This window comes from Acomys russatus, chromosome 7, assembly GCF_903995435.1.
Source record: "Acomys russatus chromosome 7, mAcoRus1.1, whole genome shotgun sequence".
Classification (NCBI taxonomy): Eukaryota; Metazoa; Chordata; class Mammalia; order Rodentia; family Muridae; genus Acomys; species Acomys russatus.
In genome coordinates this window covers 65,530,561-65,796,861 of record NC_067143.1, presented here as the reverse complement: position 1 = coordinate 65,796,861, position 266,301 = coordinate 65,530,561, and the positions used below count along the sequence as shown (strand labels likewise).

General features: G+C 49.3%; 4 protein-coding genes and 3 pseudogenes across 12 annotated transcripts; 5 read left to right on the top strand and 2 right to left on the bottom strand.

Annotated features, from left to right (window-relative positions):
* The first annotated feature begins 5,111 nt into the window (after positions 1–5,111).
* Rps13 (ribosomal protein S13) lies at positions 5,112–7,712 on the top strand. Its single transcript, XM_051149637.1, has 6 exons — positions 5,112–5,226; positions 5,362–5,410; positions 5,534–5,612; positions 6,258–6,427; positions 6,854–6,954; positions 7,614–7,712. Exons 1-6 carry the CDS (start codon positions 5,204–5,206, stop codon positions 7,645–7,647), a joined length of 456 nt encoding a protein of 151 aa, XP_051005594.1. The 5' UTR covers positions 5,112–5,203; the 3' UTR covers positions 7,648–7,712.
* A 21,153-nt stretch (positions 7,713–28,865) lies between these two features.
* Positions 28,866–220,016, top strand: Plekha7 (pleckstrin homology domain containing A7). 9 transcript variants are annotated; one of them, XM_051149262.1, is made up of 29 exons: positions 28,866–28,978; positions 29,091–29,167; positions 29,266–29,323; positions 152,200–152,283; positions 160,238–160,349; positions 161,413–161,517; positions 164,976–165,048; positions 166,192–166,292; positions 170,187–170,362; positions 178,071–178,535; positions 186,307–186,829; positions 187,391–187,477; positions 188,018–188,137; positions 190,308–190,361; positions 200,500–200,568; positions 200,736–200,816; positions 201,570–201,719; positions 202,121–202,222; positions 203,996–204,104; positions 204,257–204,483; positions 207,351–207,539; positions 207,618–207,735; positions 208,735–208,838; positions 209,411–209,611; positions 211,941–212,096; positions 214,981–215,114; positions 215,754–215,893; positions 217,360–217,470; positions 219,378–220,016. In XM_051149262.1, exons 1-28 carry the CDS (start codon positions 28,896–28,898, stop codon positions 217,458–217,460), a joined length of 3,999 nt encoding a protein of 1,332 aa, XP_051005219.1. In that variant the 5' UTR covers positions 28,866–28,895; the 3' UTR covers positions 217,461–217,470; positions 219,378–220,016. The 9 variants fall into 9 exon arrangements, with proteins under 9 accessions (XP_051005219.1, XP_051005222.1, XP_051005225.1 ...); XM_051149265.1 differs by lacking the exon at positions 188,018–188,137; XM_051149268.1 differs by lacking the exon at positions 209,411–209,611.
* LOC127192577 (uncharacterized) lies at positions 37,001–37,096 on the top strand (annotated as a pseudogene).
* A 9,139-nt stretch (positions 220,017–229,155) lies between the features above and the next one.
* Positions 229,156–229,545, bottom strand: LOC127192315 (60S ribosomal protein L36a-like; annotated as a pseudogene).
* Positions 229,546–230,814: 1,269 nt separating this feature from the next.
* On the top strand, positions 230,815–232,348 carry LOC127192314 (isocitrate dehydrogenase [NADP] cytoplasmic-like; annotated as a pseudogene).
* A 4,502-nt stretch (positions 232,349–236,850) lies between these two features.
* On the top strand, positions 236,851–237,216 carry LOC127192313 (cytochrome c, somatic-like). The gene has a single exon (XM_051149636.1). The coding sequence runs from the start codon at positions 236,855–236,857 to the stop codon at positions 237,170–237,172; it is 318 nt and encodes a 105-aa protein (XP_051005593.1). The 5' UTR covers positions 236,851–236,854; the 3' UTR covers positions 237,173–237,216.
* A 10,907-nt stretch (positions 237,217–248,123) lies between these two features.
* On the bottom strand, positions 248,124–261,168 carry C7H11orf58 (chromosome 7 C11orf58 homolog). Its single transcript, XM_051149260.1, has 5 exons — positions 260,952–261,168; positions 254,417–254,500; positions 251,157–251,217; positions 249,427–249,536; positions 248,124–248,647 (listed from the first exon to the last, which is right to left on the bottom strand). The coding sequence occupies exons 1-5, from the start codon at positions 261,012–261,014 to the stop codon at positions 248,420–248,422; spliced, it is 546 nt and encodes a 181-aa protein (XP_051005217.1). The 5' UTR covers positions 261,015–261,168; the 3' UTR covers positions 248,124–248,419.
* Positions 261,169–266,301: the final 5,133 nt, after the last annotated feature.

Below are 266,301 nucleotides of genomic sequence, written 5' to 3'. Positions count from 1 at the left end.
TCAGAACGCTAAGAACTACTAAGTAGTTTATAGACGTAGAGAAAAAAATACTATTTTTATCCATTGTTAAAGCTTTTTCAGAGTAAGTGCCAATCACTGAAGTTGTAAATAACTGTGCCTTACTTAACTATATGCTTTATTGGCACTTCATTTCTGATTAAAGAGTAAGTAGTTTTCATTCATTTTCACCTGAGGACAAAATACTATGTACATTTACTAATGGTTTTCCCACAAAAATACTATTTTCTCTTTCTGATTGTGACTTAGTTATTTTAACTATTAAGCTATTTGATTTAATGTTTGTTGCCCAGTAATTGAATGAGACTCATTGGTAATAGTTATATTCTAAATTCTATCATTCCATTATAATTCAACATTTATATGCAGGGGTGTGAACTGAAATTGTAGTTTCACTTCCATGTATTTATACTTTACTTCCTCATTATACAAACAAATTGTTTGGCCTGGTGCCCATTTTTGTTTTGTAAGAGGCCCAGTATAAGGACTGTTAGGGTCCAGACTGAATTTTAATATAGACATTTTTGGAAGATGTTTCCTTTATTTGTAAACACTGTACATTCACATTAAAGAATTATTTTCTGTAATACAGTGAAATTCAGAATTACAAGAGAGAAGTTGAAGTAGTTACAGAGTAACCATTAAGAATAAGATTCATTTGTATTAGTTTCTCATTTCAGACATAACTGTTTATTTTTGTAAACATGTATATATAATAAAGTTCATGGTTAGAGATTCAAATATTTTTAGAATGGTAATAGAAATGTAGCACATTTGGTAGTCAAGAGAAAGCTGACAGCTACGTAATGAAGGATACCAAGAAAAGACAATCTGATCAGTTTGCCAGAATAAAAAAAAAATTTTTTTAGAATAAAATTTTTATGTAGTGTACAAAGTGATTAACAGAAATGATGATGCTTCCAGCAGTAAATTAAAAGTTAAGGGTGTTAGACCACACATGATGGTGCACGCCTTTAATCCCAGCCCTTGGGAAGCAGAGGCAGGCCGATCTCTGAGTTCAAGGCCAGCCTGGTCTACAAAAGTGAGTCCAGGATATCCAGGACTGCACACAGAAACACTGTATCGAAAAACCAAAAAAAAAAAAGAGAGAGAGAGAGAGAGTTATGGGTGGTTTTATTGGAATAGTTTTTGTTTTGTTTTTTGGTTTTTTTAATCAAAACTTGAAACTTTTGGTGCCTAACACTATGGTCCATTTGTAGGGAAATGTATGAGGAATGGTATTTGAAAATTTTTTATATTAAAGTGTGTTGTCTACTTGATAAATTAATTAAAATGAAGATCAAAGCACCATTGTTTGCTTTTTCCACAATTAACATTTCCTTAAATTGTTTTACAGATGTAAGTAGCACTAGATTTTTTTTCTTTTGAGAGAGACCTTTAAATCCATTCCATGAATCACCTAGCTACTTTAAAATATAAATGCTGTTTGTAAAAGTTTCACCTTGATTAGACTCACCATGGACTTTTTTGTGTGATCTGTTACAGTGTATCTTAGCACAGAAACAGAAACAGAAAATGTAATGTCACTTTTCAGTGACAAGAAATCTGATTCATATCTAAAAGTATATATGGTGTGATTAATACTGTATAGTTAACAAGAGTTCACAACAAAAGATAATATCTTCTCTTAATCTAACTCAATTTGTGCCTTCTCTGGTCATTAGAGCACATATATTTTAATATAAGTTATTTCTTTGTAAAATGCTAATCTTCAGCCCATACCAAAAAAAAAAAAAAGACAAAACATTGGTAGGGAGGGGAGAGCAGCCTTTCTGCACTGCAGTCAGTCATCAATCCGCTGGCTCTCGGCAAACCCTTTAACACGTACCTTAAAATAAATCTGAAAAACAAAACTCTAAACTGGCCAAGACACTAATGTTTATGTATGTCACATTTATAACTACCTTCATCAAGTAAGAATAATTCTGCTGCCCTCGGGTCCTGGGCCAGGATCCTTTGTTCTTAGCAGTGCTCTAGGGTCTGAAGATGGCGGCTCATACCGACAGCCTGTCCCCTGAGGAACCCAATGAAAATTGCCACCGATGCTTCTTATGACTGTATTTATGTGAAGTGAGCATGGATATCTTTTTTAAGTTTTTCTTTTTCAAATTAAAGTTGTATAAGAAGTTCAAACTCCTGCCTTAAATTGTTTAATTCTTTCTAGGACTCATGAATTGTGGCATTTTTTAAAACATTCACTTTTAATAACTCAGATTTAAAAAAAACACTGAAGCCCTGCTACTATAATACACATTTCCTTACACGCTATTCACTAGCAGTGCAGATGTGGATGTGATTACTAGTGTCACCTGTAAGAACCAAATGCTTTAATTATAGCAGCTTAGTGAGTGAGGATGTATAATATTTTTATTAATACTTGGAATATATTCAGTGTATTGAATGTGACTTCATAATTATACTACAATTATATTAAAATATTTCTGAAATAAAGGAATTCAGCTGTCATTTCTTTTTTTATTCAATACTTTGGTTTCAAACTTTATTAACATAGTGTTCTTTGCATCTCACCAAGGACTTTCCAAAAGTTTAGAAATCCAGACTTTCAAAGAATCACACTCAAATTCAGGATTACTAGCCACATTCTAGGCATAGCTCACAGAGCGGAGACGTGCAAACTCTACCACCATAAGACTTGTTCTCCAACTTAATAATGTGTAAAACCAGTATAAAGACCCTGAAAGGACAGTTAAACCCAAAACTTAGTGCTGCCCACTATCCTCTGGCTCCTAGTCATCTTCAAGCGGGAGAAAAATGGCTTATTTAAGCTTATCCTTTGAAATAACCGTGTGCCTGCCTGAGCGCCAGGCTGTCTGAGGGTGCTAAAGTACTGCAGGTAGGGGGCTGGAGACAGCTCCGTGATTAGGATGGCCTTCTGCTGTAGTAGAGGACTAGAGTTTGATTCCCAGTACAAAGACACAAGTCCTTAGTACTCTAGCTCCTGGGGACCCAGTGTCCTCTTCTGGCCTCCGTGGGCACTGCACTCAACATGCGCCGCATGTAATAATAAAAACTGTTGGGGGCTGGAGAGATGGCTGAGGGGTTAATAGCACTTATCTTGCAGGGGACTTGAGTTCAGTTTCAAGAACACATGTAGCAACTAAGAATCTTCTGTAACCCCAGTTCCAAAGTACCTGGTATCTCCATGATCACTGCAGTTAATGTGGTGCAAATACATATACAAATATTAAAAAATATTTTTTCGGGTTGGAGAAATGGCTCAGAGGTTAAGACTGCTCTTCCAGAGGTCCTGAGTTCAATTCTCAGCAGCCATATGGTGGCTCACAACCATCTATAATGTCATCTGATGCCCTGTTCTGGCCTGGCATAGCACTGTATACATAATAAATCTGTTTAAAAAAAACTTTTTTCAGATAGAAACATGTTGCTATGCACAGGATCAGAAATGTCCCTGGAATGTATAGAAATAAGGGCAGAGTGGTAGAATATGAGGCCAAGGGCACAGGTTTTATTTTAAATGCATTGAGAAAGTATAGAAAAGGCTCCTAGATGGCTCAGTAAGCAAAAGTGCTTGCTGTCCACTGACTACCTTAGCTTGATATCCAAAGTCAGGTGAAGGTGAAAAGATTGAACAGATTCCGTCCTCTTATATACTAACACATTCAAATGGTTTTTTGGTTTGGTTTGGGTTTTGTTTAATTTAGAGGAGATATTTACAAAGGAGCAACACGTTTATCTGACCACTGACCTACCTCTAGGTAGACAGTGGGTTGCCCACAGTCGGGTACCACTAAAGCTGCTTGAGAAACAAGCTAATGTGTGATATAGAGGGCTTGGGGTGGCGATTGCAGGCAAGTTTGATGAATGGATCACATTATCTACACTAAAAGTATGAAACTGGTTACTCAAATATATATATTTTAAATTTAATCTTAATTTATGTGCATTGAGACGGCCGTGATGGCGCACGCCTTTAATCCCAGCACTCGGGAGGCAGAGGCAGGCGGATGGCTGTGAGTTCGAGGCCAGCCTGTTCTACCAAGTGAGTCCAGGATGGCCAAGGCTACACACAGAAACCCTGTCTCGAAAAACCAAAAAAAAAAAAAAAAAAAAATTTATGTGCATTGGTGTGACGGTGTCAGATCTTGGAGTTACAGACAATTGTGAGTTGCCATGTGGATCCTGGGAATTGAACTCGGGTCCTTTGGAAGAGCAGGCAGTGCTCTTAACCACTGAGCCATTTCTCCAGCTCAAATATATTTTTGTTAGGAAAAGAATTACAAACTTGGTTCAAGTTCCCAATGGTTTGGAAAATGTTATTCAACACCTTTAATCCCAGCACTTGGGAGGCAGACATGCGGATCTGAGTTCAAGGACAGCCTGGTCTACAAAAGGAGCTCAGCTAGCGGGGCAGTGCACTGTGGCTCAAGCCTTTCATCCGCGGCAGAGACAGGAAGACTGCGTGCTAGAGGCCAGCCTTGGCTACAAAGCGAGTTACTGGACAACCAGAGCTACATAGAGAAACCGTCTCAAAACACATCAAAATTCCCAGTACTGCGTTGTTTTAAACCTTCCCGGGTCCGTGTTTCTTTCTTTCTTTTTTTTTTTTTAAGCAAATTGTTCTATTCACCCCATTCTTGGACGCACTGCGGAGGACCCGCAGTGCGTCATCCTTCAAGTTCAACTCGGCGCTTCTCCGCACTGTGTAGACAGAAAAGGCGCGCAGGCAGCAAAGGGCAGGCCGGGCCGGCTCGAAAGCCTAGGGTTTGCGATCTGGGGAGAAGGGGAGGCGCCGGCTGTGCCGAGGCTCTGCGGTCTCATCCACGCCGCGCCCATAGCGCACCGCACGAGCTCGGGGTGGAGACGGGCCAGGCGGACACCTCAGCTCACCCAAGTCCTTTAGCCCCGCGCTCCCTCAGGCGCCGCCTCCAAGTGGGAGCTAAGACCGACTTCCGGCTCTAAGAGCCAGGCCAGAGCCTGGAACAGCGGAAACGGACCCAATCGATGAAGTGTGACGTCTCGTCGCAATGCCTTCTGGGACGCGTAGTCACGCGGCCACGCCCATACAGCCCCCGCCTCTACGCGAGAGGGAAGCGTGTGCGCGTGACGTCACTTCCTGCGCGTGCCTCGGCTTCCTGCGCCGTTTCCCCCCTCGTTCTCTCTTTGCTGCCAGACCTCCGCCATCATGGGTCGCATGCACGCTCCTGGGTGAGCCCGTGGCGGGCGCCAGGCTGGGTTACGGGGCTGGGGCGCGGGGCCGGGGGAGGAGGCTACGGGCTGTCGGTGGGGAGGACGTCGGGCCTGCCTGGGCCGCCGCTTTACCACCTGTGCTTCCGTTCTCAGGAAGGGCCTGTCCCAGTCGGCGCTGCCCTACCGCCGTAGCGTCCCCACGGTGAGCAGAAGCAGAGGGTCGGAGGGCGGCGTGGGGCGGGGAAGCGATCTGTGTGCGTGGGGTTGCGGCCCGGGGAGTGGGAGGTTGTTGCCCATCCTAAGGCCGATTTTTGTGCGTCTCCAGTGGCTGAAGTTGACGTCTGACGACGTGAAGGAACAGATTTACAAACTAGCCAAGAAAGGGCTGACCCCCTCTCAGATAGGTAAGTGGTGGCGTAAGCTCTTTCCTGCTGCTCTCGAGTCTTCTGGAAAAACATGTGTGTAGTCCGTGTGTTGAAAAGTTTTCCCCCAGCTTCCACAGCTAAGCGAGGAGCATCGGGGATCCTGTCACGTTGAGCTGTGAACTGATTCTAAGCCGCTGTGGGTTTGCACCAATGGCAGATAGTTTGCTATTATCTGCTAATGGTTACGGGACGTAGGGTTACTGGTCACAGGATAAAGGCGTTCTCACTCGGTGTACTAGGCATGTGGAGACAAAAAGTTTGAGATGGATTCAACTAGTAAGTAATTTGAGGTTTAAAAAGAATAACGTAAGGCGGTTTGAAAGATCGGTGCAGATCCATGATAAGTTCAGTCAGGACTAACTATGAAGGTACACATCTTACTGGTTCCTTTAGTCAGCTGTGTTGTAGCTGTGATGGTGGTGTTCGAACATTCGCGGTTTCCACCAGAGGGACTTCCTCCATGTTGGGGAGACCTTCCTTGGGTGGCTGAGTGAGCTTTGCGTGCACTCTCACATTGGCTATTTGCAAGTGTTTGGAGAGTCTTGCCATCAGGGCTTTATTGTGTGTGTGACATGTATGTACATGCGTGTATGTTTGTTGAAAGCTACATGCTTCTCTCTTCAGGTGTGATCCTGAGGGACTCACATGGTGTGGCACAGGTCCGTTTTGTGACTGGTAATAAAATCCTGAGAATCCTGAAGTCCAAAGGCCTTGCCCCTGATCTCCCAGAGGACCTCTACCACTTGATTAAGAAAGCCGTTGCTGTCCGCAAGCACCTTGAGAGGAACAGAAAGGTAAGCAAGGAGACACGCCTGGGGGTGTGCGGGGATGCTCGCACTGGCCCACCTCGGCGTAGGGAGCGTGTCAGTTGCCTTGTCTCGGGTAGGTCTAGGTGCTCTCCAGTCCTCATGGTAGTTTCCTTGAAATACGTAGTTTGATCTTTTTTAGCTCCCCGAAACATACCCAGTTGGTCCCAAATGTGGGAGGGGTCCTTTGTAGTTTTGTGGCTGGTCCTATAGGCCTTACTCTGGAAGCGTAACTTGGCCCTTGTGGGTTTGGTGGTGCCTGCCCTTGGTTTCTGAGTTTGAGGCCAGCCTCGCCTAGTGAGTTGCAAGACAGACCAGGGAGGTAGGATAGTAAAGAGACCCTGCCTGGGGGGACCATAGAAGGTGCTGAGGTGCTTTACTTGGTGGTTTTTCTTGGATCTCTTTTGTTTTTAGGATAAGGATGCGAAATTCCGCCTGATTCTGATAGAGAGCAGAATTCATCGGTTGGCTCGTTACTATAAGACTAAGCGGGTGCTCCCGCCCAATTGGAAATAGTAAGTATATACATCTTTGCTGGCAACAGTTGACCACATAGTAACTATTTTGCCTTTCTGGTCCTGTGGTTGAGTGCCATTTCAGTTCCTCTGATAGTGCCAATGGGTGCATGGGTATCACATAGTCATAAGACGGTGTTCGATCAAAGTGTCACCTGGGGCTCTTGAATTTGACACCAGCTTGGTCTACATGAGTTCCAGGACAGCCAGGGCTAGTGATGAGATCCTGGGTTGTTTGTTTGTTTGAGAGTGGAAGGTTTGGCTATCCTAGACCTTGCTCTATAGATTAGGCTGGCCTTGAACTCACAGAGATCTGCCTGCCTCTGCCTCCCCAAATGCTGGGATTAAAGCCCTGCTCCACTGTGGTCCTGTGGCAGACAGACTCTGGTTTCAACCATGAAGGGGGTGGGGGTCAATGAATTGTTCGCTCTGATCATCCCAACACTGACAGTTTCCACCAGATAGGTGTTTGTGATGTTGGCCGGCTTTTCCATAGCTGTCTGGCTGGGTGTTGCCGTCCATCCTCATGTGTAAACCATGAACTCTGGCGCTCATTGGGCTTGGAGCTTGTGTGCTGTGGGTGTTTAGCTCCGGTGGCAGAGTAATGACCCTGAAGACCAGTATTAACCCGGTTTCTCTTCCTGTTTTCTTTCTTCCAGCGAGTCGTCCACAGCATCTGCTCTAGTGGCATAAATTCTCTTGTGTGCACAGCAATAAAATCACTTTGAATAAATCATGCCTTGTGTTTGTTTCTCTGTCAGTGTTTATTTATTTATTTGATGGGGAAATGTTTTGGCAAAGTGACTGGCTACTGGGGAGCAGAGGGCTAGCGTCTGTTCAGTTGCTTTCCCTGGCTGCTCCTACCTGTAGAACTGAAAGACTAGGAAGTGCGGTGTCTTCTATTGTGGGATTTTGTGCTATTTGATGATTAGCAGGTGTCCAGTGTTAATCACAGCATCAGAACCAGCATTGTGCACACTGCAGTTTTCCTTAAGGAAAATTGATGTCTGTATTCCAAATTTGGGAGTGGTTTCTTGTTTGGTTTTGTTTTTTGTTTTGGGAGTGATTTCTTACTAACTTTTGTGTGCACATTTTGCTTCCTTGTATGGTTGTATCACAACCATCCAGTACTTTGAAAGACTAGAAGAGGGCGTTGCGAGTCCTGGGGCTGGAGAGAAAGTTAAGTTGGTGCTGGGTACTGAACCCATGTCCTGGTCATCTCTCCTGCAGTGCTCTAAGGCCAGAAGAGGAAACCAGATCACAGTATAGATGGTTACTGGGAATTGAACTCAGGACCTCTGGAAGAGCAGGCAGTGCTCTTAAGCTCTGAGCCATCTCTCCAGCCCCTAAAGTTCACCTTGTCATGCAGTTCTTTAAGTGTAGAGAACAGGGTGGAGTCAAAATTCACTTTCAAAAATAGTCAAGCCTTTGAGATTGTAGGAGGTGAGATCTCAGATGTCATGTTGCCAGTTCAATAACCATGGTAGAGGGAATAGCCTTAGGGTGCAGGGCGGCAAGTCTGACAGCCTTGAGATCAATCCTTGAGAACCATTTGGTGGAAGGAAAAAACTTCATAAGTTGCTCTTTGAATTTAAAATATGGCAAGTACACAAATGTTTTAAAACCTGTATCAAGCATTCAGGAGGCAGAGACAAACAGATCACTTTGAGTTTGAGGCCAGCCTGGTCTACAAAGTGAGTCCAGGACAGCCAAGGCTACACAGAGAAACCCTGTCACGGTGCCTTTAATCCCCAGAGATCACTGTGATGCTCAGAACAAATGGATGTTTTTACTTCCTGAACAGGACTGTGAGATGATTATACAGTGCTCTGCATGTGTGCCTGCTCGCTAGAAGAGGGCACCAGATCTAGATGGTTGTGAGCCACCATGTAGTTGCTGGGAATTAAACTCAGGACCTCTCAGTTCTCTTAACCACTTTTTTTTTTTTTTTTTTTTTTTTTTTTGAGTCAGGGTTTCTCTGTCAACCTTGGCTGTCCCAGACTTGCTTTGTAGACCAAGCTGGCCTTGAACTCACAGCAATCTGCCTGCTTCTGATTCCGGAGTGCTGGGATTAAAGGCGTGCACCACCATGGCCAGCTCCCATATTCTTGAAAAAGCACATACTATTATCTTTTTTTCCAAGGATACAAAGAAAAACCCTGTCTCAAACCAATCAATTTGCCAGGTGGTGGTGCACGCACTTAATCCCAACACTTGGGAGGCAGAGGCAAGCAGATCTTTGAGTTTGAGGTCAGCCTGGTCCACAGAGTGAATCCAGGACAGCCAGGGTTCTGTTAAACAGAGAAACCCTGTATCAAGAAAACAAAAGATACCCAGTTAATCTCAGGATTCCGGAAGCATGCTAACCTTTTAAATTCAAGGACAGTCAGCTACAGGATGTGACCCTCTCTCAGAAAAGTTTTTTTTCTGCATCTGTAAGTATTTTGTCTGCTTTACTTACACACTGACTGTTTTGTTTGAGACAGGGTCTCAACTGTACCATTAGCTAGCCTGGAACTCTATGTAGCAGGCTAGCTTTAAATTTAAGAAATGTAATTGTCTGCTTTGTGAGTGCTAGGATTGAAAGTATGTGCCTCTCCCAATTACATATTTATTCCTATTAAGAGCATGTCATGGTTGGAACCTCTCCTTTGACATTTGAAAACAACATGTACAGTTATTTATCCAACTCTTTTGTTTTTGGTTTTTTGTTTTTGTTTTTTTTGCGGGGGTGGGGCAGGGTTCAAGACAGGGTCTCTTTGTGTAGCCTTGGCTGTCCTAGACTCACTCTGTAGACCAGAATGGCCTCTGCCTCCCAAGTGCTGGGGTTAAAGGCCTGCGCCACTGCACCCTGCTCCATGTTTTCTTTAAAAAGTTGTCTTTGAACTATTTAAAGTGAATGGTTCCCTGGCATTTTAGTAAGTTCGTAAGCTTATGTTTTTCCCACAAATACACATGCTCTGTGAGTGCAGGCATATGCACACCAGTGTGTTTATGATGAGGAAGCAGCTTTAGGGGTTCCTTGCCTTCTACCTTAGCTTTGAGTCAGAATCTGTTTTACTTCCTGCCTGAGTAGTGAGTACCAGTGCTAGCTGGTGAGCCTCCTTGCTCTGCTTTCCATCCCAACACAGCATTGCTGGTCTAGAGTGATAAACCAGGAGGCAGCAGCAGGCAGATGTAGCAGTTTGCAACACAGCTTGATCTATATAGTGAGTTCTTGGCCAGCCAAAGCTACAGAATAAGACCCTTTCTCAAGAAAGTAAATAAGGGCTGGTGAGATGGCTCACAGGTTTATAGCACTGTCTCTTCTTCCAGAGGTCCTGAGTTCAATTCCCAGCAACCACATGGTGGGTCACAACCATCTACAATGAGATCTGGTGGGCAGGTACACATGCAGGTAGAATATGTATAAACAATAAATAAACCTTTTTTTCTTTTTAAAGTAAATAGCAAGCCATGAACAGGGGACTGGATGGTGCACAGCAGTTGCTCACTTGCAGGAGTGTGGTTGCCAGCAATCCTGTCAGGCCTCTCACAAGCACCTACCTGCACTTGCAGAGGACTTGATGACATTCTGCTGGCCTCTTGGCACTTGTGTGCACACAAACACACAAGCTTAAATCCTTTTAAAAAAAAAAATACTGTCCTTGATTTTTCAGGATGGGGATAATGAGATTGCTTGATGGGTAAAGGCACTTGCCATCAAATCTGGGTACTATGTAATAGAAGGTTAGAACAGACTCTCTGAGTTGTCTGATGATCCTCCCCTAAAACATGTCAAAAAAAAAAAAAGAAAGAAAGCCGGGTGTGGTGGCGCACGCCTTTAATCCCAGCACTTGGGAGGCTGAGGCAGGCAGGTCACTGTGAGTTGGAGGCCAGCCTGGTTTACAACACTGAGTTCAGGACAGCCAGGCCTAACAGAGAAACCCTGACTTAGAAAAAAATGAAAAATTTTGTACCCATTTAAAATTTTATATGTATAGCTTTGTTGTTGTTGTTGTTTGCCTGCATATACACCTGCAGGCCAGAAGAGGGCACCAGATCTCAGTATAGATGGCTGTGAGCCACCATGTGGTTGCTGGGAACTGAACTCAGGACCTTTGGAAGGGCAGCCAGTGCTCTTAACCTCTGAGCCATCTCTCCAGACTCCCATTTTAAATTTTAATTTATACTTATGCATTTAGCAACATATGTGAAGGAGATATAAACATGTTTTTTGTTTAGATCACAAGTAGGGGATGAAAAAAACACTTGTGGGGCTGGAGAGATGGCTCAGCGATTAAGAGCACTGACTGCTCTTCCAAAGGTCATGAGTTCAATTCCCAGCAACCACATGGTGGCTCACAACCATCTATAATGTGATCTGATGCCCTCCTCTGGCCTGCAGGGGTACATGCAGGTAGAGCTCTGTATACATAATAATAAATAAATAAAATCTTTAAAAAAAAAAAAAAAAAAAAGAAAAAGAAAAAAACACTTGTGAGAGAGCAGGTGATATTTATCCCCTTAGAAGTTGAACCATCATGTGGGGGAGATTGGTTATTAACCAGCTGAAAAACATCCTTGAACAAATGCTGAGAGGAGGTATGCAAATGAGCCAAAAACAAGAGGCGGGGCCTTCGGAGACGGGATAGTTTTTGGAATACAACAAAACAACAAACAAGCCAAAATAAAAAAAATAATGAGGGTGAAAAAACTGGGGTTCAAGAAAGTAATTAACAGCCGGGCATGGTGGTGCACGCCTTTAATCCCAGCACTCAGGAGGCAGAGGCAGGCGGATCGCTGTGAGTTCGAGGCCAGCCTGAGTCCAGGATGGCCAAGGCTACACAGAGAAACACTGTCTCAAAAAACCAAAAAAAAGAAAAAAGAAAAAAAAAGAAAAACCAAAAAGAAAAAAAGAAAAAAATTAACTTTGAGACTCAAACTCAAGTCACTGAGCTATCTAGAGTTCTTATCAGTACAGCTTTATTATGATTCTTTTTGATTTTATAAAGAAATGTCTCTGGTAGATAGCTTTATCTCAGCGCTTACAAGGCAGAGTGTGGTGGATCTCTGAGTTGGATGGAGCCCAGTCTGCTCTGTGTAGTTCCAGACAGTGAAAGCCTATCTTAAACAAAACAAAAATTATAATTATAATAAATCAACATAAAGATTAACTTTAGTGAAGTCCTAATGTATGAGGAATTGTATAAAATGTACCCATTTCATTCGAAAAAGCAAAATTTAAAATTCCTCTAAATCAGCCCAGCACATGGGAAGCAGGAGGATGAGAAGCTCCAAGCCAGCTGGGCTCAGCTGCACACGCCTGTCATCCTAGGACTCGGGTCTACAGAGTGAGTCTAGGAGAGCCATGGCTGTAAAACAGAGAAACCGTGTGTTAGGAAAGAAAACAAAAACACCAACGCTCCAAGCCAGTGTCTTCTGAGCGCTGGGAATGCAGCCGGGTGCCACTACTGCGGGTGGGCTCCAGGGCCTTCACATAGTGCACCCATGCTCAACTGCAGAGCACCTCTGCCCCCACTGTTCTCTCATGCTGTCGGGCTGTCTGATGAGTGGTGTTACTAAGTACAAATTAGAACTTTGTTTAGTTAGAGATGGGGTTGGCTTGTCAGCTCCATGCCAGTGCTGTTCTGGCAGTGCAACCTTACCTTGGTCACACTGCTTCTTGCACCATTATGTGTTGCTGTGGCTACAAACCAAATTAAATATTTAGCCGAACTCCCAAGTCACGATAATGGTCTCTCCTGAGGCAGAGCATCTGGGGAGTGTGAGCTGTGGCTAATATTAAGTTATAAGTAAGGTGGCAGGCACAGGAGCTTTGTTACAGCTGACTCCACAGGGGTTTGTTGTTTTATTTTGTTTGTTTTATTTTGTTTTGACTTTTTGGTTTTTTGAGACAGGGGTTTTCTGTTTAGCCTGGGCTGTCCTGTACTCACTTTGTAGACCAGGCTGGCCTGAACTCCCAGTGATCCACCTGCCTCTGCTTCCCAAGTGCTGGGATTAAAGGTGTGTGCTACCACGCCCGGCTCCTTCCTTTTCTTTCAAGTCAGGGTCCTAGGCTGGGCAGTGGTGGCGCACGCCTTTAATCCCAGCACTTGGGAGGCAGAGGCAGGTGGATCGCTGTGAGTTTGAGGCCAGCTTGCTCTACAAAGCAAGTTCAGGACAACCAAGGCTACACAGAGAAACCCTGTCTTGAAAAAACAAAACAAAACAAAACAAAAAGTTAATCTGCAGGCATCAGGCTTTGAACTACCTGGGAGCCCAGCAGAGGGCAGCAGGGTCCTGGCCCAAGCCTTTCACTCTCTCCAGTGACTGACTCTGCACCTGCCCCTGGAGGAGAAATTAGATTCAGCACTTGAAAGGGGAGTAGACTGGGCCTTGTGGCCTTGGGAGAAGTGGCCTGGTAAAGCTAGAGAAACAGGAAGCGTGGAAATGTGTGGGGCTGGAGGCAGAGCACCAGCCAGTGCAGGCTGGGACCGACTGTTTGGTGTATGCAGCTAACTGAGTAGTGCTTGAAGAAGCAATACTTAGTGAGGATCAGGGCCTGTGCTGCGGCTGGGGGAAGGGAGCGAGGACTGCGGACGGATGGAGGTGCATAAGCAGAGGACAGAGGAGAAAGAAGACAGTTTTGGGTTTGGGTTTTGAGGGTTTTGTTTTGTTTTGGTTGGTTGGTTTGGTTTGGTTTTTTGAGACATAGTTTCTCTGTGTAGCCTTGGCTGTCCTGGGTTCACTTTGTAGACCAGGCTGGCCTTGAACTCATAACCATCCGCCTGCCTCTGCCTCCCAAGTGCTGGGATTAAAGGCGTGCGCCACGCCCGACCTATGCCCAGTCTTAAAAATATTTATTATTCCTGTATGTATATGAGCGTTTGCTTGCATATGAGTGCCATGTGCATGCCTGGTGCCCGTGGAGGCCAAGAGAGGATGTTAGATCTTCTAGAACCGGAGTTATAGACAGTTGTGAGCTGCCACGTGTGTGCAGAAACTGAACCCAGGCAACAGGCAAGTGCGAAGCCATCCTTCCTTAGTAAAGTGTGTTAGCTCCAGGGAGCTCGCAGGCGCATTATTTACCCCTCTAACTTCTTTCTTAATACTAGGGATTGAACTGAGAACATCAAGCAGCCCTGGCAAGGGCTCTGCCGTTGAGCCTTAAGCGCGTTTTTGTGAAACATTGTTAACTCCTGTTTTAAATGTAGGTACATGTCTAATAGTTCATGGGATAAAGACTGAGATTCCGTGCCTGTGGTGGTTTGCATGAGATGCCCCCTGTAGCCGAGGGCATGTGACTGCTGAGTCCCCAGGTGGTGGTCAGTTTGGGCTGGAGGAAGTATGTGCCCGGGTTTCTGCTTCCTGCTGGAGGTTTTAATGTGAGCTCTCCAGCTGCCATGCTGCCGGCTGTGATGGTAGTGGAGTCACAGCTGAAACAAAGCCTTCCTTTGTTAAGATGCTCCGGGTGCTACATCACAGCAGTGGCAAAGTAACAGTGTCCACATGACTTGTTAGAGCTGGGTGTGGTGGGAGGCAGAGGCAGGCAGAGCTCTGTAAGTTCGAGGCCAGCCTGGTCTACAGAGCGAGTTGAAGGACAGCCAAGGTTACACAGAGAGACCCTGTCTCAAAAAACCAAAATAAATAAATAGAAAAAGAAAAGATTTATTTTTATTTCATGTGCATGAATGTTTTGCCTACATATTTGTGGGTGTTTTGGTTTTGTTTTGTTTTGGTTTGGTTAGTTGGTTGGTTGGTTGGTTTTTCTAGACAGGGTTTCTCTGTGTAGCCTTGGCTGGCCTGGACTCACTTTGTAGACCAGGCTGGCCTCGAACTCATTGTGATCCACCTGCCTCTGCCTCCTGAGTGCTGGGATTAAAGGTGTGTGCCACCACGCCCGGTTTGCTTGTATATTTGTATGTGTACCATGTATGTACCTGGTGTCTGCAGAGGTGAAAAGGGGGTGTCAGATCTCCTGAAACTAGATTCACTGACAGTTGTGACCTACCATGTGCATCCTGGAATGTGAACCTAAGTTGTCTATAAAAGCAGCCAGCACTTCTCACCATGGAGCTACTTCTCCATCCTACCACGTGATTCTTTGTACTCGATGCTTGTGCCCATGCTAGACTGTAAACAGACAGAAAATGTCCAACAAAATACCACAGCAGGATTTGCTTTAAGAACAGTCATGGGGGATTGAAGGGGGTTAAAGAGATTGCTCAGCAATCACACAGTTGGGAGATATGTACTGCTCTTGCAGAAGACTTGAGTTTGGTTCCCAGCACCCATATTAGGTGACTTAAAACTTCACCTCTGGGGGCTGGAGAGAGGCTCAGTGGTTAAGAGCACCGCCTGCTCTTCCAAAGGTCCTGAGTTCAATTCCCAGCAACCACATTGTGGCTCACGACCATCTACAATGTAACCTGGTGCCCTCTTCTAGCCTGCAGGTAAACAAGCAGACAACACTGTATACATAACAAGCCTGGTCTACGAAGAGAGTTCCAGGACAGTCAAGGCTACAACAGAGAGACCCTGTCTTGAAAAACAAAACAACAACAACAAAACCCTTCATCTCCAGAGGATCCAGCGGTGTCCAAGAGGAAACCAGGAGAGCCGGGCGTGGTGGCACATGCCTTTAGTCCCAGCACTCAGGAGGCAGAGGCAGGCAGATTGCTGTGAGTTCGAGGCCAGCCTGATCTACAAAGTGACTCCAGGACAGCCAAGGCTAACACAGAGAGACCCTGTCTCGGGGGGTGGGGGGTGGGGGGGGAGAACAAGAGGAAACCAGCACTTATATTCACTTAATTAAAAATAAAAAGACTCAATTTTAGCTGGGCATGGTGGCGCACACTTTTAATTGCAGCACTTGGGAGGCAGAGGCAGGCAGATCACTGTGAGTTCGAGGCCAGCCTGGTCACAAAAGCAAGTTCAGGACAGCCAAGGCTAACAGAGAAACCCTGCCTTGAAAAACAAAACAAAACAAATATATATATAATAACAATAATAATAAAAATAAAAACAGAGTTGGGTGGTGGTGGCCTGTGCCTTTAATCCCAGCACTTGGGAGGCAGAGGCAGACAGATCTCTGTGAGTCCAAATCTAGCTTGGTCTACAGAGAGCATTCCAGGACAGCCAGGGACGTTAACACAGAGAAACCCTGTCTTGCAAAACCAAACCAACCAACCAACCAGACAAATGAATAAACAAACAGTTGAGTGATTACTCGACCCCCAGGAAGTGCCAGATTAGGCTTTCATCACCGCATTAGGCGGGATAAGGCCAGCTCCATGGAATCTGACACCCCTTTTTCGGCCTCCACAGGGATGCGCACACACCCACACCCACACCCCACTTCCACATAAATCTTAAAAATCTAAAACGGACATCCACACATTCCCTGTTGATTTCCATTCTGTGACAGACTGCAGACACAGTGATGGCGCCATAAAATACCAGCTAGTTACACTGCACATCTCACTTGGGAGAAGTCATCTAGGGTGTTTGTACAGAATGAAATGAAATCACCCAGAGCTGTCTGTACACAGGCTGCCTTAAACTTGTGATCCTCCCACCCGAGTCTCCATAGTGCTAGGGAGAGAGACGCCACCTCCAAACCTGGCTAAGGCACCTGTCTTAGACTTCCCAGCCTAACAAGGCGTGGCTGTGAGTTTCTCAGGTGCTCCATTGCTTCTCACGGGAGACCAGTTGCAAAGCAGGAGCCTGTTTACATGGAAAGGCATTGGGGACTTTTGTTTTGTCTAATGAAAAGTGTTTCCAAAACAGCAACTGGACTTGTAGGCTGGGCCTTGCAGATGGTTCCAGAGTCACTGCAGCAGCGTGAGACAGACAGCAGCTGCTGCACCCGATCCCGACTCCTCTGTCTTATACAACGTGTCCCACTTGTTGTATAGTTCCCTGTGCATCTGGAAAGATGACTGACAGAAGAGCAGAGATGTGGCCACAGAGTTCCAGCCTGCCAAGAGTGTTCAATGCTCTGAGCTTTTCTCTTTCCTCTTGACTAAAAAAATAAAAAATAAGGGGGCTGGAGAGATGGCTCAGAGGTTAAGAGCACTGGCTGCTCTTCCAGAGGTCCTGAGTTCAATTCCCAGCAACCACATGGTGGCTCACAACCATCTATAATGTGATCTGATGCCCTCTTCTGGCCTGCAGGTGTATATGCAGATAGAGTACTCATTACATTAAATAAATAAATCTTTAAAAAAATAATAAATAAATAAAATAAATAAAAAATAAATAAATCTAGAAGGGGCTACAGAGCTAAGAGCACTGGCTGCTCTTCCATAGGTCTTAAATTCAATTCCCAGCAACCACATGGTGGCTCACAACCATCTATAATGCCATCTGATGATCTATTTTCTCTGATGCTCTCTTCTTCTGTCATGCAAACATATATGCAAATAGAGTACACACACACACACACACACACACACACACATATATAATCTTTTTTTTTTTTTTAAGCCTAGAAGATGGAAGGCTCTGGAAAGGCAGTGTGCTGAATGTGTGTATGCTGAGGAGTAGGGGGAAGGGAGGGGAACATCTTTGGTCAAGAATAGGACACTAGAGGCAGGGAGTGGGTGGCACACACCAGCACTTGGAAGGCAGAGGCAGTCAGATCTCTGTGAGTTCGAGACCAGCCCAGTCTACAAAGTGAGTCCAGGAAAGCCAGTACTACACAGAGAAACTCTGTTTCGAAAAACCAAAAAGAAAAAAGAAAAAGAAAAAGAAAATACAGCACTACAGAAGCAAAGCAGGGTCAGGAGATGTCTGAGACAATGCTCCCAAGAGGTGGAGCACAAGTGGGAAGAGTCGGTCTGGTGGGAGGGATGCCTTCAGATGGCTTTTGCTGACAGCATTGGAAATGCGAGAAAACTTTATTTTCAAGATTAGAGGGAACTGGTCTGGTCCAGGACATGTTTAATCCCAACACTTGGAAGGCAGAGGACCCTGTGTCAGTCACACAGATTAGAGGGTAGTACTCAGTTAAAGTTTGTGGTTGTTTTCAAGGTGACTTTTTGTAGAAATTAAGAGGTTTATGCTCACTGTCTGCCTCAGTGAGGCTTCTGGCTGCTTTGGCTAGAAGAATGCAGCTGCAGAGGAACAATGGAAAAGCAAGGTGTTGCAGGATAGTTTATGCTTGATGCCATTGTGAACCCAAGATGGTGAACCATAAAAACCTGTTTATTGTTTTGTGTGGCTCAGCCCTAACACACACCTTTAACCCAAGAGCTTTCTGTACACAGGATTTAATAAAGTTAACCCTAGGTCAAGCGGCAGAGCAAGAAAACAGCAGACAGGGATTAAGTAGCTAGAAGGGACTTTGAAAAAAGGGAATTTAAGACAGTGTGGAAAAATAAGAAGGTGCTCTTTAGTTCATTGGCTTTTTCCTCCTGGGCTGTCTGGTGAGCTAGTGAGCTTTGAGCATTTGGCTTTTTCCTCTGGACAGTGAGCTGAATAGGAAGGTCAGCTGGGTGCTGTCTCTGCCTCCCTGAGCTAGTAGGTTTTTACCCCAGCATCTGGCTCCTGAGTCTTCATTGGTAAAATCAGACCCTTGAGATTTTCTTTCTTTGTAACAATAGCATGGTTTTAATCTTTGAGGCTTATACTATGGAAAGATACCCTTGCTCATAGGAAATGTATCTCTTCGTTTTGTTTTGTGGTGCTTGGAATTGAACCCAGGTCCTAACATATGGTACTCAAGCATCCTGCCTGAACTCACCCCCTGTCATGGACATCCCTTAAAGTGTTGGGGGTGGGGTTCGTCCCAGGGCATCATGTGGGCAACATGTATCTAAAGATTTGAGAAAAAAATGATATTTTCTTTATACTTATTATATACGTGTGTGTGTGTGTGTGTGTGTATATATGGAGACTGTGTGTGTGTGTGTGTGTTTGTGTGTGTGTGTGTGTGTATATGGAGACTGTGTGTGTGTGTGTGTGTGTGTGTGTGTGTGTGTGTGTATATGGAGACTGTGTGTGTATGTGTGTGTATGTGTGTGTGTATATGGAGACTGTGTGTGTGTGTGTATGTGTGTGTGTGTGTGTGTGTATATGGAGACTGTGTGTGTGTGTGTATGTGTGTGTGTGTGTGTGTGTATATGGAGACTGTGTGTGTATGTGTGTGTATGTGTGTGTGTATATGGAGACTGTGTGTGTGTGTGTATGTGTGTGTGTGTGTGTGTGTATGGAGACTGTGTGTGTGTGTGTGTGTGTATGTGTGTGTGTGTTGGGGACACAGAGTCAGAGACAGATTTTAGTTTTTGGCTGACCCTAAGAGGAGAACGAGTGCAGAGAGGGCGGGAGGGCTGAGAATGGGGCACCTGCAGAAAGACATGAGGACGTATAATCTTTACTTTAGCTAATTAATATTTTTGTGGTAGGGATCACTATGTAATTCTGCCAGGCCTCAAACTCCTTGGCTTAAGCAATCTTTCTGCCCTGTCCTCCCAGATAGCTGGGATCAGTACAAATCGTCCCTGCACACCTCCCTCTCCCTCCTGGGCCCCTTTTCTCGTCCCAGTTCCTGGAGAGCCCTAAGATGCTCATGTTTGTGCTTTTTCCTCCCTTATGCGCGTCTGACTATTGGACTAACACAACATTGTTCTTAGGAAAGGGTAGGGCTTTGGTTTGGTTTGAGACAGGGTTTCTCTGTGTAGCCCTGGCTGTCCTGGAACTTGCTTTATAGACCAAGCTGCCTTCAAACTCAGAGATCTGCCTGCCTCTGCCTCTGCCTCTGAGTGATGGGATCAAAGGTGTGCATCACCACTGTCTAGCTAGGAAAGGATAGCTTTCTGTTTGTTTTTAATTTATTATAATTTATTCATCTTATACCCCAATTGTTATCCCTGTGCTTGTATCTTCCTGTTCCCACCCTCTGTCCCTTTTTTTGTTTTTTGTTTTTTTGTTTTTGCTTTTCTAGATAGTCTCTCATGTATCTCCACCTGGCATTGAACTCCTGAGTAGCCAAGAAAGGCTGTGAACTTTGACCCTTCTTCCTCCACCTCCAGAGTCCTAGGATTACAGGTGCCATGCCTAGTTTTATGTGGTGCTGGGGATAAAAACCAAAGCTTCATGCAAACTACGCAAGCCCTCTTGTAGGCTTAGATTTTACAAAACCTTCTTTATTTAGGGTTCTTAAATTCTTCTACCTCCCTTCTAACCCACCAACCAGAGGGGAGAAAGAAGGTTAATAGGAAAAGGGGGTTGTGTACCTGTTTAGAAGTAGTTCTTGGGGGCAACTTCACTCTTCATTGTCAGGAGTCCAGTCCAATAGCAAGCACCAAACAGCAACAGGAATCAGAGTGGCAGCACGATCCAGCAGACACAGCAGTGCTCTGCCGAGTCAGCACCAGTCAGCGGAAGCAGCCAGAAGCAGCCAGAGCACACGAGAAGATCTCTGGCCCATTTCTCTCTTCAAAGTGAAGACCAGCAAAGATCAGCGAACCACTGCACGGTGTAGCAACGCAAAAGTGTTGTCTCACTGTCTGGGGGCTTCTGTTTATATTCTTTGTAAACATTGCTTACCCTCTCACATGTCTGTTTTTATTTTTATTTTATAATTTTAAGAAAAGATTTGTTTATTTATTTATTATGTATACAATGTTCTGCCTGCTAGAAAAAGACACCAGATCTCATTACAGATGGTTATGAGCCATGATGTGGCTGCTGGGAATTGAACTCAGGACCTTTGGAAGAGCAGCCAGTACTCTTAACCTCTGAGCCATCTGTCCAGCTCACATGTCTGTTTTTAGCAAAGCATCACTTGTCGGCTCATAAGACAGCTTCCAGAAAAACATCACAGGACACAACACAATTGAGTTTTTTGTTTGTTTTTTAAACTGAGTTTTTAAAGAAACCAAAACTTCCACTTCACCCTCTCCCTATTGAATCACGGAAAAGGTTTTGAAATGAAAAACAGCAACAGAAATGTAGATGATCACATCGGAGGAGTGAAGACTAGCACAGTCGCTGTGTGAGGGCGGGGTAGCCCTTTACTAACCTGCTGGGGGTGATTCACTACAGTGGGGGCCCTGAAGTCTTCTAGGGGCCTTTGCAGTATGTGAGGAAGGTGAAAGACTTACAGAGTACCAGGCCAGGAGCAGCCGCGTTTGGTGTTCTGTCTTCAGGCTTCTGCAATGGTGTTATCCTCCCACCTGGACATCCCCACTCCCCCCACCCCCACCCCTGCACTGAAAAGGCTGAGTCCTTAATCCAGTAGTGAGAGCTTCTGATGTGGGAACCAGCACATGCGGTACAACAGAGCTCAAGATGCAAGTACCAAATTAGTTTATCTTTGGGTGTTGCAGAATATTTGATCCCAATGTGATCCCTGAGATTGTGAACAGTAAAAACCTGTCTTTTGTTTGGCAGGTTGAACCCTAACACACATCTTTAATCCAAGAGCTAGCTGTACACAGGATTTAATAAAGTTAACCCTAGGCCAAGAGGCAGAGCAAGAAACCAGCTGGCAGGGATTAAAGAGTTGGAGGGACTTTGAGTTGAGAGGGATTTAAGTCAGTGTGGAGAAGTGGAAGGAATCTTTTAGCTTTTTGGCTGTTAGCGCTCCAGCTCTGGAGCTTCTCAGCTCCTTGGCTTTTGAGTTTTTGGGCTTTGAGCTAGCAAGCCTTTGACCTTGGGTTTTCTGTCCCTTTCTTCCTAAATAGTAAGCTGAGCTAGTGAGCCTTTCAGGCATTTTCCACTGGGACGTGAGCTGAGTAGGAAGGTCAGCTGGGTGCTTTCTGTGCCTCTCTGAACTAGCAAGTTTTTCACCCCAGCATCTGGCTCCTGAGTCTTTATTGGTAAAATAGAACAATCTCAGATTTTCATTTAAAACAATATTTGGGTTGTATTGTGCTAGAATGTTTGATTTTTAGGAAATGTATAGAAATTTTATTTTAGGGGCTAGAGAAATGGGTCAGCGATTAACAGAACTTGCTGTTCTTACAGAGAACTACAGTTAAAATCTCAGAACCCACGTGGCGGCTCACAACCACCCATAGCTCCAATTCTCAGAGCTCTGATACCCTGTTCTGATTCCAATGGGACCAGGCATACATGTGGTGCATACAGATGCAGGCAAGACATTCATACACATAAAATAAACTACATTCTTTTTTTTAATATTTTATTTAATTTTAATCTATGTGCATTAGTGTGAAAGTGTCAGATCTTGGAGTTACAGACAGTTGTGAGCTGCCATGTGGGTGCTGGGAATTGAACCCGGGTCCTTTGGAAGAGCAGGCAGTGCTCTTAACCACTGAGCCATCTCTCCAGCCCCTATAAATTACATTCTGTTTACACGTATGGGTATGGCCTGCATGTATATCACATCATGTGTCTGCAGTGCTCATAAAGGCCAGAAAAAAGTTACAGATGGTTGTGAACTGCATGTAGTTGCTGGGAACTGAATCTGTGTCCCCTAGACGTGCAACCAGCAACTTTAACCACTGAGCCGTTTCTCTGGTCATGGAATTTCTGATTTTTACAATTGTTGTTTGAGCAAGGTGGTTGTGCCACATGCTCTTAATCTCAGCATTTGGGAGGCAGAGGCAGGCAATCTCTGCAAGTTTGAGGCCAGACTGGTCTACAGAGTGGGTTCCAGGACAGCCAGGGCTACACAGAGAAACCCTGCCTTGAAAATCCAAAAACAAACAAAACAAAACTGCTGTTTGAGTACTGACTTGAGTTTCATAACAAAATCATTAAATGGATTTTGGCTTGGGATTGGGACAAAATTTACACCTTCTGAAAAGGCCTTAAACACCCACTTCCTAGTTTGCATTATGAACTCATGCAAAGAGCATTCTCAGCGTCAATAATTGTAAATTCAAGATATCCTCAAAACCCCAGGTTCCAGCCAGGGCTGAATTTTTTATGTAAAAATAAACAAGCACATCCATCTCACTAGTGTGCAAATTCACCTTTGTCTTTAATAAATGGTAAAATTATTATAAGTGTACCAAATAATCACTTTAAAATATTTTAAAATATATTTATTTATTTTTGTTTTTCGAGACATGATTTCTCTGTGTAACCTTGACTGTCCTAGACTTGCTTTGTAGACCAGGCTGGCCTTGAACTCACAGCAATCCATCTGCCTCTGCCTCCTGAGTGCTGAGATTAAAGGTGTGTGCCACCACCGCCCGGCTTATAATTTACTATTAGTAATTTTTTATTGTATATCTATGTATTTGGTATTGCATAAAATATTTCTCAGGCAGCCAGGTGTGGCAGTGCATGCCTTTAATCCCAACACAGGGTGGATTCTGTGAGTTCTGAGGCCAGCCTGGTCCACAAAGTGAGTCCAGGACAGCCAAGGCTACACAGAGAAACCTTGTCTCAGAAAGAAACAATTTTTTTTTTTTTTTTTTTTTTTTTAGGCAAAGGAGTTGCAAGTATAAAAGTTTAAGAAGCCCTGCTCCGGACATCCTTACAAAGTGATCCATGTGGCTTTGGCATCCCTGTGGCCTCTCTGGGTGGCTCAGTATCCTTCTCCAAAAACAGACAAAAGCTCTTATCTTGCCCACCTCAAAAAAAGCACTCTGCCTTTTATATGTGTGCGCTCTCTTAGCCCCAACCCTACAGTCCAGCTCTTGAGTTCACTGTTAAGTAAACTCAGCGGAAGAACATCTAAAATGTTAAACCATTGTTTTCATTACTCAGAAAGGTTTCCATGACCAGACAATGGACTAGGAAAACATCAGTTGTTGGGTTTTTTTTTTTCCTTTTTTAAAAAGGATTTATTTATGTATGTATATAAACACTCTATCTGTACGTGTGCTTACATGCCAGCAGAGGACACCAGATCTCACTGTACATGGTTGTGAGCCACCATGTGGTTGCTGGGAATTGAACTCAGGACCATTTGGAGAGCAGCCAGTGCTCTTAACTGCTGAGCCATCTCTCCAGCCCCCGTTTTGTTTTTTTCAAGACAGGGTTCTCTGTGTAGCCCTGACCATCCTGGACTCACTTTGTAGACTGGGCTGGCCTTGAACTCACAGCGATCCACCTGCCTCTGCCTCCCCAGTGCTGGGATTAAAGGCGTGTGCAACCACACCAGGCTCCTAATGAATTAAAAAAAATTTTTATTTAATGTTTATGAGTGCTCTATTTGCATGTATACCCACAGTCCAGATGAGGGCCTCAGATCCCTATACAGGTGTTTGTGAGCCATTATGTGGTTGCTGGGAATTGAACTCAGGACCTTTGGAAGAGCAGCCAGTACTCTTAACCTCTGAGCCATCTCTCTAGCCCTCCTAATGAATTTTTAAAATTCCTTTGGAAGAAGAGTGTTCTTAACCTCTGAGCCATCTCTCCAGCCCCCCTCCTAATGAATTTTTAATACCAATACTAGCTATTGTACTTTGAAAATGCTGAGTCAAATGTGATTTTTTTTTTTTTTTTTTTTTAGATTTACTGCTCTTTCAAAAGTTGGTTTAAGCCAGGTGGTGGTGGCACACGCCTGTAATTCCAGCACTCGAAAGGCAGAAGCAGACAGATCACTGTGAGTTTGAGGCCAGCCTATTCTACAAAGCGAGTCCAGGACAGTCAAGGCTACACAGAGAAACCCTGTCTTGAAAAAACAAAATAAAAAGGGGGGGGGGCAGCTAGAGAGATGGCTTAGAGGTTAAGAGCACTGCTTGCTCTTCCAAAGGTATTGAGTTCAATTCCCAGCAACCACATGGTGGCTCATAACCATCTATAATGTGCCCTGATGCCCTCTTCTGGTGTGCAGTTGTACATGCAGACAAAACATTGTATACAGAAATAAATAAGTCTTTGGGTTGAAGAGATGGCTCAGAGGTTAAGAGCACTGACTGCTCTTCCAGAGGTCCTGAGTTCAATTCCCAGCAACCACATGGTGGCTCACAACCATCTACAGTGTGCTCTGATGCTCTTTTCTGGTGGGCAGCTGTACCTACAGGCAAAGCACTGTATAGATAATAAATAAATAAAATGTTTAAAAAAATTTTAGGTCCACCCATATGTTTGTGTTTTTGCTGGGAAGCCAAATTCTGTGGTGTAAGAGATGGGCTGACTATTCAGCCGCTCACTGTAGGAGGCCATTTCTAGTGTTTGTCCTTACAGATGAAGCTGCTATAAATGATCAGATACATGTTTATGAGAAAAACACACCGTTTTCTGGAATAACTCAAGAGCACATGTGATTAAAATATTTTTAATTTTTTATTTTATGTATATACATTTTGCCTGCATGCATGGAAGTGTGCTTAAAGTTCAGAAGAGGGTGCAAAATGTCCTTAGAACTGGAGCGCTAGTTGTGACCCGCCACGTGGGTGCTGGGACCAGTTGTGACCCGCCATGTGGGTGCTGGGACCAGTTGTGACCTGCCACGTGGGTGCTGGGACCAGTTGTGACCCGCCATATGGGTGCTGGGACCAGTTGTGACCCGCCACGTGGGTGCTGGGACCAGTTGTGACCCGCCATATGGGTGCTGGGACCAGTTGTGACCCGCCACGTGGGTGCTGGGACCAGTTGTGACCCGCCACGTGGGTGCTGGGACCAGTTGTGACCCGCCACGTGGGTGCTGGGACCAGTTGTGACCCGCCACGTGGGTGCTGGGACCAGTTGTGACCCGCCACATGGGTGCTGGGACCAGTTGTGACCCGCCACGTGGGTGCTGGGACCAGTTGTGACCCGCCATATGGGTGCTGGGACCAGTTGTGACCTGCCACGTGGGTGCTGGGACCAGTTGTGACCCGCCACGTGGGTGCTGGGACCAGTTGTGACCCGCCACGTGGGTGCTGGGACCAGTTGTGACCCGCCATATGGGTGCTGGGACCAGTTGTGACCTGCCACGTGGGTGCTGGGACCAGTTGTGACCCGCCATATGGGTGCTGGGACCAGTTGTGACCCGCCATGTGGGTGCTGGGACCAGTTGTGACCTGCCACGTGGGTGCTGGGACCAGTTGTGACCTGCCACGTGGGTGCTGGGACCAGTTGTGACCCGCCATATGGGTGCTGGGACCAGTTGTGACCCGCCATATGGGTGCTGGGACCAGTTGTGACCAGCCACGTGGGTGCTGGGACCAGTTGTGACCCGCCACGTGGGTGCTGGGACCAGTTGTGACCCGCCACGTGGGTGCTGGGACCAGTTGTGACCCGCCACGTGGGTGCTGGGACCAGTTGTGACCCGCCATGTGGGTGCTGGGACCAGTTGTGACCCGCCACGTGGGTGCTGGGACCAGTTGTGACCCGCCATATGGGTGCTGGGACCAGTTGTGACCTGCCACGTGGGTGCTGGGACCACAGCCCAGGTCCTCTGCAATAGCAGTATGTACTCTTTTTGGGTTTTTGTTTATCTTGTTTTTTTTTGGACAGGTTTTCTCTGTGTAGCCCTGGCTGTCCTGGACTCGCTTTGTAGACCAGGATGGCCTTGAACTCACAATGATCTGCCTGCCTCTGCTTCCCGAGTGCTGGGGTTACAGGCGTGCACCACCACACCCAGTAGTGTGCAGTCTTAACTGCTGAGCCAAACTGAAGAGATGTAACATTTCCCGTAGGATAAACTCCTGCTGGTAGAGTTGCCTGGTCAAAGCAATTTGTATTTACTTATAACAGCTGCTGCCAAATTGCCCTCAAGGAGGCAGAATCATTTTATAGTCCCAGCAACAACGAACAGGAAGGGTTTTCTTTTCCAATCTGACATCTGAAAAATAGAATTGCACCACGATTTTCCCTTGTACACTTGATATTATGCAATGGTCAGTTATCTTCCCATTTACTTGAAGGCCACTTGTGGTTCATTTCTGCTTTGTGTTCATATCCTTGCCAATTCCATGTATTGTTTCTAAATGAGCGTTTAATAACAGCGATGCTGTTTTCCTATGTTCATTTGGTAAAGAACCAGGTCAGAGGCCAAAGGCTCTGCACCCTGATCACAGCGCCTCTCTCCTTGACTGCTTCCGAAGAAGGACCCCTTCATGGCCGCTCTGGCACTCCACAGCCCCCACACAGGTCCACCTGCACCCCTTCCCCTTAGATTCCTCTGGAGCAGTGGTTCAACCTTCTTAACACTGCGACAATGCTTTAATACAGTTCTTCATGTCCTGGTGACCCCAACCATAACATTATTTTATTGTTGCTTCATAATTGTAATTTTCTTTTCTAAAAGTAATTTTTTATTTTAGTGCATTGGTGTTTTGCCTGCATATATGTCTGTGTAAGGGTGTCATATCTTGGAGTTACTGACAGTTGTGAGCTGCCATGTGGGTGCTGGGAATTGAACCCCCGTCCTCTGGAAGAGCAGTCAGTGCTCTTAACCGCGGAGCCATCTCGCCAGCCCCATAATTGTAATCAACCGTTATGAATGGTAATATAAATATCTGATATGTGAACTCAGGGGTTGCTGCCCATAGGTTGAGAATCACACGGGGAGAGCTCCAGCTGTGCCTACTTCAGGGTCCAGCTAATTCTGGGCTCCCATTCTGTCCTTCCCGTGTCCTCTGCGGTCAGACAGTCACACCGTCACGTGAGCCTCCTCAGACCTGCAGCCTGTGTCTCTGAAAGGCTGGCCTGACCCTTGCCCATCACCTAGCTTCCTGCTCCACCTATCTGCAGTGTGACAGGGTGTCTACGTTCCCGTTCTTCCACGGAGGGGTTGACGGAAGCATGAAGCAGAACTGTTCAGGCTCCGACACCCTGGTAGTCTGGACCAAGGCCCCTTGTCGTGTCCAGCTGACACTTTTGGTTTTTGGGAGAACAAGAGAGAGTAAACACACAGATGCCAGTTAGGTGCAAACAAGTGAGTTAAAGGAACAGAAGTGTGCTCTGGGGTTCAGGAGAGCTCCCCAAGACCTGAAAACGGAAAGAGGCAAGGGTCATAGAGTGCGGGCTGACAGCTCTTCCAAAGTGAGAGACAGGGAAATCCAGACCTACTGTCTCTCTGTAGCTTCAGGTGTGTGGTGGCACGGACTGTGGTCCCGGCCCAGCCTGTGTCCCTGCTATGAGCTGGAGAAGATGGATGCATGCTTGCTGTGGCAGTTACTAAAGCATCCACCGTGTGCCGGGCTCCAGGGAAGCTCGCCCACCCACTCTGCACACAGCCCTCCGAGACCTCATTCTTCATCTTATTTTTACTTTGTTTTTTTTCTTTTTGTTTTTTATTTTTTTTATTTTTTTTTGAGACCGGGTCTCAAAGTAGCCCTGAAACTTTCTTAAGCAGCTCTGTCGGGTCTTCCGGCTCACAGCAATCCTCCTGTGTCAGTCACCCCAGCGCTGGAATCACAGGCAAGCTTTTTCACTTATTTTACAGAAGCCTTAGAGGCTGCTCCGGAATCCAGCCAAAACCTGTTCGGTGTTCCTAGGCTAAGAAAGAAGCACACTTCCGGTGTGTGTGTGTGTGTGTGTGTGTGTGTGTGTGTGTGTGTGTGTGTGTAAAAGAAGCTGTGGCGTGCAGGTCGGCTGGCTTTCCTGGAGCAAGTTGGGGGTGGAGGTGGCGGACAGACCACGACAGTCTGTTCCAGCGCCCGCAGGTCTCGGGCACAAGGGCTGCGGGGTGCTACTCCTTGGCCGGCCCCTGCACCAGTGAACTTTGGAGGCACCAGCCGCGACCTCGGACAGCAAGTCCCCAAGGCTGAGGGCCCGCGCTGCGCCCAGCACAGGAGAACACCGTGGGGTCGGCCCAAGTCCCTCCAGTCCCAGTCCTTCCCCACACCCTGCCTCTCCCCTCACTCTGTCCAACTTCTTGCACCCTTCTCTCTAGCCCTCCCCACGTCTTGTCCTCCTCTCCCTATCCCCATGCAACTCCTTGCCCCCACTTCTTGCCACTGCAGCCCCCAGTTTCTAGTCCCTCCCACTCCCTGGGTCCAACTTCTCTCACCCTTAGCTGCCCTCTCGCCCCGCCTCCTGCCCCGCCCCTCACCCACTCCCCACCCCCCTCCTCGGCCCGGGGCTCGGGAGCTGGGGCGAACATGGCGGCGGCGGTCGGGCGGGACACCCTACCTGAGCACTGGTCGTACGGCGTGTGTCGGGACGGCCGCGTCTTCTTTATCAAGTGCGCGAGGGGCGGCGGCGGCGGCACTCGGGCGGGGTCGGGGGCTGGGGCTGGGGCCGCGGGCGGGCGGGCGGGCGGGGCGGTGGAGCTAACAGGTGCACCTCTCCCGCAGTGACCAGCTCCGCTGCACAACCTGGCTGCACCCGCGTACCGGCGAGCCGGTCAACTCGGGTCACATGATCCGCTCAGGTGGGCGCCCGGGGCCGGCCGGGGATGGGGGCGCGCGGGGAGGGGGCCGGTTCCCACGGCCGCGCGAGTTTGACCGACTTTCCTCGCCTTTCACGCAGACTTGCCGCGCGGCTGGGAGGAGGGCTTCACGGAGGAGGGCGCCAGCTTCTTCATCAAGTGAGTGAGCCCGCGCGGCGGCCGCACCTGACTTGTCCCCCCGCAGCCTGGGCCGGCTCGGCGCCCGTGGGCCCGAAGGTGGCGGGCTCCGCAGCGCCGCAGGGGGCCTGCCTGGTCCCTCCCGCCAAGTAGCCCGGCCAGCGAACTCCACGGCTCCCGGGACACGCCTACTCCGGGGGCATGCGCTAGGCACAGCGGCGGGTGTCAGGGAGTTGGGCACGCGTGGGTCCCGGAGTGTGGCCCGAGGGCTTGGGCGTGGGGGAGGGGGAGAGGGGCCGCCGTTGCTGGTGGCGGGTGGTGTCTAGCCGCACTAGCTGGGCTCGCCCGGGAGAGTCGGAGCGCGACCCGGGCCGCCGCATCCCGGCTCCGCGGCGGAGGGAGGGGGGTGGGGCTCCCGGTCAGCCAATGGTGTTCCTGGAACTCGACCCGCGAGTCTTCGGCGGGCGCCGAACGCCGAGGAACGCGGACGGTCGGCTGTGTCTGGGCTAGCAGAGCGGGAGCTTTGCCGCCTGAGCCCCGGGGCGCGGCCCCACCAGTTAGTTGACTCTGGTTTTGTAGGGCCGCGTGGGTCTCATCTCGAAGCCGTAAGGGGACACGCGCGTGCCGTCGGCTTTCCCACTCTGGGAAGGTGCCTGCGTTGCAGCGTTCCTCGCAGTGTTTTCTGTAGCTCCTGGGAGGCAGAACTTGCCTTTGATCCTTTGCCCTAGAGCCTGGCGTAGAGTGGGAGGTCGGTAAATGTTTACGGAATGAATGAACCAGCCAAAGGTCTGTAGGCCGTTGGTGTGACTGGCGCTAGTTGTACTGTGGGGGACCGTGATTCAGAATTCATTTCTTAACTAACTTGGATACACTGTTTAGCCCTGTGTCAGAACATGGAGGGAAAGTCCCTGCCTCCTTCATAGAGACCGAGACTAATGGCTAAGATGTGTGGAAGCGAGGGGCTCACTGTTCCTCTTGGCCGATTTGTAATCCACTGGAGGAAAGGAAACAGCAAATAATAGTAGCAGGTGGTGGTTGTACTGCCGTGCAGAAAATTAACACAAGGGGACGTGAGTCCGAGTGATTGGATGACTGGTTGGATTGGAAAGTTCTGATGACTTTTTATGAGCAGGTGACATTTGGAGTTTGAATGACAAGAAGGACCCCTGCTGTGGTGACCAATAGGGACAAATCATTTCAGAAACATGTTTAAAGTACAAAAGCCTTTACGTTCAATGAGCAAAAAAGGCTTGCGTGGCTTGAAGGTGGTGACCAAGGGAGAGAGTGGCACTAAAGGTCAGAGGAAGGGAGGCAAAGGCTGAAACTGGGCTAGGGTAAAGAGATGCTAAGCATTATTCTGAGCCCAGGGAGAACTCAGGTTTTTAAGCAGGGAACTGGCACACTATGCTTTGCAGTTTTAGGGAGAGTGGGGTGTGGGTAGACAGCTGTGCCAGGGAGGCAGGGGAGCAAGAGGAGGTGGCTGTGGTCCAGAGAAGACCGTAGTGGAGGGTGGAGCACAGAGACGGAGAACAGTAGGCAGATTCAGGCTATGCTTCGAACGTAGTGTTTACAGACTTTTCCAACAGATTGGATACTGAGAGAAAGAACGGTCAGAAGTGACCCCGAGGGGACTGGGGAGATCGTTCATAAAGTTCTTGTCATGCAAGCGTGAGGACACATGTTAAATTCCGTAAAAAATCCAGGTGTAGTAACGTGCACTTGTAATCCTAGCAGTGGGGAGGCAGAGACAGGAAAGTCTGGGGCTTGCTGCCAAGTCATCCTATGGTAATCTGCAAGCCCCAGGTCCCAGTGAGAGACTTTGTCTCAAAAAAGAAGGTAGACATCTGAGAAACAACATGTGAGGTTGGCTTGGCTTCAGGCTTTCATGCACCTGTGCACCTGTGCACACACACACACACACACACACACCCCTCTTAAAGTACTTGAGTGGCTGGTACCCATATCTTTGAGATGAGAAGACTGGGGAGAAACAGGGTTGCATAGATGATAAAAAAGGTCTTATTTTAGCCGGGCGTGGTGGCGCACGCCTTTAATCCCAGCACTCGGGAGGCAGAGGCAGGCCTCTGTGGGTTCGAGGCCAGCCTGGTCTATAAAGCAAGTCCAGGACAGCCAGGGCTACACAGAGAAACCCTGACGCAACAAAACAAAACACCACCAAAAACCTACCATGATCAAAAGCATAGTGAAGGAAATCAGGGAAGAAAAGAGTTTATTGCAGCTTTTCCTTCCTGTTCCAGTCCATCCCGGAAGTAAGCCAGACAGAGTAGGGGCTAAAGCAGAAACCTGGAGGAAGGCCACTTACTAGCTCACTCTGGCTCGCCGATCCACTTTTCTTTTTCTTCCTTACTTCCTTCCTTTTATCTTTTTTTCTCTTTCTTTCTTTCTTTCTTTCTTTTTTTTTTTCCCTCGGAGACAGGGATTCTCTGTGTAGCTGTGCTGGACTAGCTTTGTAGACCAGGCTGGTCTCAAACTCACAGAGATCCACCTGCCTCTGCCTCCCTGAGTGCTGGGATTAAAGGCACGTACCACCACACTCGGTTTCGTTCACTTTTCTTAAGCTCGTGTGTCTAGGATAATGTGGTCCACAGTAGGCTGGGCCTTCAGTTAATCATCAATCAAGACAGCTTCTCACAGACGTGCCCACGGGAGGTAATCCTTCCAGCCAAGGCCCGCAGACGTGCCCACGGGAGGTAATCCTTCCAGCCGAGGGAGGGTCCGTCTTCCCAGGCGACTTGACAGCACAGTGCTCTGAGCCTGGAGGTGTGCAGCGTTTGAGCTGGGGAAAGGCAAACCTTAAGAAGAGATTCTGGGCGGGAAGAAGATGTGTAGCCACAGGGGCCTCAGGACAGGTGACTGGAGCCCATGGCAGAGGAAGTAGATAGGACACCTGTCCAGGAAGGGCAGACATTGGCCAGCAGTTGGAGAGGTGTGGATTGAGGAGGGGTTTGCTCTTTTGGGGGAAATACTGTGTAACACCTTTTGTCCTGATGGGAGAGGGAAAAAGCAACGGTTTAGGAAAAAAGACTGGGCAGTTACTGGAGCAGAGTTTCTGTGGAGGTGAGAGGGACCAGTCTAGGCATGCATCTCAAGGGCGCCCCTGGGGGCAGTTTGCAGTAGCGGTACAGCCATGAGCTGGCATTTGTGCCCTCAGTAAGACTGTAGGCTGCTGTCTCAGCATCTGGTTTTCATCCGTGCTGCCGTTCTTTGGTAATTCTGTCCCCTTCTTACAACACCCTCCATCCCACACCTTCTGGAAATGCCTACCCACAGCAGCACAGACCCTGCTCTCAAAGGCTGCTGGGGCTAATAGGCTGGGATCCTATGGTAGCTGTTATGTTTTCCATATGATGATTTCCCTGAAGAGGCCTCCAGATTTGGGACTAATTATCTTCTTCCTTGTCCCCACACCCAAAGTTTTGCATCTATCTGCTTTCTAAAGAGTTCATAGATTATTTAACTATTTATTTTATGTATATGAGGGCCCTGTCTTCATGCACACAAGAAGAGGGAATCAGATCTCATTTTATTTATTTTATTTTATTTTAATTTTGGTTTTTCAAGACAGGGTTTCTGTGTGGCCTTGGCTGACCTGGACTCACATTGTAGACCAGGCTGGCCTCGAACTCACAGGGATCCACCGGCCTCTGCCGCCCGAGTGCTGGGATTAAAGGCGTGCGCCACCACTCCCGGCCAGATCTCATTTTAGATGGTTGTGAGCCACCATGTGGTTGTCAGGGCTGGTGGTGAGCACCTTTGCTTACTGAGCCGACTGCTCAGCTCTGCCTGCTTTCTCAGAGTGGCCATGAGCATTTCTGAATGTGTCATTTTTTGGAGGTGGGGAAGATCCTCTAGTAAGAGTCAGAAACAGAACAGCGGCAGGGCTGGCTTTGTTTCCTTAACAGGCAGGAGAGTGGCGTGGAGTTTTCAGGATGATGCACCCGTTGTTCCTGATAGTTAACAGTGGTGGCATTTGTTTTTCTTTCAACTCTTTGGCAGTGTCATACATGCGTGCCTTAGTTTCTTTCCTGTTGCTGTGGTGAAATGTCTGGACAGAAACGACTCGCAGGATGAAGGTGTCTTAGTCACTGTTCTGTTGCTGTGAAGAGACACCATGATCAAGGCAACCTTAAAAAAGGAAAACATTGGGGACTTGCTTATCATCATGGCAGGGAGTGGGACAGCGAGCATGGTGCTGGACCAATAGCTGCATGCTGATTCACAGGGAGGGAGGGAGGGAGGAGGTGGTGGGGGGTGAGAGACAGAGAGAGAGAGAGACACACACACAGACACGGACTGGACCTGTTACTGGCTTTTGAAACCTCAAAGCCCACCCCCAATGACACAGTTCTTCCAACAAGGCCACACCCACTTCAGCAGGGACACGCCTCCTAATGCTCCAGTCCTTTCAAACTGCTCTATTCCCTGGCGACTCAGAAATGTGAGCCAGTAGAGGCCATTCTGTTTTTTGTTTTTATTTTTTGTGTTTTTGTTTTTTTAAGAGTTATTTATTTTATTTATTGCATATGAGTACTTTATCTGCAGAAGAGGGCATCAGATCTCATTACACATGAGCCACCATGTGGGAGTTGAACTCAGTGCCTCTGGAAGAGCAGGCGGCTCTTTCTCTCTCTCTCTTTTTTAAATTTATTTTTATTTTTATTTTAGCTGGAGTTACAGATAGTTGTGAGCTGCCATGTGGGTGCTGGGAGTTGAACTCACGACCTCTGGAAGAGCAGGCATCACTCTTAACCACTGAGCCATCTCTGTAGCCCTTTTTTGTTGTTGTTTTGTTTGTTTGAGACAGGGTTTTTATGTGTGTAGCCTTGGCTGTAGGCCAGGCTGACCTTGAACTCTCAGAGATCCACCTGCCTCCCGAGTGCTGGTATCAAAGGCGTGCGCCACCACTGCCTGGCTAAGCCATTCTTACTCATACCTCCACAGAAGGCCTTATTCTGGCTCACAATTGGAGGTTATAGTCTGTCAGGGCAGGGGAGTCAAGGTGGCAGGAACTTGAAGCAGCTGGTCACCTGGCTCTGACAGGCAAGGGAACAATGAAAGTGCTGACTCAGCTGTCTCCTTTTTCAGCCCAGGAGTGGTGGGTGCCTCCTACTTTCTGGGTGAGTCTTTCTCTTTCAGTGTAAGGAAGCCCAGTAATCTCTCACAGGCATGGTCAGAAGCGTGTCTCCCAGGGGATTCCAGGCCCTGACAGTTGTGTACTGTGTTCTGATCTCAGTTATCCTCAGTCATTTTCCCACCCACCCCCACTCCCTCTGCCTCATAAGTCCCCTCCCCCCAAGTGCTGGGCCGTAACCCCAGGAGATGACACATTAGACAAGCGTGTCACCTCCAAGCCTTGTTGTCCCTCGCCTTCAGTCAAGAGTGTCACCTCCAAGCTTTGTCCCCAGCTTTTGGTTTTCTAAGACAAGACCTTGCTGTGGTCCTTGGGCTGCACAAGACGCCTGCTCTTGTCATCTTGTCTCCATCTGTTCAGATTTGGGGTCACAGGTATGTGCCACTGCGTCCTGTTCAGTGGACATTTTGACTTAGAGTCTGTTTCTTGAAACAGAAAACCCTGACCTGTGAAATAAGAGTTTTAGTTTATTTCTGCACTTTTGGCTACATTTTTGCATTAATGCTTCTCTCAACTGGTGTGGACATGCACTTTACGAAGAGATTTTGTGCTTTGAGATGTTTCCCGTTTTGCCATGAGTCTCCTGGCTGGATAGCAAATGTAATAGTAGTTATGATAGTGTTATCTACACCAATCATTATAATAATGATACAAGGATCTTATCTTGCTGCATATCAAGGATGGCCTTGAACTCCGAGAGCTGTCCTGCCTTTTGTCTCCTGAGTGCTAGGAAGCCTCTTTTGTTTTTGTTTTGTTTTTTCTGTGTGCATGTCTGTGTGAGGGAGCTGGAGTTACAGTTGTGAGCGGCCATGTGGGTGCTGGGAACTGAGCCTGGGTCCTCTGGAAGAACAGCCAGTGAGCCGTCATCTCTCTAGCCCCTTGTTACTGTTTTTGATACAGGGTCTCACTTTGTAGCTCTGCCTTTCCTGGAACTCGCTCTGTAGACCAGGGTGACCCAGAACTCAGTATATCCACCTTCCTTTGCCTCCCAAGTGCAGGCATCAGAAGTGTGTGCCACCATGCCTAGCCTTAATCTTTTTTTTTTTTTTTTTTTTTAAAGGACAGGGTCTTGCAATATCCCAGGCTTGCATTGAACTTTCTAACTTAATCTTTTTGAGTTCTTGGAGCAAAATACTAGGAACTTCTATTGCTATTCATGGGTGTCGTTAGATTTATTTACTTAGAGACAAGGCCTCACTCCCAGCTGGTGTGGAGCATGTAGCATTCCTCCTGCCTCAGCTCTCCTGGTGCTAGGTTATAGGCGTGTGTCATTGTACCTAGCTGTTTGCTTTGTTTTGAGACAGAGCCTCATGTACTGAACCCTAGTCCTCAAGCGTGCTAGGCAAACGCTCTGTCAGGAAGCTATGCCCCCCTGCCCCCACCACCAAGTATTTGTTTAGTTTTCATTTTGAGACAGACTCTCGCTGAGTTGCCTAGGCCAGCCTTGAACTTACAATCTTCCTGCCTGAGTTCCCAAGTAGTTGGAATTTTACAGGTCTGAGGTGTAGGCGCAGCTGTAAGGCTGCTCTGGGAATGGTCCTCTTATCTTAGTCACTTGTGTGCTTGGGGGTGGGGTAGGGCACACCACACCCTGCTCAAAGGCTGCTTCTTAAGGGCAGACATGTTCAATGTTTCTGGGGCTTTGGCACCCAGCCTAGACCTGGACCTACACCCACCCCCTGCATTTATGTTAAAGGCTGTGTCCCCAAGAAACCTTGGGCGATCATTAAGTGGTCCAGTCTTTCTAAATTTCTGGCTGAAAAGGAGTCTTGTGTGTGGAAGAGATGCAGGGAAGCCAGGAGTGGGCCTGTTGGGGCTGGTGTTTGGACCCAGGCATCTTGGATGTAGTCACTCACTGTCAACAGCAAGGCTCAAAGCACAAACCTGGCCAGTAGAGGCCTTGGCAGCCCTTTCTGGTTCCTTGGTCTCATGAGCTCAGTGCTTTGCATCTGGGGATTTCCTCATCTATTGGCTGTTGTACTAGACCACGTCTTTCCCTGGCTTCAAGGCGTTGGCATCTTCTGACTTTGCTCCAAGTCAAACTGACGGGGGCCAACTGATCATACAAAGGGCCACTTAGCTTCTGGTCTTCCGGCCTTATCTTTGGGTGCTTGTGGGGTCATCCTGTGCAGGTGCCATTTCTGAGGCAATAGGACTTAGGAATGGTACACTGAAGGCTGGCCGGAGGTGGTGGGCAGATCTCTATCAATTTGAGGCTAGCCTGGTCTACAGAGCGAGTCCAGGACAGTCACAGTTACACAGAGAAACCCTGTCTTCAAAACCAAACCAACCAACCAACCAAGCACACAGAAAAGTACACTGAACGCTTGGAGTGACGCTTTGTTGTTGTTTCCCCTGCAACTGTGACAGGGAAACTTCCTAGGGGCAGAGCCAGAAATGTTAACTTTCAGGTCCCAAGTACAAAGTGAAAAATGGAAGGCCCTTTATTGAAAGGGGAGGGAGCCATTGTAAGGACTGTAGTAAAGTGGGCGCGGCAGCACACTGAGCTTAGCACTTGGGAGTAGGAAGGAGGAGTTGAAGGTCGTGCGCTCTTCCGGTAGCACATAAACTAAAACAGGAACAATACAGAGAAGATTAGCATGGTCCCTGCGCAAGAAGTTTGTGAAGCGTTCCATTCAGAATTCTGCCTAAAAATGGTCAAGCTTGCAGGGTACCCAAGGCCTCAATAGTTCCTGCCTCACAATGTGTCTGTCAGATATATTGGGCTGGAGGACTGAAGATGATGCTCCAACGTTATAGAGAATTTTGGGTGCCTGTTCAGGCAGCAAACTGTCTCTGTCATCTTCTCATTTGGGAAGCTGCTAACCTGCACTCCCTGTCTACTCAGGTAATTAATTTTATTCCTTCTCAAGTCTCTGAGTTTGATAGTTTAGTTTTACGATTAAGCTTAGTTGTTGAGGGGTTAAAGTGTTTTTAGGTCCAGATAGATGTTTTACGTGGATAATGATGAGATATGATAGATATTGATTTACATTCAGAATTTTAGACTCACCAAGATAGGAAAGATACTTTCTTCAAGACTGCCAAATACAATTAGCCAAAACACTGTGAATGTAACATTTATATAATTCCTGATTGTTTTGTGGTTCTTCTTGCTCTAGGTAGTTTATTGTATATATGTGTAATGGGCTATTGGAGTCTCTGTCTCCAAAACACAACCACAAAGCAAAACTACAGTAGAAGCAAGAGTGGTGAGCCAGCAACGCCAGCATTCAGGAAGCAGGAGGGTCTAAGAGTTCAAGGCCGTCTTCAGAAATACACTGAGGTGTGAGAAGCCAGCCTCGGTCACACGAACCCCTCTATCAAACAGAAGGAGGCAAACCAACAAACCCACAACGTAAACCTTGATCCTTCTGCACTTGTTTTCCCCTAGACTTGTCATCGGTTTTTTTTTTAAAATTGTTATTTTGCCAGTCGGTGATGGCTCATACTTTTGATCAAAGCTAGCACTTGGGAGGCAGAGGCAGAGGCAGGTGGATCTTTGAGTTTGAGGCCAGCCTGGTCTATAGAGCTAGTCCCAGGACAGCCAAGGCTATGCAGAGAGCTAGTCCCAGGACAGCCAAGGCTATGCAGAGAAACCATGACTCAAAAAAGGAAAAAAAAAATTGCTATTTCACCAGGTAGTGGTGGCGCACGCCTTTAATCCCAGCACTTGGGAGGCAGAGGCAGGTGGATCTCTGTGAATTCGAGGCCAGCCTGGTCTACAAAACAAGTCCAGGACAGCCAAGGCTACACAGAGAAGGCTACACAAAAACCCTGTCTCAACCCCACCCCACCCCCCCAAATTGCTATTTCATGTTTTTGGTGGTGGTTTTTTTTTTTTTTTTTGACACAATCTCTGTGTAGCCCTGGCTGGCCTGGAATTTGCTGTGTAGACCAGGTTGGCCTCAAATAAGTCATCAGCACCATACCCTACTGTAAAGTACAGTATAGAGGTTTGCGGGCTCCGGGCCCTCGGCGGGCTGGGAGAAGCAGGGAGCGCTGGGCTAGGTGACAGCCTTGGTTTGTAGCCTGCTTCAACAACACCCTGCGGTAGACCATACCCAGCTTTCAGGACGCCACCTTTGCATGCACCGACCTCATGTTTCAGTCAGTCTAAAGAGGCGCTGAGGAGTGAACCAGACGGGAATGTCAAGGGAAAGTCCCTATTAGCTGTTGGAATTTGGTCGCCGCATTTGCAGAAGTTTATTTCAAACCAGAAATTGACAGTCACACAATGGATTTTGGGTGCTGATGGCTTACATTTAAAATGGAAATCCTGAAGCCTCATCGTTGAAGGGCAAAGCGGGTTCTCCGGCTTGGCTGGTTTGGGTATAATCCCACACTTTACCCTGTACTTCCTGGTGGCTTTATCACGGGGAAAGCCGGATCACGGATTTAGCACTGGGTCTGTGGGAAAAGCTCTGCAGTGAGTGTTCTGTAGAGAGTGGAGGGAGGGTTTAGAGCTGTATCACACTCTCAAAACAGGCCCTTGAAAGATCTGGAAACACCCCTAAGAAAAAACGATTGAAGCTGCTAAGTCCCTTGACTCTTGCAGGGGGAGCCAGTTGCTCCTGCAGCAGGTAGTCTGTGTGCAAGGAGGGTAGGTGTGAGTCTCTTCTGCACTGGTAAGTGCTGGAGGACAGGCACCCCAGAGGAAGGGTGCTTGCATGGCATGCTGGGGAGGCCTGGGCTCCATCCCCAACACTACAGAAGAGAAAATGTAAGAACCACCTGCTTGGGCCTGGTATTGGGGGGATGCATTTGGCACTTCCTAGGGCTTTGGAAAGAAAATTAGGAGCAGGGAGCAGGAGGACAGTAAATCCCAGGCCTTTCTGGGCTACAGAGGGAGTGACTTCAAAGCCAGTTTGTGCAATTTAGTGAGCCTGTGATTCAAATGTACAAATAAGAAGGAGGGGATTGGGAGTTCCAGCCCAGGGCAGGCGCATTGAGTCACATGTGCAAGCCTCCAGCTAGGTTCAAGTCACAGTTTCGGAGGTGGGCAGGACAGGCTAGGATGTGGACTGATGGGTAGCTTACTGTGGTGCCCACGCCAGCGCGGCGTAAGGAGCCAGCATCTCCGACTGGCACGGCGCTGTGAGTAAATATTGGCAGAGAGAAGAGCCTGGAGGAATATGGCAGTGTTTGCCTCTTGTCACATGGCTGTCAAAACATTGGCTTTTTGACTTCTGGGAAGGGAAAGCATTTTGAGTGAATGTTTTGTTGTCTGCAGAGTGTTTCATGAACATTATCTGGTTCAAGTCTTAACATTATTTTAGTTTTTGGCTGTAGAGATTTGGCTCACAGGATAAAGTGGTTTTCCTACACTCACCTTTTCAGGGCTCAGGGGAGAGGCCTGGAGGTGTTTCTACCCTTGATTGGGCTCCTCAGACACAGGGACCACAGATTTAATGACAGAAAGGGACATGGGGTCTGCTTTCCTAGGAGCTGGGTGCAGAGAATGTCATGCGTGCAGACTCCACTTTTTGCTGTGCTGGGGTGGCTCTTTCTCACCGCTGAGTGACATCCCAGCCCTTGGTTGTAGAAACAGGGTCTTACTGTGAGGCCCAAGCTGGCTCCGGGCTTCATCTGCCTGCTCAGCACACCTGACTCTGGTAGGCTTTGCAGCTGGTCCATCCTCTGCCTTACCTACCTTGGGGTCATGGCTGTGGGAAGCTGTATCATCAGGTTTATTGTGTGGCTTTGCGTTTTCCCAACAGAAGCATCTGCCCCAGGAGATGCCAGCTTCTCTGTGAAGTGTGGGGAGACTAGACATTGGTTCTCTGTCTCTCTGGGTCTTAGTCTCCCAAACACTGCTGGTACCCAGAGGAAAGCCACACCAGCATCAACTGTGGCCTCAGGATACCTTCCTTCCTTCCCTGTCTTCCTGACCCCTTTCTCCAGGGTCTTCTTATGCAGCTATGATAGGTTTGAAACTCTCTATATAGACCAGGCTGATCTTGAACTCACAGAGTTCCCTGCCTCTGCCTCTTGACTGCTGGGATTAAAAGCATGTACCACTTGGCCAGGCTTAGGTTGTCATCTTTTTGTCCTGAGTTGTACTAGACTTCCTCTCTCATCCAGTTTCCTCACAACCACATGCTACCTGGGGTGTAGGGCTGGTTTTCCCGGAAGCCCAGAGCACTGCCGCCCTGCATCCTATAGGCAGTGTATAGGTGTGTGGATATGGGGAGAGGCAGCCTAACCACCTGAACACTGATCCCAGCTGGGCACCTGTTGCTCTCTGACCTTGGCCAGTTGCGGACTATGTTTAAGCTTATGTCCCCTAAGGTCTAGTGTTGTTAGTATGAGGAGTACTGAGTGACTCATGGAAAAGGCCCAGGACATGTCTGGTGCAGAGTCAATGCCGATCAACACAACATGAGCTGCTATGCATCCATTTACACAACTCAGGGCTGGGGTGAGAACGTGAGTGCTGAGGGCGAGCTGGGGTGAGAACGTGAGTGCTGAGGGGGAGCTGGGGTGAGAACGTGAGTGCTGAGGGGGAGCTGGGGTGAGAACGTGAGTGCTGAGGGGGACCTGTTTGCATTCGGCTGCTCCAGGGGAAGTGGGTAGCATGTCAACTGTAGGACTCAGAAATTAATTTGAACCAATACAGATGGAAAGCCGTTTAGGACTACCAAGATGTCCTTAGTTCTGACAAATGTATGCTGAAATGTTTGCTCTTAAGTGGTTATGTGGGGAGTGTGTGTTTGTGTGGGAGATAGGGGAGGAGACGATGGCAGTATGGGACACGGTGTTAACTGTGAGTCTGGTTGAGGGCTACTTGGGGACACTTTTTACTGTTCTTACTCTTGCAACTTAAAAATAACTTTTTTAGCTGGACATGGTGGCACATACCTTTACTTCCATCACTCAGGAGATAGAGGCAGGCAGATCTTCCATTGAGTTCAATGCCAGCTTGGTCTGTAAAGTGAGTTCCAGGACAGCCAGGGCTACACAAAGAAACTCTCTTTAGAAAAACCAAAAACAGGGTTGGAGAGATGGTCCCATGGTAGTTAAGAGCACTGACCACTCTCCCGGATGGACCTGAGTTCAGTTTCCAGCACGCACATGACAGCTCACAGCTGTCTGTTAACTCCAGTCCTAGAGGATCAGGCACCCTTGCCACAGACATACATGCAGACAAAACACCAGTGCACAATAAAAAAAATAAATAAACCTTAAAAAAAGAAAAATAAAAAAACCTTTCAATAGATTTGTTTATTTTATGTGTGTGAGTATTTTCCCCGTGTATATATGAGTACTGTGTATATGCCTGGTCTCTGCAGAGGTCAGAAGAGGGAGTTGGATCCCTTGGAACTGGAGTTGCAGGTGGTTGTGGGTGCTGGGAACTGAACCTACGTCCTCTGGAAGAACAGTGCTCTTAAAGTGCTCTTAACTCCTGAGCCATCTTTCTAGCCCTTTTACTCTTACATTTACAATGACTTCAAGTAAAGAGTTCATTAAGGCAGGCATGCCTGGACTTCTAGCACCCAGGAGGCTAAGGCGGGAACATCAGTGCTGTGAGTTTGAGCTCAGCGTAGCCTACATAATGAGTTCAAGGCCAGCCTGGGCTGTATAGCAAAACCCTCTCTCAAAACACAAGCTAATAAGTAGGCAAAGAACTCAGAAGCAGAAACCCTCAACAGTTTGTCTTTGTCCATCAAAGGCCAGGTTGCTGTAAGAGCCCAGGGCGGTGTGGAAACGGCTGGGGTCTGTCTCTTTCCTGGAATCTTGGAGGGTTTATGAATGCTGCTCCTTAACCTGGCATCAGCTGTGAACACTGGAGAACGGACCAGTTGTCTGGTGTTTTTCAGATCACAGGTGTCAACACCTGGCGCTTTGTAGTTAAACACACATTCCCCAGGGCAGTCATTTTGATCGACATTTGTACAAATTGGGCATTTGAGGGCAGAGATGGGAAGCGGAAGAGCTTCCTGAAACCAGAGCATCAGTTGGGATCTGAACCTGAGTCATCCTGGCTCCAGTCACTACTCACACCCCAGAGCACCCAGAGCAGAGGCACCTTGGCCTCTCTCAGAACGACCCCACTGAGGAGGAAGTGTGTGGAGCTCTGGTCCTCAGGCAGGTGAGGGTGGTGAGGAGGCCCTGGCGTGCTGAAGGCGTGGCTCTTCTCATTTGGAGGATCACCCCCTCTTTAATCCTTCCTACCTCTCCTTTTCCCTCCTCCCCAGATGTCAACTGACCCAGCTTAGGGACTGATGAGCCTCTTAAGCCTGCTTAAAGATCCAGCCTGTGTTCAGAGCCTGCCAGGGAGCGTGTCCACATCCCAGCCAGTCCCAGCGGTGTTCTCGGGGGCTCTCCTGCATTTCCTGTCTATGCCTGACAGTGTGGAGTTAGCATGCACTCTCATGCCTCCCTAGAAACCATGCCCCCATGTGGGAAAATAGTGAGGGTGGGCGGAGGTCCGTTCATTCCATCCTGTGCTCAGGGCATTGCTGCCCGGCTTTCGATATGCCAGGACCAGACAAGGGCTCAATAACTCAAAAATATTTGCACTGTCTCCATTTGTAAACCGAATTGGCCATAATTATTCATAGACCCAGTGGGGCTGTGTAAGGGTAAGCATCTTATTTGAGAACTGAACCAGAGTCTGAGTGGTTTAGTCACCAGGTGTGAAGCTCAAGGGTCTTCACACTGGGCCCTGTCCAGAGACAGAAGTCACTGTCCCTGTTTCCAGCAGTGCCCAGTGCAAAAACAAGAGGATCCCGACCAGTGTCAGTCTGGGTGTTGGAGACAGGGTTCCCAGAGTCGGGGATGGGGGTGGGGGGCTGGGGAGCCTCAGGGGAAGATTGAGGAAGGCAGGCAGCTGCCGAGAAGGCAGTGCTGACATGTGCTGGGGGGCAGGTGGTGGGGGTCGTAGCATCTGTGTGAGGAGTGGAGGTGCTGCGTGGGGCTCTGGATCAAACAAAGCTGGCCCTGGCAACTGGCTTCAGGAAAGAGGGCTGCTGGGGCAAGGGCGTGGTGCCGCACATCTTTAATCCCAGTACTCGGGAGGCAGAGGCAGGGGGATCTCTGTGAGTTCGAGGCCAGCCTGGTCTACAAAGTGAGTCTAGGACAGCTAAGGCTACACAGAGAAACCCTGTTTTTTTTTTTTTTTTTTTTTTTTTTTTAATAAAATAAAATAATAAATAAATAAATAAATAGGGGGCTGCTGGGGGACATCGCCCAGGGGTTCCGACTGCTGAGCCTGAGCCTCGCAGTGCTTGTTAAACAGGGATGCTACTGGAGGTGGAGCTTGCTTGGTAGAGTACTTGCCCAGTTTGCATGAAGCCTTGGGTTTGATCCCAGTGGCACACATCTGTAATCCTAGCACTGCAGAGGTGAAGGCAGGAGGATCAGAGTCTCAAGGTTGTCCTTAGCTACACAGTAAGTTCAAGGCCACCCTGGGCTATGTGAAACCCTGATTCTGCCTCTGGCTAGGGCAGGCCACGGCAATCTCTATCTCCGAGTGTTTTCTTTCTTTCTTTTTTTTTCACCTAGAAAGTGCAAGTAGTGACCACAGTGGCTGCGTCAACCAGCTAGAGTGCACGTGCTGAGAATGACCCTTATCTTTGTTACTCTGCTCAGTGAAGGAGGTGCCTTCCTAGGAGAGGTGCCCTGCTGCCGAGGGGCATCTCCTCAGGCTAGAAAGGGAGATTTGTGCTTGCTTGCCTTTTCTCTTCATTCTTTGTTGTTGTTTACACAGAATTGTAGGCGTACTTTTTATTTTATTTTATTTTTTTGCTACTTTATTGGGTTCTTTATCTACCTCCCTTCTCCACCTCAGTCTCTTCCAATCCCCAACACTAGGCAGGTGAGAAAGAAGGTTGGTTAGAGGGGAGAGGGTACATAGACCTCTTTAAACTACGTCCTGCTGACCAGGGCCATTGGGCTCTTTGGGGCAGGTCCAGTCTTTGTTGTCAGGACAGCTCCAGCTTCTTGTCAAAGCCCAGGGGCTGCAGCAGCCTCCCTTTGGAGCACCCTTGGGCCCTCTCAGGGCATTGGCATTTATGTACCCTCTGAAAAGTTCCCACAATTCCAAACGTCACATACTCGCAGAAATTATCTGCAGTTGGCAAAGTTGTGCCCACCTAGATACAAATCATAATTAGCAGTTGTGGACAATCTGAAGCAACCCATACCCCACATGTGGAATTAAAACAAAAACCTATCACATAACATAACTGGGTTTGAGGGTTTTGTTTTGTTTTGTCTTTTTTTTTTTTTTTTTTTTCCTCCAAGACAGGGTTTCTCTGTGCAGCCTTGGCTGTCCTGGACTCACTTTGTAGACCAGGCTGACCTTGAACTCACAGAGATCTGCCTGCCTCTGCCTCCTGAGTGCTGGGATTAAAGGCGTGCGCCACCACCGCCCAGCTACATAACTGGGTTTTAAAAGAAGCCAAAATTCTCACTATACAGGATCTCATTTCGTAGTCCAGGCTGGCCTTGAACTCCTAGCAGTCTTCCTTATCTCAGTCTCCCAAATACCGGGACTCTGAGAACTGTGCGATTGTATTTATACATGTCTGTAATTGGAAGCTTGGCACTGGTTGGTGCTAATTACCAAGGAGCAGTTACTGATCTCCAAGCTGGGTGTGGCGCTGTGCCCATCCAGAGACAGCATGGACAGCTTTCCTGGGCTCGGGACTGGTACGTGCTTCCCACCCCTGCCTGCTGCACTACCGTGGTGGAAGGACTTCCTGCGTGGGCTATCTGACCAAGCGCCTTGCTTATTTGGTGGCAGGCAGTAACCTTGGTGTCTGTATTAGACACACTTAATGAGGTACATGAGCTAGAGCCTCAGCCTAGAATGTGGACGTGGGCCTTGGGGGCCTCGGGGGTGGTGGGGTGGGGTGGAGGGTGAGGGGGGTGGGTGGTGGTGGGTAGAGAGGGTGGGGTGGGGGTGGAGGGGGTGAGAGTGGAAGGGGTGGGGGTCAGGGGGTGAGGGGGGCGGGTGGAGAGGGTGGGGTGGGGGGGTTGGGAGGTGGTGGGTGGAGAGGGTGGGGTGGAGGGGGGAGGGGGTGGAGGAGGTGGTGGCTAGACAAGGTGGGGGAGGGTGGGGGACCTACACAGGTGGCACAGGTGATTCTCAGGCTGCTGAGAGGGAAACCGTGTCTACCTTCAGCTTCTGTGTCTGCACAGTAGTGCTGCTCCTTTCTCCCCACTGTCACTGGAGAAGGAAAAGTGATAGCCTGGCTGCAGGTCCGCGCCTGCACAGTGCAGCCCTGTGGGCATTGTGTCTTCATGACAGAAGCTCATCTGTCCAAATCCGTCAGCCAGACAGAGCTGGGTAAAAGGTCTAAGAGGGCAGCAGGGGGTACAGCTGTCTGTCAGTGCCCACAGGGGGTACACCTGTCTGTCAGTGTCCACACTTTTGCTCATCCTGGGAGCAGGAGTCTGGTCTTGTTCCCTCCAGGTGGAACTGGGCCCCTCACACCTATGCCCAGACTGCTGCCAGTGTCACAGGGAGGTGATCTGGTTGACCTTACAGTGACCATATTGTGGGGCCTTCCTAAAGGTGATGATCCCACACCTCAGAAGCCACACTACTTAGAGAGTCTCTGAGGGCAGAGGAGGCCTGGCTGGGGCCACTGTCTTGCGTGGGAGACAGAGTGTGATGGTGGTAAGTGATGGCGATACCAAACCGCTCCCATCATCTCTGAGCTGGCCCTGGGGGATTCTGGCAGAACTAGGGTTGTAACTCTGTGCCCCCAAACAACTGACCAGCTCCGTGAGGACATTGTCAGGTACAGGATCAATGCTCAGCCAAATAGATATGTAGGTTTGCTGGTTTAACCTTTGACCTGTCTCTCCAGAAATGGGCTGATTTACAAGGAGGAGAGTGGGTTTAGAGTTGGGAGGAAGTAAGACTTTGTGAGCTGAGCTGGAAGGAGGACCAGAGCCTGTTGTCGGGGTTCAGGGAGGAGAGCCAGAGCCTGTTGTTGGGGTTCAGGGAGGAGAGTGCTTTCCTAACCTGCCAGGGGGGCTTGGAAAAAGTATTTTTCTTAGCACATTTTGAGCTGGGGATTTAGAAAATAATAGACAGACAGCTGCTATGGCGCTAAATATCTATAATTAGTGTACCCGTGGATACGTTTTAAAATGGGGCTGGTGGTACCTAGAATTACATCCATTTATGTAGGCTTTGAATAATTCTTTTTCTGTCTTTGAGGTGTGAGCGGGCGCTGGAGAGCTCAGCTGGCCTCTGCCTTTGGTTTTTCCAGCCCTCTTCACCTGAGACTGTGTAGATGTGTTTCTGAGTTTGGCACCAGATGGGTTCTGAAACTCAGAGGATATTAATTCTTTAGGGGATAGGAAAGTAATTAGCTTTATGTTCTTGGAATAGATAGATATTTAAATTAGAACTCATAATGTACCCCTTCATTCTGAAAGCAGCGTGCGTGGTTGGCACCGACTTCCTCCTAGAACAAGCAGGAAGGCTCCAGAGGTCTTAGAAGTGGGCTGTAGGATGGGTAGGAAGGCTGGTACCCTGGGAAGCCAACTGGTTTTCTTAAATACTTATTTATTTTGTGTGTGTGGGGGGGTTGTTGTTGTTGTTTTTATTTGTTTTGAAGCAAAGTCTTACTGTGTAGCCTGGGCTGGCTTAGACCTGGTTATATAGCTCAGTAGATGGGTCTGCCTTGTGGGTGATCCTCCTGCCTCTGCCTTCTGGGTGTTGGGATTGCAGGCGTTGCAATACCACATCTACCTATTTATTTATTTCTACTTATGTGCCCCCCCCCCCCCCGGGTGCTGACAGGTGCACCAAACTTAACAGAAATGGCTCCTTTAGTTATCATTTGACTGGCTGCTCTTTGTTGACGAGGCCATGGGGTCACAAGGAGCTAAGGAGTTGATGTGCGTGTGGCAGGGAGCAGAACGAGGGCTCTGGCAGTTGTGTATCTGTCTCATCACATTTCCCTTCCCTGGCTTGGCTTCCACTAAGATCCCTGGACGACCCTGTACTGCACAGGCTGGCGTGATTTGTTTCAGGGAAACACTCAAACTGTACAGGTTCAGTTGAAAGGGTGAAAGAGGGGTGTGGCCTGGCCTTTTGTAATGCTAAGGGAAGCAAACTTTGGGGGCCTTCTGTTGAGTAAGCTTCTGGGCAGAGCCCCACTGGCAGCAGGCACCTCTCTTTGTAACAGGCAAGTGGACAGTAGATGAGTTCCTAGGCTTTGTGGGAGGGTGGGGCGGCAGCTGGCTTTGTAGAGGGCATGGACTTGGCCATGCTGCCCTCTGCCTGTCACATACCAAGGGACAGGTGCTAAGGGCACAGGAAAGCTGACAGCCATTTAGGTCACCTCTCCCCAAGTTGTTCTCTTTCCTATATCTGGCAAGTAGAAGGTTCCTGCGAGGAGAGCGGGGTCTGGGAGAGGAGGCAGCCTTCCTAGGCCATGCTTTGCTTTGGTTGCTTTACAGATGGAGTCTCCTTCCCAACCACCTGAAGTGGAGGTGGGATTTTGAAAATAACAGACAGGCCAGTGAGATGCCTCGGCGGGTAAAGATGCTTGCCGTGCAAGCACGATGACTGGGTTTGATCTCTGGAACCCACGTAAAGGTGGAAGGAGAGAGCTTACTCTACAGAGTTGTCCTCTGACCTCTCCGTGCGCGCGTGTGTGTGTGTGTGTAGGTGAGATTATACATGCTTATGTGTGCACTTGTCAGAGATCCACTTCAAGTGTTTTTTCTCAGGAGCCATCCATTGTTTGGGACAGGATCTCACTGGACTTAACCTGCTGCTCAAGGATAGAATCGATCTCCTGGGATCTATTTATTTCTGCTTCCCCAGTGCTGAGTTTACAGGTCTGTTCAGCATGCTCAACCTGTGGGTGCTGGGTATGGAAATCAGCTCTAAATGTCTGCATAGCACACACTTACTGATTTAGCTGCCTCCACAGCACATCTTGTTTGTTTGTTTGATTTACGACAGTCTCTCTGTGTATCCCTGTCTGTCCTGGAATTCACTATGTAGGCAGGCTGGCCTCTCAAAGATCTGCCTCTGCTGGGATTAAAGGTGTGTACGACCACGCTGGCCTTTTTGCTTGTTTTATTTTGTTTTTTGTTTTTCTTGTTTTTTTGAGATAGAGTTTCTCTGTGTAACCTTGGCTGTCCTAGCACTAACTCACTCTGTAGACCAGGCTGGCCTTGAACTCACAGAAAATCTGCCTGCGTCAGCCTTCTGAGATCAAAGGTATGTACCACCACCACCTGGCTCTGCTGGCCTTTAAAAAAAATTTTTTTTTTAATGTATATAAATGCTCTGTCTTTATACACACCAGAAGAGAGAACCGGATTCCATTACAGATGGTTCTGAGCCACCATGTGGTTGTTGGGAATTGAACTCAGGATGTCTGGACGAGCAGCAGCCAGTGCTCTTAACCCCTGAGCCATCTCTCCAGCCCTGCTGGCCTTTTTAAAAAAAAGACAGGATTCATTCTGTAGTCCAGGAGCTGTAGTCTGGCTGTCTTGGAACTCATGGCTGTCCACCTGCCTCAGCCTAGTGAGTGCTGGGATTCTGCCTGCCACTCTCCTGTCTTAGCATTTCTACTGCTGCAGTGAAACACCATGACAAAAGTAGGGAGGAAAGGGTTTATTCAGCTTACACTTGCACCGCTCTGTTCACCACGGAAGGACGTCAGGGCAGGAACCTGGAGGCAGGAGCTGATGCAGAGGCCATGGAGGGTGCTGCTTACTGGCTTGCTTCCCCTGGCTTGCTCAGCTTGCTGTCTTATAGAACCCAGGACCACTAGCCCAGAGGTGGCACCAGCCACAGTGGCCTGGGCCCTCCATGATCAGTCACTAACTAAGAAAGTGCCTTACAGCTGGATCTTATGGAAGCATTTTCTCAGTTTGAAATCTCAGATGGCTCTAGCTTGTGTCAAGTTGACATGCGTCTAGCCAGCATGCTTCTTTTCTCTCTTTCTCTCATATGTAGCCCTGGCTGGCCTGGAACTGTCCATGGGGACCAGACTGCCTTTGAACTCATAAAGATTTGCCAGCCTCTGTCTCTGAACTTAAAGGCCTACTATCATGGCAGGTCTGGCTCAAGTTCTTGACTTTCTTCTTAGTGGTGTGTCCCTCAGTGTCCCTTCTTGACTGACTGTCTGAGCTGGTGTGGTTCTGGGGACCTGTGCTCTGTGTTTCACTATGGCAGTCCTTCCCAGTCAGCTGGGCCTGCTGTGTGCTCCAACCGGAGATGGTGGGCCACCACTCAGAGTGCCTGCTCTCCCCACACTGAGGGCCTCAGCCTGACTGGGCCTTACACCCAGCCTCAGCTGGCTCACTCTAGACTTCTGGTAGTGTGGCTGTGGGTCATGAGAGAGCATATGGCCTGTGGAGCTTGGGTGAGTTATTAAGCGTCTGTAAAATGGGATGAATGTTGATTCTGTCTCTGCCTCTGTCTCTCTTTTTGGGTTTTTTGAGATAGGGTTTCTCTGTGTAGCCCTGGCTGTCCTGGACTCATTTTGTAGACAAGGCTGACCTCAAACTCACAGTGATCTGCCTGCCTCTGCCTCCTGAGTGCTGGGATTAAAGGCAAGTGCTACCACGCCCAGCCCAAATGTTGATATCTTTCCCAAGAAATTTTTTTTTTCTTAAGTTTTTCAAGACAGGGTTTCTCTGTGTAGCCCTGGCTGTCCTGGACTCACTTTGTAGATCAGGCTGACCTCGAACTCACAGTGATCCGCCTGCTTCTGCCTCCTGAGTACAGGGATTACAGGAGTGTGTCACCACGCCCGGCTTTCCCAAGAATCTTTTGCCTTGGTTAAACAAGAATAACATGGCTGTGCCGGGCGTGGTGGCGCACGCCTTTAATCCCAGCACTCGAGAGGCAGAGGCAGGCGGATCGCTGTGAATTCAAGGCCAGCCTTGTCTACAAAGTGAGTCCAGGATGGCCAAGGCTACACAGAGAAACCCTGTCTCGAAAAACCAAAAAAAAAAAAAAAAAAAAAAGAATAACATGGCTGAGGGTGCTAGTGTTCACCTGTAATCTCACACTTGGAAGGCTGAAGAGGGCTGTGAGTTTAAGACCACCCTGGTCAACATAGTAAGATCTTGTCTCAGGGAAATTAAACAAAACGAAAACCTTAAATAAGAAAAGCAACAGCAAAGGAGTGTGGAGTGTTAAATTTTCAGAATGCATCAGTATTGCTTAATACGTTTGGCACTTGTCATACGCAGGCGGCTTATCCTCTGTAGTGGTTGTGCTGTCCCAGGTGTGCGTGGGAGATTCCTCAGCTGCTTGGCTTCAATCCCACAGGCCTCCTGTACTGTGACAGAGCACATGAGCGTCTTGTCCAGCCTGCTCAGCATCTCAGTGATGGGCATTTTCTAGCCAACAGCATCAGTTGTCCTGTCAGGGTTAGCCAAGCGGCTAAAGATGCCCAGTGTCCATCCTAATTGTGACCTTGGCTGGTACCACTTGTGGAGGAAGTTTGAATATAATTTGTAGTGCAAGTCATGTCTCACTTGAGCCCTGCCGTCCTTCCTGTGGCAGCGAAGAAAAGGCTCCGCTGGTAACGGGGAGGCTAGAGGGAGGGTTGAGCTCAGTGTGTCATTTCTTTATCCAGCTTTGATGTGCCCCTGGGGAGCATTAAGTGTCCAGGTAGAGGACAAGTCAAAGTATTTGTTTAATTTCAGGTGAGGGTGTGGTCAGGAAGTGTATGGTGAGGCCCCAGGGTAAGAAGTGTGGGTGCTAGTGGAGAAAGTGCCCAGGAGGGAACAATGTGGAGGCAGGCCGAGTTGGGGAGGCTGGGGTGGTGGGAGGGGTGATCCAGCCTTTGTCATTGAGGTGGACTTTCCTTGCCCTGTGTTGGGCTCAGGCCCCAGCACTGTGAGTGTCAGGATGAGAAGGGCTAAGCAGCTTCGGACAGAGGTTAGGAACTGTACAGGTTCTGACCCGTGGCTGCCTGGGTTTAAGGCCCAGCCCTGCCGCGTCCGGCCTGTGGTGGGATCCTGAACAATCTGTAACCTGGAGCCTCAGCCACCTGGTGTGTAAAATAGGAATAGTGACGATTGCCGCAGGGTTTAAATGCGCTGGTGTGTGACGTTCAGAAAGGTCGGGAGTATAGAAACTATCCCTGTTATGCTAGCTTCTTATCAGCGCTAGAATGTCAGTTCAAGCTGTGTGTCCTGTCTGGGTTGTTCGTTGCTGCGTGTGCTTCCAGAAAGTTAATGATTCCCAGCACCACTGGTGTGCCCAAGGAGCCCTGAGCCTGGGCTAGAAGGGACACTGCTGTCACAAGCTAGAGCACACCTGGAAAGCTTGGGATGCTGGGCACACCACCCCCCCCCCCCCATCTTGAAACAACACGCCCGCCGGGGCCTTATTGGAATCCTGAGTGTTGGAGGAAGAGGATGAAACTTGGGCAGAGCCATGTGCAGGGTGTCACACTGGTGACACTGGGACGGTGGAGGCTGCAGAGTGGGTCACTTAGAGCAGCTGTAGCTGAGCCCTGTGGGTCGTGGGGCTCCCTGGAAGGGCTCTGTCAGGGAGAACGTGGACTATGGGGATGTAGGGCGTGGGAGGGTGGCTGTCATTCTGAGACAGCTCACGCTGACAGCCATGGGTGGGGCTGGAGGAAGCAGGTGGTTCACGTGAGCCTCCACCTGGCAGGTGAGGGCTGGCCTCTGAAGCAGAAAGCTGGTAACACATACCTTGCTTGGCAGCACCTCTGTCTTAAAAATAGAAAGGACAGAGATAGAGAAGGGTGGTGAGCTTGTCCTAGGTGTGGCCTGGTTAAAACCTGACCCCTGGTAGCACCAGCTGTCCTCACCTTCACTTGCAGGCCAGCACCTCCCTCTGTACCACTGAGGGCCACCTCCTGCCCTTCCCTCCTCCCAGGACTCAGCATGGGGGTAGTGGGGTGGGGTGGGGTGGGGGTGGCGCAAACAGACACTGCTATATTGCTTCTGTACCAATGACCAACCACAGGGAATTAAGGCCCGTTGGCCTGCCAGCCAGTTGGGAGCACTCTGCACCCAATGAGTTCTAGGGCCTTGTACATTCTTGTGGGGGTTACAGACTGTCCTGCCTGTGCTCCTGTGTGTCCCTGTAAGTGGCTGTGCTGTGTCTGGCATCTTGGTGGTTTGGTCAAGCGTCTAGGGTGTAGAGACAGAGGGTGCCCACACAGACTTCATATGTAAGAAGAATATTTGGTGAATTATACTGGTCAGGAAGGAATTTGCCATCACAGAGACATCTGGCCTCTTTTATGGCATCTTTCCCTCTCCCTCTTGCTCTCTCTAAAGATTCTGAGTCCTAGGCCTGCCAGGGCCATGTATTAATTTGCTATCAGCAGAGCTTATCAAGCATGGGGTGGAGGCTGCTGATTATAAACGCTCTCTAATGTTCAGAGTCCCTTGGTGTCACTGTCCATCTCCTGCTTGGGGTGTGGCTTCTGGAGGGCCCTTAGGAGAGGATTTAGATCATCTCTTCAAGCCTGGATCTGTAACGGGTTCCTAGAGTAGCCAGACTCTGTGTGCAGGGGAGCACATCGGGCTAGAGCCAGAATCAGAAGTCTTGGCTTAGCTGGGCATGGTGGCGCACGCCTTTAATAAACCAGCACTTGGGAGGCAGAGACAGGTGGATTTTTATGAGTTCGAGGCCAGCCTGGTCTACAAAGTGAGTCCAGTACAGGCAAGGCTATTATACAGAGCAGCCCTGTCTTGAAAAACCAAAGAGAAGGGGTTGGAGACATGACTCGGTGGTTAAGAGCACTGGCCACTCTTCAGAGGTCCTGAGTTCAATTCCCAGCACCCACATGGCAGCTCACAACTGTGTATAACTCCAGTTCCAGAGGATCCGACACTCTCTCACAAACATACATGCAGGCAAAATAAATACATTGTAAGGAGGAGGAGGAGAAGTATTCGTCGTCGTCGTCGTCGTCGTCGTCATCTTGGCTTTGAGCTTCACCATTGCATCCTGTAGTTGTGTGGCCTCTTAGAAAAGTGACCAGGAAAGGCTTTACCAAGGTGAGGAGCCGCAGGCAGACCCAGGCCCACAGCCTCTGCCCACTACCTCAGGGCTTGGCTGGAAGTGTGTTGTTTTGTTTTGTGTTTTTGTGGACTTGATCACATACAGCTCAGGCTGGCCTCACACTCACTAGCCGACTTTGGTTTGCACTCTTGAGCCTTCTTCCTCCTCAATGGTCCTGCTGTGTTTACTTGCTTGTGACTTTGCTGTGGGTAAAGGGAGTCCACTCCCAAGGCCGGTTGCAGGAAGAAGGCGTGAGAGACAGCTGGAGGTGAGGAGGGAAGTGCCAGACAGCCTTTACCAAGGAAATTACCTGTGAATTGTGTCTCAAAACCCGGTCAGGCAGGGAAGGGGACAAAGGCTATCGCAGAAGCAAAGGTCTGGGAAGTGGAGGGGCCACAGGGTAAAATAATCTGGGGGAGAGAAAACACTGGAACTGGGCGTGGAGCAGGGGCAGGGGAGGCCTGCTGCTTCCTGCCTGCTTGCGTCTGTCTTTGGCATAGAGGTCAGGTTTACTAGAGTGTTTTGGCCAGACTTGGGTCGTAAGCATGCAGAGAGGCTCCTGGAGGCTGTTTTGCATTTTCTTCGTTCTTCAGAGGGATCTGAAAGCCAGAAAGTGACAGGTGGCTTTCCAGCAGGGCTGGATCCAACGCAGTTAGAACCCAGCCACTGTCTCCGACTAGTCGGTTTGCATCACACCGGATCCATGAGGAAGCCCCTGGCCTGGCCTGGCCTGGCCTGCTCTGCTTTCCTGGCCCACTCAGTCTTAGGCAGAAAAGGTGGAGGAAGTAACAGTCTTGTTTACCAAAGGGGCTGGTTGGGCAGGTCTACTTTGCTAGGTTAAAGGCCAGAGGGGAGACCAAGGTTTCTCTGCTGGCTCCTGCTGGTGGGTTGATGGAGGTGGGTGGAGGCAGGCCTTTTGCCTGAGGTGACAGCAAGGCCTGAGATTTTTCCAAGGCATTCCCCTCCTCTGCCCTCCCCGCCTCCCAACTCAGAGGGCTGAACAGTTTCCAGCTCTCACATTCTTTTTCTGGAGAGTAGGGCCAGGAGGGATTAGGGCACTCAGAGGAGGCTGGAGGAGTCTTGCAAGTTTCTCGTTTGGGGCAATTAATTTGATGGATTGCAAACCTGCTCCCTACTTTCTCACACTCCTCCCTGGGCCGAGCAGTAGGACTGGCCGATAGCACACCCTGAGAATGCCCTCTCCTCCCTGTCTTCCATGTTACCTACTGGTGGGGTCAGCTTTGAGCACACAGTAGGCGCTTTCTGAAAGCCATGAGCTCATCTGCCCAAGGTAACCATGTGGCAGGTGACCGCTGGGACTCTAGCCAGGTTCCTCCACTGCACCTGCCTAGTGTGCTCCAAGAGAAAGCAACACACAGTGAAGGACTCCCGTGGGTTTCCTGACTTCCCCCTCTTGCCTTACAGGGAGGGTCCCTGTCAGCATCTCCCCCTGGTGGTGCTAAGGGCTACACTTCATTGTGTGTCGTCGTCACCACCCCCTTCTCCAATCCTCCTGAGCACCACAGAGGTGCGCTGAGGACGGAGCTGCTTTGTAGGACACCTTTGTAGCTGCATTGCTCCTTCTTTTGTTGGTTTCTTCCATTTCTGGTTCAATTTTGTATGTTACTGTTTCTGACCTTCCACAGGTCAGTAAACATGAGCAAAGCAGTGTTTAAAGAAATCACAGTGTACGGTGCCTAGGGATCGCTTCCGCTGTGCGACAGCTTTGGGCAGGTGCTAGGCCTCAAACCCAGGTAGGCTTTCTCGCATACTAGGCAAGCCGCCTTGACGGTTTCATACAAGTAGGTCCTCATACTTTGTGTCTCCGTACTTTCTGGGTTTCAGTTTCCATTTGGAACCAGCTGACTGAACGTTATGGACTCCGTGTGGCTTCCTGGCATTGCTACAGAGGCCGGGCTGCGAGAGTGCGCCCAATCCACAGACTCTGTGCTCCTGAGCTTCCGTTGTAGTGCAGAGGAAGGTGATAAGTCAAATAAACGGTTACAATGCACTGTTGGAGGGTTGCAGGTGTGTAGGGTGGGGAGGCAGGAGGGTGGGGCATGGGAGGGTCTGAGAGAGGCCTCTGAGGAGGATGCATCTGAGTTGAGATCCTGTCAAGGTGTGTGACATCCAGGCAGACCGTTCTAGGATGAGAGAACAGCAAGTGAGGAAGCCAGGGCACTGGAGGGGGCTAGGCTTGTTTGGAGGAGCAGGAGGAGACAGGGAGCTGGGCTGCCGAGTGCTGTGAGAAGTGCGCACGGGCGCGGCATACAGTCTTTGGATTTGGCCTTCACCCAGAGGTGGGTGTTGGGGAACTATTGTAGGCTTTTGGACAGGGTAATGCCATTTCATTTAGAAGGCTGCTGGATGACTGTGTATTTTAATACAGTACCTGGCTTGGAATAACCCTTCATTCCTGAAGTCTTGTTCTTCAGAGAGACTATCATCAAAATTTGGTCTAGGTGTCTGCTGTCCTCAGCCCATTGTCTTCTACCTTCTGAGTCAGAGCATTGGCATGTCTCTGCACTGAGGAGAAGCCAGTGGGACCCAGGCTTGGGAGTGAGAAGAGAGCAGACAACTGATTCTTTGCCTATTCCTTGCCCAGTTGGCCTGTAGGTATGGTGCTGGTGTTCCAATGGAGTCATGAGTAGGGTGTTTGCTTCTACGAACCTGGCAGATCACACTGACCGTGTGGTGCAGAGCACTCCAGTAATGCCAACTTGGCTGCCTGTGGAGTTTCTGGACCTCCCCTTTCTGCTTGCTCATGATTTGGGGAGAGGCTGGAGCTGGGACCCCATAGCTTCTCACCCCCTCTTTGCCTCTCTCTCTCCAACCATAGGCCTTTATGGAAAGATCTCAGGGGCCCTTTGGCCCTGGTTGCCACTTACCAGGTGCAGACACCTTTGGCTGGACTGCTTTGGGTAACAGAAAGCCAGAGTCACTGGCAGGAAATTCCACTTTGGCTCTGAGATCCTCATGCTTTTATTCATTCATTTGTTCGTTCATTCATTTCCGAGACAGGGTTTTTCTTGTAGTCCCGGCTGTCCTGGATGTTTTGTAGACCAGGCTGGCTTCAACCAGGCACAGGGATCCGCCTGCCTCTGCCTCCCAAGTGCTGGGATTAAAGGTGTGCGCCACCATTGCCCGGCTCTTTTAGTTATTTTTAAAGGTGCTCTTCACCACATCCGGGCACTTTTAGTTTTTAATTTTTATTATTTATTTATTTATTTAGTTTTTTTGAGACAGGGTTTCTCTGTGTTAGCCTTGGGTGTCCTGGACTTGCTTTGTAGACCGGGCTGGCCTTGAACTCAGTGATCCGCCTGCCTCTGCCTCCCTTGTGCTGGGATTAAAGGCGTGTGCCACCACGCCCGGCTCATTTTTATTTTTAGATTAATGTTATGCTTATGGATATTTTGTCTGCATTATGTCTGTACACCATGTGCGTACAGTACCCGCAGAGGCCAGAAGAGGGCGTGGACTGGGATAGGTGTAAGTAGCCTTATGGGTGTGAGGAATAAAACCAGGTTTTTTGCAACAACAGCCAGTGCTCTTTAACCACGAGCAATCTCACCAGCATCCCTTGTTTTTAGTTTTTTTTTCTTTGTTTTTTGTTTTTGGGTTTTGTTGTTGTTGTTGTTTTTCTGAGACAGGGTTTCTCTGTGTAGCCTTGGCTGTCCTGGACTTGCTTTGTAGACCAGGCTGGCCTCGAACTCACAGAGATCCACCTGCCTCTGCCTCCCAAAGTGCTGGGATTAAAGGCGTGCACCACTGCCCGGCTTTGCTTTTAGTTCTTAAACAGCCCCTCTTCGTTGTCTCTTATCCATGTATTCAACCCCACCTCCTAAAGGGAAGAGTTTCCCAAGAAACTTTGCTTTTGCCACGGTCCTTGGGGCGGTCTCCTGGGTGAGAGGCGAGGGAATCCTCTCAGGGCGCAGGAGGCTCCAGTGAGGTCTTTGGGCCAGGAGGCAATACCACACCTTGATGTAGAATCCTGCAGTTCAAGGTGGTAGAGCATCACTGGGGCAGTTGAGCTTGTACTTGTGCCTGTGTGTTAGTGGGGGTGGGGGGTAGGGGGTGGGGGAGGTGGGGGGGTGAGGCTGAGAGGTAACAGGTAGCCCAGAGCACTTAGGCTCCCTCTTCCACCCAGTGTGCCTGAGGTCAGCAGATGCCTGGGAGAGCAGGTTTTAGAGTCCGTTTGTTGGGGCCTGGCTACCATGGGTTTTATCCATAAAGAGCTCATTGGGGTTTGCAGCCCCCCAAAACTGTTCTTCTTACTCTGGATGGGGCTACTGATTAAACCTGTACACACAGAGCCAGGCCAGGCCAGTGTGTTGACTGTGGACACTCTATTCCTGGGCTCCGTGTAGGGGAGCAGGCTCTAGGCCCTGACTCCGGAGCACCCGTTCCCTGGGTTCTGTGGCCCTGGCTGCCTTCGCCCGTGCTGTCTCTGCCCTGCAGGTTGTTTGATCTGGGCAGAGAGGCTGCATTAATAGGAACCTGGACCTGAGCCCTTAGCCAAACATTCCAAATTCTTGGGACATAAGATTTTCTAAAGGGACTTGGGACCTTCCCAAGGCTTCAGAGTTTCTCTTTATTACCCCATGCAGATTTCTGTTTGGAACTGTTTTTTTTTTTTTTTTTTCCTGTATTCCCCAGAGCCCTTTCCCAGTATCTTGAGGGAGGCCTGGGTGGGTCACTGGGACCCTTCTCTCAGCCTGGCCTCACCTCTACTGGCATGCAGAGCGTCCTCCCAGCAGCCCCTGCTCTTTCTTCCCTAGAACCATGACGCTGAGGGGCTGAGGGTGGAGTGGGGCCTTTTGTTTTGTTTTTAAATAAGGGCAACGTGGGTAAACAGAGCAGCGTCTCTGGTGCCGTCAGAGAGGGCCAGGACCCCACATTCTGGCTCCATGACGACCGGCCGAGGGCAGCGGCGGTTGAGATGGACAATGGTGGCTCTGTTGAAAGGCCGCGGTCTCTGAACAAGCGCATTTTAGTTGAGCACTTTCCGCCCTGAGATCTGTGGGATCTGGTAGCCCACTCCTCGCCCCATTCACTTTTGTTTTTGCAGCTTCAGAGCCAAGTTATTGCAGCCCCCTTGTTCCCTCCCCAGCCAGGCCTGGGCTGTTTCACAGCGGTGAGAGGACGGCTGGGGTAAGGGCCGCAGGGGTCTGCTGACATCCCTGTGACTTGGCTGGCCTGAGACTTAAATGGCCTAGGTTGGAGTCCTGCTGGCAGCGTTTCTCAGATAAACTCTGCCTCAGTTTCCTCATTTGGGAATTATGTGGAATGATGTGCGACGCTTGGGCTGGGGAGATGGCTCAGTTGTTAAAGTGCATGCCATGCGAGCCCAAGTTTGACTCCCTAGAGCGTATATGGAAAAGCAGGGTGCAGTAGGGTGTATAGCCCCAACACTGAGCAGGCAGAGGGAGGTAAATCTCTGGGGCTTGCTTTTCAATCGAGCAGAAACGATGAATCTTAGCCTCAGTGACAGACATTGTATCAAAAAATAAAATGGAGACCGAGGAAGATACCAGACACCCACTCCTAATCTTTACACACATGTGCCCACACATAGAGGTCATCATTCCCCCCTCAGGCTTATTATGGGTTGTAAAGAAGTTTACCGGAAGCCCCAAGGACAATTCCCTTTTTGCCTTAGGGCATTTTAGTGTTGTGTCACAATCACCATCAACATTCCATTTACCTCGAGCTCAGGCCCAGCACCACATTCCTACCAGAACGCAAATATAATTTAGATGTTTCCTTGGCTCAGACAGTTTCAGCGTGCTTCACTGACCTCGCTGCAGAGAACGCCTTTCTGTTAAAGGCCTACTGCATGAACTGTACAGTGGTTGAAGCCCTGCTACATGCTCAGGTCTCTCTTCTGAGGGAGACCCTCCATTGGGTTCCATTTTGCTGACTTTTCTCCCTCATCATCCCAAGCCCAAACCAAATAAGAATACATACATCTTTTTTTAAAAAAGATTTATTTATTTATTATTATATATACAGTGCATGTACACCTGCAGGCCAGAAGAGGGCATTAGATCACATTATAGATGGTCATGAGCCACCATGAGGTTGCTGGGAATTGAACTCAGGACCTCTGGAAGAGCAGGCGGTGCTCTTACGCTCTGAGCCATCTCTCCAGCCCAAGAGCATATATGTCGTAAAGCACAGCTTTTCCTATGTTCGTGCTCAGCCTGCCTTCTGCTGGGCCTGTCCCCTTGCCACCATCCCCACGGGACTCATCTGTGCAAAAGCCCACTTGCCAGGCTCTGCTTGTGGAATTAACCCTTTGCATCCCATCTCTGCTGTGGCGTGTGGCCCCTAGACATGCTTAAGAGTGGTGGGGGGCCCTGGAGAAGCTAAGCTCCTGTGTGTGGAGCATGGTGACCTGAGTCTGGCTGCCGGTAGCCACCAGAGGCGCAAGTGTCTTGCCACCTGCTTCTTCCTAAAGACCAATGAAGCATCTGTTTGGATTCTCTCTTCAGGCTTCACTGGACCGAGTCTCTCTAGGGGAGCCAGTGGTTGAGGACGCTCCAGGTGTGAGGGCTCTCACACAGGCCCTGGGTGTGAGGGCTCTCACACAGGCCCTGGGTCCTGAGGATGCTCTGGGTGTGAGGGCTCTCACACAGGCCCTGGGTCCTGAGGACGCTCCAGGTGTGAGGGCTCTCACACAGGCCCTGGGTCCTGAGGACGCTCCAGGTGTGAGGGCCCTCACACAGGCCCTGGGTCCTGAGGACGCTCCGGGTGTGAGGGCTCTCACACAGGCCCTGGGTCCTGAGGATGCTCTGGGTGTGAGGGCTCTCACACAGGCCCTGGGTCCTGAGGACGCTCCAGGTGTGAGGGCCCTCACACAGGCCCTGGGTCCTGAGGATGCTCTGGGTGTGAGGGCTCTCACACAGGCCCTGGGTCCTGAGGATGCTCTGGGTGTGAGGGCTCTCACACAGGCCCTGGGTCCTGAGGATGCTCTGGGTGTGAGGGCTCTCACACAGGCCCTGGGTCCTGAGGATGCTCCGGGTGTGAGGGCTCTCACACAGGCCCTGGGTCCTGAGGATGCTCTGGGTGTGAGGGCCCTCACACAGGCCCTGGGTCCTGAGGATGCTCCGGGTGTGAGGGCTCTCACACAGGCCCTGGATCCTGAGGACGCTCCAGGTGTGAGGGCTCTCACACAGGCCCTGGGTCCTGCCCCTCCTGTGGTGGTTGCTGTTGCTACAGCTCATAGCCACTTTGGCCTATGTTGTACTGTGTAAGGCAGGACCTTTTGTTTCCCAGCTGTCGAGTGCACTGTTCGTAGTGACAGGCACAGGGCAGCCTGAAAGGATGTGGAGATTTGGCCTGTGTGCACATACCTGCTTACTGCTGAAGGGCTGCCCCACCAAACAGAGCCACGAAAACCAGTCTCTCTGCTCAGGGCCAGGAAATAGCTCCTCTCTGTTGATGGCTTTGTGGGGCCAAATTCTCAAGGATTATCTTGAAAGTAGCTCTAATCGGAAACTATGACCATGGGGAAGGGATGGGCCTTAGAAAGGTAAAAGGAGAATAGGAGAGTGGCCGGGGTCCTGTGGCCAGGGGTTCTGATTACACATGAGCCAGCAATCACCTGCTAGCAGCTAACTCACTGCCCTCAAGCAATTGGGCCTCCTCTTCTGCACCTGGGACAGGGAGGGCTGGTCTAGCTGTACCCGCCTCTCGCAGGTGCTAAGGATCATGCGTTATGGAAGATGTGCCATGCACAGTGGAGTCCACAGCTGTGTACCTACGGATGACTGTAGAGTGTGGTCTCTCCTGTCCTGGAGGCCAGAGATGGCACTGAGAGAAAGGGTAGTGTGAGTGGACAGAAACATGTACTGCACTTCGCTGAGTGTTTTGATAGAGGCATGGAGAGGGGGCTTTGGAGCTCAGCTCTGAGAGGTCACGGCAGCATCCCAGAGGCGGTGGGTGGCTCTCAAGTAAACAATGAACAGAGTGGGGCTGGGGACGCCTGGCAAACAGTCTCAGCACTGTGGAAATCTAACAAGGGGGCACGTTGTGGGGCATGTGGGAAAGAGGCTGCCCTGGGGCCATGCTGTGGGACGTCGTAAGTGAGGTCCTGAAGCATGTGGTGGTGGACTGAAGATCTCACTCTGCTGGCTACAAGGAGGGAGAACCAGCCGATGGCAGGAGTCCTGCTAAACAGCTGTTAACTAGGCCGATCTTGTGTGTGTGTGTGTCTGTGTGTTTTAAAGATTTAAAAAAATTTTTAAGTGTATGAGTGTTTTACTTTATGCATATCTATGTGGTACCCACAGAGGTCGGAAGAGGTCTCAGTTATAGACACTACGCTGGCACTATAGTTACAGGCAATTGTGAGCCAATATGTGTGTGATCAGAACTGAACCAAGGTAGCCTGTGCTTTTTACCACCAACACATCTTTCTTTCTTTTTTTTTTCTTTTTGGTTTTTCTAGACAGACTTTCTCCGTGTAGCAGCCCTGGCTGTCATGGAAGTGACTTTGTAGACCAGGCTGGCCTTGAATTCATAGAGATCAGTCTGCCTCTGCCTCCTGAGTGCTGAGATTAAAGGTGTGCGTCATCACGCCTGGCTCTAATCCATCTTTCTAAACCCATGGGTTTTGGTTTTGTTTTGAGATGGGATTTTGCTAACCAAGGTTAGCCCAGAATTTGAAATGCTTTTACCTTAGTCTCCCAAATGCTGGGATTACAGGTATTTACCACCACACATGAGTAGCTAAATGAAATTCCATACTGGCTTGACATGAGTCCAGGACATATGTTGAAGAGAGGGTGGGCATGGGTCTACATGTGTGTGAGTATGCACGTGTGTGTGTGTGTGTGTGTGTGTGTGTGTGTGTGTGTGTGTGTGTAGGCCCAAGAACAATCTTAGGTGTTATTCCTCTTTGGGTGTAGTTCACCTTACTTTTTAATTTGTATTATTTATTTGAGATAAGGGTCCCTTACTGCCTTGGAACTTGCAAAATAGGCTAGACTGCTTGGCCAGTGAACTCCTGCGATCTGCTTCTCTCTACCTCTTTAATGCTGGGTACATGCCACCTACCTGTCTATTTTAATGTATTTATTTTTATTTAATGTGCGTTGGTGTTTGTCCTGCATGTATGTCTGTGTGAGGGAGTCTGGTCCACCGGAACTGGAGTCACAGGCAGTTGTGAGCTGCCATGTTGGTGCTGGGACTTGAACCCAGGTCCTTTGGAAGAGCAGCCGGTGTTCTTAACCACTGAGCCATCTCTCCAGCCCGCCTGTTTTGTTTTTAATGTGAATTTTGTGGATCAAATTTTGGTCCTCATGCTTTCAAGACAAGTGTTTTAATGAGTGAGCATTTCCCCAGCCCGGTATGATTCCGGTAGTAACCATGTTTTTTTGCTTTTTTGAGACAGGGTTTCCTTGGCTGTCCTACACTCTCTGTAGACCAGGCTGGCCTCGAACTCAGAGTGATGCACCTGCCTCTTCCTCCTAAATGCTGGGATTAAAGATGTGCGCCACCACTCCTGGCTCTGGTAGTAACTGTTTCATGTCTGAGCTCTGTGAATAGTGTCAGGGCCTCCTTCATGCTGCCTTCCCTAGTTTTCTTTAAGCAACAGAGGTAGATAGCTGCTAATTAATGCCAAATTTAATTGGGAGCTCTGAGGGGACGGCCTGTCTCAGCATTAGATGAGGCTGACTTCGCCTTCCCGCTTGCAAACACAGTCAGTGTGTCTGGCCCATAAAGAGGCCTTTAAGCGGCAGCAGCATTAACAAAGACTTCTTCTAAAGACCTGCTCTAGTGGGGTAGGAGTAAAGTCAGGCTTTGTTTTCTTCTGCTTTAGAGAGCCAACTGGCAGCCAGGGGATGAGGTGTGCCTCCTGTCCAACCGGTTTTCCTTTTTTTTTTTTTTGGTGTGCAACACTCAAGCCTGGGGGCTCTGGTGGGTGGCAGGGGGGAGAGGAAGGCTTCCCTTCGTGTGTGCTGCGAGCTGGCCACCTTGCCTTTTCTCCCTTCATCTCTGGGAGATGAAGAAATATGTTGCTCTAAGTGGCGGAGCCAAGATCTGCCCTCAGATCCTCGTGCTTTACTCTGGCTGCCAGTCATCCTAGGGCAGGGGCCGGGCCACGCCCAGGGAGGTGGGCACAACGCACAGCCAGGGTTTCCCACATATCTGCTGCGTTTACTGTATGGTGGCAGGTCCCGAGGGGGTACAGACAAGAGGCCAAGGTGGCACCATGTTTGTGTGCTCAGCCATCTTGTTGAAATCATTTGTTTTATCTGGAGAGAGACGGCATGGGGTGGGATGGTACAAATAGAGATACAGGAAATAGGAGGTGGAGCAGCTGCGGGGAGCAAATGTGCAGGGAAGGCTTCGTCAAAGTGAGGGCAAGTGTGCAGGGAAGGCTTCGTCAAGGTGAGGGCAAGTGTGCAGGGAAGGCTTCGTCAAGGTGAGGGCAAGTGTGCAGGGAAGGCTTCGTCAAGGTGAGGGCAACTGTGCAGGGAAGGCTTCGTCGAGGTGAGGGCAAGTGTGCAGGGAAGGCTTCATCAAGGTGAGGGGTGAGCCGCGGTGCCGAGATGCGGAGCTGAACCCGGGCCTCTTGGAGGTAAAGCTTGGACACTGGAGAGGAAGAGTTAGTTGTACTGAGTCTCCAGGAGACGGGAAGCGTCCGGTGCTCTTAAAGACACAGTAGCAGACAGTCTCCACATGATGTGTCTGGAAGCTGAGGGAGGAGGTGGGCTATGGTGTCTACTCAGGTGCAGTCTTAAGTCTCGCCTTGTGTAAGCAATGGTCCTGACAGTAGAAAGGAACAAATAGCCCTGTGAGTGTTTTGTCACAGGTGTAACGACACACTGCTGTGTCCAGTGCTGGTGGATGAGTGTATATGCTTTGGTGAACCTGTCCACTCACACCCGGACAGTCACTATCCACCATGACACTGGAGCTGGTGCATGGCAGACACAAAGCAGTTTGTTCTTTCCAAGTGGGGTGGAAGCTTTGCTCCCCCTGCAAAGATGGGATCTCAGAGGATGCTCTGGGCTCATGAGCTGGCCAGACACACGGAGTTCAGACATCTACTTCAACCCACTGAACACAGCCAAGGAAATGGGTCTTAGACAAGTTGGAGTATTCCTCCCCGCTGCACGTCATGTCCTCTGAGGTCTCCATGTTTTCAGCACTCCTGCTGTCCCATGTCATTGCTGGTCTTTGCTGTGTGGCTGACCCAGCCTTTTCAGACCGCTTGCTCTCCAGAGTAGGAGAAAGGTGGGAGAGAAAAGGCTCAACAGGCAGGGGTGGAGCTGGGCTGGTCTTGCCCAGCATACACAGAGCCCCGGGGGATCCATCCTAGCACTAAGATGGAGGCAGGGCCATTCATGGCTACAGAATGACTTTGAGGTCAGTCTGGGTTACATAAGACCTTGTCTCAAAGTGGAAATGGGCTGGAGTTGGGGTGGGAGAAGAGGTCAGATGGATGAGTTACCAAGCCACATGGAGGCACCTCTCAGGACCCTACATTATAGGGGTTCAAGACAACTTTGACTGGCCTCAGGTGTTGTCACTCTCAGTGGTGGTAGCTTTCTCATAGGGCTATTTCTGAAGGCCCCGGTTATGAGGACCAAGGTGTTGCTACTTTAGAAGGCTTTCCTTTGGGTCCCTGGACCCTGGCTAAGCAGCCCATAGTGTGGCTGCAGGTTCAGGTCCATGGTGAGAGCCTCGGTTTTCAAGAGTGGCAGCGAGGCAGGCAGTGGCCACAGCCCATCTCTAGGAGGTGTCTGCCAGGCTGAGGCTTCAGTGAAATGGGTCCCTGAGTGGAGACCCACGTGTGCTTGCCAGCTGGAGGAAGGCCATGGCTCTGGCTGGAAGCTGGGAAGGTGGAGAAATCAGATCACTACTCAGAAAGACTTTTAAAAGACTGTTTGTACTATAAGGTTATTCATGTTTCTTGTAAATGTAGGCGATGTAGATAAGGAATGAGGAGAGAAAAATGCCTTGTAACCCTCTTCACTGGAGCTGGGTGCGGGGGCACGCGCCTGTAATCCCAGCACTTGGGAGGCAGTGGCAGGCAGATCTCTGAGTTTGAGGCCAGCTGGTCTACAAAGTGAGTCCAGGACAACCAGGGCTACACAGAGACACCCTGTCTACAAACAAACAAACAAACACCTGTTAACTCAGAGATAATCACCATAGATTTTTTTTTTTCTTTTGAGGCAGCCTCAAACTTGTGATATTTCTACCTTAGACTACCAAGTGCCATCATTAGAGATGTCAGCCACCAGGTCTGGTCTACTTTGACATTTTGTTGGGTCTTGATCAGTATATTAGTGGACATGTATCAACAAAAATGGGCTAACATGGTATATTACGTATTTTTCATTTAAGCATAAAAGTTTTGTCATGAATTAATACTGCGTTGTTTGTTTTAACAGCAGCACACCAACTCTTCTGCAGTTGTGTCATGGTTTACCTGGCTGTAATGGGTGAGATTTGGGGGAGGGAGTTTGGAAGGAACATTTTAGTTCAACGACAACCGTGATGCTACTTATGCTGAGTAAAACTCCAACCTCTAGGCTTGCATATTGTATGACATCACTTACATAATTTAACTCTGAGACAGAGTCTCACTATGTAGCCCTGGTTGGTCTTGGACTCACTGTGTAGATCAGGCTGGCCTTGAACTTGAGGCCTCCTGCCTGTTTCCCACTGCTGTGACTACAGATGTGCATGAGCTGTCACACCCAGCCACTAGTTCAGCATGAGTCCAAAATTTCACCTACAAATAGGTTTAAATAAATGCTCACTTAAGTCAGGTGTGCGATGCCTCATGCCTGATTCCAACACTTGGGAGACTGAGTGAGTGACTAGGCTTTAAGGAGAGGGGAGAGGTGAAGGAAAAGCTGGCGAGGGGACTTTACTCAGGCTGAGCAGGGCCTTGCCTTTGCATCCAGTGCACGGGAGGGGGAGACAGGGTGGGAGGGGGAGACAGGGCGGCTCCAGCCCAAAGCTCCTGCTCCAGGAGGGAAGCAGCTGCCAGTCTTAGTTTCTGGCGCTCACCCTGTATCTACATAGGATGAATGCTACCCTGGCCCGACACCCCGAAGAAAATCCCAACCGTTGATTTTACCAATGAAGACGCAGGAGCAGAGAAAGCACCCTCCTGACCTTCCTACTCAGCCCACAAGTCAAAAAGCTTGCTAGCTCACCCGACAGTCCAGGAGGGAAAAGCCAAAAACTCCTTCTCCACACTGTCTTAAGAAGTTCCTCCTTCCTACTTAATCCCAATCAGCTGGTTTCTTGTTTCACCTTTTTTTGTTTTGTTTGTTTTTGTTTTGTTTTGAGACAGGGTTTCTCTGTGTAGCCCTGGCTGTCTGGACTCTTTGTAGACCAGGCTGGCCTCAAACTCAACAGCCATCTGCCTGCCTCTGCCTCCCAAGTGCTGGGATTCAAGACGTGCGCCACCACTGCCCTTGCTCCGCCTTTTGACCTGGGGTTAACTTTATTAAATCCTATGTACAGAAAGCTCTTCGATTAAAGGTGTGTGTTAGGGCTGAACCACTAAACAAAAAACAGGCTTTTACAGTTCACAGTCTCTGGGTTCGCAGTGGGATCAAGTATGCTGCGACAGTCTGGTGTTTCTGATGCGTGCAATGCCTAGGCTTCCTTCTGTGCCTGAATGGGGCTTCTTATGTTGGGCCCTTGATACGGTTTCTGCTGATTTTAATGTCCAGCCAGAGTTGAGAGCTCTGTGCCCTAAACATATCAGGGTTCCCTATATTTTGGGACGTGGTATAGCTATTCCTTCAAAGGGACACCAAGGGAAACTGCTGTCTTTGCTATGTTTCCTGCCACCAGGGGAGTGTGAGACAGCTATTGGGCCGGGCAGGAGGATGACCTGGTGGTTCCTTTTGTGGATCCCTGGTGGGAGCCTGGTGCCCTGTGTCGTGTCACCTAAAACACTTCAGTCAGTGGCTTTCCTAGTTGCTTGGTGCAGCCCCACTTAGGAGGAGCAAGGGCTTTCAGGCACCTCTGAGAGAGACCATGACATTCCCTAAGTCTCTGTGGTACTGTAGACCAAAGGCTGCTTTCAGACATGAGTGCCCCCCACCTCCAATAGTGAGCCTATAAGGAAGGTAGGCCAGAGTAGAGAAGAAACCCGGGTTCGCTGGAGCCCTCAGGGTTTACCTCCTTGTAGGAAACCCTTTTGTTGTGGCAAGATGTATGTCACTGGGCAAAGGTTTCTCATTTTGAGGCCTTTCTGAAGAGCCAGTTGTGAGCTTCAGCACCTTGGTGGGCTACTCCGCAGAGTGCTTAGAAACCAAGGCGGAGGCGAAGTTCATAAATACACATTTGTTTTTTAAGAGATTGTACTTACTTATTGTATATGAGGCTCTACTTGCACCTGCAGGCCAGAAGAGGGCACCAGGTCACATTACAGATGGTCGTGAGCCACCATGTGGTTACCAGGAATTGAACTCAGGACCTCTGGAAGAGCAGGCAGAGCTCTTAACCTCTGAGCATCTCTCCAGCCCGAAGTACCCATTAAAGGGAAAAAAAAAAAAAAAAAATCTCTGCTTTGAGACAAAGTCTCACAATGTAGCCTTTGCTGGCCTGGAACTCACTATGTAGACCAGGCTGGCCTGGAACTCAGAAATTTATCTGCCTCTGCCTCCTAAGTGCTAAAATTAAAGGCATGTGCCACCACACCTGGCTCTGTGTGTTTGGTTTTGGTTTTGGTTTGTTTGGTTTTGTTTTTTCAAGGCAGGGTTTCTCTGTGTAGCCTTCACTGTCCTTTGTAGACCAGGCTGGCCTTGAACTCACAGAGATCCGCCTGCCTGTGCCTCCTGAGGGCTGGGATTAAAGGCGTGGGCCACCACACCCAACTTCTAGCTCTGTGTTTTTATCTTGATGCTTCAGATACTTACCTCAGTCCCCATCTCTTTGCTAGGTTCTAGGAGCACATCTCCAAAAGCCTAAACTATTCAGCTGAACTCAGTCCCACTGTGACTGGTTGTCAATAGCAGCTATGGTTATGGCAGCACAATTGGTTTATATTTACCGAGCCCATACCATAAGTAACACCTGGAACTCCCCTACACTCAGCTTGCCAACTGTGGCTTGTTTCCCTTCAGAAATAGAGGGGGGGGGGAATGGAACAAACAGCAACAATAAATAAAAACAACAACAAGCCCCCCACAAGCCCTCCCCACCCATTGCTTAACTCCATCCTGGTATCTATGCCCAGTAGACTCCTGTGTATCTGTTACACTGGCTCAGGACATGGGCGATGTCCCCTGTATGTTGGGGGACAAGAGGCCAACACAGGGTGGGCTGCTTAACTCTTAACAGGGTGATGTGCCCAGCCTCCTGCTTTGCTGGAGGAAATGCACATGGGCTGAGGAGCACATAGCCTGTGGATCTTGACCTCATATTCAGACTCATTTGTCATTGTTTACTAAGAATGAACAATTCTGAGGAGCTGGTAAGAGCTTGTCTTGCGTGCGCAAGCCCTGAGCTCCACCCTCTGGGCTGCATGGCGGTGCAGCCTGTGATCCCAGAATTTGGGAGGTGGAGGCAGGATGACTAAAACTTTGAGGTAGTTCTCAGCTGTGCAGTGAGCCTGAGGCTCTCTGTTTGGATCAGAAAAGTCTGTGGGTCAGGGAGGCCATTTGACACCACACCAGTGTGATTACATTCTGCTTTACAATTGCCAAAGAGTAAATCCTTAAATACTTAAGCCCAAGGAGGAACACATATTTCTAGTTCTGCAGAAGTGATCGCTGCTGTGTTCATTCTTTCTGTCTTTTTCTCAGGGCAAATGTAAATTTCATAAACTTGGGTCATGTCACACAGGGGCTTTACTTGCTTACCCACTCACCTTTTTATTTTTGAGAGACACTTTCACGTTGTAGCCCAGGCTGAGGCTAACCTTGAACTCACGGCAGTCCTGCCTCAGTCTCCCAAGTGCTGGGGTTATAGTGTCTGCCACCATGCCAAGTTGTACATATAGTTTTGTTTTATGTTTTCTTGTAAGGATTTACTTATTTTTATGTGCCGAGTGTGTGTTAGCGCACTGCGTGCAGTACCTGGTGGCCACAGAGGCCACGCCCCCTGGACTGATGCTGTAGAGGGTTGTGAGCTGTCATACGGTGCTGGGAACTGAACCTGGCTCCTCTGCAAGAGCAGTGAGTGCTCCTAGTCAGTTGTGGACTTTCCCTGTATCCTTAATCTCTCTTCTGTAATGTGACTTCCTGTGCTGCGGAGTGGGGCACTTTTCTAGTTGATCCTAAGTCCTTGGGCGTGAGACTTATTTCTTTTTCTCAGTTTTATGAGTGACAATGTTATTGGCATGTTGTGAGTATCTTAGATTGGATAGCTTAGGAGTTGCTTTCTCAGGACCGGGATGTCAGCACCCAATAAAGTCTTCTCTACTAAATTTTTGATCCGGAATGTGATGGAGCTGGGAGGGGGCTTATTATCCTCAAGGCATGGACTTGGAAGCTAAAGTTTACAGAAATGCCCTTTGTATAAGACAGGGCAGGAGAACTGCTTTAATCCCAAAGAGCGGGGGTGGTGGGGTGGTGAGGGGGAGCATCAGGGCATTTAGATTCATGTTTTGTGGTGTCATTCAGAGTTGCTTGGGAATTCTCCTTGTAGCCCCAGAAGATGTCTGTGTGGCCTCTGCCGCACCATCCTATACCTGCAGAGGCTCAGGGGTCAGGTAGTCAGTGCTCCCTGCTCAGGCATAGCTTCCTCTCCCTCTGAAAGGTGGTTTCTAGTCTTCTCACTGTCTCTGACACCACTCTGGGTGCGGTCCACTTCATCTGAAAAATCCTCTTAAAGTATGTGTCAGTCAACTCTTCAGGACAGAAGTGAGAAATGAGCCAACTGGCTTTGTTTGTTTTTCGGTTTCTTGAGACAGGGTCTCTCTTTAGCCTTGCCTGTCCTGGACTCACTTTGTAGACTAGGCTGGTCTCGAACTCACAGTGATCCACCTGCCCCTGCCTCCTGAGTGCTGGTATTAAAGGCATGTGCCACCACACCCAGGTTTGTTTGTTTGTTTGAGGCAGTCTTTCCATGAAGTTCTGGCTGTCCTTGAACTCACTATGTAGACCATGTTGACCAGGGTCTGTGTCCTCCAACTCACAGAGATCCTCCTGCTTCTGACTTCTGAGTGCTGGGATTAAAAGTTTGTTCCACCAGACCTGACTGTATATCACAGCTTTTATTTTTAATGATTTATTTATTTTTATTTTATGTATAGTGGTGTTTTTCCTGTATGTATGTCTGTGTGAGGGTGTTGGATCCCAGGGAACTGGAGCTACAGTTTTCAGCTGCTATGTGTGTGCTGGGAATTGAACTTGAGTCCTCTGGGAGATCAGCTTAACCCCTGAGCCATCCGTTTAGTCCCTTTCTGTCACTTCTTAAAGAGAAGTTGGTTGGCTCAGATTGGTTCTTGAGTCCACCCTGGGCGTGGGGCACGGTGGCTGATTGGCAGTGTGATGATTGGAGAGATGCAGGTCAGCAGTGTGTTCCATATGTGGTGATAAAGTATGTGTTCATTTGTTCTTGTGTTGTGATATGCAGAGGTGAACAGCGTGCCTCCCCTTCTCACTGCCACTGCCAGCACCGTGAGATCAGGTCTGATTTTGTTACCTAGGGTGGCTTTTAATGCCTGTGTTTAAGTGATACTTTCTGAGCTCCTACAGCACTGCAGATACACGCACTGCGCCTGGCAGTGTTGTAACTTTATTATTGCAACTTAAAATCAGTCCAGGCCCCCATTACTATCTGACCATAACAACACTTTGCTCACGTGCCACTCTCTACCTGCTGCACGTGCTGGGAGTCCACTGGCTTGAACTTGGACTTCATGTGGCTGTTTAAGTCGAGAGAACCAGCCTGTTGAGATCCTTCCCTTCTTATTTTATTCAGTCTGCTCTCATTGTGTAGCCCAGGCTGGCCTCCAGCTATAGTTGAGTATGACTACACACTCCTGATTCTCTGGCCTGCAGCTGCCAAGTGCTGAGGTACGAGCAAGTGGCCACGCCGCGCCTTGATGTCTTTAGCCCAGTCTGTAATTTGCTTCCTACTAACCCTACTGAGTTCTGTGCTTCTGCCAGTGACCTCAAGGAGATGGGGATGGGAGACTTGACAGAGAGACTGCCCCAGGTGGTCAGCTTCACCCAAAGAGCCAGGATCCCTTGCCATGACCACCGCATTCCCACCCCCACCCCCAAACCCTACAGGGTTCTTCCTTGGCCCATGAGCTGGGGTTTCTGATATATCAGAGGTCACGAAGAAGGACATCTCTTCTTAAGTTCCTTCCTGTCTCTCTCTCCCTCTGTCCCTCTACCTGTCTCTCCTCCTCCTCTTCCTCAGGCTCTGGTGCACATTCATCTGAGACCCAGCATGAGTTATGTGTGGGGAGGGGGGTGTGGAAGTCCCTGAGCCCTGCTGCCTGTGCACACAGGCCCTCTGACAGAGGGGTGGAGGGTGCGGGCGTGCCTGGTGGCTTTGGGCTTTGTGGCTCTTCTAAAGGCTGGGAACAGTGTCATTCAGCTGCTAAAACAGTTTTCTTTTTTGGTAAGCAAGAAACACAAAGCAGCCCTTCAGAGAGGGTGGGCAGGAACTCCTGGCCCTGTGTCGAATTAATCCGATGCAGCCCTGGGGCAGCTGCCCAGATGCCTGGCAGAAGCAGAGTTGGACAGCGGTACCCAGAGGTCTCCTGGGGGACAGAGAGCAGTGGTAGGAGCCCTTGCCTGGAGGCTGGGAGTCCTTACATGGCCAGGACGAGGGAGGGCTGGCCTGGAGCAGCCCGTCACCTACAGCCCTGGGTCTGCGGGTGCACCTCGAGTGCTGTGGGGCCAGCCACATCTTGGCTTCGAGCAGTTGTGTCTGGGAGGAAGGGGAGGCAAATCTCTGTCCTGAGTGTTGTGGGAATGAGGTTCCTCGCCCCAAGGCGAGCTTGCAAAATGCTTTGGTACTCCAACCCCCCATCCCTCTAGCACCCAGATGATGTCTTTTGAGTAGAGCCTCATAGCTCTTTTGCCCTCTGCCTACACCAGCTCCTGGTTGGGGTTTTGAGTTTGGCTTGGACTAAATAGCATTCTGTCTGCTCACTTCTCCACCATCTCTTCCTCTCCTTTTTGCGTCTTTTCCTGTAGGGCCCCAAGGCTCTTAGGGGAGGCGGGATGTTGGTTAGACAGGCACTGGCTCCTCATCTTTGGATGCCACCTTTCCTGAGCAACAGGCCCAATGATGTAGAGTTTGACACTAAGGTTGGTTGTGTGTGGAGGGTGAGGCAGGAAGTGGCGCGTCTGAGCATCAGGTGGCAGTGTCCAAACCGTCCTGATACAAGTGTGTGTCTGTCTGGGGATAAGCTGAGCTGTGGGCTTGTCCCTTTAGGGACCTGGCTAGTGCCCATGTGTTGGGGAACAGGTGTGAGTGGGTTAGGATTTGGGTTCTTTCTCTGGGACTCAGGGTGCTGTGGGGTCAGTACTTCCTGAGACATGGGGTGCAGTACTCCCTGATTCTTGGGATTCTGTGGGGGCGGTACTCCCTGGCTAGACTGATGCATTGCGTGCCATGCCGCAGCTTTGAGGGCTGCAGGGCCTGTGACTGCATTGTCCCCTTCCTTCCCACCTGGCCAAGGTTCAGGATGACCAGCTCCTGCCAGACCTGAGCCACCAGCGTAGGGTCCTGGAATCACTAACCCTAACCCTTGATGTTGTTTGTTGTCTTTGCTATGAGAAAACCAGAAATGTGCCTGGGGAAGCATGAGGGCCTGGGGTGGGCTGGGGGCTGGCCGGGGCTTGCCCTGATAGATTGCTGGTCAGAGGCTGGAGAAAGCGTGCTTTTAAGAGAATGCTCTCTCCTAAACGTTAACTGGGAAAGCCACTGAAGCGTTTGCTGTTAATAATGTACTCGGCCAGTTGCTGAGCTGAAATTTAACAGCCGGTTTAAAAACACAAGGTCAGGAATTTAAAAAATAGGGCATGGAGAGAGCGTGTGTGTCCTGGAGTGATTTCCACCTCTGTGACTTTGTGCTGACTGGGGGGTATTGCTGCCTCCTCCCTGGGACGTGGTTATTCTGTCTCCTTGTCTCTGAAAGGCAACAGTGTACAGCCCAAGTGCAGATAAACCGGGGAGCTGCTTCACAAATAGGTGAAGCCACAGATTGAGGCAGCTCTTTCCAGAGCAGGACAGTCCAGGGGGGCTTGGGTGGAGACGGGAGTCAGGATTCATGGTGCCCCTGCCGTGGCAGGCATGGGCGGCAGGACAGTCCTGGGCCCTAAGCAGGGTGTGGTTGGCCCATGAATAAAGCAGGGAATGGAGTTACTGCTCAGATATCCAAGCTGACAAAGTCCTTCTGAGGAGCTTGCTTTAGAAAAGAGAAAGATTAAAAAAAAAAAGAAAAACAAAAACTGAATGGAAAATTTAAGGGAACTGAAACAAAGGCTTCCCTTGGATCCTGAGCCCCGTGTGTTACCGCAGGAGGTGCACAGTGGGAGAGTCTCAGGGTTCACGATCCTGAGCCCCGTGTGTTACCGCAGGAGGTGCACCCTGGGAGAGACTCGGGGTTCACGATCCTGAGCCCCGTGTGTTACTGCAGGAGGTGCACAGTGGGAGAGTCTCGGGGTTCACGATCCTGAGCCCCGTGTGTTACTGCAGGAGGTGCACAGTGGGAGAGTCTCGGGGTTCACGATCCTGAGCCTCGTGTGTTACTGCAGGAGGTGCACAGTGGGAGAGTCTCGGGTTCACGATCTTGAGCTCCGTGTGTTACCGCAGGAGGTGCACAGTGGGAGAGACTCGGGGTTCACGATCCTGAGCCCCGTGTGTTACCGCAGGAGGTGCACAGTGGGAGAGACTCGGGGTTCACGATCCTGAGCCCCGTGTGTTACTGCAGGAGGTGCACAGTGAGAGAGTCTCGGGGTTCACGATCCTGAGCCCCGTGTGTTACTGCAGGAGGTGCACAGTGGGAGAGACTCGGGGTTCACGATCCTGAGCCCCGTGTGTTACCGCAGGAGGTGCACAGTGGGAGAGACTCGGGGTTCACGATCCTGAGCCCCGTGTGTTACTGCAGGAGGTGCACAGTGAGAGAGTCTCGGGGTTCACGATCCTGAGCCCCGTGTGTTACTGCAGGAGGTGCACAGTGGGAGAGTCTCGGGGTTCACGATCCTGAGCCTCGTGTGTTACTGCAGGAGGTGCACAGTGGGAGAGAGTTGGGGTTTGCTCAGGTCTGCTTCAGCTTATACTGCGGGTTGCATCCTACACTCTGGGTACTGGCTCCCAGGGATCGTTTAGCCTTGCACAAGCTTCCTGGGTCCGTGGTGGCCTTGTGGTTTGTAGTGTGAGGTCTCTGTCTCGCTCATGTCTATAACCCTTAAAATACCTGACATTAATAGTAACTTAGTGGTGACTTAGAGCTGTGCAGTATGAGTGCACACACATGCACACACACTTATGCATCTATACACACACATATGCACACGTACACACTCATACACACACATATGCACACACACACTCATACACACACATATGCACACGTACACACTCATACACACATATATGCACACACACTCATACACACATATATGCACATGTACACACTCACACACACATATGCACACGTACACACTCATACACCCATGCATACACTCTCATGCATCTACACATATACATAGCCATACACACATGCACACACTTACCCACCTGCTTCTGATCCTTCCCTGGCATGTTCTTTGCTATCTTTAGACACTTGCAGAGCTTTTCTTCCCCCACTTTGGTACACATTCTTACATGTTTATTGAAGGAAGCAGCATGTGACAGGCAGGCAGCGCACCCACTGCCTTTGTGTGGATTTCTCACAAGTGCTCTGTGAAGTAAATGCTGCTATCACAACGTCATTGTTGTTCAGGTGAAAAGAAAAAGGTCGTAGAAGAAGAACTAAAGGTGCTTGTGTTTGCAGTCCCAGCACTCTGGAGTCAGGCAGGAGGATTGCTGTAAGTTTGAGGCCAGCCTAGGCTCTGTAGTGGAGTTCGAGGCCACAGTAGTTTGTAGGTTTCCTGGGGTGGAAGAGAAAGGCTGTCTCCTGGGACTTGGGTACGGTCAGGGATTGTCAAAGTGTGGAGCGGTTCTCACGTATTGCTGTAGGGGTGTAAAGTAGGGCAGCTGCAACAGAAAACAGTTTGGGGGCTCCTCAGACATCGAAATTGAGTCATCATGTGACCTAGCAATTCTACCTCTAGGTCTAGACTCAGAGGAATTGAGAGCAGGGCTCCGATCGGCGGCGTACTCTGCTATTCTGGGAGCACTCGCAGTAGCCAAGACATGAAAGGGATCCCAGTGCACATCAGTGGTGAATGGATAAACAAAACGTGACAGCTTCGTACGATTGAATATTATCTGCCACTCCAGAGAAGGAACTATTTCACACATGCCACAGCATGGATGAACTTCAGAGACATTATGCTGAGTGGAATAAGCCAGTTACAAAACCCAACACCAGTCACCTACAACAGTAAAATATGGAGACAGCAAGTAGATTAGAGGTCCCCAGGCCCGTGGGAGGCAGGAAGGGAGAGTGGATGGTGACGGATGGTAGCCGAGTCTGTCATGACTAATGGAAACTTTTAGAATAGTTCTGGGCTGGGGCTGGAGGGAGCTCTGTGGTTAAGAGCATTTGCTACTCTCCAACAGGGCTCATGTTCACTTCGCCGCGCACGCACGCACGCGCGCGCGCGCACACACACACACACAGTGCACCTAAATTCACACAGACACACATGCGTAGATATGAATAAATATTTTTTTTAAAAAGAGGAAGTGTGCTGGGCTGGGGAGGCGGCTCAGTGCGTCCAGTGCCTGCTTGTATTTACAATGCCTTGGGGTCAGTGCCGGACTTCATCAACTGGGTATGGTGTTGCAAGCCTGCACTTGGGAAGCAGGAGGATCAGAAGTTCAAGGTCACCCTTAGCTGCTTACCAAGTTCAGGGGCGGTATAGCCCACATAAGAGCCTGTCTAAAACAAAACAAAACAAAACACCAAACCCACAAACAAACACTACCAACAAAACACCCATGGCAGGGCTGTTTGCAGAGCCTGGTGACAGATAAAGCAGAGCAGTGAGGGTCTGGGCTGTACCGGAAGGCCATGTCTTTAATTCTTTTGTTGCAATGTGGCACAGCTGCCAATCAGATGTCACAATGTCCCTATCCCTGTAGACACTTTCTTCCAGACACTGGGGCTACTAGAATCAGACACCTGTGGCCACACCCTAGACATTCTGGTTGGTCCTACCAGCAGCTCTCCTGACTCCCCAGAGGGAAATGGTGAAGATTTAGGCCACTAAGTGCAACCATTTGTGCCCCTTCTTGTCCCCGTTCCCGTCAGCTGATGGCAGTGTCAGTGCTGTGACTCAGTGCCCACAGTAAGGTACATTTCCCCGGTGCTCCAGTGTCTGAGGTTCAGAGGCAGGAGCTGCGGTCTCTGCAGTCCTGAAGTAGGCCAGATGGGTGACTTGGGAATTAAAGTTACTACTTAGCATACATGGTGGGTTAGAAAATCTCTAACTTCTGCCTCCACCATCAAAAATGAACGAAAAAGTATCTAAAAGTACCTTACCAAACTGGAACACATTCCTCTGAAAATAGAAGGTGCTGAACTCTGGGAAATACAAAATATGGCTGCTTGGTCAGGGGGTTGATTCTTGATTTTCTGTGTCAGCCCCCCCCATACCCCCTGCGTGCACATACATGTACACACACACACACACACGCACGCACGCACGCACGCACGCACGCACGCACGCACAAACACCCTGCAGTGCCTGAGCTCTCTCTCTCTCTCTCTCTCTCTCTCTCTCTCTCTCTCTCTCTCTCTCTCTCTCTCTCTCTCGCTCTCTCACACACACACACACACACACACACACACACACTCTCTGTGTGGGGCCTGCACTCACTAGCAGATGTGGCGTCTGCAAGGCTTGGTGGTTATTTTGGGAGATGGATGCTATGTGAAGGTGGTAACCACAGTTGAAGGGCACTTCCCGCTCTCCATCTCCAAGGGTGGTCTTTTAGCAAACAGCCTCACTACAGCTCCTTAGCTGGGCCCTGTGGCAGCATCCACTTAAAAGTAAAAAAAAAAAAAAAAAAAAAAAATGGAGGCTCCCTCCTGCAGTAGGGACTAGGCTGGGATGCAGGCTCAGCATGGTTTCCAGGCCTGTGCAGCTTTGGTGGGGGAGCAGAGTTGGGGCTCAGCTCCCCTGCTTGTTTGGGGAAGAGGACAAGGTAGAGGTTGACTTCCTTGCCCCCTTTACTCCCTGTGTGGTGGGGTGGTGTCAGCCAGGCTCTGTGTGGTGCACGCTTTCTGGTGCCTTTGGCCAACAGGTCACTCTCAGGAGCACCTGCCCTACAGCAGGCCCTTCTGGCAGTAAGGTGGGCGTTATTGTCCCCAACACGCAGTGGGGATCTGAGACTGAGAGGTGACTGTAAATAGCTGATTAATGGCAGAGTCTTAGGTGGATGTCAGGGCTGACTGAGGAACCTGTGGTCTCACCACCCTGGCCTAGGAGGGTGCAACAGGCATCATGGCCCTTTTACTCCTTGGCTGCACTAGAAGCTGGTCTCCTTCTGTGTGGGTGGGTCTGAGGACCGAGGCTGAAACAGCACCTGACCTCTTCCAGGGAAGATGCTGTGCTTGGGAGAATAACAGCTGCAGATGTCCCCTTCGGGTGTGCCGGAGGTGGGTGCGGGGCCTCTTTTCTGGGCCACTTCTCCTGTTCTCCGGTTGCTCACAGGCGTAACCGTAAACTCTCTGTAGCTCTGGCTGCCGGGTGGCAAGCCAAGGCTCACCGCCTTTGCCGGCCCAGGGCAGGTGTGAGGCGCAGTTGTGCTCCTTTTTGGAGACTGCCTCTGAGGAGCCCCTTGCAGCACCGCCCGGACCTGCCTGAGAAGCTGGGGTGCCTTCTATAGCCTTCCAGCCACGCTGCGGGGATTCTGTCCTTTTATCTGGAGCCTCGGTAGTCCTAGTGAGTGGTGTCTTGGGAATTGGGGTGATTTGGGGACCTCAATGAGGAAGGTTTTTCTGAATGACGCTATTTTCCTAATCTTGAGGGCTTTGTGTTTGGGGAAGGGGAAAGCTGTACCTAGAAAACAAGATGAGGCAGTTCAGGGAATGAAGTTCTTCAGCCCAAGACTCTGAGGGCACGGGACAGTGACCTTCCTGGAGGGCTGGAGGGGCAGCTAGTGGCTGGGCCTGTCCTCTGGAGGTCAGTCCAGGGCCGCCGGGGCTGGAGTGGTGAAGGGAAGCCAGAAGTTTGAGAACAAGTTAGGCTTAGGGAACTGGAGTAAGAGCTGCTTCTTGGCCAGCCCTGGTGCCTCAGTGTCCCCATCTGGTTGTTGGGGATTAAGTTGCCCCCAGGCTTTGGGAGGCCCCAGCCCTCGGTGTAGCTGTTACACAGCAGTTGTTGTGGGTATTTATTATTTAAGTGACTCTCCTGTGGCTGAGCAGCGTCCTGCGAGTAGAGCGTCCCCTTGTGCTGTGGGCTTACTTCACCCTGCTCTCACCTCTGCTGGTGACGCTGGGCTCCACTCCTCACATGAGTTAGCATCATGTGACTGAAGAGCTTTCCCAGAACCCCACTGGAAACTCTTCCCCTGTCTTCTGACTGCTTGTAGCACTCGTTTCTTTCCCTTTCCCACTCCAGCTCCTCACTCACCTGGAGGGCCTGGCTAGTCCTTCACGCCCACTGTGGGTCTCCTCACTCACCTGGAGGGCCTGGCTAGTCCTTCACGCCCACTGTGGGTCTCCTCACTCACCTGGAGGGCCTGGCCAGTCCTTCATGCCCACTGTGGGTCTCCTCACTCACCTGGAGGGCCTGGCTAGTCCTTCACGCCCACTGTGGGTCTCCTCACTCACCTGGAGGGCCTGGCTAGTCCTTCACGCCCACTGTGGGTCTCCTCACTCACCTGGAGGGCCTGGCCAGTCCTTCACGCCCACTGTGGGTCTCCTCACTCACCTGGAGGGCCTGGCTAGTCCTTCACGCCCACTGTGGGTCTCCTCACTCACCTGGAGGGCCTGGCCAGTCCTTCACGCCCACTGTGGGTCTCAGGAAGTATGGGCTACAGCATTTGCGAGCTGGTGCCTTGGTGACTTGGTGCCTTCCTGTTTCCTGGGTGCCTGAGCTTCTTGGATTGGCGCCTGATGCTTGGAGGCAGCAGTGGGCTTCCTTCCTCAGGGTTGCTGGGACTTGAGGCTGTGTGGGAGCTGGCTACAGGAGCAAGGGCTGGGTCTGGTTAGAAGAGAGTAAGTTAGCCAGAGGGATGTGGTCGCGCACGCCTTTAATCCCAGCACTCAGGAGGCAGAGGCAGGCGGATCACTGAGTTCAGGGCCAGCCTGGTCTACAAAGCAAGTCCAGGACAGCCAAGGCTACACAGAGATACCCTGTCTCAAAAAACAAAAAACAACAAAAAGAGGAGGGAGTAGGTTTCAGACTGAGTGAGGGAACTGGAAGGAGGTGGCTCAAGGTGGCGGGGAGCGAGGAGAGCGGGCGGAGGGCGAGGGGCTGATGTGGTTTCTGCCTTTGGGGGACAGTGGTGGGGCCTGGTCTCAGAGGGTCTTGGAGAGAGCAGATGGAGCTCCTAGACCCCACCTACAGCAGCCGGCCAGAGTGTCAGCTCCACCCCATAGCACCTGGGCATCCCCACCTCCCACCGCAGCCCCCTCCATGCAGGGGCCAGGTTTGTGGGAGAGCTTGAGCCGGGAACCACAGGCTGATAAAGAAGTTTTTCATTCTGGGGGTGTTAATTAACACAGATTAGATTTCAGTTGAGTGGGCCTTTTGTTCCAGGAGCCCTTCTAATCAAGATGGTCTCAGTACTTCTGCGGTTTCTCAGAGTCAGTTCAGGTTCCTTACCTTGGTCTGTTACTGCCCTGGGCGTTCAGAGCTGATATTACTAATTATGGCCTTCCTAGGCCCAGGCTTTCAAACTTGGTTACTCCTGGGCCGGTGTCTCCGTCAGATATCACCCAGGGACGATGCGGGCCCAGAATAAGGCAAACGTGGGCATGTAGGCACATTGCTTGGCCGTGGGATCTCATTAAACATTTACAAACATGTTTTCTGCAAATTCCTGAGATGATCTGGCACAAACACGATGGGATTTGGATTCTTTTCCTCTAGTCATGTTTATTAATAATTTCATCAGCTCCCACTGTGTGGAGAGAGAGTGGAAAGTAATCAGAAGTGGTGTTGAGGAAGTTAGACTGCCAGTATGAAAGGGGGCGTGGCCCAGGGCTGGGGGGCAGGGCATATGGCCTGTCATTAACAGTAAACTGGAGAGCTTGCTGCCTGGGCAGACCTGGGACCCTTTCACCCAGCTGTGCAACCACACTGTTTTCTTTTCAAGGTTATACCTGCAGAGGTCTAGCAAGTTCAGCGAAGGCAGCAAGCTATCCGCCATCCAGCCGCCCCAGACAACGAGAACGAATATTTTGATCATTTCCTTCTGATTTTTTCTAGGCATTTAAAGTAGGATTAAGGTCTTTATATTTTCCATATAAAATCTTATACTTATGAAGAGTTCTTATTATAGAAACAATGCACATTCGGATAAGGCATGTTGGTGTACATTTATAATTTTAGTACCTAGGAGCCTGAGGCTGGAGGATAGAACGTTTGAGGCTAGCCTGGGCTACACAGCCAAACCCTATGTTGGCAAAGCCAACAGAAGAGAAATAACATATACGTGGGTGTTGAAAGCAGGGAGGGGGAGCACAGACATGAGCAGTCACGTTGCGATGGCCCCTGGGACGGACCCTCTGCCTTGTGCACACACACTCGGATGAGCTCAGTTGCTCTCCTTCCTACCAGGGTGCCGCCTGTGCAGACACCCTTCCCCTCCTTTTATTACAAAATGTCTGATAAATGTGTCAAGACATGAAGTTTTCTTCTGAGACATGAACTTTAAACATAATTTATTGAGGCTAGAGAGATGGATGGCTCAGCAGTTAAGAGCACTGGCTGCTCTTCCAAAGGATCATGTTCAATTCCGAACATGTCTATGGCAGATCACAGTGGTCTGTAACTCCAATTCTAGGAGATTCTGTACCATCTTCTGGCCTGCATATGCTGCACAGACATACATGCAGGCAGAACACCTAGATGGTGGTGATGATGGTGGTGGTGGTGGTGATGATGATGGTGGTGGTGGTGATGATGATGATGATGGTGTTGGTGGTGGTGATGGTGTTGGTGGTGATGATGATGATGGTCATGGTGGTGGTGATAATGATGATCATGGTGGTGATGATGATGGTGGTGGTGATGATGATGATCATGGTCATGGTGGTGGTGATGATGATCATGGTGATGGTGATGATGGTCATGGTGATGGTGATGATGATGATCATGGTGATGATGATGGTGGTGGTGGTGATGATGGTCATGGTGGTGGTGATGATGATCATGGTGATGGTGATGGTGGTCATGGTGATGGTGATGATGATGATCATGGTGATGATGATGGTGGTGGTGGTGATGATGATGGTCATGGTGGTGATGATGATGGTCATGGTGATGGTGATGATGATGATCATGGTGATGATGATGGTGGTGGTGGTGATGATGATGATGATGGTCATGGTGGTGGTGATGATGATGATCATGGTGATGGTGATGATGATCATGGTGATGATGATGATGGTGGTGGTGATGATGATGATCATGGTCATGGTGATGATAAACTGAGGGCCTGTGAGATGTCTCATCAGGTAAATGTGCTTGCCACCAAGCCTGACCTGAGTTCAGTCTTTGGGACCCACATGATGTAAGGAGAAAACAAATGTCTATAAGTTGTCCTCTGGCCTTGTGCACTGTAGCATGCACACACATGTACACACATACATACAAAATAAATAACCAGAATAGTGCACATCTTTAATCCAGCACTCAGGAGGCAGAGGCAGATGGATCTCTGTAAACTTAAGGCCAGCTTGGTCTCCATAGGAATTTCCAGGGCATTTGGGGCTACATGCATAGCAAGACGTCTCCAAAACAAAGCACTCAAATAAACGAATAAGTGTATTGAGGTGCTGGAGAGATGACTTATTGATTAAGAGTGCATACTGCAAGCCTGGCATAGTGGCACACGCCTGTGATCCTAGCACTCGGGAGGCAGAGGCAGGCAGATCTCTGTTAGTTCAATACTAATTTTGTCTACAAAGCAAGAACAGGACAGCCAAGGCTACACAGAGAAACCCTGTCTCAAAAAACCAAAAAATGAAAACAAAAAAAGGGTGCATAGTGCTCTTGCAGAGGACCTGAGTTTAGTTCCCTGCACCTCCATGGGACGGCGCACTACTGCCTGTAATTCAAGCGTTAGGTGACCTGATACCTTCTTCTGGCCTTTGTGTGACCCACACTGAGCATTGACTCCTCCCCAGCATCCACATAATAAAAATATTTTGGAAGTCATCAGGCATGATGGTGGCATGCACCATTAATCCCAGTAGAGCAGGTTGATCTTTGTAAGTTCAAGGCCTGCCTAGTCTACCTATTGAGTCCCAGGACACGGGGAGACCCTGTGGTTCTCTGCTTCCCCCCACCACAATTTAAAAAAATTTTTATTGAGACGAAATTCATGTAATATAATAGTCTCCCATTTTATTTTCATTTATTTGTGTGTGTTTTGCCTGAATGTATGTCTTTTTACCACTTAAACGCCTGGTGCTCTTGAAGGCCAGAAGGGGGCATTGGAATCCCTGTAACTGGAGATACAAACGGTTGTGAACCACCATGTGGGTGCTGGGAATAGAAGCTGGGTCCTTTTAAAAGAGTAACCAGTGCTTTTAGTTGCTGAGCCATTTCTCCAGCCCCCATTTTTAGAGAGAGAGCGAGCGAGAGAGAGAGAGAGAGTGTGTGTGTGTGTGTGTGTGTGTGTGCGTGTGCGTGTGCGTGTGTAAGTTAATACATTTGTGCTGAAATACATTCTTGTATCTCAGCTTATGTATCTCCTATGCAGTTAGTTTGAAAATGATGGTCACAGGCTCTTCTTGCACACTTGTGTGCGTGCTCACTCTCTCCCCTTCTCCCTCTCTCTCTCTGTCGTTATTAGTGGGTGCCCCCTCACCCCTCCCTTGTTCTACTGCCCTCCTCCCCCCAATCTTTAACCTTTGGCACCTTACTGCAGTGTGGAAAGTCTTATCTCCTTTGTCAAAGCACTTCCTTAGCAAGGATGACTAACACTGCCTGGAACCAGGAAGATGATAATGCCCACTTGACACAAAGGTGGCGCTTACACCTCACTTCCGGCCTTTGGGAGTGCCTGGACGGCCTGTTGGCTCTGTGCTCTTTAAGTCAGCATAGCTTTTGCCTGGGCAGGTGTCACTCTCTGTATATTGCAGAGACTGGGTGGTGTGCTGCTACCTGGCTCTGCATAAGGTCAAAGCTAGCGTCCGGCTGTCTGTGATGTCCTGCTCAGACAGATGGGGGTTAGGACCACAGCCAGGAGAAGGCTATAGGTCTCCCACAAAAGGCAAGAGTGGCAGTCTTTCTCTTTCCTGTGCCACAGACCTAGCTTGTGTGTAATTAAAACAGAGCTCTCTCGCCGGGCGTGGTGGCGCATGCCTTTAATCCTAGCAGAGGCAGGCGGATCGCTGGGAGTTCGAGGCCAGCCTGGTCTACAAAGTGAGTCCAGGATGGTCAAGGCTACACAGAGAAACCCTGTCTCGAAAAACCAAAACAAACAAACAAACAAACAAAAAAACCACAGAGCTCTCTCTCAACCTCACTGTAGCATTGTCCTGTGTGTCAGCAGAGGGCGCCACTGAGGTGGCTGGTGGGAGAATGGTGAGTCCTGGGGCTGATGTTGTGTAACTTGACCATTCATTCATTTCCTCTAGAGTCCACACTGTCAGTGGGTGCCAGCTTGCTGGGGGTGGGGGTGGCGCAAATATAGCCCTCCACAGAACTGCGTGTTGGTTGTCACTGATACCTCTTCCCTCCAAGCCCAGCATGGTGCCTGTTGCAGGGTAAGCATTCAGGGTGTGTGTGTGTGTGTGTGTATGTGTGTGTGTGTGAGAGAGAGAGAGACAGAGACAGACAGACAGACAGAGAGATGGGAAGGAGGGAGGGAGGGATAAACAGCAACCATATTTCTTCAAGTGAAACCTTTTCCTAAAGACCCCATGTTGGGGGTTAGTGCTGTGTATTCTAATGGTAATTACTGGCCCCCAAGATCTGGTTGCTTCCAAGACAGGCACACTCTCATGTAACCTGTCCCTGTGTAAACCTTGCTTCACCTAATTTAAAGTGACTGAATAACAAAAAATGTTGAAGCTTGGGATTTGGCAGAGGAAAGGAAAGTAGAATTTGGGGTTTGCAGGCTGAAGCCGAGGGACCGTGAGGTGAGTGGGCTGGCGTGGGAAAGGAGCACATTGCCACATCAGCATCGATGGAGGAGGTGGAGAACACCAGCGAGTATTTACGGACCTGTGGAAGGGAGGTAGCCCATATAGAACTTAGAACTGATGCCATGGTACTGAGGCTTAGGAGATAATGTCTGCCCTGCCCCAGGTGACGGCTAGGCTAAAAAAAATACAACAGGTGTCTCTGTCTTTATTGATTAACAGCGGGTTAGATAGTACCCCTGTAATAATTATAGCCCAATAATAAACATTTATTAGGCCTTCCTTCTAACTAACAGCAACAATCCCACTGCACTCTTTGAGTGGCTGTGCAATTCTCAGGACGCCATATATCTGGGTGCTGGCATCTGGGTCAGTTCTGTCTCTGTTGCTGTAGTAAAGGACCGTAACCTTATATGGACTTAACGGTGTCCCATGGCTAAGAGTGCATCATGGCTGGAAACCATGGCAGCGACAGGCATGGCCACAGGAGCAGGAAGCCGAGAGCTCACAGCGTGAACCGCGAGTAGAAAACAGAGCAAGCTGGAAGTAGGTGAGGCTTCTAACCCTCAAAACCTGTCCCCAGTGACATCCCAGACAGCAGCACCACCTAAGACGACGGGGAGTTTCAGTCAAACCCCCACAGTGCCAGCCATCTCTCTGTGAACTCACTGAGGCGACCTTCATTTTACATAGCCAGGAACATTCATTAACCCTTTCCCCTTTACCCCATTCTAGAACTTTCTGAAGTTCTCTTTACTGTCATCTCATTACCCTGGCTCATGTTGGACATGATCTGGAGCTTAAAACACCAAACCCCTAACTCTTATCAGGCTAAGGAATTTCTTTAAGCTTCATTGATTCTGAGCTCAAGTGAACTGTTGTTTCTTCTGATATGCTGGGGGGGAAAAAAACAGGCTTATTCAGTTCTAACTCCAGCCAAACTATGGCAGGCCCTGTGGTATATGCTGAGGAATAGCAAGAAATAAGTAAAGTCATGGTTCCTCAAGATGCCCCTAAGTGACGAAACTGTAAACAGCCATAAAGCAGCAGGTGTCCCAGTGAAGGGGAAAGGGTGTCCCATGGCAACAGGAGGCCGCCAGCAATTGAGTGGGCCCCACAGAAGCATGGGAAGCTGCCACAGGAGGAGAGACAGAAGCGTGTTCCTCCCTTCCTCCCTCTTTCCATACCCTCTCTCCTTTAAAAGCCTACACCTCATGGGGCCCTGTGAGCTCAGATTTTCCTTTTTGTAGGGGGCCTAGCATAGTGTCTTTTGTGTATGTAACAGTTGTGAAAAATACTTGAGTAAATTTTTTAAAATCTAGTCATGAAGTCAGGGAGGTAGACATGTAGAAATTGTTTCTATAGAAGCAAAGCAGGGGCCAGTGGTAGGTGAATATATTGGGTTGTTTGTTTTGTTTGTTTTATTCCTTTCCAAATAGTATTTGGTCTATATCTTTTCAAATAATCTCTTTTTAAAAAAATATTTATTTATTTATTTATTATGCAATGTTCTGCCTGCATGTTCGCCTGCACACCAGAAGAGGGCACCAGATCTCATTATAGATGGTTGTGAGCCACCATGTGGTTGCTGGAAATTGAACTCAGGACCTCTGGAAGAGCAGACGGTGTTCTTAACTACTGAGCCGACTTTCCAGCCCTCAAATAATCTTAGAATTTCATTCGTTCTTTCTGTTTTGTTTTCTTTCCAGACAGGGCTGTTATAGCCCAGGCTAGCCTCAAACCCTCACAGTAGCCAGAGATGACCGTGAACTGCTCCCCCTGCTCCTGTCTCCTCAGAGCTGGGCTGACAGGGCTAGATAAGGGCCTCCTGCTGGGCCAGCGCTAGGTTGCTAACTCTTTATTCTTCTCATAGTGTCAGGTAAGAAGACGGCTTTGGTTGTGTTTTTATTTAATAACTTCTTGTTGTTTAATAAACTATGTAGGACCAGGTGTTCTCCAAGCCCCTCTTAGCCTGTAGTGTTCTCTCTGTGTTGTGTGCTGATTTTCAGCTGGCCCAGCCCAGCTAACTTGATGCTTGACTCCCGGATGCTTCTGTGTCTAAGGGATCAGTTTCTAAACCTTGTCCAAGATTCTTTCATTGAGTCAGTTTTGTAATCAGGGGCATCTTCCTGTTTTATAGACTTGCTACCGTCCTTAGCTTCGCCTCCTGGAGCTGGAAAGGGAAGGGCACAGACTCTGGTTTGCTTTGTGTTTTTCTACAGAGTGATCAGGACTTTTGTATCCTGGAACAGGAAAATAGAAACACAACATGTTCCTTTATAGACAACCAGGCAAGTTTAATCCCGTTAGTAAAGAGTTGTGTGAGCCCTAAGTGCAGTACTGGTTACCCACACATAATAACATTTAATCAGCCCAAGGCACTTGGTGTAAGCTTTGTCGGTGTGAGTTCTAATAAAGCAAAAATACACGGAACATAAGATGACAGCATCATATCAGGTGTGTGTGTGTGATCCCAGCGCTAAGTTTTATTGCTTTCAGTTTTAAAAATTGTATTAGTGTGTGTGTGTGTGTGTGTGTGTGTGTGTGTGCATAATCTGTATATGCAAGCATGGTGTCATAAAGGTCAGAAGACAGCTTTGTCGAGTTGCTTCTCTCATTCCGCTTTCCCCACACACAAGGCAGGATCTCTCTGTGCAGCCCTGGCTGTCCTGGAACTTGCTCTGTAGACCAGGCTGGCCTTAAACTCAGAGATGCACCTACCTCTGCCTCCCGAGTGCCGGGATCAAAGGCGTGCGCCACCACTGCTGGCTTCTGGGAATCAAACTCAGATTGAAGAGACTGGTGGAGGCTGTCCCTGTTCACTCAGAGGTTGCCTGGACAGCCACCTCCCCCATGCTGGTGGGGAGGCTGACCTGACCACCGAGGCTGCCTGGGTTGCTGTCCTCAGGCCCTACTCTAACTGAGCTGACATGCTGCTTCTAGTCTTTGCTTGTGAAAACCATCATAACCCCTGTGAGACGGGAGAGTTAGACAGTGGCACAGAATTCCCAGCGCTGCACCTGGCAAATAGCAAGCACTCGGGGGATGTTATTTAAAATAGTGAGGGGATACTGCAGTAGAAACAGAATGTTTTCCAGCTCTCCGGGAGCTGACAGTTGTGTGTGGGAGGCAGGCTATTTCTCAGTGTGTGCCGAGTGCCAAGAAGGGTTCCCCAAGTGTTGTGAGAACGGAGAGGCAGCGGGTAAGGAACTGGGAAGAAGTGAACATGGGGATATGGCAGGGAAGAGAGTTTTTTTTAGGTTTGTTTATGTGTGTGAGTGTTTTTGCCTGCGTGTATGTATGTATGTCGCTGCCTGCACGCCCAGTGCCCATGGAGATTAGAAGAGACGTTGGATCCCCTGGAATCGGAACTATGGATAGTTGTGAGCTGTGGGTGCTGGGAACCAAACATGTGGAAGAACAGAACACGTTCTTAATCCCGGTGACATCACTTTATCCCCAGGGAAGAGGGGTTTGACCTGTGGCCTAAGGACAAGGGAGTTGAGCAAGGGTGCTGGAGTAGAGGGGACGAGGCTTAGAGAAGGACATTGTCAGCGGCGCAGTGGCCTGGAGGTGGCAGTCCAGGGTGAGGGTGGGCATGTGGGTCTAAGGGCAGGCGTGTGAGGTGAGGGTGGGCAGGTGGGTCTAAGGACGAGCATGTGAGGTGAGGGTGGCCATGTGGGTCTAAGGGCGAGCGTGTGAGGTGAGGGTGGCCATGTGGGTCTAAGGGCAGGCGTGTGAGGTGAGGGTGGGCATGTGGGTCTAAGGGCGGGCGTGTGAGGTGAGGGTGGGCATGTGGGTCTAAGGGCAGGCGTGTGAGGTGAGGGTGGGCATGTGGGTCTAAGGGCGGGCGTGTGAGGTGAGGGTGGGCATGTGGGTCTAAGGGCAGGTGTGCGAGGTGAGGGTGGGCATGTGGGTCTAAGGGCGGGCGTGTGAGGTGAGGGTGGGCATGTGGGTCTAAGGACGAGCATGTGAGGTGAGGGTGGCCATGTGGGTCTAAGGGCAGGCGTGTGAGGTGAGGGTGGGCATGTGGGTCTAAGGGCAGGCGTGTGAGGTGAGGGTGGGCATGTGGGTCTAAGGACGAGCATGTGAGGTGAGGGTGGCCATGTGGGTCTAAGGACGAGCGTGTGAGGTGAGGGTGGCCATGTGGGTCTAAGGGCGGGCGTGTGAGGTGAGGGTGGGCATGTGGGTCTAAGGGCGGGCGTGTGAGGTGAGGGTGGACATGTGGGTCTAAGGACGAGCATGTGAGGTGAGGGTGGCCATGTGGGTCTAAGGGCAGGCGTGTGAGGTGAGGGTGGGCATGTGGGTCTAAGGACGAGCATGTGAGGTGAGGGTGGCCATGTGGGTCTAAGGGCGAGCATGTGAGGTGAGGATAGGCTTGCACAAAGGTGCCCGAGAGACTGATGGCAAGTCCAGTGGCACTTGGGCACCGATTGTGAGGGGCGCTGTGGCCATGTTCGGAGACTGGGACTATTCTACACCAGCAAATATTTCCCTTCTTTCCCACCCCCACCCCTGCTTTCTCTCTTTGTATATGTGTTTGTGGGTGTGTGCATGCAGGTGCACGTGTACACAGAGAGCCAGAAGTTGACACTGGGTGTCCTCTTCTCTACTTTGCACTCAATCCTGTTCTTTTTTTTAAATTTTGTGTTCATTGGTGTTTTACCTGCATGTATGTTTGTGTGAGAGTATCAGAAGCTCTGGAACTGGAGTAACATGAGCTGCTGTGTGGTTGCTGGGATTTGAACCTTGGACCTCTGGAAGAGCAGCCAGTGCTCTTAACTACTGAGCCATCTCCCCAGCCCCTTCCCTGTTTAAAGAGATATTTACTTTGTTATATTATGTGTAAGGGTGGTTTGCCTGCATGTGGGTCTGTGCAGCACACAGGAACCTAGCGCCTTCAGAGGACAGCAGAGGGTGCTCTCTATGTCCTCTGCATCTGGAGTTCCAGGTGCTTGCTAGCCTCCATGTAGATGCTGGGAGTTGAACCTGGATCCGCTACTAGAGCAACAAATGCTCTCAACTATGAGCAGCTCTCAGCCCCTCCATCTTGTCTTTTTGAAACAGTCTCTTATTGAATGTGGAGCTCACCAGTTCATCTGGGCTGGCATGCCGGCAAGCTCCGGGGTCCTGTCTCCACCTGCACAGCGCTGGGTTATAGATGCAGGTGCCCCGCTTTCTACATGAGTGCCAGGGTCACAAGTCCTCCTTTTTGCAAGGCAACTATTTTTATTAACTGAGCTATCTTCTCAGCTCCCAAAGTGCCATGGTCAGATGTCTGTCTGTCTATCGTCTATCTATCTATCTGCCTGTTTATCTATCTTCTACCTATCATGTGTGTTATGTGGAGGGATACACATGTACCCTAGTTTCTGTGTAGAGGTCAGAGGACAGCTTTCAGGAGTCAGTCCTCTCCTCCCACTGTGTAGGTCCTGAGGCTCCACTCCCCAAGCCCTGACACTGTTTCTCCGGCTCCCAGGGATAGGGCGTACTTACTGGTTCTCTTACTTTTCACACAGAGTTGATGCATGCAGTCCCCTCAGTTGGGGTGGGGCTTTCATCCTTAGGAAGCAGAGCGGCAGCTGAGGAAGTGCACCTGAGCCTGTGTCCTCTGTGGCTGTGGATACCGCAGCCCATGGCTAACAGCGGGTGCACTCAGACCATGAGAACTTGAGAGTGTCAGGGGTGAGCGCCCTAACGCTGTTTTCTGCAGAAACCTGGATCCTTCACATTCTCACTTAGCTATTCCAAGTAGCGGCAAGGGAGGCTTTGTGGGCAGATTCCAGTAGCCTCTGCAGAGTGTAAGTCCTTCAACAAGTCAGAACAGGCAACACAAGCAATTCACACCTTGCGCGTCCCAGACTGCAAGTGTAGCCCAAGTCCAGGGGACTTTCTTTCACCCTTCGCTTTAAGACCTGAATTGGCAGGTAAGGAAAGGGAGGGACTCAGCATGGGGCCTTTGGGACTGGACTGTCTGGAAGAAGGCAGTGGAAGGCATCCCAGAAGGCTTGCACTGGCACCACATGCGTGGCTGCTGTCAGCACAGCTCCCCAGGTTGCTGTGGTCTATCCAGGCCTCAGAAAGCTGCCTGACCTCTCTGTAAGAGCCATGGCTACCACAGTAGGACACTGCTGCCCTCCTGAGGACATGTTGAGAAGGGAGGGACTTCCGCACTAAGAGGGAGGAAGGTTGGTATCAGGGCTCTTGCTTGTCTCTGCTGTGATGGAGCAGGAGTCCCAAGAGGCAAGTTGTTTCCACCCAAAACAAAGCCAGCATCACAAGGAGCTTGGACACGTGGGCAAAGCAGTAGCATCCCCCAGGCCAGATTGACAAGGAACCAGGATTTGCAGGACTCCTGATCCTGCTCAGCTGGTGCGGCATGTGAAGGCAAGTCTCTTCCACCCAAATGTGTGTTTCAGCTGCCCCCTTTAACCCCCAACACCCCGTCCCTTGTCCTCTTGCAGTCCTTCATGTCCAGAAAGTTCTAGACACCACAGTGAACGTTTTTAACCTGCACTCCGCTTGGAAATGTGCTGGAGCTTCCATTGCAAAGCTGAAAATGTCCAACTGCCTGCCTAGCCTCCTCCTCCCAGCAGGCATCCCTGGTTTAGTGCCTTGGTTACTGAGGCAATGTCAGAGTCACCTGACAAAGTCCTGCAAAGGCCACGCACCTGCCACGCACCTGTCTCTTCCTTCTTCCCAAGTTCTCAGGGGTGGGGGGCATGTGATAGGGAGAGCGGCCATTCTTTTTCCTTTGGTTTTATTTATTTATTTACTTGAGACAGGGTTTCTTTGTATACCCCTGGCTGTCCTGGACTCCCTTTGTAGACCAGGCTGGCCTCGAACTCACAGAGATCCGCTGCCTCTGCCTCCTGAGTGCTGGGATTACAGGTGTGCGCCACCACATCCAGCTGAGTTGAGGAAAGTGGACAATAGTCAGTTATGTGTGCTGATACCAGAGACGGGTATAGAGGCAGGAGGATCAGCTGTGGGTGCCAGAAAGAAACCTGGTGATTCTCAGGATTAGGGGAGTGATGGTGGTTTTGTATTATAGAGACTTATTTCGTGTTAAGCTTGATGGATCAATCAAAGGCATTAACTGTTTTGAGCCCCATAGTCCTTGTTTTGGGAATTTGGAGCCAGAGTCCCACTGTGTAGTCCAGGCTGGCCAGACACTCATATGTAGCCCAGGCTGGCCTGGAACTCACAGATTTGTCTGCCTCTGCCTCCTCAGCGCTGGGATTAAAGTCATTCACTACAACACCCAGCTAGGGTGCTTTGCAAACAGCTGCCTTAATGGGTGACAGCTGAAATGCCGTGTCTAAGAATATTTGTGCAATAGTCAGTGCTGCTGACACTGGCTCCTGACGGCGGCAGTTATTATCAAAGAAGGGGATATTTCCCCAGAATCCTTGGAGGAGATTTTACTTCTGTGCAGTAAAATGTCTCTAGCTGTTGGCTCAGCATGCATTCAGAGTTTTACCTTCCTGTCTGTTGTATCATGCCTGAGCATGAGCAGAGGGTTATTTCAGTTTAGTCTTGGGTGTGAGGACTTCTGGGAGATAAGACACACTGCATCTTAAGTGGCATTTCTTTTTTTATGATCTTTCATTGGCACATATCCATTGTATGTAGTGATGGGTTTCATAAAGGCGTTTTCATACAAATTCATCGAGTCCTAGGCTTCTTCTAGATCAGTGGTGGTCTGCCTTCCTAATGCTGCAGTCCTTTAGTGTAATCCCTCATTTTGTGGTGATCCCCCCAACCATAAAATTATTTTTATTGTTACTTCATAACTGCAGTTTGCTACTATTATGAATTGTAATGTAAATATTCTTGGAGATAGAAGTTTGCCAAAGATGTGGAACCCACAGGTTACAAACAGTTTTGCTTTTATTTATGTCACATATATAAAGGATTTTTTGTTTATATAAAATCTAGAGTCCACAAATTAGAGAAAACATCTGTCTTTTTTTTTGAGACAGGGTTTCTCTGTGTAGCCTTGGCTGTTCTGGACTTGCTTTGTAGACCAGGCTGGCCTTGAACTCACAGCGATCCACCTGCCTCTGCCTCCTGGGTGCTGGGATTAAAGACGTGCGCCACCATGCCTGGCACATCTGTCTTTCTAAATCTAACTTATTTCATCTTTTTTGTTGTTAGCCTTTGAAACAATGTGTGTGTGTGTGTGTGTGTGTGTGTACACATATATATGTATATATACACATACATATCTATACATATGCATATACATATATACAGACACTATACACACACACACACACACACACACACACACACATCTCCCAGCTGTTCCAGAACTCATCATTTTCCTACCAGGTGCTGGGAATTGGGCAAAGGCCTTTAATTCCAGCACTCAGAAGCCAGAGTCACATGGATCTGTGTGAGTTTGAGGCCAGCCTAGTCTATAGAGTGAGTTCCAGGACAGCTAGAAACCCTATCTCAAACAAAAACAAAAGGGGGGAGGGGCCTGGAGAAATTAAGAACTTATTGCTCTTGAAAAGGACAAGGGAGCTGGAGAGATGGCTCAGAGGTTAAGGGCATGGGCTGCTCTTTCCGAGGTCCTGAGTTTAATTCTCAGCAGCCACATGGTGGCTCACAGCCATTTATAATGAGATCTGGTGCCCTCTTGTGGTGTGCAAGTGTACATGCAGGCCGAGCACTGTATACATAGATAATAAGTAAGTAAATAAATAAATAAAATCTTTAAAAAGAAAAAAAGGACAGGGGGTTTGGTTCCCAGCACCCTCATTGGGTCACAACTGCCTGTAACCCCAGATTTAAGGGGTTTCATGCCCATTTCTGGCCTCTGGGTACCTCTGCACTTGTGCACACACACATGGAATCACCTCTGCACATGTGTACACACACATGGAATCACACACACATTAATAAATAATAAAATAAATCTTTAAAAAAAATGGCAGCCTATTACTGTGAAGTACATTTTCCATGTCCAGTGGAGGGAGGAGCTATATGCATCAAACACTCAGACTTGAAAGCTTCAGATCTGTGCGTCCTGAGTCACCATAGCCTCAGAGTGGCTGTGACACTAGAGTGCAGCTGGTCTGGTGTGCGATGAATGTGAACTAGCATCCTAGACTCCAGAGACTCAATACTATAACAGACAAATCAATCAGCTATCAAAGCTGCGTGCTCATCATGTGTTGAAAATTATAAATTTTTACTATGTTGGATCAAGTAAAATACATTAAAATTGATTTTATGTTGAAAATGTGGCTCCTATTTGACCACTTCCCCTAGGTGGGGAGGCCTGGTGGCACTCAGAGAAAGCATAAGCAGGCTGCCAGGATGAGCCTTGATAGCCTATGACCATATAGTGGGGGAGGAGGTCCCCTCTGTCACAGGCCTAGGGGAGGGGAATAAGGTGAAAGTGGAAGGGAGGGAGGGAGGGAGGAACAGGAGGATACAAGTAAGGGGATAACAATTGAGATGTAACCTGAATAAATTAAATTAGAAAAAATAAAGAAAATGTGGCTCCTTACAGATTTGTGACATTCTGTTTTCTCACACTCCCACGTTGGTTTCTTAAGTCAGTTTGGAGAGCCATATTAAAAGGTCAGCAGTAGGGCTGGAGAGACGGCTCAGCTGTTAGGAGCACTTATCACTCTTGCAGAGGATCCAAGGTGGGTTCCCAGCACCCAGAATGGGTGTCAGCTGTCTATAATTCCAGTTCCAGGGGATCCCACATCTCCTGGCGTCTGTGGGTAACTGCCCTCACATGCCCATCCATATTCAGGCATACACATACACTAATAAAACTAAAAAGCAAATCTTTTTTGTTTAGAGACAGTCTCTCTGTGTAGCCCTGTTTGTCCTGGAACTCACTATGTAGACCAGACAAACCTTGAACTCACAGAAATCCTCCTGCCTCTGCCTCCTGAGTGCTGGGATTAAAGGTGCTCACCACAACTGACAACTGTTGTTTGTGTTCCCCTGGTGCTGCGGAGTGATGTTTTTGTCCCGGGCTCGTGGCCTCTAGGGCTGCTTTGGAAGGGCAGGCTTTGGATTTGAGGCTGTGTCAGAGCATCAGAGCAGCGCTCCTGAGCTGTTCAACTGACCTTGAACATCGGCAGTGCTTATTATCACTGGCACTTTCTTTGAGGTCGGAATTTTATGAAGTCCGCTTTAAGGGTATTTAGTAGTTTCTCTTATTTTATAGGACTTTAAGAGTCTTCAATGTCTCTGGGAGGGATGGGAAGAAAATTGCCTGAGTGGAGAAATTGCCTTGCTTAAGTGGAAGCTTTATTGTGGTGCGGTAGAGCCTTTTAGAGTTCATTTTTATTTTACATACGACCAGGCTGGCCCCGAACTCACAGCAATCCACCTGCCTCTGCCTCCCGAGTGCTGGGATTAAAGGCATGCGTCACCACGCCTGGCTCTTCCTTGGTATCTTTAGCTGTCTCTCTGGCATTCGGTTGCCCTCTCTCTCCCTGTTTGCAGATTACAGCGGGAGTGCCTTCTGAAAGCGCCCCCAGCAGGATGAGAAGAGCCCAGTCAGTGCTTAGATGCCAGCTGTGCGGTGCGTGCCACCATCCTGTCTTCTTGTCAGGTGCCCAGCACTCTGGGCTTTCTCCTCCAAGGTGGTCACCTTTTGTGTGCTCGAGGCAGGTTGGGACAGTAGGAGAAATAAAAGAGATCCAGGGCTGCAGAAGTTGTTGGCAGTGGAAGCTAGGAAATCAGGGCTGCCTCAGCCGCCCCTCTGTCCTCACAACTGCAGCCTCCACGCTCTCCTGAGATCAGTTCTCTGTGCAGTGAGGTAGAGTCTCAACCCTGGACTTTGAATCTGGATTATTCAGCTATGTGACTTCAGGAAAGCCACTTAAAGCTCTGGGCCACAATTTTCTTTTCTTTTCTTTTTTTTTTTTTTTTTTTTTTTGGATTAAGGGAAGGTTAATGGAGTGCACACGTGATTTGTTGTTCTTTGGTTTTGTTTTGTGTTGTTTGAGACAGGGTCTCTACATAGCTCTCCTGGAACTCACGACATAGACCAGGCTGGCCTTGAACTCACAGAGCTCCCTGCCTGCCAGGTTCAAATGCTGGGACTAAAGGCTTGTTTTTGTTTTTGAGACCGGATCTCATGTAGCCCAGACTGTCCTCTACCTCTCTCTATAGCCAAGGATGACCTTGAACTCCATCTGCCTGAACCTCCTAGATGCAGAGATTAGAGGCCTGGGCCACCAAGTCTGCTTTGTGTGGTGTTAGATCTTGAACGTAGGGTCTCAAGCAGGCAGCTTAGCCACACCCCTAGCACCCCTCCCTCAGCAGATACCTGTGAGAGTGCAGAGAGCCTCTGTGAACACAGGGTTCATTAGGTGAGTGTCCTCTGTGCAAGCTGCCCTCAGCACAGCAGTGAGCAAAGCTGCAGAGGCCCCTTAGCAATGGTTCCCAGCCTTTGGCCCGAGACCCCTTCCCAGCGACCCTTTCTCAGGGTTACATTCACATACCCTCTATATCACACGTTTACATATCACGATTCATAACCCAGGGAACTACTGAAATAATTTTGTGGATGAGGGTCCCCCACAACACGAGGAACTGTGTCTAGAGCTCTGAGAAGCCACAGAGGGCTTTTAATTCTGCCTCAGTCAAGTGGACTGCCTTGGATTTGCCTATAGGAAGCGAAGAGTACTGGATTCCTTTGCTCTTTTTTTTCCTCCCCTCCCCACCTCCTTCCCTTTGGTGCTAGGTATCAAACCTAGGGCCTGTGTACCCTGGATAAGCACTCTGCCGTTGAGCTCTATCCCTGGCCCAAGCTATCTTAAAGATGGCAGTGATCTTAATTTTAAACACTGATTATGTCAGGCTGTTTATTTACTTTTGAAAGAGCGCCAACAGACACAAAGATCCGGACAGCCAGCAGGGGGCAGGAGAGAGGAGATTCTTCTGTCCAAAGCCCCTTACCCCATCCCCACACTTCTGAATGCCAGGCATTCTACTGGAGCCAAAGACACAGGGTGGTGAGTCTCACCATGAACATAGGCCAGCAGGGTGGCTGCTCCCGCAAGAGGCAAGCTCCAAGCTCTGGGGAGTTATGAAAGAGGCAGTCTGACACGGGCGTTTTCCTGGTGGCCCTGCCCTCGGTTCTTCGTGCCCAGCCCCTGTTTGGCTTGGCACACTGGTGCCTGTCTGTGTTCTCTCCCCCAGTTTCCAATCCACTTCTCCCGCCTTATCTGGGTCACAGCAGATCTGATGCCAGTGTAGTGCAGCCGGCCTTTGGTGCTCACCACAGTGAGTTACCCCTGCAGGGCAGTTCCTTCATCCCTGGGCCCTCCTAGGGCAGAGCCTGCCCTTTGTCGTCTTTGCTTTATGTGTCCTGACCCCATGTGACTGTAAACCTTTGGTGACTGACTCTTGTCCTACTTGCCCAGCTCGTTTTACCCCAGGGCCCTTCATGGAGTGTTAATAGCAATGATTGCTTCAAGGAGAGGCGGTATGCCTGCATGTGGCCCCGGTCCTGGGATGGGCATGCTGTTCACATTGTCCCTAGTTGCCACAGGTAGGGAGACTGAGGCAGAGGAGGGAACCAGCTTGCTGAAGGTCACATCACTGATTGGAGTTGCTCTGAAGTTTGTCCGAACATAGCCGGATTCTCTCTGCCTGTTCCTGAGCCCGAGCCTGGGTCACTGCTTATCCCTTGGCGGTCACAGCAGTGCAGCGTGTGTGTGTGTGTGTGTGTGTGTGTGTGTGTGTGTGTGTGTGTGTGTGTGTGTATTGTCTGGCAAATTCACGGCTGCTTCTGACAGCTGCTGACTTCCAGCCCCTCTAGTCTGGGGAGAAGAAAGCCCCAACCTGGGCTGGCAGAGTCCTCAGGATGCGTTCTCCCTGGACTCTGCACAGGGTGAATGTGTTTGTTGAGCTTGTCACACCGTCTCCTGAAGTGCGGGCACATTGAAGATGGATATTATTTTCATAAAAGCCACTGGGGAGAAAGGGGAAGGAGAGACAGTTTGGGCATCTGAAGGAATAATTGGATTTATGCAGTAATTGTGGGAAGTGACAACATGCCAGGATCTGCACTGGATGGTGCTTGCGGGTTGGATTGGTCAGGCATGTGTTTTTAATTACTTTGTCTCTGTTGTCATTATTTTAATAGAGACCTAATTTTGAGAATGAGGTTCATTATTTAATTAAGCTTTATTCAACAAGGTTGGCAAATGAGCGCGTCTTGTGGCTCAGTGCTGCCCCCTAGTGTGTAGTGTGTTGATTGTCAGTCTTCAAAAATTCTAGGCAATAAAATATATTTCAGATTGCATCAAGCATAAGTTGATGCTGCTACAAGGTTGCCAGTACTCAGGCATCAGTTGTCACTGTGTGCTCAAGGCGTGCCAAGACACCAGTTCCAGCAACTTACGGAGATTCACAAATGCTAGGCAAAAGCGTCCTTTTCCTTTGCTCCCTGGAGAAGGAGCCTCGTCACAAACACATGGGGCCTGCACATGGGATTTGGAATAATTGCTGCCTTCAGGTTTGTTAGAGAAGACAGGTCTCCGAGGACGGGCCCTGGTGGTGTTTGTACACAGGAGGAGGCGTTTGGTTCTTAGGCCTGCTAGGCTCAGGAAGGGTTTTGGCTCGAGACAGTATTGAGAAAATGTCATAATTTTAATGTCTGCAAAGTTGTGCTGCCAGGCTGCTGTTGGCTTCACATTCGCCACGCGTGTCTGTGCTCTGAAAGACTCTTGGGAAGGGCGGCAGGCTCAGGAAGAGGATGGGCAGGGCCCAGATTCATCCACGAGAGATTCAGGTCCAGTCTGTGCTTGCTCCTCTGCATGGCCTTGGCGGTTCTCACTGGAGGATGAAGCAGCTGGTGTGGGATTGGTGGTGATCTTGTCTGAGTGCTGGCGACCACAGAGTCACCATGCGCATGTGGGATACAGGCGTTTACTCTCTTCCTCCAGATTACTGCGGAGGTAATTAGGAAAGAGAAGAAACAGAAACAGTATGCTCAATAGAAACTGGATTTGTTTGTTTGTTTGAGATCCTTTCTCACTGTGTAGATCAGGCTGGCCTCCAGCTCACACCTGTGTAGACCAGGCTGGCCACCAGCTCACACAGATCTGACTGCCTCTGTCTCCCAAGTGCTGGGATTAAAGATGCCTGCCTTCACACTCTGTCCAGACCTGTGTTTTCTTTTTAAACATAAAGAGATCAAACTATAAATATGTTTTATGTCCTAATTAGGATATTTCCTCCTCCTAATCTTTAATTACTCTCTGCACGAACAACCTTTGTTGACGAGATGGCTCTGAAAGCCTGACATCCAGGACTGTGGTAGCTGAGCTCTCTCTTCAGAAATTTATTTCTTCATCCTGGTCCGCAGTGGATTCTAAGCAGCCTGTGGGAACGGACAAGATGACTTAAAAAAAAAAAAAAATTAACATGAGACTGTACATCCAGTTAGGAGCTAAAGCCCCGGGGGCCTGCGGGGGGAGCAGTGCCTCTGGCTGAAGCACACACGGTTCTAGGGGCTGTGGACACATGGCCGCCTGATTACCAACAATCCAGCTCTTCTCAGAATATGCGCTCCCCAGAATCCCTTCCCAACTTCTAGCACACTCTCTGTTCCTGAGAGCCCAGGAGGTGTCAAGAGGAAATTGTTTTATCAGGCCACATGCTGTGACCTGGTGACAGCAGGGGCATTTGGAAGATGCCATCGTGGGGAGCTTATTTTAGGACATTTTTTATAGTCACAACACGTAGACCTTGCAAGTGGCTCCGGGGCCTCATTGTTGTGGGCTGCAGCGATAAGGGACCAAAACCAGAAGTGTGGAAGGGAAGGGATGCTGGGTGATAACCTTGTGCCCCGGGGCCAGAGTGGACTAGGTTGCCTTCTGGGGGTCATCAGGAAGCAAGCGTGCTGCTGCCCAGAATGTGGAGCCAGCTAAGATGTATGTAGACCCTGCTGGCTCACAAAGGGTGGGCCGGGCTGTGCTGCTGTGAGCCTCAGAGACAGTCCTTGCTCGTCACAGTCAACCAGAGGTCTGTAGCTAGAGAGCCCCTCTCTGTATCTTCCCACTGACTCGGTGGCTCCTGCTAGACACATCCAGTGCACATGGATTTGGACTCCCCTTTGCCCCATGCCCCTGTTTCTTGGCCAGGAACCTGGAAGTAGTCTGGGGTTTTTTGGTTTTGTTTTTTGCTTTGTCCCTGTAAATCCCATCCACAAGCATCGTTTTTAGCTTCAGGCTGTTGGGCCAGCTCCCACCCTGTCTCCCCACCTGCCCCCACCCCCACCCCATGCAGGGGCCTCTTCTCCTTTTCCCCATTTGTGTGTTGTCACTGGCGCTGCACTCAGGCTGTCCGCACAGAGCAGCAGTCATGGGTTACTTACCTTATTTCATTATGCCTTGGTTTCGCTGTCTGTGAAATCAGGGCAGCAATAGGGCTCATACCAAAAAGCTTTCAGGAGGATTAGTCTTTCACACGGACGGAGTTCTTAGCACAGCCCAGAGCACACAGCCAAGCAATGACTGAACAGTCGGGTTTTACTTGTTGCCACTGATTTCCGGGCCATTCTCTGAGCAGAAGCTACAGAAACCTTTGTAAGAAACGAGTTTGATCTTGTCTCTTCCAGCACATTCCCACAAGGAACTACACGGCCATAGGCACCTCCACTTGTGCCTTCCTGCCTTTCCCCTGGCTACCAGGTGCCCTCACACATGGTATTTCCATGCCAGCGATGCCCTCCGCTTAGGCCTTTGCTGACGCCCTCCTGGCCTTCCGTGGCCAGCTCCAGCCTGGACCCCTCTGCTCTGTCATTACGTGTCGCCTTCCGTGGAGAAGCCTTAGTCAGCACTTGCTGCTTCTTTTCTCATCTAGATTTTATTTTATTATTTTATGTGTATGAGTGTTTTGCCTGTGCGTATGTCTGTGTGCCACATGCAAGCCTGGCGCCTGAGGAAGTGGTGAGCTTCTATGTGGGTACTGGGAATTGAACTCAGGTCTCTTGCAGAAACAAGTGCTCTTAACTGAGCCAACTGTCCAGCCCCAGTGACACCGTCACTTCTTGTTTCCCATGTCCTCCACATAGACCTCAGATCTGTTATCCAATCCTTATAACCCCACAGTGGGGACGTGTGTTTAAATCCTGTTTTAGATACGAAGAAATGAGGCCCTGAGAAGGAAAAACATCTCATTCCAGGTCACGCAGCCATGAAGACAAAGAGCCTAGACTTTACTCAGGTCCAAGTCCGTGGACGTTCTAGATGCTCAGTATGGTGAGATGGGAGAGTTCCTTCCTGGCTCAGACTCTGCTGGTGTCAGGAACACACCATCCCTATCTGAAAGTGAACAGTCTTCCATTCCTGTGGGTTTTCATCCATCATGCTGTAGTCTTGTGTGGGGGGAGAGCTCATGAGAGGTACCCGTTAGATTCTGTTTAGCTTTGATTATGAACTGGTCCGAGACTACCTGTATGATCACTGCTCCGGTGGTCCGTGCTTTTTAAAGCTTCAACAGTCTCATAGCTGGGCTCCAAACTGCAAGTAGCCAAATCTCCAGAGAGCTAGCTTACTCAGACTTCAGCTGGGAACAGCATTGAATGGTCCTGGATCTGAGCCTCACACCACCACATAAATAAACAAACAAGCAACTAAACGTCACAGAACAAGCGCTGGCTTCTGCACTCGCTGTAGACTTTTTCTTTTAGATGATCTGGGGTAAGTCCCTGGACATAACACTTGGAACCCAAAGTTATTCCAGTCAAAGTGGAAGGTGATAACGCTGTGGCAGCGTGTGTGCTGTAGCTAACTAGATGTTTTATGTCTTTTTTTCTTCAGTTTACAGTGTTTATGTATATGCTTGTCTGCAGTGTGAGTATGCCATGTGAGTGCAGGTACCTGTGGAGTCCAGAAGAGGGAGCCAGATCCCCTGGAGCTGGAGTTACAGGCGGTTTTGAGCCGCCTAGTGTGGGTACTGGGAGCCAAACTTGAGTCTCCTACAAAAGAGCAGTAAGTGCTCTTAAGCACTGAAACATCTCTCCAGCCCCCTTGATTATTATTTTTTGATCAGAGCTCTTTATTTGGATGGCTTTGGTCTCTGACCAGTGAGCAGGGAGCTGAATCACCCCAGGCCCCACATCTCATGCACCTTGGCTTCTTTGGCCACTGTGTTCAGTGTCTGTCCTGGACTCAGCTTTCTGGTCCAATGGAAGCTACTTTCAAAATTTGGGGTTGGCTTGTGTTTTGATACAGGGTCTCTCTGTACTGCAGCCCAGGCTGGCCTGGGGCAGCTCCTAATCGTCCTGCCTCTCTTCTCAGAGTGCCCGGATCTCTGGCTTTGGCCCACCCGGCCTGATGTTGAGGTTTGTTTTTGTTAACTTCCTTCCCAGAAGCAGCTCTGGAGTAATCAGAGTTCCCGGCCTTAATGGCTTTCCTCCCCTCTGTTCTCCCTCTAAATAAAGGCTTCGTGTTTTAATAGGCACAATAACAGTAAAATTAGCTTGATTAGGCTCCAGGTGGATTTAAAACTTAAAGTAATGGCATCTCCGCCTGACTCTGCCATGTGTTTTATTTTGTGCACAGGATGTGAGTGTCATGGTGACTGGGGGTTTGAAAGGATGATTGAATTAAAGTGGCCGTCTTCAGATCCTACCTTGTGGTTTTTAACCTATTGTAATCTGAGGAGCCCGGACCAGCAGCTTGGAGCCCACCTGCCTTCTGTCCTTGATTCATGCCATACCTCAGGTGTTAGCACAGCACCTCCCACCTCTGCTTACCCCTCTCTGAGCGCTCACAGTGGGAGGCAGGGCCTGTGAGAGGGCTTAGCCTGCAAAGATACCTGCTGCCAGCTCTGAGAACTGCTGGTTCGAATCCCAAGCCCTACATGGCGGCAGGAGAGGACCCATTCCTGCAGGCCAAGCCCCACATGGTGGCAGGAGAGGACCCATTCCTGCAGGGTGCCATCTAGCTTCTTCGTGCCCGTCAGGGCACGTGCCCGTCCCTCCCTTCCCCCTTTCTGAAGAATAATACTTATCATTGGACACCTTTTGCTGAAAACCCACAGCTAGCAGCTTCCTTCTTCACCTGAAAGTCCCTTGTACACGTCCATTAACTAGCAAAGCCTCATGCTGGGGTGCTAGCTACTCTGCCCAGGCGCTTTTTCATCTCCCACTAAAAGGGAACCCTAATTGCCAGCAGGCTCTCTAGTAAGAGGAAGCAGAGGCCCAGAGCACCCACCCACTTGCCAGCTGCACCTAGTTTAATGTGTGACTTACTAACTAGTGTTTATCTGTGTGCTTGGTGGCCCCCTAAGGCCTTAGAAAAGTAGATTTTTGTTCTTCTCCTTTGGATCAAGGGTGTTGGCTTTATGTTCTCAGAGCTCACTAAGAACCCAGAATATCTAACCTAGCACTTGAACAATATAATGATAACGTTTTGGAGCAGGGGACAGAGCCCTTAGCCCCTGGTCATGGCTGTTTCATTTTGGAACCTTTGCTAGGTTTCTGAGCATTGTCAGATTAGAAGCACAGCCCAGGAGGTAAATGTAAAAATAATTTTCCTGTCAGTTTTTTTCTGCGTGGTATCCTAGCGACGGTGGAGTGGCTGTCCTTGTGGCTGTCCTTGTGGCTGTCCTTGGGTGTAGGGGCACCAGCTGGCACAGTGTCCATGCTCACCCAAAGGAGGGCTGTGAAGGGCACAGTCAGAGTGGGCCTCTTAGAACTCAGTGCAGGGGCTGGAGAGATCACTCAGTGGCTAGCCACACATATTGGGTCTCACTCTGTAGCCCAGGCTGATCTAGAGTTCATAGCAATCCTCCTGCCTCAGCCTCTCAAGCATTGTGATTATGGGCATGTACCACCCTCACCTGGATTTTAAAAGGTTTCCTAAATTACTTTTAGCAGCATTCTATGATCTGATCATCAAAATGATATATATTTATTGTCCGACAGGTTAGCCAAACCAGAAATCTCAAGGGAAGAGCTAAAACCCCGTCCCTGTTCTGACGTTGTCCCACACTGGCAGATAACGCGCCGTGTCTGCTTTACTGAACTGCACACTGATAGGGTTCTAGAGTTAGGGTGCAAGGTTTAAAAAAAAAATCATGAACTTAGACATACCCAACACACTGTGGACAGTGATGTGTGTGTGCTGAAGTTTGGAGACTTGTGAACTAGAAGAGTAATGGGCACATCTCTACCAGAAGGCCAGGCAGGACGATTCCCCTTTAAGACAAGGTCCAATCCCCAGTGGTGAGTGTGTGCGGGGAAGAATTGAGCTGTATCCTGTTTGCCTGGAAGGTTTGCTCCATTCTGTTTTAATATTAGGGTTTTATAGCTCTAATATGGGCTAATAGATTTACTCGTGAGACTCTTGTGCTATTTCAGAACATGTTTGCTGCAGGGCATGGGTCAAGTCAGCTATTGAGGAAAAAAAAAAAAACCCAAAAGGAACACCAGGCAGCTCATGGAAAGTGCTTTCCACTCGCCCAGTCCACGCATGCACACAGAGTCAGGATCATTTGACTTAGAGTCTTTTGTTTATTCTACAGTAGGAATTACAGGCACATCTTTTATTTTTTGAAGACAAGGTCTCACTCCACAGAACAGGTTGGCCTGGGATTCACAGAGCTCTGCTGGCCTCTGCCTCCCGAGTGCTGGGATCAGTGTGTCATTTGTAAACTTGGACGCATTTTACTCTAAGGCTGCACCATAGTGTATTAGCCAGGCTCTTACGTGTGTAAGTCATTGCAGTTGTGTGCTTGTGTGCAAATGATGACACCAGTGAGCCCTGGGTGAATCTTTGTGTCCACCGGTATGTGCATTTTGTACATAAAGACTGTGGGACTAATGGATCACGGGAATGGAGTGCTTTCAAGTCTTTTATTTCATATTGCCAAATTATCCACAGGAACGTTGCACGCTTCCTACAATGGGTCTGTTTCCGCGCACTCACCTGGAGACTATTCAAGAGACTCTTCCCCAGCATCCCTGTTCTTTGTTGCCTGGCTCGTTTGTCTGGGTGATGTTTTTGTTTTTTGTTTTTTTTTAATAGTGAGGCCAGAAATGAGTGAACGCTGGTGGCTGGCTTCTTGTGGAAGGGCGGGGCAGCTAACAGAAGGGGAGCTTGCTATCTGTTTATTTCAAACTATTCTTGATAGACCTCTGATGATACTGTAGCAATACTTAAAGGGCACATGCAGTTCTAACAAGTGTATTTGGTATGATCTTTTAGGTTTCTTTATTTTCCTTTTTAAATTTTTGTGCGTATAGGTATTTTGCCCACATGTATGTGCACTGCACGTGTTCCTGTGCCTGAGAAGGCTGGAGCTGGAGCTGCAGGCAGGTGTAGGATGTAAACCCAGGTCCTTTGGGAAGCAGTTGGTGCTATTAACCATCTTTCCAGGCCCTGGTTTCTTTTCATTTTTGTATGATTGTGTGCACGTGTGTTTGTATGTGTGTATTCATGTTTGCAATTGTGCACATAGAGGCCAGAGGCTGATTGCTTCCCACCTTCTGTATTGAGTTTGGGGTCCCCTGCATCGCTCCCTCCGGGCCTCCGTACTTCTGTGACCACTGTGAGGAGTTCGTTCAGCGTTTAAGCTCCCGTCTTGACTAGACTATCCAGACTGTGAGTTCAGGAGCCTTCCTTAGTGTGTAGCTGCTGGCACACCCTGAGCCTTATTTTTATTTGAATATTCAGATGCTACTGAATGACTTAGGTGTGTGTGTGGGTTGCTGGGTGCTCCTGTTTCTGACTGCCTGCAGGAACAGAATTCAAGTCCCCTATTACCAAGGACACAGCTGGAGCTGCCAAAGCCAGGGGGTATGGTCTGCTTGCTAGAGCCTATCAGTGGACCCCCAGGGTTTGGGGGTCAGCAGCCACATCTAACCAAAATTCTTTCCTGGCTTACCAGAATCAACAGAGCAATTCCTTAGGTGTTATTAAAACGGAGGTTCCAGAAACGTTGTGTGGAAGAGAATTCAAGGTCAGGGCTCTCAGAAGGTTTTTGGCGGTGCGTGGACATCACACCCTGTCACCTACAGCCCGGCCCTTACAGTTGATGGGTGCTTGCTGCAAGGGCTTGGCAGAGCTATTGGTGGCTGGCTGGGCGCCAGAGCGCCGCAGTGCTGAGGCCGCAGGTCCTGCCCTCCCCGCGCGCTTGCCTCCCTCCCCTCCTCCATCTCAGCCTCCTCCAGCTTGCAGCATCCTCTGTGAGGAAAGGAATGTGCCAGTCTGGGACGCTCCGTCCTGGCCGCCCGGCAGCACCTAGGGCGCCCTCTGGACTGCCAGGGGCTGGCGTCTGGCGCTGCGCGGCGCACTTGGCTCGGCGCTGATGTCAAGTGGGTGTGGGCTCTTCGGAAAGGCCCTGGAGAGGACGAGAAGGGCGCAGGATGCGCCGCGGGCGCGTGGAGGCCGGGGCACGTTCATTGGCTCAAAGCTGTTGACCGGTGGTCCACTGGGGCCGGAGCGGGCGCATGGAGCCTTGGCGCTGTCCTCCCCGGGATGTGCACCCCGCCGCCCTGGGGTGCTGGGGAGAGCCGCGGGCAGCCTGCAGGTGTGTGCACGCACGAACTTTCTCGGGCAGGACGCTGGGATCGTGGGCTGCGTGGGCTGCGGTCTGGTGCTTTGTGTCTGGGTGCGGCGGGTTGGGGGAGAATTCCGCTGGCCCCTGGCTAATCTCCCCTTGGGAAGGGCGCGCTGGTAGCTGCCCAGCCCGGTTAAGAATCGCGTCTCCAAGTCCTGGCTGTGTTCATGGTAACAGGATTCTCTCTCTGCAGACAGCAGGGCTTTCCAATATCGCCCGTGGTTCTTGGGAACTGAGAGGCCCCAGAGGCGTGGGAGCTGCGGGTCAGAGACTGGTTCCGGAGGAGGCGGGAGGTAGCCAGTGGTTCTGTATCAGGTCGCTGATCCCACCTCCCTGCTCTCTTGGAGTCTTTTCTTGTACACTTGCGAAAGCCAGAAGCTGGCTGTGGAAAGGTCAGGGGTCAACCCCTCGTGAGTGACATCTCAGGTGTCACACACTCCTTCCTAGAGGAAGGCAGGGGGCTTTGTTCCAGGCTCTGTGTGCACTTGGGGGGTCTAGGGCTGAGGCTCCGATCTGTCACTCATCTTTCTTGGCAACATCAGCTCCTGGTAGGCAGGTTAATTATTAATATGTATCGGCTGGTGACAGAGACTCGGAATGAGATTGGTGGGACTCAGGTCCTCTCTGATCTCTCTCTCTCTCTCTCCCTCCCCCTGCCCCCCCCCATCCCCTCTGGCCTTTTCAGTCCATGATACTGCAGTGTGTATTCCCCAAGGAGAGCGTGGGCATTCTCCTAGGAACCCCGGTACTCGGGAGGGAACCCCTTTTGTTGTCCGGGACAGGCAGACTCCCTAGGGAGGACAAGCAAGACAATATCCCTTGATTTTTAAAAATCTTTTTTAACAGTTTGTTGTACCTTTCTCTTTGCCTTTGAACCAACTGCACTCTAACAGGGGACTGAGTTTTTTCAGTGTGCACCTAGAATTTGAACTGCAAACGCTATCTGCAATGCCCCTCATTCTACAAGTGCCTCTGGTGTTGCTTTGAGAACCTTGGTCTATCGAACCTCTGGCAGGAGGACCTGATAGGTGGTACCCAACCTGCGCCTCCAAGCAGAGTGGAAGACAAGCCTAGGTCTGTAACTTTGGGGGCAGGTTGGAGTGAAAACGCTCCCTTGGGCAGTTTCAGTTTCCTTTCTTGTCTTGGCAGGAGAGCATGGGGTCCATCACTGTATAGACACTAGGTGTGCTGTACAGCTGTGGTATTTATACCCTGGCTGCAAGGAACGGGAACGGAAGGGGAAGAGCCCAGCCTGCCGAGGGCCTGGATGAAAACAGGCTCTGGGGACAAAGGCAAGCGAGCTTGAGAGCTGACACCTTCGGCCTTCTCACAGTGTTGAGTCTTGAGACCTGGCAAGCTGTGATGGACTGCTTTCCCAGCCTAGGACAGAGTGCCGGGCCTGGTAAACGGAGGGCTGGAGGGTTTGTACAGAGAGTGTGGTGGACTGCTGGAAGTGGCCAGAGGCGGTCTTACAGAGGAGGGAGGGGTGGGAGTGGAGGGCAAGGAGGCCGCTGTTGGCTCTGCCTGTGGCTGTCTGCTGGCTGACAGAGGCTCTGAAACTGGCCTGGTGCACTCTGCATTCCAGCTTTCTGGAAACTTCCTCAGCAACTTGGCTCATCAGGTTCCTCCTCCTCCCCCCATCTCCAGCTCTGTGGGCTGGCCACTCCAATGGCTGCTTAGGCGGTGCCACCTCACCTAGTCTTCCAGGTCTTGTCTATCAGGAAATGGCTTTTCCCTGGTATCCTGGATAACTGGGTTTCTTCAGCTGGTCCTGCTGGTCTGTCACTCCCAGCACTCAGCAATGCTGTCTTCTCCAGTCGTGACCCAAGCTATTGGTGCTGTGTGGAGGGCTTGGAGGCAGCTCCGACTGTGAGGCAGTTGTCCTCTGTTGTGGAAAGTTGGCCCAAACCCGACGTCTAATAGCGTTTGCCATTCACGTCAAAGCATTCTCTGATAATGGTCCCCATCTCCACCTGGCGACGCTATCTAAGGGGATTCTGTCAAGAACAGTGGGTAATAGCTAGGCACTGCGAGCTGGGTAGGAAGGGAGCAGTGGTTGGAGCACTTGGAGGGAAGGCCAGGCAGCTTCCAGGAAGGCTTTGGAGTTACAGGGTGAGATGTGGGGTCAGAGGATGGGGCGTGACTGTTTGGGACTGCTCCCCTCACCTCTTGGTCTCTCTTGCTCCTTCTTTCTGCTCTGAGTGAAACAGGCAGACCTGAGTCCAGCAGCAGCCGAGGCCTCAGCTGGACACTGACTCCAGGGAGCTGCTTCTTAGGGCGAGAGAGGAGTACTCTGAAGGCTTGTTCTGATCAGGGATAGGGAGGAGATAGAGAAAAAGACCTGGCAACTTTGGTTTTGCAAACAAAGATCCATCTCCTGGGGGTTGTACTGTCTCTTGTGAGGGAAAAGCAGGAGTGTCAATATTCTAGGCACCTGTGCTGTGGGCTACAGGAACAGAAGGAGAGAGGATGAAGGGTTGACTGAGGGGTGATCCTGTGTGTCATTGTCTCCGTGGACCTGGGTGTGAACTCAGTGTCTGCTTTGTGTCGCTGAGGCGGAGTCAGTTTCTTCACCTGTGAAATAGGGATAAGGAAACCCCACCCCAGCCCCATTCTTGGGAGGATTATAGGAGCTGTTTGGAAAGGATTTAGCACAGTGCTGACTAATTGGCAGCCACAGGATCATTGGGCCATCAGGCAGAGGAGCTCTTGTTTTCAGGTAGGAAGTAAGAATGTCAGAAACCACATCTGCGTCTGTGCTCTTAGGTGTCAGCTGTAACAACTGTCCCGAAGGGTTTAAGTGGATTTGAACATCAAACTCAGCTTCCAGCCTCCAGGACTGAATGAGGACTTTGGAGCCTCACTGAGAGGTGTACTACCCCTGACCAGCCTGTCACTGACTCTGGAAAGACCAGCAGGGGATCCTGTGTGAGAGTGGCATGGCTTTCCTGTGTAGTGCCTGTGTGCCTAGGGCTGTTGAACACGCCTCCTTGTTTTGTGTCATTGAGTTCTTGACAGTTTTAGGGGCAGATCCTACCCTTCACATTTTACTGATGAGGAAGTTGAGCTGTTAGGAATTATATTGATTGCCTTTTCAAAACCATCATATCGCGGGGAGGTGGGGGGGGGGGCTTGGTGCTGCCTTTAATCCCAGCATGCAGGTGGCTGTTGAGTCTGAGGCCAGCCCGGTCTACAAAGTGAGTCTAGAGGAACCCTGTCTTGAAAAACAAACAAACAAATAGGAAACCATCATTTGAGAGCCTCTAAATTCAAGCTCCCTCAAATATGTGTATGTATCCTTCCTCGTCGACCCATTCTGATGTTACAGGTGAAGTCAGGATAAGTTGTAAGATAAGCAGCATACTCGTTTGGCTCCTTGCTCATTTGGACTCTCTTCCTGCCCCTCAGCCCACAGGCTCTGGAACTCATGGGCGTACCCCCCTCTTGTCAGTAACTTTTGAATGTCTTATATGGGCTCTAACCTCTTGCCCCCACGCTTACCTTTTAAGAAGTTGCTCGTTTGCTAGGGAGATGGCTCAGTGGTAAAGTGCCTGCTGCTCAGCTCCAGGACCTGAGTTCAGTGTCTAGCACTCACTTAAAAGCTGGACGTGGCAGTGGGTGTCAGCATGGAGGAAGGAGACAGGCTGACACTGGGGGCAGCTCCTAGCTGAAAACAGCCAGCTCCAGGCTCAGTGAGAGCTCTTGTGTCAAAAAGATGAGGTAGGGAGTAACAGAAGACATGTAACATTGACCTCTGGCCTATGTACCCGGGTTAGCACACCTGCACACACACGTGTACACAGGTGCACACCACACACACACACCCAAAGGTTGTCCCTTTTATTTGGTGTTGGGCAGGACGGGTGTCTGGTCAGAGCCTGCCATTGGGTTCAGCCCTCACGAAACTCACGAAAGTCTGTGTCCTTCTGCCCCGTTGCTTCCCAGAGTGTGCCAGTGTGAACTGAGGTCTGAAGTTCTCAAAATATTAGAGAAAACAAAAATGTCAGAAGGAAGAATGGAACAGGACACCCTGGGAAACCGAGGGCTCACACCTGGTGGTGTTTAAAACTTGGAGTTGCTAATTAACAGAGTTGTGCTGATAGCTTCCGGGGGGCGGGGGGCAGGGAGTGTATATGTGTGTGTGCGAGAGTGTGTGTGAGTGTATGTGTGTGTGTGTGTGTGTGTGCGCGCTCATAAGAGAACAGCTGCATCCTGGCGAGCTAGTCTCTCTCAGTGATAAGAGCAATGTTATGAAGGTGCAGCATGAAGCAGTAAGTTCTGATTTGGAAAGAAAAGTAAATGCAGCTGGTGGGACTCCAGGCACTCAGGAATCTGGGAGCGCTAGAAGGCTGGAGATTCCGCAGCAGCCTGATGATGTCATCAGAGCAGGTGCTATACGCTGCATTTTACAACAAAGTGCAGTGACTTGCCTGAGGCCAGGTGCCCAGACGTGTTGGTAACACATGGTGCCCCGGAAGTGGCTCAGTGGCCTGCAGTCGTCTTTAATAGTTTTAATAATTTTTCTTTTCAATCATATGTTGTAGAACTTAAATGTTACAAAGGGAGATAAAGGGGGAGAACTGTGGATAAGTCTGGAGATAAACACTTTGCATTTTTGGTGGACTTTTTCTTTCTCTTAAGGAAGTGGGGGCATTTGCTTTTGTCAGGGGAGATTTGGTTATTATCCATCTCTGGGCAGATCTAGTGTTCTGCCTTGGAGCATGTCCTCTTTTCATGAGCTTTGTTTCCTTACAAAGCCAGATCACTCTTGACTGTTTCTGCACCGTGGGCAGAGAGAACAAAAAATTCAGAGTCGAGTCTGTGTGCACTCTGCCGGTGACTACAGACACACTGTGACAGCCATTACTCACTGCTAGTCGGCCTTGTAAAGAGGGGGGCATTGCCCATCTTACAACTGTAGGAACCCAGAGATTTAATGCCTTGCCTAAGGTGGTAAAGCCAGTGACCACCCAAGCCGATGTTCAAGTTTAGATTGTCTCATTACAGACCCAAGTGGATACTTTCCCCAGCGAATCTCCAGCCATAGCAAAGCCTAGAGCTCTCAGGCCACCACGTCTTTGAGATGGAAGGAGGGGTCGTTCATCCCTTTTTGTCACTCATTCACTTTTTATTTTCTCTTTGGTGTTAAATCTAGTTGCCTAGGTGTCTGTAGATCTTTACATAACCTCAACTGCACATAGAAAAAGTTGGAAAGTATTATTTATCTAGAACATGTGCAGACCCCTCCCCGTATTTAATTATCCTCTGAAAAGTATAGTTTAGCAACAATTTATGTATCATTCCCTTTGTAGAGCTACTTAAAGTAATCTATGCTATATGGGAGGAATGTGGAAGGTCTGGACAGACACTGTGTCATTACATAATTTCATGTAGGTAGATGCCCCAGGAGGACCTGGAAGCAATTGTCTCCTGAGACACGGAGGGGCAGCTGTCCCGAGTGGAATGGCGCTCGTGTCTGTTTTGTTTTTTTCAAGACAGGGTTTCCCTGTCCTGGAACTTGCTCTGTAGACCAGACTGGCCTCGAACTCACAAGAGATTCCCCCTGCCTCTGTCTCTCGAGTGCTGGGATTAAAAAGCATGCGCCACCACACTGGACTGACATATCTTTTTAAGGAACTTCTCACCTTGGCTGATTTTGTTTGTTTGGGCTCCTTGATAATATCAGACTATCAGAGCTGGAGGGGACGGCAAAAAAAAAAAAAAAAAAAAAAAAAGGGACTATTAACGGGGGGGGGGGGGGAGGGGGGCGACGACACACACCTGATTCTTAGACCTGACTCAGCGTGCAGAACCATTTCTAGTTGCTCCAGGACCAGAGTTTAGGCTTCTCCTCCCACCCACATCCCAGGTGTGACACGGGGCCAGACAGGGTGCATCCTTTTCTTTTAACAGTTTTATATGTTAGGGACATTTTGTTCACATGGATTTGAAGAATGACACAGCTAAAACTTTAAACTCCCCATTTGTCAGTTATTATTGCTTTGGATGTGGCTAGAATCTGAATTGCCTATCTAAAGAAAAACATGGAAGTACGCATTGGGCAGGGCCCTGGCTGAGTTTCAGAGCAGTGTGTGGGTGAGGTGTGGTGAGCACTCTCCCAGCGAGGGACTTGCCCAGCTGCCTGCGGTATTGCAGGGACCGGAAGAAGGAAGTGGCCCTACTGGACATGGCCACTTGCTGAGTGCCTTACCCATGAGTCCGCAAGAATGGGCGCATTGGTGTGTATTCAAAAAGCTCCAGAAGCCATAAAGCCCAAGGTCAGAGGGAAGGGGTTGCTCTGGTCACTCACTTTAGCTGTTTCCCACAGGTTGTGACTGCTGGGGACCGAGCTGTCCTCTTGTCTGGACTCTGATAGGACAGCTTCTTCACTGCCAAGCTCAGGTGGCAGTGAATGGTGCTCGGTTGCTAGGTTGCCATCATAGCCTGTTAATTTAAGGCTTCCTTTTGATAGAATTTCAAAGGCTGGAATTTATCAAACCTGACTCATGCATTGAAGCGATAGAGCACTTATCCTGCTGCCATTTGGCTTGTGGTGACGCCACACAGCTCCAGGAAGACGTGCCTGTCAGCTTCTCTAAAGGGCACTTGTTACATGAGTTCTGAGACTCAGCCATAGGCTTGTGTTTTCAGCATTCAGAGAATCAGCCAGAGCCTCTACACCCAGAGCAGTGGGAGGAGGAGGAGGGAGGGGTTAGCTGTTGCCGCCTTAGCTGAGGAAACCCAGAGCCACACAGGGCTGTAGACTGTTAGCATTCAAGGTCTGCTTTGGGGATGGGGCCTAGAACCTTCCAGCCCTCCTAGCCCAGCCAAGAAAGTGCTGCCACTCTCCGTTGGCGCAGTGTCTCAGTGAATAGAGGGCCTTATTACAACGATTACAGGGTTTCATGCGACTTTTCCATAGTGCCTGCCACCTTACTGTCATCGTCTTAAACACGAAGCCATCACTGCCTGTGTGCTACACATAGGTGCCGTGACGGCTGGACCACATGGCCCCAAAATGTTCGGGTTCTATTCCCAGAGCCCACGGATGTGCTACCTCTCTTGGTAAAGAGAATTACTGATGCCTAGATAGTCACAGAGGAGAGGGGGTGTGGCCGGTCATGGAGGGATATGGGCTACGAGTCTGGGAAGATGGGCACGGTCTAGAGGTTGGCAGAGGCCAGGGATGGGTTTTTGCCCTTCTCATGGCCTGCTCTTACTTTTGCCCAGTGAAGCAGATTTTGTGTTTGTGCTCTCTGGAGTGTCACACGCACGGTGTGGGGTGTGTATGCGCGGATGAGTTTTAGTTAACCTCTCCGTTAGTGGGCCTTCATCTGAACTTAATGCGCAGGGAAATTTAGGTTTGTTTATGAGAAAAGTAAGGCATGTGGTAAATTTACTTTTTAAAAACAAAAATTTAAATTTAATTAAATTAATTTTTTCCTTTAATTTATTATTATTATTATTATTATTATTATTACTACTACTACCATTATTTTGAAATAGTCTTAGTATGTGGCCCAAGTTGGCTTCAAACTCAACAATCCTCTAGCCTGGTAGTTCTCAACTGGTGGGACTGGACCCCTTATCAGATATTTACATCATGGTTCACAACAGTAGGAAAATTACAGTTAAGAAGCAGCAATGGAATAAGTTTATGGAGCCAGCGCAGTGGCACATGCCTGTAATCCTAGCTCTCGGGGAGGCAGAGGCAGGCGGATCTACAAAGTGAATCCAGGACAGCCAAGGCTACACAGAGAAACCCTGCCTTGAAAAACCAAAAACATAAAAAGAATACAGAGCGTGGTCCGTGGAGTGCAGCAGCCCTCAGCTCCTTCAAGAGCAGGTCAGACCTGCTGACACTGGCACTCCCTCTTAGGACGAGGCGCCTCCCCTGAGACCCCAGCCTCCCTCCTGTACCCCCTGGCCAGTTGTAAGTGATTCTACGCAAAGTGTAGACTCATGTTTCACCTGGCCCTTAGAGTAAGACTGCAGATTAGCTGAAGGGCGCTCTGTCCTTATCTTTATGGGATGGTCCTTTACACGTGGTCCAGCTGCTTTGGGGCCATTTGTGCTTCTGTAAGTAACCCCTCCCCCACACCCTACAAGTCAGTCAATAAACCTGTTGCCCCCACTAAGTTGGGGCCCTATGAGGAGGGGACAGACATTTGTTACAACTTTTCAGGGGAAGAGTTCCAGGGACACCTCAGTTCTAGTCCTGCTTCCTTATAGGTTAAGAGCTGGCCAGCCCCTTCAGCCTCAGTTTCCCCATCTGTAGGAAGGCTGGGGTCTGCCTGCTTTAGGTGTGCTGTGAGTGGGAAGGGGAACCCCGTGGACCTCGGGATGCAGACTGCTTACAGGAAGCTTCACCTTGGTGGCTCAGCATCCTTCAGTGTCCCTGAGGAGGCTTGGGGGACTTGGCCACAGTCAGCCATTGAAGTACATCCGTGAACAGTGGCTCGAGAGCCTGCCTTAAGTATCAAGAGTGGGGTACAAGACAGCCATGGTCTCTACAGCATGCTCCTGCATGGATGCCTATGCTAGAGGTGGCTGAGGAGAACACTTTTCCTCACTTGGGGAGTGTGAGTGGGATTTTGTCCAAGCCCTGCTACTTAATTTCCTTTGGTGTGATTTGAGGCGAATTGCCTTGAACTTTAGAGTTGCCATTTATTTTATGGAACAAAGCCAGCAGTTTCTATTTTGCAGACCGTGTGAACGAAGGCCACCCTGCCCCTGGCTACACTGGGTGAGCAGTTGGCAGGGCTGGCTTTGACACCAGAACATTCTTAGGGCTGCTCCACAGTCCCCTTCCCCTCCCACACCCTTCACTCTCGCTCTGGGAGAGATGTACAGGAGGGCCTGGATAAGAATTGGGAGCCCTGTGTTCTCTTGAGGAGGAGTCCCCTGTGCCTCCGAGTGGAGCAGCGGCATGTCGCTTCCAGGTGCTGCAGTGGACACGCCAGGCTGCTTTGGAAGGCATATTGTGTTTGCCTTGCCAAGTGCGGGATCGAGTGTCAGCGTTCTGCTTTCTGGGAATAATGGCTGGGTGGGTGAGGTGGACTCATCACAGAGCTCTGTCTGAGCCCAGGCCTCCTCTTTCTCTGCCTCCTCCCACCTTGCGAGTGCTTTCTGATTATTCTTATTTACAGTATCTGGAAAACAGCCCAGAGAGGCGAGAATGAGAATGTAACCCTCCAGGCCACATATAGTTACTATCACTGCGACTATTTCTCCTGCCTCCCTCCCTTTCCAGGGATGTGGTGCTCTGGGGTCTTGCACACACATTCTTATAAGTAACCCCTCACCCATGCTCTCTAAGTCAACCCAGGAAGCTCACTGGTGCCTAGAGCTGGATTTTACTGGAACTGTCTACCTCACACCTGTTCTTGACCTTGCTATGTGGAGTATGACTTAAGTTCCTTTCTGGTCTTCCTGTCTGTGGCTGAGAGCTGGGGTTAAGGGCACTGGCAGTGGGCACGGATAGCCCAGTCCTCCCCTCACCCCGTCGCTGGAGATGGGGCTGTAGGCCCTTGGCACAGTGCTGGGTGGACGTGCTGCCACAGGCCTGCACTATGGTGCCTCTTCTTTTCTGAAACGCACAGGTACTTGTTGTTGTTGTCTGTTTGCTAGTTTTGGCAGAGTGCAGCTTTAATGTGTCTCACACACTTATCACACTCACAGCCAGGTCATTGCAGCCTTGAAACATTTTCATCTATGTTATAATGGTTGCTGGCGGTCCCTGTTCAGTAGAACTTTTCCCCTGACATGCACAGAATATTTGGCTTTTTCCTTTTATTTTCTTCAGGTCCTTGAACTTGATTTTCTCTTTCAAAGAGAAGCATATTCAGGTGCATGTCGGTGGTGAGGCAGCTCTTGGCAGTCAGGGCGAGGCCCCTGCCTCAGACCACTGTGCACTAATGCTGCCTCCTTGTTACTTACCCCGGGCTCTGGCAGACAGTACAATCAGCCTGTTGTGGCTTGCCAGTGAAATTTAAGTAATGGGTCAGCCTTTGCAGTGTTTCCTTCTTGGTCAGGAAGTTTGCCCGTGAATCTAACCTAAATCTCGTCTGCTGCATTTTAAACTCTCACCTGTGGCTGCTTCCTCTCAGTGGGGTGGAGGGAGCAGAGCTGCACACCGTCTTCAGGCAGCGCACAGTGCGGCTCCGGCCATCAGCCTTATGTCACCCTGGAGGAAACTCGAGGGGTTCTGGCTAATGCTGTCACGACTGGGAGGGCGGTCTCTGCATCAAGTTGCCACTGATAACGCCAGGTAGGGTTTCTGCGTCCTAGAGAGGCCAGAATGCAGACCTCCCCTGCTCTCTTCAGAGCTTGTGGGGCAGTTACCGTGCAGAGTGGTGCATGATACGATGAGTCTGTCAGATTCATTCTCTGGGAAAAGATGTGGTTGGGCCAGCCAGTGGAATTGTCCCCCAAACTGCTTGGCTGAGCTGTCGGTGTGCATTGAGGAAGGACGGGGTTTCTTCTCGTCTCTGGACAGCTCTTGCAAGTGCAGAAGTGCCGCAGGGTCCCAGCCCGGGCCACCCATCCTTGCTAAACAGCAGCCGGTAATAGACTGGGCCACCTTTCTTAGCCAGTGTCCTTCCTCAGGAGATGCCAGCTTTATATCCAGAGAGGAGCATGCTAATTTTGAAGGGAGATGAAATGCAGAAAGGTGCAACTTCGAAGACAGCAAGAGGAGGCCCTTTGTAGCTCACTTGGGGATTTAAAAGTTGGCTGGCAACAGCCCCATCAGGGTGGAGCCTGCCTCCTCCGATAGTGTCCCGGCCTGGAGGTCTCCAGCCCCTGTGGGACTATCTGCTCTAAGAGGTGAAACCAGCGTCCTCAGGGACCTGGCCCAGGCTGGCCGGCCTCCTCCAGCTGCATGCTGCCCTTCCCTTCCTCAGCACCAGCAGAGCCCACCTCCTGTGGGCGCACTGATGCTGTGTCCGGGTGGACATTCCTAAAAGGAACTGTTTAGTTTTTACAGGGTGCTGTTCTCTCCTTCAGTGCCTGGTACAGCATATGCTGGCCTGAGATAAAACCTGCACTTGAGGCAAGCCAGTGTCTCCTGCACTGGATGAAGAAGCCCTCTGCTACCCAGGCAGTGTGGTGCAGGCCTTTAATCCCAGCACTAGAGAGGCAGAGGCAGGCGGATCTCTGTGAGTTCAAGGTCAGCCTGGTCTATAGAGTGAGTTCTGGGACAACACAGAGAAAAAGAAAGACGCTCTCTGCTGGCCGTCTCCCACCTTAGGCAGCCAGGCCAGCCTGCCACTCCTCCTTCCAAGCACCTTTCTGCTAAACTTCATTTCCAGCCGGGGTCACTTTGTTCCTGAATGTCCCTGATGCTTCACTCACCAACTTGGAGCCCAAGATCCCCGCTGCAAAATCTGAGCCCACAAACACTATTCCCAGCTATCCTTAGAATCCCTAAGGTAAATGCCTGAGGTTGGTGCAGACTCTGGTGGTCCTAATGCTTGCTGGTTCTCCTAAAGCTGCAGCTCTTCACCTGCAGGTCATGACCCCTTTGGGTCGAATAATATCCGCTATCCTGCATATCAGATATTTACACTATAATTCATAATGGTAGCAAAATTACAGTTATGAAGCAGCAATGAAATAACTGTATGGTTGGGGGTCATTACCATAACATGAGGAACTGTATTAAAGGGCCGCAGTATTGGGAAGGTTGAGAACCAGTGTCCTACAGCAAGGAGCAAGGTGTGTTTGCCACATCAGCACCGTCCTCTATGGGAAGATGAGCGCCTGAAGCCAGAGATGCCTGAGCAGAAGTTTGCTCCATATTGTCTTGGGACACAGAAGAGGGAATGAGAACATAGGCCCGCACTTTCCCTGAGGTAGGCCAGCTTGCTGGGATGCCTTTGTGGAGATCTATGCCGCTGTGTCCCAGCTGTGTCACACTCCCTGGTAACTGAGCAGGTGGCCTGGGTAGGACGAGAATGCTTGGCTCGGGTCAAAAGATTAAAGAAGTCAGTTATGCATTTGCCTTTGTGTGATTCTTCAGCCTGGAATCCCGTCTCTTTTTCTTGTCTTCCTTTTTTGAATTCTTTGGAGGGGTAGGGATAAGGCTGTGGATACCAGACCTTGCACTTTCAGTGTGTGTCTCAAGGAAAAAACAAGTCATAGGACTGGGTGCCTGCAACCCGTGGCACAATTCCTGAGGCCCAGGTCAGCCAGCTTCCTAGAGAACATTCTGGACACCTTTTCTGAAAGGAACTAATGAGGGCAAGTCATTGCTGAGGTGGAAAAAAGCACCTTTGCGTTTTGCTTGTCTGTGACTTGAGCGTGACTGTTGACTGTTCTCCATGGCTGGTGCGTCTCTCCCCACCCTCCTCAGGGTGCTCGTGCCTGGACCTTTGCTCTGTGTGGCCTGCATGTTCATCTGCAGGGCTGCCTCCAGCCTTCTCAGCCGTACAGAAGCTAGCACGCCCAGGCGAAACCCTTGTCATTCTTGCACCTCTAGGCTGGCAGTGGGGTGCCAGTGCTCTCCAGACTGTAAATCTCACTTAGACCAATTAGGAGACTCTGTGCCATTCAGACTGCTCTCTGGTGGTGACCTGGGACAGATGCCCAGGGAGATGCTCACAACCGCAGGATTTCTAGGAATAGGTTTAATATTTTAGTGAGACTCCAAGGCCATTGTTTAGGTGCAAAAATTTTTGAGAATTACTGTCTCACCCCCCACCCCCATCTTGCTTTATAGTAGAGAAATGCAGTGTGGGTAACTTGCCCAAGCACATGGAATGCTGAAACCATCACGTCAAATTTGAATGGAGTTTATACCTTTTTAAGCTTGGCCCGTCTTTCTGCTGCTCTAGTTTGCTGAGATCATTGTTTGGAAGTAGGTTTTTCACCGTATGTGTGTGAGTGGTGTGTATGTGTGTGTGTGTGTGTGTGTATGCGCGCGTGCACGCATGCGCTGGCGCAACAAACCATTCCTTGGTGTAGAGGACAGCTCTACATACCTATACATACATGGACATATGTATATGTATACATATATACTCATATGTCTGTGTATGTGTGTGAGTGTATGTTTACATATATAAATAAAATCCGTAGTCCCTCCTACTTGTAAGCATGAGAAGTGTCCCCAGCGTTGCCACACATCTCCTGGATGCAAAGTCATCCCAATCAAGGCCACTGGCTTTGCGGGAGAAACTGTGGCTTGAGCTGTCCCCCGATATCTTTATGTTTGGGGATTTTACTTTTATAATTTGCACAATTGGCTTCTCCCCAGCTTGGCTAATGTGCAGCGTTGCGCTCGTAAATAGAAGTCGCACAGCACATAAGCTCCCCTCTCATCTTCGTCTTGGCATGTGGAGGAAGGCATAAATCAACTTGGAAAGACCACTTGCTTTGGATTCTATTCTGTGGCTCCTCTGCCATCCTGGTGCTTCCCAGCTGTGCGGTCTTGGGCAAGTCACTGAACCTTCTCCAGCACCTTAGCGCCTTGTCTTAGCTCGTCACGATGGAAGGAAAGGTTTGTTGTGGTGAGAATGAAGTGACGCCTTGGCCGTGGAAATGTTTATAAGACGTTAATGTCTATCAAGTGGCAACGATAACATTCAGGTCTAATTGCCGGCACTTGAGGTTTCTCAGATTGGAAAATGCAGATCTCAGCACAGTGGTGCTAGTTGTGTATTTGGCCAAGTATATGACTCTTCATTTCTGCCCGTGGAGTTTTAATTTTCCCCTTCTCACCTTAAATTTCGTCTTCCCCTCCTGCTGGGCCCATGGTCTCACAAGACTGATCAGTAGGCTTTTCCTTTGCCTGGCAGATGTAGGCGTATTTTATATCTCTTTCTCCCTATTCCTCCTCAATCCCTTCCAATACCCCAACAGCAGGTTATTGGGGAGAGGGGCGTGGTTTTCCTTACCTACTTCCTGCTGTTTAGGGTCATTGGGCTCCTTGGGGCAAATCCAGTCTTTATGTCACTTACCTCCGACTTCTCGTCACACTGCATCAGCAGCAGTGGGGAAGCACCAGCGGCCTTCTTCTTTCTCAAGGCCCCTGTCTCTCTCTATGGGCCTGGCATTTATTCCCATTGGCAAAGACCACACCACCGCACAAGGTAGTTCCCAGCTGACGGAGATCGCAGGCCCTCTCATGAGGCAGTTATAAGCTGCCGACACACTGGAGCAGCCACCATATCCCACACCTGGCATTAAAACATGCTTACAAATCATAAACCAAAACTTCCATAACAGGCAGAAGGTGTGTGTGTGTGTGTGTGTGTGTGTGTGTGTGTGTGTGTGTGTGTGTGTGTGTGTTTTCTTTTTATGGCGAGTTTCTGAAGGGATGTCAAATGTTTTATGAAAACCAAGCCATGGACACCCTTTCTTCCGTGTTGCCTGCAGAGAAGCTCCCAGGTGAACCTGGAGCAGGTGCAGTGTAGACTTTCCATCTGCAGATGAGGAAACTGAGCCCAGATGTGGAGCCATCATCTGAGGTCTCTGTCACAGGGCAGAGTGAGACAAGGGCTCCAGGCTGTAAGGCTCTGCTGTGACACCTGCACCTCCTAGCTGCCATGCCAGAGGGTGGTGGGGAGGTGCTCAGGAAGGGCGTGCAGGCTGCTGCAGCTGTCTTCTCGCCGGTCAGGCGTTGCTCTACAGGTCTTGGGAGCCAGTGTTGTTCTCAGTGCCGTGTGGATGGGATTTCATCAGAGCACACACAGCACGTGCGTGACTGTCTTTGGTTCTTACAACGTCTCAGGGGGACACAGGCAAGGACTCCAGTTCCTGTGGGCACACCTGGAGAAAAGAATGGCCAGAGAAGCTGCAGTCTCCTCTTTGTTTGTCTTTTCATATCCTCAAACTCTGTCCCTGCTGCTGCAGTGGAGCACCGTGACCAAAACAAAGAGGGAAGAAAAAGGTTTATTTAGATTACATATCCTGAATCACAGTCCATCAAAGGAAACCAAGGCAGAAACCTCGAGGCAGGAACCGATGCACGGCCTCATGCTGCTTTGCAGTTAGACCCACAAGCCCAGGGATGGCAGCAGCCACGCTCCTACGCCAGTCACTATTTTAAAGATGCCCTGCGGGCTTGCCGTCTGCACAGTCTTCTGGAAGCATTTTCTCAACTGAGGTTCTCTCCTCTCAGATGACTCTAGCTTATGTCAACCTGACAGGAAAACTAGCCAGCACATTTGGCAGTGTCTTCTACTGAGAACTGCCCCGATGATGTGACTGTTCACGTGAATAAGCAGACTAACTGACACATCGCGAGTGTTGATTCTGTGCCAGGGCATGTGTGGTCAGTCCAGCTCACGTTTATTTAACTCACCCAAACACCGCACAGAGATGGCACCCTGCTCTCTCCGTTTTGGAAGTGAGGAGACAGGTTGAATGCATACTCAAAGTCACGCAGTAGGAGAAATGAGAGTCAGATCGCCCCAGTTCACAGAGCCTAGATGTCCTCATTCCTTCCCGGCGGTCACAGTGTCCCCTCCTGCAGCTCTGCCCCACTACAGTGTGTTGATGCTTACAGGTTCCTCTGTTAGTGTGCCTGGGCGGCCAGCACACTGTGCTGGGCGCCTTAAGCAGCAGAAATAGAAGCTCTCAGCCTAACAGTCGCGGCGTCAGTGTGCTTGGTGACCTTGCGCTGCAGACTGCAGCCACCTGCGGTCTTCTGGTTGTCAGTGCTTCTTCCTCTTATATGAGCCCCGCCATGCACGGAGACAGCCTCACTGCCATGCACGGAGACAGCCTCACCTCGCTGTCCAGTTGGTCTCCACCTACCCAGCTCGAGCAGTCTCCATGCTCCAGTCTTGTGTGCAGCTGCCGTGCCTAGTCCAGGGTTCAAGTTCAAGGTTTTGAATGATCTTCTAAAGTCCTGTGTGTGTGTGGGGGGGGCGGGGGTGACTTCAAACGTGAATTTTGTTGGGACGCACGGGTCAGCCCACAGCAGTCCTGTCTTGTCGGGTGCCCATTTTGCTGGGTGGCACCCACCTTGCTAAGCTGTTTTTTGACCAAGAGCCTGAGGGATGGGCTACTTGTGACTCGAGGAGCCTCAGGGCTGCATGGTGTCGGGACTCACACCTTTATTCATAAGATCTGCATCTGCCTGGACAAACCTGTAACCTTGTAGAACCTCATCTTCCCTATTGTAAAAGTCAGGCCTGCCTCAAACAGATGAAATGCTTCGTATTCACAGTGTTGAGAGCCAGGCGGTAGTGGTGCACTCCTTTAATCCCAGCACTCTGGAGGCAGAGGCAGGTGGATCTCTGCAAGTTCGAGGCCAGCCTGGTCTACAAAGCCAGTTCCAGGAGAGGCAGGGCTACACAGAGAGAAACCCTGTCTTGAAAACAAACAAACAAGAAAGAAAGAAAGTGCTGAGCCACAGGCTAGGCATGGTAGTGCCTGTCTGTAATCCCAGCAGTCAAGAGGGCAGAGGCAGGAGGATCTCTCTGAGTTCAAGAGCAGCCTGGTCTATAGAGTGAGTTTCAGGACAGCTAGGGCTATACAAGGAGACCCTGTCTGGAGGGTGGAGTTCTGTAAACTCTCATTCCCACTTGATCCACAGCGCCCAGGGTTCTGGGGAGGCAGAGTAGGAGCCTGGGGAATAACACGGAGCCTGGTAAAGCCCACCTCGGAGAATTGACCCTCTCAGCCAGCTTCCCGGGGAGTATTTCTGCTTCTTTGTCCTCTTGAGGGCCGTGCTCAAAGGAGTCAGAGGCTGTTTCCTGCAGATGCTTAGGGCTGTTCTGCTGCCCTTCCTGGAAGCTGAGCAGCAGGCGGGATGAGGAGGGGGTGGAGCTTGCTTAAAGGGAAACAGCCTAACAGATGGGTTGGGTTATGGTGACCTTGAACCAAAGTAGTTTGAAAATTGGTTGTTTTCACTAGGATAGAAGTATTACTTCAGTGTATAAGGTGCTGGAGAGTGGGAAATGGGGGCTGGAGCAGTGGCTCGGTGGTCAAGAGTGCTTGCCTTGCTTGCAGAGGGTCCAAGCTCAGTTCCCAGCACATGGCAGTTCACCGCTGCCTCTAACTCCAGCTCCAGGGGGTCTGACACCCTCCTCTACAGATCCCAGATGATGGCAGATGCACAGGGAGGGGTGGGACCCTAGAAAGCACTGGTCATCCTTCCCTTCAGGTGGCTCACAGCCATTTTAGCTACAGCTGTAAGAGATAGCATGTCTTCTTCTGGACTCCTTGCGTATCTGCACTCAACCTGGGCACACATTTACACAGCAATAAAGAAAATCTTGTTTTGTAAAAAAGGAGACAAGACTTGGTGACATGCACCATACTTTTAGCACTCAGGAGGCCGAGGCAGGAGAATTGCTGTAAATACTTGGTCAGCCAGGGCTACCTAGCAAGACCCTGTTTCAAATGCTCCAAATAATACAATAATTAAGTAAATAAACAGATTGAGCACCGATGTCCATTCCACGTGTCCTCTGGAACTTCAGGCGAAGGCTGGGGCGTCACACTTGTTTTGTGCAGGTGCGCCTATATGGTGTGGCGAGGCGGGGTGCACGGCAGAGCAGGCCACCCGCAGCCTCCCTGGACACATGTCTCCATGCCTTGCCTTGCCGCGTCTTCCACACATACCTAAACATTTCAGATCTTCTCCCATTTTAAAGGCCAAAAACCTTTGCAAAGCAGAACGTGCAAAATGTACTTATGAATTTTAATTCTTACATAAATAACAGGTGGCAGCAGAACACCAAATTAGTATCCGTGGTGGTGGTTATGGTAATGTACAGTTTCATGCTTCCTCCCTCCTTATTCCGGTTCTTTCTCCTTCTTTTCCTCTCATTTTCTCCTTCTCCGGGACCCTAAGTGTTCCAGGCTGGCCTTAAGCTCCTGTGTAGCTAAGGTGACCTTGAACCTCTGACTCTTCTGCCTCCACTTCCCAAGTGCTGGGCTTACAGGTGTGCACAATACCTGCTTTACGTGGCGCTGGCGATGAAGCCCGGGGCCTCAGGCATGCTAGGAAGCGTCCTGCTAACTGAGGCCCATCCCCAGCCTGCTGATGAGTGGGAGCAGTCACAGGAGCAGGCAAAGGAGATGTTGTCCGTAATGCTGGAATTTTAGAAGAGCATGCTTGGTCTGCTTTTATCTGTGCATTTCTCATGTCTCAGAAGCATAGTTGAGGTTATGTATTTGCGAGAGAGAGTGTGTGTGTGTGTGCGCGTGCATGCATCTGTCTTTTTAATTATTTGACAGCTTCATATATATACATTACACATTTTGATCACACACACACACACGTACACACACACACACACACACACACACACCATTTTCCTCTCTTATCCCCCTCGCTCTCTCTAGACCCCTTCTTCCCAACAAACTCTCCCTCTGCTTCTCTGTATTTTATTTACTTTATGATTCATGAGGTTAATGAGTGCTGCTGTGTGAGCTTGGGTCTGGACTTATGTATGGGAGCATGGGCAACTCACTAGTGATTACAATACTAATAGAAATGACCCCTCACCTCCCATCAACTGCCAGTAGCTCCTCAGGTAGGAGCAGGGCCTTAGAACTTCTCTCTCCCTGCGGTGCTGGTAGCTTCTGTGTGGGTAGCTGCAGCTGCTGTGATCTCACTGGGGTGACGCCATGTCCAGCCCAGGCAGTGTATCACAGCACTCCTCCCCAACCACTAGCTCTTAGAATCTCTTAATCTCCTCTTCCAGGATGTCGCTGGGCCTTGGTATGTGTATGAGAGAGAAGTGTGCGTGCGTGTGTGTGTGCGTGTGTGTGTGTGTGTGTGTGTGTGTGTGTGTGTGTGTGTGTGTGTGTGTGTTTGGGGCTAGTCACTGTATAATCATTTATTCTCAGGACTTTGGCTAGTTATGAGTCCCTATGTTCACCACTGCCCACTCCAAAGAGTAGGCTTCTCTGATCAAAGTTGAAAGCTGGGATACTCTTAGGAATATTTAGAAGGCAGTTTAACAACATGGCCATTTAGAAAACAACAGTGGTAGGTTCCCCTCTAGCAGTCAGGGTTTACAACACCAGGCACGAATCCCTTCTTGGGCGCTGGCCCCAAATCCAAGAAGAAAATGGTTGGTCATCCCCACAGCAGTCAAGACGCTACTGCACCGGTGGGTGTTGCTGCACACAGGAGCCACTGTTGGATAATACCACTGATGGCTCCTCTCTCCTCGCTGCCTGCTGGCACGTTTCAGCACCGTGGAGACCTGACAGCTGGAGAAAGCTCCCATCTCAGCTCTAGCCTATCTATGTCCTGCAGCCAAAGTGTGTGGTGTCTTCAGCAAGAGGGTCTTGTCTTCTAGGAGGTTAGGAAGATGCTCAAGGAATGCCATTAGATATTGAGAAAAGCATGTGATGACTTCACACACAGTGTCTCTGCAGTAGTCCCGCTGTCTGCTGGGATGTGTCTCAAGGCATCAGTGCTACTTTAAATCCCATATGGTACTCCTACCCACCCTCATGGTGAGCCCAGCAGCCCTGTGCTTCTCCCTTTCTGCCCTGCAGTGCACAAATACCACCCAGTGCCACAGTCGGCCTGCCCTCCCACACCCTGCTGCCTCCTTCCCGTCACTCCTCTTGTATTTTCTCTAGGGCAGAGTCTCATAGCCTAGGCTGACCTGGACATTGGGACTCTCCCAGCCCAGCCCCCCAGGCAGCTAGGGATCCTGGGTATGTACTACCATGTCCAACTTTGCATCACATTTCTTGCTATTTGTGGCTGCTATTAAGCAAAAATATGAGTTACATGAATTTGTGTCGTGTTGTGATATTGAGATAGTTAATTTGATAGCCAAGATGCCAGGTGATAAGTGTGCAGGTGCCATATAGGACATGGGTGCGCTGGACAAAGGGCGGTTCACAGCTGGGGTGGGATGAAGCCGACTGTGCAAGATTTTATCATGTGACTCAGAGCAGCAAACAACTTCACACTCTACAATTACTTATGTTGTTTAGAATTTTCCATTTAACGCTTTGGGGTCATTTCTATTTAATGGTTTGAAAGTGAGGACCTGAAAACTTGGATGATGAGAGCACAGATTGAGTGCATCCTACATTTTAAAGATGGATGGCTAACTAGTACTGGTGCATGTTGGGAGCCACTGAGGCAGGCAGACTGATGCGTCTCAAAAGTTTAAATGTAGAATTCTGTAAAACTGAATAATTCCACTCCCAGGAGAAATGAGAACACAAGTTCCCATAAAAACTTGTATTGTCTACGTGCAGTAAACTTTGAACCCCTACCCGGATCTAGCCAATGGACAGGACATTCTCCACAGTTGAGTGGAGAGCAGGGTCTGACTTTCACATGAACTCTGGTGCCTCATATTTGACCACGTCCCCTGGATGGGGAGGCCTGGTAGCACTCAGGGGAAGGATAGCAGACTACCAAGAAGAGACTTGATACCCTATGAGCATATACAGGGGGAGGAGGTCCCCCTCAGTCACAGTCATAGGGGAGGGGAGTAAGGGGAAAATGGGAGGGAGGGAGGAATGGGAGGATATAAGGGATGGGATAACAATTGAGATGTAATATGAATGAATTAATAAATAAATAAATTAATTTTTAAAAACTTGCATTGTCCACAGCAACATTAGCTATGTTATCCTAAAAGTGAATATAATCTAACCCAGATGTCTACTGGGTGAGTGAAACAGCTGAGTGAAAACAAAACAAAACAAAACAAAAAAAATTCATTGTATATCTTTGTGCAGTGGAATATTATTTCCTGGCAACGAAAAGGAACGAAATACTGATAATATCACAAGGTCTTAAAAGGCTATAAAGTGAAGGAAGCCTGTCATAAAAGGTGACATAGCGTATAATCCTGCTAATATTCAGATGAGGAAACATTCATGAAGATAAAAAGTAGATTAATTGTTGCCCAGGGATGGGGTGGGGTGGGAATGGGGGGATGAGGGTGAGGGGGGGTGGAGGTGGTGGTTGTGGTGGTGGCGGCTAGAAGATTGGGCAGAGGAGCTTATCAATTTTATTTTTTAAGGTGGAGTCTTGTTCCTGCCCAGGCTGTTATTGTATACAAGCGGTCTGTTGTCTTAGCCCTCCTTTGCTGGGTCTGTAGACACTAGATAAGGTAGCAGTATAGGATGAGGGTGTCTTCTTAAGGTGGCAAAAACGACTGATGTGGTAATTACACCAGTCTGAAAATGCTCAAAGCTGCTGAGTACAGAGGACCTTGACCAGTTTTTCCTCATCATTTTGATTTGTATAAATTTGTGTGAACATTGATGGTGCCAGAGCTGAGCGATCAGGCTAAATTGAACTTATAAAATGGTGACTTGCTAGCTGGGTGCAGTGGTGCACTTGGGGAGGCGGAGACAGGCAGATCTCTGTGAGTTTGAGGCCAGCCTGGTCTACAAAGCGAGTCTAGGACAGCCAGGGCTACACAGAGAAACCTGGTGACTTGATTGATTTGTGAGCTGTATCTAAATAAAGCTACCCTCTTTGCTCTCTGCCGGGCAAACACGCTGGGAAGGACTACACCCATCTGACCAGATGAGCTGCAGCGGTAGAGCTGAGAGGAGGAGTGGCGAAGGCCACTACACCCATCTGACCAGATGAGCTGCAGTGGTAGAGCTGAGAGGAGTGGCGAAGCACATGGCAGCGGTAGAGCTGAGAGGAGGAGTGGCGAAGGCCTCACGATCGGCTCCGAAACTTTGGCTTTTCTTAGTTCATCTTCAACAGAGTCTGCAGGGGAAAAGGCTCACTTTAGCACAGAACTAAATATTTAGCTCTCAGATGGTTCTCAGTGGACCCCCCTCAGCTTTCTTCTTTCTTTCTTCCTTCCTTCCTTCCTTCCTTTCTTTTTTGCTAAAAGTTGCATATCATTGCTTTTTGCAAATAACAAGCAAAAAATAAACTTTCATTCTGTACATATTCCTTTGAGTTATGCATGGCCTCCACATGGTAAGCAGCTTAAAATTAAACTTAGAATTTCTATTCTAGGAAAATAGGTTCTTTCTAGGGTAAAAGTGGCTGACCTCATAGGTGATGACCTGACAGCACGGTGAGGAGCCTTTCCTTGGAGCCTCCTGACTTTTATCTTCCTGGCTTGCCAGGTCACTAAGGACCTTGACCAGCTCTCCCATCATTTTGATTTGTATAAACTTGTGTGAACTTTGTGACCAGGAGGAGGTTGCCTCAATGGTGGGAGAGCCGAGTGGTCAGGCCAGATGGGAGTGAAAGGAAGGGATGTAGCAAGCGACCTAGGACTCCAGGAAAGAGATGTCACAGTGCCTGTGCTCCTAAGACTGCCTTGTTGCCAGGCATGCATTATCTGGCATCGCATACGCTGCGAGTTTGAGGGCAGAATGTGTGGTCACGACTGTGAGAGCTGGAGTGTGCACGGTCCTTCCTGTCACGCAGTGCCGTGGCAACTTGGAGTATGACCTGTGTTTCTTGGGCTCACAGATGGCATCCCTGGGGCTTCAGTATGTGCAGGGACATCTGTCTGCATGTGAGGTCTCTGCGCCTTGATAGGGGAAAATGGAGGGCGGGTAGCTCTGCTGAGTGCCTGCCCAGGCACCTCATCTGCTGAGCTGCCAACACTTCCCTACCTGCCCATGGGCCTGTGGCTCCCTGTTCCACCCGAGACCCGAGAGCAAGATTCCAGTCCTGCTGTCAGACAAGTCACTTTGACAAGTCACCCTGAGATGTTCCCCATCTCATTAAAAACTGAGTGTGTCTGTGTGTGTGTGTGTGCACTTACGTGTATCACTGTGCCCGTGTAGAGGTAAGAGAACAACTTTCCAGAGCTAGCCATCGCCCTCCGTGTGAGTCTGGGGTGTCAGCTTTGCCAGCAAGCACCTTTATCAGCTAAACGGTCTCCCTCCCAACATTGGTGTTTTCTAGCCCTCTATTTATTTCAGAGGCTTTTAAAATTAAAATGGTTTCCAGTAAAACCCACTGTGCTCCCCGCACCCCCTCCTTTGAGAATCCTCTGGCAAGTTCACATAGCAGAGTGAGCAGTCTAAGTGTATTGGTGGTCATGAGGACCAGCGGCTGTACAGAAGATTCTAGAAGCAGTGAGGTTATGTAGAAGCTGTTAGGATAATCCAAGTGAGAGAGCCTGTGTTTAGGATGGAGGAGGGAGAGCAGCCAGCGTTTGCTAGCCATACTTCATAGGACGAGAGGCTAGGGCTGCTTTGTTACTTGGGACAAAATAATAATGGCTTTGTTCACTTTTGGTATTGACAGCACACTATGCCTATATATATAAAATGGTCATTGTTGCTTCCCACTGACGTGTTTCTCGGTGGGATTCCTAGGTCTGTCTTCCAGGTGGGATCTGAAGAAGGTAAAACGCTGGCCCAGGATCACACAGAATGCGCCACAGGGATCCAGATCTGTTCTGTCCAAAGGCCACTGAACACTCAAATGTAATGAAAGTGTGTCAGACCCTTTGGATTTATGACTGAAATAAAAATAGCTAGAACCCTGTCCTCAATCATAGCCAGAAAATTAAATTGGAATGTTTACACAGCTTTATGATGTTGGATCAAATATCCAGACAAATTAAATTTATGAGCACTGTAGACTCTAAGTTAAGATGAAGACTGGGCTTTGGAGACATGGGGACAGGGTCATGTGATCAGTGAAAAACAGTGAAAATATTGCTGAACTCCTAAACTGCTTCTGGTTATGTATTTCTGGATAACATTCTGTGGATGTTTTTTAAAAACTGATTAAAAAAAAAAAAAAAAAAGAATGGCCTTAATTAAAATTTCTATTGTCTTTGCCACAGAGGATGGAAGACTTTGGGTGGTTGTCGTGGTGATGACTGAATACTCTGGGAGTGGGTAGTGATTGCTACCCAGAGCCCTGAAGTGAGCATTTGCCATTTTCCTCACCCCCTGAGAGGCCTTCAGTACAAAACTACATACTTCCTTAATCGCCTTTTAAATTCACATTTGAGCCACATGTGTGCCTGTGAGGGCGGGCCCTCCGCAACAGCCACAGTTGCAGTCATGAAGTCTGAATCCCATTCTAATTGCTCTGTGTTCCCGAAGCCAAAGCAGCTCACGCAAGGTGCTCGTGAGAACTCACAGAAGGTGGTTAGCCAGCCAGCAGCCTTTCCTGGTCCTGAGGACGGAGGCCCCATCCCTTGCCACATTCACAAGTCTTGCCTCGCTCACTCAGAGCAGTGAGGAGATAATGCCAGGCGCCTCTTAGTGCTGCCAGCAGGCCTCCGCCATCCCTCGGTAGTGCGGGTTCTGCAGCCACTGTGCAGCGTCGGCGTCAGCAGAGCGGTGATTGCAGCAGTAAAGGCCGGCTGGCTTTGAGGTTTCTGGCTGACTGTGGTGGAAGAAGAAATGGCCAGAGCTTGGTGTGTGTCTCTGAGTCATGAGTTGACTTTCACAGTGAAAGGGAAACTGAGTCTAGTAAGAGCAAATGTCTTTCTCTTTTGATTTAATTCTTTCTCACCTCCGCGCCTCCCACCCCCAACCGCCATGTATGTGTGCATGTGTGTGCGTGTGCGTGTGTGTGTGCGTGTGTGTGTGTGTGTGTGTGTGCATGTGTGCATGTTGGGGCAAGGGCAGGCTAGAGGACAACCTCAGGTGTCAGTCCTCAGAAACTGTCCACTTTGTGTTTTGAGACAGGCTTTCACTCTGGTACCCGAGGTGACTGGTTAGCCGATGGCCTGTGAGGTCCCCTTGCTGTCCCTTCCCTGACACTGGGATTACACGAGCCCTGCCACACCTAGCTTTGTACATGGACGCTGGGACTAGAACCCTGAACCTCTTGCCTGCATAGCAAATGTCTTAGCAACCTTCCGCCCCATCTACCTGATTTTGAAATGAATCCTGTAATATTGCTCAAACTGATCTCAGACTCCTGGGCCTTGGCTGTGTGCTGTTGCATCGATCCACATTTCTCCCTTAGACAGTTTTGGTAAGTTCTCTTCTTGGCTCAGCTAAGCCCCAGGTAAGCCTGGAGAAAAACAGACTTTTGCCCCTGTCTGTGCCCAACCCCTTCAGTGACTGCGCTCACCATGGCCACCTGCCCTGTGCACCAGCCAGGATGCTGCTCTCAATTGGCTTTGCTTCTGCAGCGGCAGATTTTCCCTTGGAGTCCTCTGTTCTTGGTTCACTGATTAACAGACACTTGAGGAATCACAGGGAGGCATTTGGCATGCCTCGGATACCATCACTCAGCAGAGAAAGCCGTTCACCAAGCAGGCTTTGTGTCCCTCCCTGTCTGACACAGGGGACCGGAACCTGGAGTGGGAAAGGCTTGATTTCAAGGTGTGATTCAGAGGTGGTGATGTGCAGCTACCTACAGAGTGGGAGGCGCGAGGAAGGATGCTGTGTGCACTCATTTCTTTACACACTCTTCAAAGTCACAAGTCCTTGCTAGTGAACGACCCTTATCTGCATGCAACCCAGACTGCTGGGCCTTCCTTGGGGAAAGGAGAGGCAGGGGGTTGTTTCCAGAGGGTGGAGAATCTAGTAAGAGCAACTTCTTCCTTCTTGCCTGGACAACTGTATAAAGAACTGCTTTTTGCCTAGTTGTCTTTTTCCTTTGGTGGGAACAGGATCTCATGTAACTCGGGCAAGCCTCAAGTTTGGTGTGCCACTGAGTATGACTTTGAGTTCTTGATCCTCCTGCTTTGACCTCCTGAGTGTAGGATTAAGGGGCAGGTGCCGAAAGTACAAGACATGCCAGGGATGGAGCCCAGGACCCTGTGCATGATGGGCAGGCACTCTGCAAACTGAGCCACATCCTCAGCCCTTGCCCTACTGCCTGATAGAGAACAGCCCAGTGTTTGCCCTCCTCCCAAATCTTTTTCATCAGAGGGTTTGGTTGAACGCTGGCTCCAGCCCTCTCTAGCTGTGTGATCTTCTACAAATCTCTTAGTGATCCTCAGTCTCCCTCATGAACTGAACAGAGCAGTACCTGCCCCTAGGGTTACATTCAGGTGGGAGATTCCTGGAGTAGAGGGTGAGATAGGATGTGATATGGGGCCGGGAAGATGGCTGAGTGGTTAAAAGGGCCTGTTAGGATTCTCTTACAGTCCGCCTCCCTGTGATGTCACTGCTTACCTGCCACAGGGGCGTGGCCTTGCCCAGGGTCATATAAAGAGCAGACCCTCCATGTGGCTCTCTCTCTCTCTTTATCTCTCTCTCTACTTCTCTACCTCTTTTCTCTTCTCTCTCTTCTCTCTCTCTCTCTCTCTCTCTCTCTCCCTCCCTCCCTCCCTCCTTCCCTCTCTCCCTTCCTCCCTCCCCCAACTCCTCTCTCTCCACGTGTGCCTCCGGAGATGGTTCCTGTATCTCCCTATTAAACCTCTTAAGTGGATCTGTGCGTGGTGTGATTCCATCCCTCTGTACAGCTCCGCCGTTCACCTCTAACCTCCGCTGCTCAGCTTTTTACAGGACCTAGGTACAGTTTTCAGCCCTACAACTAACTGTAATTCCTGTTCTAGGGAGGCCTACTTACCACCCTCTTTTGGCTTCTATGGATCCCTGTACTCAGGTGCATAACCCATATGCAGACACATAGCAATACATATGATTAAAAACAAGAAAATAACTCTGTAAAATAAAGGGGGGGGCGGTGCTGGAGAGATGTCTCAGAGGCTAAGAGCACTGGCTGCTCTTCCGAAGGTCTTGAGTTCAATTCCCAGCAACCACATGATGGCTCATAGCCATCTATAATGAGATCTGGTGCCCTCTTCTGGCCTGCAGGTGTACGTGCAGGCAGAGCACTGTATACATAAGTGAATCTAGAGAGAGACAGGCCAAGGGCAACTTTTGGAGCCGGGCGTGGTAGCGTACACCTTTAATCCCAGCACTTGGAAGGCAGAGGCAGGCAGATCGCTATGAGTTTGAGGCCAGCCTGGTCTACAAAGTGAGTCCAGGACAGCTAAAGCTACAAGAAAAAACCCTGTCTCGAAAAACAAACAAACAAAACCAAACAAAAAAAGACTGGGATGTGCTCACTAGGGTTATTGTTCCAGATGCCCATCTTTTAGGTGTTGGTGTTTACCATGACTCTCCAGTTCTGGGTACCTGTGGGAGAAGTCTGATCTATCCATATGGCGGGCCCTCTGTTGGGGATGTGGAGATTCTGCAGGATTTCCTTAGCGTGGGGCGGTAGGCCACCACAGGAAAACTGGTTCGCCTTGCTGCCAGGCATCACAGAAAAGTTTTCTATAACATATACACACTGCTGGGTGGAACTGGAGTTTGAGCCGAGTTCTGGCTTCAGGCTTTCTCTGTCCACTGATGAACACCTGCCTCTCGCCCCCTCTTCTCTCCCACCCCAGTTAATGACTTGAAAATCAAAAGGAAAAAGAAACAAAGCAAGTCCAGGACAGCCAAGGCCACACAGAGAAGCCCTGTCTCTAACAACAACAACAACAACAACAACAAAAAAACAGAAGGAAAAAGAAGAGAAAGAAATTAGTCAAGGTAGAAAGTTCTGTCAGGGCGCTGCCTGTGTGCTCATGGTGTATACAGTGGAAACTCTGGCTACTTAGGGGTCCCTGTGGGTCAGGCCCCTTCTTCCTGCTGAGTTCCTCAGACGGGACTCCCTTCCTGAATGGGCACAACTCAGAAATAAAACAGGAAACTGTTTTGGGGGGGGGAGGGTGGTTTCCAACGTCATCCGTCCCGCCCTCCTCTGAAGGTAAGATGGGCAGGGAGCCTCTCCCTGCTTGGGTGTCTGGAATCCGTTTCCTCAGGTCTGAGATAGACTGGGGTGCTCCTTCCCTGGTCCTGTGTGGGTGCTGGGCCAAGGAGAAGCTTGTCTTTCAGGTTCCTGCTGCAGTCCCTGGACTGTAAATTCCATTGCTAGACGTCCCTGGACTGTTAATTCTATTGCTAGACGTCCCTGGACTGTTAATTCTATTGCTAGACGTTCCTTGTTTTCTTTTCTTCCTCGCCAGCCAGGAGGTTCTGGGCAGGGAGGCTGAAGGGCGCTGAGTAACCTGGTCACTAGAGGGGCAGAACAGCTGCAGAGGCCACTCCTGGATGCTCCGCCCATTGGGATGTGGCTCTCTACCTTCTCCATCCTGACAGAGACCCAGGGCTTTAGTTTCCCAGGAGGTCCCCTGGGCTCTGGTCACCTTGAGCCCTCTTATCTGTGGTTCTCAACCTGTGGGTAGCTACTCCTGGGGGGTGGGGGTGGGACTGTTATTGAACAATTGTTTAACAGGCCACCTAAGACCATTGGAAAACAGTTGCAATTCAAAAAGTGGCAAGATTACAGTTATAAAGTAGCAACAAAAACACTTTTTTGTTTTTGTTTTTTCAAGAGAGTGTTCCTCTGTGTAGCCTTATCTGTCTGGACTCACTTTGTAGAACAGGCTGGCCTTGAACTCACATCAATCGGCCTGCCTCTGCCTCCCTAAGTTAAAGGCATGCTCCACCACGCTCAGCTAACAAAAATAACTTTATGGTTGGGGTCATGGGTCCTGTAGTAAAGAGTCCCAGCGTTAGGGAGGCTGGGCACCACTGCTTCACATCTGTGTGTGGATTCTCTGCGGCACAGCCTGCAGCTGACAGAAGGAAGGTCAGGGTGGAGTGGGGCACTGAGCTGAAGTGGCCAGTGCTGCTTCTCGGTTTCCTCACTACCACGCTGCTCCTACTTGCAAGGCTTCGGGCTGTTTCCTGGGTTCTAGAGAGATGCCACTTCCTTGCCAGGAGCTGGCCCAACAATGTGGAGGTAATTCTAGGATAAAGGCCACTAAATAAATATTTGGATTTATTTTTCTTTAAAAAAAGAACTGTGTATGAATGTTTTGCCTACATATGTGCATGTGTTCCACATGTGTGTCTGCTGCTCAAAAGGCCAAGAGAGTTGCATTGGCTTAAGTAATAGACAATTGTTAGCCTCTGTGCAGATGCTGGGTACCGAACCCAGATACTCTGGAAGAATAGCAAGTGCTCTTGATTGCTGATCACTCTCTATAGCTCCAAGAGAAGAAGAATCTAGAAAACATTCTGTTATCATAAAAAATAACAAGAGTGAGACCCAACCAATCTGATATGGAGAGATTTATTTGGGAAGGGAAGAGGAGAAGAGGTAGGGCCTGATGGGCCATGAGGTGGTGGGGGGCGGGGAAGGGGGTGCCCATAAGAGGGAGGTAAGAAAGAGGTAGGCAGGTAGCAGGTTGATCTTTTTATAGTTTGGCACACACCTGACAACGGCAGGCGATGTCATAGGTTGCTAAGCAGCCTAGAGGCAGCCACCTGTGTGCTAACACATTCCCTTAGAGGCCACGCACAGCAGGATGCGTGCCAGAGGACCTACCACTTGGTAGCTATATGTGCCTTGAGTGCGAAAACCTCGCAGTAGGGTGCAGAGGGCATCAGTGAGGTGCTGAGCTTGGAGCCCTGCAGAGTGTGGCCTTGTGCAAATGATTTGTCCCCTCTTGTGGGTCATTCCTAAAATGATGAGACCTCATAGTGGCCACTAGAGATGGTGCAATGGTCAGACCGCAGGAAATGGTGGTCGGTACCAATCTTCCCTGTGGCCTGCAGGTAGGTTCAGGACACTGAAATATGAAAGCTGCATATGTAGAGGAGAGGGCGGAAGGGCGGAGCCTGCACTAACAACGTCACTGCCCTTATGAAAGGGCACGTCCTTAATCCCCCAGCACTCGGGAGACAGAGGCAGGCGGATCACTGTGAGTTCAAGGCCAGCCTGGTCTACAAAGTGAGTCCAGGACAGCCAAGGCTACACAGAGAGACCCTGTCTTGGAAGAAAGAAAGAGGCTTCCCAGGTGGGTGTGGTGGCTCCTATTACTCTAGTTTGGGAAGGGGAGAGTGGAAGGCTGACTCCCCACATTAGCCCCACAGGCAGGCAGGCACATGGAAGAAGTAAAAAGGCTTCGAAGAGCTTGTTTGCTGCATCCTACCATTCGAGGAAGCAGAAAGAAAATCCATGAGGAATGGGGCCCTCACAGACCCAAAGGTTCCCAGAGCTGGAAGTAGAAAGTGGCCACCTCAGCCCACGGCAGGACCAGGGCCTCTGTTCCTTCATTACTAACATGGTTGGTACAACAATACGGGCATCTAGCCAGTGATGGTCAGAAGCCATTCTGACATTAGTGACACTCGGTTCCTTGAAGAATGTGTCTGTCCCCCTGTGATCCCATCCACATACCCTATTTCAACAGTCTTGAACCCTAGGGAACAAAACAGATTATTCCTAGTCCCTTTTGTTTTTATTTTTACCCTCCCTGTTTCTAGAGCTGATGACCCAAATCTAGGTCTTTATGGTTGCTCAACCACCAGACTATCCTCTGTCCCCACTTAAACCACAGAACATTTCTTTCTTTCTTTCTTTCTTTCTTTTTAATTTGTGTTGTTGTACTGTAACAAGAATGTCACCTGTCAGCTCTACTTCTTGACAGTCCTTCCAGCATGGAAGACAATAGCTGTCTTAGTTAAAGTTACTACTGCTGTGATCCAACACCAGACCAAAAGCACTTTGATGAGGAAGCGTTTATTTGGTTTCCATGTTCCTGTCACTGTTCATCATCGAAGGAAGTCAGGACAGGAACTCACACAGGGCAGGAACCTGGAGGCAGGAGCTGATGCAAGGCTGTGGAGGGGTGCTGTTTATGGCTTACTCTCCATGGCTTGCTCAGGACCACAAACCCAGGGGTGGCCCCACCCACAATGGCCTGGGCCCTCCCATATTAGCCACTAATTTGAAAAATGCCCTATGGGTTTGCCTGCAACCGGAGCTTATGGAGACGGTTCCTCAGTCCAGGCTCCTCTCTTTCAGATGATTCTGCCTTGTGTCAGGCTGACCGGAAGACTAGCCAGCGCAGTAGCCATTTGTCTACCCAGGCCACCGAAATTCCTAGCCCTTTCAGAGATGGGGATCTGTTTGAGGCCTTCACAGCTCTGGCCTGACTGTTGATCCAGCTTTTCCATCTGGCTGATAGGTGTGGATCCTGAAATGGACATGATGTTTTTGAGTGGGCTCTGACCAGTTAAAAAATGTAAGACTATTTAATCTTGCTTGTTTTGGACTCTTTCTAGTGTTAGGTGAGTCGAAAGGCCTAGTGGTCTTTCAGCTTTTCCACCCCGGACTCATGGGATTCGTAGTCTGTTCATCGTCTGTGCTGCCAGAACAAAGGACCACAAATCCAATGACTTCAAACACCAGAGTTTTATTTCTTTACTGTCTTAAGGTTAGCCACCTGGAGGTCAGCACATTAATAGGCGTGCGTCTGGCCATCCCCCTGCCTCTTGCTGCCTCTGGCCAGCCGCTCTCTGCGTTTGGCGGCTCTGGGTGTCCCTCTGCCCTCAGGCAGCTTTTCTGCTGTGTGCGCCCATGGGGACCACAGCCCAGAGCTACCTTCCTCCAGCTTTTATGAAGTCGTGAGAGTGGACGCAGGCCTTCCAGCTTCTGAAATGTCCTCATGTCAGGGAGTGGAAATGAGTCACTGGAAGACAGATTTTGTTTAAGGCAGGAAATTAATTAAAAACAGAGTAGGATGGGCTTCCCTCCAGCCCTGTTTTCAGGAACTCCTGTTACTGTGGCTCAGTAGGTACTGTGACCCCCAGCCATTCCCAGGCTGCTTCCTCGGCTACAGAGCAGAGAGTGCATAAGGTCAATCTGAGTGGATTTCAGCCCTAAATGCTTCTGTCTTTAAAAAAAATAAATTACATTTGAAAATGTGTGTGTGTGTGTGTGTGTGTGTGTGTGTGTGTGTGTGTGTGTGTGTGCAGGCTTGCTATGCCAGGCTGGGTGTGGGTGCCAGAGAACTGCTTGCAGGAGTGTGTTTACCCACTGGGCCATCTCTCTGGCCCTCTAAACTCTGACTATTATTGTGATTTCTGGAAAGCTGGGGTTACCCTACTAAGAAAGCGAGTCTCTCCAATTGACTTAATAAATGGGGAATTTGCTGCTCTTGACTAAGGTAAGTTATCATTTGTGAAACTCTGAAAAGCTTTCCTGTCGTCCGCCTTTGCTGGGGTATAAGCTTTGAGCCATACCACACTCCCTCCTCTCCATGACTCGCTGCTCAGGGCTGGAAATGGGTGGTTTTCCAGGTGTTTATCGAGGGGATGAGTGTGAAAGGAAGTGACGTGCTGGTTTCATAGTCATTGCTGGGGACAGCATCTTTCAGGTCTCGTCACCCAGTAAGAGCCTTTTAAGATTCTTCCTGAATGCACATTAGACAGTGGCAGCTTTTCCATGCCTTTCTGGCTCTGGGACCAAGCTGTGAATGGCTCCACTCGGGCCTGGGGCCTAAATGCTATACTTAGTGCGTGGTCTTACCCGGGGAGCACCTGGTCTCAGACATGCTTTTCTGTCCCCAGAGTCCCTGCCTGCTCTCTGAGGTCACTTCTGGTGTTTGCCAGTGGAATGGCATCCACTACAACCTCTTCTTGGGTTCTTTAGGGATGATGCTGGTGGCGATTTGCTGGATGCTCCGTGGTGGGGAAGAGCACAGTGGCCTGGATCTAGCTGTGCTGCAGCTCAGGCAGGGAGGTGAAGGGACAAGTCCCATTGGCCACTGAAGGGCTCTTCCAAGATATGAAAGATGTGTGTAAAGTTTGTTTGTTTGTTTGTTTGTTTGATAAGAAGGAAATTTCTAGCCAAATTTTGCCATTTTCCTTTGGTTCTTACTCTTATGCAAGATTCTTCGAAACGTATTTCCTAAAGGCAAGCCTCTAGCTGCCAGTGGACTCTGCGCCCGGCAGGTGCGCCCAGCCCGAGGTCCAGGCTCATGGCCAAGGACAGCTATGAAGTTGGCCCAGTACAGAAGTGTGAACTTAATTAAAACATGATTAGATTATTTTCAAAGACTTCATTGTAAGCTTTGTAGGCGACAGCCTGTGTCACAAGCTCAGAGGGCAGGGCTCCTCGAGTAGGCCAAGCTCGTGTGTGTCTGTGCACTCCAGTTTGTTTCTTAAACACTTACACCATGGCTTAGTCTTTTGTTTTCCGCATTCTGGCTGAGCTATGGATATAAAGAAGTTAGTGTGAAAAAACTGGGAGTGGACAGTGATGACGGATGGGCTCCTAGGTCAACCCTGAGAATAGAGGATGTGGTGACGACCACAGGGACCACAGTGAGCTGAAAGGTGGGGTCCACTTCCCAGCCTTGCAGTATTTGCTTTTCCAAGGTGAACTGGATACTTAAAACAAAACAACAACAACAAAGCATGTATATGAAATGTTTGGCTTTTAAAATTCCACTGGATTTTTTTTAACGTCATTGGAATTCAAATAAAATTTGTCTTGGGGACATTCTAGTTCACAGTCATCCGTTTGCAATGCCTCCTATGTGTCTGGGTAGGTAGGCATATGGGATGGGTTCCAGGGTTATCTCTGTATAAGGGGTGCTGAGGGCCCTCGGAGCTATATATGGATGTGGGTGGTATGTCCATCCTTGCTGTGGACATGTTACGTAAAGTATAAAGCAACTTGGAGACCATTGTGCACGTGCGTGTCAGGGAAAGAAGCAAAGGGATTGGTTCTTTTCTTCCACCATGTGGGGTCTAGGGACTTAAACTCAGGTTGTCAGGCTTGGCAGCAAGTGCTTTTACCAGTGAACCACCATGTGTGTGTGTGTGTGTGTGCCTCACGTGTGTGTGTGTGTGTGTGTGTGTGTGTGTGTGTGTGTGTGGGAGGGAGGACAGCGTGTGTGAGTCAGTTCTCTTCTACTGTGGATGTCCTAGGTTTTGGACTCAGGTAGTCACCCTCAGTGGTCAGAGCCTTTCCTGCTGAGCTCTCTCACTGGCCACCTAAAGTGTTAAGTGCCTAAGAATTCCATAAATGCAAACACTAACGATGACACAAGAATCTGTCTGGTACAGGTATTTGCTACCCGGATTGGACACTGGCCTGGAGGCAGGAGAAGCAGCTGGGTTTTGGTTCATATTCTTTTGAAAGATGAAGTTCTTGAGTAAGTTTTGAAAAGCAAATAGGAATTGAGAAGCCTCCAGGAGTCAGAGAGGCCTGAATTGATCAGGAAGGGCCACTCAGAAGAAAAGAGACCTTGAAGGCTGCCTAGAATCCAGTAGGGAAGGTGACAGCAGTAGTCACACTCAGGGCTGGGAAAAGATAGTGTGACGGGACTGGTGGACAGCTAATCTGACAGGAGTTGGGGAATATGGAGGTGAGGTGGGGGAGGAGAGGCAGGGGAAGAAACTTGGATTTCACCACAACTGCTCTGGAAGCAAGGACAACAGGGCCAGGGACTTTGGAGGCAGAACCATTGGGCAGAGTGAGGGACAGTCTCTTTGTGGCCTTTCTAGCTCTCACATACCTGAAACTGACCTCTGTTAGGGTGTTGCTGGTGATGGAGTTGGTTAAGCCTAAGCGCCTGATGACTAAGCCCAGGCCACTTCCTGTTCCTCCACTGGCTCGTTGGCATTTGGAGCAGTGGGGCCAGGGGAGGCCTTTGCCTGACCTGTAAGCAGGGAGACTGAGCCCCCACGTTGTGTTAGTCTGAGTCTGAGTTTTGATCGGTGGCTGTAGGAGGGCTCCGGGCTGCCTTCAGCTCTGAGTTCATCTGTGCAATGGGAACCTCACAGTCTGCCTCCAAAGGCTGCTGCCCTTACAGCACGGTTTCTAGGTGCAGCCATGCTTGCAGTGGACACGCGCTCCAACCTCGGTGCGCGGCGCTAACGACCTCATCCGCCTGTGCTGTTGGGTGCGTGCGCCTGTGTCATGAGGCAGATCGTGCAGTAGTCGTTGTTTACCCCCAGAGTACACACAGTGCTAAACACACAGCAGGACCAAGTAAGTGTTAATAGATGGGGCTGGGCTTGTAAGCCCAGCTCGGTCCTCATAGCAATTGATTTGTGATTAATTATGATCTCTTTTGTAGTTAAAACATTTTATCAAGGAAGACAATTTTGTCAAGCAAGAATTGGCTCCTGGTCACTCATTCTTTTTTTAAAAATATTTTGAAATTTATTTTTGAGAATTTCATACATGTATACAATAAAATCATCATATTTTCTTCCTATTTCTGCCTTTTACCTTCCCTTGTTTTCACTCCAATATGCCTCCCTTCCCAACTTAATGCCGTGTTGTTGTTGTTTGTTTGGATAACCCAGTTAACTCAATTAAGTGCTGCCTGTGTGGGATGGGTCTGGGGCTAGCCGTGGAGCATCCTCAGAAAAGAGTGTTCTTTCTCCACCAGCAGTTAGAAGTAGCTCCATGGATAAAGTGACCACATGACCACTCAGTGGTATGGTTATGGGGAAGGTTTACATGAGAGAGAGAGAGGCGCAGGCTAGAGAGATGGCTCAGAGGTTAAGAGACTGGCTGCTCTTCCAGAGGTCCTGAGTTCAATTCCCAGCAACCACATAGTGGCTCACAACCACCTATACTGAGATCTGGTGCCCTCTTCTGGCATGCAGGTGCACATGCAGACAGAGTACTCAGAGAGACAGACAGACAGACAGACAGAGAGAGAGAGAGAGAGAGAGAGAGAGAGTGTGTGTGTGTGTGTGTGTGTGTGTGTGTAGCAGGACTATAAGGAGAGTGAGCACCAGGTGGGAGGGAAGCCTGTGAGAAGAGGAGTGTAGAGCAGAGAGGAGGAGAGGAGTGAGGAGGAGAGGAGGGCTGGGTCCTGCTGACGCTGAGGGAGCCTGGAGGTCAGCATGCACTTTGCTAGCCATCTGTTCCTAATGCAGTAAGAAGGGAAGCGACTTCTTTTGGTTGAGGGAGCCTGCTTCACGAGTTAGTTCCTGAGGAGCCCGTTTCTGGGTAGCTGGACTGCTTTTTGGAGTTTGGAGACCTGGAGTTTCCTTTGGACTTGACAGTCCGGAGCACTAAGAGCTGATCACTTACTCGTTCATCTTGTTGTGGCTGACTCCCATTCCTTTTTCACAACTTGGAAGACCTTTAGAACTGTAATGATATAAATGTATATGTAAAAAAGAAATATAATGAAAAACTTTTTTAAAAACTATTTTAAAAAAGCAACAACTCAGGTTTCAGCACTAAAGCTTTGAAAATAGTAACAGGTACAAATTTTAAAAAACAAAAAGCTGAGCATGATGACACATGCCTTTAATCCCAGCACTCAGGAGGCAGAGGCAGGCGGGTGGCTGTGAGTTCGAGGCCAGCCTGCTCTACAGAGTGAGTCCAGGACAGCCAAGGCTACACAGAGAGACCTTGTCTCAAAAAACAAAAAGAAAAACAAAACAAATTTAAGAAAAACTGCCATCCTAAAGAGACTGAGAACAAAATCTCCTTTCCTTTTTCTCAGAATATATTTCTTGAGCTCCTGCTGTGGCAAACTCTAGAACGCAGCTGTGTAGCCGTCTGCAGCTCCCGCTCCCCTCCAACCTCGTGGAGCTATGTCCCTCACCTTGTGATCGGTACATCTATGTAGGTCACAGTGGAAAAGCCACTGTTGGGCTGTGGCCTCACTATTAGTTTCCCTTTCTGTCTCCTCCTGCTTCTTTTGAGAGCGAAAGCTTCCTGGTTAAGATTTGTCCTGAAAGAGCCTTAGCCATTCCCAGGCCATTCTGGAAGAACCCTGGAGCTTTACCAGGCAGGCAGGTGGCTGTGGTAACAGCATTTCTCCACCAAGAATAAGCTTGGCTTTGGGGCTGATTTTAGCCCAGCGCAGAAGGGAGGAAACTGACTGGACGGTTCTTTCTGCTATTGGAGACGGATGCTAGGCCATGTCCAGATGCTAGAGGGAGCCCACCTCCCAGGCTCTGGGAACTGCACGCTGCCTCCTACAGCCTCCGTACAGCACAGCCACAGCCCGCAGCCCCCCCCCCCCCTTCCCTCTGGCCACAGGGGGTGGTGACTCAGAGCAGGAGCCGTGGTCCTGCCTGGTGCTTGATTTTGCTCAGGGTGTGGGAAGGAAGGAGAATGAATGAACAGGAGTGGTGCTGGATCTCAACACCTGGGAGCGGCTGTGGAGAACCGAGAGGGAGAGGGAGAGGGGGAGAGGGAGGAGGTGAGGGAGAGAGACAGACAGACAGAGAGAAAGAGAGCAGGCAGTTGGGAGCCCTCCTCTCTGCCCTGAGCTGAGGGCAGATTTCATCAGACCACCACCAGGAAAGACACAGTCCTGAACATGGGGCTCAAGGCGAGTGCGGGCCTGTCTGCAAGAAGAGAGCAGGTGAGTTCCCTCTGGGTCTGGGAGGAGTCAGTGTGTGATGTATTTTGGTTCCTGAAGTTTCAAATGATCAGGAGTGCCATTTCTCAGCAAGAATGCCATTTAATTAGAGAAAAGTAGGACAAAGGTGTCCTGAACTCTTATCTTCCCTCATGGTCTTCCGAACAGTACCCTGTTGGCAGATGAGGAGGGGATGGTCTTCAGCGTTTTAAGTTACCTGTGGTGCCGTTGAGCTTCCGGCTGGGTTTGGGTAGGTATTTGAGAAGATTCACCTAAACAGTCCTCACTGCCTGGGAGAGTCTCGTAACACCTGGCCCTGTCGTCTCCAGTGGCTGCTGAGGCACTGGTTCAGGGACGCAGTGAATGGAATGAGAAATGGGTGTTCTGAGGTTGAAAATGTCTCCTTTGTAATTTTAGTACTCCTGTAGCTCTGTGCCCCTGTCTGAGCCCAGCCTGTCACCCTTGGCCTACTCTTTCTACACCAAGGAGACAGACCCTCTGAGGGACAAGGGTGGGGTTGAGGGAAGGTGCCTGATCTGAAACCACTTTGCCTGGCAGGCGAGTTGTTTTGTTTTTGTTTTTGTTTTGTTTTGTTTTGGTTCTTCAAGACAGGGTCTCTCTGTGTTAGCCTTGGCAGTCCTGGATTTGACTTGCTTTGTAGATCAGGCCGGCCTCGAACTCACAGCAATCCGCCTGCCTCTGCCTCCCAGGTGCTGGGATTAAAGGTGTGCAGCACCCACACCCCCACACCCCTGGCATGGCAGGCGAGTTCTTTAAGTAGACGTTAATAGTGATCTGGGGTTTGTGTGTGCCTTAGCTCAAAGGGAGGAAAGTGTGTGCTGGAGTCTCTGTCTCTGCAGGCTTGTCCTGCTGGAGTTGTGAGGCAGAGCGAGGCAGGATACCTCAAGAGCAGTAGAGCTAGCAAAGGAAAATCCCAGCAGGCCCCAAATGCGGAAGTGTTTCTTGGGCCCTATTTCAGCCCCTCATAACCTTGCAGAACTGGGTTATCTCCTCTACAGATAAGCCTAGCACTCGCCCACTCATTCGAGGTCATGCGTGCACAGGGCGGGGCTAAGGTTTGAACTCCATGCTGTGTCCAATCTGATCCTCCTGGGTGGCCTCTGCCGATGGGGGGCCCAGGAGAGGGAAACTCGAGCCCTGAGCGGTTGAGGAGTTACTGCTAACGAGGCTGGTACCGGCTTCCATTACCTTGTCTCTCTAAAAAGTCCCTTCTGAAGGGCCAGGGCTGACTGCAATTGATTTCCTCCTTCTAGTAGGAGTGTGCCTTTAATCTTTTCATTCATGATCACAGGAAGGCTAAAGTAAAACTCCCTATTCAACAGGTGGAATTCTAGGTATGTGACGCTCGTGAGATCTGGGATGCAGGCAGGCTTTGGCAGGCCAGGTTGCTTGCTTGGGAGAGGTACTTTACAAATGGGCTGGCCGCTGAGTGGGTCTGAGAACCTGTAACCTGTGTGTGTGTGTGTGTGTGTGTGTGTGTGTGTGTGTGTGTGTGTGAGAGAGAGAGAGAGAGAGAGAGAGAGAGAGAGAGAGAGAGAGAGAGAGAGAGAGAGAGAGAGAGAGAGAGAGAGCTTCCTAGATCGTGGTGGAAGTCCTCAGTCTGCTCTATCCAGAGGACAAGATTGACAGAGACACCTTTTTCCAAGGTAGGCAGTCTCTGTGACCCTCTCAGACTCCACTCAAGGCAGTACCTGATCACCCCTCAGTCTGTGGCCCAGAGTTTGTGGGTGCTAGTAGCCTGGCACTGCTATATTTCTGGCTCCCCAGGGCTAGTGGGTGCTTTCAGGACTGGGATAGGGGAGCCCCAACCCACTGCACCATTTCTGGGGCATATGATGTGTTGATAGGTTCTGCACAGCCTCTTGCTGAAAGTGGCTGGCGCTCATTCCTGGGTTGTTAAGGTACCAGTTCAGGTGCTCTTCCTCGTGAGCATCCCTCCTCCCATAAATACAGGAGGGCTCCCCCTCTCGCCTCCCAGTAACTGAGGATTGGCAGGGAGTGAAGCCCAGAGGGTGCAGGCTCGTGCAAGGGAGCAGAGAGCAGTGCAGGAGCCTTCATATCCGTCCCTGAACTGTAAGCTTATCCCACTGTGCCTCGTTCATAACAGGGCGACTGCGTTATACTCCCACTCCCACCCCATGTGCCCTTAATCTCGGAGCAGTCTCCTCCCGGCCATAGGATTCGTTTCTTTCTGCACTGAGGCTGCTAACCTTCACTGCAGGCCTGGAGAGGCTTCTGGTGTGTTAGTCTCTTGTTCTGCCAGCAGAAGGCGGCTGAGTCTTGATGGCCAATGACTGTTAAGTTCTTGTCTGTTACTGGGTTCTGGGTTCTGCAGGCTCAGCAAGCTCATTTGAAGGCCCACTTGAAGATCAGAATCCCTTCAGTTTTTTGTTTTGTTTTGTTTTTTCACTGAGTCAAGAGATACTTCTGAGCACCTCCTGGGTGCCAGACACCTCTGACTGACTGATAGGGCAGTAAAGAGGCAGGCCGGATCTGTGTGCTAGTCAGAGGAGCCCACAGGGATCACACGTGTACGGAAGTTAGGGACATCACAGCTCTTGATAACTAAACTGGCCGGTGTGCTGGGAAGTGACGGTGGGAAGGGCCAAGGTGGTGATAGCCCTGCCCAGGTCTAAGGACACAGGCAGGGAGCGTGCAGGCTTCGAGGACAGGGCTGCCAAGTAGGAGAGGCCCGGGCGGTGAGGATATGAGACGGGCAGGGACAGAATGGTACTTGAAGAGGCTGCTGTGAGGCGCAGGGCTCGTCTGAGGTTTGCTGTGTTTTGAGACAGAGTCTCGTGTAGCCCAGGCTAGCCTGGAACTCCCCTAGTAGTCAAGGATAACCTTGAGCTGCTGACCCTCTGTGCCACCTAGTGTGTGCTACAGTGCCAGCTTATGTGGTACTGGAGATTGTGTGTGCTGGGCAAACACTGTGCCAACTGAGCTACACCCCTAACCCACCTTCTAGGGTTTTGTAAGCCAAGGCAAGGAGTTTGTTTTCACTCTGCATGGTGTAGTGCTTCTAGAATTTAATGCAGGAGGCTGTCAATGGACACTTATCCTCCTTTTGTTAAAACTTAGGTATCTGTTGTTGCTGTAGTCAAGGCCCAGTCAGATTAAACAAACATTTAGTGCCTTCTGTATGCTAAGTGTGTATGCTTCCCCCCCCCCCCCCTTTAATTCCTCTTTAAATGTCACAGGAACATTTTAAAATCCCACCTAGAGGCGAGGAGGAGGAGGGGCGCTTTACCTTGAGCTCAAGGCACATGCTGAAAGAGAGGTTAGTGCTGAGTGCTGAGTGCATAGCTTTTCCTTGGGGACAGGATAGGACAGCTGTCTGGCTCTCCCAGGCTACAGAGGAGCCGGCTGTATGCAGAGAGCTGCTGTCAACTTTGGTGTCTTCGAAACTCTGAAAACTTGAAAGACCGCTCTGCCACATTACGGCGACACTTTCTGTTAAGCGAATAAATTAGTAAAAGTGTTAAGTAAAATAAACTGAAAGGAGCTTGGGAAATGCTGAGGCAATGTGAAGATGCTGCTTGTCTTTTGAGGCGGTCTCACCCAGCCCACAGCCTTGTGCTTGCTAGGTTAGGGCGCCGCCACCTGAGCTGGCAGTCTCTCCTTGATTACAGTCTCTGTTGAGTAGCCCAGATGAAAGCCCGTGCAGTTAAGGTTACTTCTTCTCATTTGTGAAGTTTGAATTTTCAGTTTTGAGCATTTATGGCTGTGCTATTAGGTGACCCACAATCCTTAGTTCTGTTGAGGCTTGGAGGACAAAGATAAAATGCGCCTTAAGACTCCTGGAGGCAATGCTGAAGACGGCCTCAGCCTGAGGGCGACTGTTCCGTGGTGTTCAGGGAGGCCCGTGGAAGGGTGAGAAGGTTGGGGACAGGGGACTGACAAGTGTCTGCACAGCATACTTGATGAGGCCTCTCCTGGCTCGGCCCAGATATTCCTTACATTTTAAGCTTCTTTTTATAGCTGGGACCAGATAAGAGCTAGTGCTGACAGCACATCTGTCACTCTCCACATACCAATGCCACATTCGTCGGAAAGCCACACTCACCAGTATCTCTGACCTCCCCTTAAGCATCTTTCACAGCTTTCCAGAGCTCCTTTCATTTAAAAAAAAAAAAAAATTACTTATTTGCTAAATAAGTAATTGGAACTTCTATGTTTAACAAAGTCACTGCCCATTCTTTTTTGGAAGGTGGTGGGGGCAGGATTGAGACACGGTTTCTCTGTGTACTCCTGGCTGCCTCAGAATTTACTCTACAGACCAGGCTGGCCTCAGGGATCCTTCTGTCTCTGCCTCCTGAGTTTTGGAATTAAAGGAATGCACCACCACACCTGGGCATGCTGTTCTATGAATGAAAACTTCACCTTGCCAAAACCTTGCAAGAAACTGTCAGGCCCGCCTCACATTTCTGACCAGCCTGGTGTGTTGTGCGGCCGGTAAGCTAGCTCTCTTGAGCGCAGTTAATTCTCTGGTTCTCCATGGTCCTCTGTGTTCCGTTACTGAGGCTTTTGTGAGGGCGTGCTTGTTTATTTGCCTGGGTATTTACTCCTCCTTGCCACTATCCCTCTGTGCTCCCTGGTACTCTCCACATCTGAGGGGAAGAACTGGATTTGAAAAAAGAAGAGTACATTGTGTTTTAAGTCACTTGGCAGATGGCTTTCTTGGTAGCCTAAAGCAAAGCAGAAACTGGTGTGTGAGGGGAGTTTCTATTCCCTTGAAACCAGCTGGGCTCCTGGCCGGGCCATGTCTGCCGCATGGAGGAGCAAAGGTGGAAAGTCAGGTTTCAGAACAGGTATTTCAGGGACGTGTCCATACAGGCCTGCAAAATGTTTCTTGAGTCAGGACGATGGGACACGGGACTCTTTAGAATCAGGAAACAGACTGGAGTTTTAGGGCCAAAGAGGAACAAGGAGAGAAGCACGGGAGGCAGCCTCCAGGCTGACCTGACAGCCTTCACTGCAGTCGTGGGCCTGGGGCTGTGTGGGGAGCCCCACACAGTTGACTGTGTCTGTATGCAAGTTGTCTACCTCTGTGGGTCTCGCTTTTCTCCCTAATGGCCACGTGACAACACATAACTTGTCCTACCGGTATTAGGTTGAATGGCATAGCCTAGGGACTTTACTCCTGTTCTTTGTTCAGAATGCTGAGCCAAAAGCTCTGCCAGGAGCAAGCTGGGTACACTCAATCAAAAGTGATGAAACTTCAAGATCCCAGCAGTATTCAGGACTCATTCATCGCCGTGGGTCTGTCTCATCTCTCAATGGACACACCACCCCCCTTTTAAAATTGTGGTAATATTTTATAATCTGGAGCCTCTTTTATATGTATCATGGAAATAACGTGATCTGTGTCTCTGACATCTTTGGTTATCCAAGTGTCGGGCAGGAGTTGATGGATGTGAGCAGTCAGGGTCTGGAAGGGCTGGTGCTGAGGCTGGCGGTGCTGGCACCGAGGGCAGCACAAATGTTAAGGCAGGCAGTACGGCGAGCTGCTCTGCTTGTGATCGGGCAGCAGCTGTGTTTTGTCAGTGTAACTCATCTTCCTTCTAGTGCTAGAGTGCTTACAGTTTTGTAGCTCAGGCCTCATGAGCCTGAGACTCTGGGCCTATTTACGGTGGATGACATGAGTAGGGGGTGGGCAGTACAGTGGTTGCCCTTAGGGTTGATGATGTGTGAGGAAAAGGTGACCACTGGCTGCTGCATCTGTTCCAGGCACATAAAAGACTTGTGTGTGGTCTCGGCTATTAGAGCTGATCTTAGGGTAGGACCTGAGGGTGCTTGGGGTACACTGATTGCCACATAAGCATCAACGGGCCCAAGGGAGATGAGGCGGGAGGTGAAGGTGGTACTGCTGTTTCTGGTGCCCTGCCTGCTGGGTCTCTGATTCCTAAGGGAAGAGGACAACGCGTGACCATGCAGAAGGCATGTGATTTACAGAGAACCGAGATTCCTGCCCTGTGGCAACACTTTGCCCTGAAGTTGTCCTGTACACACCCCTGTAGTTGGTCTTTGCTACTTTCTGGGTTCTTCATTTCCCCACCCTTTATCCCCCCAGTTTCACCCCCATCCCTGGGGGGGGGGATCCTATTTCTTCTTTGAGCACAAGTACTGACAAACCGCCCGCCGCCTGTACGGTGCTAGCATTTATACCCTCTGAAAATTTCCCAGCATTCCAAACTTCACACAATTGCAGAAACTATCTGCAGCTGGTAAAAAAAAAAAAAACCATGCCTCTGCTAGAGCACGAGACAAATCATAGTCAGTTGCGACAGTCTGAAGCAGCCCCACATCCCTACACCTGGGGTCAAACTGAAAGCACATTGTTATAATATTTCTGTGTATCTTAAAGAAACCAAAACCACAAATTGTCGCTCCGCCCCCCTCACCTTCTCAGCCCAGTTTCCTCGTTTACAGAATGTGGAGCTGGTGTGTTGATAGCTGAGCTGTGTGAGCAGATGAGGTGTGGATGCTAGGGTGCTTCAGGGCTCTCGGTGCCAGTGCTGTGGCTGCTTAACTGCTCTCTTGTGTGCAGGACATTTCCCCCTCCAGACTGAAAAGGAGACTGACCTAGAGTTCGGCGTTCTTCAGTCTCCTGGAGACAGTGCAAATAAGGCTCAGCCCTTGAATGTGAGGCAAGGCTGCCTGAAGCAGGTGTTGGGGGGGGGGGGGCTGCGCCCGTCTGTAACTGGAAAGCTGCTTTTTTTTTAAGGAAGCCAGGCTGCTGCCTGACAGATGAAGTCATAGGAATCTGTGGGCTGGCCTGAGGGTAGGAACAGGAATTGAGAGGCCAGCTGTGCATGGATGAGTGAAGGCTTGCGAGGGGTGGTTCTCTGGGGCTGGAGCAAGGAGCAAGCAGCCTCAACTGATGGCTTGTTGGCACCAGGGCCGCTCTGGCTGCCAGTGCTAAGGTCACGCCAGGCACAGGACAGAGTAAGGAGAATCTCAGGCTCCTCCGGATTGTCCTTCTAACCGTTGTGCTGTGCTGACTTAGATACACTAATCTCCAGAGAGTGCTCAGTTAGGAGGTGAAGCTAATGTCTTAACAGCACTGAATTGAGATGGTCTATTGGCTGCCACGGCGGAGAGTCGTCTTTTCCCTCCTGTGTTAAGAGCTTTAAAGGGGCCTTTGATTTACTGACTTTACTTTAGAGGCTTTAACTCAAGGAAACAATTTGAGATGGGGGGGCATCTTTGCTCAAAGGTGTTGACTATAGTGGGAGGGGACCCCTAAATTTTCCAGCTTTAGAAGAGTGTGGGTCTAAGCAGAAACACCATGGGTTTGAGGGGTAGGAGTGCTTTGTTCCCCTGTCTCCCTGCAGTGCCTCACACACAGGCAAGTTGTGTGAAAAAGATTATGTCCATACTGTTATTCAGTAATTCAAATGAAGACATTGGAATGAAAGTGTTTCTCCTGTGTGAGTTAGATGTGGTGTAAAAACTACTGTGGAAACCTTTACATGTTGACTTGAAGGTTTTTTGTTTTTTTGTTTTTTTTGTTTTTTGTTTTTTTTAGGAAAGTTAATGTCAAATATAAAAACTGAAAAAAGCAGCCTATTTATATATGGGGGGAAATCACTACCAACTTGGGCTCAGCGAGTAAGGACACTTGTCACTCCTCATGTCCTGAGTTCAATCTCTAGTTCCCATACACGTGGTAGGAGAGAACTGATTCCCCAAAGTTGCCCTCTGACCTCACATGTGTACCCTGTGACATGTGCTCCAACCCACAAACAAAAAAATATAATATCAAAAAATTCTTAAAAAAAACCCAACCAAACAAACAAACTCAAACTACCTTGGGAAGAGATTTCCAGAAAGATAATGATGCTACAGGTGATTTTTATTGTTGTTTCTAAATTTTATAAACACTTTAAAGCAACTATGATTTAGTGTGTGGGAAACTCTTTTTCAATCCATAGCATACTCTTTTGAGAAAGGAGATTCATTTATTTGTGAAACAAGCCAGCAGCCTCCAGAGCCAGCTCTGCATCTTTTGAAGTGCCAGGCAGGCTTTGTCAGCACACAAAACACCTACACACGGGCTGAGTCTGTCAGCGTGGCATGGCAGCGGTCCCTCCTGACTTCAAAAGCGCGAGAGAAGCGTCTGGGTGTTGGAGCCATGCAGGCCATGTTGTAGGGACATGCCCATACGCTTATTATCCCTTCAGTGAACTGAAGATATTTGGTAGCATCGAGAAGAATTTTAAGAAGATAGGATTTGCAGGGTGGGTGGTTAATTCTTAGGATTCTCCCCCGGCATACAGTGTGGGGAAGCAACTGAGTGACTGTGCCGCCTGCTGTCCTTCCTTCCTGAATCCGTGTCTTAAAGGTTCCCCTTCCCCTTACTGTTTCAGTGTTTTGGAACTTTGTGAAATGTCTTTAAGATACTGTGTTTCCCCGGGCATGGTAATGCATAACTGTAATCTCACTATGTACAAGGCAGAGATAGGAAGACTGTCCAAACTTAAGAGGTCAGCCCAGTCTACACAGAGGTTCCAGAGCAGCCAAAGGTATGCAGCTAGACCCTGTTTCAGAAAACAAAATCATCTGGACACTTAGGAGTCAGAGGCAGGGGGATCTCTATGAGTTTGAGGTCAGCCTGGGCTGTATGTATACTGAGCTCCAGGCCAGCCGTGAGGGCTACCTGACGGCCGTAGTCCCTAGGCAGACTGCCTCCTCATCCACTTGACTTCTCATCTCTCTCTGTCTCTCTAGCCACAACCAGCAGACCACAACGTTCAGGCATCCCGTGACTGGACAGTTTTCTTCAGAAAACAGTGAATTCCTTCTCCAGGAGGAGTAAGTATTTTCTTGTTGTTCTTGTTGCGTCCTCCATACTCGGGCAGAGCTTGAAGACACGAGCTCAAAACGTAACTTGCTGTTTCTCCTGGTTCGTGTGTTGTTGGTTCGTTTGTTTTATGGTCAGGGAGAGGGGGCCTAGAGTGGATTGGTTAATCCAGAGCGTGAAGAGATTTATTTCTCTGCCTTCATGTGTCTGGTGAGAGCATGTGGGCGGGAAGAGATATGCAGGATGTGCGTGGTGGTACCAGGGTGGCCTCCTAAAGTCCCCTTTCTCCTGAAACATCACCTTCACACCAGCATGCTCTGACCAGACTCCTCACCCGGTGGGAGGGTGGTAAGAGGTGAGATTGGGTGCAGAGGGCGCCTGCAGGAATTTCTAGGCCCTTGTCCCTGGACGAGGATTTGGACAGAGTAAGTGGAGGTAGTAAGGGAGAAAAGTTTCTCCAAGGGTGGACAGGCCAGAGCTGGAAAAAGATCAAAGGCTCAATGGCAGGTGGATTGGGACTATGTATTCCCACAGGGTGGGCCTTGGGTCGTTTGTGTAGCCCACATTTTTCTTTGCATGTTTACTTGTCAACCTTGGTGAAGAGGGCTTCCAGTCTTTCTTTCATATGCTGATTTTGACTTAACTTCCATCCTACTCTCTTGCGGCTATTGTACATAAACATAACTTCTAGGGGCCTCAAGGAGGAACCCAAAGCTGGGGTCTAGAGGAGGGGAAGCAGATCCTCCCTTAAATTAGTGACCATCAGGGAGAAACCCGGGCGACTGGCAGGACTCTGAGGTGCAGAGTGGGCTGTGGCTGTCGCATAGGGGTTCTAACTGTAGCTGTGGTAGCTTTTGGCTTTGGCTTTAAAGACACCAAGCTTCCTCTGCTGTCTTCTGTTATAGGGCCTTACTGCTCATGATTGGATCATCTGGGCTGCTCTTTGAAGCCTCTCACTGATGCTCACTGATTTTCCTCAATTATCAGCAGGTGTTTGGTCCTTTGTGGCCGTCCTAGTTTTATTTCTGTTGTTGTGGTAAAATATCCTGACATCATCATCATCATCATCATCATCATCATCATCATCATCATAATAATAATAATTTTTTAAAAAGCAACTTAGTGGGGAGAGGGGTTTATTTCAGCTTACAGTCTTACTATGGGGAGGGCAGGTCAAACAGCTAGTCATGACACATACAGTCAAAAGCAGAGATGAATTAATGCCTGCATGATTATTTGCTTGCTTGTGTTCAGTTTGACTTTGCCACTCTTAAGACAGTTTGGGACCTCCTGCCTAGAGCATGGTGCTGCCCACTGTGGGCTGTGTCTTCCCATATCAGTTGACTTAATTAATTAAGGCAGTCCCCAGCAGACATGCCCATAGGCTAACCCAGTGTAGACAACTCCTCATCTAGACTGTCCTTGCAGGCGATTCTCGGTTGTGTCAGGTTGACAACAGAAGCTAACTGTCACAGAGACTAATAGGTCCGTCTGCACACAAGGGACTTGGAAGGTCCAGGAATGTGATTTCCATAGCTGATACCCCTGTGCAGGCCCGTACTTTCTCCTCCTCAGTGCTGGTTGCCTTTACAGTGTTGGGGCAAAGGACAGAAGCATTCCTGAGCAGTGACGGCGGCAGCTGACTGGCAGTGGGCTGTGCACACCAGTCCCCAGATTCTGCAGAGCATTTCATGTGGAGGTGGGGCCTGGCCTGAGAGAGAGTGCACTTGCCTTGAGGTTCCGAAGCCCACTTGTGCTGAGCAATCTACTGCAAGGCCTGTGGGCTCCCTTGGAGGCTCCTGACCACGGGGACCCTGACTTGGCCTGCCCTTCCCTGTGTCCAGTGAGTTTCATCCATCCTCCCATTTTCTCACTTGTGTATTTGGAAAGAAAACATTGGTTGGACTTGCCGGTAACATTGTAAATGGTGTTTGAAGATGGCTCTAAAAAGAGATCTGAGCTAGCTGAAGGCAGGCAGGCTCTTACTGAACTTGCCTCTCTGTTGTGGGACGGATTTCAGGGCTGGTGCAGATGGTGGGCTTGGGTAGGAATCTCCTGCTGCTGGGTGATGCTGTCTCCTGCTCTTCCTGTAGTTACATGTTGGTAAAAGCTGGCAGCCAGAGATAAGAGCAAGTGAGCTTGGGGAGAGGGCATTTCGGCTTCAGAAGGAGGGCACCCCGTGCTTATCCTTGGGGTTCCAAGCTGTGAGCACCTCATATGTTACCATCGTGGCTGATAGAACCAGCACCTTGTCTCCAGAAACGGAGAGTCTTGGGCTAGCTTTGCCTGTTGCATTTGGTTGCCATGGCAGCAGAAAAGATGAGGAGAAATGCAAACACCTGGCAAGCAGATGCCGAAACTTGACTGGATTTTCGGATTTTCCGACAGCATTTGTGACAGTCACAGGTAAGGGGAGACTTGGAGATGAGGCCCTTAGTTCCCTCAGGGCCTAGTGGCAGTTGTTGGTGTGGATATTTCGAAGGGCGTCGGCATTGGGCGTGCAGTCTTTGCCACTGACACCCACGCCTTCAGCTCTTAGCTGGCCAAATATGCAGTCGTGGTTGCTTTGCTGCGTGGAAGGGAAGCTGTTGCTGCAAAACAGAAGTCTTGTTTCTTCCTGCGACTTCTCTTGTCCCTTTCTTTTGCCTCCCCCTCCCCCCACCCTCCCAACCCCCTCCCCCATAGTCTGGGAATTGCTCTGATTGCTACTTAACAAATGCTGCAGTGTGATGAGAATAGAGGTTCCTTGGTAGATCAGGCAGGGAGAGCAGGTAGGCTGGAAAGGGGCCGATGAGAGTGGGGGCGTCTCAGAGGTCCATATCTGGCTCTCGTCCTGCACAGATAGTCATGCGGGTGGCGGGGCTAAGAGAGTAGCCCAAGGCAGTCTAGCTTGGAGACAATGCTCTGACTGAAGGTTGGGGCACAACTGTCTAGGCTGTCTTCATGCCAGATTCGGGGGTGCTGTTTGGGCTCCTTTCAAGCCTGTGTCTGAGGAATTGAGGGGGCCAGGGAAAGTGCACAGTGAGCTGTGGTGGGAAGACGTTGCTGCATTGAAATTCCATGTCAGACAGCCTCCCCCAGGGCGTTGGAAGTTGACAGTAAGCGTTGGCAGCCGGTCTGTTCTCTTTCTTTGTGAACAGGGTTATGAAGGTGCTCCTGTCTATTTGGGACAAGAGCTAATTCATTCTCATATTCTTTCTCTCATCTTCGTTGTATGTTGAGCTCTTTAACCGTGTGCTTGTGTTTCAGCCTGACAGCTGTCACTCAGCTGAGTTCTCCTGTTTTTGGAATCCTTGAGGACAGAGCCTGAAGTTGGGGGTCCATTTATCTAGGTATTCATGGGATAACATTACACAAAGTTTTTGTTTGTTTGTTTTGTTTTGTTTCCCAGTGCTGGGAATCAACCTGCTGAGGGTCATGTCCATACTAGACAAAGACAGTACCACCCAACCATATCCCCAGCCCAGTAAGTTTGGGCTGTTTCCCCATAACCTTCTGACTTCCTGCCAGTGCCTTGACCACTAGAAGGGAAACCTGCCATAGTTTTTACATGTTGACTTAAAAAGTCCCAGGTACGGCGTTGCTAAGAAACCACTGTGGTCTGAGCTAATTGTTTGCATCTTGAGCTTTCTGGAGAGAAATGGCTTGGTGGTAAAAGTAAACTGTAAATGGGATTCAGGTTCTGGGGTCTCCAGGGGTGACACAGGAATGGTTCTATTCTTACGGTGCCTCCTGGTTCTCAGAAGGAAAGACGTTTTAATGCACAAGCTACCTTGTGAACAGCGAGGTGGTCTTCACCCCATTTTACAAAATGGAAACCAAGGCCCAGAGAGCTGATTTGTGAAGGAGTCAAAACACTCTGGAGCTCTGCAGAAATCCAATCATCTCAGCTCCTGCTCTCTGTTTGGGGGTTAGCCTTGGGGCTGATAGGGCCAAGATCTATATATCTCACAGACCTTGGGGCTTAGAACTTGGAACGTGGGATGTCTTTACGGCAGACCCCACCCAGTTCGTTGTTCCTAACTTACTTTAATTTTTGCAGCACTAGGGTCTGAACCTAGGTCTTCATGTGTGCTGGGCAAGCACTCTACCACGGAGCTACATCCAAGCTCTCCTTTTACTTTCTAAGATGGGATCTCATTAAGTCGCCCAGAGTTGCTGTGAACTCACCCTATAGCTTTGACCTTTCAATTCCCCTGCCTCAGACTTTAGAGTATTTCTGCTGTCTTAGGCAAGTCATTAATCTCTCTGGGGCTCAGTGTTCTCATCTGCAAAGCGAGGGTGATAGGGGCTGACAGACAGGCTGCACATGTGGGAGAAGGCAGGGGAAGCATGCCGCTTAGCTGCCCAGGAAGTGCCGCCCTGTGTCCTTGCTTGCTGCAGTTTGTGTCCCTGTCCCTCACAGTTTGGCTTACCTGTCCTGCTGTGATGGCATGCTCAGAGTAAGTGGCTTATAGTTTCTGTTGGATTATGTGCACTTTGTCTTCAGGCACAGAGAAAGCCACTTCTTGGCTAAGGCCAAGGTAGAATCCAGCCATTTTCCAACGGGGCTTCCCAGCCCATTTTGTCTAGTCTTCATTTCTTTTGTTTGGCTCTGCCAGGAGGCGCCAGAGCCCAAAGTCGAGCTCACAGTTTGGAACTTCAGCCCACACCCCTGCAGCAAAACAGTCTGCATTCACATCGCTTAAGTGAAGGAAAGGGAGGTCTTTGTTTCAGCCATCCCACTGTGCTGGGAATCCCCGCAGGCAGGCTTAGGGTGAATAGATCTCACGCAGACTAAGAGTCTGAGCGCGCAGGTTCTGTGGTCTCCTCCGTGGGACGCAGTGTGCCCAAGGGCATGCTGATGGGGTGGCTGTGTGTCTTCTGGGTGAAACTTATTAGTGGAGTACATTCAGGCTGAGGACATGAGGACACATTAGTGTCTGCCCAGACTCCACAGTGGGAATATGTCTGTCCAGCGAGCCAAGCCGAGCCAAGTGGACTAGAACTCACTTTGTTGAGTGCTGCTTTTCCGCGAGGCTTCATACATACATCGTGGGTGCCCCACTGCTCAGATCAATGCGGTTTAATCGCTCTGGAAGCTCTTGGTAGTGCCAGTTGTTCATCCAGCTGAGAAAGTTGTTTCGATAGCTTCTCATATCTGTTTTCGATATGCAGTGGATTACTGGTTGTAATCCTAGTAAATGACTTGTGGTCATTTCCACAAGTCGGTGGGACCCATGGTGAGGGGATCCAGCGAACACCCTGTGAAGGCCTGCATATAACACTGAAGGCTGTCACTTGAACGGGGACCTGTTTCTGCAGGGTTAGTAGAGAGAGCACCGTCGCCTCCCTAGGGCAGATTTGGGGCTTTCCTTTCTTCCCACGCCTCCCACCTCCTTTCTTCCATGTCAGGGTTGTGGCCATAGCCAGTCTTTCTCCAAACAAAATCTCTACTGGCTCCTTCAGCAGAAGCTCTGTCCTCTTTTCTCACCCAACCTGAGGCCAAGGTGCCTTTCTCTTCATGCTGTCGGCTGAGAGAGCTCCCAGCGAGCACCTACGGCGAGGGGTCAAGTTAGCATGGTAGAGAAACGACCGAGTGCTCACTCATTCTGGGTCTCTTGGGCCAGGCACAAACCCAGACAGTCTTTTCATTGTCCTGCAGCGAGGGCATGAGGGAGCTGTTAATAAAAAGTGTGCTTGTTTAAGGTGATTTGGATAACTTAAAAGTAATGGGGAAAATGTTTATCTTAAAATGTGCTGAAAAATCAAAGCAGGCATAAATACTGTTAAAATGTTTTTCCCTTTGGTAGCAGGACTATGGGGATTCCCCTTCATTCAGCTTTTTCTTGTTCTTTCTTTCTTTCCTTCCATCCACCCATCCTTCCTTCCTTTCTTTTTGTTTTTTTGCGACAGGATTTCTCTGTGTAGCCTTGGCTGTCCTGGGCTCACTTTGTAGACCAGGCTGGCCTCAAACTCATGAAGATCCCCCTGCCTCTGCCTCCTGAGTGCTGGGATTAAAGGCATGCGCACCACACCTGGCTTCTTGTATTTTCTTAAATATCTTATGATACGCTTCTATTAGCATCTCAGAGGAAAGCCAGTTGAACTTGGTAAAAATCACAGATAAAACCTTTATGAGACTGGCTCTTATGTCTTGAATTTATTTATACATGTGTCTGTGTGTTTCTGTGTATGTGCGTGTGATGTATTTGTGTGTTTGCACACATGTGTTTTGTGTGTGTGTGTCTGTGTGTGTGTGTGTCTGTGTGGTGTGTGTGTTATGTGTGTGTGCCTGTAGGTCAGAGGATAGCTAGTAGGAGTTGATTCTCTCTTTTACCCTGTAGGTCCCAAGGATTGAAATCAGGTCTTCAGTCTTAGAGGCAAGCACTTTTCTCGTGTCCTACCCACCCGCTGTGTCTTGGCTTTTAGTAGTGAGGTACAACCATCCTGATAGGTGCTCTTCTTCCTCGTCCCTCCCTCTGGAACGCTGGGCAGGACTGGGTCTGGGGAGGAGGATTGGTTGTAGCTCTGCTTAGAGACAGAGGCAGGACAAGGCAGCTTCACAGAGCCTATTCCCGCCCCCAAGCCAAGATCTTGCTGCCACAGCCTCTTCCAAGGGAGAGGCTCTGCCTGGTGACATTCACCATCGAGCAGGGAACAGCAACAACATTTTGGCTGGGATGGAAGCCAGGGGCAGGGATTGTGGATGAGCCTGGCTGATAAGGAGTCAGCCAGCTTTCTGCCTGGTGGGTAGTGCCTGTGCTGCTGCTGAGCATCTCACGGGGCGGTCCCGTTGGGAAGCTGATGCCTGCCTGCAACAGTCGGAAGCATAGTGGCCACACAATTCCTGCAGAGAAGTCCCCTCCTGGGGCAGTGCTGGTGCTATGACGCAGGGCACTCCACGGATCCCTATCCTCTGAGCAATGGCGGTACCTGAAGGGAGCATGGAGCCTCTAGGTGAAGACTAGAGTTTTTCTGTCAAACCCTGTAAAAATGAGCGACACAGGACATTCCGGGCACTTTTCTTTCAACTTCGTGTGGCCTGGATCCTGCTGCTCATTGGAGCAGCAGACAGAATGCAGCTAGGGACACCGTGGATTGTGGAGCTGGCAGGGTCTTGTGTCATGCAGCACGCTGTTCCAGGATAGGTACTGAGCTTGGGTGAAGGCCTTGGCTGGCACTGCTGTGTGAGGAAGACTGGTACAGATATGGGCTCCGTGGAAGGCAGGTGAGAAGGCTCTTCTTCCACATCTCTTTAGAGTTGTACTCCGAGCTCTGGCCTCCCCAGAGCCTCTTGGCAGGAAGTCTATGTGGCTGGGATGCTGATGGGGGAGGCACTCTTGTTCTTTGTTGTGGCCTGCCATATACTTCATGGCTTCCTGCTATCCAGGCATGGCACAGGGGGTTAATATCTCAGTGGCTCTATTTTGGGGCAAATGGAGTGTTCCCAGAATAGGACTCTTTGTTGAGTAGTCTATTTTGGGAGGCAAGCCCCACTGGCGTTTATGTAAGCATTCTCTGAGTCTGTCTGGGGGTGTGGATGTGTGCGCAAGTGATTTCTCGTTACTAATTATAAACAGCTTCTTTCGGGAGTTGGGAAGTGGAGGTGTATGTGTGCAAGGGTATGGTGGCTCCGTCTTCCTGTGGGGAGTTCTGTGCGCCTTGAGCAGTTGCCAGGCACATCCTGGTAGAAGAACGAGTATGAGCTCTGTAGGACTACAGACAGTGTGCTGTGCATCCTTTTCTGAAATGTCTGGCTGTGGCAGTGTGTCCATCTGTCATCTTCTTGGTCCCCTTGAAGTTCAGGGACAGGGACATTGTGGCCTTCTGCCTACAATCTGGGATCAGACGGCCTCCAAAAAACATGGGGCCTGAGTTGTCCAAGGCCAAGCAACCAGCTCCAACCTGGATCAGATCACAGCCTAAGCTTCCTGTTTTATAATTTGGCACATGCTCACCAGGTTCCCCCACGCCTCCCTGCAGGCCACACTCAGACATGTCGAAGCAAGAGAGAAACCAAAGACCGTCCAGCATGGTCAGTGAGACATCCACAGCTGGGACCACGTCCACCCTGGAGGCCAAGCCTGGACCCAAGGTGAGCCCCTGGTTGCTGGGTCTTTGTTTCCCTTCCGTGTTTCCCCAAGCCCCTTTGTCATCAGAAGTCCTTCTGATTATCACAGATCTGTGGGGTGGGCTCATCAGAAATGCATCCCCTACGACCGATCAGTACATGGAGACAAGGAGAGGCAGTGGCCCTTGTCCAAGGAAACAGTTGGTTGCTGACAGACCAAGGCTAGTGTCTGGTTCCTTGAGTCATAAAGCAACACCTCTCTTCGCACGTGTGTGGTGTTAGATCCAGGCAGACATCCGTGACAGACAGGCCTGGGGAAGGGGAGTGCCCACATGTAGGATCACTGACTAAGACCTAGTGATCCTTGCTGCATCTTTGAACCAGGTTGGGGGCCAAGTACTGGAAACTGACAAAGTCAAGGACTGAAAAGTGGCTTCATTCTGGGATGTCATAGCAACAGCTCTTGACATTAATGGAAGAACCTTAACCTCTCTGTATGAACCAATTGGGGCATTTGCTGTTTGCCCGGGAAGGATGTTATGGCCACGGGCATGCACTGATAGAGAGGAGCTGCCACTTAGAAAGTATAGCGTAGACTGCCAGGGCCCTCCTCACGTACAAGCACGTGTGTGCCCTCCTTATGTACAAGCACGTGTGTGCACTCCTCACGTACAAGCACGTGTGTGCCCTCCTCACGTACAAGCACGTGTGTGCCCTCCTCACGTACAAGCACGTGTGTGCCCTCCTTATGTACAAGCACATGTGTGCCCTCCTTATGTATAGGCACGTGTGTGCACTCCTCACGTACAAGCACGTGTGTGCCCTCCTTATGTACAAGCACGTGTGTGCCCTCCTTATGTACAAGCACGTGTGTGCCCTCCTCACGTACAAGCACGTGTGTGCCCTCCTCACGTACAAGCATGTGTGTGCACTCCTCACGTACAAGCACGTGTGTGCCCTCCTTATGTATAGGCACGTGTGTGCCCTCCTCACGTACAAGCACGTGTGTGCCCTCCTCACATACAAGCACGTGTGTGCCCATCTAAGCCCTTGCCACTACAAACAACTGAGGCCTGCTTTTTCTTAGATCATCAAATCCAGCAGTAAAGTGCACAGCTTTGGGAAGAGGGACCAGGCCATTCGGAGGAACCTCAATGTTCCAGTGGTGGTGAGGGGCTGGCTACACAAGCAGGTGAGGAGGCTGAGGTGGGAGGGAGGTGGGAGAATGGAGCTTGCTTCTCCTTCAGCCTTGGCAAGCTGTGAGCAGTTAGAGAAGTTTTCTGTCCCAGAATTTGTTTCTGGCTGGAGGGTTCTGCCTGCTGTGCCCAGTGACTTGTTTTTTGGTTGTTTGTTTTTTAAATGAGCTGTTTGCTTAAAGGTCGCAACTTCTCTCTGCAAACCTACTTTTTACCACACTGGCCCCTGGTGCTCTTGGTGTCAGGGGCTGGTCAGCGGGTCATGGAGGGATGATGGAGATGAAGGGGAGAGGGCAGCAGGGCATGGAGGATGATGGAGATGAAGGGGAGAGGGCAGCGGGGCATGGGGGATGATGGAGATGAAGGGGAGAGGGCAGCGGGGCATGGGGGATGATGGAGATGAAGGGGAGAGGGCAGCGGGGCATGGGGGATGATGGAGATGAAGGGGAGAGGGCAGCGGGGCATGGGGGATGATGGAGATGAAGGGGAGAGGGCAGCGGGGCATGGGGGATGATGGAGATGAAGGGGAGAGGGCAGTATTTTGGAGCCCAGGCCACATGTGGGTGGATGAGTCACCAGAATCCAGCACCTGTCTTCCTGGTGCTGGTGCCTTTGTTATCATTCAGCTACAAATGCTGCCTGTCTGGGATGCGTGGCTAGCTCCCTAAAACTTGGAAGTCCAAGTCTGCCAAATTCATTACTCTCTCCTATCCTACCCTGTCTCTAGCCACTGTTCCTGGGTTTTGGTAATACGGAGTTACCTCCTCTCTTGGTCACCCTGTGGTGATCCCTCATCTTGACTGCCCCCTCCTGCCCTCATTGATTTGTCTCTGGTCTTCTAGGTGGCTGGCTCTGAGCTTCTGAGTCCAGAACCTATCTTTTTGGCCCCCTTTCTTTTCTCCATGCAATTCCATCATTCATTTGTTTATTTGTCTGTACCCTGCTTTGAGGGCTCACACAGCAGGTGTGACAAGGTAAGGAAGAAGGTGCCTGCCTGTCCTCAGGAACTCACCACCAAAGAAGGCATCTTTCACATTGCACTGTCACCCATCCCCAACCTGTCACCCACCAGCTAACCAAAGGCCCATCAAACTGCAAGAGCAATGTTGCCCATTTGAGGAAAGCATTTGTGAGAGGGGTTTTGTACTGTACACTGTGTGGGAGGGGCCCCTTCATCTGCCTCTGGTCATCCATCTCCTTTCACAGATCTGGTCTTACTGCTTTTCTTACGTGTCTCTCATTATATGAGTGCTTATCCAGTCTGACTTGCCCTGCTACATACAGGACACTGGTTGGAAATGTGGCCAGAGAGAGAAGGGACTGAGGATAACTCTTCCCACTGCCTCCTTCTTTGGCTGCTCTGTAGCCGTATGGGTCTGTTCAGAGCGTTGCAGACTCACAGCAGAGGGCAGAGTGTGTTTACACATCCGGGAAGCAGCACTTGAACCATGCGTGGAGGATGGATAAAGGCCTGCCAGTAAGAAGGAGGCAAATGCTACCTAGACTGCAGAGACCATGTGGCCAGTCTGCAGGCCACAGAACTGCAGGCCATCAGATGACATCAAGTTAATTTGGCTTTGGTACTTTAGTGTGTGTTTTGAGGGGGAGGGATGTGTTGGGGGTGCAAACAAACCTCGTGTTGTATTTAGGGTTGGAAACTGTCCTTTTGCTTTAATTTGAGCCTGTCAAAAACCTCCTTTATGCTTTATGTACATGAGTATTCTGCGTGCGTGTATGTATGTGTACCACGCACATGTCTGGTAAACACTGAAGCCAGAAGAGGGCATTTCATCCCTTGAAACTGGAGTTACAGACAGCTGTGAGCTGTCATAAGGTTCTGAGGACTGAACCCAGGTCCCCTGCAAGAGCAGCAAGTGCTCTTAAACACTAAGCTACCTCTCCAGCCCCAAGGAGAGATGTTTGTAGCAGCTAAACCCAATTCTGAACTTCTCCTAAGGCTCTGGAGAAAACTGATGTGTAACATTACAGCTTTCTTTGTGACCAAGTTTGTTTGTTTGGTTTGGTTTTAGACTTCTGTTATGAGGAAATTTGATTGCAAAGAGAAGTTAGACCTTTGCATTAATTGGGAAACAAAATCAGTCCTGTGGCAGAGAACAGAGTTGGTTAGCTGAGAGTTCTACCTCAATTTCCTAACATAAAATTATTCAATACTATGTAAATTCACTTTCTAATCCGCATGGATGAAGATATTTTATAGCCTAGACCCTAAAGCTAAAACAAAGCACATTTGTAGTAAGAACTTCCTGTCAATAGGTAACTTCTAGGTTTGAATTTTCCTTCCTAGAAGAAAATAGGTTGTAATAACTTGTTTCTAGGAGACCAGAAAACCTCACTTTCTGTGACAAGCCATCAACGAGTCTATGTTTAATGTCTATTTACAGAGCAGCTATTCAATAAGACATTCTCTGAAACAGAGGGGGAACATAAGCCATCAGCTGGTCTAAGCTTAATATCCTGTTCAAAGAGTAGCTGTTCAGGAAGAGTCTCATTGGTTTATTGAGAGAAGGAGGGAATATGGGGGCCAGAGATGTAGCTCAGTTGGTAGAGTGCATGCAGGGCAAGCATAGGTCACAGGTCACAAGTCATAGGTCACAGGTCACAGGTCACAGGACGACATAAACCAGACAAGGTGGTGCACACCTGTAATCCCAGCATAAGGAGGTGGAAAGCCAGCCTGGGCTTCATCTTCACCGGCCACATGAGACCATCTATCTCATTATACATAGGTAGGTAGGTAGAAAGACAGATGAGAGCAAAATAAAAATAAGTGAGGCAAGTAGCACAGACTTTAGTCCCAGTAGTACTAGGAAGGCAGAGGCAGGCAGAACCACTGATCTACTGGGCTCGAGGCCAGACTGGTCTACAGAGTGAGTTATAGGACAGTCAGGGTTGAATAGAGAAGCCTTGTCTCAACAACAAAACAAATCCCCCCAAACAAAAAATTAAATAAGAGAAAAGTGAAGAAAAGCTGTCTCACTGAGTCAGAGCACATACCTGAGGTCAGTTCTTAGCACCCACATCAGGGACTCACAATGGCCTATAACTAGCTCCAGGGACTCTGTCACCCTCTTCTGACCCCTGTGTGCACATGCACAAGGGGGGTGGCTGTTAAAAATACATTTAAATTTTTACATTGGAATGTATGGGCATCTTTCCTGAATGTGTGTTGTGCACAGTGTGCGTGCCTGGGGCCTGTGGAGGCCAGGAAACAATGGCAGATCTTCTGAGGCTTCAGTTACAGGTGGTTGAGAGTTGCTGTGTGGATCTAGAAGTTGAGCCTCTGGAAGAGCAGTTAGTGCTCTTAACTGTGACCTAGGAGCCCAGGCTGGCCCATAGCCACTCTCTCTTTTACATTTTTATGTTTTAAGGTTTAGTTTTGAGTGGAGGGGTGGAGTGCAGTAGGCTGCCCTTACTGGTTCTCTGTGCTTTGCAGGACAGCTCTGGGATGCGGCTGTGGAAAAGACGGTGGTTCGTGCTCGCCGATTACTGTTTGTTTTATTATAAAGGTGAGTCTCAGGTCGTCAGTGGCTCTTTATACTAGAGAAGATGGTAAGGGAGTACGAATGGGAGCTTCCTCAAATCTAGTTGTTAGAGCAACTAAGTAGCCCGTTACCCTGCGAGAGTGTTCCCTGGTGTGTAGGTCTGGTGACTTCAGCTTTACCAGTGCAGGCTCCAGAAGTTCAAAGTGTTGTATTCAAGTGAGTAGGATTCAGCTGTGGTCTCAAGACCCAGAGTCACATGGGCTTTCCCCAACATGGATTAGTTACCTTGGAGGTCCCTGGGGAGCTAGGAGGCCAAGGAAATATCCTCTGGGTGTCTCTCCCATGGTACTGGACAGGACACTTGAGCTGCCCATTTGAGCTTTTATGGAGCATATATAGAGTTAGGGGCTGGGCAGTTCAGAAACTCAAAATACAGAAGAGAAATGTAAGCGTAGACTCCGCTGAGTGCTTTCAACGAAGATAGCAAAGTTCATAGGTTCTTAAGGGAAATGGCAATGATTGTGATTTGGGAATTCCGAGAAGATGGTTAAGAGACTGAGGGTTTGTGTTGGCTTTTAAGGATGAGTAGTGCTTTGCCCGTGTGGGAGGAGGTAGATGTAGCACAGAGGAAAGTTACACTTGAGGACGGTGCTAGATGCAGGAGGAGGTGAAGGACAGCCGCTTCTGCATGGGCTGGTAAGTCTTGCATAGGGATTGTCTCAGGAAGATGAGGCGGAAGAGGTTGGTGAGGGCCAAGTGCGAGAACTGTCACAGAAGAGAGGAGTCACTGGGCTTAGGGCTGTGCCTGGTGGAGAGACCGTGTGTGTCTTTGAGTTGAGGAGCAGCAGGGCCAACTCTGCCACTCTGCAGTGACGGGTGGCTGGTAAGTGAAGGTGGTTTGCAGGAAAGGTGGAAGAGAAGTGCCAGTCTGGTCTCTGCTCCACAGCGTGTGGCACACCACCCTTTTAATGGCAGCGTGAGCTGAGAGTGCTCTCATCCTCTTCCTGCCCTTGGGGAGAGTGTTCTGTCAGCCTCACATCTGTGGTCCATTTAGCAGAGGTGCTGGTAAATGTTTGATACAAAAAGGGAGGTGACAGTACAGTCTGGGGAGACATGGCCCAGATGGGACTCCCAGAAGATTGTTCTGATGTGTTTTTCCATCCAAAGACAGCCGAGAAGAAGCAGTTCTCGGGAGCATCCCGCTGCCCAGCTATGTCATCTCTCCTGTGGCCCCTGAGGATCGCATAAGCCGCAAGTACTCCTTTAAGGTACTGTTCTCCAGTCATCCAGCCCATCCTAACCAGCGTTCTCAGAAGTGCCGTCATGGTGCAGGTGCTTTTGTGGAGAGAGGCAAAGGAAGTCAGGTGGCTAGAGAGACTCAGACTTGGGCTAGCAGAGTGCCTGGCTTAAACAGGAATGAAGTCATGGACAGGCGTGCTTTATCCTAGTAGCCAGGAGACAGAGGCGGCAGGTCTCTGTAAGTCAAGCCAGCCTGGTCTGGTACCTAGTAAGCTGTGGCCTAACCAGGACTGCATAGGAAGACATTATATTCATTTAAAAAGTAAACAAAAAACAAAAAGTCACCACCCAGGCCACCCTTCTATTCCATAGCTCAGGAGGTGCTCTGAAATCATTTTGTTCAGTAACTTCTAGAATTATCTTGGTGGCCAAGTCTTCTTCAGAAAGTCTGCTTTTTCTGGGAATGGCAGTTACTTTCCTGTTGCTGCGGTAGACACCATGGCCAGAGGTAACTTATGGAATAAAGGGTTATGGTCGCAGAGGGATGAATTTTTAATCTCAAGGCCCACCCTGAGCGCTCACTTCCTCTAGCAGGGGTGTACCATCCAAACCTCATCAGACAGCACTGCCATGGAGCTAAGTGTTCAGATACTGGAGCCTATGGGGGATGCTTTCTATTCAAACTGTCACACTAGGGTTGAGTATCACTGTGGGGGAATGACTGGGGACAGGGGAGAGAGCCTCTGGAGTGGCACTGTGGTCATTTGTCATGGCTGCGTGCAGTTTATCTTCACCCTTCATGAGCGGCATGGGGCGGATGCTGAAAAAGCATCTTTTTGTGTCCTCACTCCTCCCTTCTGTACACATCTCTTTGCAGCCCCAGTGTGACTCCTTCAGTAGCTTCTCGCTGATCTTAACTGAACACAAACCCCTAACAAGCCCTGCAAGGCCCTGAGAACCCAGCGCTGGCAGCATCATAGCCTCCCCATGTGACACCCTCTCCACCCGTCCTCTCTCGTGCCAGACATGCTGGCCTCATCGATGAGGGTGTACACCTAGCTGGTGCTTCTCAGGGCCTGAGTGTCTTCTTCCTATCCAGGAGGAAGGCAGCTTGAGTGGCCACTCTCAGATGGGTCTGAGTCCTTTCATAGCATCCCAAACACGCACACTCTGGCTCTCTGTCTTTCTCTCTGTGTATGTGCCCCCTCTCAAGGGTGTGTGTGTGTGTGTGTGTGTGTGTGTGTGTGTGTGTGTGTGTGCGCGCGCGCGCGCGCGCGCGTGTATGCGTGCCCCCTCTCAAGGGTGTGTGTGTGTGTGTGTGTGTGTGTGTGTGTGTGTGTGCGTGCGCTCCCTCTCAAGGGTGTGTGTGTGTGTGTGTGCGCGCGCACGCATACCCCCTCTCAAGGGTGTGTGTCTGTGTGTGTGTGTGTGCGCGCGCACACGCGTGTGTGCATGCTCCCTCTCAGGGTGTGTGTGTCTGTGGGGGGCCGTGTGTGTGTGTTGGCCACAGTAAGTACATATGTATACATTCAGGACCACAAGTATCTTCCTCTCTCGATGTCCCCTTACTGCCTTGGACTAGGGTCTCACTGAACTAGAAGCTCACTATTTTGGCTAGGGTGGTGTTACTCGTGCAGGTTCTTGCTGTCCTGATTTGATCCTGCGTTGGAGGAGGGAGAGTCTGGCTTCCTTCTTAGTATTGTATTAGCACAGCCGTGTTTAGGGCAGCTTGTTTTTGAGGCAGATGCATCCTAGTTTCCTTTGGTGTAGTCAGGCAAAGATGCCAGTAGGGTTGTGCTAACGGAGGAGCCCAGAGCAGAGAGGAAGGGACCATCTCCCAGACTCCTCAGTTGGCTACAGATACTTCCTCAGGCACAAAGCACTTTGGGTTTTGGTCATGGGGCCAGATGACAGAGGGACTGTGTCTTTCTCACTTTTACAGTTGGCAGAGTGCAGCTGGGAGCCTGGTCTTCAGGTGAGCAGCTGGGCACAGCCTACTGGCAGTGTGACTAGTGGGCTAGGCTCTGTGTGCTTGTGCATGACTCCTCTGAGGTGGCTGCACTTGCCATGGCCCGTTTGCCGACAGACTGTGCAGAATTGCCCCTGCATGCTGGAAGTGTGCCCCAGGCTGATTGCTGGACAAGGCTGCCTCTGAGGATGCCTGCAGTGCAGAGACTTGCTCCTTTAAAAGGCTGCACTGCAGATCCCCTTGCACTTGCATTACCCAGAATGCTCCGTGGTGGCCGGAGACTATGGGAAGCGATGCAGAGATCTTGGGCCTCCTGTTCCGGGGAGCCTGTCTGAGGGTTTCTGCAGCAGCTGGTGAAGCTTGCACGAGTCTCTTGTTCTTACTGCCATATCTCCTGCTTGCTGGAACAGAGGGCACCGAAGGCCACCAAGACATTCAGAGTGGGATACGTGGCTTCCGCTGCCGTTGCGGGAACCTTGAGTGTAGGCTGAGTTTGCCAAGTCTCTGGGCACTGGTTTGGGTAGACTCAGACATAGTAATGGGAGAAACAGGCCCATAGTTACAGTGCATTGTAGACTTGGATGCCGCCCATGGGGAGCAGCAAACCCTGAAGGCCACTCTCCAGCTTGTAACTGTCTCCTCTGACCGGCCATTGGCAGGGCTTTCCTTTTATTCTAGATTCACATGATAGAACTCCCTACATTTTACTGTGAGCTTTACACAGAGCAGCTTGGACTGGGGGTCAGACCAAGGTTCCATCTCTTCACTCACACTGCTTACTCAACAGACAGTGAGCACATACCATGTGCCAGGCACTATTCCCGGGCATGCAGTGGTGGACAGGATAGGGGGCGAAGCCTGTGCAGGGAGCAGCATCCAGTGATGGTAACTGCGCTGAGAGTCTGTTCCCAGGTGTGCTGTGTGGGCCTTACCAAGCCGCTCAGGCCCATCTGCCCCATCTGCAAAATAGGTCTGTCTCTACCTCTCCAGGCTGCCGGCGTTAAAAAGAGACTAAAAGTGTGGCCGGGCCCAGGAGCCACAGAGTGGAGACTCTCACTGTCTTCCCTTTTGTACACTGTCTTCCTGCGTAGACTGAGTGAGGTTTTCATTGCCAGGTTAAGAGACAGACCTCTGAGCCGGGCGTGGTGGTGCATGCCTTTAATCCCAGCACTCGGGAGGCAGAGGCAGGCGAATCGCTGTGAGTTCGAGGCCAGCCTGGTCTACAAAGTGAGTCCAGGATGGCCAAGGCTACACAGAGAGACCCTGTCTCGAAAAACCAAAAAAAAAAAAAAAAAAAAAAAGAGACAGACCTCTGCCTTCTCGGGCACAGGATTCTGATGTGGCTTCTGACTGGGAACCATCCATCGCTCAGCAGGAGCCATTTTCTAGGCTTCCCAGAATTCCCAGTCAGACATTGGTCAGCTCTGCCCAGTTCCATGGTGTCTCCTGAAAAGACAATAGCAGCTTCTTTAGACATACCTCGTGTTTCATGCCAGCGGACGCGCAGCAGACTGAGTCACATCAGTCTCTGGGTGGGTCTGGCAACACTGAAAGAGTGGCATCTAGATTGTGACAGTTTTCAGATGTAGAGACAAACTGGCCTGACTCTGGGGCTTCATCTACACAGGGGAACATAGCCAGAGCACCCCCATACAAGGGGGAACACAGCCAGAGTACCCCCATACAAGGGGGAAACACAGCCAGAGTACCCCCATACACAGGGGAACACAGCCAGAGTACCCCCATACAAGGGGGAAACACAGCCAGAGTACCCCCATACAAGGGGGAAACACAGCCAGAGTACCCCCATACAAGGGGGAACACAGCCAGAGCACCCCCATACAAGGGAGAACACAGCCAGAGCACCCCCATACAAGGGGGAACACAGCCAGAGCACCCCTGTTCCTGCTCCCAGAGAGGATGTGTGCTAACCTGTCTGTCCTCTTGCTCACAGGCCGTGCACACAGGGATGAGGGCGCTCATCTACAGCGCCACCGCTGTGGCCTCTCAGGCTGAGCACTCAGGCATGAGGACCTACTACTTCAGTGCTGACACCCTGGAGGACATGAACGCTTGGGTCAGGGCCATGAACCAGGCTGCACAGGTGCTGTCTCGATCGTCACTGAAGAGGTCAGTCCTGGTGGAAGATTCCCAGGGCGGAGCTCCCCTAGGCCTGCAGCTCCACCGCTCACGCTCTGTTCAGGATGGCCGTCTCTCTCGATTCTATTCTAGAATAAGCGCCTCTGCTAGCACTTGTTGCTTGCCAGGCTGGAAGCTCTGCTAGGCAGCATCTAATGGCCATGGCCACGTAGGATGTACTGCCGTGGAGCCTGACACATGCATGCTCCAGCTTTTCTTACTTGTGGTGGAAGGGACAGAGATATTCCAAATCCCGTTTCCAGCTGACCGGGTAGGGCAATTGATAGCCTTTAAAATAACTTTCTATTTATGTAGATGTATATAGATATATGCAGGTTTCTTTAAGTTTTTATTATATTTTACTTTGTGTGTGTGTGTGTGTGTGTGTGTGTGTGTGCGTGTGTGCGTGTACTTCAGCCGTGGCACCACAGTGGAGATCAGAAGGCAGCTTTTGCAAGTTTGTTCTGTCCTTTCACTAAGTGGGTCCCAGGAATTGAACTCAGCTTGTCAGGACCGGTTGCAAGCACCTTCCTCAATGGACCAGCTAACTGGCCCTCTTGCCATTTTAAAGCGTAAACAAGAACAGTCCCATTACTTAATACCAGATGACACAGACTGCTATATCAGTCTGTATTCTGCTGTTATAACAAAGTACCTCAGTCTGGGTAATATATAAAGAAAAGGGGTGTAGTCACCTCACAGTTGGAGGTTGAAGTCTAAATAGCATGGTTTGGAATCTACCATGGGCGTGTACATGCGCCAGCATGCACATGCGCGCGCGCACACACACACACAGACACACACATCAATTGAACTGTATAAAAGATATCGTGGTCCGGGAGCTCCTGCAAGCGGGAGACCAGTGTCACTTACTTTTGTTGCAGCATCTGCAATGACCTAATCGTCTTGACCTGACACTAAGCCCCATCTCTTGCTCACATCACATTTGATGTCAATCAGCCCATGAACTTTTGGGATGAAAACCTCATCCCCGCCCTGGTGACTGTTTGTTGGCCATGGGTGTGGCATCCACCAGGTGGTGTCCACCATGTGGCTGCGCTGAGTTTTCAGACACATGCAAAGCCCTGGCCAGCTCTGAAGCATGTTTTCCAATGCTATGGTTATAAATAGTCCTATATGAAACTCCTCTGCCTGCACGTGAGTTCTTCAGATTGCTGGGTCAAAATATGACCCTTTTTATTTTATGTAATCCCACTAAACTGTCCCTTAAGCAACATGATGTGTTCCACTACTGAGTGTTGGCTCGTATGTCTTCGCTGGTAGTCCATCTTATCAGTCTTTGGCATTTACTGATCTGTTGTGTAAACAGACAGGTTCTCTCTGTCTGTCTGTCTTTCTGTCCGTTCCTCCCTCCGTCTCTCTTCCTCTCTCTCTCCTTCCCTCCCTCCATCCCTTCCCCTCTTTCTCTCCCTCCTTCCCTCTCCCCACCTTTTGAACACAACATCTTACTTTATAACCCAGGCTGCTTTGAACTCACAGTAGTCCTCCTGCCTCAGCCTCCAAAGGGCAATATCACAGGCCCGAGCCACTGGACTCAGCAGTATCTGGTTATGTTGATGCTTGTGTCCCCAGTGGTGAGTGAAGACAAGCAGAGAGTGCTGTGGGTCATAACAGGAGAGGGGTGCCCTGTGCCCAGAACTTGTGAAATGGACTCACTAGCCCAGATTTGGCCAGCTCTGTTCCTACCGAAGAACTACAGTTGACTATCAGTTTGGGAAGGGATCCCTTGCCTTAAGGTCCTAATTGTTATATCTATTTTGCTCCTTAAAAACTCTTAAAATCCTATCATATTTGCAAGCCAGGTGTGGTGGCGCACGCCTTTAATCCCAGCACTTGGGAGGCAGAGGCAGGAAGATCGCTGTGAGTTCAAGGCCAGCCTGGTCTACAAAGTGAGTCTAGGATAGTCAAGGCTACACAGAGAAACCTTGTCTCGAAAAACAAAACAAAACAAAACAAAAAAATCTGTCATATTTGCTTAAGGTTCCTTCCCTTTCAAAAATTGGAAAACCCTCGTCTTCTAATTGAGAATTAAGACATGATACCATTTCCTGTTAACAGCCTGAGAGATGAAATGGTCACCCAAACAGATAGAGACTTACTGACAGTACTGGTTTTCTAGAATAAGATGTTCAGACATTTAGTTAGTGACAATGTTTTGTGGGGCAGCACAGAATCTTGCCTCTCCTCCAGTGTGGTGACCCCTGACACCCTCCCTCCCCCTTAGCGTTTGTGTGGCAGTCTCACCCAGATGTCCTGTTGTGTACTTTCTTCAGGAATGGTAGCATCTGTCTGTACTGTTGATTGCAGGTGACTGAGTGGATGGAGGTTTGTGGCTTCATGTCCCCAAAGAGTTCAAGATATACCTGGCTCTAGAATAGCTGGTTAGGGGCTCAGACACTGTCGTCCTCTCAGGCTCCGTGGGGAGGCCCCGGGAATATCTGGACCAGAGGGGCCTGCAGCAGCCCCAGGCTCTGGCCATGCTGTCTGAAGCCCAGTGACAGAGCCAGGAGGGTCTTGCCCAAGCGCCTAGATGCATCCTGATTAGAAGGGCTGACCTCAGCCACACTGAGGTGCTCGGCCATCCACGGGAGCCAGAGAAGCCTCTTGATGATGTCACTGGGCCACAAGGACTAAATGTGGAAGCCAGAGGTTATTCCTATCACCTGGGCCGACTGCTGCACCCCTCACCTCCTGCTGTACTGTTATCCTTTATATTTTTATTTTATGTTGTGTGGATGGGATGTTTCGCCTGTATGTGTGGCTGTGTGTGCCTGGTGCCCACTGGAGGTTAGAAGAGGGAGTTGGATTCCCTGGAGCTGGAATTTAGGATGGTTGTGAGCTGCCTTGTGGGTGCCAGGCACTGAACCCAAGTCCTCCGGAAGAGCAGCCACTGCCTTTAACTTCTGCACCATCTCTCCAGACTGTCCCATCAACCCACCCTCCACTCCACTCCTGTTGTCTTGAGCACCTCCTCCCAGAGTTTACTCTCTGGAGTACCTCAGATGTGGGTTCAGACTCCAGCCTCCCCGCTGTCACTGTGTGAGAATGACTTATACTCTTCACTCGTCAGTCTCTCATAAGACCCTTCCAATGATTAGACACAGTCTCTTAGTGGAGCTTGAGATGCGGTCGGCCCTCCCTGTCAGATGTGCTGGCTTCTGTAGTTTCTGGCATGGTGACACCGTCGACAACCCCTCCCCCCACCCTCTCCCAACTCGCCAACCTCCCAACCGCCCCCCAACACGCACACACTTTTTTTTTCCTGTGCATCCTTCTAGTTTCAACTGTGAGTCTTTGAGCAAATCCCACTCTTTGTTGCCACTGGATCTCCTTGCGGTGTGTGTCGCTGAACCCCAGCTCCCCAAAGCTCTCCCTCTTCCTCTAGCCTTCTCCCAGGAAATTCTTTGCTGCACCTCCTTGGCTGCACCTCTCATTTTCACCATCTTCCCAGCTTGGCTAGGAACATTTTGTTTTCTCCAGAAAGCCAGAGCACCGACCAAGGAGGCCCATCTTCCCAGTTTGCAAGCCTCACTGCCAGTACTGTCTTGGAACTGAAAGAGCTTACATCCTGGTCACCTTTGGAGGAAAAGCTAGTTTCCTTGACAGGGCTTTTTTTTTTTTTTTTTTTTTTTTTAATGTTTTTTAAAATGATTTATTTATTTTTATTTACAATGGTGTTCTACCTGAGCGAAGGTGTCAAATGCCCTGGATCTGGAGTTATAGACAGTCGTGAACTGCCATGTGGGTGCTGGAATTAAACCTAGGTCCTTTGGAGGAGCAGCAGTGCTCTTAACTGCTGAGCCACCTCTCCAATCTCTTAACAGGACTTTGGAAGCTGCATGCTTGTCTGGGCCTCGATGCACTTGAACCTGTACCTTTGTTCATCCATTGGTCTTTTACTCTGCAGATATTTGTGGCAGGCACATTGTGGATGAAGCACAGTTAGTCATACTGAAATCGTAGCAGTGACTAAGAGAGATAGTGTCTGATGTGAGACAACGTTTACCATGGCCTAAGCGTGGAGGCTGTAAGACGGGGTCATGGGAGAGGGGTGGGAAGCAGCCACTTTGTATGAGGGATCAGGAAAGGCCTCTGTGAGCTGAGGGCTGTAGAGGTGAGGACTTGTTAGTACCAGGAAGTCAGATGTACACACCTGGGGAAGAGCGTAGACAGAGCTGATGGGCGACTTGGTGAGTGAAAGAGCTTGCTATGCAAGCCTGACCAGAGTTGATCCCCAACGCCCGCGTCACTCGCGGGGAGGCAGCTAGATGCTGTGGCATGGGTCTGCACTTCACTGTCACCACCTTGGAAACACTCAGCCCGTTTAGTACCTGGCAAGGAGTAAGTGTTCACTTAAAGGCGTGGCCGTTTGGCTGGCTGGGCAAGTGGGCTGCCTGTGAGCTGTTTGGATAGACCTGGCATCAGGCTGGCAAGACAGTTCAGCGGAGGCACTCACTTCCCTTCACACCTGAGTTTGAGTCCTCGGGGCCCGCGTGCCCTCCCCACCTGCACAGCCGTGCAATGGCCACCCAAAGTCCCCCTCCCAAAACTGCTTTTGAAAAAAGTTGGAATAACAGGATGTGACATGAACACAGCTCTGGGATCGTGTGTAAGGAACCCGCTTCTCATGAGTGGCCCTCCTTTGAGCCCTCTGCACTCTGTTTGGCCTTGCAGACTCCGTTCACCTGGGTCGTGTGTGGGTGGACAGGCCTTCCAGAGGACTTGATAAACAACTCCTTTTCATCTCAGTGCCTGCAGATCTAGGAGGCAGATCTGATGGCGTTGGAGCCCTGCGTGTCACTGGCGCAAGATGACTTCACTTTCTTCACCTGTGGTGAAGGTGACACTGGCTCCAGCCTGTAGGTGTGTGTTGTTAACAGGGCGAGGTGTGCTTTACTGGGGCTCTGAGTGCACAGTCAGCACCCCATTGTCACTTCCCACCCCTTCCATTAGAGAAACTGTGTTGTAAGTAACCCCAGATGTGAGTGTTCTCAGCCTCTCCAGGCATGTCACAGCTGACCTGACAGTATTGCTGCAGAGATAAGGGATGGGACTTGTCAAGTTCCTGGCACACAGTAGGACCTTGCGCATGTGTGGCAATGGCAGCATCGGCCTAAAAAACATATATGACCCTGGCAGAGACCTTGTGGAGTTGTCAACCCATACAACTTCACAAGGTAGTTTGTCACATGCCACTGTGATGCAAGAGGCGGCTGGGTTGTTGGGTGTATTTTGTGACTCACTGTGGAGAGCGGCTGAAGGCAGTTGAGTGTCCTTAGCACAGCTGGGTCCTCTGTTGCTAATTCTAGTAAAGCAGAGCCTGTTGAAGAGGGGCCAGGGGCTGGCTCTGTTTAACTCAGAGGGAGGGAAGACGTGCTCTTGCCTCCACCGCTCTCTCTCAGTGTCCCCGCCACCCTCGGTGTCCCCACCACTCTTGGTGTCTCCACCTCTCCATGCCCTCGGTGTCCCACCGCCCTCAGTGTCTCCACTGCTCTTGGCAGCTCCTGCCTCAGTGCTAAGCACTAACCAGAGCTAAGGAACGTGCCTGCCCACCTTCCACGTACCCCAGGATTTTGTATAAAGCTGTAGATGGGGCCCAGGGTGGGTCCCCAATTTGAACTCACCTGCTTCTGAAATTGGAGATCAGTGTTCAGTACCTTAGCGGCAGCCATCAGGAAGGTCGTACCATCTTAGCTCTAGGCACCTGTGGTCTGGTGGCCAGCCCTCTGAATGCCTCGGTCATCCGTAATGAGGGCATGCTAGACCTATTCCTACCCTTGCACTAAACTGATCCGGGCAGGTTTCTCCTGATTTGAGAAGTCATGTGGTATTGTTGGGAATATAGGGAGGCAGGGAGAAAAAAATTTTTTTTTGTTCATCATTTGCTTGCTTGCTTTACAGCCCCTAGTTTAGATATTGAAGCTGGGTAAGGCTAGGGAGCAGGGAAGCCATGAGGATAAGGAGCTTCATAACCCCACGTGAGAAGAGTGCCACATAGTGGGCAGACCCTACTCTCTCAGTCATTCCCTAGATGTTTACACTGCAGGGAATTCTGGCATTCAAGTACAAGAAGGAATTGCCCCATCAAATTGATTTCCAGAAGTATTTGTACATGTGCTGGGGTCTATCTTCCTTTCTACATGTACAGTAAAACCCAAAATTTACCATTATAAAATGAGCTCTAAAATGAGAAGAGACCAGCAAACTCCATGAATTGAGTATTAATAGCATCTCCCTCAGGTCAATGCATACGTGATAGTGGCATGTTTGTCTGACCACTTATCTTTGTTGTAGTGTACATAATAAGACACATTTACTTGGAGACTGGAGATAAAGCCCGGTTGGTAAAATGCTTGTCTAGAAGGCATAAACCATGACTTCAAGCCTTACATTAGCATAGAACAGATCTGTCACCCCAGAACCTGGGAGGTAGAGGCAAGCCTTCCTTGGCTACATAGGCGTCTGAGGGGAGCCTGGGGTTCATAAGACTCCTGCTGCTCCCCCCTCATTCCAAGTTGGAATGAGCACTTGGCAGTGTAGGAGCACATGAAAGCCTAGAACAACTGTGACTGGACCAGGAATGACCCAGAAGGCAGCTGGGCTTTCATCAGCTTAGAGGTAGCTGTGGAGCATAACAACTAAGGAAGAGACATGGCAGTGAGGGCAAAGGCCACGATAGGAACGCGAAGGCTGCTGAGGAGGTCCACTGAGAAGGAGGCGAGGAATAGTAGGGAGGTCAGCTGCCCAAGTGTCCTGTGGAGCTTACCGCGAGACCGTAACATTTATTCTGTATGCCTGTCTGAGTATAGGTGTGTGGGTGTGCATGTGGCGGCCATGAGACGGTTTATTGGACTTGACTCTTTCCCATCCCGGAGAAGTCACTGGAACATTGACAGTGTTAAGTGTAACTGCCATCCACAGTTAGGCCCACACAACGAGAAGCAGCCCAGTTCTGGGAGCTGCATTTTTCCTGTCCTCTAGACTAGCTTGAATCTGCACTCACCCTGGAGAGCTGAGGTTTGGGGTGGTTACAGGGCTCTGGTCGCCACGGTATGAGTACAGCAGTGTTCTGCTGTGTGCTCCCAGATCCGAGTGGAGACGGCCCTAGCTAAGCCATCACAGAAGCCATGCATCAGAAGGGCAGGACTGTCTCACCCTGGGGCACACAGCTAGACTGTGTCCCCTCTGCATTCCTGCTCACTTGTCTACCTGTGCCTGAGTAAGCTCCTCTGACCCCAGTGAACCCTGGTTCTGTCTTGAGTGATGGAGCTACATACAGAACTAGGTTCAGACCTGTCCCTGGGAAGAGCCCTGCCCGTGTCACAGAGTCCCTCCTGTAGCCTCAGGTCACACCTTTAGTTGTCACCAGCACCTCTTCTCAAAGTTGCCAGCTTTGTGAATTGTGGTGCGGGCCACAAATGGAAAGACAGGAGGTGACAGAAGCCAGAGTGTGTGGCTCTGGAGTGGCAGTTTCAGTGTGGTGATGGTGTCAGGGTGTAGTCCTATCGTACACTGAGGGACAGTGTCAAGGGAGGGTGTCTGGAGGAGGTGGTATTTAAGCCAGGTTCCCACAGCAGTAGAAAGGACTGAGCATGGCATTGGGGTACCGCAGATGAGTATGGAATGTTCTGGGGAGTCTTGGCTGGGCTGCGGGCTGAATGTGTTGCTGCCATTACAGGGACATGGACAAAGTGGAGCGTCGGGCCATGCCACAGGCCAACCACACCGAGGCCTGTCAAGAATGTGGCCACGTGGGACCTGGGCACTCCAGAGATTGTCCTCATCGAGGCTGTGAGGACTCCTTTGGCTTCGACAGGAGGGAGCAGGAGGAGGAACACTTCCGCCCTCAAAAGGACCCACTGGAGGGCAGGCGGGACCGGAGCAAGGCCAGGTCCCCGTACTTGATAGCTGAGGAGGATGCCTTGTTTGTGGATCTACCTGGTGGGCCCAGAGGCCAGCAAGCACAGCCACAGCGGGCCGAGAAGAATGGGGTGCCACCTTATGGCCCAGGAGAGCAGAATGGGACCAGTGGGTACCAGCGGACTGCTCCTGCCAGGGTCAACCCAGAGAAACACAGCCAGAGGAGGCCGGGCCTGGGCCAGGCCGAGCACTGGGCGAAGACTCAGAAGGGGGATGGCAGGAGGTCAGTCCTGGTGTTGTGGTGCCACTGATGGGCGTGCTAATGGGGGTGAGGTGGGGTGGGGGTGGGGGTAACTGCTGCCATTTCCCCAGTTCCCACACTGCTGACTAAGTTCATTCCTCTATGTGAATACCCTTAACAGCCCCCAAGGAGGGGGCTGTAGCTCTAACTTACAGACCAGAGGAGTGGCCTTGGAGAAGGGAAGCAGCCTAGGACACACAGATCAGTGGCAAGGCTGGAGTTAAAAGTGTGATCTGTGGGCCTCTGCCCACCAGGAGGACACAGAAATGGCCAGCAGCGTTAGAAACGGACCCACTTTACCCTGCTGCCCCTCTGCTCCTGAGAAGTCTCTGTAGACTCCTGGGAGCAGCAAGGCCCAGCTGGTACTCTCCAGATGCCTAGGGGAGGGGGAACTCAGGGAGGAGCCCAGGCACTGTGCGCACACGTCCTGTCAGTGGGCACAGGCTCACTGGGGGAAAAAAATGTTAATTTATATACATGGGTGTTTCACCTGCATATATGCCTGTGTGCCAGATATGTGGCTACAGAGGCCAAAAGAGGGCATTGTGTCCCCTAGAACTGGAGTTACAAAACACTACCGTGTGGATGCCGGGAGCCAAGCCTGAGTGCTCTGCAGGAGCAGCAAGTGCTCTTAACAGCCAAGCCATCTTTCTAGACCCTTTTCTTCCTTTCTTTTCCTTTTTTGGACAGGGTTTCACAATGTAGCGCTGGCTGGCCTGGATCTCACAGAGCTCCCCCATCTCTGCCTTCCCAAGTATGGGGATGGAGGATGTGCATGCCACACCAAGCCAGAACTAGCTTCACATTTTAAGTCTAAAGACAGTAGACTGTAGGAGTCAAGGAGCCACTTGGCCAGTGAGAACCTTCCGTGGGAGAGAGAACTTGGAAAAACCCAGACAACTGACATTCTAACTTGTCAGTGAAGTATGTCTCTGACAGCCCGCAGCAAACACAATGTCCTGCCCTGCAGGAGGCATGGGGGCGGCACGTGTCAGCGGGGACTGAGGGCTGATGGTGCTGGCGTTAGCCAAGTGTAAGTAGAGCAGTGCTGGCCTTCCGCATGAAGGCGGAGCCCAGGGGAGGAAGCTGATCCTGATGGGATAGAGAGTGAGTCGCAGTGGGTCAGTCCTGAAGTGAGTTCTGAAAGCGAGTGTAGAGACGAAAGCAGTTCAGCCCCCGCGGCTGCATCATGGCTTCTTTATTCATTCATTTATTTATTTATTACGTCTACAGTGTTCTGCCTGCACTCCAGAAGGGGGCATCAGATCACATTACAGATGGTTATGAGCCACTATGTGGTTGCTGGGAATTGAACTCAGGACCTCTGGAAGAGCGGTCAGTGCTCTTGACCTCTGAGCCATCTCTCCAGCCCCTGCACCATGTCTTGAAAGGACTGCATCCAACAGTCCCGGATATTTGTCCTTAATGATTTGTGTAGCTGGACCTCATGGCACATGTCTATAATCACCAAAGGATGGCTGAAAGTTCCAGGACAGTCTGTTTCTCTCTTTCTCTCTCTCTCTCTCTCTCTCTCTCTCTCTCTCTCTCTCTCTCTCTCTCTCTCTCTCTCCTCTCTCCTCTCTCCTCTCTCCTCTCTCTCTCTCTCTCTCTCTCTCACACACACACACACACACACACTCATTTACACACTCATATATAAGTATGTGATAACTTCCTGTAATAAGTGACAAATGGATCTGGCTGCTTCATGAAGGGACTTACTCGTTTTCTATTTGAAAATACAGAGAGCTGGGCGGTGGTGGCGCACACCTTTAATCCCAGCACTCTGGAGGCAAAAGCAAGTGGATCTCTGTGAGTTCGAGGCCAGCCTGGTCTATAAAGAGAGTTTCAGGATATCCAAGGTTACACAGAGAAACTCTATCTTGAAAAACAAAACAAAAGAAAGAAATAAAATACAGAGAGAGGGGCCAGGCGTGGTGGCGCACGCCTTAATCCCAGAGGCAAAGACAGGTGAATCGCTGTGAGTTTGAGGCCAGCCTGATCTACAAAGCTAGTCCAGGACAGCCAAGGCTACACAGAGAGACCCTGTCTCGAGAAAAAAAAAAAGAAAATACAGAGAAAGAAGCAGCCAGCTATGTCTAACTTGTGTATCGTAAAATGACGCTGACCTCATTGTCACTGGACACAGCGCACAGTGGCATTGGAAGGAAGCTGTTTAGACTGCTTTGGTCCACACGGAAAACTATTTCTAACTTCTCCCTGTATTTTGAGATATATCTTTATTGCATCTCCTATCACTTAACTCTGTTGGAATGAGGTAGTGAGAGTCTCACACACCCTCAGAGTCCTAGCATGTTCTGTAGGCTTGTTTTTGAAATTCTAGCCTTCCATCTCCACCCGCACCCAGTGTTTAAAGTGAAGTGTACTTACAGAAAAAAAAGGCGAGGTGGAGCCGAGATTACAAGCAGACTTGAGAGCACGCAGTCGGGAACGAAAAGCTTGCGTGATTGATGTGGAGGTGAGGGTGAGGGAGTTCTGCAGCGAACGTGAGTGCTCACAGAGGCCAGTCTGGAGCCTCTTTCTCAGGATATCCTGTTTAACTTTTCTGTTCTTCGAGCCACAGAGCAGGTAAGAGAGTAGGAGTTCCTGACGCCCTACTGTGTAAGGCCAGGTTGCCTTACACTTCTCTGTTGTGAGGAGAGAGCTGCCCCAGGAACACCCACCGGCTTCTGGGGCCTGCCATGTCCCTCCCTCCGTCTGCCAGTTAATTATTGTAGTTTGGCTGCAGGAGCCAGAAGTCACTGTCACACTAGTATCTGAAGTCACCTCAGATGCAGACAGTGCATATGTGAAGCGTGGACTGAGGATGGCCCAGGTTTGGGGCAGTGACAGGGGTGGGGGCTAGGGGGTCTGTGTGACCATCTAAACATGGAAGGCAGGTATTGTGCCTAGGCTGTAGAGACTGACTGCAGGGGCTTGGCTGGGACATACTTCACATACTTCTTGTTTTGCTCCAGGCCGAGTGAACAATAGTTAGAAAGTCCTGGCCTCCAGGGGAGCCCCGCCTTTGCTCCACCCACCACCTCTGAGGATTTGGGGGCTGCCACCACATCAGACACAGGCTTTGAGAAAATGAAAAAGTCTGCCACCTACTGGCAATCAGGCACACTTGCATGCTAGACAGGTTTAGGGTAAAGAGCTTAAAATTACCTCAGCTGAATGACAAGAAACTGTTAAAGGGAAGCTGCCATATTTGATGGCCCTATTTCTATTTTTCACAACAGTCTAGTCAGAGGTTTTCATTGTCCACGTTATACAGAAAGGGAAGGGAGGCTAGGTCAGGAAAGACACAGACCTGGGCTCAGACAGATACAAGTGATTTAATAGGTCACTAGAATAGCACTTTTCAACCTTCAGGGCTGTTTAAACAGGGCAGATGTACTCTGCCTAGAGGTTATTATTCATAGGTCTAGTGGGACTGAAAAACCTACATTTTGAAACTATATTTTAGATAGGGTCTTGACGTCAGACTGGCTTCTAGTCTGTTCATGCTGTACCCGGAGTTGAACCCACAGCTTTGTGCATGCTCGGCAAGAACTCTTAGCAGCTGAGCTATATCCCTAGCCCTGTGCTTAAGACCATTTTTAGATTTATTTTGTTTTATGTCTGGATGTTTTGCCTGCTTGTGTGCCATGTGTTTTCCTGTTGTCTGCAGGGGTCAGAAAAGAGAGGCAGAGAGAGTCCCTGGAACTTGAGTTAACGCATGATTGTGAGCCACCTGAGAACTGAACCTAGGTCTTTGCAAGAGCAGCTAGTGGGCGACGGCGTCTCTCCAGCTTTTATGTTTAACCAAAGAGTGATAAGTATAGCTTAGATGACAAGACTGTTTCCTGTGCAAGCCTGAGAACAGAACCTGAGTTCAGGCCCTTAGCACCCACATAAAAGTCAGTCACTGTGGTATAGTTATCCATTTCCTGTGTAGTTTTGGTTGTAGCTTGTCCCTTTGGGATGGAGTTTTCCTTCTAGTACCTTCTGTAAAGCTGGATTTGGGGATAGGTGCTGTTTGAATTTGTTTTTGTCGTGGAATATTTTGTTTTCTCTATTGAGTGGAGAGTGGGGTCTGACTTTCACACGTACTCTGGTGCCTCATATTTGACCACGTCCCCTGGATGGGGAGACCTGGTGGCACTCAGAGTAAGGATAGCAGGTTACCAAGAAGAGACTTGATACCCTATGAGCATATACAGGGGAGGAGGTCCCCCTCAGTCACAGTCATAGGGGAGGGGAATAAGGGAAAAATGGGAGGGAGGGAGGAATGAGAGGATACAAGGGATGGGATAACCATTGAGATATAATATGAATAAATTAATAAAATAAAAAAAATTAGCCAGCTAGCTTAGTTAGGGCCAGCAGGGACACTGTCATCTCGGGAGCCGGCAGAGAGTGTTAGAGCAGAATGCTTAATGTCCCTCTCTGACCTACACACACAGACACACATACACACACACACAGACACACACACTCACACTCACACACACAGACACACACACTCACACACACAGACACACACACACACAGACACTCACACACACACACATACACACACAGACACACTCACACACACACTCACACACAGACACACACACTCACACACACAGAGACACACTCACACAGACACACACTCACACACACACACAGACACACACACTCACACACACAGACACACACTCACACTCACAGACACACACACACAGACACACACACTCACACACACACACTCACACACACAGACACACACTCACATACACAGACACACACACACACACACACTCACACACACACACAGACACACACACACACACACACACAGACACACACACAGACACACACTCACACACACAGACACACACACTCACACACACAGACACACACTCACACTCACAGACACACACACAGACACACACTCACACACACACACACAGACACACACACACACAGACACACACACTCACACATACAGACACACACACTCACACTCACACACACACACACACACACAGACACACACACAGACACACACAAACACACACACACAGTCATGCACGCTCCAACACATGTGTGCGCACACACACATCCATGTACCCATGCATCTAAAGGAGGTAATAGTTATATGTTGGATGAAGTAGGTGGGGCGTCTTGGCATGTGCGTACATCGTGAAGTTGTTGAAAGAAGCTAGTTGGTTCTCATCGCCTCAGCCACATGTTCTTTGTGTGTGTGGCGAGAGTAATCAGCGTCTCCTGTGAGCAGCTCTGAAGTATATATTATTACCAGCTGTGCTCACCATGTGGGACAGTGGGGCTCTGATAATGCTTGCTCGGTCCAGCTGAAACTCTGCACATGCTGGCCAGCATGTCCCCCCTCTTCATTTCTGCCGTTTCCAGGTCTGGTAAGCACAGCTTTGCGCTTTGCCTCTCCGCGTCCCATGTAGAAGTGGCAGTGTACAGTGTCTGGCTTAATTCAGGAAGGCCTCAGGTGGTGCTGGTGCTGCCTCTGCTGCCTCCCTTGACCACACCTGGAGTTTGCGTGAGCTCAGAGCAGTGTCTGGCACACAGCGAGGCACTGTGTGTAGTTTGCTGTGTGAAGTTGATAAGGCAGAATCAGGATTTGAACGTAGGCTTCTGTAACCCAGAGCCTGTCCTCTCTACAGCACCGCACTTCCTTGCAGATTAGGCTGAAAAGGCAAACAAACAAACAACAGAATAAATGAATAAATTGTGTGTGCGTATGAGAGAGGAGAAGAAGAGCATGCGCACACACGTGAGCGGGCACGTGAGTGTGAGCCATGCACACACAGCAGTCAGAAGACGGCTTTTGAGAGTCGGTTCTCTCCTGCCACTGTGGGGTCTGATTATCAGGCCTGCTTGGCCAGCACTTTGACCTACTAAGCCGTCTCACTGGCCATAAGCATTAACAGCTTTCACATTTACGTTATGAATGTTTTGCCCGCATGTATGTCTGCATTACCTTGTGTGCCTGGTGCCCATGGAAGTCAGAAGGAGTTATCTCTTCTGGAACTAGAGTTACAAATAGTTCTGAGTCTTTTGTGGGTGCTGGGAATTGAACCTGGATCCTCTGGGAAATCAACAAATACGCTGACTGCGAAGCCATCTCTCCAACCCTTAAAGATGTTCTTTTTTTAAGGCAAGGTTTCCTGTACCCTAAGATGGCCTAGAACTTACTAAGTAGCTGAGGATGACCTTGAACTTCTGGCCCTCCTGCCGCAACCTCTCTGTTGTTGTGATTGTAGGCGATGTATACCACCATACCTGGCTGGGATTTTAATCTTTAGAAAAATTCCCATATTTTGTTCCTTGCTGATATATTTATTTTCCTTCTGTCTCAGGAAATAGGATAACTAGCAGTAGCACCTTTCAGTCATGTCTGCCTTTTTTTAGGACTTTCTCAGACCGTGGACCATGTGACACGTGACACATTTCTATTCTTTAAGACTGTTAAGCTTGGCTGGGGAAGAGATGTCATAGAAATATGAAAAGTCATCAGCACAGGACCTTGGGAAAGCTCCACACCGCAATAGCGGGCTAAGTGGCCCCCACACTGCAGGCTGTGGCCCCCGGGAGAGCGTGGGCCACTGTCCCGGAGAGTGAGCAGCAGCTGTGGTGCCCAGGAGAGCGTGGGCCACTGTCCCGGAAAGTGAGCAGCAGCTGTGGTCCCCAGGAGAGCGTGGGCCACTGTCCCGGAGAGTGAGCAGCAGCTGTGGCCCCCGGGAGAGCGTGGGCCACTGTCCCGGAGAGTGAGCAGGACTCTGATACACAGGGCCGGGAAGCATGAGTACAGGGGGAGGAAGCGCAGTGTGGTGAGGACCAGAGGGAAGCAGACACTGGTGAAGGGCCTCTGGCTCTCAGCCGCGAAGGATGCACTTTTCCTTAGTGACCTCATTAGTTCTCAGAACCCCTGGATGAGGCAGTAACACTACCTCACGTACAGGTAGGGAAACTGAGGCTCAGAGCAGTCAGTGAGCCTCCTGTGGTCACATGGCCAGTATGTGGTAGAATTCAGGTTCAGTTACACCCTACTGTTGCTTTTTGCACAATGAGAAGTTACTGCGGTGGGAGCTTCCTGGTGGACAACAAATGTTGGGTGCCCATATTGGGGGGCGGCCGCAGTGAGGATCCTCCTCCATCGCTCACACCCTAGGCTGCTGGCCCGCCTTAGCCTGGTCTTGGCCCTCGAAGCAGCAGTGAGAGAACAGCTGGACCTCAGGGGAGGTTGTAGTCAGATATTAGAAAGCCTTGAGTACCAGGCTAAGGGTTTAAAGGGAGTGAGGAAGTTTGGGGGCACCCTGGAGAGATCAGAATTGGTGACCGTGTACAGGAGACACATTAGGAGGCTCTCAGAGTTATGTGCAGGAGGGAAGGAACCAGTGTCTGTAGAAGGATAGCAAAGAAAAGGACCCTCTTCCTCCCCACTCTAGCCATTTTCTTCATGATCTCCAAGGGTCGGTGCTAGGCTCCCAGGCAGAAGGGGGGCCTCTCACCCCAGAGAACTGCGAGGCCTTTCCAGACCCACACACTTTGTCACTGACAACTGGTAAGAGAGGAGAGGCAATTGAATCACCCTGTACCAGGAGAGATGGGCAAGGAAACCTTGTGGTGGTCCTGGCTGTCAGAGAAAACTGCCTCTGGGATCTCCCCCACAAGATGACCTTGTCAATTTCCTTAGCTGTGTTGCCTTGTGTGGTGGCCTGACCTGCCATCTCTCTCTCTCCCTCAGCTTGCCCTTAGACCAGACACTTCCTCGCCAGGGAACCAGCCAGCCCCTGACCTTCCCAGAACACTACCAGACTCTTCCCAAGAATACTAGACATCTTTCTGGGAGCTCTTCACCCCCTCCTCGGAACCTGCCCAGCGACTACAAGTACGCACAGGACCGAGCCAGCCACCTGAAGATGTCTAGTGAGGAGCGTCGGGCGCACAGGGATGGTACCGTGTGGCAGCTGTATGAGTGGCAGCAGAGGCAGCAGTTCCGTCACGGCAGTCCCACAGCGCCCATAGGAGCCGGCTCCCCAGAGTTCACCGAGCAGAGCCGCAGCCGGAGCCTGCTGGAGGTGCCCCGCTCCATCTCCGTGCCTCCTTCGCCTTCTGACATACCTCCTCTGGGGCCTCCAAGGCCCTTCCCACCCCGGCGGCCACATACACCAGCAGAAAGGGTCACAGTGAAGCCACCTGACCAGAGGAGGAGTGTGGACATGTCGCTGGGGGGCTCTCCCAGGAAGGCGCGGGGTCATGCCATCAAGGTGGGGCCTGGGAACTTCTGCCAGGTGACTGGGGTCTGGAGAGTCAGTCAGTGGCCTCCTGGCAGCCTACAAGGCAGGGATAGGTGTTAGTGTTCAGTCAGTTTTCTTTCCTATGACAGCCCAGCTGAGGCTTAACTCTCCAGGGGCCCCTCAGTTGGATGTGCTGTGCCCAGTGAGGATGGTGGTGTGCCCAGTGAGGATGGTGGTGTGCCCAGTGAGGATGGTGGTGTGCCCAGTGAGGATGGTGGTGTGCCCAGTGAGGATGGTGCTGTGCCCATTTTGTTTTTTGGTTTTTCAAGACAGGGTTTCTCTATGTAGCCTTGGCTGTCCTGGATTCGCTTTGTAGACCAGGCTGGGCTCGAACTCACAGCTGTCCGCCTGCCTCTGCCTCCCGAGTGCTGGGATTAAAGGCATGCGCCACCATGCCCGGCCTGTGCCCATTTTGGAGACAAGGCACGTTGGGCTTAGACAGGTGGAAGGGCACAGGGTAGGTGGTCCAGGCAGTGAGTGGCTGAGGTCCCCTTGCCTGGCTCCAGACTGGCTTCTCCTCTTCTGTCACAGAACACCTCCCACGTGGACCGGCGTTCCATGCCTTCTATGGGCTATATGACCCACACCGTCAGCGCTCCCAGCCTACACGGCAAGTCGGTAAGCAGGCCTTCTCTTTCCTCTCCAGGTAATTGATGTGCTGTAGGGTTAGGGTACCAGACCCGAGCCCATAACATTCCCTCCCTCAGAGCCAATCGATGGCAGCCCACAGGGCAGCTTCCAACCCCTTCTTGGTAACTGGAGACAGGCCTGGCGGTGGCTCACTCAGGCTCTGCAGCAGGCCCTCCAAAGGAAACGAGGAGACGGAGGAGACTGCTGGCCTGGCCCTTAGAAGCATAGTCCAGCTACCTGCTCTCTCCTGAGGCACCTCCCTTTCTTCCCTGGCCTGCACTGTGATTGGCTGGTTCTCCTTTCGAAGCTCTGGCATCTTTCTGGGTGGAGCTGAGCTGGTGGCTTCTGAGAAGACAGCTTCCTGTGCCCTGTGCTGGCAGTGCCTTTACGATGACAGAGCCAGTGTGCTGGCGGTGCCCTGGTGACAGAGCCAGTGTGATTATTGCCTAGTGGTGGCACGGGTGAAGAGTGTAACTGCAGCGGTGTGCCCTGCAGTGGCTGACTCCCCATGTGTCTACACACCCGCAGCTGGAAGAGCTCTCACTGCTGCTCAGCCGGTTGCAGCGGCACCAGTCCAAGTTGGCCAGCGTGCGAAATTTCGCCGTGGGCCAGTTACTACACCACTACTTGACCTTTCCTGCCTGCCAGGTCAGCGCCGGTGGGCCCTCCTGGGCCAGGCAGGGATGGCCTGCTGCCTATGTTCCCCATCGTGCCGTGCTCTGGTTCGTCTTGCTGGCTGGCTCTTTCCCCCTTCCCTTGCCTGTTTGCTTCTGGGTGTGGCAGCCAGTGACTGTGGGCAGTGGTGGAGTCTCTTCCCTCTGGCGTGGTGGAGGGGCTGCATGGGGTGCGACACACCTGAATCTCGCTTCTTGGGCTGTGCAGGGTGGTTACCAGGCTGGTGCGTGGTCGTCTTGTCTCAGAGCTCTGCCCTGTCAGCCTTACCACTCATTGAGGACACATGTGGGTCAGCCTGGAGGGCCGTGCAAGGGACCCCCGCTTGCAGAGCAGCCCTCACGTCTTGCCATTAGCTTTGTGGGGGCCTGCATAGGTTAGGTGGGATCGACCTAGCATCATGGGACAAGAGGACCCTGAAGGCCAGCACCTCGATGCTGTGTCTCACCAAGAGCGTGCAGGTTGGAGCCAGAGTCCCAGGTCTACCTGGGTCAGAGTTTTAAAAAGCACCAGGGCCTTGGGCTTGGCATCCAGGGGTCCTGGGATCACCCAGGGAGTTGTGCTCTTGGGCTCCTGAAGCAGCTAAAGGAAGTGGACTCCTTTCCTGCCAAGCTGTCCCTGGGCAGCCCTGGTTCAGTCACATAAGCCTGGTCCTTTGACACGGCACAGAGCCAGGCAGAGGACAGATGAGGGGGCTGGGGTTGTCACTTTCCTTCCTTGACCCCTTTTAGCAAGACCCGAAGGACTCAGGAAATGTAATTAGAAAAGGGAGTGTGAAAGAGGACACGTTTAAAACAAGTAATCAAACAACCGAGCAGATGGCTCAGTGATTAAAGAGCTTGCCACACAAGGGAGTGAAACCCTGTAAAGGCTGGGTGGGTGTGGTGGGTGTGGCCGTCCTCCTGTGCTTCTACCCCAGAGCAAGCTGGCTAGGAAGACTGTGTCAGTGAGCTCTGGGTGACTGTCACCCTACCTTATACATAAGGTCGGGGAGCAATGGCATGCTCACACATGTGAGTGCCCCCCACATGCAAAAACAACATATATACAAATATGCTACCATGCACAGACGCACGCGCGCGCACACACACACACACACACGCACACACACCAAAAAAAGGGAAAAGGAAAAAGTCATGCCATTCTCCAGCTTTCTTTTCTTGCCTGTTCAGAGCATGCAGGGACGGGGACTTGGTGAGGCGGGATGGGGAAGGAGGCAGCACGGGGAAAGAAAGAAGCCCATGCAGGCTATAGCATCCCTTAAAGACCAGCGTCCATGCCGAAGGCACCGTGTGAACTTCTCGTGTGTACGTAGGTGACTGAGCTGTCCCTGTCCCCACCCTTGGCTTGTCCAGCTGGCCGCCCTCAGTCCACCAAGAGCACAGTGTCTGGGCCGTTACTCTATAGCTCTTGCAAATCCTCTGCCTCAGCTGGCTTCTGCGATCTGCTGAACGGAGTGTGGCTTGTGGGGAGCCTTATTCTCAGTAATTACACCGAAGAGCTTGGTAGACCAAGAGAGACACCGCAGGCAGGTCTTACTCAGGAACCCTACACTAGCTCCTAATATGGCAGGTTTGACTTCTTGCTGAGCAAAAAGAGCAAAGTTTCCAGGAAACTTCCAGCAGCTGCTCCTTATCCTCCTGGAGACTGAAGTCACACTGGGACCTCCCGCTCACCCAGGTCGCTCCTCTCTGCCTCTTCTAGTCATCCATCCGCATTACTTGGGGTCTTGTTACTTCTCGCGTGTGAGACAGCCCAGTCCAAAGGTTTGCTCCCGAGACTTGGAGCAGTGGTGTCGGTGAGATCCTAGCTTTGGGTGTGGCGAGTGCCCTTCCAGGCAGATCTCATGGTTCTGCCTCAGGAGCCCAGCATCTGGCTCATCTGCTCTTCTGCCCTCACCCTCTTGTTGGGTCCTCCCCATCAAACCACAGTGGGTGCAGGGTTGAGCTGGCTGTCCCCACAGTGACGCACAAGCTCTGCCATGCTGACAGAGGGCTCTGTGCTTCCTCTATGGCCTGCTGTGTTGGTCCGCTGTGGTGCTGTGTCTCCAGAGTTATGTAATGTGAACGGCCTACTTGTGAAGACCCAGATGATTCCAATCCTAGTGCTTGTAACCCTGTGTTTTCTGTCTCTGCTTCCTTGGAAGGCTGACGACACCTACCTCCAGCTGAAGAAGGACCTGGAGTACCTGGATCTAAAGGTGGGTGGAAACGGTGCTCTGTGCTGAGGAGTACCTGCTGCCCCTACACAGGACCCAGGTTCAGTTCCCAGCACCGACCTCGGCAGCTCACTACCACCTGCTCACTCTATTCTAGAGCATTTGATTCCCTTAGACCTCCACAGACACACCCATGCCCACGGAGCACATAAGCTCACGCACACACACACGCGCGCGCGCACACACACACACACACACACACACACACACACACAACTAAATAAAGGTAATACATCTTTAAAGACAGTGGCTCGGGACCTCACCGTCCATGGACACTCATCATTCTGAGAGTCTTACTTGCTGCAGCCCAGCACTCCTCCTACTCCAGACCCTAAGTGAAAACTCTTGTCTGAGTCAGGAGAACTTGATTGCTTATGTTCTGATTCTCGAGGAGTTCTTTGTAAGCTGTGTGGTGGTGAGGTTTCAGGCTTAGAGCTTGGGTGTCATGGTTTTGATCCTTGGTTAGAGCCAGAGGTTCCTGGGACACCACCATTGGTCAGAGCCGCTGCTGCTGGTAGGAGTGTGTTTGGCTCAGAGGGAACGGCTGGTGTGTTTTCTGCCACAGGTGGCTTGGTGGGTCCTTTGGGTTCGCTGCTGCCAGAGCGTGTTCCACGTGGAGTCATGGGGCTGTAGGGCCTGCCAGCAGCCTGTCCCTCTAGAGCTAAGGTGCCTGTTGCTACTTAAAGCTCAAGCTCTTGACTAGGCCTTCACAGCAGAGCTGAAAGGGCCCAAAGAAAGATGCTTCCGACTTGCCACAGCCCAGCAAGCTCCCTCTGGGCACAGCACGCCTCCTGCTGGAGCTGCGGAGCAGACTGGAGAAGCGTAGCTTTAGTCAGCACAGGGAAGGAGGACCATGTTTGTCTACACTGCACTGGGTGCCTGGCTCAAGACATTTCTGATGCAAGGATCTTCCCCCAGCTTCTCTGGCTCAGTGGTAAATGCTAGAACCTAAGTGGGGGTTTCCCCACGCCAATAGGTCTCCATGGCCTTTGCTTAGATAGCTCCTAGCTCACTTACGCATCTGTTAAGCACTTGTGTGTCTGGCCCTATAGAAGATGGCAGGTGCAAAAGAAAAACTGAGGCCCTCATCTTAAGAAATTTGTGGATAGTGTGGATTGGGGAAAGAAAATAATCCCAAATGATAGTGCATACTGTAACCATACAAAGATCTGATTGGCTCACTTCTGAGCTGGAGTTGTGAGAGTTCCTATAGGCCATGAGAAAGACTTCTGAGGGTGGGGAGCATGTGAACAGAGCTTTGAGGAGTCCTGGTGCAGAGTAGCTGTGATGACGTGGGTGGAGATAGGACCAGAGTAATCCAGACAGAGCAGGGTGCAGTGCAGAGATTACAGAGTAAGCCAGACAGAGGTGGGTGCAGTGCTGAGATTACAGAGTAAGCCAGACAGAGGTGGGTGCAGTGCAGAGATTACAAAGTAAGCCAGACAGAGGTGGGTGCAGTGCTGAGATTACAGAGTAAGCCAGACAGAGTGGGGTGCAGTGCAGAGATTACAGAGTAAGCCAGGCAGAGCGAGGTGCAGTACTGAGATGAGAGCCATGGAGCGAGTTGACTCCTGATTCTGTCATAGGTCTTAGGAGGGAACTGAGGCTCAAGGTTTCAGAGCAGGAGTTCCTGTTGTCCTGACTCCAACAAAAACTGAGTAGTGACAGCCCATATAAAATGTTTTATTTACTTGATTGTATTACTGTGCACAGTAGCCCTATAAAGGAGGTAAATTACTTTCTCAAGACCACACTGGAAACAGAAATTTGAGTCCGTAGCTTACTCTAAAGCTCACATTCATGTTACTACCTGCCTTTCATAACATGTCATTTGTCCTGCTGTGGTCCCAAAGGCATTAAACTTTTGGGGGGCCAGGCTTGGTGTAGGATGGCAGGAAATAGATTTGATGGGCTAGCAAGGCAAGTTGCAATCTGGGGGTGTTTTCCTAGCTAGGAGCTCTGTCGCCCAAGGAGGCATTCTGCATGCTGACATTGCTGTCATGAGAACAGCTTGGCTTGTCGCCAGATTTTTACTATTAAGCTCTTCTCAGGAAACAGCTGGTCCCCAGAAGAACGTCTTCTGCAGCGGGGAGAGGCTTGCCTCGCCAGCTGCCCATGTGACAGAAGAGAGGCTGCGTGTGGAGTATTGATCAGAAAGGCCAGTGTGGAGTATTGATCAGAAAGGCCAGTGTGCTTTCATGGCCGCCACCGAGGGCGGGGACCTGCTCTGCTCTGCACAGACACAGCTAGGATAGTGGACTCTTAGAGGAAGGGCCCACTGCAGGACCTAGAGCCCAGGGTAGAGGGCCTGCGGGTGATTGTGTTTCCAGATGTTCCAAGCCTAAGTCTAAAAGTGTTACCCAATTTCCACTGTCAGAGGTAGCAGTCCAGGGGGCTAAGCGCATGTCACTGCTCTGCCACCTTGATACGCTGATGTCTCCTTCACCTTTCAACTCAGGCTCCCTTCTTCCCTCAGCATCTCTATGGAACAAGGGAGGATTTTCATAGTGGTAAGTGTGCCTGTGAGAAGATTCACAGTGCCAGTGCAGTGACAGGGAGTTAGGGACAGTTTGGGAGAAATGGAAACAGGCTGTAAAGCTCTGGTGTGTCACCATGTGTTTCCTGTGGCTCTAAAGAAGGTTAAGCCGAGCAGAGGGCAGCTACAGGCAGACAGGGTTCTGATGGTAGAAATGCTCTTCTGAAGAGGCTTTCTCTACGGTGGTGAATGCCCTCTCGCGGGGCCACATGGACTGGAACTCCAGGACCTGTTGGTCTGTGGATCCTATAACGCACTTCTCAGAATGTCCTTGAGCTGAGGGGTATGTAGGGGTAGGGATTGCAGGCAGAGACAGCACACGAAGAGGTTCGCACACCTCGGAAAGTGGATGCACTTGAGTGAGCCCTGAAGACCACCCTGGGCACAGGAAACAAGCTCTGCTCCTCTAGGGCCAACTTCCTCTCTGTATGGTGTGGTAGCTTGAACCTCCAGCCTCATGTATGGTAGGGCAAGCACCTTACCACTGAGCCATATTCAACTATGTCACCAAATCTCTTTATACTTTTTTTCTCTTTATACTTTTCAAGACAAAGCCTTACTATTGATAAATTCTCAGGCTAGCATTGAGTTCACTTTGTAGGCTAGCTTTGAACTTACACCAGCCCCTCAGGTAGCTAGGGTAATTGGCCTGTTGAGTCACTGCCAAGGTCCAGTGTGTGTGTGTGTGTGTGTGTGTGTGTGTGTGTGTGTGTGTGTGTGTGTGTCTGTGTGTGTGTTTTGCTAGGGGTACAACCCAGGGCCTGTGTGTGTGTGTGTGTGTGTGTGTGTGTGTGTGTGTGTGTGTTTTGCTAGGGGTACAACCCAGGGCGTGTGTGTGTGTGTGTGTGTGTGTGTGTGTTTTGCTAGGGGTACAACCCAGGGCGTGTGTGTGTGTGTGAGTGTGTGTGTGTGTTTTGTTAGGGGTACAACCCAGGGCGTGTGTGTGTGTGTGTGTATGTGTTTTGCTAGGGGTACAACCCAGGGCCTGTGCTTGCTGGACAGGTGCTCTTCCATTGCTATATCCACAGCCCTAGAGTGAGCTTCTCCAGGGAATATTTCTCCCGCCTACATCTGAGCTGCTGATCCCTTCATTCTGCTGTGTTGACTTGACGTAGATTCTTTTATGTTCTTGTCCCAAGAGCCAAGGGTCCAGGGCCCACCACCCCTCTGATCAGCTAGCTGACAGTTTCCTGAGTTTGGATGGTGATTTCTCTATCACCTTGCACAGGTTTTCCTCAGGTGAATAGCACCGCAGTGGGGCCAGGTGAGTGGGTCAGGCACCTCTTAGAAGTCGCTCTTAGCCAATGTGTTCGGCGTAGTGCTTGCTTCTTTGGCCTTTCTCTTGGTGATGCCAGGGTCAAAAGGACTGAGCAGTGGTGAGGCGTCTGCTCTGCCCGGCCATGTCTGGGCACTTGGTTCACTTGTGTTTCAGTTCTCACAGTGACCTGAGGAATAGGCATGGCCATCCCTAGCCTGTTAACCAAGAGCCCGTGTCTGAGAGAGGAAATGGGCAGAATCCCATGGCGGGAACTGACGTCAGCACCTAGTTTGTTGCCTTTGGAAATTCTGCTTCCCTGATCCTGCACTCTGTTGACTGGCTTAAAAGAGTGGGCTGTGGCGGGATTGCGGTCATCCGTAGCATTTTTAAAAATTATTGTTTTAGATTGCATCTCACCGTGTTACCTACGCTGGTCTCAGATACGTAGGTTCAAGTGATGTTCCTGGACTCTGTGTGCGTGCCTATCTGTGCTCCATTCAGATGAGGTGGCCTGCTCAGGTGATGTTTTTGTAGACGCAGAAGGTTGCCTTCAACCCCAGGGAGCCCCTTGTCGCTGAAGAGGAGTGTGCCATTGTGGCTTCACATCTGCAGCACCGTGGGCTCTCTGACAGTTTGAGCCTGAGATCAGGGCTTGTCTGTTTCCAAAGTCGGCTTCTGGGGCAGTTTTTTTAGGTTGTTATCTGGGGCATCGACTATTTCTAGAACATCTAGGAACTTGATTTTAAAAATACAGATCTGAGCCAGGTATGATAATACACACCTGTAGTCCCAGCCTCTTGGGAGGACTGAGACAGGAGGATCATTTGAGCCTATAAATTAGAACGCATTCCACAGAACATAATGACTTCCTCTCTTTAAAAAAAAAAAAAAGAAAAGTGGTTTTTTGGTTTTTTTTGTTTTTTGTTTTTTGTTTTTGTTTTTTTTTCTTTTTCTAGTTAGCTGGCTCATGCCTTGGGTCCCAGCACTGAGAGCAGAGGTCAGTGACTCTCTGAGCTTGAGGCCAGCCTGGTCTACATGGTGAGTTCCAGGACAGCCGCCAAAGCTTCCTATAGAGACTCTTATCTCAAAGAACAAACAAATTTCAGAGCCTGGCATGCTATAGGCCTATAGTCCTAGTACTCAGTAAGGCAGAGGCAGAAGGATTGCTTCAAGTTCAAAGCCAACCTGGACTGCATAGTTCCAGGTCAGCCAAGGATACATACATAAATAAGTAAAAACAAATTCAGAGGGTTAGTCCATTGTCATCATGGTGGGAGGCATGGCAGCGTGCAGGCAGACATGGCGCTGGAGGAGGAGCTGAGAGCTCTACATCTTGGCCCGAAGGCAGCAGGAAGTGATTCCAACTGGGCATGGCTTGAACATCTGAGTCCTCAAAGCCTGCCCACAGTGACCGCTCCCTCCAGCAAGGCCACACCTCCTAATAGCCTATGGGCCCGTTTTCATTCAAGCTGCCACAATGCACATCAATGCTTGAGTCCTATGCTTAGAGACTCTGACCTAATTGATAATATATTTAAACATTACCCTTTTAAGAATCAAACCGAACAAATTCTTAGGTGTTTTTTAAAAAGATTTGTTTATTTATTATGTATGCAATGTTCTCCCTGCATGTACACCTGCACATCAGAAGAGGCACCAGATCTCATTACAGATGGTTGTGAGCCACCATGTGGTTGCTGGGAATTGAACTCAAGACCTTTGAAAGAGCAAATGGTGCTCTTAACCTCTGAGCCATCTCTCCAGCTCCTCTTTGGTGTTTTTTTAAAAATAACAGCCAGGGTTGAGAAAGATTGACTCAAAGTGGTGGTTTTGTATATTTTTGTTTTTGTTCTGAGACAAAGTCTCATCTATCCCATGTTGTCCCTGGAAGCCCAATGACCTTGGACTTGTATCTTGCCCCCTCTGTCTCCTGAGTACAGGGGTTGCAGGTATATCTGTGTCCGGGTCCGCGGTACAGGATGGAGCCCAGGGCTTTGGGACTACTAGACAAGCCCTGGACCAACTGAGCTATACTTACCTCGCAAGTGCTGCTTCCCAGGTGTGGCCCCTGCCAACCGCAGCCACAGCACCTGGGAATCTTTTAGGAACGCAACAGCTAGAGTCCTAGTGCAGACCTGCTTCACAAAAACCTCTGGAGTACAGCCAGCCTTCCAGGTGACTCTGCACACTAAAGTTGGGGAGTCCGAGTAGGGATCCTGAGGCCAAGCTGGGCGTGTGACTTGGGGTGAAGCACTTGTCTAGTGTACACGAGGCCCTGTGCTCCATTTCCAACCCTGTAATAAAAAATAAAATGTCCGTCAGCCTGGGACCTGCCCACCAGGAGGGTGGAGGCAGTGTTTCCTTTGTTTGTTTGTTTGTTTTGTTTTGTTTTGTTTTTCGAGTCAGGGTTTCTCTGTGTAGCCCTGGCTGTCCTGGACTCACTCTGTAGACTAGGCTGGCCTCGAACTCACAGAGATCCACCTGCCTCTGCCTGGGATTAAAGGCGTGCGCCACCACGCCTGGCTGACACTGTTTTCTTTAACGTGTCTGTGTGCGCGCGTACGCTCGTGCGTGCGTGCGTGTGTGTGTGTGTGTGTGTGTGTGTGTGTGTGTGTGTGCATATGTTAGGGCATGCATGTGGAGGTCAGAGGACAACCTACAGAAGCTGTGTCTCTCCGTCCACCATATGGATCGTGGGGATTAAGCTCAGGTCCTTGGACTCGGTGGCAATATCGCCCACTGAGCCATCTTGCAGGCCTGACAGACTATTACCAGAACAGATTGTAAGCATCCAAATGCTCGGTTAGGCATGAACCTGCACCACAAGTGTGAAAGCAAAGTCTGAGGACTTTCTTCGGAACATAATTGTTAGAAATGAGATGAATGTATGGCGTTACTCTAAACCAAGACTCCAGGTGCGACAGCATGTGGGGAGGGAGGCAAGAAGAGGCAGCAGTCTTCTGTCAGGCTTCCCCTCACCTGCTGTAGCAGAAACAGGAAGGGAGTGAGCTGAGAAGTGGCTCTTGTATATGGTCAGCCTGCACAGGGCCCTAAGCAAGCTGCTCCTGCCTGCTCTTAGAGGCGCAGCTGGAAACTCACACCACCGAGGCTCGTCTCCACTGTCTGCGCACCTCATCTTTGAGGGTCCCCTTCGCCAGCCCCCGCCCCCCCAGACTGTGGCTGCTTCAAGTGTTGTTGGATGTTTCACCTGTTACGTTTTGTTGTATTTGCCTTTCTGTTTGCAACAGATTAAAAATAATGAACCTTTGATCAACGTGCTTTACAAAGTGCTGAAGAAGTCAGCACGGGGCTGTCGGCCCGGGAGAAGCGTAAGCTGACCGAACCCGTGCGGGGCCATTCCATTGCTTCTGGCGCAGGGCCAGCACCATCACTTGCTTAAGCAGTTGCTCTCCTGAGTGCTCCGCGCTTCCTGCAAGTCATTTTGGTTGATTTTTCTTTTACCAGAGCTCTCTTCAGCATTGTGGCCAACGCATTGGGCTGAGCCGCTCATCTGTGGTGTCCTGTGGCTCCATCTTTGTGTTGCAGAGGGTTGGGGAGCTGCCTGGCTTGCCACCAGCTTGTGTTGTGTCTCCATCCTCACTTGTCAGCCTTTGCACAGATAGGGCTGAGCATGAGTTTCTTGGGAGGGAACAGCAGTTCCTACGCACTTTAGAGATGCCTTAGGTTCCACCGTCTCTGCCTTTTGTGGGGCAGGATGTTGACGTGCAGGTCCCAGTCTGGAACTGGGTGGCCACCCCATGTCTCCTTTGCAGTGTACCCAGCTCTTGGAGCATTCTGAGGGAGGCTACAGACTTGGGGACAGGTGTCATGTCCTGATTTGGTAGAGGAGAGGTGGGACGGCCCAGAGGCCCTGAGTCTCTTCCCATAAAGAGATTCTCTAGGATGAATGAGGACCCGAGACCTTTGCTTTTTCTGGTGACAGATACCGGGGGCATTTGTTGGGGTTTTAAGTGGACAGAAATACTGTTACCATAGAGCACAATTTAAAAAGGGAAACTTAGCTGCCATATGCTACTGTTCATCAGAGCACCCTTCCTCAGGAACAGAAGAGAGCTAAGCTGAAGGACCTCTGCGCTATGTAAGGCTTTCAGGAAGCCGGTGCCCTGTGGCCTGTGGCCTTTGCTCCATATGAAGCCAGACCAGGCAGTCTGATTTTGACATGTTCATGAGCTCATCAGCTGACCATCTCCTGATCTCCATATGCCGGGTCCTGGCTGGGCTTCAAGGGCAGAGAAAATACATCGTAGTGTCCACAGTGACCCCCTAATGTGGCTAGTATGTCTGGAGAGGACAAAGGAGCAAACATCATTATAATCTGATGCTCTAAGCACCACGGCAGAGACAGGCAGCGGTGTGAGAGGGACACTCTGAAGGGCACCAGACCCACTCAAAGGGAAGGAAGAAAGGCAAGCACTTTGAATTCCTAGCTCCCACTGTCCTATGAACAGCACACTAAAGAGGACAAGAGAGGCCGATTTCTTAGAAAAGAGGGGCCATGGATCTCCGTGGGGGGAGAGGAGAGACAAAAGCTTGGCTCCTGAGTCACTGAGGACAGCAGTGAAGGGCACACTTCCATTGGGGATGCCACCAGAAAGCTTAATTTACATCTCTCTCTCTCTCACGATGCCTTTGTGTGTAGACACCTCATTTCTTTCCTGATGGTGCGAGATAAGTGAGGCATTGCTCGCTTAGATCCCCTGCCTTATTTAAGCATCAGAGAGTACATCCTCCATAAAGAGCTTCAGGGGAAGAGGGGGAAGAGTTTGCTGGGGAAATCCCCAGAGTGTACCTCAAGTTGAAAGTGACTTCTAGCTGGTTAACGAGCCAAGGCCAGTGGCTTCAGAGAAGAGACCCACTCACAACCCTCCCCTTGTGAGGAGGGCTCCGTATGTTCTAACTATGTTTGTACACACACTCTGCCACAGACCCCCAAGAAATCCCATGACTGCTTGCTTAGCGTCTTCCCTTATGCTGAGCCTTATATTCAGGCTTTGCCACAAAACAAACAGGGCCAGGGTCCTCAGCTCAAAGCAAGAAGTCATTTGATGGGCGTGGTGAGATGAGCACTCGCTGCCTCTTCTTCCAGAAGACTCCGGTTCCATTCCCAGCACCTGCATGGCAACTCACGACTGTCTGTAACTGCAATTACAGGAGATCCAACACCACCTTCTGTCCTCCACCCAGACTCACATATATGGTACACAAGACATACATGCAGACAAAACACCCATACATGTAAAATAAGCATTTTTTAAAGAGAAGCCATTTGATAGTGGCTTGGACTTGCTGAGGCAGGATGTAGGACAGTTGGGCACGTGGCTGTGGCCAGTCCGAATGGAATGATTGCCAACACATTTTGACTCCTGACCCGTACATCTTGGGCCTTCTAGATGGAGTGAGGAGAAAAACAGGCTGCCCCTCCATCAGCTGTCTGTCTGTCCATCCTGAGGCCCTCTGCCTACCACACTCATACTCCCTGCCTCTGCTCTGGTTGCCCTATCCTCCATGACCACTGGTCGGAGCTGCCAAACAGAACAGTGCTTGGCTTTCTGACTTGAGAGGTGCTAAGTCTGCGTGGGAGCTCACGTCTCCATAACCTAGGCAGGAAGGTGCCCTGGGGAATTGGAGGCCTGCAGTAGGGAGTTGGCATCAGCTTGTTGGGTGTCAGTCAGAACAGGAAGGCAGCAAGCTGCCTGCTTACAGCTGACTGAAGGCGTGAAATGGGACATTCCACTGGCCTGGAAGTGAGGGTGACTCGTTGGTTGCTTTGTTGAGATGGTGAAGTAGGTTGTAACTCACATGAGCACAGGCAAGCCCTGTCATCTGCCTGTGGACTTTAAAACACTGGCTGCAACTGACCTGGGTCCCTCTCTCCCTTTGGTTGGATCTTTTAGTAGCGTAGGGTGAGGAAGGCTGCCCCTGTCCATGAGGATGGGTGCTTCTCAGAGAACTGAAGCAAACAGGCTGACAGCAGGTGGTAGGCCTGTGTTTACCACCAGCTGTAGTAGCAGGCCTCTCTTACCAATGGTAAGCCTCCAAAGACTCAGAAATGTGTCGTGCTCATGTGGAGCAAATTGATGGCCCTGTAACTTGCATTCTCTTTAATTTAAGATGGCCAAAAAGTTTCCGTTTTCCCATTAAAATGGAGGAGGCATTACAACAGTGCAGATAGTGCTCAAGTTTTTGCCCATCTTGTGCCATGTGCCTCTGCTGAGACCTCCACATCCATCCACCATAGGACTAAACTTCCTTCCTGATTTTCAGCTCCGCACGCCAAGTTAATCATTAAATTGTTCACCTCCCAGATGACAGGCCGAGATCTTCTTAAGGATCGAAGTCTGAAGCCGATGAAGATCGCTGAGAGTGACATTGACGTGAGTTACCAGTGACAGGCTGGCTCCTCAGCCACCTCCTGACCTGGACCTGGGCAGCTTCCCGAAGGGTTTGCATGGTTCTCTGGTGGGAGGCTTTCTGTTGGTATTCCCCGGGCCATGCCCTGTTCTCACCCCTCCCCCGCCCTCTCCCTCCTTCTTCCTTATAGGTCAAGCTGAGCATCTTCTGTGAACAAGACAGGATCCTGCAGGACTTGGAAGACAAAATCCGAGCTCTCAAGGAGAACAAAGTATGCGTGGTTTCTGCATAGTAGTGGGACGGGTGGAGAGACATGGGGTCGCTCTTGTCTTTGCTGACACAGGATTTGCCGTCTCATGTTAGCATTGATGAACAGGAAGGGCTAGGGTACAGATTGGGCTTTGGAGTGCTTGCCTAACATGCGTGAAGCCCCTGCCTTCGTCCTCACGTGACATAAGCCAGCTGTGGGTAGCACACACCTACAATCCTACCATCTAGAAGGTAAACTCAAGGAGGAGTCAGAATGTTAAGGTCATCCTCAGCCACGCAGTGCTTGGTCTTGTTTCAAAAAAGCCACAATAAATAAATAAAAGCATTAGTTTACCCAGTCTTTTTTGTCTAAGGGTATTCCTCAGAGATTTCTATCTGAGCTTCCACTCCTTTCAGAGAGAACAGTCTGCTTGGCTCAAGAACCCCCTCATTCTGTGCTGGCCCCAGGCTCAGCCTGGGAGAGGGCCTTCACTGTTGGCTCTGATGGCCTGACCCACGAAACCCAGAGATCCGCCATGCCTTTTTTTCACGAGAGCTTGTGAAGCTTTTCTGTCAGTTTGTTCATTTGTTTCCATATACTCTATACGGAATCAGAAGGTGTGCACTCACCTTGTAGATATTTGACAGTAGATTATTGACAGTCTGAGCTGCTCCTCTCTCAGGCCCTGTGTCTGCTTCAGCTCAGCTCTGGCTGCTTTGGCCCCGTTGTCTTGCCCGTTGGGGTCACTCTTGCTCTTGGCCGTTTGTGGCGCAGGACCAGCTGGAATCTGTGCTGGAGGTCCTGCACAGGCAGACAGAGCAGTACCGCGGGCAGCCGCAGCACCTGGACGAGATCACGTGCCAGCAGAAGCTCCTGCAGGAGGACCTCGTGCACATCCGTGCGGAGCTCTGCAGAGAGTCCACGGTATGGAGGGGGTGACGCGGTGACGTGGGCTGGCCATGGCTGTACTCCCCTCTCCCCTGCTGCTGTGTTGGGGGCCAGGGGTGAGAGCTTGTCCCTGCCTCCTGGCGGCGGCTCCTGCAGGGGCCGCACGTCTGACTCTGTCCACATCCGAGGCTTCGTTCCGTGAGGCCCAGTTTCTTGGAGAGGTCTTCAGGCTGTTCTATCCTGTGCACAGTGCACGCAGAGATGTCAGAGCCTCCACTGTTGTAGCCGGCAGTCTGGTGTGGTTCATGCAGGGCGAGGAGGGAAATCATCTTGGGGTGGGGGAGTGGGCGGCACAGGTAGCCATGGTGCTCTTGACTCTGGGGAGGGGACGAGGTGAGGGGGCATCCAGGGACCAGAAATGTTTTCCTGGCCAATAGGAGATGGAGAACGCCTGGAATGAGTACTTGAAGTTGGAGAGGGACGTGGAGCAGCTAAAGCAGACCCTGCAGGAGCAACACCGACGAGCCTTTTTCTTTCAGGTAACCAAGAAAGAGGGTCGTCACCTCCCTCGGCCCCATCACTAGCCTGTTAGGGCTGTGAGCTCTGCAAATCAGCTATCCCAAGCTCTCCCTTGGCAGAAGCCTCTCTGCTCTGCGGGTCTAGCTCACAGTGTTTAGGACAGAGACAAGAGGGACACACACGGTACCCATACCTGCTTGGAGTGCACTTTGGAGGCCCAGGGCGAGCTTCTCCTGGGCTCCCTAGACAGCAGCGGGAAGCCCAGCCCCTGTCTGCCCTCTGCGTCACTCCTTGGCCTGAGGAGAGAGAGTGAACTCAGTCCCTGGAGGCTCCTCTCCTCTCCTTTATTCTCTTTTGCATCTCTGGGGTACAGGTTAGGTGATCCCCATCTCTGTGGCCCCTACCCATTTTGGAAAAGGTGGCTTTAGCTTGAAAGTTAGCACATTCCAGCTGACCTGTGTTCTCCTGCTGCCCCGCCCTTAACATCTTTAAGATGGAAAATGGCCTGCTTCCCCCATCTGCTTCAGATTCGTCTCTTCTTGAGGCTCTGACAGATCCAGAGCATTGAGTTCAGCAGGTGTCCCCGGAGGCTTCTTGTGCATAGGCCACCATGCTATGCCGCTAAGGGACCTGGACTTGCTGAGTGATGATGAGTTCTGACCCAGGTTCCTCTTCAGGCCACTCAGTGACTGTGTGGACTCTGGGCATCCCCTGACCCTAGGAAATGAGCAACTTCTTTGGGGAGATCCGGTTTTTCCCATGGGCCTACTGTCCCCCCACTCACCCATAGGTGGTTCTGGGATACCAGCCAAGGGCAAGGTGGAGACTCTGGCTCAGGAAGGACCTCAGAGAACCCCTAAATACACCTTACCCCCCCCCCCCATTTCTTTCATTGGAAACAGCATTCCACAGTTTTTACTGTAAGATACCAACTGACTGCTATTGCTAAAGTATTCCCAACGGTTGTGTCTATAGATCATAGTCAGGTCTCCCTATATAACCCAGGCTGGTCTTGAACTTGAAATGCCAATCTTAGATCTTCACTAATTTCTTTTATTTTCTTTCCTTTATTTTTTTCCTAGGTTTTGTTTGTTTGTTTGTTTGTTTTTGAGACAGGGTTTCTCTGTGTATCCTTGGCTGTCCTGGGCTCACTTTGTAGACCAGGCTGGCCTTGAACTCACAGAGATCCACCTGCCTCTGCCCCTGAGTGCTGGGGCTAAAGGCATGCGCCACCACACCCCGCCACTTTTTTTCCCCCAAAGCTAGAGTTTCATCATGTAGCCCAGGCTGGCCTTCAGCTGTGTAGGCCAGGACTGCTTCTGCCTACTGAGTGCTGGCAGTTAGGGTATGAGTGCCCACAACAAGCATCCCAACTGGTTTTAAATGTGCTCTTCTTAAGTCATATTTCTGAATTTTCCATCTTGTGGAACTGAAAGCCTGTTCTCTTCCCTATCCTCTCCTCTAGTCCTAGATTCCTGTTCTACTTTCTGTCTCTGGGAGATTGACTAGGTATTGCATTCATCAATCAAGTTGAGTCCTGTGCTGTTCACGCAATCTATTTTTACGTTAGGTGAAGCAGGCCAGTTGAGCTGGTGAACACTGCTCCCAGTGTCTGTCATTAGCCTGGTTCTCAGGCAGACTTTGAGTGGGCTTGACACCAGCCCTGGCAGGTTTTCAGAGGTCGTGTCACCCCTCTGGTGACAGACTCTGACGAAAAACCTATGACAAATCCTCAGAAGAAGGTTCTAGTGAGGAGCCAAGAAGACCCTGAACCAGCGCCCTGTCTTCCCCAGGAGAAATCACAGATACAGAAGGATCTGTGGAGGATTGAAGATGTCATGGCAGGCCTGAGTGCGAATAAAGAGAACTACAGAGTCCTGGTGGGATCTGTCAAAAACCCAGGTTAGGCAGCCAGCCATCTTCCTGGTGATGTGGGGACAGGAGGGGCAGGTGGGGCGGCTCTCAGAAGCAGTCTCTGTGGTAGTTACCTCACTTGTGTGCCAAGGAACAGGGTCTTGATTCTACCCTTCTGTTGTCTCTCTCCATACCCTCAGAAAGGAAAACGGTGCCTTTGTTCCCTCACCCATCCGTGCCTTCACTCTCTCCAACTGAAAGCACGCCGGCCCTGCAGCCCAGCCCTCCCACCAGCCCTGTGCGGACACCTCTGGAGGTCCGACTCTTCCCACAGCTGCAGACCTACCTGCCATACCGACCTCACCCACCCCAGCTGAGGAAAGTGATGTCTCCTCTTCAGTCACCAACCAAGGCAAAGCCTCAGGTGGTAAGCCGTGGCCACGAGGGCCTGAGGGCGTGCTTGTTACTTCTTGCAGAGATAGTGCCTTTCATAAGGCACTGGCGACAGACCAAAAAAGTGGCTCCACCCAAATACAGCTTGGTGACCACTGAGTTTACTGGCCGTTTTTCACAGCAGTGTGACTTACAGCAACAGGGTGACCCCAACACCTGCATCGTTAGAATCCACCCCAGCGTGGTCATGACTCACAGGAGCTGTATTGGCAGACTTGCTGCTTTTAGTTCATCTGAGATCTCTCCTCCCCAAAGCCTAATGTGAGGTACAGGCTTAAGCAGCAGCCTCGCTGGACAGAGCGGGAGGTGCTAGCCTGGGAGCCAGGACACTGAGATCCAGCCCTCAGCTTTAGCTGGGTCCTTGGGCAAGTCCGTCATTTTTCTGAGCTCCCTCAGTTTCCTTCTGAGCAGATGTTGGAACCTGGGTCCTCTGGAAAAGTATTCAGTTTTTAGCTGTTGACAGCCCCAGTTTTGCTTTTTTTAAAAAAATTAATTTATTTATTATTTATACAGTAGTCTGCCTGTATATGTGCCAGCAGGCCAGAAGAGGGCACCAGATCTCATTATCGATGGCTGTGAGCCACCATGTGGTAGCTGTGAATTGAACTCAGGACCTTTGGAAGAACAGCCAGCATTCTTAACCTCTGAGCCATCTCTCCAGCCCCGGTTTTACTATTTTGTATGGTTGTTTGCTTGTTTTTAGACATTCATATTTGTGTAACAGAAATATATGTCCTAGGGCTAGAGAGATGGCTCTGCAGTTAAGAACACTGTCTGATCTTGCAGAAGACCCAGGTTCGATTCCCAGCACCCATTTGGCACCTAACACTGACTGTAACTCCAGTTCCAGGGGATGTGATGCCCTTTTCTGGCCTCCGTGGGCACCATGAACTTAGTTGTACAGGCAAAACATCCATAAACATAAAACAAAAATAAATATTGAATTTGTCTTAGTTTTTCAAAACATCCTTTCTCTGTGTAGCCTTGGCTGTCCTGGAACTGGCTTTGTAAAGATTCACCTGCCTCTGCCTCTCTGAATGCTGGGATTAAAGGCATGCACCACCACCGCCCAGCTTTAAAACATTTATTTAAGTATCTAGGGTCTGGAGAGATAGCTCAGTGATTGAGCGCACTTGCTGCTCTTCAGAGCATTGAAGTTTGCCTCCTAGCCTGACATCTGGTGGTTCCCAGCCGTCTGTTCACTTCAGCTCCAGGAGATCCGAAGCCTCCGGCTCCCAAGGGTGTTTGTACTCACACGCACCTACATATAATGTACATATAAAGATTATTATTAAGATATCCATTGTGAAAAATGACATTAAGATGTGTTGGGCCTGGCCAGGCGGTGGTGGCACACACCTTTAATCCCAGTGCTTGGGAGGCAAAGGCAGGTAGATCGCTGTGAGTTCGAGGCCAGCCTGGTCTACAGAGCCAGTCCAGGACACCCAACGCTACACAGAAAAACCCTGTCTCAAAAAACAAAATTAAATTAAAACAACCAGTAACGGGTAATTTCAAAGGACACAGAAACAAGACTACAAAGAAAGTGCCTAAGAAAGTATTCCCCCCTCCAACCTTGTCTCTAGTCACTCTCTTCAATCACAGGCAATGGGTATTTTGGGTTTTTCTTTCTGGAGAGGTTTCTAGACCCTGGTGATTCTGATGTCTTGTCAGGATTGGAAACTGCTAATTCTAGGGAGCCTGTGCCTGCCTGTCTTAGGCAGGTGGCTTACCTTTCGCCCGTTAGTGAAGTGTGCTGCTTTCAAAGACTGCTGACAGGGGACCAGTGAGGTGGCTCAGCTGGTAAAGGTGCTCACTACCAAGCCTAACCTGAGTTGGATCCCCCAAGACCCACACGGTAGAAGTGGAGACTAGATTCCCACATGTTGCCTTTGACCTGCATTTGCGCATCATGGCATGTGTGTGCCCTGACACATGTGCGCACAGATGCACACATACAAACGCATAAATGAAATGTGAAAAAACATTTCAAAGGATGTTGGTGACTGTAAAACCAGCTTGTACTCTTTTCTAAATCCTGTGGAATCTTGAAATACAAGGTGAAACTAGAGTAAGGATAGGAAGGCGGAAGGCGGTCCAGCTGTCAGCAGTGAGTGAGCTTTCTGGGTAGTCAGGCGTGGTCTCCTGGCATGGAGGAGCCACAGCCCCCAAGGACCCAGTAAGCACACTGAGTACCAAGGAAACTGACCTTGTTCCCTGCCTCCCAGGATGTGACCTGCGGTGCAGCTGCCTCTTCTGCCCACCTGTCAGGCCGAGGCAGGCAGGAGAGACTTTGTAAGAATGTTCATTTCGGGGGGGAGGGAAGAGAGAGAGAGAGAGAGATATCGGGAGGAAGCAGACTGATAAACACCCCCACACAGAAGGACCCAGGTCTGTGAGCGAGCCTCTGAGCCTGTGGGTGCAGTAGCTGTCTGTCCCTGGGGTGTGTGCTGTTACCATCTCAGAAGTGGTAGTCAGCACCCCCCTCCCTGCAGAACATGCTGAGGGAGCAGGTGTCACCTGACACTGCCCAGAGTGTAGATCCAGGACACCAAGTGCTGGAGCTGGGGGACACAGCCCGGCAACGCTTTGAAACTAGAAAGCATATTGGATCAAAGAGAGGAGTTGGGATGAGGTGGCACCGCAGAGCTTCCTTGGTTGGGGTGGTGGCGTACCTCTGAAGTAGCTGCGACAGTTCTGAGTAACAGCACTCCCTTCAGCTGACCCTGTGGCAGTACTGTGTAGAGCACCCCCTTCAGCCCACCCTGTGGCAGTAGTAGGTAACAGCACCCCTTCAATCCCATCCTGCTGAACACTGGGTCTGGTTCTCTTTTTGAACAGGAAGACGAGGCACCTCCCAGGCCACCACTTCCTGAACTCTACAGCCCAGAGGACCAGCCCCCAGCTGTGCCACCTCTCCCAAGAGAAGCCACCATCATTCGGCACACATCTGTGCGAGGCCTCAAGCGACAGTCAGATGAGAGGAAGAGGGACCGTGAGCAGGGCCAGTGTGTGAACGGGGACTCGAAGGTGAGCTGAAAAGGCTGAGTGTGGAAAGGGCAGTGGGTGTGACACTAGTGACTTGATGGCCTCAGACTCTGTCCACAGGTAGAGCTCCGGTCCTATGTGAGTGAGCCAGAGCTGGCCAGCTTCAGTGGGGATGTGCCTCAGCCTTCCCTGGGCCTCGTGGGCTCTGAGAGCAGATACCAGACGCTGCCAGGCAGAGGTAAGGCAAGACCCGCTGTGGAATGTCTCCTTCCACTCCGCCACGCGTCCCCACGCGTCCCCTCTTCCTGGGCCTCAGATCCTGGTCTGCACACTGGCTCTAGCTGTGACTGCTGAGGAGGAGGACCGGCCTGCCGTCCCCCCACACACAGCCTACTTCCCTCCCTCTTTTCTCTTCAGGAGTAGTCTATTTTTCCCCTCCATTTCTGTCTCCAGGAGCAACAATAGTGATTGCCCTAAAGTCTGACACTGTTGAACTGTTCTGTGTGAGCCTCATACTCAACAGTGCTGGTAGGCAGGTGCTGTTACGCCTCCCATTTTAAAGATGGAGAAAGGGGCTGAGGCAGAGGCTGGAGAGATGGCTTAGTGGTCAAGAATGCCAACGGCTCTTCCAGGCAGCATGGGTTCAATTCCCAGCACCCACGTGGCGGTTCACAACTGTCCATAACTCATGCAGGTGGCATATATATATATATATATACGTGTGCGGGTAAAACACCAATATACATAAAATAATTTTTTTAAAGTTTAAAGAAATGGAAGGTAAGAGAAATTAAACATGTACCAGTTAGCTGATCACAGAGGAGGCCAGCCACCCCAACACCCTGGCTCTGTACGGCAGCCTGCAGGCTGGGGTGCTGGGACCCTCCAGCACTGAGACCTGTGTCAGCCTGAGTCTCAGGGAGCCCTGTCATAAGCCCTCACTCTTCACGGGCCTCCCTGTTTATCCCTAGCGGGATTCCCCATGACACAGAGGAATGAAGGCTCTTGTTTCTCTTTCTGCCTGCTGCAGCCTGGCACCTCTGCGTGGAAGCAAAGATAGGGACAAAAGCCACCCCAGGCCACCCCTCCTCTCTGCCTGTGTCCCCCCTCATCTAGGCCCAAGGAGAAAGAGCAGGACAAGTGGGGGGCTCTTTCAGTCCCTCCTGAGGGTGGGGTGACGAGGGAGGCCTTGGGGAATGGTGGCCACCGATACACCTGATCTTCCTTCCTTGCCAAGGGCTCTCGGGCTCCACATCCAGGCTCCAGCAGTCGTCCACCATTGCTCCCTATGTCACACTCCGGAGGGGTCTGAATGCCGAAAACAGCGCTGTGACCTTCTCTGTAAGTGGCCTTAGGATGTAGAGGGGCTTACGCTCCGTAGGAGGGGCCCTGGGATGGGCAATGGCCACCGAGCCTTAGAGAGCCCCTCCCTGCTCACCAGAGGCCATTACCCTGCCACCTCTGTTCCCTCGCAGGGCCGTGAGAAGTCCAAGAGGCCTGTACCCTAGGTTCACCCTGGAGTGCAGATTGTCAGCTCAGCTGGGTAGGCCCAGCCTCAGGGCCTGCCTCTGTCCAGAAAACTCATTAGGGCAAAGGGCGTTGGGTACTTAGAGGACGTGGTTTTCTGTGGCTGAGATGACTAAGCAGGGTGGGGGCAGGTGTAGTTCAGTTGGTAGAGTGCTCCTCTAGAGCCTGTGTAAGGCCCTGGGTTTGGTGGATCCCCAGATCTGCATAAATCATGCTTGATTGTCAACACCTGTAAGCCCAGCACTTGGGCGAGATCAGGAGTTTAAGGTTATCCTTGGCTACATAGTGAATTCAGGTCCAGCCTAGGCTACCTGAGACCCTGTGCTAAAAGCAAGAAGCAGCAGCATTTCTTGCCCCACCTACTCTGTGTCTCGCCTCCTCCTCAGAGACCCAAGAGTGCCTTGGAGCGCCTGTACTCAGGGGACCACCAGCGGGGCAAGATGGGCGCCGAGGAGCAGCTGGAGCGGATGAAGCGCCACCAGAGAGCTTTGGTCCGGGAGCGCAAGAGGACACTGAGCCAAGGAGACAGGACGGGCCTGCTCCCAGCCCGATACCTCAGCCAGCCACTGCCTGGAGATCTTGGCTCAGTATGTTAGGCGGGGCTGGGGCAGAGGCCAGAACTCCCCCATGTCCCCCAAGCACACACGTCACCTCTTAGGGTGACTTACATGGTTGAGAGAACATCCTGTGGGGCTGTTTGTCCACAACCCCAGCTGTACGTGTGAGCTGGCCAGAGGATGACCAGGAAACAAGAGTAGTAGGGGTATCTAGCGACAGAGGCCTCACCCGTTCTCCGGGCTAAGTGAGAATGGCCTCTCCGCTGAACTAAGGACTTGAGAGTGTAGGGTCCAAGGAATAGAGGAAGACGCTGAGGAACAAGATGATGTGCAAGTCAGCCACACAGCCTCCCAAGCAGATACTGGAGCGAGGGGAGGCAACTGAATAAGGGTTGGTGCCCCCAACCCTGAGGTGCTGGTGGTCTCCCACAGCCCACGGTGCTGAGGCCTCGAGTCCTCAGGAGGGCTGGGGAAATTGGTGCTGCCCCCTGGTGGCTGGCGCTGCACCTGCCCACGGTTGCCTTGGGCCCATTGTGGGGACTTTCCATTTGGCTTCGGGGTTTGGAGCCCCTAGTCCCCCAGCCCTTGAGCCTGACTGCTCGCTCCCTAATTCATTGCACAAGCTCTTTCGCTTCTAGTGTCGCCGCTCATTGCCTCTAACCCTGCCTGATTGTCTTTACCGACTCTTTGATGGCCCCTGGGCCTTCTCTAACTGCCAGCGCGGTCTCTGACCAGGCTTGTACTAGCAGCTCTTGTGTCCCTAGCCTAGCAGGCACCCCTTTCCACTGCCCTGCTTTGTGTAGGCCAACTGACTGGTAATTCACTCATCCCAGGAGCTGCTCTCTGAGGACTGTAATCATTAGCAGAGGTCTGGGCCTTGGGAATTTACAGATTCCACGGCCTAACACCAACTTTAGAGAGTGCAGACGTAAGTTCTACAAAGTCTACAAAGTCCGGTTGTAGTTCCTCCTATCCCGTCACACAATCCGTTACGGAAAAGCTTTTGCAGTTCTGATTTAGTAACTTGAATGGATAGCAAAATGAACTATTATTCAGGGGCCTCTCTGCAGCTTATAGTCACCAAACAACGTCTTTAAAAGCTATAAATCCATTAACTTTTAAGCTTTTTAAGTAAACATATGGGGTAACCCTGGCTTTTTCAACTTGCTGTCTGAAATACAGAGAGTATTTCAGAACCGTAACTCCAATACCTTGTCATTTTTTCTTTGAAAAAAAAAAAAAAAAGGCTGTGTAAATCTCATCAACGCCAATAAACATGTTGCTTCCTGTGATGGATTGGCGTGGTTCTTCCGCAGGGTTACCTTGCAGAGTGCAGTGAACTGCTGTTTGTGGAGGCAATCAGGCTGGGGTTAAATGAGGCCTTGCCTCTCTTTGAGCACTTGTGAGCGTGGAAGAAAATGTGTGTTTTCCTTGTGAAACATTGATTCCACCCCTGAACTTCAAACTGTTGGTTTGATCTGGCGAACTTGAGTTTGTGCATGAATGTGTGGACCGTGGCGATGGGCTTGGCCGTGGGGTGGGTGTGCAGGCATCTCCCTGCAAGGGAAATGGAGAGCAGAGGAGACGGCTGAGGCGCAAGCATGTCTCCTCAAAAGAGTACCCTTTGTTTGCTTAAGGTCGGAGGTCTGAAGTGAACAGGAAGCTGTTTTGGAGCTGGGCAGACACCTTGGATAGATTTTTCCCTCTGGGGAAGAGACAGTTGATAGAAAGTTGCCACTGTAAAATAGCCTTGGAGCAGTTACATCTCATCTCACATTTAGTTTCAGTTTTAATTTGTTTTCTGGTTTAAGGAAAATCTCTTACCTCAAATGGTTACCACTTTCCACAACAGTTTGCTACACTGGTGGGCAACCAGCTCCTTGGGACTGGTTGGAACTCTCCAGGCCTGCTGGGATTCAGCCTTGCTGAGAACCGCCAGTAGAGAGGTCCTCCCCGAGGCCTGGAAGGCAGTGAGGGTTTGTTTCATCCCACTGTTTATACACCCAGAGTGTGTATGGCTCCTAAACCAGAAGGCCTTGGGGGAGGGGTACTTGGAAGGGGCAAGTCATCCTGGGGTCACCCTCTTACACCTGGGAATGTTCAGATCCCTGGGGACCACTGTGAGCTTACGAGTAGGATGTGCATTTGGGCGCCCTGAGGTCCTAGACCAGATCACAGCCAGCAGTGCAGAAGAGGTCACCGGATGGACGTAGAGGCCTTGTTTTCTGTCACACATACGCCTCCAACAGTTTCCCAAAATCTCAAAGGTCATCCACCTTCCCAGGACACCTGGCCTCAGGGCCCCGTGTGGCTCTTTGATGGGCCAGGAAGTGAGGTTAACCCTCTCTTCTGTTGCCAGTGGAAGCGAGAACAAGAGTTTGACCTGCAGCTGCTGGAGCGGGCTGCACAGGGGGACAGAAAAGACAAAGAGGACGGCTGGCTGAAAGTGCAAGCCACACCTGTCATGGAGTTGGACCTGGAGCCGCAGGACTATGACTTGGACATCAGCAGAGAGGTGAGGACACGGGCTTCCTTGTGCTTCCTGGAAGTCATGGCCACCAGTCCTCGCCGTGCAGCCCCCACCAAGCAGGGTTCAGCTTCACTGTGGCCCCAGAAGGTGGGGACATGAGCAGTGGCTTGAGACCATAAAGGCGCCAGCCTTTCTATTAATGCTTTAGGCCTGTTTCCATAATTGGGAGCAAATTGTGCCTGTTTCCTTAGTCATGATGTGGGCAGAGTAAGTGACTCAGCATGCCCCCAGGAGGTTTAGGAAATGTCCCCTGGCATTAGTGGTGGCCCCTGCCAATGGCCTCTCAGGCAGACTATAGCTACCACACGAGGTGGGAAAATAAAATACAGGGCGGGTCTGAAAAATCACAGGAGACATTTCCAGCCCCAAGGAGAGCCAGTCTTGGTTTGCATTCTTCTGGTGCCCTCTGGTGGCTCACTTGCGTCATGACAGGGCAGGCCTAGGAAAACAAGGCAAGAGAAAGTCTTCTAGGTGTCTCCTGTCACCTTTGGTCTGTGGGCCATGTCTGCAGCTGCTTCAGTCCTTTGTGTTCCCAGCACTGGGAAGGCACACAGTAGGCATGCTACAGATGCTTGCAGATAGACGACTTTGCTGTCTGAATTTTCAGTGCCCCTAAACCTTTGTACAGGGACTTGGGCAGCTGCACTTTCCCCATGTGTAGGATGAGCTTGGGTCTATTTGATGTGAGGCAGAGCCTCAAGTGCCTTCTTAGAGGGGCTGTGCCACTGTTGTTGTTGGTGGTGGTGGTGGTGTGTGTGTGTTTTAAAACCTGGGTCTCACACAAGCCAAGAGCACAGAACTACATACCGAGTGCTCCTGTTTTCAAGAGACGGGGCAGATGGTTTATAGGCTAGTTTTGCCAGTGGTTAGGGACTCACAGGGAGGGGCTCTGAGAACAAAGCGCACACTGTCGGTAAGGTGGTGCTTGAGTGGTTGGGTTCTTGGTTCTTGCTCCCAGTAGCCAACAAGTCCAGTCTCCTGCCCCCCCCCCCCCCCCCCCCCCCCCCCCCCCCCCGGGCCTTTCCTCTGACAACGTGCACAGTGGAAGCCAACAGTCTAGGCTTTCTCAGTCAAAAAGAACCGCCAATGCAAGGGTGCCCTCTAGTGTCCTTAACTGGCCCGCCAGCCCAGGGAAAAAATTCCTTATCTGTAACCTAAATCCTCCTGCTACAATGCAGTCTGCTTCCTTCTCTAGACCTGTCCTGGTGGGGATAACAGATACTTCCTGCCACCTTTCAACAAAGTGAAGGGCCATGTGAGTTCAGTTCCGTTACTGAGACTAAAATCAACCCAGCCAAGAGCAAAGAAAACTACTTTGAAGAAAATTAAGATGACATTTTTGAAAATCACGGGCTTAATCACGGGCTTAAGTGGTCCTAAAAAGTGTGGTCAGAGGCTTTCAGAGCTTTAGATAACAGGTTAAAAATAGGGATTTTTTGAATGGTGCTGGCAAAGGATGACCTTTAAATTATTTTTAATTAAAAAAATTATTTTGAAAAGTTTAATGTGCATTGGTGTTTTGATTGCATGTACGTCTATGTGAGGGGGTTGAATCCCCTAGAATTGGAGTGACAGACAGTTGTGAGCTGCCATGTGGGTGCTGGGAATTGAATCAGCATCCTCTAGAAGAGCAGCCAGTGCTCTTAACCCAGCCCCTAAAAGCATTAAAAAAAAAAAGTTTTTTGAGACAACCTGTAGAGTTGTACCTCCTACTGTGTAGGTCCCCAAGATCAAGAGGTCATCAGGCCTGGCAGCAAGTGCCCTTAACCTGCACAGATTAAGCATTCTTTCAGGAGAGGGGGCTATGAGAGCAGAGTCTAGAGTAACAGGGGGGAGGGGCTTGTCACCTGAGAGAATCACCTCTGTCCTTCTAGCTAGAGCAAGGCCCCCAAGGTTAGGGATGAGGTTCCCACAGAGCACTTTCCCAGAGGAAAGAACTAGAGAGCTTTTAGTAAAGATGACATAGATACACCTTGCACAGTCAAGCTGCAGGTGGGGGCTAAAAAGGCCACCAGTCTTCATCCATTGAGGTGAACCCAAATCTGTGCTCTGCCCAGAAGTGTGAGAAGCACCTTGGTTATTAATCAGCTGCGTGCTGCTTAAACTTTTCAGTCAGTCTATCTGATGTGTATGACAGCCCCCCCCCCCCGGCCCCCCAGACTCAGGAGTATATTTGAGACAGGAAATGTTTCACTGTGATTAGGTCCTCAGTTTACTCATAAGTTTTGGGTGGTCTCTAAGCTGCCTGGCTGTGGTTCACCCTTTTTTGTTTATTTGGTTGGTCAGTTGGTTGGTTGGGCTTTGCTGTTGTTTTCTGTTTTGAGACAGGGCCTCTTTAGGTAACTCTGGCTAGCCTGGAACTCACCACGTGGAGTAGAGATCCACTTGTCTCTAGCCCCCCAGGCTCTGGGATTAAATTCATTTGGTACATCCCAGCCCTGAAGCACTTTCCTAGGACACAGAGGACCCTCGTTCCTCTGTCATCCATCGATCCGTCTACCGTGGAGGACTTGCTGAAGGGCTTCTCGATGCCAGGTCCCTGAGTTAGACAGGATAGAAGAAAGGCCCTTATGTGGGAGGGACATGAGAGCTCCACTGAGTGGGTTGTGACTCACTGGGCCTTGAGTGCCACACTGAGGATTAGGTGCTTCCTGTGGGAGCCGCAGTGAGCTGCTGCTTCCCTTTCCCTCGGCCCCTAGAAAGCTGTCTAGTACAGAGTGCTTTGATGTGAGTCTTTTGACGATCTTAGTGAGTTTCTTCACCTCTGTGGACTCTCTGCTTGCTTCTCACAGGGTGGGAAGGGGGAGGGTGGCATGCCTCAAACTAGAGTGAGCTTACCCGCCGTCCTACCACCTGATCCTCTGTCCAGCTCTCTAAGCCAGAGAAAGTCTCCATTCCTGAGCGGTACGTGGAACAAGACCCTGAGGAGCCGCCCAGCCTCGAGGAGCTGCAGGCACGGTATCAGAAGGCCGAGAAGATACGGAATATCCTCGCCCGGTCAAGGTCAGCCCTTGCTTGCTCCAGTCTGGAAGCCTCACAGACCCCATGTCAGGTGATAGCTCAGCCGTGGGAGACCCAGGCCAGGCCGACTTGTCAATACTTTGCTAGGTTTTCTTTGAAAAGAGTCTCTGATTGAAGGGGTAGGTAGGTACTCAGATGAGAAAGCTTGCCTAAGACACCTTAAAGGTGCTGAAGAGCTTGTGCCGGGTTCCTGTCCCAGGTCCATGTCCCCAGATTTGTCCCCAGAGATTGGCAAGTGTAAACCATTAAGCCAGCTCATTGAGGTCACCTCTAGTGATGAACATTTGTTCCCATGCTCCCTTGTGGATCCACAGACGGCTTGTCCAGGCTGCTGGAGGCTTTACCTCCTTCCTGAACACGTGGCCCCCAGGAAGTGGCCTCTCTGTTCAGAGCTACATTAGCCACTTGATATCTGGATTTATCAGACATCTCCAGGCAGAGCCCTTAACCTGAGGCCTACAGGACGCATGGAGTTGTGTTCGTTGTAGGCTTAGGGAGAAGCAGGCACTCTTGTCCTGCAAGAAAACAGGCTGCGCACATCTGATGCCCCAAAGTGCTGAAGGCTCCCCTCCCTGCAGCCGCGGGGACACTTGCATGAACCTTCTCTCTGTTCCCCAACAGCATGTGCAACCTGCAGCCGACAGGCCAGGACCGCAACAGCCTGGCCGACCTGGACTCGCAGCTGCAGGAGCAGGAGCGGATCATCAACATCTCCTATGCCCTGGCCTCTGAGGCCTCTCAGCGCAGCAAGCAGGTAGCAGGTAAGGCTGCGGGCGCCAACCTCCAGGGCCCGCTTCCTGCCAGCTGCTCTCAGTAGGACTTGTCTTAGAGCCAGCACTTTAGCAAACACTGGCAGGTAAGGGTGTGTGTTCTCTGTCCTGCCTGACAGGTGGGAGAAGAGCGGTCCCTCAGTTCCTTGTTTGCTAGCTCTGAGACAAGGGGACAGGGGAGTGTCTTTCCTTAGGAGGAAGGGAGCAGAAGTGACGCTGAAGCAGGGATTTCTAGGCGGGGCAAAGCAGAGAGCCCCTCTAATCTCTGCCTGGAAAGCCTTCCATGGTTCTCAGTGACCCTCTGGCACAAAGCAGGAATTGAGAACTGAGGCTCTGCCAGCCTAGCCAAGAGACTATCCCCTCGGTGTGCATGCAGCACATGGTCACTGTGCTGTATATGAAGGCTGCTGTAAGCACGTGCTCATAAAGCCAGCTGTCAGGAAGCCGAGGCAGGGGAATTGCTGCATGCATGCTATAGGCTAGGCCAGCCTGGACTACAGAGTGAGGCCCTGTCACAAAGAAAACAATAAAAGAGACTCTTGTCAGAAAAGGGACCCTGGGCTTCTCCCTCTACTCTCATCTCCCTCCCTGCGGTAGCCTCACCGTCCACCCTGTGTAGTTTGCCCACTCATGCAGAGGTCAGTGTGGACCCCTGGCCAGCTGTATGTCTGGGATGGACAGGCAGAGGACCCAAAGCAGTGCCATTCTCTCTACAGGCCCTCTAGGCCAGCTGGCCAAGGCTGAGGCGTGCAGGCCCAGTGGCTGCTGCCCCGCGGGGTCTCGTGTGGGGAGCAGCTTTGACATGACTCCTGGAGGCCGTGGCGTGACTAATGACTCAGACGCCTGCCAGACTCTCAGGAGCAGCCTGCCCTCTGTCCCCATGCCCTGATCCCACAGAGCTCCTGAAACGCAGCCTCGTGTGGTGGCTTACATCCACGATCCCAGCAGGGCAGGTGCAGGCAGAAGGAACAGGATTTCAAAGGCATTCTTGACTATATACAAGTTTAGGCCCAGCGTAGACCACACCGAGGCCTTGTCTCAAAACAAAACCAGACTAAACCAGAGTCTCCGAAACCCTTTGTTCTGTTTGAGGCATGCAGAGGGCCTAAGAGTGATCTTGTGTTGCTCTGTGGCTCAGACTCATGCAGTCTCTTTTCCTGGAGACCCCAGAGCACCTCTGGAGGCTGCGTCCCCTCCAAGCACCCTTTTCCCTGCTGTGCTTGCTCTCACTCGGTCTCCTCCCACACAGCTGACACTCAGCCCTGATTCCCCTTCTGCGCCTTCCTTCACTCTTGCTCGCTCCTCTGAATCAGAAGCTACAGGCAAGCTAGGTGTCATGGGTCTGCCCCCCAGGACCAGGCTCCTAGTTGGGGGCAGTAGGGCCAGGCAGGGCACATGGTGGTGTGGGTGGACAGATGACTCTAACACACCACTTGGTTCCTGTGTGCTCTGTCTAGTGCAGCAGCTGGCCCTCCTCCCGCCTAAAGCCCCCCTGTCCTCCAGGACGGTGCCACCTTACCCCCCCTTAAGCAACGGACTGCACTACACCTTTGTCTAACTCCTTCCAAGTAAGAGCCCCTGCCTGGCTTGTCCTGCTGCTGTGCACCCCATAGTCTGAGCATGCCCCTCCTGCCTTCCCACTGCTGCGCGCTGACTGCAGTGCTGCCTGCTGTTGCTTCCTTCCTTCGGCACCGCGGCCGCTGGGGTGGGGGGCTTCCTGGCCGCTGGGGTGGGGGCTGCCTGGCCGGTAGGCAGTGGGAACAGATTCTCCTTTAAGGAACTCTGGCCGCAGGTTTCAGCCGAGGCCGACATGAAAGGCACTATTGTGCTGAAATACCTCCGGGGTTTCCAACCCTTTGACATTGCCACATGATGTTGCCATTTATAGAGTTCGTGCTGCAGAACTGTGCAGTTGAAGTACAGGGGAAAAAAGTGTGAAACCCCTTCCCATGTTTTAAGTGAGTTGAGGATTTTGTGCTAGGCTGCATCCACAGCTGGTGTGGGCCATAGGTTGGGTGCGTCTTCTAGGACCCTAGCTGCACCTGTTCATTTCTTTTTCCCAAGGCAGCTTGATGCCGCCACCCCTCTCACCCCACAAAACAGCACAGGCCTCACTGCCAGTGTCCAGGGAAGAGTCACACCCCACTCTTTTGAGGCCTTACCAAAGAGACTGAAGAACTGTTAAGTCCAGGGTTACAGAAGACAAACTGAGGCTCCGAGAAACTGGGCTCAGTCCTCCTCACACATCAAGGCCTGAGACTGTATCAGTCACAAGTACCTTAGGGAAGAGACAGAGGCAGATTCAGAACCACAAGCCATCCAGATGCTTGGGATGACCCCAAGACAGGTGGTAGGGAAAAGAAGAGCCCTCACCCACCAACCCCCTCGCCCAGGAGCTGGCAGCCCAGCACCTGACCAGTTGTAAGTGAATTCATGGCCGGGCAGCAGCCCCTGTCTGTGTCCTCCCCTGGACCACAGAGGTCACACTGGAGCTCCCTGCAGCCAGCCCCTCCCTGGCAGCGTGCCTGTGCTTGAGTGGATTATGTCTAACCTTGCCGAGGGACTGAGGGACTACCGCATGCTAGCATTGTGCCGAGTACCTCCTGATCCCCACGACCACCCTATGAAGCTGTTCACCCTATTTTATAGGAAATGAGGCTGACACACCTGTGGGGTTGAAGCTTGTGTCAGGATGCAGGGCTCTTTGGTGTGAACCCACAGCTTTCATCCTCTGTCACTGCTGGCTTGTGGCCTCACCTGGGCCATCCCCAGAGGCGGGTAAAGGAGACATTACTTTGCACTAGGCCCCTCCATCTCAGGACTGCCCCTGCTTCAGAGCCAGCAGACCCCAGCCAGCCTGAGGCCAGGAGGTCAGCTGGCTTGGACCTAGCGTGGCCCTCAGGAGGGGCAGAGCAGAACTGCATGGAAAGCTCCTGCGCTGCCCTTTGTAAAGGCCTCTAGGACTTACCAGGACCACAGTTGTATGTCTCCTTTCTTAGAAATCTGAGCAGGCAGAGATGCCAGTGAGAGGCTCCTTTCACCCTAGTTTTTCAAGCCCCGCCCATATCCCATCTTGTGCTAGGCCTTAGATGCTCTCTCCAGAGCTCAGCCTCTTCCTCTTGGGACGCCACAGGCAGGTCAGAACTACTAAGCAAGGGCACAGAGGCGGAGCTGTCTAGTCTTCCAGGGAGTAAAGAATAGAGCCATTTACCCCAGTGGCTTGCCCAGGTCTTGGCTTACTGTGGAGGGCAAGTTTGTTAACTGGCGTGAGTGCCGTGTGCTTCCTGGGGTGGAAGGAAAACGAAACCTAGTGTCCTGGGTCCTAGAAGAAAAGGTCCCTTGTCAGCGGCCACCCTGCCCACACTCCCCGCTCTCCTGTCTGCCAGTCATTGCCATGGTGTGAACAAACATGCCCACTGTGGGCACAGGAACAAAGGTTTGCCAGCCTCTCATTGTCTCCTGTGCTTTTTGCCAGCCCAGGCAGTAACGGACCCATGATCCAGTTCTCAGAAGAGCAGCCCGGAGCCGGGGGCCCAGCCAAACCAGCATCTTCCTGGGACATTGTCCCCCGGAGGGCAGAGCAGCCCACCACCACAGTGGGTGCAGCGTGGAGCGAGGGCTCCGTCATAACACATGCCTGTTTATTTCAGTCCAGATCCCCTTTTACAGAAGACAGAAGCACTTTTGATACACGATACGAAATACACTGTATTTTAGAATCAGAATATATTTTATAACATTCACCTTGAGGACTGAGTGGCTGGTAAGGTGAGCCTGCAGGGTTTTGTAGCCACACAATAGGGATTCAGGTACTGTGGGGGTGGGGGTGGGGGGAGAAGGGCAGGGCAAGTGGGGGCACCATTCCTGCCATCCATGAACCCAGACAGCGGCTGGATGTGTGGATATGCTTCTGGTGGATTCCAGCATGAAGCTTGCTACCATGCTCTCCAGGAAATGGGAGGCAGCTGGCTGCAGAGGTCAGCCAGAGGCCCTGAGCGGTGCCCAGCCCTGGGAGCTCCACCTGGACAGCCCATCGAGCCCGTCTGTGCCTTGGCCCTTGGTTCTGACTGAGGAGCAACCATGAGTGTTCAGAAGCCTTGGCTTTTTCAACTGTCGGTGAAGAGAGTGTCCCTCAGCAAACAGTTCTCAGAAGAGAGACATGTTATAGCAATAAACTCCACATTGGGTGGCATCTGCGCACAAATGCCTGTCCTGGAGCCCTCCCTCCCCCCAGGCAGGACTGAAGGACCTTTGCTACCTGCTGTGGGAAGCCCAGGACAGCTTCCCTGGGACACAGTCTGCTGAGGAGGGTGGGCAGTGCCAGCGCCCAGCACTAACTTGACTCCAGTCCTGCTGAGGAGGAGGTGACCATGCCAGACTCAGGGTTCATGGTCCTTTATAAAACTTGTCTACATACAGGAAGCAGTGACTAAAAGGAAAACAAACAAACACCTCCATTGGGTGGAGCCACATTTTAAATGAAAAATTGTCTTTTGAATATGCTTAAAAGAAGGAGGAAAAAAAATCCTTGAATATATTTAGAAGTTACTGTCTATTTTTAACTAACAACATATGCTGCCAGTATCAACTTCATGACATTTGCCAAAATAAGATTTTATTTTTGCCTTTATAATGAAATGAATATTTTGCAAGAAAAAGTTAATTTAAATAAAAGTGTAATGGTTTGCAAAAAAAAAGATGTACAGATTAAAATATTAACCTCATCTGTGTCCTGTGTCTTGCTGGCTGTAGCCATTTACAACAACTGTGTGTGTTCTCACTCTGTGTCAACTCTGTCCCCTTTCTTACTACATTCACTTACAAAAGATCCCTCTCCCTGACAGCTCTTTGATATTTGAGTGACTTGGGGGCCCCTGAGGGGTGAGGATCCCCATCCTACCCCCACACAAGGATCCCCATGTGGGCTGGTTTGGGCTGGGCAGCCCCAATCTGATCCAAAACAGCACAAGGCGTACCATGGGCCCCTGTCCAACCCACACTGCACCCGGCCCAATGAGGCCTGTTAGTGATGGACCATTGAAAACTGGATTTGCATTTAATTGATTTTGACTGGTGATGCATGCTTAAAGCAGAAGGCAAGGGGCCAGTTTGGTTTAGGGATGTGTGCGTTTCCAAGTTTCTGTATGGCCAGTGGGTGTGTTGGAGGTTTGGAGAAGCTTTCCAAGCATTTAAACTGGGAAAAGTGGATTCTCAGCCATTCTGAATGGGCAGAGGGGAGAGCTGTTGTTTCAGCCACTGATCATTTTGAATTCAAAAATAAAAAGTACTCTTCTTGTTTTAAACATTAGCTGGAAATGTCACATAACAGATTAAAGCAAAGAGGAGATGATCCTGCAACCGAATGCAGTTGCCTGAAAAAACAACAAAAAACCCACAGTCAATGCCCACCCCACAGGGGAGCCGTCCATAGGCGGTTTCTCAGCAGAACAGCACTGGCGGTTTCAAACTGTTGGTCTTGGTTTGTATTTCACAGCTATAACCCTGTGTGTGAGGGAACATGGCAGCTGTCTGGCTGCTGTCCCCTGTGTTCTCCATCATGGAAGGAGGTGTATGCATTTCTGGGAGAATTGTGGCTTCACTTTCAATCTGCAGAGAAAATGGACGAACTTCAGCCAAGCTCAGTGCAAAGCACTAGGGGGGAAAAAAAAGGCACAGGATGGCTGAGTCTGTGTAGGAGGCAGTGAGTGGCCTGGTGCTTCTCAACCACTTGAGAGGCCTGGCTGCCTGAAGTAAGATGGGATCATCTGGGGCTGGGGAGAAGTCTCCATCGGGAGAGTGTTTGCTGTGCAAGCCCGAGGGCCTGAGTTCTGGAAGCCAAGTGAAAAAGCAGGCTTGGGGGCATACACCTGTAATCCCAGCCCCTTGGGAGTGGAGACAGGAGAACCCCTGGAGCTCACTGACCAGCCAGCTCCAGAGTCAGTGAGGAACCTTGTGCCAACAGTAAGGCTTGGAGCTGGAGAGGTGGGTTAACAGTCAAGAACCCTTGCTCTTGCAGAGCACCCAGGTATGCTTCCCAGAACCACATGTGGCTTACCAACATCTGTAACTCCAGTTCCAGGGTAGCTGCCCCCCTTTTCTGACACCATGGGCACTACACACAGCGATACACATATGTACATGTAAGCAAAACATTCGTGTGTTACATAAGTAAATCAAAAAACTAAATAACATGGAAGAGCAATTGAAGAAACGGGACATTGGCCTCTATCTTGCACACATGCCTGTGCACCTACATACATGTTCATACAAACACTACACAAAGTTAAAAAAAAAAAAGATGAGGCCATTTGTAGATGGGCTGACTAGGTATGTGCACACTGGGATTAAGAACTCTTTGTGGCTGGTATGCACTCACAGTCTAACGCTAGCCATATAGTACAGGATAAACCTACTGCAACACACAGACCCAAAGATCAGGAACGGGTAGATGGCTCAGTGGTTAAGAGCTCTGACTGCTCTTTCAGAGGACCCAGGTTCAATTCCCGGCATCTTTGTGGCAGCCCACATACATACATACAGGCAAAACACCAATGCACATAAAGTAATACATAGCTGGGCCGTGTGGCGCAGGCCTTTAATCCCAGTCCTTGGGAGGCAGAGGCAGGCAGATCACCATGAGTTTGAGCCTGTTCTACAGAGTGAGTTCCAGGTTAGCCAAGGCTACACAAAGAAAACCTGTCTCAAAAAGAAAAAACAAAAGCATGGGGCTGGAGAGATGGCTCAGAGGTTAAGAGCACTGTCTGCTCTTCCAAAGGTCCTGAGTTCAATTCCCAGCAACCACATGGTGGCTCACAACCATCTGAGAAGTGATCTGATGCCCTCTTCTGGCCTGCAGGTATATATGCAGGCAGAATGCTATATACATAATAATAAATATTTTTTTTTTTAAAGTGACAAGGAGGACCCAAGGGTGGGTGCTTACATCTCCCTCAGAAGGGGAGATAGAATAGACAGAGGTAATGGTTGAAGAAAGGGAACTAGGCAAGTGAGGTACCAAGGAGAGAAGTGAGAATGGAGATCAGACCCGGGGGTTGGTGGGAGACAAGGCCCACAGAGACGAGAGATTGTTGAGGAGGCATCTCAGGGACAAGCTGGAGACCTAAGTCAGGTAGGCTTCTGGGAGGATATGATGGGGGACGCTAGCTGAGACTCCTAGTAGCAGGGGTCATGGAGACTAAAGAGGCCACCCTCTAACTAGACAAGACTCCTAGGGGAGGGAGGGGAACACCAACACACCCACAAAAACTTGAACCCAAAACTTACCCTGCCTACAGCATGTGCAGGGATATAGAACAGAGATTGAGGGAATGTCCAACCAATGGCAGGCCCAACCCAAGACCCAGCCATGGGAGAGAGTCAACCCCTGACACTATTAATTGATACTCTGCTATGCTCAGAAGCAGGAGCCTATCAGAGTTGTCCTCTGAGAAGCTCCACCTAGCAGTGTTTTGAAATAGATGCTGAGACTCACAGCCAAACATTGGGTGAAGTGTAGGGAGTCTTGTGGGAAAGTGGGCGGGGGGGGGGGGAGGAGAAAAGAACCTAGAAGTGACAGTAGCTCCACAAGACCAACAGAGCCAACCAACCAGAGCCCAGAGGGGCTTGTGGAGGCCGTGCATGTACTGGACCCAGCCCCCGCCCCACGCCCTACACAGAGGTAGCTGATGGTCTGCTCAGACTTCATGTTGGTCCCCTCTAGCAAGGGTTGCAGGGGTGCTCTCTCTCTCTCTCTCTCTCTCTCTCTCTCTCTCTCTCTCTCTCTCTCTCTCTCTGTTGTTTATTTCTTTTTTGTTTTTTGAGACAGGGTTTATCTGTGTAGCCTTGGCTGTCCTGGACTCACTTTGTAGACCAGGCTGGCCTCGAACTCGCAGAGATCGATCCTCCTGCCTCTGCCTTCCGAGTGCTGGGATTAAAGGTGTGTGCCACCACTGCCCGGCGTGGGGCTGACTCTGACATGGATTCTGTTGCCAGCTTTTTTATCACTTCCCCATGGCAAAGCTGCCTTGCCAGGCCGCAGGGGAAGAGGATGCATTCAGTTCTGATGCACAACTTGATGAGCTGGGGTGGGTAGGTGGGTGGGGGCTCCCTTTTTCTGAGGAATAGGGGAGGGAGTTTGGGGGAAACAGGGCAGGAGGGTGGGACTGGGAGGAGAGGAAGGAGGGGGTGGGGGGAAACAGGGAAGGAGAGTCGACTGGGAGGAGAGGAGGGAGGGGGCTATGACTGGGATGTAAAATGAATAAATAAATAAACAAATAAACAAATAAAAAAGAACTCTGTGTGGCCTGGTATTGCCAAGTGTTTGTCCTTAACAGAGCCCAGGGCCTGGGCAGAGGGGAGCATGTGAATTTGTTGCTGTCTATTCACTAAACACCTTTTCTTTTGCACTTGTTTATTTTACGTGTGTGAATATAGGTGCACACGTTGTGTGACTCACATGCGGAGGTCAGAGGACAACTTGTGAGATTTGGTTCTCCTACCATGTGGGTTCCAGGGAATAAAACTCAGGTCATCAGGTCTGGCAACAAGAGCCCATGCCATTAAACCAGCTCACTAGCGCTGCTCACCTCCCAATTCCGACAGCAAGCTGGGCACCAAGTGAGGCCCAGGCTGTCAACTGTCAAACAGAAAATAGGAATAAAATCTGCTAATCCCTACTTGATCTTCCAGAACTGCCTGCATTTTTTTTATCACATCCAAGATGTTACCTAAGTAAAAATAATTCACATTCAGTTTGGCAAGTAGGTATATGCTGGTTGAGGGGGAAGCTAAAAGCAAGCATCCTGCTTTGTCCTCTTTTGGCCTGCCCGAGGGCCTAGCTGTGGGCCTATGAGCCGGCAGAAGGTCCCTTTGCCTCTCCGGAAGGTCTCAGTTACTTTCAATGGACAGGGGTCTTGCAGAGTTTTGGTGGTAGCCAAAGGTCAGAGACTCTTCCACCTGTCCCCCAGGGGCCTGCAGGCTCCCTTGGTCAGCACGGATGCAGGGGGATGGCAGGAATGGATGCAGACTCTGGCCCAGGCAGCCAGGAAGGAGCCTGTTGTGGGCACCCCCAGGAGCTCCCCACAGCACCCTATGCTAAGTCCTTTTGTGTTCTCAGCAAGGGTGGGAACAAAGCAGCAAATTATTTGTCTAATCCACAAAATCACTTTTCTGAGACGGAGCAGGCCAGGGCTGGGAGCCCTCTGCTTCAGGACAGCTATCACACAGGGGCTTTGCAAGGGATGTCTCGGGTTCTTCTGAAGAGAACAAAGGGACTGGGCTTGGGAAGACATGAAGAAATGGCAGCCCCTCCCAGCACAGTAAACACACCATCACTTCGCAGGCTGCACTCAAAAGGCTACCACTTTCATTGCTCCCCTCGCAAAAGAAACCTTTCTTCAGAGCGAGTGGCGGGGTACAAAGGCAGAGCACAAAACATACGCACATCAGAGTCCCTGCAATTCTGTTTGAACAGGCATATTGATTGGGCCTGACCCTGTTACGGTTTTCCCCCCCTATTATTTGAAAAGGTGCATCTAAGTGTAGTGAATTGAATCAACGGGACTGAACTTTCCACGAGGAACTTCTCGGGGTATTTCTTTAGTTCAAAGCTTTTGAATTTTAAAGGGCATTTTTAATATGAATCTGTTGAGTGTTCTTTGCCACAGCCCAACAAGGCATGCTAAATGCAGATGAGGCTAGAACAGGAAGCTGGCAATGTGAGCAGAGACAGCCTGCAGGGTATGGACCAACCCGCCTTGTGCGAGAGCCAGGCTTTGCAGAGAGGGTAAACCCAAGGTTGGGGGACAGCACAGACCCTAAACAGGGCTTTCTGAGCACATAAGTACAGGTTAGGCACAGGGAGCAGTCTCCGCTGTGCCACGGAGGAGGCCTGTGCCGCTCAGCTGCCTAATGTTCCACATTCTTATGGAGCCGAGAAAGAACTAGGCAGGCAAAGTCCCTTGGCTGGGCTCCCAGTTTGAGTCACCGTGACCCAGCCGTAGGTAGACCTCTTCGGTCTGTCACAGGAGCTCTCCCTTTGTGCTCTGAGTTGCATTTTAATCCTTCATGGATCAGGGTCTTGGGTTTTGCTATTTGTGTGAGTCCCTTGTACCGTTCTGGCCCTGGTCCCTGGAACTATCCAGAAGCCTCAGTCTACTGAAATGTAGTGAGGAGACTCGGCCCACTCGAGGCTCATGCCTCCCATTTTAAATTAAAAATAAGTGATTGTTGTTGTTGTTATTGTTTTATGTGTACTGTTGTTTTGCCAGCTTGTATATGTGAACCACATGTGTGCAATCCTGGTAGAAGCCAGAAGAGGGCACTGGGTCCCCTGAAACAGGAGTTATAGACAGCTATAAGCTGCCTTATGGGTGCTAGGAATCGAACCCAGGTCCCCTGGCAGAGCAGCCAGAGCTCTTAATGACTGCACCATCCCTCTAGGCCCCTCATGGTTCCTTTTGGCCAAGTTCCCCATTCCTTGTTGCTCTGAGTTTCTGTTTGTCTAGAGACTCTCAAAGGCATTTTCCCCCTAAACCCAGGGTTTAGGTTCAGAGGCAAAACTAGCCCAGAGGAGCTGATAAAGCCCCGCCCATCCACCCCTCCCCCCCAAAGATGGGGACTGGACATCTCTGCAAAGTCCTCCTCTGGGCAAAAAACAGTGGCTGGTGGAGTCTCTGGGAGGTCAGAGTCACTGCTCTTTGTGCCTGCCTCTGAGCACAAATGCAGGAGCCACACCCCCTTCAGTCCCGCCCCCCAGATGCTTTGTCCTACTGTCCTCTCAGATTAAAATTCACCACTTTCAGACCTCCTGCTGTGGTCACAGTAGCCAGTGACACAAATAACAGTAACAGCTTCCTGTGTCTCCCTGGCCTGTTCCCCAGGGGAGCCTTGCCAGCACCCTCCTCGCCTCCTCCTCCCTGGGAGTCCATGAGTATCCCTCCCTCCCTGAGTTTCACTGCGGTCCTCCCCAGCTGGCAACTTGTAGCTGTCTGCTGGCTGGGAAAGGGCTCCAAGATGGCCTCCTACGCCTGTACTTCAGGAAAGCTATCCTTGCCTGGCCTGTGGTCATCTCCCCCCAAGCCACAACCCCAGGAGGTACCAGCATCCCCACCCCAGCCAAGGCCACCGTCCACACGTATGGGAGAGGTTTTGCTGCTCTGGTCTCTGTCCTTTGGCCCCAGAGCAAAGCTGGGAGGCTTTGGAGGACTCTCTCAGGACCTGCCTAGCTCCTCTGCCTCTGAGCTTGGCAACTGCCTCAGTATCCTTCCCTGCTCTAGGATCGCACCCCTTTCAAGTAGCTTCTGTGGTATGGTCAAGCATCCCAAACTTAAGACTTTCTTACAACATGTTAGTCTCAAGAAAGATGGAATCCTCACCTGAGCTGGTTCCCTAGGGAATCATTACTGCCAGACCTTTAAAACTCAGGCCAGAGGGGCTAGAGAGATGGCCAGGTGGTTAGGAGCACTGACGGCTCTTCCAAAGGATCCGGGTTCAATTTCCCAGCACCCATGTGGCAGCTCACAACTCTGTAACTTCAAGATCTAGCAGCCTTATACAGACATACAGACAAGACACCAATGCACACAAAATACATTAAAAAAAAAAAAAAAAGTCAGGCCAGAGCCCAGCATGGTAGCATGTACCTGTAATCCCAGCACTTGAGAGGCTGAGGCAGGAGGATGGTGAGTTTGAGGCTTGACTGAGTTATACAGTAAAACTGTCGCGGCAGGCGCGGGAGGAAGTGGTGTGGCAATGGTGGGTTCCTTGAGCCTTGCTGTTGTTGGACCGGAAGTGTGTCCTGCAGCCTCTCGTGTTGAATGCTTGCTTGCCAGCAGGTGGTGCTGTTTGGAGAGTTGTCCAGAGCCTTAGCGGTAGGACTCAGCTGGAAGTAGGCCACTGATGGTAGGTATTATGCCTTTGGATGAAAACTTCCTCTGCTTCCTGCCCGGCAGGAGCTGAGGAGCCTCTGCCACAGGCTTCCACCTCTACTGCAGTGTCCTCCATCTCAGGATCTGTAGAGCCAAAAGCTATAGACTAAAACCGTTGAAACAGTGAGCCGAAAGACGTCCTCCCGCTCCTAAGTTGTTTTTCTCAGGCGCTAAGAAGCACACCTGCCAACCAGGCAGCAGCTGTGTACGCTCCCGCCTCCCGCCATCCCCACCCGCCTCCCTGGCCAACCTGTGGGGAGCCGGCACGTCCTGTAGACTGCTCTTTGCTTGGCACCCAGCTTCTCACAGACCCTTGCTGAGGCTCCTACAGTAAGGAGGGAAACAAGCAGGTGAGTGATGGCGGCAGCGCTGCCTCCCGGCTCTCGGCTTCTCACTATTCCAGGAGGCTGGTCCCGGGCACCTTTCAGAGACTGGGAAGTGAACTGTGGGCATAAAGGACTTTCCCTTGTGTGGGGGGTGGGGGTGGGGGAGGGCGTGCCCGAGAGGTCTGGGGATGAGTAGTCATGGTTACTCTCCAGCGTCTCACCTCCTCCCAGAACCTTGCCTGCCGCAGATGCTTCGAAGTCACACTTCAACCCCCTGATTTTTTCCCTGATCGTTTCCCTGATTTTTATTACAAATTTAAAAAAAAATTATATTCTGGGCTGGAGAGATGGCTTAGAGGTTAAGAGCACCGTCTGCTCTTCCGAAGGTCCCGAGTTCAATTCCCAGCAACCACATGGTGGCTCACAACCACCTGTAATGAGATCTGGTGCCTTCTTGTGGGGGAGAGGCACATGTGTGGGCAGAATACTGTGTAAATAATAAATAAATCTTTAAAAAAAAAAAAAAAGAAAAAAGAAAAAAATTATATTCATTATTTTATTGGTGGGGGATGGGGAGGCGCTCGTGCCACAGAGGACAGGTGTTAGCTCTCTCCCTCCATTGTGTGGGTCCCAGGGAGCAAACTCAGGTGTTTGTGGTGGTAGGAGGCACCTGCACCTGCTGAGCCATCTCAGTGGCCCCGCCTGTTACCATTTACCAAGCGCTTGCTGTGTGTCTGGTGCTTTGTGTTAAACTCTGTGGCAGGTGACGTTAGAGCACTGTTGGACTTGACCTCGAGGTTAAAGTGGCTTCGAGCAAAGCCTAATGAGCCACCTGAGGTAGCTCCCTGCGGCCCACGTGGTGGGAGGAAGAAGTGATCTATCCTGACTTCCATGAGTTGGTTCTCCAACCTCCGCGCACACACTTTTACCAGGCCTAATTATTATTATTGTTATTGTTATTGTTGTTGTTGTTGTTGTTATTATTATTATTATTACACTAACAATAGCTTTATTTTTTAACTGGTGATGTTTCTGCGGCTTCGGTATTCTCCTCTCAGACAACTCAGTTCTAGAACTGGGTAACTTGGCCCTTTCTCTTCTTGTCGCCTCCCAGTTCAAAATGATTGCATCTCTTAATGGCCAGCATCCTCTTGGATCTGCAGTTGGGCTCAACACACTCAAGCCTGAGCACAACCTTCTTCGTGGTTTTGGCCTTCTTTCTGAAAATTGGCTTTGTCTGCCCACCGTAGCCACTCTGTTTGCGATTGTAGTGCTGCTTTCCTTGGGCGTACAGGAAATCCTTGCCCTTCTTATACTGGGTCACTTTGTGAGGCTGGTGCTTGCCTCATTTCTTACAGAAAGTTCTTCGGGTTTTAGGTACGTTGACCATCTTTGCACTAGAAGTGTCTATGCAATCGATGAAAGCGAGACTCGGCGTCTGTGTTTGCCATCTTCCTAATTATTTTTATTTTATATGTATATGTGTATGCCTGTATGTATTTATATGTGCCATGTGCATACCTGGGCCCTGCAGAGGCCAGATGAAGACATCAGATCCTTGAGAACCGAAAGCTTCTGTTACACAAGTGCTTGTAACCACTAAGCCATCTCTCCAGCATCTAAACTAAAAAATTAATTGATTAATTAATTAATTAAAAGATGTATTTATTATGTATGCAGTGTTCTGCCTGCATGTGTGTCTGCCCACCAGAAGAGGGCACTAGATCTCATTATAGATGGTCATGAGCCACCATGTGGTTGCTGGGAATTGAACTCGCGTCCTTTGGAAGAGCAGCCAGTATTCTTAACCTCTGAGGCATCTGTCCAGCCTCTAAATAAAAATTCTAATGAAAAATTATTATAGCAGTATGCTCCTCCAGTTCAAGTCACCAAGACTAGGCCCAGCTTAGCCTGGTGGGCTGCATGCAGGCTTCTGTGACAGCCTCAGGACCAGGGCAGCCTTGGGGTGTCTGGGTGTCTCTGAGCTGCATCGAGCAGAGGCATTGTTTCCAAGTAGGACCACACACCTCCCTTGCCTGCTGCTCACTCTTGGGCCATGGTTGGTCAACTGCCATCATAAGTGGGAGTGCTGGAAAGGAGAGTCGTGTGGGAACCAGCCTACTCGGAACTGAGTTCTGCTTTGCCAGCCCTGTCCCTTGGAGCCCGTTACTCCTCATCTGCTTATAAAGTAAGGTGGTTGCTGGTTTCCCTCACCAGCAAGTTATTGTAAAGATTAAAAGAGAGTGCATTGAAAATGCTTCTCTTTTGTTTGTTTGGTTTTCTGTTTTTTGAGACTGGATCTCTTTGTGCAGCCCTGGCTGTTCTGGAACTGGCTCTGTAGACCAGGCTGACCTCAGACTCAGAGATCTGCTGGCCTCTGCCTCCCAAGTGCTGGGATGGAAGGTGTGTGCCACCAGCTGAAAATAGCTCTTGGTTGGTTTGAGGCAGTGCCTCAGTATGTAGCATTGGCTGGCCTGGAGCTTGCTATGTAGACCAGGCTGGCTTCAAACTTAGAGACCACTTGCCCCTGCTTCCAGAATGCTAGAATTAAAGGTGTATGGTCTCATACAAAGGTTGTGGTAGATGCTGAGCCAGCTGGGGCTGGGTTGGGACAGCTTGTGTGCTTGAGGGTGTGAATGGGGTTATTGAAGTAAAAAAAATGTCCAGAAAAATCCATGATGGTTCTGTGGTGGAGACACAAGGAGATGAACTGACACAAATCATTTGGGAATTGATTAAAGAAACAGAACGTCAGCGTCAAGTGTGCCGCTATCACCCCTGATGAGAAGAGGGTTGAGGAGTTCAAGTTGACACAAATGTAGAAATCTGCAAATGGCACCATCCAAAACATTCTCGGTGGCACTGTCTTCAGGGAAGCTATTGTCTGCAAGAATATCACCAGGCTGGTTGTGGCGCCTGCGCCACCAAGGTACCGAGTCGAGGGCAAGGGACTGCGGATTTAACTCATGCACACACACACACAATAACACAGCAGGTCCTTCGTGCTAAGAGAGCAGCAGCCGCAGCAGCAGCCACGGCAGCAGTTTATTATTCTCCTTTTGTTTCCCTCCAGAGTTCCAAAGAGCCTTCTTATAGGTTGCAAAACAGGAATCCACCTCCCAGGTGAAATCCCTTAAGAGGCGATTGCACATAGGAGGAAAAGACTTGAGGAAGGAAGGGGTGCATTCGCAGAGCAGTAAACCTGACTAGCTAACCAAGTTAAACACAGACATGGAAGCTGCTAGAAACAGGACATGAAACAGCAAGACAGGTAGGCAGCCCAGTTGGGCCTGGTTCCTACACTGGTGACAGGCTGGATAAAACCCATCATCACTGGTCGGCATGCTTATGGAGACCAATACAGAGCAACTGGTTTTCTTGTTCCTGGGCCTGGAAAAGGAAAGCGAACCTACACACCAAAAGACGGAAGTCAGAAGGTGACATACATGGTGCATAACTTTAAAGAAGGTGGTGGTGTCGCCATGGGCATGCCCAGCCAGGACAAGTCAGTCAGTTGAAGATTTTGCACACAGTTCCTTCCAAATGGCTCTGTCCAAGGGCTGGCCATTGTACCTAAGAACCAAGGACACTACCCTGAGGGAGTGTGATGGATGCTCCAAGACAGCTGCCAGGAGAGCTATGACAAGCGATACAAATTCCAGTCTGCAGCTCAGAAGATGTGGTACAAGCACAGGCTCATTGGTGACATGGTGGCCCAGGCTATGAAGTCATAAGGAGGCCTTATCTGGGCCTGTAAAAACTACAATGGCGATGTGCAGTCAGACTCCATTGCCCAAGGTTATGGCTCCCTTAGCATGATGACCAGTGTGCTGATTTGTCCACATGGTAAGATGGTAGAAGCAGAGGCTGCCCATGGCACTGTCACATGTCGCCATCTCATGTACCAGAAAGGACAGGAGACGTCCACCAACCCCATTGCTTCCATTTTCACCTGGTCTTGAGGCTTAGCCCACTGAGCAAAGTGTGATGACAACACTGAGCTCGTCTTCTTTGCAAAGGCTCTGGAAGGTGTCTGCATTGAGACCACTGAGGCTGGCTTCATGACTAAGGACTTGGCTGCCTGCACTAAAGGTTTATCCAGTGAATAACGTTCTGACTTCTTGAGTATATTTATGTCCATGGACAAACTTGGAGAAAACTTGAAGGCCAAACTAGCTCAGGTCAAACTTTAAGGTCAAACCTGGGCTTAGGACAAGCCTTTGTGGTAACTAGGTCCACAAGTTCACTTTTTTTTTTTTTTTTAACATAACACTCAGGGATAAAACAAAAAGTATTTTGTAATTTGTTTAGAAGACAACGTTGAACTTTTCTCTATGTTTACAGTTATTTTTCCTTTTTCATACAGTTATTGATTGCTACCCTATTGAATGTGCCAGGGAAGTTTTTTTTTTTTGTTTTTTGTATTCTAATCGTATTTTATCATGTATAACGATCTAGGAATTACATTAGTACCCGTTCACAAAGCTGTCACTTTTTCTCTTGCTCTAATATAAATGACCTAAACCAGAAGTGCTCCAAGGGGAAACAATAACAAGGGGAAACAATATGGTTTCCCTCTAAAGGTGAAAAAGAAACTCCCTCACTTCCACTGTTGTTGTCGAGTGTAAGCACTAGGGGCTTTTGTGTGTAAACGTTGCACTGTGTGTATGTGGGAGCTATATAGTGAGTTCATACAAGACTGGAACAGACAAAATGTGTGTAGTTAAAATGCATGGCCGCCATTTTGTAAAGAGCATCTATGTGTCCAATATGCTAAATATATTTTAAGGCCACCGGAGCATTCCACATCTAGAATACATACAGACTGGGAGTTTTGTCCTCTCTGATTTCTCTTCTCCTGTGGCCCTTCCCTAAGTACTATGCTATCTCAAATAGCACACTTCATCCACGTGGAACAACAGAAGTTGCACCTTTTTTGGATTTCTGCTGGCCTGTTGCATTTTTTTTATATAAATGTGATTTTTCAGAAGTTGAATTGAAACACGATTTCAGTCCAGTCCTTCTAAACTGTTAATTTTTATTAAAATTAAGTGCTAATGAAAAAAAAGGGCATGCATTCCTATACTCAACTGAAAATGGTTCTTAATTTCATAGACAACATTAAGAAAATATATATATGGGGTTGGAGAGTTGGGGCAGTGGGTAAATTAAGATCACTGGCTGCTCCTCCAGAGGACCAGAGTTCAGTTTCCAGCACCCACAACTCATGGTCCAGGGGAACTGGTGCCCTCTTAGGGCCTTCATGGGTGTTGAATCCTGTACATATACTTGAGACAAAACCCACCCATACACACAAATAAAAGTAAATACAACCTAAAAAAAACAAAAAACAACAAAAAACACGAAAAAACAAAAAACCAAACCTTTAAATATATGTGTACATACATATTTACAATTGTCTCTCTACAGTTAAAGTTATGGTGATTTACCATGTATCACACAGCTAGTATTTTTCTTTGTACGCACATAAGCTGAGGGCCGGTAAGAAGGCTCACTAGGGAAAGGCACTTGGCCACACCAGCCTGGAGACCTGAATTCAATCCCTGGATTTTATAAAGGTGGAAGGAGAGATCCAACTCCACAAAGATGTGCTGTGTCCTCCACATGGGCACTGTGGCACACATGCACCTTGCATGTACACACACAAACAGTAATAAAATTTAAATACATAAGCTGTCTGAGAGTGAGGACGTTGACTTGTAGCTACAAGAATCACTAAAAACCATTGTATGAACGATGACGTTCCATTGTCACGGATACTTGCCTTAGAAGGCTTTACCTGCCTCCGTTGTGTGCTTAGCTCCCGGAAGCATCCCTAATTCCCCGAGCAGTGCTAAAAGCAGCAAACATGGAACCCAGCAAGTCACCCTTCCCCCCTCAAGCTTCAGGTCCCATTTTAAAATGGAACTAGTAACGTCCACTCCACCTGGGTCATCACGAAGCCTCTGGAGAACCTTCCTGTACATCGTCAGCCCTTGTGGCTGAGCCTTTCTGTGAGCTGCAAGGCATGAGGTGGTTCTCCCGTATTTAAGCCCTGCCCCTTTTAAAAGCTGTACAAGGTGCACAGGTTTGGGGTCTCCACTACCCCTCTGTCTGTCCTGGTCTTCCGCTTTGACCCTCTGCCACCTCAGGCAATCACCTGCAGCAGCCCTAGGCATTTGAAACTAGGATTCAAGGAATCTGGCCGTGGTGGAGCTGCCTCCCTGAACCCTCCAGGTGCCGAGGACAGCCTGGTCCTTGGAGGCCTGCTCCTGCAGCCCTGCGGCTGTCCACCTGACATCACATCAGCCTGTGTAGTCCCTTTGATGTCAGTCCCCAAACTGGAGCCTGGCGCCCTGCTCTGAGGACCCAGGCTTTGAAGTTGGCCTATAAATTGAGCTTTCAGGAAGAAAGTTGTCTGTTGTGGCTCAGAGCAACCAGCCGGGCCCTGTAAAAACACACGGAGTACCGTATGCCCCTGATGAATAATTCTTTCTGGGCCCAAGAAAGAGTCATTCCATTTAAAGGGAAGGAAAATTCCCTTGACCTTTTCATTGAAGTTGGGGGTGGGGGCGTCGGAGAGGGTTTTCGTGCCTTCTCATGAAAGCCACGCGGGAAAGGCAGGTGCTTTCTGAGAATGAGCCCCTGTAACTATCCTGAAAACGAGCACCCTTGACACCTGGTACTCATAGCCAACCGGTGTCCTGCACTCCCTGCTCTGCCATGGTGTGACCAGCCAGAGGTTGAGCCTCTTACAGCAAGAGAGGCCTCAGCACCTCAAGGCAAATCCTGCTGGAAACAGTGGGGTTATCTTTTCCTTCCAGTGTCTGACACTATTCAGGGCTGAGGCCTCACCAGGAGGATGGACAGCCTACCCCAAGGAGGCCCAGACACAGGCACGGGTGAGAACACACTGTGCGTTTACTTCTGTGTGCCCTCAGCAGGGCTCTGTAGTTCACCGCTGGATAACTGGATATGCAGACAAAGCATAGTACACACACAGAAGGCACACAGAGTACCACACTCAGGCGGGAACCAGATGTGTGCCAGGACACCAGCTGCTGCTAGCTGCCCTCCTCAGGAGGCCACCGTCCTAGCACTCTCCCCACTTCTGTGCTAGCCACACACACTGGCTTTTCTTTATAGATTTACTACCTAATGAGTCCAAGTGCCTGAGGAGACCAGAAGAGGGTATCAGATGCCCCAGAGCTGGCATTACAGGGAGTGGTGCACCACCTCATGTGGGTGCCAGGAGCTGAACTAATGTCCTCTGAAAGACTAGTGAGTGTTCTTGATGGCCGAGCCATCCATGTAGCCTTGGTGTTGTCTCTTTAAAATTGTGTTTTCTCTGGGATCTCCCAGCCATCCCTTTCAGGCCCCTCTCCGTATGGATGTTTACTTTTTACTCCATTGTGCAAAATTCCATGATGAGCCTGGGTTAGAGGGACCACTCAGAACTGAAGGCTTTGACACACGTTAACACACGTGGTGGCACATCCCACAGACCTTCATGATCCTTGTTCAAACTATTTAAACAACATAGACCAAAGGATTTGGAGCTTTCCTGGTCCCCACAGCACATGCCCAAGTTGGGTGGCTGCACCGTACCAGGCATTGGTGCCGGATTCTGAGTGACAGAGGCACTTACACACTCTGTGACACACATGCATTTGTAACATGTAGCTCCTGGGACAGGCTTTTGCCTTCCCTAGGCCTGTGGCCGGCTTCTCAGGGGCCACAGGACTGACATCTAGAATCAGGTCACTGATGAGTGTCTCTTGGGAGTGGGACGGGGTTCATCAGTGGCCTCTGCCTCTGCCCCATGGTATTCCGACAACATCTCTCAACCATGACCAATCACAAATGTCTCCACACATTGCCCAGTGTGCCCAGGGGAAGGAGCCAAAGCCACTCCTGGTTGAGAAGCGGTGGTCCAAGGACAACACTGAAGACAAGAAAGCCTCACAAGGTTAGTGACACTAAGAGTCTGTGTAATAAAAGAGGGCTGGTGGCCGGCGTAAGCGGGGCTCTGGGCTGCGAGCTGTCTGTCTTTGGTGTCGGCTCTGTGGAAGCTTGTGGCTAAGTTGCATGTGTTCCCCTTTAGCTATGTGAACTCAATTTTCAGGCCTGATATTTTATTTATATCAATCCCTTTGGAAATGGCTCTGTGTAGTTTGAAGGTTGGCAGGCAAACTGACAGTGTGGAATTCAGTCTTGGAGGTAACACCCTGGCAAGAGTGGTAGCCCCACTCCGAGTGTGAGTTAGGACCCAGAGCTGCTCCCTGGGTGAGCAGCACTTCAGGGGATACCAGGGAGAACAGGGAAGGTCTTGTGTGGTCATGGGGGGGGGGACAGGGTTTGTAGGAAACACACAGCAGATAATCCTTGGGTCAGAAATAATTGAAGGGTGCTTTGTGAGAGTAACATGGGGTCTGATACTCAGAAATCAAGGCCGTTCTAGCTTATGCCAAAGCAGTTTGGTGTTCAGGCACTTCCAGTTTGGAGACAGAAAAGTGAAGTCATCACTCCCTTCCTTTGGCACTCACCCAAAGCCGCAGGAGAAACAGAAGCATGGACATCAGTCCCCACGAAACTCAGGCACTGAAGCAAACTTGAAAATGCATGGAAGGTAGAGAGCGGGACATCGGTGTTCGGGTCATTACGTTTGTGGTGTCTACTAGCCCGGAGGAAATTAAAAAATGGGTGATGTGGAGAAAGGCAAGAAGATTTTTGTTCAGAAGTGTGCCCAGTGCCACACTGTGGAAAAGGGAGGCAAGCATAAGACTGGACCAAATCTCCATGGACTGTTTGGGTGGAAGATAGGTCAGGCTGCTGGATTCTCCTACACAGATGCCAGCAAGAACAAAGGCGTCATCTGGGGAGAGGACACCCTGATGGAGTATTTGGAGAATCCCAAAAAGTACATCCCTGGCACAAAGATGATCTTTGCTGGAATTAAGAAGAAGGGAGAGAGGGCAGACCTAATAGCTTATCTTAAAAAGGCTACCAATGAGTAATTCCACTGCCTTCTTTATTACAAAACAGTTGTCTCATGGCTTTTAATGTATACCATAATTTAATTCATACCCCCAAATTCAGATCATGAATGGCTAACAATGTTTTTGTTGGACAGTCCTGATTCAAGTAAAACTGACTTGTAGTAAAGTGGATATGATCTTTTTTAAAAATAACAATCCAGTTGCATACATACTATCACTGTTCTCCCTTCAAGATTGGACTTACTAGTAATGCTCTGCTTTCCACAAAGATTGAGGGAGGGGTCACCTCAAACCTATTAAATGGTTTTATACTTGGATTTACATAACTGGGCATATGAATATGTGTAAACACTGGGAAAACTCTTACCACCTTCTCAGAAACAAGAAGGTTCATCTGTGTTTCAGTTTGTGTTCACTGGCCTGTTACAGGCAGTGCCTAAACGGCAAGAAGCAACTGTTCTTAAGGATGCTGATTTATTTAGAATTGCCTATGTCAAGGATGCTGCCTTTTACCACTGAAAGACACTTCTGTGGTTTGTGTATGATATCAAATAAAGAGTATTTAACACGTAAGAGAAAGAAAGAAAGAAAGGAAGAAAGAAAGAAAATGCATGGAAGAAAAAGCTGAAAAGGGGGTGGACAGCATCAGATGAGCACAGAAGGGTCTGGTCAGATGGCCACTGTCTGCCTAAGGAGAGGCTGTTTGCCAGAACCACCTGTGAGGTGACAGGAGTAGGTCTGCTTCTTTATTATTGTTGTTATTGTTATTATTATTATTTTTACTATTATTTTGGTTTTTTGAGATGGGGTTTTTCTGTGTAGCCTTGCTAGCTTCTTGTGTAGACTAGGCTGGCCTCAAACTTTCAGAGATCTACTTGCCTCTGCCTCCCTGAGTGTTGGGATTAAAGGCGTGCGCCACCATGCCCGCCTTTGCTTCTCTGTTTTATTGCTAAACATTTTATTTGTGTGTGTGTGTGTGTGTGTGTGTGTGTGTGTGTGTGTGTGTGCGTGTGCACATGGGTTGTAAGGGCCAATAGAGGGCGCTGGCTCCCTTGGTGCTGTTGTTACAGAGAGTTGAGAGGTGCCTGGTGTGGATGCCAGTAAACGAACTCAGGTTCTGTGCAGAGTGCTTGGCACTCACCAGGGTCCTAACAAACATTTGTAGCTATCAATTAAAGAAGAGGAGGAGGAGGAGGAGGACGTGGAAGCACCTAAGCTTGTGTGAGGAAACTGCAATGCAGAGGGCGGGAACACTCCAGGGCGACTAATTCTTATAGAAACAACAGCACAAATATAAGAAGATACAACAAAACAACAAAGAAGCCACATGAGCTGAAAGAACCAAGAGGATTTCTTATTTTTATTTTAAGATGTCTTTCATATATGTCTGTGCACCATGTGTGTGCCTGGTGCCCACTGAGGCCAGAAAAGGGCATCGGATCCCTGGAACTGGAGTTACTTGTGGTTTTGAGCTGCGAGGTGGGTGCTGGGAATTGAACCTGGGTCCTCTCTAAGAGCAGCTGGTGCTCTTAACCTCTGAGACATCTCTTTAGCCTCTGATAACCATACAATGCAAACTGGGATGACAGACACTGCTCGGGTCACAAAGGGAACAGGAGACAGGAATGACAGAAAGGGAAATGCCGTGGAGATCGCAGACGCAGCATGCTTGCACACTGGCATGTCCTTTTTTCTTTTCTTTTTTTAAAAAAATATTTATTTGTTATGTATATGCTGTTATGCCTGCATGTGTGCCTGGACGCCAGAAAAGGGCACTACTACAGATGATTGTGAGCCACCATGTGGTCGCTGGGAATTGAACTCAGGACCTTTGGAAGAACAGATAGTGCTCTTAACCCCCAAGCCATCCCTCCAGCCCACAAAGTGGCATTTCTAAGGGGAGGCTTGTATTCAGAGATGGCAGCAAGGAGCAGCAGTACAGTAGGTTAAGGAGCTGTACTTGGTCCTCTGGGCTTCAAATCATTGTTCTTTCACCAAAATTATTTTGAACAAGCCAGTCAGCTGACACGTCTCTACCAATCTTTTTTATTTTTTATTTTTTAGATTTTAGATTTACTTTTATTTTGCACGTATGTATGTGTAACCATGTGTGTGCCCGGTGCTCACAGAGGTCAGAAGAGGGCATCAGATCCCATGGAACTAAACTTAGAAATGTTTGTGAGCCACCGTGTGAGTGTAGGAGTTGAACCCACGTCCTCTGCAAGAACAACCACTGTTCTTTTTGTTGTTGTTGTTGTTGTTTTGTTTTTCGAGACAGTTTCTCTGTGTAGCCTTGGCTGTCCTGGACTCACATTGTAGACCAGGCTGGCTTCAAACTCACATGGATCCACCTGCCTCAGCCTCCTGAGTGCTGGGATTAAAGGCGTGCGCCACCACCGCCTGACCCAGTGCTCTTTTTTTAAAAAATATTTTTTACAAGCCGGGCGTGGTGGCGCATGCCTTTAATCCCAGCACTCGGGAGGCAGAGGCAGGCTGATCGCTCTGAATTCGAGGCCAGTCTGGTCTACAAAGTGAGTCCAGGATGGCCAAGGCTACACAGAGAAACCCTGTCTCGAAAAACCAAAATAAAAAAAAAAAATTTTTTTTTACATATATATTTATGTTGTTACACACAAATACAATAAATTACATATAGCAAGAAGAACCACGAAACAATCAGGAATTATATTAATGCAAACTCATGGTGTTTTGGCTATTTGTAATTAGCAACCTTGAAGAAAACATCTTTCCTATCTTGGTGTGTCTAAAATTCTGAATGAAAATCAATATCTATCATATCTCATCTCTATCAACGTAAAACATCTATCTAGACCCAAAAACATCTTAACCCCTAAACAACTAAGCTTAATTATAAACTAAACTGTATGGTCTTCAACCCCATCAGAGACTTGAGGAAGAATAAAATTAATTACCTGATTAAACAGGAAGTGCAGGTTAGCAGCTTCCAAAAAATTACAGAGACAGTTTGCTGCCTGAACAGTCACCCAAAACTCTCTATAACAATGGAGCATCGTCTTCAGCCTTCTGGCCCAGTATATCTGACAGACATATTTGTGAGGCAGGAATTATTGAGGACCTGCTTACCCTGTCTTGGCAGCTTGGCCAGCTGACTCTGCCTGCATCCAAGCTTGCCCATTTTTAGGCAGAATTCTGTCTGTAGCTGAAACAAGGACATGTTGCCAAGTGGCTAGTTTGCCACAGTTGAAGCCATCTCCATAAGGAGGCTCATGGATGCTCATCATCTTCTTTGAGGTGGGCTGGGTGTTGCCAGGAGTTAACCTGTCTTATTGTCAAATAATCATTAAAACAATAAGAACATTTTAAAATGCCATATTCTGAGGTTTTTGAAGACCTTATATAACTATTTTACCTTACCTATCTATAGAATCATATCTATTTGTTACACTTTGGATGTATATTCTTGTGATAAAAAATAGACTAATAATTGACATGACCACGATTTAAGCAATTAATAATTAACTTGTGTAATTTACTATCCTAAACTGCCTACAGTAGCACTTTCAAAGTATTGGAGGTGAACCTTGTGTCTACTTGAGTTGTGTGGGTTCAATTACAATATAAATACATATACTGTGTGTGAAGAATAATCCTGCATTTGGATTCTATACCAATGTATCAAAATTAAATGCATTTTGCATTGATATACAAAATTCTATACCAATGAGTTCAAAATAACCTGTGAGCAACAGTTAAGGCCTTAAGTTGAGAAGTAGACTGAATAATCCACTTTTTGTCCTATCATCACAATATATTTTTATATTCCCCCTTCTTTCTTTTCAACCCCATCTCCAAACCTAAGAAAGAAAGATAAAAGAAAAGAGAGACATCCCTGAGTCCAACCTTATTTTCTCTCTGTATAAGACCAATAGTAACTTAGAAGCATTTCCTGATGAAAATAAACATTCATAGCCCTAGAAAGCAACCAAAAACCTACCCAACACCCTCCTTAAGGAAAATGAGGCATTGTTCTCTTAAGGACTCTTTTGGATGATTTGGGACAAATAATACCTTTGTAGGGGCCCAAATAAAAATGGGGAAAATGGCTAAACAAGCCAGGAATAGCATTTGTGGTCCAGTTTCTATCTATCTTTCTCTTTTTTAAATATTTATTTATTTATTATATATACAGTGTTTTGCCTGCATGTACACCAGAAGAGGGCACCAGATTTCATTATAGATGGTTATGAGCTACCATGTGGTTGCTGGGAATTGAACTCAGGACCCTTGAAAGAACAAGTAGTGCTCTTAACCTCTGAGCCATCTCTCCAGCCCCTATGGTCTAGTTTCTAAGTGTTGAGAACCAAGACGCCCTGTTCAGATGTAGATGATGGACTGCTTATTCTCTGCATGGGGGGAAGGGGGAGACTGCTGCTGAACCTCTGACATGCACTTGGGTGCCCACAATTTGGTCACTGCCCCTTCCCAAGGCGGCCTAGTGGGCACACAGTGGAAGGGGATGCAGGCTATATTGGTGAGACTTAATAGGCTGTTGCCAGAGGTCTAGGGGAGGGACCTAGTCAGAAGAGGGAGGGAGGGGATAACAATTGGGAAGGTAATGTGAATAAATTATAATAAACAAAATATACATTTAAAAAATCCAGGCGGAGGAGGGGGTTGCTGCAGAGACTGATGCACCAACCAAGGACCATGCGTGGTGTGAACCTAGACCCTCCGCTCAGATGTGTAGACAGGCAGCACAGTTTCCTTGTGGGTCCCAGAATATGGGTAGTAGATACTACTTCTGCCATGGACTCTGGTCCTTCAATGTTCATCACTTCCCCCTGGCTGGGCGGCCTTGCCAGGCCACAGAGGAAGAGGATGCACGCAGTCCAGATGAGACTTGATAGGCTGAGGTCAGATGTTAGTGGAGGAGGGCTCCCCTTTCTGAGGACTAGAGGAGGGAGGGAGAGGGTATGAGAAAGGGAGGGTGGGGTTAGGAGGTGATGAGGGAGGGGGCCACAATTGGGATGCAGAGCATTTAAACTGTAGAACAAGCAGGTAACTTATATTGCTAATCCCACCACACGAGAATAGCTCTGACAGTGGCTGAGACATGAATGTCTATGCATAGACAGTGCTGCCTCTTCTTCTTCTTCTTCTTCTTCTTCTTCTTCTTCTTCTTCTTCTTCTTCTTCTTCTTCTTCTTCTTCTTCTTCTTCTTCTTCTTCTTCTTCTTCTTCTTCCAGGGTTTCTCTGTGTAGCCTTGGCTGTCTTGGACACACTTTGTAGACCAGGCTGGCCTCAAACTCAGAGTGAGCCATCTGCCTCTGCCTCCTGCGTGCTAGGATTAAAGACTTGCACCACCACGCCCAACTAGACAATGCATCTGTAGGTCACAGAATCCCTGTGGTTTACTACTGGGTGCTATTCTTCAGATGCCATGAAGATTTACAGGTGTCTTTCTTCTGCTCATACAAAGAGCAGAGAACCAGCCTTAATTGTTCTGTGCACTTTGCACACCTCATACATTTATAATTTTAGGACTGTATAACGCTTGTGAGAAATTATATGTTCTCAGAAAAAAAGAACTGGACACTTATGCTAGATCAGACCTGACAGGATGCATTCCTCTCAACATGCTGGACACTGACATCCAGCATCCTTCATGGTCCAGCACCAAGTGCTTCAGTTGCTGTTCCTCATCAGAACAGGACAGCTCCCAGGACACCTTCAAAGAAAGCTTCCAATCCCAATTGGTCCAGCATTTCAGACTGTCCCACAGAGAACTTCTAATAAGCCTGAAATTCCTCAACATTTAGAAACACAACCACCTCTCCAGCCTCATGTTTCCTACCAGTTTCACTGAGGACATGTAACTGGAAATGCTCTGTTATCCTAGTTTATATCACCACGACAGGATACCACAGACTTGTTAATTTATAAAGAAAAAAAGATCAGAATGCAGCTTAGTGGTAGAGTCTTCATCTAGTGGGTATAAAAACGCGAGTGCAGGCTCTAGCAACACACACACACACACACACACACACACACACACACACACACACACACACACACACACACACACACAGCTTTTAGCTGAGTATGGTGGGGCATGCATATAGTTACTTTAGCATGGACTTCAAGACCGGCCTGGGCAACACAGTGAGACCCCCACCTGCTGGCTTTATAGCTAACTGCTATTATACTAACTAGCTCACCAGGCCAGTGCCCTCAGGACCTGGTCCATCTTAGCCAGTGGGTTAAGGAGTAGCTCTTGCTTAACATGGTAAGGCCCTACACTGGGTCTCCAGCACCACAGAAAACTAGAGTGTCTTCACCATGTGTTCCAGAGGGGACTTACAAGCACACATTATGGGGGTTTGAATAGGTTTGGCTCCATGGACTTGTGTTTGAATGCTTGGCCCCTAGGGAGTGGCACTGTCAGGAAGTGTGGCCTTGTTGGAGTAGGTGTGGCCTTGTTGGAGGAAGTGTGTCACTATTGGTGTGGGCTTTGAGGTCTCCTATGCTCAAGCTCCACCTAGAGTAAAATCCCAGTCTCCTGGCTACCTGCAAGACAGTCTCCTCCTGGCTGCCTTCAGATGAAGATGCAGGACTCTCTGCTCCTCCAGCGCCATGTCCGCCTGCACGCTGCCATGCTTCCTGTCATGATGATAATGGATTAAACCTCTGAAACTGTAAGCCAGCCCCAAATGAAATGTTGTTCTTTGTAAGAGTTGCCATGGTCAGGTTGGAGAGATGGTTCAGCGGTTAGGAGCACTGACTGCTTTTCCAGAGGGCCTGGGTTCAATTCCCAGCACCCACATGGTAGCTCACAACTGTCTGTAACTCCATGATCTGACACCCTCACACAGACATACATGCAGGCAAAACACCGCCTGCCGTCATGGTGTCTCTTCAGAGCAATGGAAATGCTAAGACACACACCATCTGAATTGCACTGAGCTAACAAATGTTTCCAACTTTATTTCTGTTAGGAGCTTTGAAAGATTGGATTCCCTGGGGCCATTAAACACATGTGCTATTGGATGGCTGGAAGGCAATGTCTTTCCGTCCAGTGAGATCTTTGAGGAAGATGGAGTTAGAAAGAAGTATCTTCAGTTGCTTGTGCAGTTCTCAGCAGAACCTTTTCAACATAGCACATCCTAGCATGATGCTTATTGGGCCATAATGACTGACGCTGCTAACAAGCCAAGGAAGACGAAAGCTAAGACAAGGTTTAGGGAAACAGTGATCTGATATAATGAAAGCTTTGCATTGTATTGTCAAGGGTGGGCAGAAGCCATGTTCGAGTGAACTGAGAAAGGGAATGGAAGTAGGTGATAACAGAAACGGTTAGTAAAATTCATTACTGGAGGAGCCGCCAAATTGGTTCAGCAGTTAAGAGCACTTGCTCTGCAGAGGACCTGGGTTCGATTCCTAGCACACACATGGAGGCTCACAATCATCTAAAAGCACTCAGGTCCCAGGTTGTGATTGCCATGTGGGAGCTGGGAATAAAACCTGCATCCTTTGCTAGGGCAACAAGTGTTCTTACATGCTGGGCCACCTCTCCAGGCATCACTTGCTCTCACGGTGCCAGCGGCTCTTAGCCATTCAGTCTGAACTAGAGCTTTTTACTGCCTCACAGTGACTAATTAAGGTGATCACCTGTTGCTAGTTTACCACCAATAACGCAGAGCTAGGCTGTGGGATACCTGTCCATGCCATGCTTTAATAGGCAAAATTTCAATGACATACATACATACATACATACGTGTGTGTACGCACCACAGAGCGTGATGTGTGGAGGTCAGGAGCAACTTGTGGGAGATGGTTCTCCACTTCCACCATGTCATGTCTGGGGACTGAACTCAGGCTGTCTGCTGAGGCTGCAGCACATGTGGAGAGGCAGCCAGTCAGCCCAGTTCAGGGAAGACAGAAAGGAAAGATGTTACAGACGTTAGAAGGTAAAAGACAGTCACAACTCACAGAACATTTTCATATGTTAAGGATAAGAAGTCAGGTGTCATGTCATTCACACGCTTTTAGTCAATATTCAGAAGGGAGAGAGGCAGGGGATCTCTGAATTCCAGGACAGCCAGAGATACAGATATACCCTGTCTAAAAACACAACAAAACCCCACAAAAGAACAGAGTGTTGACTAGACAAAAAGCCAGAGGCACAGTGAAGTCCTCCAGAACTTTTCGCTGGCTCGTGGATCCTTTTCCAGAATAACCTGCAGGCCATGGGTACATGCAGAGGTGCAGCAGTGTCGGGAGCCCTTTGTCAAGGCTCTCTGTCCACAGGCGATGCTCTCGTGCTCTCAGATCCAGCATAAGAATCACATGAACTGCTGAGACCTCAACTAAACAAGATGTTCTGCCAAGTATACCCTCAGGGTCTTCAGACTTTCAGAAAAAAAAATACACTGTGGCCTCAAGGCTGAGTTGATTGTTCCAGCAACCAAAAAACCAAAACATGGGATAGAGAGATGGATAAAGCATCGCCTAGAATCCTTGAGGTCATGAGTTCTATCCCAAAGTCTTGTGGTACTGAGTGCAAGCCCTCGAGTCTATCCTTTGTTTCCGACTATTTCTTGTCTTGGTTTCGTTATTTCTGTTCTTTTATTTCTCAATCCTTGCTACTTGATCTAGGATCTGTTCGATATTGTCAGAGCGGGCTCTGGCAATCAGGAAGGTGTGGTGTTGGAGCTGGCTGCCTGGAAGGCCAGTGGCTGTGTCACCAAGCTGACAGAGCAAGTGAGACCTACCCAGCTCAGAACCAAGACCTCTAAGCAGCTGGTTTCAGTGGAAAGGATTCAAAGCCCTGGGGATGTGCTGTAGTGGTTACAAAGCGGCAAGACACATCCCTGTGTGCTGAGAGCTTCCCCATTTGAAGAGGACCCAACTTTATAGTCATTAGGGGCAGCTGTTAAGGGTGGACCTCTGGGTACAAACAGGACGAGGGCATTTCTGGATGAAGTCACCAGTATGGAAAATCATAACCTTTTTCCACTGAGTGTCCTACTGTGCAAAAAGAACTTGTATTCCGGATTTTCTATTGCGTTTAGCTGGTGTTCGATCAGCTGCCAAAGCATGTGTAAAGGTTCAAAGGACAATTCCAAGTGGTTGGCTCTTTGACTTCTACCACATGGGGACAAGAGCAGGAGCAACGGGCAGTGCCTGTGTACACAAAGTCCTCACTGGTTCCATTTTCTGAATTTTTAAAACGGTGGCTGTAACATGGCATACCAAGTCTTTTAGGATTTTTTCCCCCCATGGTGTTAAGGTGCCTTGGTATTCACTTATACAAGACAGGCCAGATGTTTAACGCAGCTTAGGGACTATAGGCTTCAGGGCCTCTTAGCCAATATTCCAAGAGTACTACTACAACTGAGTTTTTAGTGTTCAGTGGTTATACATGGATTAATTAAAATTGAGAACCTTGTAAATGGTCCTGCATATTTAATAGTCAATTGATAGAAATGCTGTAAAAACCTACTTACCTTCCATTCTTTTATGGTCCTGAGGATGGGGCCCAAGGATTTACTATGCTAGCAAAGCGCTTTCCCAGGCAGCTGGTTTTTTCAGCTTCCCTTTTTATTATTTTTGAGACAGTCTCTCTACGCAGCCCACGCTCCCACACTCAAGGCAATGGTCTCGGCCTCCCTAGCACTAGGACCACAGGCCAGCACCCTCATCTTTCCTCTCTTATGTTTTTAGATGTTCTGTGTATGGGTGTTTTGCCTCCATGTATATTTGTGCACTACTTGTGTGCCTGGTGGCTGTAGCGAGAAGGGGACATTGGATTCCTTGGACCTGGAACTACAGTTGTGAGCTGCCACATAGGTGCTGGAATAGAACCCAGACCCTCTACAAGTACAACCAGTGCTCTTAGTTACTGAGCCACGCTGCAGCCCTTCATCTATTCTTAAACATAAACTAACTGTAATGTGCAACCACAGAGGCCGGATTTGAAAATCAGTGTTCAAACTAAAACCAAACTTCTTCAAAGTACGTTACATGTATTGTCGATCCTCGAAGAATACGTACAGCAAGTATATGGGCAGTACCTACCTGCAGTGTGAGGAACTAAAAAACAGCAAAAAGGCCCCTTTGGTCAAAACACAAAATGTAGTCTACAAATCAGGAACCACCTGCTATGCTCCATTTCCCATATCCAAACTTTCAAAAGGGTGGTTTTACCCGAGGCACATACTGCAGTGCAGACACGAAACACGCCAGTCCTTACACAGGCCGGATTCTCATCTTTAAGCCTGTCAAACTCCATCCACTAACCTGTGATGTGGCTCTGTTCAGCGGCGTACAACTGCAGGAGAGGACAGGCACGCCCGCCTGCCTCGAGCAGCAGCACGATGGCCTGTGACACTTCCTTTTAGCCACCAGTCTAGAGGAAAATAAGATAAACATGGCCTCCCAGCGTCTTATTCAATAAGCCAGGTCCCCATTTACAGACAATGAGGATGAAGGCATCACAACCACATATGGGAAACTGCTTTCTCTTTATTTAGACCTTAGGAGGAAAAAAAATGAACTTTGGTCACATAGTACCTTAAAAAAAAAAAAAAAAATCCAGTTTTACATATTTCTAAATACATAGGACTAAATGAGCAGAGAGATAATTCTTCTGTAAAAACTGGCCAAATTTTATCAAAACTTTACCATACAATGAAATCAAATTATATAAAGACATTTTGGGTTCACAGCCTTTGGATGATGTGACGGCTGCACTTCTGCCCAGTGTCCCATGCTTGCTCTCATGGTGCAGACTGAGCAAGCGCGGACTGCCAACTATGATCTGCAGCAAGGCTGACGGCCACATATCCATGATGGACAGGTCTGCTTCAACAAAGGGTAGTCAAGGGAACATTTCTCATGAACACGTCACAGTATCAATGAATTATAGGAGAGAAAAACAGGAACAAACTAAGGGTAAAGATGAATGAGCAACCACACAGTAAGTGCCCCCCACTAAGCGTTTACAGGGGCAAAGGTAGTGAGAGGGCTGACGATGCTAATATGAAAGGAAGCGGAGTACAGTATTTATTTCTCATTTTATACAACTCTGACTCTTTACAAAAATGGTTCTAGTCATGCCTGGAAGGTGTAACCCATGGCATTTGAAAGCAAACACTCTTTGTAGTTATTTAAAAGGGCCTTTTTAAAAATTATAATACAAAGGTCTGTGCTCTATAAGCAGTCCTCCGCTGTGCATTATAACAATAAGGCTTACTTTTAATACCAAGACTAAGTGTTTGATAGTTATGAGCCGCTGGACTTGACAAACATCATCTTATAATTGCTCTTTGCGTCTTTTTTGCTCTTCGGATCTTCTGTATCATCAGGATGCTCAGCAGCATGGAGCTCCTCTGCAGACTCCTCCTTCTCAGACTCAGAATCACTGTCCGAGTCATCTGGACTCTCAGCATCAGGTGAGTCGTCATCATCGTCATCTCCAGCCACGTCACCTTCTCCATCATGATCTTCTACCTAAAACATACATCAAAGGCCTATTAAGGAAAAACAAGCACCGCTGGCCAGTACAGAAACTGGGACTATCGTATTAAAAACAGCTCACTTAGCCGGGCATATGGTGCACGCTTTTAATCCCAGCACTTAGGAGGCAGAGGCAGGTTGCTCTCTATGAGCTTGAGTTCCAACAGGGGCTACGTAGTGAGACCCTGTCTCAAAACAAAAACACCCTGGCCCCCACCCCTCAAAACAATGCAAGAGTCCACTTTATCGCATTAAGTCACTATTTCATAAACCACATTGAAACCTCTGGCTTCTGAGGAAGGACTCAGGCAGCCACTCAGACTTGAAGGGAAGCTTCAAGGGCACTGCCGTGTCTCCCTCCTCTAGCTTGCAAAGTACTGACTTCCTCTCCCTGAAACAGCATCTGCTAGTAAATTAACACTGCGCCAGTGATTACACATCAGCACAGAGTACAGAGGCCACTCAGGTGACAGGTGAGAAAGAGACCTAAGCTAGGATTTTAAATTTACACAAAATATTTTATCTTACAAGCATTTTTTCATACCCATTAAAAGTGTGCCTAGGTGAAGCAGAATTTACACTAAACCAATGTTAGAAAACTCATTTTAAATCCTCAAGGACAGCGCCCTGGTTATCTAGTGACAGAGATGTGCTGTGAGAGTATTCAAGTAGGTGGCAGAAAGCGTCCTCCGCTATTAGGGTCTCTGGCTGCTTTGGCAACCCAAATACCAAACTGAAACTGACTATGGCTAGTCAGAGAAAACAGTCACTACCTCACTGAAGCCGAGTCCACAGTGCCGCCGGTATCGTCCTGATAATTTACTGTCCATGCTCTGCTGATACTGAGACTCCAGTTCTTCATTAATTTTCTTGTCTTCTTCCCCTGCGTGTCCATTGTACTTTGGTTATGTTTCAGTCAAATTAACAAAAACATTTGATTACACAAAAAGACCCACAACACAGAGGCTATTCTATTTAGGGCTGAGCTCTCTAACTGTGCCTAACGTCACAATGCATCTCATGGACGGTTTCTATAGCACAGCAGTAAACACTGTCAGCAACAACACAGTAGTGGACAGACATATTTATGATGACTTTGATAAGCCCATCGTCTGAATTAAGGGTCTAATGACCACTCTGAGGTTTTTTCTCCAAGTCCCCTAAAAACCTCCAATATACAAGAGCATCTGTGTCTGAGTAGAGAACGAAAATGTGAGCAGCTCCGCCCAGGCACTCAGGGTCATCTCACGGTGGCTGCTAACGGCACCTCCTGCCTGCCTGTGCTTATCAGAGAATTGAAACAAATAAACTAAAAACACCCAAGTTGTTTAATGAAGCAGCATTTATGTGTTTGCACTTACTCTGCATTATGAAACAAAGCAGTAACAGGCCTATGAACCCCCTTAGAGCTGACGCCCCAGTGGTGTGCACTCAGGACTGGGCGGCGGGGCTTCAGAGCACAAACCTGAAGGCAATTTTAAGTTCCAATCACACATTCCTGTGCTTTGGGTTATTTTTCTTCATGGATCTCTTGATGTTTTGGCATTTATTATCTAGCGAGCATACCAAGTGCTGTCACGGCATTTTCATTCATGTATGTCATTCATTTTGTTACAATTCTCAATTTTAAGAGAGGAAGTGTTAAATGCTAAAATGTCTTTCCATTTTGCAAAGCTGATGTTCTGCCTTATGGAACAAAGTAAATTATTCTGAAATAATGAATGTCAGAAAAATGAACAATCAAATGATTTCTGAAATATACCATAGAAGATAGGTCGGTATAAAGTTACGTGTAATTCAGTTAAAATTCTTGTTACATTTAATAAGACTATGCTTTTAACTAATAAAAAACAAGATTGATGTTTACTTTCCAGTGGACTGAATTAAAATACAATTCATCATCAACAACAACAACAAAAAAAAGCAGCCCTTCCTTAGGCCGGGCGTGGTGGCTCGGGAGGCAGAGGCAGGCGGATCACTGTGAGTTCAAGGCCAGCCTGGTCTACAATGTGAGTCTAGGACAGCCATGACTACATAGAGGAAACCCTGTCTCAAAAAACCAAAACTAAAACAAAACAATTCATTTTCAGTTTTTATTAAAATTCTTTTTTCCCCAGGGCTTGAGAGATGGCTCAGAGGTTAAAAGCCCTGGCTGTTCTTCCAGAGGTCCTGAGTTCAATTACCAGCAACCACATGGTGGCTCACAGCCATCTATAATGAGATTTGTTGCCCTCTTCTGGTGTTCAGGTGTACATGCAAGCAGAATACTGTATACATAATAAATAAAGCTTTAAAAAAAATTTCCTGTGTGTGTGTATACACATACGCATACATACATACATAGTTTTTTTTTCTGGTGCTCGGCCTAGCACATGTTAAGACAACTGTTTTACCAATAGGATATATTTCTCTTGAAATGCTTTAATTAACAGAACTATGTACAGAAAAGGTCAAAATAATATAGATCTAGTAGCTCGATTTTAATTGTGTCTTACTTTCTTACCTGTTCGGAAGTGAGATGTTGACTTGTGATCTCCTATAACAAGACGACCAGTGTGTTCTTTCTGTAAAAAGGTATAAAATGTATTAAAACTCGAAATTACTCATTCAATATAATTACTATGTAGTGGAAAACATTCCAGGCTTCTGTAATATTCTGAAGACCAAAGCATAAATCAAGATCTCTGTCTTTATGGAATCATATCCTAGCAAAGGGGAGGATCAGAAAGAGACACAAATGCAATCAGTAAGTAAACTGTACAGTGCCAGAAGGCAGTGCCACCAAAACAAAACAGAGAATAAGGTGACAGAAAACTAAAAGGGATAGAGATCAGGTTGGACTCTTTTGGGACAAGGTCTTACTATGTAGACCAGGATGGCCTTGAATGCCTCCCAAGTGCAAGAATTAAAGGTGAGCACCACACCTGGCACAGGCTGGAGTTTGAAATGAGATGCATAATGAGAAAATTAAGCTAGCCCAAGAATTTTCTTTCCTGCCCCGACCACAACCCTGCTCTGTCTACGCAACTCCTGGAGCTTGTTCTGAGCACCAGGCTGGTCTGCAACTCAGAGATCTTTTGGCCTCTGCCTCCTGAGTGCTGGGATAGAAGTCCTGTGCTATCATCACGCTTCGAACTACTGGTTTTCTTTTTTTTCTTTTCTTTCTTTTTTTAAATTTTTTAGAGACAGGGTTTCTTTGTGTAGCCTTGGCTGTCCTGGACTCGCTCTGAAGACCAGGCTGGCCTCATAGAGATCTGCCTCCGAGTACTGGGATTAACGGCATGCACCAACATGCCCGGCTGAGAACTACTGGTTTTCTTAAAAGCCTTAGAAAGCTTAGAAAGCAAAAATAAATAAATAATGTATATTGAAAGTAAAATAATAAACTTATAATGTACCGAGCAGTAGAAAATGAAAATGACCATTATTATTTATAATATGTCACAAATAACTAGCGAGCCCTTCATATTACAACAAACACTCAGCTTCAACCTGTCAAAAACAGACCTCAAAGCAATTTAATACAAAACATAAAACTACTTGAACTTAAAATAACTATAAAATTAGTTTCATTATATTAGTTCAGTCTACTCTTTACAGTTCCCATTTCATTTCCTAAAGCATAGAAAGGATCCACAAAGAGGGAGAGATTACATGTAATTCCAAAGAAACATGGAAAGCACCCATGTCTGAGCCTACGTCTGAGCTTCACCTCTAGTCCTTTAGGCAAAGAGTTACATAATGGTAGAAAGCCCATTTACTGGTCACCAAATTGTACAGATTTCCCTAGGATTTTGTTTTGGTTTTTCGAGACAATATCTCTCTGTGTAGCCTTGGCTGTCCTGGACTCACTCTGTAGACCAGGCTGGCCTCAAACTCACAGTGATCTACCTGCCTCTGCCGCCCAAGTGCTGGGATTAAAGGCGTGCACTACCACGTCTGGCTTGTTAGGATGTTTTCAGTACTGTCAGAATTTTCGTTCTAACAGTTGAATGTGTTCCCTAAATTATTACTCTATACACCTATAACAAATCTTTAATTTGTAGAAGCCAAAAGAAAGTTGTGTACTATAAAAAACTACAAATCATTAGGAAGGAAGGAGCATCAATTCCCTACAGAAATGCTTCCTGAAAGCTCTGAGGATCTGACTTCCTCAGGCCCTGTCCACTCAGAACCCTTTGCTAGAATCTGGGAACTTGGTCTGCAGATCTGCCCACTTGTTTATTTTGGGAAGGTTTCTTGTGCAGCAAAGCCAGAGATCTGGCCACCACCCCCACCCTCCACTAACGATTCTGTGTTAGTCTGAGTTTCTTCCAGTACACAACAGCCCTCACCACATCACCGTCTGTGATACCCAGGACCTGGAATGGTGCTACCATGTAGCTGGTAGTCAGTAACTGCTGGTGAAATGCACCAGGGCTTTCCGTGTACAACAAAAATAAAGGGAGGCTGGAGAGATGGCTCAGAGGTTAAGGGCACTGCCTGCTCTTCCAAAGGTTCTGAGTTTAATTCCCAGCAACCACATGGTGGCTTGCAACAATCTATAATGTGATCTCATACCCTCTTCTGGCCTGCAGGTGTACATGCAGATAGATCACTCATTTACATAATAAATAAGTAAATATCTTTTAAAAAATCCAACAAAGCCAGGCGTGGTGGCGCATGCCTTTAATCCCAGCGCTTGGGAGGCAGAGGCCGGTGGATTGCTGTGAGTTTGAGGCCAGCCTGGTCTACAAAGTGAGTCCAGGACAGCCAAGGCTACAGAGAAACCCTGTCTCGAAAAATCAAAGCAAAACCAAACCAAACCAAAAACAAAGGGTGGGTTCATCTTGGGGTGCTGAAGTAAGAAAATGTTCTCCTGGGCTATAGAGATGGCTCAGCAGTTAAGAGCACCGACCGCTCTTCCAGAGGACCCGGGTTTAATTCCCAGTGCCCACATGGCAGCTCATAACTGTCTATAACTTCTGTTCTAGGGAAATCTGACACTCTTACATAGACATGCAGCCAAAACACCGATGTACATAAAATAAAAAATTAAAAAAAAAAAAAAAAAAAAAAAGAAAAAGAAAATGTTCTCAATATACTTTCAAATGCAGTTTGTAAAACAAAACTGCTAAGAAAGGTTTTCAAAGAGTGCTTTCTTAGCACCTGTAACTACATATTTAATTAAACTGGGATGTTTACAAGATAAATATAACATTTCTTTTTTCTTCTTCTTCTTCTTCTTTTATTTAAGACAGGGTTAGTTTCTCTGTGTAGCCTTGCTGTCCTGGACTTGCTTTGTAGACCAGGCTGGCCTCGAACTCACAGCGATCCGCCTGCCTCGGCCTCCTGAGTGCTGGGGTTAAAGGTGTGCGCCACCACGCCCTGCTAAATAAAACATTTCTAAATGTTGGCCTCTGATAAGGGATATTTCTTAAGCTGCTACTTTAAGGGCTATGAAATACAGGCATCTGACTTAGGCAGAGGCTATAACATGCTTAGAAGTAAATGCCTTCTGTGAAAATCATCAGGCAGTAAGCAATCAGGCGAGTCTACACAAATCCAGTTTTCTCCATGCAGCCTCTAGCCACACTGGCAAGGGGTGCAGAAAAGCCCAGACTGGCTCAGAAAGAGTATAAATTGAAAATGCTTGATTAGGCTAGGTATATTTCCCAAAGGCAAAAATAAACCAAGCAGAAGAAAATGTAACTACCCTCCTCACTTAATGCAAAAACACATAGTTATTTTAAAAAGATAAAAACATGAACATACAATGCTTACCTTTCCTGCACCCATTAGTCTCAAGAACTTTTGTTTTCTCTCTTCATTGCCCAAGTCTGCTGCCTCCCAATTGCTAGATCCAAGCTGCAAGACATTAGTTATATTGTTTTTTGTTTCTGTATTTACAAATACTCAAATATTTAAAGTCAATCTGTAACTCCCAAGTTTTCTTCAGTCAGTTTTAACTACCCGCGACTTGTGGGTCTTAGGAAGTTACCTGAGCTCTGCTGGGCTCCTTCTCTTGCTTATGACAGAACCCTCTCCTTCTGCTACAGCCACAGCTGTCTACAAAGCCTGCACATGCCATACTCACAGTGTGCTCTTACATGACTGTGTACATGCTCCTGTTTCAGAGCCTTTGGGTCCTCAGCTCCAGGATGCAAATCTGTGACATCCACGGTGAAGCATTTTTGACACCCACTGTCCTAGCTGTGAAGGGGACTGGAGCACCTAGTACCAGAAGGCTGCCAGGACTGTTAACCAAAGCTTTAAAACACTGTGGGTTTGGGCCAGTGAGATGGCTCAGTGGCAGAAGGTGCTGGTTGCCAAGTCTGATGCCCTAAGTTTGACTCCTGGGATCCCCAAGGTGGAAGGAAGAAACTGACTCCCAGGAACTGTCCTTTGATCTCCCACTATGTGACATGGAATTACTGAGTGTGCATGTGAAAACACACACACACACACACACACACAGAGTATGAAATCCCTCAAAAAGTACACTTGGCTGATACTCTAAGGGACAGCATGTCGTCATAATCTTTCAGGGTTTGAGAAGTTACAATTAATTTTTAAACCCAAAATGTTATAATTTTGATTCTTTTTTTTTTTTTTTTAGAGATCTTCCAAAGAACAAAAATAAAGTAAAAAAAAAAAAAAAAAAAAAAAAAAAAAAAAAGACTAAAATCCATTGTATCTTTCAAGTAACAAGTGCACTAAACCCTTTTGTCAATTTAAGTCCTATAGAATCTTAGTAACTATATTTTCTCTACATTTTGAAAAGAATATAAGATTTCATTATAGTGCATCAGTCACTTCCAGCCACACTAAAAATGACTAAAAGTAAATAGAAGAGCAGAAAACATTTGGCACTGTGTTGTGTCAAATACTTAATATAAAAATGTCAAGTCATCATGGCTCTGTTGGGATAAATTTTAATTTTCTACCCAAAAAGGAGAACGCTGATAAAAGGCATTTTAGAACCAAGATTTTAGAAGCGGGCTAGCAAGCTGGCTCAGTGGTTAAGAGCAATAGATACTCTTCTAGAGACCCTGGACCTGGTTCTCAGCACTGGCGTGGCAGCTTACAGCCGGCAGTAACTCCTGTTCTAGTTAATCCATGGCCTCTTCTGGCTTCTATGAGCAACAGGCACACATGTGGTGCACAGACATATATGCAGGCAAATGCCTCCACAAAAAATTTAATAAGTAACAAAAAGGCAAAATAGCAGGTAGTATAGAATTATAGGCAAAAAATGAGAACGAAATTATGTGCAAGTAAGTAAGGAGACTGATTCTTTGTATCATAAACTCCTAGATGAGTTTTCCAACCCAGGAATCAATGTGAGACAGAAACAGGAATAAAAGAATATTGTGCCCTTACCCAGAAAGCCACTCAGTGGGAAGGGCTTGTTTTGCAGAAAGAGTTTCATTTTGCAAGAAGAGCTGGGCCGTCTCATTTTTCTAAAAGGAAGCTTGCCTTTACTTCATCTTTTATTGTATGTGTGCAATATTTACTTGAGTTGTAATGGCAAAGGCTAAAGGCAGATGTGCATACAAAGGTGACGACCATAAAAAGATGACATAGAAATGAAGACATTCATTGGATTGATCGTTCTAACTATATTTATAAAAAAAAAGTGAAAATATTTTACATTTATGAAACAAAGGTGAAAAAGTTCCAAAATATAAGAACTCAGTTTTCAAAGAACCCAAGTATTAACATTTGGCTATGGAAATGTAAGAAGTAGAGCTAATGATGAAACTAAACCTGTTAGAAATAGATAGGCAACCTTTAACCCTAAGCTCCAGGTCATACATGATGCTAATGAGCAATCTGCTATAGTCACAGGACACTTTAATTCCCAGCAACCACATGGTGGCTCACAACCATCTATAGTGTGATCTTATGCCCTTTTCTGGCATATGTGCAGATAGAGCACTCATCTACATTAAGTAAATAAATTTTTAAAGTTTTGATTTGTTATTGCTAAAATTATATTAACATTCCTAGCAATCACTGATATTCCCCTTTCATGTCTTGAAAATTATACATGAAATATAAAGAGTTTTAAAAACAATGAGAACTCCTCCTCCTGGGTATATGAATGTTAAAGCATTTGTATCACAGCAGACCCACTTGTTCTTCTAAATTACATTTGGCAGAGGAAATTATATGATCTCATAATTTTGCTGCCTAAGTTACAAATCTGTATTCCTTTCCATGCGACTGCAGATCTTTTTATAGATTAGTCTTAACTATTTATACCTCATTATAATAAGCACCTCTACTACCCCAATCCTTTTTTTTAAAGATTTATTTATGTATACAATGTCTTGCCTGCATGTACATCTGCACGCCAGAAGAGGGCACCAAATCTCATTATAGACAGTTGTGAGTCACCATGTGGTTGCCGAAAATTGAACTCAGGACCTTTGGAGGAGCAGCCAGTGCTAACCTCTGAGCCGTCTCTCCAGCCCACTACCCCAATTCTCATTCTCACAAACCACTTGCCCTGTGACCCAAGACTGACATTTAACTTAGTTTTGATCCCTTATTTACTGAGACTTTTCAGAAGTCTATGTTATGCATGGTGTGATGGTGCATGCCTGTAACTGTGAGATGAAGGCAGCAGGGTTCTGAATCTAACTGCTTGGGGCAACACAGAAAATTTAACCCCAACCTCAGCTATACAGTAGCCTTGAATTAAAATCCCAAAGGCTGAAGACATAGCTTGGTGGCAGAACACTTGCTTAGCATGAGATCCTGGGTTTGAGTCCTAGCACCGCAAACCAAACTAAACCACCATCACCAACAAAAGAAACCATCTCAATAATGCACTAAGAGTTGCATATAGGGGACTGGAGAAGAACTGGCTTAGAGGTTAAGAGCACTGTCTGTTTTTCCAAAGGTTCTGAGTTCAATTCCCAGCAAATACATGGTGGTTCATAAGCATCCATAATGAGATCTGGTGCCCTTTTCTGACATTAGGCACACGTGAGAGCAGAGTACTGTACAAATAATAAGTAAATCTTAAAAAAACAAACAAACAAAAAACAAGCAGTACAAGAAAAAATTGCATACATGTTAAGAGTCTAATGTGGAAACCTGAAAAGCTCTGATTGAAAAGTTCTTTTGAATGCTAACACGGCACAAATTACTCACCGGCCTCACGAGGTTAAGTCATAGTGGTAGGTGAACTCAAAATATTGTGTATAGTTGCCTTCAGGCACATTTGTCTAGAATGCATGAAGCAGGTCACTCTCCTATCTATACTCAGGCCTTAGCCTCAGGACAGTGCATTATGAATATGCAAATATTCCCAAATCCAACAAATTCTGAAACCTGAACACCCAGCCTGCAATCCTCTTTAACTTATAAACCTCCCTCGTCTGTTCCTTCTGAAGCAGCGGGTCTCAGAAGCTGAGACTCCTTTGCAGGTGGCTTAACAGATGTTTACGTTACAATTCACAACAGTTGCAAAATTACAGCTATGAAGTAGCAACAAGATAGTTTTACGGCTGGGAGAGATGCACCATTAGGAGGGTTGAGAACCACTGCGTTAGAGCTTCTCACAACAGTCCGACATGCAAACCAGCAAGCAGGTAATAAAGGACACCAAGGCACAGAAACTGAGCGAGCTGCTCCCAGGCTTTGGCCACAACTTCTGCTTCTTCCACAGCGTACTGCATGGGACCAAATTAGCTAGTGTTCCACAAGCCATAGTTGCAAAACTGTAAAACACTAAAACCACAACTATCTACAACCCAATGTTTCCAATTCCCCTCCTACTACAAGAACACGCTCAGGCTAGGGTGTAGCTTATACATAAGGCCCAGGCTTCAATGACTAGCACTTACATCCCCACAAGAACATAGAACAAACATCTTGACAATGGTTTTTTACCTAAGTTACTCTATCTTTTACAATCTCTAATCTTTTTTTTTTTTTTTAAAGATTTATTTATTATGTACATGGTGCTCTGCCAGCATGTACACCTACAGGCCAGAAGAAGGCACCAGATCACATTATAGATGGTGGTGAGCCACCATGGGGTTGCTGGGACTTGAACTCAGGACTGACCTTTGGAAGAACAGGCAGTGCTCTTAACCTCTGAGCCATCTCTCCAGCACCATAATCTCTAATCTTAATTTGCTTTTAAAGCACTGGGTTTATTTGTTTGTTTGTGGCTCCTCCTTTCCAAGAACAATAAGCACCTTTCTAAAATGCTGTTATTCTTAAATACAGTGCCTGACAACTATTTGTGACTCTTTACCTCCCATTCTGATAGAACAGCTTTTATTCTCCACTTCAGCCAAACCTACGAAGCCGCAATAAACTCTTTTCATTATTCCTCACCATAGACTGCAAACTTTGCTCCTCTTATCCACATCCCACTGACTATATACTTGGGATTACTTCTATGTCATCATTTTCCTAGCACTGTGTTCTCTGATGTAGTATTTACTTCTAGTATCTTTTTTAAAGTGTTTTGTTACCCTCAATTATGTGTGAAGTCATTGGGAAAAAAAAAAAAAAGAACCAAAAATCTTTTATATGCAGTGGATATTAACATTACTGTTGATTTTCTACAATTAACAGTATTTTGAAAATACAGATGAGTTTAAAACCAACCAACCAACCACGCACAATAACATACAATTAGCAGAAAAATTAATAAACATATACAAAGAAAACTGACGTAAGAAAACCACTGTTGGCCAGGAGTGGTGGCACACACCTTTAATCCCAGCACTTGGGAGGCAGAGGCAGGTGGATCACTGTGAGTTTGAGGCCAGCCTGGTCTACAAAGCGAGTCCAGGACAGCCAAGGCTACACAGAGAAACCCTGTCTTCAAAAACCAAAAAAAAAAAAAAAAAGACCACCACTGTTAATACCCTGACACTAACAAGACGATCATTGTTATGATAGTATAGGCAAAGTCCCAGCTCCCAATCTTGAAATGCAACTATAATCACCTTTAAATACAATAGTTACAAGACTTGAAATATTTCAAAACTCCTCATCTAGCTCAGAAGTTATTTTTGAGTCTATTAAAGCAAGTATGCTAGTAACCAATTCACAGCTGTCAGAAGGAAAACAATGTGACAGCTCCTTTAGATCTATTTTAAAGTCTAGATCACTAAAAAGACCTAGACAAATTCCTAATAAATGCAGAATGATTGCATTAACAATGTAAGATCTAAATTCCAGTAGCAGGGAGGACAGGGGGCATGAACAAATATCCTCGATAACTGGTCATTTCTCCATTTAAAAAATCTGATTAACTAAAATTGATTTAGATGTCCTCACTATCCTGGTCCTCGCTCCATTTTCAAACCAAAGGAGGGCGGTTCTTAGTATTCTCTCGTTAACTACAAAATAGTTTGGGAAACCTTTTATTGATCACAAAGGACTTATGAAAGACACCAAACTGCTCTAAAAACTACAATTCTGAAGCTGACAATGTATTAACTAGTTAAATGAGACCAACGTTCATCCAGCTCAAAGATGACTTCCCCATGCTCCCTTCCCACTAGTTTCCCCATCAATATCCCCTATGTAGTTCACTATAGAGGGATCTAATTTTACATGTACAAGTTACCTGCAGTTTCCATGACACCATGCTAGAGCTAAGACAACAGAACATAAGCATCCTCTTAATTAATCTTTCAATTCCAGGATCTGGCACTGCTTTCGGGATTTAACAGGTTTAAGGGGCTAAGCTGAAGGGATACGAAGGAAAAAGGTGTTTGACATCAAAACGGGCTTCTGGGTCTCACTGCCTCTGGCCCCCTATTAGTCCATTACCAGAGTGTCCACCACAACCTTCGGCTTGATCATGCTGGCCGCTGCTTACTGTGACTGGGGCAGTGAAGGGGAGCCATTACCAGGACACTGCCAACAATAATCCAGGCAGGAAAACCTGTCCAAATGTGATTAACCATTTCGCCACTGTCAGAGCATTTTAAACCTAAATCAGGGGTATGACATATCTATGCTGAAACCTAAGAAAGGAGCTTTACCGGCACCCCCGTCCCCCACCCCCCAAAAAGGCAGAAACATCTGACTTAAAGGCTTTTCCTTTCCCACTCTCCTCAATATTTCCTTCCTCAACTCCGCCATCTACGCAGGTCTCTGGATCTCAGCTCGGGGCCTCTTCAAACCCTCAGCTTCTAGTAATTAATAAAAAGTGAGAGAGAGAGCGAGAACCATCCCTCGTCTGCGCGCCCTCCTTCGGGGGCTTCCTCCTCCGTCCACCTCCCGGCCTACCCCTACAGCCTTCAGTAGGCCTCAGCCCTCATCCATTGTTATTTACATCGTCGTCGGGGGAGGCGGAACGCTTCACCCCGTGCGGGTGAGACTCCCGGGCGGCACTCATCGTGGCTGGGATCCCGACGGGGGATACGCCGAACACACTCGCAGCTCTCTTCAATCGCGACCCCAGCAGCCCTCGCAGCCACCGGCCCAAGCAGCGCCACTCAGAACGCAGAGCCCCTCCGGGCCTTCTCCGCCACAGTCGTCACTGCTGCGGCCGCTCGCCACCCCGGAGCACTCCGGGAGTTGTAGTTTTTCGGACTCGCTTTTTACCTGGCCAACTAAGCCGTCTTTGGTACCTTAAACTACAATTCCCAGGAGGCCGAGCGAGGCCTCTCGCGCGGCGTGGCGGGAGTGCCCTCGGAGGCTACGCTTTCTTCGGCGTGCTGAGGGAGCGTTCCCGCTGATGGTATGGTGGTGATCGTTGGTGGAGCGCTTCGTTGCCACAGAAAGGCCTAGAGTGGGTTTTCACCTTTTTTTCCCTGTGAGATTCTGCCCTGTTGGCGAACGCATACATCATAGTTAAACACATAGATTTGTAGATAATGTTTTAGGCTTATTGAATACGAGTTCCTCGGCCCAAGACAAAAACCTTTACAAAAATGGCTTCTTTTCCCACCCTAACGTGTGGCCTCTGTTGCTCGTACGGGATGTCTAAATGATTCTGATAAATTTCTTGGCTTTTTTTTTTTTTTTTAAAGTACTCACTGAAGTGAGTTTAGTATGATGCTGAAGGCCACCAAGGGAATTGTGGACCGCTTTCCAGGGCTTAGGGCGCAGTATGTAGGAGTGACCCCTCTGACCCCTTCTTCCGGTATAGATGTTATTTGAGAGCCCATCGACTGAAGTCTTTTTCTGCCAGAAAATTCTGTATCTATTTTCCTTGCGTGTGTGAGTGTAGGGGCGGGGGTGAGTTCCCTATAAAACCCCTTTAAAGGTACAGTACAGTGGCATCCACAGCCTTCTTCACCTGTCTCCTTAGTCTAGTTCCGAGACACGGCCCTCAGGACAGATACTGCGCTGCCCTTCCCATTTGCAGGCCCAGCTTGATTTCCTTCTTCCCCAAGAGTGACTGAGCTTCTCCCAAGATCTTGCAGTTCAGGGTTCAGATATTGAAGATAACTTTCTGTATGTTAGGGTGTCTGAATTTTCATCCACATCTGAACCTAATATTTTGTCAGGATGACTTTCCCTTATTTATTCTGAAGCTTTCTGAGAGGGAGTGAGTGAGAGAGGGAGTGAGAGAGAGAGAGAGAGAGAGAGAGAGAGAGAGAGAGAGAGAGAGAGAGAGAGAGAGAGAGAGAGAGAGAGAGAGAGAGAGAGAGAGAGAGAGATTAAAGTAAAAGTAAAACATAGTATGACAGCACATGTCTAGTATATATCGCCATACTGTGTGGTCTGTGAAACAACTGTCAGGTTCTACACTCAACAGTTGCTCTGGTTTAACTGCTTGTATAGAAATGCCACTTTACTAATTTTCAGGTGATGCTGAGCCATTGAGAGAACTGTGCCCAAAGTGAGGCATGGTCAAGCCTGTAAACCAGTGAGGAGAAATATTTTTAGAAGTGGTTGCTTAATCACTAGCATAAAAAAATATTTGCCTACTAATTTCATGAACCTATTTAATTTTTTAAAAAATATTTATTAATTATGTATACAGTGTCCTGTCCTACATGTACACCTGCAGGCCAGAAGAGGGCACCAGATCACATTATAGATGGTTGTGAGCCACCATGTGGTTGCTGGGAATTGAACTCAGGACCTCTGGAACAGTAGTCAGTACTCTTAACCTCTGAGCCATCTCTCCAGTCGCTAATTTTTATAAATGCAATTACAATGGGATTTCATTTAATTTACAAACTAGGATGATTAAAATTCACTTCAAATAGATTTGACAAATTATAATAAACACAATTTAGAACTCTCAGCCATATGAATGACAAAATAAGATGGCTCAAAAGCCACTTAAAGACAGGTAGATACTTCTAAGATAAAAAGGATTATCAATAAGGTTAGTAGCTACTAAATAACTTTAACTTTACTAGTAGATGAAAATCCAGACAATTTAAATAAGTTACCAACATGTTTTTTGTTCACCGGATCGATGGCATATCTGGATGGCCATGTCTTCACGTTATCATAGTCATCAGGCAAATAAACCTCAGAATAGCATAAAGATGGTCATATGAACAGACTTGACTCAGTTTGTGTTCAGAAAGCTAGATATGAAGATGACATTGTGTGGTCTTAGAAATATGCGACAGAGCCTTGGCAGTTCTCCTCCTCAGTGACAGAAGACACTCAGTCATCAGTCGAGCTGTTAAACACTTTTAGTGCTGAGAGCATTCCAGCTCCACTTTCTGTTTCTGAGTTTTCTATGAGATATTCTTGGATAATCCTTGAATGTCTACACATTAAGGACATTTTAGCAAACACGTTTAGTGAGTACATGAGGACCTATTTTCTGCATTCAAGGACTTTAAATTTTAATGGTATTAGTTTAAGTTCAGTTTACTGATTAACCAACCAAAACAGTACTATTTGCCACAGACAGAAATGAGCAGAAGTGATTCCTGAATTACAGTCTGGGGAGTGTCTGAGGGTCACTTTAGTCTAAGTGAGTGTGCACTTTTATTGTTTAGAAGTATCTAGCTAGCTGGGCACGTTTTTTAAGTAGTGAAGACATTCAACATGTGTTCTGTCTTTTTGGTGTTTGCTGATGTTTAGAAACAGGATCTCACTAACCCAGGCTGTGTGGGCCACTGTGTTCTTGAACCTGTGATTTTCCTGTCTCAGCCTCCTCAGTGCTGGCGTCACAGATGTGTGGATTCTCACCTGCCTTTTAGGTTTTAAAGATACACAGCCAATTATCTGCATTATCATTATCAGTAACCACCCTCCTAAGCTATAGGACACCAGAGCCTTTCACCCTTATCTTACTTTAACTTAGTACCCACTCACCAACCGCCCCACTCTTTTTTTCTTAGTTCTGCCCCTAGCCTCTGGTCAACACTCTCCACTTCCATGAGGTCAACTTTTACATAATCTGTGTCTGAAGGAATCACTCAGAACTAGTGTTTCTGTTTCTCATTTATTTTCACTCGGTGCTCTCCAGTTCCGTGCATAATGGCACACATGACAGGATTCCATTCCTGGGTAGGGCCAAGTGTGTGTGTGTACCGTGTCATCTATTCATCCATTGATTGATGCTTAGCTTGTTTCCATTTCTAGGCTATTATATAAATAATGCTGCGATAAAAATGGGAGCGCAGATGTCTCTTCAACATAGTGCCTTCATTTCCTTTGTATACATACCAGTTGGATGATTGCTGTGTACCCTATGATAGTTCTATTTTTAATTTTCTGAGAAACCTCCATGCTGTTTGCTATAATGGCTGTGCCAACATTCATCTGTTAGTAGTGTGTGAACTTCATCTTTCCTTGGCATCCTTGATAGCAATATGTATTTGATACTAGTTCTTTCTGGATGGAGGCAATCACACTGTGATTTTGTTTGTTCTATTCTAATGGTTAGCAATGGTGAACATTTTCTCATCTGTCTGTTGGCTGTGTGTCTTCTTTTTAGAAAACTCTGTTAGAGTTTGACCCTACCTCCTATACACACAACCTAAGTGCTCAGGTATTGTAGCCTTTTTCAAAAAGACAAGTTAATTTTTAAAAATTAATCTATTTTATTTTATTTTATTTTATTTTTGAGACAGGGTTTCTCTGAGTAGTCTTGGCTGTCCTGGAGCTCAGATCATAGACCAGGCTGGCTGTGAAACTCACAGAGATCCACCAGCCTCTGCCTCCTGAGTGCTGAGATTAAAGACAGGTGCTACCACGCCCGGCACCAAGTTCAATGTATGTTTGTTTGCTTGTTTATTTATTTATTTATTTTATTTATTTTAGTTTTTTGAGACAGGGTTTCTCTGTGTAGCTTTGGCTGTCCTGGAGTCACTTTGTAGTCCAGGCCGGCCTCGAACTCACAGCGATCCACCTGCTTCTGCCTCCCGAGTGCTGGGATTAAAGGCGTGCGCCACCACCGTCCAGTCCAAGTTCAATTTTTAAAATTAATAATTTATATGTTTCTAGACATGGCCTAGAGCTCTGGCTGGTCTCAAATGCCTCATGTTCTTGTCTCAGGCATATAAAGCGTGGGCGTACATGTGTACCACCATGCATGATTCAAATTCAGTTTTAAAGTGAAAGTCTGAGAAAAATATTCCAGCTAGTCACCATCCCCCACAGTTCCTCTCCCAGTGACAGATAGTCATTATGCCACTGAATTTTAAAAACAATGTTAGTATTGTTATTATTTTAAGTTATCTATCTAGCTGGGCGTGGTGGTGCATGCCTGTAATCCCAACACTTGGGAGACAGAGTCAGGAGGATCACTGAGTTTGAGGCCAGCCTCGTCTACAGAGTCCAGAGCAGCCAGAGAAATTCTGTCTTGATAACCAAAATAAACAAACAAACAAACAAACAAATAATGTGTGTGTGTGTGTGTGTGTGTGTGTTATGTGCATGTGAGTCCAGTTGCTGGAAGAGACTAAAGGTGTGGGATTGGGGCTCCCCCGAGAGCTGAGGGTATAGTTGGCTATGAACTGTGTGATAAGGAGCTAGGAGTTGAGTCTGTGTCCTCTGCGGGAGTAGTATGTATCCTTAGCAGCTGAGCACTCTCTCTACCCTTACATGATTTCTAGTACTATAAAGTTAGTAAAGCAGGGGCCATGGATGGGCTTTATTTCTTTTTAGTTTAAAAAATCAGCCGGGCGGTGGTGGCGCACGCCTTTAATCCCAGCACTCGGGAGGCAGAGGCAGGCGATTGCTGTGAGTTCAAGGCCAGCCTGGTCTACAAAGTGAGTCCAGGACAGCCAAGGCTACTCAGGCAAACCCTGTGTCTGGCCAGCCTGGTCTACAAAGTGAGTCCAGGACAGCCAGGGCTACTCAGGCAAACCCTGTGTCGAAAAAAACAAACAAACAAAAAATCAACACACATGCTGGACATAGTGGCACACACTAGAAGGCAGAGGCAGGAGAATCTCTTGAGTTTAAGGCCAGCCTGGTCTACACAGTTCCAGGATGGCCCAGACTACCCAAGCTATGTAGTGACACCCTGTCTCAAAAACAAACAAAGCCAAAACCCAAAACCAAACCAAAACAACAAAACCCCCACATATAATGATGAGGCTCATTGCGGCGTTTTTGTAAATATTTTAATTTTGTTGATCTTCTCCTCAGACTCCCCTCCTTGCTCTCTACCCACTCTAGCTGATCCCCTTCCTTTTCCTAGTAGACCCCTTCTGGTCTTAAAACAAGTTTGTTTGTTTGTTTGTTTTTAAACATAC

Excerpts from the sequence above, each read along its gene's own strand:
- C7H11orf58 (XM_051149260.1), bottom strand. The coding sequence starts at position 261,014 with ATGAGTGCCGCCCGGGAGTCTCACCCGCACGGGGTGAAGCGTTCCGCC. Across the intron at positions 249,537-251,156 it reads AACATCTCACTTCCGAACAG|GGGAAGAAGACAAGAAAATT; the intron begins GTAAGAAAGTAA and ends ATGGACACGCAG. Across the intron at positions 248,648-249,426 it reads GTGGACTCGGCTTCAGTGAG|GTAGAAGATCATGATGGAGA; the intron begins GTAGTGACTGTT and ends TGTATGTTTTAG.
- Plekha7 (XM_051149262.1), top strand. The coding sequence starts at position 28,896 with ATGGCGGCGGCGGTCGGGCGGGACACCCTACCTGAGCACTGGTCGTAC. Across the intron at positions 160,350-161,412 it reads AGGCCAAGCCTGGACCCAAG|ATCATCAAATCCAGCAGTAA; the intron begins GTGAGCCCCTGG and ends GCTTTTTCTTAG. Across the intron at positions 187,478-188,017 it reads CCAGCCTACACGGCAAGTCG|CTGGAAGAGCTCTCACTGCT; the intron begins GTAAGCAGGCCT and ends ACACACCCGCAG.
- Rps13 (XM_051149637.1), top strand. The coding sequence starts at position 5,204 with ATGGGTCGCATGCACGCTCCTGG. Across the intron at positions 5,613-6,257 it reads GCTGACCCCCTCTCAGATAG|GTGTGATCCTGAGGGACTCA; the intron begins GTAAGTGGTGGC and ends TTCTCTCTTCAG. Across the intron at positions 6,955-7,613 it reads CTCCCGCCCAATTGGAAATA|CGAGTCGTCCACAGCATCTG; the intron begins GTAAGTATATAC and ends TCTTTCTTCCAG.
- LOC127192313 (XM_051149636.1), top strand. The coding sequence starts at position 236,855 with ATGGGTGATGTGGAGAAAGGCAAGAAGATTTTTGTTCAGAAGTGTGCC.